General features: G+C 41.0%; 5 protein-coding genes and 1 long non-coding RNA gene across 11 annotated transcripts; 1 reads left to right on the top strand and 5 right to left on the bottom strand.

The window, feature by feature from the left end:
* Positions 1–16,823: 16,823 nt before the first annotated feature.
* On the bottom strand, positions 16,824–21,124 carry LOC136008622 (uncharacterized). Its single transcript, XR_010610165.1, has 3 exons — positions 21,022–21,124; positions 20,650–20,840; positions 16,824–18,727 (listed from the first exon to the last, which is right to left on the bottom strand). It is a non-coding gene; the product is annotated as an uncharacterized LOC136008622 (long non-coding RNA).
* An 84,989-nt stretch (positions 21,125–106,113) lies between these two features.
* On the bottom strand, positions 106,114–110,502 carry LOC136009054 (histamine H3 receptor-like). The gene is made up of 3 exons (XM_065669141.1): positions 110,214–110,502; positions 107,450–107,616; positions 106,114–106,899 (listed from the first exon to the last, which is right to left on the bottom strand). The coding sequence occupies exons 1-3, from the start codon at positions 110,500–110,502 to the stop codon at positions 106,114–106,116; spliced, it is 1,242 nt and encodes a 413-aa protein (XP_065525213.1).
* Positions 110,503–115,742: 5,240 nt separating this feature from the next.
* LOC136009349 (histamine H3 receptor-like) lies at positions 115,743–121,004 on the bottom strand. The gene is made up of 3 exons (XM_065669348.1): positions 120,716–121,004; positions 119,121–119,287; positions 115,743–116,810 (listed from the first exon to the last, which is right to left on the bottom strand). Exons 1-3 carry the CDS (start codon positions 121,002–121,004, stop codon positions 116,016–116,018), a joined length of 1,251 nt encoding a protein of 416 aa, XP_065525420.1. The 3' UTR covers positions 115,743–116,015.
* A 7,382-nt stretch (positions 121,005–128,386) lies between these two features.
* Positions 128,387–144,950, bottom strand: IMPACT (impact RWD domain protein). Of its 2 annotated transcripts, none has more exons than XM_065668139.1 (11): positions 144,842–144,950; positions 144,036–144,164; positions 143,238–143,290; positions 142,185–142,247; positions 140,161–140,246; positions 138,547–138,675; positions 138,156–138,253; positions 135,065–135,138; positions 133,238–133,328; positions 130,407–130,541; positions 128,387–128,585 (listed from the first exon to the last, which is right to left on the bottom strand). In XM_065668139.1, exons 1-11 carry the CDS (start codon positions 144,905–144,907, stop codon positions 128,514–128,516), a joined length of 996 nt encoding a protein of 331 aa, XP_065524211.1. In that variant the 5' UTR covers positions 144,908–144,950; the 3' UTR covers positions 128,387–128,513. The 2 variants fall into 2 exon arrangements, with proteins under 2 accessions (XP_065524211.1, XP_065524212.1); XM_065668140.1 differs by having other exon boundaries at positions 138,156–138,250.
* Positions 144,951–154,336: 9,386 nt separating this feature from the next.
* OSBPL1A (oxysterol binding protein like 1A) lies at positions 154,337–233,008 on the top strand. 5 transcript variants are annotated; one of them, XM_065668135.1, is made up of 28 exons: positions 154,337–154,436; positions 159,708–159,830; positions 163,490–163,575; positions 165,588–165,662; positions 166,772–166,883; positions 167,925–168,010; positions 171,270–171,414; positions 172,153–172,220; positions 172,301–172,345; positions 173,254–173,327; positions 173,409–173,472; positions 174,417–174,518; positions 175,926–176,048; positions 177,174–177,255; positions 179,905–180,011; positions 198,576–198,738; positions 205,835–205,985; positions 212,619–212,694; positions 214,107–214,241; positions 216,377–216,474; positions 217,276–217,458; positions 217,938–218,045; positions 218,136–218,225; positions 218,476–218,602; positions 221,741–221,857; positions 222,493–222,616; positions 228,168–228,258; positions 229,170–231,830. In XM_065668135.1, the coding sequence occupies exons 2-28, from the start codon at positions 159,710–159,712 to the stop codon at positions 229,366–229,368; spliced, it is 2,952 nt and encodes a 983-aa protein (XP_065524207.1). In that variant the 5' UTR covers positions 154,337–154,436; positions 159,708–159,709; the 3' UTR covers positions 229,369–231,830. The 5 variants fall into 5 exon arrangements, with proteins under 5 accessions (XP_065524207.1, XP_065524209.1, XP_065524208.1 ...); XM_065668137.1 differs by lacking the exon at positions 154,337–154,436 and adding an exon at positions 154,509–154,543; XM_065668136.1 differs by lacking the exon at positions 154,337–154,436 and adding an exon at positions 154,936–155,180.
* A 4,323-nt stretch (positions 233,009–237,331) lies between these two features.
* Positions 237,332–275,241, bottom strand: TTC39C (tetratricopeptide repeat domain 39C). The gene is made up of 14 exons (XM_065668133.1): positions 274,869–275,241; positions 263,634–263,682; positions 261,964–262,092; positions 260,877–260,991; positions 256,862–257,216; positions 255,365–255,533; positions 249,078–249,171; positions 248,196–248,303; positions 247,585–247,694; positions 246,794–246,917; positions 244,278–244,375; positions 243,464–243,568; positions 241,658–241,696; positions 237,332–241,001 (listed from the first exon to the last, which is right to left on the bottom strand). The coding sequence occupies exons 1-14, from the start codon at positions 275,012–275,014 to the stop codon at positions 240,912–240,914; spliced, it is 1,731 nt and encodes a 576-aa protein (XP_065524205.1). The 5' UTR covers positions 275,015–275,241; the 3' UTR covers positions 237,332–240,911.
* Positions 275,242–288,358: the final 13,117 nt, after the last annotated feature.

Genomic DNA, 288,358 nt, shown 5'->3' with positions numbered 1-288,358 from the left:
GTCCTGAATAAAGACACAGTTGAGGACTGCAGAAATTCTGGTCCTCTGTGTATAGGAGTTAAAATTCCAACAAAGTTGTGAGAAACCTATGCATAGAAGGATAAGGAAAAGTATTTTCACCCTTTTTCTGCAGACCCTGCTTGTTATTCTGTTCTTTGCTGCAGGGATTCGTCTTAGTTAGGTCTGAAATTCTCTTCAATCTAAGGGCCAGATTCTGCCCTTCAATACATGTGTGGAGTTTATTCCTTGAAATATACATTTTATTTTCAGTACTGCAGACTAAAATATTGTCTATTGATTTTTTATTTTTTTTCAGCAGACAAAATACGCTGTTTTCACTTGTGTCAACAGTTGGTAAGTATCTATAACCGTAAGATGAAAAGTGTCTCAGGAGACGTAAAAATACAACCAAGGTTTGTTAATATTTGTAAGCCTCTATAATGCTTCAACCTGAGCAAGATCTGTCTGCTTTATCCTAAATAATACTAAATGCAGCTAATTTTATTTCCCCAAAAGCCTCAGGAAAACTAGGTGCATGAAACAGAAAACAGAAACACTGACAGTTTTGTTTTCTGACTTCTTTCTTCCATCTTCATTCAATCACCTGCTAGTAACTGACTGTGTAGTCCTAGAAGATTCTCAAGAATACTAAAATAAATATATTGGCATATCTAAACCTCATACAAGACTCCTGGAAAGCCTCTGTTTTGTGTACTGCAAAAAATACTGGAAGAGGATTTGATCATAAATCGTTAGCTTTAGGTATACTTAGGTATACTTTATGTATACTTAGTCCTTACCTCCACCTCCTCTTGAGTCAGGTCTCAACTCTGTGGGTTACGGACTATGCATGTTCAGCCCGTCAGGAAGGTCTGCAACCATGAAAGAGCCACAAAATGGTGAACTTCTCAAATGTATCTCTGAGAGGAATTACATGGAAAAACATTGGTTTTGCACATCATGTGTGGGTGTATATGCTACTGTGGGGATGTCATTTCTTCTTTAGGGTGCATATGTTGCATTTTCTGCACAGACACCTGAGATTTTTTTCCCTGAAAGACACTGCTGGAGGTATTCTCTACTGTTATTTTTGCAGTGGGAAGTTTAGATTTTGGGAAATCTCTATTTGTTATATTGAGGTGGTGGAAAGAAGGTTTTTGCATGCAGAGACCCATGGTAATAAATGGAAGGACCATCAAACATAAATGAGCTTGGCAAATTGGGGCTTCAACACACTAGCAAGCATAACATCCTGCAAACTATAGCATACACATTTGAATAAGATAACTGCAGTTCAATATAAATAACTTGATAATACCCCCTGAATACTGTGTGACCTCTTTTGCAAACAATGAATTCATAGTCACCCAAAGTTGCCCAGCAACTCTGTCTAGCATCGTACTGCTGCTGATGACTGGGAGAGGTGAAGTTTCTATTGCACAGGACACACAGCTGTTGACTGGTGTGGCTTCCTTTAATGTGAGAAAGCTGCCTGTCATGTCCACGTGATAGGATTTATACAGCTTAGGTATCAGTGAGTTACATGATCATGTTACGAACACTTCTAATAGATTTCAATCTGCTGTGCAAGAGAGAAGTTATCATCATCACTACTGCTCAAAGTGTATTACATGATCCATTCATCCCAGTCACATCCCCATCGATTACTGTTCCCATTTCCATCACATTTGTGATATCTTTGTTCTTCCACATTTCTCACTCTAAGTGTCCTGGACTTCTTCATGTAGCATTAAGACTTTTTAACCCTCTGGGATGAATTTAGACTCTCTTTTGCAGGGCCTCTTAAAGATCATGATGACCTAACCCCAGGTGTGTTAGAAATTTAGATTACTTGTAGTCAACCTTCCCTATATTCTTTCAACCTGAAAAAACTGAATCTGAAATCCAAAGATGACAAATCTTAGCACAGTTTATTGCTTCCTTTGAGCAAGACTTATAGAAAAAAAAACCAAAAAATAACCCAAACAAACAACCAGTCCTTTTTAAGTTTTGTAACTCTCATGACTATTTGTTATAGAACTTGAAAGCTCGCAAGAGTTTTAGAAACATTAAGAAGATTAACCTTTCCCAGTCACCTTTCCCACCATTTTATTACGAAGCACAATACTCTGACCGCTCATCACTGTTGATCCAACTGGGGTTTCTGGACCATGGAGCCTAGAAGCTGTGGAGTCTAACACAGCTTCCCTTAACAAAGTAGAGACTTTCTGAGTGTGCATGGGGAGGGGGGATGTCATGTTTTCTGAGCTGGAGGTCTACCCTGAATCCCATCTGCCATTAGTGTAGAGTTACATGAATTGATTTTTCAAACAGGGTGACACTCAAGAGCCAGGTGACAGGCCAGAACAGTGGCTAGACAATAAGATACTTAAGGAAGCTAACATGGGCTTTATAGAGCTCTAGAGGAGAGTGCTGAATAATACTCTTCAAGCCAAAATCATCTGTAGGACATAAGCGCTAAGTTATGTTTCCACTTCCCATAATGACAGGTCTCTGGAATCTGCAAGAATTCCCCGCTCCTCAAAGGATATCAGAGCACACAGTATGCAGCTTTCAGGGATTGGCAACCTTGCTTTTGGGATCTCTTGTAATGAAATTTTACCCATAATGCCATGAGAATAAGGAAATATAGCACTCAGAGACACTAAAACTATCAGCAGTTCCCTGCTCAGTGCCTACACCGCTCCTTCGCCTGGCGAAAGATAATCACACATACTTCGTTACATTAAAACAGTTTGCTGATTTATACATTGACTTGTGAAGAAGTATTTCCAATTACTTTGGCATTCATATCTTGGACAAGCTGCTTTCTCAAATCACCCTGGCACTTAATAGCGTGTGCTGACTGGTAATTCGTATGACCCTGGCACTATAAGCCCAGCCTGGCTAGTGTTTCAATTTGCCATGGCACTAATGGTCTGGAAGTTGTTCTTGTTTTCCAGATTAATGAGTACCCTAAAAACTGCTCAAAATTGGAACAGAAAGAATGATTTCAAAGGGGAAAAATAAGGGAGTTAGAGCTGCCCACTACCTCTTCGTTGTGCTCTTCCCTCTGCCTTTTCTTTAGCTGCCTACACAGGAATCTTAATAACACTGGCACTCCCATGGAGAAGCAACCATGTCCAGTGGCTCAGGGTGCCTACCACTGACACGTGACCCCAAAAACCCTGCAAGGATCCCCAGGAGGGAAGGATCTCTGCCATTAGAGTGCTGTGAGCAAAGAGAAATGGGAAAGGCCTCATTTGCACTTCCATTGTGTGAAATACTTGAAGCCTTCCTGTCAAAACCCAGCTGAAGATGGGAATTGCTTAACCATCATTGCCCTCCGATGGAGCTGAGAGCTGCACTCATAAGCTCACAGGCCATCCTGAACATACCTATTCCCTGATGGACCACAGAAAGGCAACACAAGCCAGGGCAAAGCAAGGGATCAACCCACTCTCCTAACATCAGCAGCTGGTTGCTTGAGGGCCCTGATTTAGCAGAGAGACAGATTCAGAGGAGTGCCTCACCCTGTCGCTATCACAACTGAGTCCTCTGAGCACCGTTCTTTTAAGAAGACATGAGCAACCTAACTGAACTCTGGTCTTCACCACCCCAGGCTGGTCTGCACAAGCAGGGATGGGGGAGTGCAGCAGAGGAAGAGAGTGGGGTATGTTGCATGAACATGCTGTTTTATTAGATGTTTTCATGGCGTGAGGAGGGATGACTCCTAACTTTATTGCTAAGGCTCTTTAACAAGTCTGAGGTTTTGCCTGAATACAGGCAGACACTGCCCAGTTATGATGGGAGTTCCAAAGTTTACTGTAAGTTCCACCCTTTTTTTCTTCATTGTGATTTGAAATGGCTTTGTTGCTTGTTATCTCGAAGCAAAACCGAGTAAAACAGAAAGGGGGGATGAGGGGAAGAGAGAGAGAATATCACCCAGCTGCTGCAGAAGAGTTTTAGGATTTTACATCTCAGCAGTTTTTAGCTTCATTATGCATATTCCATCATCCCTAATTACTGGTTCAATATGTACACTATGTTTTTTAAATGTAAGCGGGAAAAACTGACTAGCAGTTATGGGAGAAGGCAGAGCTGTCACAACATATTCTTGCAAAGCCGTGATTTGTTTTGTGTTCAGTCACACATTGTTTGGATTTCAGCTCTTATTTCAGTCCTGGCCTTAGGGTTTTCCAAGCAGCGCTGAAGTCAGATACACAGAGTGCTACACTGCATTTGGTATTCTGTATTTCTAGCACAAAAGATGGAATAAGAGAGTTGTATAGATGGGGGGGGGGGGGGGGGGGGGGGCACAGAACAAGTTAGTCCATTATCATTTACAGATAGGTAATCAGAAACAGCTTTGTAGCTATACAAAATACCCACATGTGCGGTGGGTGGGAGGAAATATGTCTGGCTTTCAGCAGGCTGGCTTCTTTCCCCAGCTGTCTCAGCTTCAGCCCTACAGCCAGAGCTGCTCAGGGAAACCGCTGTGCCCACAGAGTCATTCAGGTGAGAGCAGCAGTCCACAGAGGACCCAGTCAGCCCATCTGGGTCTCTCTTCTCACTGTACATCAGCTCTAACTGTCCGGGTCTCTCTTCTCACTGTACATCAGCTCTAACTGTCCCTAGGAACCTGCAGTCCTCACGTGCTCCTGCCCCATGTTGGTGTCACACGTCACATGCCAAAATCAGAATGAGGTATATATATGTATGTATATGTTTTCACATAAAAAGACACTCAGCTGGTAAGCCTGACTGGCTGAACCATCCTAATGCCCAGATTTTGCTGGAGTATTCATTTATCATTGAAGTCTACACAAACATGAGCTGGCAGAGGAACATGGGCCAACCATGCAGTTACTGTTAATCTATGATGTTTATGAAATGAACATATAGTTGGTCATTCTGTAAGTCATTCTCAAAATCCACAAACAAAACAGTTCTTTAGAGCAGTGATGAAACACAAATGTCAACCCAGCTGCAGCTTTCCTAAGGGATCTGCCACGATGTGTCATCTCAACAGATAGACTATTTATTGCGCAGTGTTTCTGTTCATAAAGAAAAGTGCTAGGAAACATGAAGGAAAGAAAAATGTGAAACCAGTTTTTGGTCACAGAAGAGGAAATGTGGTGGGAAGTGAATACCCTGACCCCTCAATACCCCTCTTCAGCTTTCAGAAGAAGATAGAGCATTATCTTTGGGAAAGACACAGTGAGGTCTTTACCAAAAGTGCTGTGGTTGTCGCAAAATAAAGCTTTGTTTGGTTTCAGTTCTTTTGTTCTAAGCACAAACTCAGTGTGTGCTGCCTTCTATATAGTCATCACTCTGTCTAGCAGCTAATGAAAACAGGAGAAAGAATATCCCAGTATTTTCTCTCTCCTCCCATCCGCACTAAGCATACACAAATGCTGAGCAAATGGACTCTTTTTTTGACATATTTTGAAAAGCCAAAGCAATAATAGATGTATCTTAAATGTTCTTCTCTGGGTCTTTTTAGCTGTTGCCATATAGAGTTACTGCCAGCCTCCAAGGACATTGTCTCTAAGTAGTTATTTTTTATTGCCAATGCCAATGAAATAGAATTGAGAGGAAAGAAGATGCTGTAGCAGTTACTAAATTTGCAGAGAATAATTTTCATTGCTGGTGGCTTTTCTTGTCTTTTAATACTATTTTATTCAGGTGGTACTTTCTGGGGAACAAAAGCCTTTTGGAAACGGAATGATCTGGAAATGTAATCATAATATAGCATCAAGGTGACCTCCAAAGGTCCATGCCAGGGCATCAATGTGAAGAAACCTGATCTTCTGGAAAAAAAGCAAAGAGCTTCCCAGCACTGTAGAGCACCATTCATAATCTCACCTTGTGACTCTGATACTGCTGCAGTCAATTAACGCACGGGAGGCTTCCCAGAAGACTCTGAACTTGGCACAGGTGGTCTTACCCTTGACCTTAATGGCCTCTGAATGAAATTTACGGAACTTCATTAATGTTAGAAAATTATTATTTCAGTCACAGAATCACAAACTGATGTAAAACTGAGAGAACTCATCCAAACCCCATCCATCTCAACCTAGTGTAAAGGAAACTCATCATAATAACCCGTATTTCGTTATCATAAAAATTATGTCACAAGTAAAAACTAAGTCACAGAAAACAAAAAAAGCTCCCATAAACATTATTTTCAGATAGTAACTGATACCCAGTTCAGGTTATATACCAGTTACTTAAAGAGGAGTCTACTGCCAAAAAAAAACCCACATACCTTCCTAGCTTACAGGTGGATTTGGCACACAAACTTTCCAAACCTTAAAAGCCTTAGTTGCTTGAAGGGAAATGCCTGAACTGTAGAGAAGACAAAACTTATCTGATCACCTCATTCCTTAAATATAAGGCAGGAAACCTTACTGTCGCAGACTGACTTTTGGGAATTTGAATAGGTTTGCTCCTGATGGGCAGAATTAAAATTTAGAAGCCTTAGAAGCTTCTTTGTCAAAGTGAAATGGGAAAATACACTGAGATGAAATAATCCCTCCACCAAAATCTCCAACAAACCATGGTGCCTGCTGTTATCCCTTGACTGCAATGGTAAAACCACCAAGCTGGAAAGCTAATCAACCCACTGGGAGACTGGAGGTAGGATGAGGAGAGCACTTTTCATCCTGATGGAAGTTCAGTGAAGTCTCACTAGTGCAAAAACCCTGGCTCACAACTTGCACCTTCAGTGGAGGTTTCATTTCTCAGTTGCTGTTCCTTCATATAATTTATACTGCTGCACAATACACTAATGAAGAAGATCTCAGTGCCTTTCTTCAGATGAGAAGGACACAGAGATCCAAGGACAAGCTAAACCAGAGAGGTGAAATAGTAGCTATCAGTCATATCTCATTTTTCTGAAATGCAATTCATCCCAGAGTACAGTAAAAAATTTGTTAAGGCAGCTTCCGAACACAAAGTCCCTCATCTGAAATACTTGGCTAGATTAGAGGTCTGTTTTGGCCATTAATTTAGCTTTCATTGTAGGTCTCTTCAGCTTTTAACAATGTTCTGCGGACTCTTTCAGGCCATCAAAAAGACACTTACAACAGGCTTCACAGTGAACTGATAGGAGTCTATCAGTCTATTAGTCATCTCTGCAGAGCAGTGATGGGAAGAAACACATGGCATTTTGCACAGCTGAGTAGCAAAAAGTACTCCTCAAGGGCATCAGGGCAACCTCAGCTCTCAAACTACTGTAGGACCTCAGTGTGCAGAGTGGGGAAAAAAATTATAACAAGGCTGCTACTGGTTTAAGACAAAGCAAAAAAATCATCCAACAGCAAATCCATGCCATCTAAAAATCTCACAGCAAGCAATACAAACCATATATTACCTGTGCAACAGGGATGAAGACCTAAACTGATTTTGAAATGAACTGAGCTTATATTTCTAGCTGATCCAAATATTTCTAACCTGGTTCTTAGATGTTAATATAATTTGTGCAGAAAAACACTGTGATTACTCTGTTTTTCTAATACATTCATCCCAAGGTTCACTTGTCCATCTGTTAAGTACTTACATATGTTTGTTTTAGGGAATCACGTGCATGTGTAGGTGATGGGAGAATTTCTACTGGTAGTTTTATTGCTGTTGAAGCAGGTAATCATCTTTTCCTTAAAACGCCTGGCACGATTCACCACAAAGAGTGTTTTGTTTATTAATGAATGAGTCCTCGCAATAGCAGGGTGTGATGCTCCTTTTCTTTTTTCAGGCATACAAAGGTATGTCTGAAAAAAAAAATTAATTGCTACAAAGAGCTAAAACCAAGTTTGTGTCAATGAATAAAAATCATAAGGTGATGTTACTACAGATTAATGAACTCACAGACATGTGGGACAGCTAATAATGACTTGATAGAAAAAACAACACAAAACCCAGGCACAGATGTTACGCCGGTTTGTGAATATTTTTCAAGAAATCCAATTCTTAGGACAGCAGCCACACGCTAAAACACAACAGTGATTCCAGACTGACCTTAGTTTTCCCCAGCAAAGTCCCAAGAAGGCCTTGGGGACATACACGAATAGCCTAACACTGTAGTGAGGAGAAGAGGGGAAGGAGATCTGCCTATTCGAGCATAAGGAAAGGTCCTTGCTGCCCAGGAGGCAGCAGGAAAGCTCTTCTCAATCTTGAAACAAATAGGGTAGTTGCCACTAGAGAGACTGAAACAACTGTGGGAAGGCAGTGGAAGGATATGTCTGGCACAGAAGACCACATTCTGGTTTTGGAGTTATTCTTCTTTTGCATGAGAAACTGTGCAATTTGAGGGGAAAACTCAGACCCTATAATACTGAGAACCACTTAGTAGCTACATATGTGTGCCAGCAGATGAGAAACTCATTCCTCCCTGTGCCTTGGGAAGAACTGCCTGAGCAAGTTCTCTAACTGCACCACAGACACAGCTCTGGCTCTGCAGGGAGAGGACATGATAAACTTTCCTGTGGAAAAAAAAATAAAATAGGAAGCTTCATAGGGAATAAGAAAAGGGGCAGGAGCTTGGGAGTTCAATGGATGCAGCAGGAGTGGTCCTCTCCCCCGGGCAAGAGGAGGAAAGGAAGGGAAGGCAGGGAAGCTCTGTGATCCTCTTGACAGAGCAGTGAATTTAAACTAACAAGCAAAGAAGAAATTCAATCAAAGCACGTGCTGGTGTCTGCATCATTATTGTCCTAAGCTACCTCATGCTTTGCCAAAAAGCCTTTACCCTCATCTCCAGGAGCTATGTTCACACAGATAGCATATAAATAAAATTCCTGGATAGACAAATATCTACATTGTCCTCGGGTGACTTTTAAAATTCGCCTTTTGTGCAAAGAAACCAACATTTTCTAAAGCTTTTTGGACCCATTCCTTCTGCAAACATAGAATACCTACTATGCTTTGTAGTAACGTTAGCTTGGTTAATGTTTTTTCATAAGGAATTCTAGCAGGAACCACCATTACAGAAGGAACTTAGCTCTTTGAACGGCTCTAAATAATACAAGTTTCACTTTCATCCCAAGAAGTGTTAAGGATGCACAAAAACACACAGAGAATTTTGTGCTAGCACCACTGATCATATTACTTTCAAAAGAGAAATAAAATCTTACCCTGAAGCTCAGAATTATTAGAGGGAACAGCCAGAATCTATTATACTATAGAAATATCACACAGAGAGCATTCATGAAAGAATTCACCAGACAACTTGCTATCGTACAAAATCATTCATTTTGTACACATTGTCTCATTACTTACTTTCCTTCTTATTAATGATGAAGTCATAATATGTGGGTAAATTAAAAGTCTATCTGCTATAACAGAGAAAAAAATGTTCCAAAAATCATCTGCTGGGTTTTAGCTACACTGCAGTTTTGCAACAGATGTAAGCTGGTGGAGGTGCAGGTACCCTAGGAAAGGTCAGCCCTTTGCTTCACGCCAGCGCTACCCCCACACTGCCATTACATGAGCCAGATTGACAAACCGATCTGGCTGAAAATCATTTTTTATCCCTGGCCTCCTTGTGCTGGATTCACTTGCACCCAGTTGGTTCCTTCACCCATCTCTTGTCAGTGCAAGGGAGACCACAGGAATATGCAGCTCAGCAGATGGCTTTTATTGGGAGGTCCACAGATTGACAGTATATTGGCATCAAGAGATCATGAAACTCTCCATGCCTGGAGAAATCAACAAAAGAGGATACTTATACCAGGGCAACTTGGAGAGCATCCTATGACTATTAGCACTGACATCCAGTGCTTTCCTTACAACATGCCACCGCTCTGAAGAAGCTGGACAGGACCTTTCTAAGGGACCAAAGTGCACTCCAGCACTTCTGGCATCTCACCACTTCCAAGCACTACATGAGCTATGTGCCCTCTTTACCCTTAAAACCTCTTCATCCAGCCAAGTCTATCATTTCCTTGCACAATGCATGAATTTTACTTTTTAATAAGTTGCATTAAAAATGTTACAGCTAACATGAAATGTGCTTTACTGTCACTGTCTCTGGGCAATCCTGCCCCAAGGACTGTGTGTCACTCTGCTCTGTCTGAGCTCCTCGTCACATTTCAAAGGAACATTTTCATTAGTTCCTGGGTGACTCAGGAACCTAATTTGTGTTTTAAAAGCAACTTGGGAATTAAAATTTCAGTTAAAGTCCCAGGAAATTTACTCTCAGTCACTTTGACACTTTTCCATTCATTCCTACAGGGTTTTGTTCTTAATTTGCCTGGAATATAATAGAAGCAAATTAAGCATTAAGGAATTGTGCTTTATAGAGATGATTATGATCTTATGGAGACTATGTAAAAACAAAACAGGCTTCAAATTTTGTATTCCTCTAGGAAAAATAAATCTGGGAGACATCATCTAAGAAACCTATTGTCTCTTTTCAAGCTGCAGGATCTGAGAGTACTTGCTAGGCACCAGTGCATGCCTTGGCTCCACAACTGAACAAGACACAGGCAGTTTTCCTTTCTTCCTTTTAATGGTAAGGAGAGCCTGGCACTCAGGCTGAAAAGGAGACTTGAAAACCTCTGGTCAGCCCTCCAAGAAAGGCACATTACAGCTACCATTCCCTCAGAATAATAGAGAGAGCTTTGACAAATGCAGGACAGAAGTTGTTTCACAATTATTAGTCCAATTACATCTTTATCCTCTTTACAACATATCTGATCTGAACCTAGAGAGTAAATCTCCCCATTGCCAGCTATCTTTTAAAAACAGCAAAAAAAATCTTGCCATGTTTTTCAGCTGCTCTGTTCTTTGTTAATTCTACCATCTGTATGTCACATTGTTCAAAAAAATCATATCAAAAGAAAAACACGCACAAAAAAATTCCTACCTGAACCTGCAGTGTGCCTGCTTTCAGTGCATGGCAGCTGACAAACTAATTTTCCTCTGTTTTCTTTTCTTTCCTTTTTTTATTTTTGCAATTAGGAGAACATGCGTCAAGTGCTCCAAAGGCTACTGAAGTCTGTGAATTCTTTTGCACCAACTATGATGGGTTCAGATCAGCCTCAGAGCACTTAAATTCACGTTGTATTTTCAATTCTCTCCTGCCCAGGCTGCTTCTCATGTGGAGATGAGCTGAAATAGAAGTAAGCCCATTAACTGTTCTTCTTCCAGACCTCCTCAATACAGTCAGAACTTTGTCATGATTTTAAATAACACATTTGTGGCCCTGATCTACTTTTGTATTATTACTTAACCTTTGGGATGTGCCTGAGTTCACACAGTCAGGGACCTGCTCTTCAAAGATAAACAAATTGTTGGAGAACTAAGCAATACAGGAAATTCACGTGCTTCGCTACTGAATTAAAAGGTGGTAGGCCGAAAAAGTCATTAGTTTTAGTGACCGCAGTGGGTTTTATATAGAAGAAAGGTTTCATTCCCTAAATTGGCTCACATGTTATTGCTAATGAATGTCTAACAAAGATTCTTCTCTATAAAATGTGATCATTTTACACAAGAGATTTATCAGTCGAGTTCTTGGAGAGATTGAGGCGTTGGAGTCTTTTAAAAGTCCATTTTTTAAGTCCCTACTCCACATATTACTTTTATGACCTAAAAAGCAAAGGGACTCCGCATGCTGTAGGGTTCAATTGAAATTATTGTTGGAAGGTAGGAATACAACAGTAGGACTGTATTCATCACAAGAGTCACACTTTTTGTTGCTGGAGCTCAAGAAAAGTCCGTAAGGATCAGAGTTGCAAGCCGGCTCTTTCATTTGCTTGTTCTTTGTGCAGCACTTTGTCTCTCCCTCTCTGACGGTAAGAGGGTCACTTGGTGCAGGCAGCGCTCGCGTGCACTGGCCCTGCTAAAAGTTTTCTGGCAATTTGTTCAAAGGTTTCCTCGTCTTGTTAAAATGCTAACGCACGTACGGCCAGGCTGCCCCTCGTAAGCAGCAGCTCAGAGGGACACGAGGTGCAGATGGGTGCGTCTGTGGGAAGGGGGAATTAATCCACATCACCCACTTCTGGGCTTTAGGGTGGGTACTGCTCTGAGCTACTGCAGTCAGGGCTGTCAGCTCCCTTCACAGTCAGTATAGACAGATGGGCATCTCTGAAGGGCAAGACACATCACCTACATCAGATGCCCAAAGTTAGGAAAGGCAACTTATTCCTTCAGCACAAAGTATAGGAAATCTTTTCCTTGACTGAAGACTGAATAAGCCTTTCAAAATCCCTTTGGCAGACCACATTACTATAAGCTTTAGCATTATCCAACAATAATAAACACACAGACACATACACATAAAAGAGAGACCATGTGGCCACAAGCCAGACGAAATGAAGCAGTAGGCCATATCAGACCTCCTGCTGTATGCTCTATATTGAGGCAGGAGAGGTATAAATACCTTACTCTTCATACAGTGTATTACAGCACTCTGGCAAAGGAGTCTTGGGTATTAACAAAAGGGTTGTGCTACCATCAATGATAGCAGCAGAGCGAGAAAAGAGGAAAAGGAGTAGACAAAAGAAATCAAACTTGGATGCCAAATAATTGCAGTTGCACTCACTCAGGACTAGCACCTCTGTACCTTCAAAGCTACCCCGGGGAAAGCAGCAGTTTGCAATTGCTGTAGTTATTAAGCAAAAGGCATTGGGGCATAGGGTTTCTCTTCCATGGGACACTGAGTCTGAACACATGTGCAGTCTTTAACAGCAATCCCATCAACCACGCAGCATCCCAGCACACAAGTCTCAACACACATAGTTATGCAACCGTGTGGAAGTGAAGTGAGCACTGACTAAACACTGCAAGGGATGGTCAGGCAATCTGCGTGCAGATTGAATGACTACAGGGCTAGCACAGCCCCAGCTATGCGAGATCACAAAACAAGTGCCTGTAAGTGTCTTCCAGCGCTGCTCTAGCAGATATGAGCTGTTGCTGAGGGGGCAGCAACTCTCATCTTAGTCTCTAGCTGCAGCTCAATGTCTAGCTTGCTCCATAACCCAGGTAAGGTACCAATTGTGCATAGGATGCCCAGCTGCATTCATCACATAAAAGAGGATTAGTAGAGGATAACCCTACTAACATGAAGCCCCAGGTGTGTAAACAGCTGGTCAGAGAAGCATGAGTGAGACTCTTTAGATGAGCATTTTTCAGATGGGCATAATTCATGCTTCTGTCTTCTATTTCATTTAAGTGCAATATTTGTATTTATGCTTTGCACAAACCATGAGATATTAAAAAATTAAATTACTGTCTTTGTATAATGTATTGCTATTAATCTTCAGCTATGTCACCACTGGTAGCCAAACCTACTGCTCTGTGGCATGGAGGCACACCATGGAGCACAAGCCAGCCTGCGTCTATTCTCACCCTCCAGAACAACGTGGACTTCGGCAAACTAACACTGAAGAACTGCCTCTACCATGCCAAGTCCTAAACTATGCCCAGCTACTGTTTGGGAACCCGACACAGGCCATTACTATGCCAGACCTTCCTGACTCAACAGGATGGACAGTAAGAGACGTGTGATGTGCAGACCTCCTGTCGATACTTGCATTTCCTGAAATATCTTCCTTGATAGTAGTACTTTTAGCACTGTTCTCTTTTGTTTTGGCAGACACTATAACCAACCACTGTTTGATAAACCATAACATCTGATTAGAAAAAAAGTCACTATCATAAGCAAACATTCTACTTCTTAATTTGCTGCTGTTTATCTGGTAAGTTTTGCTGGATACCGTTACGAGTCTTTGGATTACAGAAAGAGAGGGTAAGAACAGAAGGCAGTTTAGTTTCAGAGACTTCTGCCAGACTGTATCCATTATGGCCATAAGAGAGAAAAGGGGCTGTTGCTCATGAACACATTCTAAGCACTTTGCTTTTTTGAAACAACTTACTTTGTAACCATTATCATGGCTCTGGCCCTCTCATTTAATCTCATCTGCCTGCCTCTAAATTCATGGAACAGATTTGTGCTGCCTTGGACCCCGTGCAATTGGCTGCTGTAATATTCTTGGACTTTTTTTTTTATAAAAACATTTGATACCATTAATCATATTGCCATATGTAATAAATTGGCTGCCTGTGGTACATTGCCTCAAACTGTCACATGGTTCCAATCACAGTTCTGCCAACTGAAAGTGGTTGTTGGAAACTCTGACTCTTCCTCTCTGAGTGTGCCGGTTGCGAGGTCCGCGGGGCTCTGTCCTGTTTGTACTGTACATTAATGACCTGCTGGCTGCCTCACAGTACAGAGGCCAGGAGTTACAAGTACGCACGTGTTTGTAAGTGCCGCTGTACATAAGCAATAATCTGTTTGATATCAAAGTCACATCATTACGGAGTCAGCTTTTTGACAGCATTTGCGAGGTTTGAAGGCTAATTCAGTACATCTCTAATTTGCAGCTTAAATATCTGCCAGAGTGAAAGGTGGGGAAGCTGGGGGAAAAGTATTAAATTTAGCTGTGTAGAATAATTCAGGGAACAAGAACACTGCTCCTGTGATTCGGCTTTTGCGACTGTCAGGGCTCTTGTCAAGTCACAGCTGGAATGCTGTGGATTTGTAAGAACAATAGAGTTATTTGGGAGAGGAGGTGGGGAGAAAAGAATAAAATGCTATTTGTAGCACTTCAGCTAACACTTTGACACAGGTTCTTTGGATCCTTCTCAGTTGGTATGGACAGACTGGTTTAAATAAAAAAACCCACAAAACACAACTCTTGATCCTTTACCGAAGTTTGCCTTGAATCTTTTCTCAGACCAAACTGTCTACTGACTTTAGAGCTGGTCCCAAAAAAACAGCACTAGTTTTTAATATTATGAAGTGCCTTTTCACATGGCAGCTGGACACAGGGAAGGGAAAGGAGGCTGCTGTAATGAAATAACTAATGATCATTTATATTAGAGCCCTAGTCATGGATCAGGGAATCACCACATTAACTGTGGTGGAAAGGCAGAGCAAAGACAGCTCCTGCACTCAGGAGGTCTCAGTCTGGTCTCACTGACTCTGCTCTCCTCTCTCAGACCTTCTTATTCCTGCCAGCTCTTGAACAAAATATATAGATATGCTTGCAAATGTAAGCAAGGGGTAAAAGAGCACCATGGCAACAGCTGCTCTCAAGGACCCTCAGTCAGACCAAGAGAAGGAAGCCCTCTAAGCCCAAATGGAGGAAAAAAAAAATTAAAAAAAATAAAATAAAATCTTTGCAGAGAGTCAGCAGCCCTCTCTGGTGTCCAGATATTTAAAACCTCTTGGCTGGACCAAGGAAGGGCTTCTGCAGTAGTAAAGATGCAGTGATGTAAAAGCTACCATGTACCAGTAAGCAGAGCGCATACATAGGACCCCAATGCATTTTCATATAGCAAGGTATAGCCTGCTTTGTGCTATTTTGTTTCTTGTCATAATCAATAGGTAAAACAATCTTGTAATTTTATTGTCATGAATAAATAATGAGTTCAGAAGAATGCAACCCTCATACTAGAAGAAACTGATAGTTTAGAGCTCAGCAATGCGAGAAACCCTAGACTCATGGGAGCTGCTGTTCCAGCCCCGGACTTCAGGCCTGGAGCCCTTGACTTTGCTCATATATACAAAAAGGCACAAAGCTGTGAATTGAACTGGAAAGGAGCACAGGAATCAAATTATCAAAGAAAAAAGTATCTCATCTGAACCACTTTTTTCTAGAGATGGCTAATTTGTTTTCCCACATAGATCAAACAAAACTGAGGAACAATTTTTCTAAGAAGATATTTCAAGTTAATGCCTCACAGGCTTTTCTTTCCTAGGAAGTTACTCTGAGAGGAGTTTTTCCTCACAGGTCTTGATCTTTCAGACCTTTATACCTGTGTTTAACTCAACATGTGATAAAAATCCCAGTTGTGGGATCATTTGTGAAAAAGAGACAAGCGTGCACAAAAATGCTCACAGGATCTCAGGTTCACAAGGAAAAGCTATATAATTGTCTAGCTGAAAACACACAGTACTGAATCTATGCTGTCAAAAAGATAATACCTCTACAACACTTGGTATCTTACTACCTACTGGTGACATTTCTAGGGGGTGTTTTAGAAAGACAAAGATGTTTCAAGACTGCATGAAGCATTGCCAGCCTGACTTTCACAAACATCACTTTCCAAAATGTGCATAATCAAGGGCATAATTTTAGAGGTGTTTATAGACGTGTCACAGTATTCCAGCTATAACTACTAGATAACAGTTTAAGTTATGCATCATAACCTGTAGCACCTTCACATAGAAAGCTTGTCAGGTAAGTTGAACAATGTATGCTTATAGTACTGTTCTGATGTAATACAGAGCAAAGAGAAGACAGTATTAGTGTCAGCTGAGAAAAAGCTTCCTTTTTCTTTTTTTTGGTCTAGAGTCATAAACCTTAAGGCACTTGAATGCAGAAGCTCCACACATTGCTGGAAATCACTAATTATCAAACGCCACACATAGTAGGAAGGAATAAGCAACAGCTGCTACACAAGGTAGTCCCAGTTTTATGTGAATGCTCTGGAAAACCAGGCAACCATCACTCAAAGGAATGAGACAATTTGTGGTTTGGGGTGCATGGAAGAGGAATTCACTAGTCCCATAAGCAAATAGAATTAACATTTGTCTCCAAGTATTTTGACAAATGTTTGGAAAACAAGCCAACAAAAACCTTTAATTTGCAGACTTTGTAAGACCTGTCTAGAGCATCAGCCCATTCTCAACTTGGACACTTGCTTAAATTAAAGCAGAAGTTGCCTGATCCACTCCAGTGTAACATCACACAGCATGTAAAGTTAACCTCATATGTAGGGACTCTGTTGTGCAAGGAGAAGACTGACTAAGCAAAAAATTAAGCACACAGTTTATAAAAATTATAATTAAGCATACAATTAGTTTTAAGATCCTAGGCAGGTTAAGCAAGTGATCAAGACTTCTTCACAGGTTAAGCATACAATTTCTTGGTATGTTGTATTAGGGTGCAAGCATTTGCAGTATCTTCATTACAAGGTCTTTTTCCATATACATGCAACAGCACAGCTCACATGCATGATGAAGACAACAGAGACAGCCACCATCCCTTTCATTCTGCTCCTATTATCTATAGCAGAGGACTCACTTTTTGCTTGCAGAAGCTTAATGATGCAAAAAGCAATACACTGCAAATATGTGACAGCATTGAAACAGGTCACAGCTGAAGCTACACAAACCAAAGGAGCAACAATAGAGAGATGACTTAAATGGTTCTCTACCTACGAAGGTACACAAAAAAAATCCACTGCTGAAATCTTGCTTCAAAAGAATATGTTTTAATTATATCAAATATTTCAAGCCTGTCCATTGTAAATAGAGTCACCTCTGAGACACAGCCAAACCTTATTAACAGGTGCATTTCCAAATAACAAGATCAGGTTCCTGAAGTATACTTGTTTTCCAGCAACCATGCACTCTGGTTTTACTGATATGACTAAGCCATATATCTGAAGCCTACTCATTGACTAAACAAAGTAATAATTTTTAAGTTGAAATTTCTCAGCACATTTCTAAGCTGAAAAAAACCAGAAAGAGACTAGAAAAATTTACAAGGTACTCAGAAGAAAAAATAATTTATTAATTCATATTACAAGTTATCCACAGCTAGAGGGTGTAGGTATCCTGCTTTTTTTTTTTTTTCCAAGCAGGATATGCTCTAGCTGTGTCACATTATCATACATAGTTGTTTATATGTGAATAATCAAATATATGCAGTGGAGTAGAATTTTTAGATGTAGATCAAGGGAGGAAAAAAAAAAAGCAACACAAAAAATACTAAACCCTCTAGGCCTCTATAGAGTAAATTAAAGCACTTAGTGAAAGGAAATACTGGCATATACGAGGTCTTTGAATTTCAAATATCCTTCAAAAACTTATTAAGAAGAGACTGCACTGCTGAGAAAGAGACAAAACCATATTTCTTGGTATATCCCTTACAATTGCAAAAGGGATAGTCATTACATTAGCTTAGACTCAGATATTTTTCCATTTTTAATGCCTTAGGATTATTACAGGTTTTTAAACTCCCAAAGAAGACAGCAACATGTATGAAGGAGCTACTTACATTTCGGTTTTATCTTCCTAGCTGTCTGTCAATCTAAGAGCAAATATTGGGCCTTACCTTGTATGAACCTTTGTGGCTTTACTGTATGTTTAAGCCTGTATTGTTATAAACTGTGCACATGAAGACCAGCATTTGCACCTTCAACAGATTTGCTTCCTGAATTCCTAACATCTATCCTGAAGCTCAGGGCTTTGTAACATAGTTTTCTACTTGCTGATCAAAACTCTGAGCAGAATATTTCTTTAGAGTATTTAAAGGAACCAATGAATACTCCTCTGCAAAACTCCTGGGAACGTCATCATTTGTAACATTTCCCTGGGAGCTGGATGTCCCAGTGTCCCTGATGGTGCCATCATTGCCTTCATCCATTGAGATTAATTCCTTTTTCATCCAGTAGATCAAGCCATCTTCCTCACCTAGAAGGTGGTGTTGCAACAGATGTTTTCTAGAAGGATGAGCTGCTGCTGGGCAAGCCAGCCTAGTACAGTCTCTGACCCAACATTGAGCAGGTTCTTGCTGCTGCCAGTAGCCGGCAGACCTAGCCAGCATTCCCATAATCTCTCCATCTTCTGTCAGTTCAGGAGTCCTAGGGAGCCCCAAAGAGCCTTTACCATTGCAGTGCACACTGGTAAATGGGGCCCGACTCCTAAATCGGTAAACTGCAGATGAAAACAACAAAAATAAACCAAGCAGAACAAACCAATTGAAGATCCAAAGCCAAGAAAAAACTTTTGTCCCACTATTTTCTACAACACTTAATCACTAAATACTTTATAGGTACCTCATACTATCCCCCCACCCCATTACCTTTGAGTGGGTAAATTGGTTATCACAAGACTAATGTCATTTGTCCAAAGTCAGAGAGTCAAATCTCAAGAAACTAAATGGTATATTGCACTCCATTCCAGTGGTTTCTACCTTCATGAAACCAACCTTTCCTGTCTTTCTAGTAATGGCAGAGAAATCTCTGATAAGCTAGACCTAGAACTAAATGCAAGGACCATGGTCAAACACTTAGGATTTCAACATTCCCCAATTCTGTCCAAACCATCACAACAGTCCTGCAATCCACTTAGCTTGCTAACTTCAACTGAGCCTTAAACCAGAAGACTAGAGCCATAGAACAAACAAACAAAAAGCCAAACCAAAAAAACAAAACAGCAAAAAACTTGGAGGAAGGTAAAACCTAGCTACAACTCTCTCAAGCATACTAGAGGACTCTTCATCAGGGACTGTAACCATAGGACAAGTAATAATGGGCTCAAACTTAAACATTGGCAGATATAGGCTAGATACAGGGAAGAAATTCTTCACTGCAAGAGTGGTGAGGCACTGGCACAGGCTGCCCAAGGAAGCTGTGAAAGTTCCATATGTGGCAGTGGACTAAGTGCAGGTTGGACAGGGCCTTGAGCAACCTTATGGAAGTTGCTAGTGGAGGTAAAAGGGACACCTGGTGGAAGGTGTCCCTGCCCATGGCAGGGGGTTGGAACTAGATGATCATAAGTTCCTTTCCAACCCTAACTATTCTATGATTTTGCTTTCAATTCAATAGCTCAAATTATTTAATTTACTCCTGATGCTTTCCAACCCCTCTGCCCAATATAGCAATTCTTGTTTTCTATTTCTTTATGGTCTTTCTCTCAGAGATACTCCCTTTCCCTATTTCTGACCTTGAAATATTCCTAGACAATCTTTACCTACCCCTTACAAAATTCCCAGCTGTGCCCTTTGAAAGCTGTTTGTGTTGCACAGTGAAGCCTGCTCCAGGCATAGAAAGGTAGCTGGAGTCCTTCATAAGTCAGCCAGAATGATTATTACCTTGTGAGAGCTCCATGCCTATATGATACATCTGCACTTCAGGAGGACTTCCTGCATATATAAACTGGCTGTAAGCTCTAGAAGCTAACTGCCTACCAGTTATAACAAAGGCATTTGAAGCAACTTTGACTTGCAGTTCTGCTACAGAGAAGTCTTTAGTCTCTTCAGGATAAGAAATATCAGACCACTAGGAAACTACTGTGCTGCTGCTTCTATAACTCCACAGGGGGTAGGTGCAAAACCAATACATCCTGCATGCCATTTGGTCTTAGTGAGCTGTAGAGCTGATCTGCACAGTGAGAGGTTGGGAAGTAGCTCCACTAAAAGTACAGGGAGACAGGTTTGACTCCAAGCAGTGATGTTATGTAAAGAGTGCCTCGACTCAAGTTTCAAAGCCAGACATATTTTACAAAAAAAGAAGGAATTCTAGAGCAAGTAGTCTAAGATCATATTTTGTTGTTTGCTTCACAAATAGGAATCTTTAGGCATTGGAGAAAGATCCACAACAAGAAATTCAAAGATACAAGATAACATCCTATAGGAGTCAGAGAATAGCAGCTCTGAAAACAAGGTAACAGAGCAGCCATAGAAGTGTCACCTGCAGCTCTTTTGCTTTTAAGCCCTTATTTCAAGGATACTGCATACGTGCATATAAACAAGATGTATAAGGAGTTCAGTTTCAGTAGCCCCCATCTGCAACCAACATGAAGTTAAACCCACTTGCCTCCTGACCCAATGCTACCACCCTTTTCTTGTTGATCACCTTGCAAGACCCTGGTTTGGCCTCCTCTTTGCTCTGAAGTTTCCTGTTTACACCTTCGTCTCAGGGATCTATGTAGCTGCAGTCTACCATACTGGTGGTTTTGGCTGGCTGCTGCAGTATTCTCTTCCCCAGGGGAATGGAAAACTCTTAGTTTGTCCCAGTGAACCATTTTATTAGGATCCACCTAAAAGCTAAGAGTAAATGTTAATGAACAGAGGAACAGTCAGGAAGCTACTGGTCTTAGAAAACAGTAGAACACAGGTTCTAAGAGCGATAAAAGTCAGGTTTGTCTCATACCCTGTAGAGTAAAACGGAAGCCACACAAGGGTAAATCAACATCAATGACTCTTCCTAGGCGTGACAAGAACTTACCTTACAGCTTAGCTCTATCACCTCATAAAAGAGTATCCTTTCCTTATTCCTAAGTAAGAATACAGAGATAACTCCACCAGCATGGGGAAGTGGAAAAGACTAGCAATATAAGAAGTAAACGAACCACTGGAGGAGGAGCTAGCACAGCATCTTCCTGTTTGTAATCAGCAAAGCCTTTCCAGGCCTAATGAAATTGAGAAGAGAATTCACAAAAGCTGTGTGTGGTGTTTGAGTCTTAGTGTAGTACACTGCACTCAAAGAGGCAAAGGAGAAGGAAGGGTAAATCTTTGTTTTTGCTATGTTCAGCACTGCAGTAAGAGAATAGCAGGATAAATAGTTTTGCTTCTTTGTAATATATAAGCATATTTTATGATACTATTTTCTAAGGTTTTCTTTCAGTCTCACTCTGTGCAAGTGTCTGCTGCAGTAACTGGAGTAACTGCTTTTTCTTCTCTGCCAAAAAGCCTTATATTCCAGATCCGGTGAAAATACAGTCTTTCTTCTAGATTATCTGACCCTTGTACAGCCCCCCTCAGGTCCAACTAGCTTGTAGGTTTTCACTAGCTTAAGCGTTAAGCTTCTTCTAGCACTTCGTGAAATTCTACTGAGACTCTTTCACAATTCCTTGAGGACCATGACACATAATCAAAAAACCCCAGGCCTGCAGTGGAGAGGAGGCAAATGGTTTTTTGCACTGCACTCTGTGTCCTAGCTGCTTTTCTCTTCAGAAAAGGCAGTTCTGAAAGAAAGGACTAAACCAAAGAAAGGCTTGTATGATTTTCCTGAGCAAATGTCACTTTATGTTTGAAAAAGCAGGACTGCTAATGTCTGCGAATGGCAGCTTGTCTGTCTGCAGACCCACAGACTAAGAGATAGTCCAAAGTGTATGCATGTGGGTACACATTCTACAAGTAGTGAAAGCTTGATGAACTTCTTGTGGACATGGGCTGTTTTGATAATTACGATTCTAATCATCACCTTAAAACAAAACAATGCCAAGCCCTGGGTTAGAAACACAACTGCACTGGTAAATCTTGTGTTTTCTCTTTGGCATATTTCAGAAGCAGCTAATTGAATGCAGACTTACTAAATGACTAACACCAGACTACAGTAAGCTCGCTTAGTTTCTGGGCTCTGCTATGTACGTGTTCAGCAATAAAATGCTTCTTTCCCTCCTGATCTGTCAAAGGCAAGGGCATCGCATCATAAGTTACTGCTGGGGGAGGTGGGGGTGGGCAAGGAATGGTGGCCCAGAAGTTGAGGTGGGCGAAGGCTTGATGATCCAGCTCATATGACCTAATAGGCTGTGTCACTGCCTTTGGGAAATACAAGCCTCCTGACACATGCCCTTGGCTGGAAGGTCAGAATAAAAAAGACCAAGCTCAGAAAATGAAGCCCTCCAGCTGAGAAAAATAATCCAGCCATGGATCGGCAAAAGATTTATTTTTCCCCCAACTTCTTTTACTTTTTTTTTTTTTTTTTTTTTTAATTTTTAGACTTCATGTGTTGCTGTAGTGCACTTCACATCTGATTAAATTAGTCACATTGCATTATGCCATATCAAATGTGACATGTTGCAATGGTATGTGAACAGCATATAAAGATGCACTGGCATCACAGAGCTGCTAACCTGCTTCTGACTCACATTGGTGTGTTAACAGCAGGTAAGGGTCCAAATCTTTGATTGTTATTAAGTCACACTTTTGCAGCTGGTCAGTAGCTTCTTGTATAGTTACTGAGCTTTGTATCAAATTACTAATCAGCTACTCCAAGAAACTCTTAACTACCTTTCCTGAAACACCCGACGCACCTGCTTGTGATAATACAGAAGGAAGTATGTGATTAGGATTCAGCCCATCCCTTACAAGCATACTAAATAAACTAACTAAAACCAGACTAGCAAGATGTAGAGCATATAGACAATTGTAGCAGACACAGAACAGGGTAGCGGCATCATGCTATTTCTTACATACACATGGTGAGTATTATTCTTGGGACGGAAGGAATCAAACATCAGGAAACCCTAAATTGTAGCTCACTGACTAAGCACCTCCTGTTAGTCTTTTATCAGCACAGTTCTTGTGGGCTCTGCAAGGTATTAAGCTACTACATCCATGTAGAGCGCAGAGAAGGCATTAGTGTGATATGCCACCTTACTTGGGGTAAATGCCCCCCCTCCCATCTCACATGCCTCCCCCACATGGACACATAGATAAATGGATTAGAGAAAATCTGTGCTAATTTGATCCGGGCTAGAAGGCTACAAATGCACAGCCCGATTTGTGTGCGCTGTGGACTTGATGTGTTATCTGGGATTCTTGCAGGATACCAGGAAAGAGACAAGAACAGTTTCAGGAAGATTTGTTGAACTATCTAACTGCCAAAGAGCCTCTAGCTCGTTGCTTTTTTATTTCCATGTTCCCTAGAAGTCAATAACAGTAGCCAATATGTGGCAAATAATAGAGCCTTCCTATGAAAGGACTACCTAAGAAGTTAGTAAAGCCATATGGTTGGATAACCCACACTAAAAAACTAGGAAGGGGAAGTGCAGAAGAGTTGAGGGTCTCTGTATTGTTGTATCCACACATGAAGCCGAAGAAGTAGGTTGGCATAGCTGGGAGTCTGCAGTAACTCAGTCTCAGTGAGTCTGGTTGTAATGCACATGCTCATTACCTTGTGCTCCCCGGAGAAGTCCTGTTCTTTTCTGTGGTTCTTTTATAACATTCATCTTTCTTGTCCTGGAAGGGAATGGACAGGTTTTGACAACTTTTGTGGTACATCTCTCACAGTGGAGGTCCTATTGCCTTGGGTATCTCTGGGCACTGTGTTGTCAGATAAGCACAGAGTTACAATATAGCTGTGAGCAGAGTAGTGTGCAGGTTACATGAATTAAAGCTGTTTTCATTTTTTTAACCACAACTTACTTAATGTTTGATTTGCAGACACTGTCGTATCCAAAAGTGTTCAATCCAAACATGAATCCAGATTCCTGTACTGAATTTCATGATGGCACTGTTCAGGATTCTTTTCCTCCCAGTTTCCGGTGTTAACTGAGGCCAGACACCCCAGTAAGCATGTTTGTGCGTGTGTGTGTAAGCCATGGTGCTTAATGACAAATTTGTTGGACTAACTAAAATTTGAGTTTGGCTTAGCAGCATTGCTGTACGGTTAAGAACAAGCTAATATACCAGAGTGCCTAAACCCACAGACCTTACAGAAAAAAACCCAGCATAGGGGCTCTCCGAGGAGCTGAGCCCACTAAACAATTCTAGGACCTGCTCTCCTTTGAAAGCTTTTTAAAGAAAGCTGTAACTGACATTGATATGTTTCTCTTTACTTTTCCCATTCCCTGTAACTGGCTAGTTTGGAATCTTTTCCAGTGTGTGGTCCAGAAAGAGAGGACCAGTCCCATTCATAGTTTGCCCTGGCTTTCCTTTTCTGTTTGTCTTTCTGTGGTTCCTCTTTCTTCTCATTCAAATTCATACATATTTAGCAGATGAAATGAATAGCAAAAGGCAACTGTGTTGTAATTAATGCACATATGTAAAACCAGTGCCTGCATAGCTGACCTTTCTATTTGTCTAAATTTGGCTGGGTATAAAAGAAACTTCCAACACAATTTTCCATTGCTAATGACGTGTTTATGACTGTACTGAACTGCAACACCTTCTATTTTCTGATGGTCAAATAGAGTAAGGAGGATGGTGATCGCCAAACCAGCTCTGGATCTGAGGTAACCCAGTGCAGTCCATCTCCAGAAGTTTGAAATAGTTCCAGGGTAACTAAGTTGTCCTGTCAACACTCCCTGGATTCAGCTGCCTGAGTAGTCCCTATTCTGGACTTTGGAAATTTGGAAGAAATGCATGAACGCTCAGTCATACACTCACACTTGCAGCACATCTGGTGGGAAGCAAAGGACTGATGCTCGAAGCAGGCTGATGAGGACATGTTCGCAAAAGAGAATCTTTGGAGGAGGAGAGAGATTTCATATAACAATATTTGTGGGTTTAGAAAATACTGTTACCAGTTCAAGGCTGATAACAGGAGAGCAATCTGGAGCTGCAAAGCAGTGCTTCTGCAACCTGCTCTCTAGCTCAGACATGAGCTTCCTCCAAACCATACAGAGCTTGCACTGGAGCCATGCACAGTAAAAAAGGCACTGAAAGCTGGAGAGCGTAATTCAGGTTGGTCCTGAATTAGAAACACTTTTGTCGTGGAAGAAGTTTCTTACCATATGGCATCATCAAAATGGAATGCCTCCCTATTTACCCCTTTACTGGGTATATCCACGGATGGAATAAATCCTATATAACAGCGTAGGCAGACTTTTCCTGAGGCTTAGGAAGTAGGGTGGTCCATAAGTGGACTACCTGGACTTTGCCTGGTCATGACTCCACAAGAATATGGTATTTGAGTGGCTGCAGTTTGTTTTAGAATTGCTATAATTCACACCAGAGATGATGCTGGCTCCAATCCAGGCCAATATCTATGAGGAGCACAGCCGAGACACAGCCTCTCTGATTCTCCTGGCTCATGAGGCACATCCAGCCAGTAAAAATGGGGAAACCTGACACTGCACCAGCAGTAAAGCTAAGATTTTAGCTGCTATTCAACCATTTGATTTGTCTAGAGACCTGGTATGCATATCTCAGCAGTGGGGAAAACAGAGGAAATACAATTTAATACTGAAGTCACTGGAGTAGAAAAGCTGTGACATCACCCTCCCTCTTCACCCACTTGCTTCAGTCTGATAAGAAAGGAGCTTCCAAAGTGCTTCCAGAAACGTATTTGCACATGTGGACATGACAGTCACAGCATGGCCATTGACACAACAGGAGCTGTGTGAGTGGCTCCAGCCACCAACAAACCTTGTGTTGCAGAGGCACATATCGGGGGACACATCAGGGAACAGGATCCTCTGCCTTTGTAGGAAGAGTGGGAGGTTAAGAAAAAACCCAGTGAATTAGGACTACTATTGCTGCTGTAAAAACTTAGGGAAACTAATGTTCGGTCATTCCTGAGTTGAGAAAGCACGGACACTGCTGGAGGGCTGGGCTGAATGAGGAGGAGAAGGAGGAATTGGAATTAAGCTTAGCTCATATGAGGCCACAAAATTAGGTGTGCGTGCATCTTGGTCTTCCTACAGCCAAGAAAAAAGAATAAGAGAGTGGCTCCTCCAGGAGCCATTTCAAGCCCACTGAGATGTGAAGGGTTTGTCTTTCTGGGTTCATGGAGACCCCAAAGGCGCCACACTAGTGATTCAGGCAATTTGAGTGAATCCAGGCCTTTGGGCTGAGACATGTTGGCAAGTTTCTGCAGAGCAACAGGGGACTATTAGAAAATAAACTCTGTGAATTTATGCTTCAGAAAGGCACCCAGATATCTTCCTGTGTACTGCTAGTGCTCATCCCTCTAGTACTCATCCCTCTTGGAGCTGCCTGCTGTTCCACAAGCCCATAGAAGTCCCTTTAAGAACAAGTAAGGGCTCGTACCTGCTGTTTAGGGGCAAGAAAGCAGAAGCAAGGGGAGGCAAGGATAGCACAGGGCCACAGGGTGGGCCAGAGATGGGTTAAAGGTCAAAAATTGGGATTGACTGTTTGTTTATTCCTACTCCTTAATTGGCAGACTGTTCTGAACCTGTCATTCAGAACAGAAACAAGGAAGGCAGATGCTTTGCATATGGGGGAAGATGCCTGAGGGATTACCTTCAGCTCCCTAGAGATGCCATTTGTGAAACAAGCATGGTTAAGTGTATGATTTCCTCTGTAGCTGCTAGTGTCTAAGCTGAGGAGAACCCAGGAGCGCTCCTAAGCTCCCACAGCCAGGTGCTTGCCCCAGCTGTGCCCATGGGATACATCATGCTCCAGCTCCCGCAAGAAAGAAATCTGGGAGTGTATGAACCTAACGCTAGAAAGGAGCCAAATTCTGGCACAAGATCTCAGCATCTTGACACATCCTCTTTCCCAGGAAAGATGGAGGGAAGGAAACCTGTCTCAGATGGCATCTTCTTGGTGTTTAGTGGAGCCTCTCTGTGCTGCTGCTGAAGCCTGGCAGCCACTCATCTGTTATTTTACACTTCATAGCCATGCATATAACAGCTTTGCTGGTAGATATTCAGCCAACATGTAAGGACATTTTTCAGTTATTCCCAGCTAGGCAGAGAAACAGAGCTCAAGCTAATCTGGTAGCTACTGAATTTGCATATATACAGGCTTTAATAGCAAGTGAGATGCACTTTGTGTGAACTCTGTAGCTCTTACACTACGTTTTCAATTAATATCTGTTCACTGGTTTTAATAGGTTTCTCCTATAGTGTTTACAAGACTGTATGGACTCTCTTTTTTGACTAATTAGCACATCTTTAAATTCCTTTGACTAAAGCTTTTCATTGTCTGGTAAGCAGTACTTTGATTTATCAGGCTTTAGATCCAATAATTTGGGGAGGAGTCATATATTCATTAAACAGTAATCTTGAATATTCTGTCCTCTTGTAGTAAGGCGATGCAGCAAGTCTTCCACTATGTAATTTTTAAAAGCTGACGTTTTATCTGTGCTTTAATTTTGATGGTGCCATTTCACTTTATGTGGGGAAACAGGAATAACTAATTTTGTCAAAGAGTTGATGGTTCAGAGGGCTACATCTTCACTCCAAACCTGATTCTGCTTACAAGAAATACACAGAACCATGAAAACTGATGTTGTCTTTGTCCCAGGAGACTGAGCACTGATTCGTGACGAAAATGATCATAGAATCATAGAGTGGTTCGGTTTGGAAGGGACCTTAAAGATCAACTAGTGACAACCCCCCTGCCATGCGCAGGGACACCTCCCACTAGAGCAGGTTGCTCATAGTCCCATCCAGCCTGGCCTTGAGCACTGCCAGGGATGGAGCAGCCACAGCTTCTCTGGGCAACCTCTTCCAGTGGCTCACCACTCTCACTGTAAAGAACTTCTTCCTTGCATCTAATCTAAATCTACCCTTTAAAAATTATCTTTGCATGAAGCATAGAGGAAAACAAAATAAAATCCAGTGATAAAATCCTGTACCACCAGAATTGCTGAAGAATTTGAGACCCGGTCTTCAGACTAGAAAAGATACAGTCTTCACAGAAATAATGCATTGAAGCTGATGCCTTCAAACCAGAGCTCCACACCACCATAGTTACAGAGGAAAACTACACCAGGCTTTTCTCACAGGCATCCCTAGCGTTGCCCACACCTTTAATTTTCTCAAATCATGATGAGTATCCTTCTCAGAGTGCTAGCTTCTGGACTCCTGTCATCAGCCATGGACATCTGACTCTTTTTCGTTCCTCACTTCAGCACCAATGTGCTATGATAAAAATATTACCCAGAATAGTCGCTCAAAGTAGATAGCATGGATCTTTGTAAGAGGAGACCTTTGCTCTAAGGAGTAGTAAAAGCTTCATTAAAAAAATGCACAACCAGCATCTGATTTAGCAGCCTCTGAACTCATCAGCCTGAGTGTGGAAGTTCACAGTGTACAGATATTTTTTCAGGTGGACACCACTGACACTTGGGGGTCATATTTTTCAGATTTTCTTTGCTATCATAACACCAAGAGGTTTCTTCCTAAACCAAGGGAAAATAAAGCTGACACTCTACAGAGAGCGAGGGGACAATCAGTCTCTTCTAATCCTGTGGGGGCTCTTGAGTTCAAATCCTGCAACATGGTGGATTCAGAATCTTCAGGAACAGATCTGAGTATCAATATACACTAGAGTTTATCACTACTAGGTAAATTGAAATAGATTCTGGGAAAAAAAAAATCTGGATTTCAATGCTCTGTTGGAGTGCTTACACACAAAAGTAAAAAAAGAAGCCACAACACACACTAACTAACACTTTTTCATTGTTTTATTTCTATAGTGAAATTTACCTCCCCACATGGAAAAATAAAGCAAATAGTAATATAGCTCCCTAAATGTACTTTCCATAATGACCTTATAATAAGCAAAGCTGGTGGCCTCATGTGTTATACAGTTCTACTAAAAAAAGAAAGTGCCTGCTTATTAAGTTGCCATACCCAGCCATTTTTGCTGAAGTTCTCAGTGCCAGGTGTTCACCCAAGCTGACTGGGTTTAAAAATCTTTGCCAAATGTTTTCAGCTATTTCCTAAACTACATTAGCAAACCAAAGAGGGTATTGTTCTTCCCAAATTTGAGATCCTGGTAGTTTGATCTTTGAGGGTTTTGAAGGCCTTATGCTCCAAAACAGGGATCTGATATTTGGCAGGATGTGACCTATTCAATGGGAGGTGGTTTACCATGCAAACCCTTCAAAACACGGCGAAGCACCAAACACCTGAAGTGTTAGATTTTAGCAGTTTCATGTCTCAAGATCTGTTCCCCACTAGGAGTGGAAGATCAACCAGGATTTTCCCAAAGTCTGCAAATTTCTGGCAACGATCGGCTGTGTCTGGGTAGGGCTCGATGCAAGCTCCTGGGATCTGTTTCTTCGTGTGCTCATAGTGAACTCCCACCAAGGCACTGGCAGGCTGGCTCAGCTGCGGTTGTTCTCATGGCATGCTTGGGTTTTTGTCCTCTTGGGAATATCAGAGCACTCAGAGCTGTTGAGAACACCAGTAACAGCAGTCCTTTGAACAGATGAAATGCTTTGTGGAATATATGTGTACATATTCACATATGCACATGACGTATATGGAATGGTCATATGTATTCATACACAAAAAGACTGGAAATTCTTGAATTCTTTGGATCTTTGTTTCTGTGTGCCTTTCTTCACCATTCAGAAAACACAGACAGCAATCTTCCCTTATTTTATGTCAGTGTTATGAAAATAAGTTCCTTACTGTGTGAGGCCATCCAGTGAGGGATGTCATAAATGCGTCCACAAGGAGAAGAGGAATTCTGTCTTCTGAGCAGGGTTTGAATGTTGTGAGGTATATAAAACGCGGCCACACACTGTATAGCTAAAAGACAGCACTGCATAGTTGCTCATTGTTTCAGGCACTGAGTCTGAGAATCCCATGGAAGAAACAGAATTTGGTCAACTAATGAAGAATCATATTTAAACATAACATTGATTCAAGGGCAGTCTGAATTCTGGATTTGAGATCTTATGAGTGCTTGCGTATGCATCTTGTTTTGCATCTTGTATTTTATAACATTCTTTTAGTTTTGTCTGTGTGATACAATCCAAAGCATGAAAGATCACTGGCCATCAAGCACTGCCATTCATCTGTACTATAGATTCAATTTCATTTGTGTCTGCTGAAAACAAACTATGACACACATATTTCTCTCAAAGCATGCCAGTGTCAAATGACATTTAACACAGAAGATATCTCCAATTAAAACAAAAGAAAGTACTGAATCAGGGAAGAAATGAACAAAAGAAACAATATGCCCAAGGAAGTACTAATTTAGACTAGCAGAGGGCTAAGAAGAGCTATTGAACAGTTTCATTATCACATCCTTTTCCAAGAAGGAAGACTCTTGCTTTCCTATTTCATGATAATTGGATGAAGAAATGTGGGTGGGAGCACAATTCATTGCAGAATTTGATGAATTATTTACTAATTAGGGAGGGAAACAGGATAGTATGAGCTACATTACTTTGATATGAATGCTCATTTTATTATATTATTTATACACATGCAATTGTTGCTTTTATTAACTAAGAGGTTAATCACTAGAATGGGATGCTTCCCATTCTTTACAATTACATATACCAGCAAATTGGCTAATTTTATGTGGAAAGAAAAAAAATAACCTGGCAATTATTTTTCTAGTACTTATCTGTATGGTGCAGTTTAATAACATTTTTGCACTGTGTAAAATGAATAAACCAGCTGGTCTCATGTTTGGCAGCAGCACCACACATTGCAACATGGCACACTCAGACTCAGGAGCACTAGCTGGGGTGTAGGCACACTGCAGAGGTGATGACACACAACTCCCCAAGGGGTGGAGGATGAACCTGGTGACATACTGTGCCTATACAGACAGACTTTTACAGGGCAGGCTTGGGGATGACTTCAAAGGTGGCTGCCTTATTTTTTCTGCAGCTGGGAGTGCCATTTTGTTCTAAGGATACTGTTTCTGTAGCAAACTGATCACTGTCTGGACTGGATGAAGTTAAAACTGTCCTGCTGTGTGTGTTAAACCCTGGTAGTGCAGCAGATGCAGAGAATGCCTCCTGCACTCAGCCCTCACATTCTGGAGCTGAAGGAATGATTCTGTCTGCTGCACAAAGCTTCAGCATCTCTGCACGCAGAGCAGTGGTGCCAGTAAGTTGCCCATGAGCCTTTCACCCCACACCACCATCCATTACCCCCTTTGATGGTAATTCCACTCTGCCACTGCTCTCCCAAAAGCATGCCCAGGACTTTGTGGCACTTGTGCTGTCCAGTTAAGATTAAAATAATGAAATGTGCCAGAAGGAAAAGGATTTTTCATCTGGACATCTCTTCATACCTAGATCACCCCACCAGAACTCCAGAGGAGCCCGCACTCCGTACCATGTATATATATTGTTTATTACATACATGCAGGTTGTTAAAAAAATAACCTAACGTATGGTCTCCAGACAGAAACACCTACCTCTGTTTTAAATATGTAAGAATAGGAAAGAATCTCCACTTAGATTCCTCACTCACATGGCCCACCCTTTCTTCCCTGATGTATATAAAGACATTGATATGTAAACTTCATTTGTTAGTCATTAGGAAAATAAGTAGAAGTACATGGTCTGGGTTGATGATGTAATATATTATTTAATGATTTTCACTGATTCAATAGAAAAATATATCTCATTGTTCACTAGAGATGGGGGATGGGAGGTTAATGTACATTTTGGTTTAGATATGAATCATTTTGGGAACATTAGTGGATTTTTTTTTTTTCAATTGTAACCACATGGGGTTTTATTAAATTTTTAAATGAAAAAAAAATTGCAGATGAGGCAGCTCAGCCATCTAGCTCACTTTTCACATCTTCATAACACACCACAGTGCAGCCAAACCAAGCATTCATGACTGCAGGCCTGGGAAGGTCCGGGGAAAGCCTGAGCCCTGTGGTGGAGGAGGCCATTCTCCATTGCCAAGAGTAGATATTTTCTCCCTTTAGCAAACACTTCTCAAGAGAGCACATGAGCACTCTGGCCAGCACTGTTGTTTTGTGTGAGCATCCTTCCTTTGACATACATTACTGGGACACAACTGAATATGATCCAGGAGCCCTCAGTAGGTGAGTCCAGGAAAAAAACATTCTTAACTTGTCCAAGTCCAAGATAACTGAACTTCTCCACTGCTTGGCAGATGTATTATGAAAAAGACACAGGTCAAACATAACCCAACATGCCCTGAATGGAAATTAAGAGATAAGGAAATAATAATGATAATAGTAGAAATAGTGATAAGAGAGAAATGTGGTCTGTGTTCTACAGCTGTCCAAGGAAGAAAGCATCCTTACAGAACAGAAGCATTACTGAACTTCAAATTGTTTAAGGGTTTGGCTGATTAAATTTGCATTTAGAGGATATCTCTGCACTTGGAAATGGTTGCTCCCAATAGACAGATGGAACACACACATAAATAATGTATATTAATTAACACCTGAAAAAAGTCTTGTGGAACAGTAGTGGAAAACCTTCCATTTTGTAACATCAAAATGTGCTAAGAAAAAATGTAAGAGTAGAGTTGATTACACCAGGCACACCTCTCATGGATGTGAAATTTAAGGAAGTTATTCGAGTGAATATTCTTTTACCTTGCTGAAATGCTTAATTTCCAGATAGATCGCATGAAAATCTCCATCAAAGCTGACATCTCTCTATTTATTCATTAACAAATCTGTCTTCTTTTTTAAACGGAAAATCCATCAATCAAAACTTTTTTACTTGCCCCTACTTTGCTGTTGTTAAAAAAAATCAGTCCTGCAGTCTGGGCTGGGAACCAGCCTCTCGGTGCAGAGATACACGAAAGGCTGTGTGGGGTACAGGGACCCCCAGGAACAAGCACCATCGAGCAGCAGAGCCAGGGAGGTCTTCATCCCCTCAGGCACCACTGCTGATACTGTGCACAAAGCCGTTTGCCGGGCTGGGGGCAGCAGCAGGCTGACCTTTCCTTCCCAGAGCCTCAGCGTGTGGTATCACAGCATAGAGGTGGAAAGCAGGGGGAGGAATATGGTTGTTTCAGGCCTGCCCCCCAGATATGCACAGATTCTCCTAAGAGAAAGATCCAGACATGTAACTCTCAGTTCAAGACATCCAGTCACAGGCTCAGTCTGTGAAGTGCTGAGCACTGCTGCTGACCCATAGCAAAGACAGAAAAACAGGACCCAGTTTACAGGAATATTCTGAAGCAGCTTTGCACTTAATTTTTCCTCTTCTTGAAAAAGGGTGAGGCATTCTTACATGAGGAAAATCAAGAAGGTAGTGTTTTCCAAGGGATGGACTCCTATATTTTGAAGCCTGAGGATGCCATCTCACATTTTCCCCTGCCTTTCATAGCTTTTTGAGAGTCTTGCATTTGTCTGGGTGCTGTATGAATGCTGCACTGGTCAAGCGAACCCGTTGTGATGTTTCAGTATGGCTGAGCTAGCTATATCTGCACTTTTAAAAATGAAAATTTAATAACAGTCCATATGGTCGTAATTAAAGAAAAATCCATTTACATTTTAAAATGCACACGTTTTATTGAAAACAGCCTACATAAACACATCTGGAACGCAGCTTTAGATAAAAAGCATATGCAGGGTCTGATTCTGTTATTGCTTATGCTGGAGTAAGTCAAAAATTACTCCATCAAAGTCAGTTCACAGGTGTAAGGCCAATGGGAGATCAGAATCTGACCTAGGGGCCTTTCATTTCAACAAACAGAATATTGCCAAGTTTCACTTCAATCTTGCAACTTGGAAGAGAGGGGAACCAAAAGTTTATTGCCCATATGAAGAATTATTGTATTACGAATAACTGAAGTTTATAGAAAAATTGTTTCCAGTGGTTAGACCTATGGTTCCACTCTCCACAAAAGCAGATGGAAAAGTAAGCAGCGACCTCTCAGCTTCAGTAGGTTTTTATTGAGAGGTCTGTACTCTGGGCATTGTCCGTGCTCTGATACAAGTAGTCCATATTCCATTCTAGGTTCAGGCTGCGAAAGAAATGTAACTGCATATAACTATCATATTTAAATGGGTAGATTCTCCAAGTACTTTTCAATCTATTGAAATTTCCGTGGCATTTTTCCATGGGCTTCCCTTCTATTTCAGGGATTTGCTCCATGCTCAGATAAATGATATGTAGACCCCAAAGTTCTCTATAGATTGAGATTCATAGAGAGGGCCCGGACACTTGCAGCATGTACTGAAATAAACAAACAATACCATCTTTCAGCTCTGTTCAAAATAGAACCTCAGCAGTGACACGCAAACCAGACAGATGGGTTCACTCATTTGGAATAGGAGGTACCTTGGGGTTAAATGTATTCCCTATTTAGCAGAATTACAAAAAAAGTCAAGCAAAACATTATGTCAGGATGTTAAACGTTCAGTGTATTGCATTATGGGACGCAAAGCACATTCAAGATAAATACAGTCCTTCTTATTTTTGTCATGTATATGTTCTGCATCCAGCAGGGCAGTAAATTAAAAACACTTCACCGAGGTAATGGTAGATAATTTATTCTGCTTTTGCACACTGTTTTTAGCTTCCAGACATGGGAGGAATGGCTCTCCCTTTGCAGCCAGCGTTATCTCTTTTCCAGGGGGATTTGCTTCTCTGCTGACCAGCAAAGGCTCAGGATCTGTAAGATACTGGATTTATAATTTCATAAGTAAAAATTAAAATGTTGGAAGTCTGAGTGGGCTACGTGCTTTTGTGTGTGGTGTGTGTGTGTATGCTATTGTGAAGAGACAGGCTCGGCCTCTGTCACGTTGTGACGAACAGGACAAACGTGTACTTGAACACTTCGTTTAATCCACTGTTATCATGTTATAATTTCTGGGATAGAATGTGGCAACCATTTAGCAGTCCACGGCTGTATTATGAACACTGAAGAAAAACACTGTGTCTCATATTAAAGGCTCAGGGTGAATTTCAAGGTGGAAAGAATTAGTTACTCATTAGTTATTAGAATTTGGTTGAGATGAAAGCTACCACCTTCACCTTTTGAAGCATGCCATGGGATCCTTAATGATCACAGATGGTCGAGACCTCAGTTTTATGTCTCATCTTAGAGAGACAGAACAGCCTTTATAGATCTAGATACAACTAACTGCTGGCAAAAGCTGAAACTTTTACATTTAATGAAGCTGAGAGCAAATAGCAACTATTGAACTTGTTATGGACAAACCCAGAGTCTGATTAAGTCCGTGGAGCATTCACTCAAAAAAAAAGCAGCCCTTTGTGGTTTACATGTCAACTCTCCTTCACTGTTAAAGAAATCACTAAGTTCTCTGTGGCATGTGGATGCAAAAAGGTGTCTGCTCTGTGTACCAGGACCAAAGACTGTGCTTCCAGTGAAGTCTGTAAGCAATGCTAGGAATGAACTCTTGTGGGACTGAGTATCTCAGCTCAATACTCACCTCAGAGAAACACAGCTCAAAACAAGACATTTGGTCTTTGCAATGCAATCACCTTGATATCATCATGAACACAACATAGCCTGCTTTTGGAGCCTTCCAGGGTGGGAAGCATAGACTAGAAGCTCCAAAGTGATGGATGATTTTTGAGAGCCCCTCCACCAAAGGGGTCACACGTCTTTCCCCTGGGATCTGTGAATTGCCTTTCATGCTACAGCAATAAGGTGTGTTATTTTAAACAGCCTTGGAGGGTAGGGTTGTGCGGCAAGTCTGACAATGCACAGAAACAATCCAGAGAAATAAATAGGGCTGTATTCTTTAGGCTTATTATCCCTAACAAAAACTAGCATTAGTATCACACTCTGGGGTTTTGGGGGTATAATTCAGGGGGTGTGGTTGGTATAATCTGGGGTGTTTCTTTTGAACTGGTCCTGGATGTGTTGAATTCAGCCCCAATACGCCTCTGCAGTTTGCAGGCCACTCTACAGCTCTGTGATGTTTTTGTGCTTTGCAGTCATTTTCTGCTGCTCCTCTGCCAAGCTTCGCAATTAACTGGAATGTACAAACATCTCTCCTGGGTTTGACGGGGGCAGAGACCTGTCTGTATGCTGAAGGTCATGTGAGAAGTTTCGGCAGGGTGCACTGTCTGAAGCGACAGCCTCCTGACATCCCCTTGCAACCCAGTGTGCTCATTCTAGATGTTTTTTGACCATAGTTTGGCTGCTCTCAGTGTTTATTTTGGAGCTGAAAACTATACCCAAAAGGAGTGCGGTGTTTTTACTGCCCGGCAGGAGGCTGAGCCTGCGAATCGGATCTGATCTGACTCACCACTGTAGGAGAGAAAACAAGTACATCCTGAGGCTCGATCCAAGTGTGGAGTCCTTACCTAAACCCCCAGCCCCAGGGAACTCCAAAAGCTGGGGTTTGGCAATCCTTGAATCTCTGAAGAGTTATCCAGAGACTTCTTCCCATGCAGTCAGTGTTTCTGTGAGGAGGCTTCCTATAGCAATATGGGAAGATAAGGATTACTGGGGTTTTGCATAATTACATCTAGTCTGAAGTAGGGTTTTTAGTAAGCAGAGTGTTCCCCTTCTGGTTCGTTGTGTTTAAAGCACAGTTCTGATTTATAATCCTTTTTAATTTTTCTAACTCATTAAAGCATATATTAGAGGACGTGTGATGTATGTTGACTGATCTTACAAGTGATTTAAAAGGTAAGATACTAGGAATTATTCTTATTTAAGTTACACCTATATAAAGGCGGAATGACAGCAGTGGAAGACTTGATAATAACTCATAGCAAAGGAGCTACTCGGAGTTGTGTGTCTTGGCTGTCAGGCCCTCCCTGGGATGGCTAAGTTTGGAAATCTCAGCCCTAACTTCTGTGCATGTCTACCCTCTGTGCCAATGGCCTAAAAATAATTTCTCTGTCTTTGTTAAAGCAGTTTTACATCTACATATGAAAGTCACTATAAAATGTTAAGTATATTGTTACTGTTGAGTACAGATAATGTTGACTTTGAAAGCAAAGCCTATTCGCTTTTCACTGTTCAGAAAGATGATATTGAGAGAGAACTAAAATAGGGCTTAACTGAAGGTAACATGAAAGCTATGAAGGGGGCTCCAAGGGAAGTGCTGTGCTTTCCCCTCTGTTATGGACAAAGGTGAATGAAGGGAGCAGCACGATTAGCAGGAAGTCATATTTTAAAGCTGGAGACATAAGATAAAGACTCGTCTGAAAACAAAGTCTGTAGTCAGCAGGATGAATAAAATGCCAGGTTCCCTCAAAAAAAAAAAAAAGTTCTTTTAAAAAAGAGTTCTTAATCAGGAAAAAAAAGAAGAAGCCTGATTTTATTTCAGTATTCAGTCTTCTGCTCTTCTGAACATGGAAACTCAGTTCTGTGTCAGCAGACAAGCTCTCCACTTATAATTAAAAGGGTAGGTTGATTCCAAGATGCGATATGACAGACGTGTGTAATATTGTGTAATATTGCACAGGGGCTATTTTATCTTTCTAAAAGCTGTACTGTATAGTACTGAACTAGTTTTGCTAGTCCCTCTGATGGATACAAAGTGCAAAGTGGTATCCATATGGCCCTATGGAAGTATAACATCACATTCTTCTAGCTTATACAAGTTTAATGGCACTGAATTAGCATGGGCTGCCCTTTGGTGCTAATTCTTTCTGCACTCAGGGGGTTAAAGGAGCTTCATACTATCCAGATGTTCAGTGGCTCCTGCAAATGAAAGATTAGCAATTTTTGCAACTGCTGCTCTTTCTTCTGCTCCCTTTTTAAAGCTGATATTTTCCTTACGAACTTGCTTAGTATCTGAGTCAGAGGAATCTCTTCCCTGAGGTAAATCAATCAATGGGCTGCACAAGAAAAGGAACAAAATGTAGAAGAGGCAGGCCTGAGTTGTATTAATTTGTTTACATGAATTGCCTTCCAGGGACCAATATATTCATCCCAGGGCTTCATTTTCCTCTGTGAAACAGGAATCAAACACAGCATTATTTCAGGGTGTAAAAATAATAACAATAAAAAGGAGCCCAAATTTCTCCAGAAACACCCATCTTTTTTAGTGCTAGTGAATAAGTGTCTCTTTTAATTTTTCATATTAGACTATAGGTAAGTGATGCAGGTATCAAAAATACAGCTATCTTAACTCCCACCTGCCACCAACAAGGCTTCCTGGACAGAAATAGGAAAAGTAGCCAAAATTCATTCCAATAAATGAATGCCAGCTTAACATCTACTAAGTCTGTCTTTTGCATACATAGGTTTACTCAGGTTCCTGCTGCTGCAAGAGCTTTCAAGCACGGAATAAGTAGAGCTCCAACGAGACAAAACCTTCTGCCTCAGCTGGCATTTAACAACCTGGGTATTTTTGCTGCAGCTCAGCTAGAATTTTTCTAACCTTAACAGAATTGTTAGATTTCACATCTTGCTCTAATACGTACTTTTCTAGTGCTCCAGTTATCGTACAGGAAGCAATGGATCGTCTGAGGCAGAGAGCAATGTTGGATGTGTGCTACTTGCACTGTGTCTGTTCTTCAGGAAACCCGCGATGAAGACACGCACCAGGCTGCTCTTGCTGTTCTTCCTCTGCCTTTCATGGAGTCCAGAAATGTACTGTGCTGGGGAACAAGCTCCTGCTTGTCTAGCTCCATGAGTTTCCATGGGTGGCGATCCTAGCACCTTGTATTGGTAAAGCTGATTGGGGGGCATGCTGGTAATTAGTTACCTGAATAAAGCACTGGCTAAAACTTGTAACTACTTGAAATAATTGGTTATTAAATTTAATGGGCACTGATATGCTCGTTGACATATATTCTCAGGACCCTGAGGGCACTGCCAGCCTGGCTGTCCATGCCCGCTTGCCCCCAGCACTCACCCTGCCCCTGCCCATTCCTCTAAAACAGTGAAGGGTCCTAGACCACATAGTCCCTTTGTCTACAAGGGACACAGAACAGTTTAGGATCACTGAGTGGTGCAAAAGGGAAGAGACAGTTTGAGGAAAAGGCATCTTCCCCAGCAGACGTATCAGTTATGGACTTCCAAGGATTTCAGCATGGATGGCTCACCATAGGTGCACCATTACAGCCTGAGGCACACAGGACTAGAACAGACCATGTGCAGGGTGGGCCATATCACATATGGACAAATAGATCACACATGCACTCACCTGGTATTGCTCCGGAAGGGGAAGTTACTGGCAGGGAGGCAGCTGTGTGCTGAGAACTCAGAGCCTCAGCGAAAATGAGCTGCAGAGCAAGGCAAACAGGTGAAATGCAGCCTCTTTACAGAAAACCTCCAAACTTCATGAAAGATGAGAATTTCTCCTTTGCCTGTATGTTTACAGAGGCAGTAACCACCCCATTCTTTTTCACAACAGAATAAAGGATCTTGAAATCTGGAAACGAAGGCAAAAAGGGAGGGAAAAAATGGAAACTAAACCTCAAGGATCTTCCAGCAATTTCACCAATGTGAGGATGTCAGAGGATGGAAGAGCTGATCCTCTAGGACTTCTCCTTAACTCTTGTCCCCTCCTATATGTCTTTGATACGTTAGTGATTAGCTATGCTTATATATTTTGAAGACATCCATAGAATTTTATTGTCGTGTGATCTGTTTAGCAACAATTTTTATCACAGGTCACATTTACAAGCAGTCATTGTCCAGCTGCACACATCTGTCCCTTGTAAGCAAATGTTTAATTTTAAATCTGGGAGGTACTAGATCCTCTGTCAAACAAAAGCAAAACCTTAGTCATAGGAAGGCTAAGCCTTAGCATGTTACTTTATTCTAGCATGGGAGATCCCAAAAGCTGCTTTGGTAAACCTCAGGCTTTGGGAAGGTGGAGGGAGCCCCAGCAGCTGGCTATGAGACTCCTGTCTCTTACTATTCCAGCAGAAGCAGCAGTTTGTGTATGCAGCAGGAAAGAGTTACAGCAAAGGGGGCAAGCAGCAGTGGGGAAAGTTAATGATCAGATAGAAGAATCCCACTCTTGAAAGCTAATAACATTACCTCTGTGTTAGTAAGGCCTACAAACTCAATCAGAGCATAGCAAGTGGGAGAGTGTGATATTTGGCACCACAACCTAATTCAGGAATTGTGCTCTACAGTGATGAGATGCAGGTATTTGGAGGGCACTGCACCAGTAGCAATGGCAAACTCACTACAGAGGTCTTGCTGATCTATCGAACCAAAGCTGCTGGTGCCCAAGCAGCTACCTCAGATCCAAAGCCCTGTGTATTTCCCCCATTAGGGTGAGAAAATCGTGATGATGTACTATTTGGGTATAGTTCCTTTTATTTCACAGTAATGCATGAAACTTTGCTTCCCAGAACATGGGCAGAGAACCAGACAACAGGAGCCTGTTTCACTTTTTACAGTTCCTGGCTTCTTTTAGTCAGCATTCAGTCCCCATGCTCTCTCTCCAGGTAGCTGTTTTGTTTCAGGACCACATTACTAGTGTTCTTGCATCTGTCTTGGTTTACCTTACTGATTCTTCCCACAGTTGCTCTGGTCTTTCTGCTGTTTCTCAGAGACACTGTATTACAGACCTGTGTATGAGCCCACAGTTTGCTGTGCCAGCCACCAAGGACATTGACTGGTTTGTAACTAATGTGCCTGTATGTAAATTTTGCTTATTTTCTGTTTTGGGGAGTGGACCTTCTCTGTTAGATCCCTGATGTCACAACAGGACACTTGTGGCTTTCCACAGCTCTCTGGAAAGAAGGTGGAAGACTAGCTCCATCACTTGAAATGCAGTCCATGTCACGAGAGTTGCTTAAACCGCTGCACATTCACTTAATCATTTGTTTCTCTTCCAGCTGTTCAATGAAACAGGTCTCTTACCCCAGTAGGAAACATGTACTTGAACCTCAAGCTACTGTCAAGGGATAACTTTATATCCACCACCGCCTTGTAGGCTCCAAATGCAAACCAAAAATTTGCAAGAGTGAATGTTCTCTCTAAAAGACCAGATACAACACAGGCTCTATCCCTTATAACAAACCTGTGCAGCTCAGGAAATATCTCTGGACAATTAAATTTGGACAAGGAACCCGTGGTCACTAGAAACCACCAAAACTTCACCTCTTCCCTGCTCCTTCTTTCCTTTGTACAATGCGAAACCATTTTATCTCTCTGACGGTCCGTCCCAATTTGTGTTTTGCTTCTGCCACTCAGCTCAGCCATAATCCCACAGCACACTGTGCTCCTTGTGTCAAGCTGCTTTTTTGAGCCTGGCTGGCCTTGGACCACACTGTCTGAGGCATCAAATACCAGTGGACACCTCAGGCCGCAGGACAGGAACGGCATCTCTGCCACATCACAGGATTTACCATAACTTAGGCAATAAAAATGAGAGTACCAGTAAGGAAAGTCACCTTGGCTGTCCAGCTCCTTCTCTCCTTGAACTCCAGTGGCTCCTTGGCTTTTGAAATTATGTAGCACAGAAAGCTGGTCTCCCAGGCACTGAGTTTCTTCTGCTGGGCTCTAGCCAGCTGCTCTCTTTGCCTGCTTTCTCTCTTCATTGACAATTTATTGGCTGCCCTACACCTACTTTTTTCCCTCTTAAATTTTCTCTTTTCTGGGCAAGCCTTTTACTTGGCTCACCTGGCAGTATATTTCCTCTGTACTTGAGCAAGAACATGTCAATGGCAACGAAAAAAAGAGCCGTCCCTCATTGAACCTGCCACAGTGCCACGGCCGTGCCTGTTAACGTCAAAATACAGCGTGCTTGGGAAATGCAACTGCTCTTCCATTTCAGTGCTACCTCCTGCTTGTACTTTTCTTTATACTTGGTTTATTTGGATCATCACAGAAGGCTCTGGAGGATGGTCTCAAACATCCCTACCTCCCACCTCACCGATGGCCTCTCCTTGTGCTAGGCTCCAAGCTCAGTGTCCCTATTCCCCCTTCCAGTTGCTATGACCAGCTGCTCCTGTGGGTATTCATTTCTATGCTCGGCTTCAGAAAGCATGTTTAAAATCACTTTACATTTAAATTAGCTAAGGACTGTACTGTTTGGATTATGACTAAAGAGCAAGTGTGCTGTAACTCTTTCCTCTCCTTTGAAATTTAACATCTAGATTAAGGAAAGATGGATTTTTTTCCTTCTCTGGCTCTGCCTTCATCCTCCCTGCCAGCAGGTCCTCATGTCTAGTACCAGTAGAAATAAACGGCCTGTCCATGCTTGGGACTAGTCAGGACTGGCCACAGGATGTCACTATTACTCCACAAACATAGGGAGAGTGAGGTGTTTGTTTATAGAAGGGCAGGGTCTGAGCTTTAATTACCTACAGCTCATCTTGCGGCAGCCTGCTCACTTCTGGTGTGGTACTTCAGGAGACACGTCCTGATGCTCCTCAACAGAGCCACAATCCTGTGTAGAGTTTGGCAACGTGTGCTAAGACACAACTTGTGCGTACATGAGTGCACTCACACATCAGCTTCAATTTGCCCTAAGTTTACACAGCCCTTGGATTTCACCTTGGATATGGGATTCAAACGACCGAAGTCAGCCAAGGATTGCTTTGTTTCAAGCCAAAATCACATTAAGCCGCTGAGTATCAAATGGTTCCCTGTAAAACCTTAAATCAGCCCAGGTCCCTCCAACTCAGCCTAGGCTCATAAAACTTGTGGTAAAATTCAGTTTCAAGTTCATAACAAAACCCAAAGGCAGGTTTCAGGTTCACTTTTGGATGTTGTTCTGAATGTTTGCCTAGCTCTGCTCAATGCAAGGTCACACAGACTGGATGGGGAAAGGCTTTTAAAAATGCTTCCATTCTCCAAAATAAGAGATAAGCACACGGCTGCGAGCTGCTGCAGCTGCGGGGTGAAAATTCAAACATAGCAGCAGATAGAAATGTCCATTCAGGAGAAGTAAGTCTTCATAAACACAGACAGAAACCAAGCTAAGTAAAAGGGTCAAAAGAAAACTTCCCCAACCTGAGAAGCTGACTATCAAGTTTCAGCATAAGGACACTTGCTCTCCTCTCCCTTTTGCCTTTTCAGCACCTTGTCCTTTCCCCTCCCTTTTGACTCTTCAGCACCTTGTCCTTTCCTCCTGTTCCCCAAGATGTATGAATTGCTGTGCCTTAACTCCGATGTCCTGGGGAATCTCCAGCTCCCTTGAAAGCTAGTAAATTTTACTGTTCCCATCTTGATCACGAAACATCCCAATTCACCAAAAATATATCCTTTGGTTATATTTTATCCTTGATTTGCTGAATTCTGAGACCTTATTCCATGTTTACACCTTTCTATATTGAATTCAAGGGGTTGTGATCATTGGTACCAACCTTTTTTTTTTTTTTTCCTGGAAAAGTATGACAAGCACTCAGATATTATTGGCAACTAGGAAAAAAATCACACGTATGAATATTATTATGTTCTTAATTTATGCTTCTTGCTGCAAAAATTGGGTGATGGAATGAGACTTCTCCTACAACTTGGGAACTGTTTTGGTAGCACTGGCACAATTTTTACTCTTCAGATAATGAGATAGCTAAACCACCAGAGGCAATCATTCCTCTATAAAACAGGTATTGGTTCAGGAATGCCTGTTCTACAGTGCTGGTGCTGTGATGGGTAACTGGCAGCAGGTGACTCGTTGAAAAGAGATGTCTACAGAAGATCGATTCAGGCAGACCTAGCTAAAAATATACAACCTGGGCAGACTTTATCAAAATTAGGAACATTATTTTGGGATGATGTTGGTGGACTAAGATCAGTTGGACAAAGGCTATTAGAAAAATTCAGATCATTTCTTTGTTTTCTGTGGAGCAGAAATCCAAAAATCTGCAAAAGTTGAGAGTTTGTAACTTGTCAGAGGTGGGGTTGCCACAACTCTTATTTTGTCATTCTCTTTTTCTGTAGTCTGAATACCCTGTCATCAAGTCCCATGTGTTTTAACAATAAACCTGGCATTGGCTACATCTCATGTTTAACTTGAAGGGCTCTTGATTTGAATTTTACCTGTTTTTCTAATGCTTTTGGCTCTGTTTCCTGCTCACCAAGAGAAAGAAGGAAACATGCAGCTAGAAGACTTCCCTTCCAATTCCAGCTTCCAGACAGAAACTGATGGACCAGAGAGGAAGCTGCTACCTCTAGGGAGAATCTACTTCTCCAGCCTGGCAGAATTAGAGCTGTCCACCTGAATCTGACTGTGGGCAAGTTTCCTTTTCAACCTCCTCTCATTCTGTTGCTTTGTATGTCTGGTTAGGCACACAGATTGAGCTATCAAAACAGCTGCAGTAGGCTGAGAAACCCTGAGCCAGGCTGGTCCAAAGTTACATGGGTAATGAGTTAAAGAAAGCAGCCGTTAGCAGATTTAATGAGGTAGATATGAACCTTGCATTTTTCACATTATTATAGTTACCATCAGTCTAGGAAAGAATTTGTAACACAGAGCTGGCTGCCTGGGCTAGTTTCAGTTACATTAAAACAGCAGAAGTGGCATAGCTGGGTGAAAATATAGCTGACAAATACTGAACTGTGTGCTCCCATAGCTGTATTGCTACCAACGCCGGAGATAGCAAGCTTAAAGCTAGCTGGAATACATCTCATAATCTTGCTTGTCGTGTCCTCGGCCAACCTCTTCTTTGCTCCAGCAGTTTCTGTCCCCCCTACCCCAATACCAGCTCAGTGCTGAAAGGCTCCAGCCACCACAGCATCCTTCCCAACATTCTCTTCAGCTCATGGCACACCTCTGCAGAGAGGCACATACCATTCGCTCAGCCCACAGCACAGCCTCTTCATTCTCTGTGCAGATATGGAAGGTCAAGGCAGGCCAGCACAGATAGGTTTAGCACACAGGCCAATTCTAATTTTCTATTGTTTAAGAAACTGATTTTCAGGCATACCTGTGATTCAGTTAATAAGGTAGATCTATGTCATGTCGCACTGTCATGAAACAATGACGAATGATTTCAAAGCCACAGTCACAGTGAGATACATCATCTGATGAAAACAGAGCATCATTGGTGTAATCCACAAGCCTGATAGAGCAGGCTGCTCTATTTGTGTGTTTATCTCTCATTGTCTTCTGCAAGTACTTCTGTTACAAGAATCTTCATCTAAGGAATCTGGCCCCCAGCTCTTGATCATACATTTTGCATTTAATACCGTGCCCTTTATAGCTGAGCCACAGCTCTCAGAGCAACAAGATCATACAAATGTATCCATCAGCTCCACTCACTTTCTGTCTGTCCAGTTGCAGTGACCATTCCACACACTTAGATTAGACTCGGGAGTCATAATTTGCATGACTTACACTTGTTATTCTTACATCACACAAATAACATAGTGTACATAGAGGTACATCAGTATATTAAGAAGCTTCTGAGGCCTCATTCCTCCAGAGGCAAGCATGGCAGTTCAGGTTAGAAATCACTGTGCTGATGCCAGTTGGGTATAGCAGAGATATAACCAAAATTGGACTTGTGTATATACATATATATGTACAATATGTATAGATATAGATAGATACAGGTAGGTAGAGATAGATGAAATAGATATATAGGTATAACCAAAATTGTCTTTACTTAGCAATTGTTGAGTTGTAACTACTACTACTGCATTTAGATACACACCACAATATTTGAGTTAGATGTCTTATTTTGTCTGTGATTTGCACTAAAAATTGTCTTATAGATACTAATGTGTGGCTGTATGCTTGTACCCTGATACTAGGAGTGAATGAAGAATAAAGACTGTTGTCAAATATGGTATTATGTGCTTCATCTCCTTTAGTTTTGGGACTAGCATTGCTGCTTTGAGGTAACAGAAGAAAGCACAGCAATATTTTTTAAAATCAGTCTGAATGCATACATGATCAGAGTACTTTCAGGTGGTATTTCAGCACATAAGAGTTGAATTGATTTTCTTTGATTTAGCCATTCAAGTCACAAAACAGGTTAAATACAAATGTAATGATTTTACTGAGTATCCACTAGATGGTAGCCTATCCTTACCCTTTCCATTTAACAATTACATCAAGACATTTTATATGATGACCAATGATCCATCTCAAGAAATCTCATTGTGTACATTTCCAATGTCGAAGAGATACTTGCACAGTGGATCCTAGCATATGAACAGGGAAGTGCAGCTCATAAAAATTCCACCTTGTCAGAAATGCATTTGCCCACTGTCCCAGTTAAGGTCTGATGGAGGTTTTAGTGATCCTTAGGAAATATCCAAGCAGTATAACCTACATAATCCGGCCATCTGCAGTTACATTCTTGTCATTATTTCAAATTGAGAACAGTCATTTACATTGGCCAGCTTGGTGGTTTTCTGCTTATGCTGGTACCTAAAATCACATTATTTCTCATTTAAAACAGCTTTTCTAGAGTATGATTAGCCTTTATAAAGGTCACATTCTGTACAGAGTCTAAGAGGTTTACTGCATAACATTTTGAAAGATGTAATCAATACTGGGTCAATGTATAAGTCTTCCTCTGAGCCTTTCTGAAAAATATCTGGATAGTCATGAATTTTTGTGCCTCTTAAGCAAAATGCACTTCTTTGATCTATTTTTCCTAATACAAATAAGAAAAGAGAAAGAAAAGGAGGAGAATACATTAGTAAGAAGCATCATCCCTCTTCACAATGGTATCTGTGTACCAACAAAGAGAAATATAATCGCCAAGGACTTTAAAGGAGAATTGAAAACAATACAGATTACAGTATTTTGTGCTGTGTGCGGCATACCCTGGTTGAAATAAAAGCATGCCACACAGCATCTTTTCTCTTGTGCATGCCCCTAAACTCTGTTCTCGCAGTTCTGCTAGGTAGGACGTCTCAGAGAGCAGCAGGTGTTTGACAGACCTTTCACTTTAATGACGTTATATCAACATGCCACAGAATGTCAAGGCTACCCCTAATTAGCTGCACAAGCATTTTCTATTCCTACACATATATATAAAAATATTTTCCCAGCAATTCCACTCCAAGCTGGTTCCACCAGCCCCTGTGAGGGAATGCAGATGTGTCTGAAGATCAAGGCTCACCAAGGCAGTTGACACGTCTCAGATACTGAGGTTGAAGGTATTCAGGTGAAAACCTGAGACAGAAGACATCTCAGACAACCAGCATGATCCTTGACTTCTGTCCAACACAGGGAGCTGACCATCAGCCATTACAGTGTGGCACAGATTGCAGGCTATTCTTAGCCTTGAAAGCGCACTGATTGGATGCAAGGATATTTCCAGAGCAGTTGTGTCACAAATTTCTCTCCTAGAACTTTAAAAAAGAATTAATAAAAATTAACAGATTGGCAGGATTCCTATGTGCAGATCTGGAATTACATTTACACCCAAAATTGTTTTTACTCAGCAACTGAAAATGCTTCCTTAGTTCCTGCATCTCATTTGTATGATACACGGCAGTTAATAGAACACTTAGGAGAGTTATTAAAAATGCTCATTCCATACCATCTTTGCCATTTTTATATTATACCAAGGGGAGTGAAGCTCACTAACGCAACACTAAAGCCCTTCTGTGTTCTGACTACTGTACTTTTCTTGCTTGGTTCATGTAGCATGAGCTCATATAATGTAGTCTGAATGAAAAGAAGAGAAATATAATAAGGAAGGGTCTCCTCTGACTTAAACTTGGTCTTTCAGGCAAGATAAGGTAGAAAGGAAGCTGACCAGAAGCTGGCATGTCCTTCTATATTCATCTATAGCAACGAAAATTTGGTTAAATATTACAGATCAGTGATAAGGTATTTGTTTGTTACCTGCTGCAGTGGGGTTGACCTAGGCTGGCTGCTAGGCCCCACTCAGCCACTCTCTTACTCTTCCTCCTCAGCAGAACAGGCAAAGAAAATAAGATGAAAAGCTCATGGGTCAAAAATAAGGACAGGAAGACTGCCCAACAATTACAGTCACGGGCAAAACAGACTCATCTTGGGGAAGACTAATGTAATTTTTTTGCCAATTAATAGCACAGTAGGCCAGTGAGAAATAAAACATAAAACTAAACCCACCTTCTTTACACTGACCTTCCCTCTACTGCCTTCTGTCCAGGCTCAGCTTCACTCCTGATCCTTCTACATCCTCCTCTCCTGTGACCAGTGCAAGGGAATGGGGGCTGTGGCCAGTTCATAACACTTCATCTCTGCCACCTCTTCCTCCTCACACTCTTTCCCTGCTTCAGCTGTTCAGCCTGGGGTACCTCTCACAGGATTCAATCCTTCAGGAACTCCTCCAGCATGAGTGCAGGGGGTGCAGTCCCTCAGGAACTGCTCCACTGTGGGTCTGCCATGGGCTGTAGTCCCTGCCAAGAAAATGTGTTCTGTATGGGTTCCTCTGTGTGGGCCACAGGTTCTGCCAGGAGTGCGCTCTAGCTTGGACTTTTCGTGGGCTGCAGCCTCCTGCAGGACATGTCTGCCCCCTCCAGCGTGGGGTCCTCCACATGCTGCAGGGTGGGAATCTGCTCCAGCATGGGCCTTCAAGCATTGCAGGGGAACAGCCTGCTTTATCGCTGCCTACTCAGCCGACTGCAGGGGAATCTTTACTCCCGCACCAGGAGTACCTCCTGCTACTCCTTCCTCATGAACTTTGGTATCTGCAGGACTGTTCCTCACACACTTTTTTCCCTCTTCACTCTCACAGCTGTTGCACAGTGTTTTTCGCCCTTTCTTCAACACATTATCACAAAGGAGCCACCAATATTGCTAACAGGCACAGCTTTGAGCAGCAGCAAGTCTATCTTGGAGGCAGCTGGAACTAGCTTTGTCTGACATGGGGGAACCTCCTGGTCTCTTCTCACAGAAGCCAACCCTGCAGCCCACCTTCTACCAAAACCTTCCCATGTAAACCCAATACATTTACCTTTTCATGACATCAACAAAATTCCACATCTTCCTACCTTTAGAATACTTACAGAGTCATTCACTCTGCTGGACTAAAAAGGATCCCTAGTTTTTTTCCTTCTGCTCTGCCTCTGATGCACAGACAGGCCGTATTGCTACTGCTGGATAATTCACAGTCTGAAGGACTGTCTCCTTCATTTCCTGCATCCCCTGCCAGGAATGTCAAAGTCCCAGAAGAGAATAAAATGGAGAAATGCAGCCAATTGCAAAATGTGCTCATCAGTTGTTAAACTTTAAGTGCTAATATCTGACACAGGAAAATGGAGGACTGTGTAGTGTGATCTCAGGCATTTTGTACTGGCACATGAAGAATGCAGCTACACTGATGTTTAAGGAGAAGTCCCCAAGCAGCGCTGTTGATCATTTAATGAAAAGTTCTGCTCAGAATTTAATTGCCTTTGAAAGAAAAATAGGTGAACACTATCCTGATTTTTAAAGAGAGGAAAAGAAAGTAGAAATTGCACAGCCCAACAATAAGCATCAATCATGCTCACGCTGCAGCTACAGCATTCTGTACACCCAGTTTTTGAAAGGATACGGCAGAGACAGGAAACAAGATGAATAGGAGCCTGATGTGGTTTCTGTATGAAAGGAACCAAAGCGAATGGGACAGTTTAGCACAGAAAGGAGATGAGTAGGAACAGGCAAACTGCTGTACTTAGAGTAGTATGTAATAAAGAAAGAAAATGAGATGCTCATAGTTATCATAGAGTACATTGAATTATTCTGAAAGGCTGGTAAAAGGAAATACCTTCTACATAACCTGCAATTAGTCTCATTGCATCAAGATAATATCAATGTAAATCCAAAAGAGGAATGATGCTTCAGAGTGCAGCTCTTGATCCGAATTTTATAGCTAGAATGAACTTGAATGTATCTCTTAAAAAGCATTAAGACTTGTCAGAGAGATAATATATTTTGCAGAAACAAGTGTACACAAATGACATCTGAATTTCATGTTTATCTGCTTTCTGCACTATACACAAAGGACATAGTTCCCATTTGATATGACATCACTTATCGATGAAGTCCAAAGACAGAATGCCATTTCAAAGGAAACCTTTGGTCTTGACAGTGGCAGTGGCTGCAGAGGCAGTTGTAAATGTTTAAGGGCTTCTTTTCCTAAGGAGGTCCTTAAAGGTAGAAGCTGTTCTTTAAATTTGTAACTTATTTAATCCAAAATAACTTAGAAGGGTCAGCAGGCCTAAATGTCAGTGCCTATGCAAACCCTGATAGGTAGTAGGCAGCATCATGCAGTGCAGTGTGAACAGCGGCACCCTTGTGCTCATTACATGCTACTGATCACTCATTAGGATCACTCCAGAACCCACATCAACAAAAATTTCCACCTTGATAAACAGAAGGCCAGTCCCCCTTCCTTGAGTGATCTTTCACCCCAGTGTTAGCATGTCAGCAGGAATGCATAAGAACATCTTTCTACCAGAGTAAATCATGAAAGATGCTGTGTAATCAATAGTGATTTGGATTAGTAACAGCTACAGTGGGGCAAAACCAAAGCCCCATGGCAAACAAGCACCTGCTGAGATCTATGAGGCATTTAAAGTGGGTCAGGATGTTTCACTGGTGAGGCAGGTCAATCAACATGTAATTGATTTTAATTAGCACTCTGTTAAACTCTTCTCATGCAGCCAGCTGTTGGCTCCATTGCCAGCAGATGAGTTTCGTAAGGAAAAGAATATGTACAGAATACTTTCCTGCAACATGTAAACTTGAAAGTAAATTATTTCTAAGCTGGTCCTTAGATGTAGAAACCATCACCAATTGTTCATTAGTATGAAGGGCAAACAATCCAGCATCACTGACAGCTGGATTTTTAAGATAGGTTTTGATCCTTGGGGGGCTAATGATCATTAAATAATGACATATAAACCCAAACCACATTGTGCTGGATAATTTTTCTGCAACGAGACAGTTACATCCACATAACACAGTGATGTGGTTATTGATTACATTACAGCCTAAGTCACAGCTATTTAATTAATTTCTGTTGAGGTCTACTGGGTAATTTGCTGAGGAATGCTCTGCAGGAAGCACTGTGGCAGCTGCGGTATGTTGACTTCAGGACTGTTGACTCTGATAGTGACCAGCAGCTGTTTCCCAGGAGACTGGGACGATGCTAGGAAATACAGGATCACCGCAGGACTTCAAGAGACATGTCTTGGTGCAGTCTGGGTAATATTTACTCATGGGCCAAATCAAGTTGAAAATCTGCTGTTGAGGTAGCTCTGGTTTCAGCACTCATCTTCTGCCTGAAGTAGCTCCTTCTGGCCTCATATTCTCTGATTCTCCCCTTCTTCCTAGTTTTGACCATCTCACATGCTTTCCTCACTTTCTGTTCCCACTACACTCTGGAACTGCTATTCCATATAGTACTGCATTATATACTTTCCTATACTACAAGTGAGAAAGTGATGCCCTGAAGTGAAGGTGCCTAAGCATGTGCATGTACCTCAGCCCTATTGATCGGAACAAGATTTCTAAACTAAATCCATCTAAAAAGTCATGCAAGGTTTTAGAGCTGCAGCTATCAGTGCCAAAACCCCACAATTAGATCAGCCAGTCATCACCTCTCAGCTCCTGTCTCAAACTCTAGGAGTTTTCTATACAGAAGTGTCTACATCTTGAGTTTTAATTTCATTAAGAGCCTTGAAGGGCTGCCCTCCAGCACTTTACTCTTGACAGAGCTGAGCAGGTTGGCACCAGTTTCATACATCATCCTGGCTGCTGCTCATGGAGTAGACACTTCTGCACACGTCTCCTCTTTGCATGACTCAACACAAGAAGCACTCTAAGTGCTAGCCAGTAAGCTGGACACTACATAAAGGCCACTTAGAGAGCAGCATGGGGTGGTGATGACACTGTTCACTGTGCTGCTTTTTTCAAGGTGTTTGCTCTCAGGGGGAGACAGAGGAATAAACCCTTCCTCTGCCAGAGGAAACATGGAAGCACCCTTGAGAGATCCAGATGATAGCACAGGGAAGGGGAAGAGGAGCTCTCATCACCTCCTGGGGAAGCAGTCACACTTGGTGTGCAGTATTACATAGGAAACAGATCTTAGAGAGAGAGGAAATCCCAGTCTTAAGGAGTGTCCCTAAAGGAGGGGTGGCCCTGAGTTCACGTCTTTCTTACAGCAAACACCTCGCTAGTTGAGTTTATACAAAGGTGCCTCCAGTACAAAAGGGAGGGTCTGCAGCAGGATGGCAAGGGACCAGATGTACGCACTCCCATGCACCACACTGGGTGGTAAAAATCACCATTCAAATCGTCTCAGGCAGCCAAAGAAATGGTACAGAGACCACCCCCAGGGACGCAAGCAGGACACTATCTGTGCTGCACAAGAGGGAGCAGATTCTCACTGGTCTTCAGAGGGGCTCCAGAGCTCCATTGCAGGGAACAGCTGTGGATTTGGGCTTGTAAGTGGGTGTAAAAATTCCTTGCAGAATGAATTAGAGTGTCTATATCCTGGACACTGGCCTGACATGTTGTGAGCAGAGGCCAACCCAGGGCTGCAGACTTAGGACCAGGTTTGCTGAGGAAAAACATGCTGTCAGAGCGTGAGTGCTTCTGTGCTCTCCCAGCAGGAACCTGGCTGCTTTGGACATTGACTGGCAAATATTTGAGTGCTACAAAGAGCTACTACAACAGGTTCTGTAGATCTGTATCTGGGCCAAGAACTGTCTACCTGGATCTCGAGGAGCTTCCCATGTCCTGAACACATAAAATCGGTGGTGGGGCTGGGGTTTGTCCTGAGACTGAAGCTGGAAACGGCTGAACCACTTTTCTTCCTTCTCAAGTCACTGGAGAAAAAAGAAAAATGAGTTTCAGACCTGTCATTTAGTGCTCAGGCAACCCCTGAGTTGTCATAGATTTAATTTAGGTACATACCAATAGTCCACAGACTAAATTCCATCAAATATCTAGGTACCAAGGAAAGGCATCTGGCATTTTTTCATGGATTTATACGTGAAGAAAATACAAAATTTCACTGAAAAAAAAACCCCAAACAACACGTTTTTTTAAAGCTTTTCCCTTTCTTTAGAAGAGAAAATTTGTTCATTTTCATTTGCCAAGTTCATCTTCTGGCTTTTTAATGCCACCCAGTAATGGATTATGCAGGCTTCATCCCAGGCATGCAATAATTACTCTGAGGATGAAGGATTTACAGTCAGGGCATTTAATCGGGAACTTCACATACACTCTTTTTCAAATACATAAATAAATAATCTCAGAAACAGCTAAAGTCAGTATTAGTAGCTGAATTAAACTTGCATATTTCTGAAGTTCACAGTCCTATTGCCTGAGGAAAGAGTAAGAGAGTGTGAAACATTATAAAGTGGTAGAGAAATATTGAATTGTTTGGAAAAGCTGCCTTTCCCCTTCTGGTACTAGCACACACTGTGACAATGCCCAAAACTTGGTTTTGGGAAGAATGGCATAAAAATGTAATTGCTACAGAGATGACCAGCCTGATACAGGGACACATGTTGTGGATTTCTTCCCCTGGACATGAAAAAGAAGAAAATCCCTTAACTGAACCAAGCTGAAGCAAAGACACCATGGGACATGGTCCAGGCTAGCTTGGAAGAAAGGACAAGGTTAAAAGCCACCTTGTGTGAGATCCATTTTGACACCTTTTCTATTCATTTATTACCACCTGCACAATGGCTAGTTAAATCCCCATGGGGATAACCACCACATGGATATTTTCCTGGCAGATCAAGTGAAACCTTATTGATTTGACAGCATCTCAGATAAATCAAATACAGCTCTAGAATGCAAGATGTCCCTGAAAAAAAAACCCACAGTTTGAAAGAAACTCATACAAGTCCATCAATAGCAACTGATACAGCTGAATACGCAGAGGCAATCCATAAGGCAGTAAAAAGCTTTTCTGGGGGGGTGCCAGAAGAAACGTGACAAATGTAGATTTCAAAATGCCTCTAAATGTGATTGTGCATGGAAGTTGGCTGAAATAGTGAATGGGACCAGATTTGAAAATTTCAGATTTTATTTCAGCAAGAAATATTTGCTATTTTGTTCAAAAGGACAAAGGGGAATGGCACAAGAGTCCCCACAGAAATTTGGAAGAAAGTCTGAAGATAAGTTCTAGTAGTGTCAATATAGATTTTTGTAAGTTTTGTATGATACTGTGCCAGGCCCAGAAAGGAAAACACCAGCACAATGGAATGGAGAAGGTAGATAACTCCTACCTGGAAGAGCTTACTCTGACAAAGTGGGTTTTGATTCATTTTTCTTTGCCGTTTGGATTAATGATGTCTATAAATGTATAAAACAACCCCACTGTTACTACAATTATAGTAGTATCATCATTTACTATTTGATGTACAACGCTCACTTCACTACTGCTCCGAGAAATGATGCTGGGGTGGAGAAGCAGGCTGAGGCTCTGGAGCAGGAAGTGTGTGATTGGAAGCCAGAATCAGCTCCTCAGTCTTCTCCCAGAGCAGACAGTTTAAACAGGCTTTCTGTACGGAAATAAATAACAGGTTTAGAAATCTGGGAGTGGATCATGTCTTCCTTCATCTGCTTTAGGCCCCATTTCTGTCAGACACTACTGTCTGAAAAGCCCATTCAGAAGCTCATCAAGTGTGATCTTCCAGTCTGGTGGGGTTTTTGACACCAGTGTTAAAGGGCTGATCCAGAATCTAGTTTTGCTAAAGTCATTCTTTGTGTTTAACTCCCTTCCAGCTTTCATTTTCTGAGCATAAGCAAGCCAAAATCTTCTAGTCCTCTCTACTGTAAACAGCTCCCATACTCCTCATGCCATCATAGCATCCCTTCGCAGCATGTTTTCTAGGTTAAGTTCATCATTCTTGAACTGGGATGACCCAAACTGTATGCAAAATTCCGGTTTAAAACCATTCCACTCTTTATAAACACTTATAAATAATGGTTTACCTAAATAACTATGTGACTGGGAACATATGATACAGCCCCACCCCACAAAGGCTTCTAAGCCACCTCCTGCACTAAAATCACGCTCAATATATGGTAAGATCATTGGTGAATTGTAATTCCCTCATTTCTCGGCCTCTGAGTTTGCATTTTGGTTAAGCTAATTTCTCATAAGAAAGGGGATATGAGGGGTCATTTTCTGAGAATAAATCTATGTGTTGACACTTCTAAACTCATGTTTACACTCCCTTGATCTTTTTTTAATTTAATATGTGAACAAATGAGTGCTCATTCTAGCCTTCTGAAATGACCAGGTAGGATTACGTGTCGCTGTATGTATTGGGCAGTGTGTTTGTTCAACAGATATGATGAACGTGGAAAACTATTCATTATGTCCATATTTTTCAGGATAATGTTAATTAGCCTTCATGGCAAATTAAGACCTTTCCTGCTTTCAGTACTCCCACACTGACGCCATCTCAAATGTAGTAATAACTTATAACTGATAAAAGAAACACCAGCCATCTAGTGGGTGGTCTCCAAGCAGGGAACCAGAAGACAAACTATTCCTAGTTTGCTTGCTTGCCTCCAATATGAATAATTCTTTTACCTCCCAGCTGATTTTGTGTATGTATGTGCATTTTCTTCTTACCTTGCCTCCTCAGATTTTAGGGTGATTTTGGCATAGCAAACTAGATTAGCACGTAATTTGGCACAATAGGTATGTAACTGTAGAGGTGTTTCAGAACCGGGAACCCAAGAGCCAAACTACTCATCTCTCATTTTATGTGTCACGCATTATTCTATTAATTTTGTTCTAGTCTGGCACCCAGATTCATTAGCAGCCAGAGCACCTATGTTTCTGGTTCATTTTCATTCAAAGCAATACAGTTTTCTTTCTCCAAAACCATTCCTTGATGCTTACCACCTGACTGTGGTAAGTAGAGATGGTCAGGAGACTTGCTTGAAAACCATACTCATGCTCTGAGCTTTTTGTAGTGTGTACCCATATACTTTTTCATTGTATTGTGTATTGTAAATGATCTCAGGCTGGAGCTTTCAAAAGCTAAAGCAATATAACTAATCCAGAAGACAGAGCAAATAGCGATACATGAACAGAAGAGAGGTAGAATAAAGGTATACTCCATATAGTAAAACCATATAGTTGCACAAAGCCAAACTTATTAATCAAAATATGTCCATTTGGGAATGTTTGCAATCATGGTAGAAAATGCTGGCATTCCTGAAATTACAGCTTTCTGAGTTCTCCACTTTGTGATAATCAATTTGTTCTCCTTTGCTGGGACACAGACCCAAGCATTAAAATACTAGGATTTGGCATAAGCCACAGTTTCTCCTTTTCATTCAGTAACAAGTCCCTGTTTTCTAAAAATATACAGACTGGACATTTTTAACATTTTCTACCAAACATTTTGTTATTTTAGATTGGATTTTTTTTATGAGTAAATAATCTTGGGCACAGTAGGCCAAAAATTGGCATTCGCATCTTGCAACTCCAAAAGCAGGTCAGTAATTCAGAAGACAATGGCAAAAACTAGATCAGAAACAAGATCTTCAGAGGTCTCCTGTCCAACACTAAAGCCATCCTGACTACCAAAGTAGAACTTGATCACTGGGAATCAAAGACCTCAGTGATGCAAGTTGCATCTCCTTCCTCCTTCTTCACATACTGCAGAAATTTGTTGAAATTTTGGAGTGAAATAGGAGAAAGTTGTGCTGAGGAGTAGCTTATTCCACAGAATTAACTTAATTTACTTGAAATCCTTTGCTTTCCTTGGATTTGTTCACCTAAATGGTAACTTGTGAATCTATCTTATTAAGATTGCCATTAGGTGTCGAATGCTTCTTGACAGCCACTGTCGCACAGGGTAAAGTCTGTATATAGTAAATGGAGGCTTAGCAATTGCGTATCATTCTCTACCCTGGAGAACCAAAAAATGATGATTCCTGATGTACACAGATGGCTTTTTATCTTCAGGGAAATACCAAGCAGCTCTCTTTGCACCAGCCTCTGATGCTGTTAATGTTCATAATTACTATATGTTTTCATAACAGCATATTAAGTTTTTCTCTTCTTTATGAGTGCTTTCATCAGCCTTTGTTTATTTCCTATAAAGAACCCAAGTTCATTTTAGTTTGCTACCACACTTTGTTAACTTTTCTTCACACTTGTAATTACTAATGAGTTAGTTACTTTATTTAAAGCTAAGACTTAACAGGCTTAAGCTAAGGCCTCTTGAAAGCTAGGGACTGTTTAAGCAGGTCCTGCACTTTGGGAGATTTAGACTGGATATTAGGAAAAATTTCTTCTCCAAAAGGGTTGTCAAGCACTGGAACAGGCTGTCCAGGGAAGTGGTGGGGTTGCCAACCCTGGGAGTATTTAAAAGATGTGTAGATGTGAAGCTTAGGGACACAATTTAGTGGTGGTCTTCACAGTGCTAGGATGATTGGGCTCAATGATCTTAAAGGTCTTTTCCAACCTAAACAATTTTCTGATTTTGAGTGTCTTCTGAATGGTACCTCATCCCTGCAAAGCAAGAGGGGCCAGAGATCTGCAGGTTGTAAGTTAGGTGCATGTCTTGCCAGAGTCAGGCACTCAGCAGCAGATAAAAGGTCCTGTATAATCAAGGATGGGCAATGGATGTCCAAAGATGATATCTGCACAAAAGGTTGCTTGTTCTCAAAATAACTAGGTAACTGTTGGTATCTAGGCTAATTTGTCTATAAAAAGAATACTAAAGAGTGAAAACAATCTCTCCTTTCTGAGGTATCTAGATGGAGGATGGATTTAGCTCATTGTCTTTGCCCCATCAAGACTTCTCTGGCGGTATATCAGCACACCATGCACGCACCTTTTGAAAGCCTCAAGAGTAATGCAAACCCAGGAGCTTACATATGAAAGCAGCGGGAACATTCAGAAAGACAATGTTTCAGCCTATCAGTCTTGATAAAGGCCCAGATGGGTAAAAATGTCAGTTTTATGTGTGTTCCAGCCACTCTCAATCAATCTACTTCTGTATGTAGGTTACTGAGTGTGTCTTCCCCAAAGCCTTGAAGGCTTTAAATCTTGTGCCCTGAATGATGCCATTATTTTCATGATAAAATTGATCCAGGCAGATATCAACTTTCATTATCATGGTACCAGACTGGTGGGATTGTGCTTTTCAGCTCAATAGTTCTAGAAATTCACATTGCAGTGGTGATTTATTAAATTGATTCTCCTTTGCTTTATATATCACTAGTGCTGCACAGGAGAGTGGAGGTTTTGCCCTTTCTGCCCACATTGGTATGAAGCAACTGAATTGCTCAAAACTGGGGGAATTTAATAATCTTTCCATAAGGTCTTATACTGAGTGCAATTAGTGTATTATAATTCAACCATTTCATTGTTAAATGCATTGAAAAGGATTCAGTGATGGGAGGAGAAAAATAATATTTTAAGGCCTGATGTGTGGAATGCCTTTCTTGTTTTCTTGTCCTTTCCCACATCTAGTTCTGCCCCTTTGTTTTTTCTTGGAATTTCTACCTCCACTCCTATAGTTTCTACTGCTATCATATACTGTATTACTCACCTCATAAGTGCTTTTTTGTCCCCTTCCTCTCTTTTCCCACTTCTCTCAAAACACTCCCTATGAACTCCCACCTCTTGTTCATACTGAGCAGTCTTTGGCAAGCTGTCCTGTCCTTGGGCTCTTCACCACCAGTACCTTGCCAAATCATTGTACAGTAGCATGGCTCTGGGCATTACAAAAGTGAACTACAGGAGAAAATCACTAAATGTCTTTAGTGCACACGAGAAAATGGAAGCAAATCTGCAAGCTGGTAACAACCTCTGTTCAAGGGAGCAGACACAAGGTTCAAGTACAGTGTTGTCCAGTTAGGTAGAGGGTTTTATAGTGTGAGGGCGCCTTAGCACTCAAGCAGCATGCTGGGTTGGGAAAGGAAGAAAACTGCTCTCAACACTATCACACATCTCAAAACCTCTGGGGATTTTCAGGCCACTGGCCAGTTTTGCTTTATATCCATCTTCTTGTTAGTCATTGGAATAACCTTTTCTGTGACATACTCTGAACTTGAGGAATTTACCCACAGATTTAAAACTTCACTGATCCGTAGAGAGTTGGTCAGTGAGTGGTGTCCGTCGCCTGCAATTCCATTCTATTTTACAGAGATTCCTTTTCAGAAAATAGCTGCAAAATTAAATACATTTTAAGGTTTTTAACTTTTCTTGAGGATTTTATAAGCATGAACACATACCTCCATATCTATATGCTAGTGTCATAGCATCTCCATGCCTAAAATTAGTATGTTTGTTCCAGGGAGAATAGCATTCTCCTTAAATCCCTGAGGCATAGAAAACGTTTCCGAGGGTTGGCTTTTGGTTTCTGTAGAGCCCTGCTGCTTCCGTCTCTATCAGTGACACATCTCCTGAGAATTTGCTTCTACAGAAACACAGGTGTTAATTCTCAGCAACTCTGCATGTCCAACCTGCTGTGAAAATTACAGAAACTCAGAGCTGTCCACATTTATTCAGTGCTTCCCACTGCCTCTGAGGGAGCAGCTCTCCAGCATTGTCCCATTTCTTCTCCCTGTTTCCATCCCTGTTTCTCTTGGACTTTACAAGGGAGATAGAAATCATAAGGCTTGTATCTACCAAAAGCTGGCAGTCCCTGAGTGCGGGCTGGTATCTACCAAAAGGTGGCAGTCCCTGAGTGCAACAGCTACATCCTACTGTGAAGATCTACTGCCACTAAAGCCCTTTAGTCTAAGCAAGTTAATACAAATGTTCCCTAAAGTACTGGAGTCTCAAGTCCATTTACTTAATAGAAATAATTGTTCAAGCAGCTTGTGGAAGTGGGAGCAAATGTTGATGTTAAATTCTAAAAGGGTAAGGTGAAAAATTTCTTTCCTTGCTGAGCAATGTTTTAGCTATTCACCAGCCCTTTTACGCTTACCTGAAATAGGGAGGAAGATTAGACTGTTATATACATTGCCCATTTCGCTAGACTTGCACCGAGTTCCATAGCTAAACTTCCCCAGCCTAATTCAATAACTTACAAAACACTGGAACATCAAAACATACCCAGCTTTTCTTTCCAGGACCACAAGATGCCTTCAAGTCTAGATACAAACACAAACTGCCCCAAAGTTCTGAGAAGCTCAAATGTGACCACATTATTGATTAAAAGGGGTCTGTTTTCTCATGGAACTCCCTAAGCAGTAGGGAGTATCTCACACAGAATAATTTTACTTGGAAGATATCACATCAGGCATGAGATAAGCATAACTTATCATACTTGAAGCAATTCCATCGATACTTGAGGTTTTTCAGGCCATTCTGGATTACTACTTTATGCCAATGGCCTCAACACCCACACCCTTTCCATCTTCTAGCCTCTTGAACTTCCTTTCACTTCTAAGCTATTAGACTTCTTTCTCCCAGGATTTTCTTTCATTCTAGTTTCCTTCAAAATTATCTTTCCTTTCCTTTTTCTTGTCTTTCTTAACCTATTAAAAAAGAAATTGAACTAACATGACATTTATTACTGTTGTGACATGTATCTTCAATGCGGAGCACATCTCTTCCCAATACTGTCTCTGGACAGTTTTTATAGATTGATGGCACAGACTATATTCAGCTGAATATAACTGTGCGGTATAACACAACAAGGACTGATTTTTCAGTTGATCCTTATGAAATATGGACATTTATTACTTATAACTAACAATATTAAAATTTCTAGAGCATCCCTTCTCACTAAGTTCTTGATCTAAAGATCATTGAAGCTGGAGGAAGCAGTGCTGGTGAGAATGGTCCTTCCATTAGATCTGGGCACTGTGGCTGATACAGCCCAAAATGAGAACTCAACACTTGGGAAGCCAGTGCACATTAAATCAAATCTTTGGAGGATGATTCATCACTATATTGGCTCTGCTCAGTGACATTTAATACTAGTGTTACGGATTTCCCAAAGTAGCCTTTTATATCTGCATAAAAATGTAAAGAAGCAAATACTGAATCAGCTTGTTGTATAATGAAGAAGGTAGAAATGTTCAGCTTTTACTGGTGTGATTTTTTTTATCTCCTTTCAATTTAACATTCAGAGCTGGTGCTTTTGAAATAGAAAGCAGTTTTCTTAAGGGATAACAACACTGCAGGGCTTGGAATTACACAACTGAATAAGAATATTGAGAAGGCTGCATATATCTCCCAGTCAAACACTTCCAAGTAACCATCATTGGTAACTGAACATAGTCCCCCAGCCCATCTTGATGTGCATATGGTTTTCAGAAAGTACTGGCTCATGCAGCACTGTTGCAATAAAAATATTTATTTATAGACTTTTAATAGTTTCTGTACCACAGTTGCAAATTCTGACTTCATTCTCATTCCCCACTAGGGCATTATTTGCTTATGGAGAAAGTACAGAAATACAAAGGAAAGCAACCCATTAGAAACAAAATATCCATTTGATTTCATCACTTGCTATACGGCTTTCCAAAGGAGGATGTAAAGCACCAAACGACAACTGTCCAGTTTATCCTGCAGGTTCTGGGCTTTCAGATGGGCTGGTAGGTTCTAACTTCTCCCAAGACCATGACCTGCTGCTGGAATAGAAGTGGTGTTGAGAACCCCAAGGTCAGCTCCAGCAGAAGATGGAGCTTATTTGGCATTCTGTGCAGGTTTTGTTGCTGGTTGTCAACAGGAGGTCTCTGCCCGATCAAGCACTGAGAAAGGAGACCTGGAAAGGGCTGTCAGGTCTTTCGTGTAAGAGAGAGCCCAAAAGTAAGATTTCCAAAAAAATGCCAATATACGAGAAAAATGTGAAGCAGATGGGGGAAAATGTTTTGTGATGATGGAATCAGAACTCCACACTTCAGAATATCAATAAAACAAAAATCCACAGTGAGGCACAGTCTAACTAGTTAATGTGAGACTGACTAGACCATTATAAATGCACCCATGAGTACAGTGTAGAAAACTAAGGAGTGTAGAAAACTAAGATGGACAAGCCTGATTAAAAATGAAAGCATCCCTATATTCACACTTACCGTTTAAGTGCCTGAAGATGATCAGTGAGACATTGTGATACTATGATGCAAAGGAGACTTGGTCAACAAGCTGATTTCATTTTTTAGAATACTGGGGAATACAAGATTAAATAATCATCTTAGAAATAACTTGGAATGTGGCTTGGAATTCCATGCACAAATTACAGGTGCAGAGTTCTAGTCTTCCACGATGTGCTAAGGAAGGGAGATTAACAAACCTGTGAAGGCATACAATGGTCACACGCTCCCACACAAATATATTGTATCTCTGAGTCAGTTGCAACACAAGGGCTAATTTTCAGACATGGGAAACAACTCCTTGGAGGAGCAAGTCTGAGCATTTGCAAGAAGAATAAATTGTAGTTTGGCTTGGTTCTAAGGAGGACTTAAAAAAAGGTTCAAGGTGCAAGTGTGACCCTGTAATAGTGACTGTAACACATTCAAATTCAGTGTCTTCCTTTCACAGGATGTATTTTTTAAAAATAACAATACATAACATTTGATTTTTAAAAGTAGAGCTACATGAAGATGAGGAAGTCATTTTAAACAAAATGAGGAGAGTTGCTAAAATAGATAAAATGTTTTTTGCTGTTTTGGAGGCTGTCTAAAGACTCCACATCAGAAGCTGTCATGGTTTAAACAAAGTCGGCCATAAATCACACAGCTTATTCACTCACTCCCCCCCTTCTTGCCCTCCCCCTACTCCCGGAGGGACGGAGAGGAGAATCAAAAAGAATGCAACTCCCATGGGCTGAGATAAGAACAGTTTAGTAACTAAGGTATAACACAAATCACTGCTGCTACCACCAATGATAATAATGCTAAAGGAAATAACAAGAGGAAAGAATACAACACCTCAGCACCAGATGATCGATAACTCACCCAACCCCACTCGACCAAGCACCAACCAATACCTCATCCAACCCTGCAGTGAACTCCCCTTCCTGGGTAACTCTCCATTACATCCTGGGCATGACGTGCTGTGATATGGAATACCTCTTTGGTCTGTTTGGGTCAGGTGTCCTGTCTCTGCTTCCTCCCAGCTTCCCCTCCTCCCTGGCAGAGCATGAGGCTCACAGAGTCCTTGGTCAGACCAAACATTTGAGTGGTAACTAAAAACATCAGTATTCTGGCTGTTCCCAGGCCAAAAGTCAAAACAGCACTGCACCAGCTACCAAAAAGGAGAAAAACAGCTGCTACTGCTGAACCCAGGACAGAAGCTCTGGTTAAAGATACATTATTTCAAAAGGTCAAAACACGCCAGTATGGATAAATGTTAGCATAAAAATATTGTTATGAGTAAAAAGGCATTTGTCAAAATAGGGAAATTTATGATCAGGTGAGGAAGCAGACGAGAACATGAGTTTCAAAATATAAAATATGCATATGTAGATATTCATGTTAAAATACAAAATAAACTAATGCAAGACAAGAAAGTCTGAGGAGCATCTACCTCCACAGAAAGCAGAAAGCCTACAAGAAACTTTGTGGAACTGAAAATCAACAAAGACAAGCACATTGCAAAAAGCTAACCAACTGATTTGTATTAGCATGCACATCAGAAGCCAGAAAGTTTTCACACCAAAGTAACCCTACACGGGGAATGAGCTTGAATGATGTATTCCAAAAAGGAGCGTCAGTGAAGATGTTTCAGAGAAAACTAGTAATTCAAATGGTAATGTATGAGGGTGGCGGTAGGATGGGTTTTTTTCACCCAAAATATCCGAAAGAACATTCATCAGGAAAGCCTTGCAGTGGCTATTTTAGGAACTATAGGCCAGTAAACATGGCTTCTGCACCAGAAAGTGCTTAAAGCTATAATAATGAGTGGAATTGGCAGACACAGGAATAAATAAATTTGGGGAAAAGTCAACATCTATTAGTCCTCTTGAATCTATTTTGGAGAAGTCAGTGAGTGCACTGGTAAGTGGCATTCAGTTCACTTAGTAGGGTTTGTTGGTGGCTACAAAGCATGATGAAACTTCCAGCTCACAAACCCACTAGGCTTTTAGTTGACAGAAGATGGATGTCCTTTCTGTCTTTATAAGGCAGCACATTATGATTTCCCAGGACTCTCAGTGATATTCCTGATTCTACTCCACCAAAGCAAATGGAAGTCTTGTTAAGAGCAGGATGAGGCTGCGAGCTTGTAGGTTTTTTCTGTTTTAGCTGTGTGTTTGCAGTGGCACATTTTCCCTCCCCTTGTAGTGCTTCCATATGCACTTTATTTATTATCTTTCTTGTCTTCATTTTAATGAGTTATTTTTATTTGAATTCTATTTTTCAGTTGCTTATCACCCCAAGTGCCTCTGCAGGAGAGTGGGGCATACTGTGCCCTTTATAAGTTAAGTATTAATTACATGATTAATTATTATTATGTTCAGTTCCCTGGAAGATCTTATACAAAGACAGTTAAAATGCATATATTCTCTAAGGTACATCTGTACAGTGATTATGGACTTCACGCTTACACAAAGCTATTGATTTCTCTCATGTACTCTAGTCTATAATACCATGTTCTGTTCCAAATAGACACTATTTTAATACATTCCTCTTTATGATCAAGTATTGTAGAAAATTTTATGGAAAGGAAAATAAGAAATCTGCACAACTTCTCATGCATGGACAGAAACTTGTTTCGTGAAAAAAAACCTGTTCCCTTGGGAGGCAGGAAAATTGTACTTAACCTTTGTTTTCATTACTTGCTCTATATTGCCATTTTGCTTCCATGCAATGCAATGATGACATTAACGAACCTTGCAGGCAGCAAAAGGATTTGCACTGGTAGGTGAACTCTTAAGAAACCTAGCAGGTATTTTTAAGCAAGGTCTGCTCTGGCTGTGGTTGCCACCTCAACAGCAGCCTTAGGCTGTGGGGAATTTACACTGTAATTTATTTCAGAGGCTTTTGTAAACCCTTTTGGATTTTTGTGCCTCCCTGAAGCACAAAAGCTGAAGAGCAGCACTTGCGTGTTGGAGGGGGAGTACAGCCCTCCCTGGGCTTGGGGACACCCTGTGCTTGCCCCACCACTGGGAGTTCACAGCATTCAAAGGGAGGAAACTCCTTCTGAATATTTTCGCCCATTCAGTAAAGCTATGAAGGTGGATGCTTATGAAAACCCCAAAAGACAGAGGTTAAGTGAGGGCCATGGAAATCCAGGGTGACAGAAGGGCACAGACTGCATGGCCTGGAGACCATTCTCCATGAGGCTTCTCTGAGAGTGGTCCTCCAACGTGGCAACAGACACTCCTGGGGACCACAGACACAGAAAATGAGACTAGCTGTATCATGGAGGGATTGGTTTGCATCCTCCTTAGCTCTGACTTAAGCGCTGTTCTGCTGTTCTTCCTCCTCCTGGCCATCCCATGATGGTGGTGAAGGGGAAAAATATTAGTTAAAGATCAATTTGAGAGAGCAATTCATTCTCAGCAGTACCCAAAGTCTATCTAATCCTATCAAACCTCATTGCTACTGTCATAACATACATTCATCAGCCATAATCAAAACAATATGAAAACACACAACATCCCCTCCCTGGGGAGATGGATCTTCTGATTTGTAGATTAGAAATACTTTTTTAAAAGCCAAAGATTGTCATCAATTCCTCTAAATATGATCTTGCTTGACAACATGCAAGTAGAGAGCTGTCTCCTCCTCATAAGAGAGTATGGATGCCATTAGCCTCACAGATAATTAACCCTCTGCCCTAGAAGGAGAAATTTGTCTATGTATGTCTGTCCTTTAAATCATTTGACACTGGTAAGCTTAGCTAAACCACCTCGTCAACTGGAGCCTGTGTACAATTCTGGTAGGCATTTTAGAAGCCATATTAAAACTATATGCTGCCTCTCCTGCAGTCCATGGCTATGGGTGACAACAAGGTGATGGTCAAGCATATTGTGGTGAACATTTGTCCTGTTATTTTTGATGGGGTTTTTTTTTTAAGATATTGCACAACCGTTGAGTGTGCAGTAACAACTCTTGATTAAATCACTTATTTTATTTACAAATCAGGTAACTAAGCATCTTCAGTTATTTACATAGGTTTATTTAAAATAATAACTATGGTATGGAAAGGCAGTACTGTCTGTCTGAGTTGTCCTAGTGGCCCAGTGGTCAGTGCTTACCTCCTATCCACATTTTGTACATATTTACACCTGAAGACTATTTCTCTCTGGAATATCCGGCTGGAAAACATGGTTGCCTCTTCCTATGCCTGCACTCCCACTGAGACAAGTTAGAAGCAAAGGAGACAAGGCTGTCCTTTCATCCTAACAGCAGGGCTAACCACTGCCAGGCGTCAGCCGGTGCTGAAATGTGGTACAGTGGGTAAGTAAGAGCAACCCTCCGTGAAACGATGAACTAGCACAATCCAGCTGTCACCACTGAGTTTGAAGTCCCATTAGAGAGATGGAAAAACACTGCTATAGAGCAACCAAGTAAGTCATGCTTTAGGTACTCAGCAGACCAAGTAACCATCGCCTGGAGAAAACATTTTCAGCTGACCTATTTGTGCAATGGGAGCTGGAGTCCTGGGCTGGACTTGTGCAAGGAGCCAGAACAGAAACAAAACTTCTGCCTTCCAAGCAATTTTAACTCATGAACATGAACGTTGCTGGAGGGGGCCTCCTTCAGTCCACAGGTCACTCTGTCCAGCAGAGCCAGTGCAGGGAAGGAGGGGTGGCAGGATACACGAGCACTGAGGCTCAGGAACTGAGCCAGCTGCCCTTGCTTGCCTCTGGTGCCTAGATTTGAGGCACTCTCTCACTACATGTCCAGCTGTGGCACATGATGCACCATCGCAAAACACACTGTGTGTGATCAACATGTCGCTGGAGGCAGAAAGTTACAGGAAAGGAAAGGTGTCACAGGCATCACAACAAGGGAGCAGGGCCCACAGAGGACTGTGTTGATGTGACAGCAGCAATACCTTCACTGCCCTGCCCTGGGGCCAAGGAGATCATCCTCAGCTCCCAGAGCTCAACCTTGGGGGCACTAAGCCAGCCCAGACCTCCTGCTCCAGTTCTGCCCTCATGCTGGGTCAGTGCTCCACCTCGCTGCCGTGCTGCTCGGCAGCGTGGCCACATACCGGCTCATGCTACCACCTCGGCAGCGCATGCAGGAATGGCCACGGCCAATGGTAAGTAGTGGTTGTAAAGCAGGGACGTTCACGGGCTCAAACTTAAAGCTCTGTCCCTAAAATGAATTGGAAGCATCTGGCTGTTTTGCTGTTGGTGGGTAATGATGCAGCCCCGTCGCAAGCCCAGATGTGATTCTACATTCCTGCAGCTGTTCTGGTGGGAGTTTCAACACCCAAAACATCTGCTACTGGGAATCAGAGGCACGTTACTTACATGATCTTTTAGGGCTGTTATTTTTGTATGTTTGCAATTTTGTTTTTTTCCTTTCCTTTGGAAAATACGTTCTATTTATGTAACATCATTTTCTATTTGTCCAGCAGTGACCACTCCCCCAGTAAGAGGGGATCCCCACATAAACTTGTGCTACATGTTTGCAGCACCAGGCATGAAACACAGCAGATTCAGGGTGTCACAAATGAGGTTTATAGGGGTTGACGCTGCAGAACATTATGGTCTATCATGTAAATATATATGTAGGGTGCTTCTAAAATTAATTCATTACTGTCTGCTGCACAAATGAGTGTTCGGACCATCTTAATAATACAGAAATGCCTATCAGTTAATTACATATTTAGACTCTGGGAGAAAAGGCTGTTTTGGCATCTAGTAGTTACTTACATCCACTACAAAAAACAAATTATCAAGGCAAAAGAGATGAGAAGACCATACTGTGACTTTACAAAGACAATAGGGGAAGATGAAAGTGTGCAGGGAAAAGCGAACTCTGAGGTGTGGGGACATGGTAAAGCCTTGTAAAGCCCAGACTGATCTACTGAATTTTGTAGGAAGGGGGGGAAACACAGTCCGGCTGGGACCTCTAAATACCAGGAGTAATCCTGAAGTGAAAGTTCATGATTATACTACTCAAACACATTAGAAACAGACTTTCTAATGGAAATGCTGACTTTGCACTGTAACACAAGGAGTCGATACTATAATTTTTTATTTCCTGTTACCATAGACAGTTAATGCACTGAAAAGAAACAGAGGACTTGAAAAATTATACAAGAGTCCACGCTGTGCCATGTGTTACCATGCTGTTAATTACACTTTGGTTCTCACTGCACGACTCGGCGCAGGCTCAACAGCCCCTTACATCTGGAAGCCATCCCCTGCCCTCCTGCTTCAGGCAGTTAATCCTACACCTTTAAGGTGCTACAGAGGACAAATATGCTGTGTGCCGATCAACTCCTAACACCCATGAAACTGATAATCGCTGACTTGGGTCCCCATGTTACTGCATGCAAGTGAGGTGCCTGGAGGCCATGGTGGTGGTTGCAGGGGTGGTGGAAGGGTCCATCCACATGGAACTGTCAGGCAGCACCTCACACAGGGAAGAGTAGGAAAAGCCAGAATAGGTGATGAAAGAAGCTGGGGACACCAGGGACAATGTGGTAGGGGTGGCAAGAGAATGGGGGAAAAAGCAAGGAATGACATGATGGGAAAGGTAGGTCAGAAAAAGGGAGGCAGTCTGGAAAAACTGCTGCCCACAGAAACTTCATTTTATTTATTCATTGCGTGGTAGAGCTGCCTGGAGAAATGCTGCTTCTGGACAGCATAAGGGCCCCTGGGACAAACTGGGAAGCCCTGAATTATCCACCTCAGCATAGGGAAGCAATGAGGTAATGGAACTGAAGGGGAAGGCAGGGAAGTGGAGGGAAAGGCACATCAAAGAGATCAAGCAGAAATATTATCTTCCTTTGCAGTAGAGGAGGAAGCCCCCGTTTAACTTTTCCATGTTTTCTTTGGATCGTTTTCAAGTGAGGCACCCTGGGTTCCATGCTGCGTCTCAGGCAAAGAAACTCCGGCAAAGCAAGCCCTGCTCCTCGCTTTGGAATCTCAGTCAGCAGTAATTTATATTGCTGTTCCTCCTTAATAAAATCCATCGTGCACTCCAAAAGAGTAACTAGGACACTTAGTTTTTATTCCACATGCATCTCATTTGTCTTCAGCAGGTTCTTCCATAATCTCATCATTATTGCAATCACCCTCTGAGGACAGCTGACTTGCATTAATCAGCTAGGCCTCTCATCCCTCACTAGATTCTTTACAGTTTTACTGTGCCCTTGGGCATCCTAACTTTACTTGAAAAATTAATAAACCTCCCCTCTCTTATCTTACCTTATTAATGTCTGTCTTTGTAACCCATTATCCCTGCATCTCTTCGGTGACCATTTGAGGATGTGGTTACCACCAAAGGATTGTGCCCTGGTGAGGCAGCACACGAGAGTGCCCTATATAATTGGAAAAAAAAAAAGGAGTGGGGGTGATGAGAGAAAAAAGGGAAAAAAAACCACAAAAACTTTCGAGTCCAACATTGTTTTTTGCAAGACAGAATAAAAATACGGGATTGCTAAGAACACAATGCAGACTATTAAGACTCATCAAATAGTTCCTTCTTGCCCTATTCCTCTTTTCATGTAAGCAGGCCCTTGCCCTCTGCAGCCCCTCCATGCATACCCAAGCTCCCACCCATCTCTTCTCACTCCCCTTCCCTCTCATGCACCCTGTTAAACCTGAGTCATTCACTGTAGATGTTTAGAAATCCTGGTACATTAATCACTTGTGTTTGCACACACTTTATGTGGGTTGTTGGTCATGGTCTGTAGTTATACTGGCTGTCTCCCTTGCTTACTTAAAAGTACAATCCAATTGAAAATAAAGATTTTGCAGGTTTGCTCATTTCACACAGCGATAGCAGCTGGTAAGTGTCTTTTGCAATTCATCAGAGGCCTCCCAGACCACCTGCTCTTGGCATCCTGCAAACAGCTGGCTCTGTGTAAGTACCATAAGCTATTATCTTACTCAATAAATAATGAAATAAAGAAAGCAGGACAAAACCACATCTTTGTAAATAGCATACATTCATGACTAACCATCTCTTCTGCTCTGGAGAAGAAAATCAAGTGAAAATCTTTTCCTGGATTTAGCAGTACCTTATGACAGAAGATGGAGATAAATCAACACCAATACATAGGCTCTGTGTGCTCTTTCTTTCTTTCTAAAACCTGCTCTATTTCTGAAAAGGCCATAGGGAGCTTTTATGAAACTTCCACTAATATCACCAGATGTCCCACTATGGAGAAGTGACTCTCGGTCTTTGAAAGACTGCCCCACTTAGAGTTTTTGAAATGAACTTGTGTCCTCTCTTTCTGGTCCCAAGAGTAGATACGAGGTCACTTCTCCTCCCCAGTGCCCTGATGCCTGTGAGGCTGCTGCCAGGTCTCCTCCGGATGAGGGGAATAGCTGCCAGCTTGTCAGGCAGGAGGTAGGCTGGAGCTGACATCGGAAGGGCCACAGGCTGTCAGAGCTGGAGCGCAAAACACATCTCTGTGACTGGGAAGGAACTTCAGAGGTGAGAATGAAGAAGATGATGATGGGGGAAACAGTGCCAGAACTTCCTCTCTGAAGACAAATAAAAGTCTTATAGGAAAGTGCTGCATTTTGGGCACAAAGCCTGTGTCTCATAAGGATTTTTATTTTTTAATCTATGAATTCTACGAGGTGTCTCTAACAGATTTCTTGTACTGCAAACAAAAGCAATAAATAAACGCAATCTGTTGCATGAATGATTTATATCAGTACAATTTAAATTTAAGGTCTGATTTATCTTACTTCTTTTAATGGCCTCCTCTTTTATGTTTGCCATAAATGAGGATGCAAGAGATGGCAGTTGGAGATCTGACTGCCTAAGCTAACTGTTCAGTGTCTGCTGCAGTTTGCAGACACAGAGCCACTCTTTTTCCCACAGAGGAAAGCCTTCCTCAGCAGGCTGTCACATTCCCTTTAATGGCAGTCTTCTGTTAGTAAGGTATTAATCACTGCAAGAAAGGATGCCTGATCCCAGAGCCTGTTGTTACAAGTGGGGACTGTGAGAAGAGTGTTTAAAAGCCAGCTTTAAACATCCTGTAAAAGAAGTATTTGTGATGGTTTTCAGAATTACTGTTTTTTCCCTCTTGCCTTGCAACCACCGTATGGGATTTTGCTACTGAAACTGCAGGCCAAGGTACCATTCTCTCTCCTTAAATCAGATAGAGCAGCTGACTCCAAAAGCAGGGTGGAAGGGAAAGAGCCCTCATTTGATCCCACCTGTACCAGGAAGCACAGCTGAGCTGGCACTGGGATGTTTTAGTTTATTCCTGTCATAGATCAGTGGCGAGTTAATACCTTTCTGACACAGCGTGTAGCCAGGAGGTGGGAAGGCAAGTATTCTGCCTTCGAGAGATGTCTCTGATGGGCCCCTTAAAATGCTGTGATTGACAGGGCCATGCCATGCACTTCTAATGAAGCATTTAAACACCCTGGTAAGTACAGCAAGTGTGCATGACATCCCTGCAAGTTTTTCTGTTTCATTTCAACCTTCCTGCCCTTTCCAGTCTCTCTCTCCTCTTGTTTCCAAGAGCAGCTAATTCCAGAGGCCCATTCGCACATAAACATGAGATGCAAACAAGCCTGCCAAGCACTTTCCTTTCCATAGATGAAGGGGTCAAACAGCCACAAGGAAAAGTCTTGGTGGTGTGAACAACACCAGTGGCTAGTTTCTGACAGTGCTTTTCAGGACTGGCTTCCAAGCCTGCAACATGGCAGACCATCTCTTTGGGCATTACTACTCCAGCAGCAAGGTGCCCTATTCAGGATGCTCACCCCATCCTCTGTGGGCAGTGCTTTTCTGATTAAATGGAGTGAAAGAGCAAAGGGGTTTGACAAGCATCGAGCCGCTTCAATGAATCATGTGAGAACTCAGGAGAAAAATAGCCGAAGGGGTGGCAGCACCTCTGTGGGTGCCAATAAGATCTGCAGAGGATGGAGAGAAACATCTAAATTGGTCTCAGATACTGACTAATTTGTGAATCCTCTCCTGTGGCATTTTTATACTTTTGACACTAAGGAGATTAATACTGTCCTACTGAACATTACGTGTTTTTGTTATTACTTGTGCTTGCACTAAACTGGAGCCTGAAGCAAAAGCCCAGACCTAAATGTTCCTCCGTTCTGCGTATCAGATATTCTTTATGCCGTATATCTTGCAGCTTTTTCTCTTTTTGCCACTAAGCATTTTCTGAAACTTGTGGCTAGAAGCTGTCGGGTTTATGATATTTTTAGTACAGTGCATGGTTGTTTAAAGTGCACCTTATAAAATTTCAGTCCTCAGCCAGCTCCCTATAAACTGGTTCTGTTTTACATCAACAGGCTTCAAACCTTCCTTGCCATTCCCTACCCTCCCCTTTTAATAATGAGGCAATCTATAGCAACAATTTCCCTTGCATGTGGTGATGCAGCCTACTCAGAATTCAAGACAGGAGGCTTTTACTTTACTTTATTATTTCACCAAGACTAAAATCCTCCAGATACTATTTTCATTTTTAAGAGCAGCCTGGGTAAACACTGAAGATGGAATTAAGAATTTTGTTCTTGACAGAAGGAAGATTGAATAAAATAAACATGGGACATAGCATAACCTAGCCAGAAACCAAAAAAAAAAAATAGCTAACAAAAAAAAAGAAAAGAAACAGCAAAATACACGTAGTGATTCATTACAAGTACAGGCTCACTCTACCATAACTCAGGCTCCAAACATCCTGAAACACATTGGCAGCTCAGATCTCATTTCTGGTCTGGCCAAACCTGTGGTCAAACTGGTCTTTTGAAATTAATTTTGAAGAGTTTGGCCTTGCAGCCAGCAGCTTGTGTTTTCTATAAGAAACAAGGATGTGCTAAGCTCAAAGGGTATGAGCTTTGGTTCACATCAGACCTGTAAAGGCAATGATATTTCTTTATATAGTTAAGTGAACTACTGCAAGATCCACAAAACTAGGTTAGAAACACCACTATTTTCCTAGTGATATTGACTGCTGCTTTTCCACCAGGCCAGAACTATGCAAGTATCTTTTCCTGTGTGATACTGATGTCTCTTATTAATATATTACCATACTTCTATTGGAGACTGCATAGAATACCCAGCCAAGGCCAGAGCACCACTGCGTCAGGCACATGGTGTATACATACATGTAATAAGAAACTTACTGCTGTGAAAAAGTAACTGTCATTGAATCCCATTCATCACTTTTGCACCAACCTTACTGGAGTTTCTTTTCTGCTTGGCTGGAGGGCATGTGCTTACAAAACTGAAACTTCATTAAATTAAGGGTGCCAGAAAGGAAATATTATTACTTTCTCTACCATGGTCAATGTTATTATTTTGTTTCAATGTATTTTCACTGCGAGAATGGAGTGTCAAACTCTCACTTGTGGAAGTTCTTCCCAGTCTCTTCTGAAGATCATATTCCACTCCAGCACTTCAGCTCTTACCCAAGCATTGTCATGCACAAGGCAACGTGTTTTTCAAGCTTCCTTCAACCATCGATGCAGCTCCAACGATTTAGTTAAAAACTAAAAGTAAAGGGAGGATATGGAGTATCAATGGGAGGTAGCACTCAAGCTGATGGTGCAGCACTGTTAATTACAAAATACTTTTATTGAGCAATTCAGTGGTAATTCTTACTGCTATTCCTCCTTAATAAGATCCATTGTGCACTATAAAATAGTAACTAGGACACAGTTTGTATTCTACATGCATCTCATATCTCTTTAGCAGGTTCTTCCATATCCATAATCTCATCATTATTACTATTACCCTCAGAAGACAGTTGACTTGCATTAATCAGACAGGCTGCCATTCCCTTGCCAGATTTTCTGCAGTTTTATTGTGCTTTTGGACATTTTAATTAACTTGAAAAATTAATTAAAAATCTTACCTTATTAATATCTCTTACCTTCCCCCTACCCAGCAATCTATTATCACTGTTTATCATCACTGACCATTGAATTCCAGAATGGCCTTGTAATGGGAGAGCACACCAGAACGCCCAGGTAAAGACGAAATGACAGGGTGACTGAGACATCTTAAAATGCTCAGTTTGGTCTTTCACTTAAAGTATACATGATGGTAACAGAAGTAAAACCAAGCTGCTACAGGTCATTAAAGACTATTCCAATTCCTATCCACTCACAGATCTTTCTTCTGTTCTTGTGCAGTTGGTTGCAGATTGCCAGAGAATTCACTGAATGAAATGAAGGCCAAATCATTTAAAGATGCTGCGACACATCCCCAAACTTGGTCATCAGTCAGATTAAGTAGAGTTTTACAATCTTCTTTCCGAGGTATAGAAATGAGTAAGTCCATGGAAACTACTCTTAAAACACATATAGCTTAATACAGCAAAAACGCTTTTCTACCGGTGTTTTTAAAACAAGCTACAGACCTTTGTAAAGAACCGTTGCCCCAACATGAAATTCTTTAGGGTGGTTTCAAATTCTCAAGAGGCTGTGATATTCTGTACAAAATCTACAGTGCTTGGCAGAAAGGGTATTTTTCATGCATTTTTGTACTTTCTGCCATGATTCTCTGAGTTGCTCAGCACTATTAATATGATTAAATCATGACTGCAGTAGCATAAGTAGTTCCACCGGAGCCAGCTAGACTAACAGAAAAGAAAAGCATGCCATGCCATAAGAGTGCACAGGCTTGTCCTCAACATTTCTGCTTCAGGTATCAGCTGGGATCTCACCTTTGTTCTTCAGCTCATACAAAGTGTGATGTCTAGACCGAAAGATATGGAAGTGAAAGAGCAGATTATTTTACTTGGTGTGCCATTATTTTGAATTGTCTTTTTTTTAGTGACTATCCAATGATATGTCAGTGGAGCTTTTCCTCAACTTTAAAATTTGTTCAATGTTGTATCTTGGTCTTTTATTAAGAGAGCCAAGAAACACCTCAGCCATTTGTCAGGTTTCAGGAATGGGAGATCTCAAGCTGCTGAAGTGACAGATGATTACTCCCTTGCAAGGGTTCATCACCCTTTTCCCTGGGAAGTAAAGAGGCAGCACCTATTACTGTAGTCATCCACACAGGGTTTTTAAAGAGAAAAGAAAGAAATAAACCCAGATTTCTACAGACACTGCTTGTGATGCTGAACTTCTTTTAGAGAGAAATGGGACCTGCTGGAGACCTGGTGAGATTCAAGCTTTCATTTCCTAAAAATAAGGAAAGCTTTTCCCATGGTAAAGGCACTTGGCTCATGGCTTAGGGGATGTGGGTTAAATCCTACCTGTGGGCAGCCTGTGCAAATAATTTGGACGTTGCCTGTCTCTGTCCCTCACCTGTAATCAGACATGTAATTAGCTGTAATCAACTGCTACTTAATGAAGAGAGCCAGCAGCAGGGGAAAACTGAATTGATTATTGATAATTAATAAAAAAGAAAAAAGAAAGAAAAGTTTAAAGTTCCCAGCAGATAAAATACAAATATTCAGAGCAAGCACAGCATGCTTGCAGCTCCTCCCAAACAGGACAATTCCAAGAGCTCTTCAGAAAGCAGGATAATCCAAGAGATACCTACACTGCCTGTGGGTTTAGTCTTTGCAAGAACAAAGAATTTGTTTTTCAGTTGATGCCAGAGTTTCAGGCCTAAAGGCATTTACCAACTTTTCATCTGAGTAAACCCCCAGATTACCAGAAGACAAAGAAAAAGGAGTGACCAGTGTAGCTTAATTCCTAACAAAAAGTATTTTGAGTTTGTTTAAAGCTGTGCATCCTATCACAGTCAGGAGCGGAGCTTCTGAATTATTTAGTAACCTCAGGCCTTTCAAAAGGAGAAGAAACTCATTGCCCAGTTCCATGGGACTTGGATGAAGTTGTGTGGGTAGGAGTATTAGATATTTATTCACCATGGACTTTGATAAATATTGTACGGTTTCAACTGTGACAAACAAGATAGCTGAATGGTGAAACCTCTGCAGTAAGCAAATAGAATGTTTCCTCTGTCGACTCTCAGCCAGGTAGCCAGAAAGCTTCATGGCAATGGACAAAAATATTCCACTTCCTAGTTATCATTATGGACCAGGTCTTATCTGGTATACAGTACATTCAGTAGTTTATTAATGTGAGCCTGGACTACGAGATCAGAGGGGCCCTCTGTGCAGTACCATAATGCTTTTCGCTCAGAGTTGTCGGAGAAATAAGGAAATTGAATTGTTCTTACAGTGAACAAGCAAAAAGCATTTGAATCCTCCTGCTCAAAACCCAGACAGAGCATTTTCAGCCGAACATATAGAAGGGGAGTTCTCCACTAACACTGCTAAATGTACAGAAGCAGAATTTATGCGCATTCCTAAATAGTGTATCTTTCTTATCCTTTTCAAATAGATGGCCCAGAGGCCTTCTTCAAACCCCCTGTCCCACTCTTCTTTTGAACTAACCCCATTTATACTTCAGCAGTTGCATGTGCACATTGTCAAGCAATAGTGACATCAAGTGGTCTAGCTTAGCTGATGACTAGCATTTTTGTTTCCCCACTCATCCCAAGGGCAGATATTGATCGTCATCAATCCTTTGTGTAAACAGATCTGAAATAAATCCAGTATCAGACATTTCTCCTGTTGAGGGTATTGCTCATAAGCTTGATTTAAGTTATGTTTATATGTGAGTATAGTGTGATTTACAAGAGACCTTCCAACATTTCACTGTATGGTAGTTTAAAAGTTCTCTATCAGAAATATACCTGTATAATCGTGACAGTAAGAAGATTAAGAGCCACCTTCTCCCATCTGATCTATAGCACAGGTAGACCAATGCAGCAGGAATGAGTATAATTTATTGTTTGTATTTCTTGAATGCCTAGTATCCACCAGCAGAGACCAGGGCTCTGCTGCGCTAGACACTGCAAACACATGAGGAAAAATGTTCACAGTACCAAGAGACCTTGTAGTCTCCCTGATGAGAAATGAAAAGGCAGAAACAGTCAGCAGATGGGAGAGCGCAAGACTGTGAAGGGACAAAAGCAGCATAGCAATGTAGTCCTGCCCACCAGCTTCCTAAGTAACAAGAAGGAAGCATAAAACCCTTTTATGGCTACACAGCCCGTAAAAATATGAAGGCAATTGTGATGGCAAAAGCACCTCTGTTTGCTGAAGGTACCTGGTGATGGAATGAACTGCCAGAAGAGATCCATTAAATCCAAGGTGAACCACCCCCTGGGGCCACAGCCACACCTTCTCCTTTTCCCTAGTGATATCCTCAATTGCAGGTCCACTTCTGCTTCTCAAAAACAGCAGCCGAAAATGTATAGCCACCTCTCAAACCTACTAGCTCTTTGAAGATTTCAGAGAGATGTGCTACCTGATGAGTACAAACTATTGTAAAAATATTTGCAGCATATCCATAGTTATATATTCAATTTGCTATTTCTTGGGAGAATAGCTGCTTTTGAAAGGAGAATGTTTTCCTCCACACTCCTTCATCAGTGGTCATGATGGTGTATATGAAGTATACCTACCATCTTTCCAGAGGTGTCTTTTTGTTTCAGCAGCAGCGACATGGCTGCAAAGCAAAGTGGGGAGGTGATATCATGAGCATGCCAGCTTTAACCTAGTAGTGGCAAGCATAAGATCATCGAAGACAGAAGAGAACACACCTAAAAAGAATGAATAAGGATGGTAAGAAGGAGAAAGGTGAATGGTCAGGGCTGCTTTAGCCTTCCACATTAAAGGTGGTGGTCGGAGCCATGTGTCTGCACAGCCTGTCCAATCTGGCTGCAGCTGTCCAACCTCCAAGCTAGCCACCAGGCTCATACCCAAGTCCCTGGTTGTCACCAGGTGTTGAAGCCTGCACAGTGCACCTTCAGAGGTACTGTAGTCATGCTGGCACCCAGCACTGATTCCTCTTCTCGTGCTAAAATCACACTTTCAGTTTGCTGTGAAGGTACATCCATGGCCCCACTTGGTTCGTCTGCATCAGAACCACAATATGAAGGAGATAGATTTCACACTAGAGTAAAGTGTAAGCGGCTGGGTTGACCATGGTCTTGTCCCATGTTTCTTTCCCATTTCCTAATATCGAAATAGCCAAACTGCCCTCTATACTGAGAAGTTAGCTGGATTAAATACCAGTGTTTTATGGTAGAGCCCTAGTATGGGTTCCCAAGACCCCAGGTCACACTCAGAGTGACCTGTATGGCACATGTGCAACAAACCCAGTGCCACAGTAGAGAGGAAAGAAGCCTTTGGAGCTGGGAGGCCTAGATTACAGGCCCCACTGCCCCACGCTTTAAGACTGCCCTGGTTATTGCTGAGTACAGGTGCAAGTGAAAGAACATGTTCCTTGTTATTAGCTATTCACCATGTGTGCTCCAACATTCATTAGCCTCCTGTTCAACTAGAGTTATTCAAGTAAGGAGCAGAGACAATGCCATATGACTTATGTGAACACATACACCATGAATAATGAATAGTGAATAACCAAAGTGAACCTCTCACTGGACTGAAAATGCTTTGTCCAAGCTGTTTAACGAATGCTTAAGAATAATATTGCCGTTGATGGAAATTGGCTCTTGTTGAGGAATAACTGATGCATGCACAGAAGAAAAGGAAAAAACCCCAAACCACCTCACATCCCTGTAATTTACTGAATTTACTCACAGTGAATAATATCAGTGGACTCTACTTTCCTGCAACTATGGGAATCCTCCTTTGGATCCACAAGAGGAGGAAATACAGCTTTATATACCTACACACAATACATTTTTTTTGTTGTTGCTGTTATGGCTTTTTGTAGTTTTCTAGGCAGTAGCAGTCCTGAAATAATTTTCTCTGACAGCAGACTGTTAAGTGGAGGCACAGCAGGAAAACAGGACAGTGTTGCAGCCACAAAGAGGCTCATTCACCCTTTTGTGTTTTGAGGAGAAGGATGTTCCTTCCAACAGCAAGTTGCTGTTGGATGCGGGGGGCTATGCAAAATGAACGGAGATGCACGAGCACAGACTTGCTCCGTCATTCAGATGTGTCAGGGGATGACATTTACTCTGTCTTTCTCATGTTGGGTTGTCATGTTGTGTTGACTTCAGTACTTGAGCCAGAAATGAGAGGTGGCAGGATCAGAGTGGTAAGACAGGTAACAACCAAGATTACATGAGCTGGAAATTCTCTTTTACAAAGAAAAAAATAAAACTATATCTAGCTGCATCTCCTGGTTATTATACTAATAACAGGTAGGCTGGGCAGATATGCACAAGCTATGGGTGAACACATTGGATAGCAGCTTGAAAACTGCTCCAATTGGCTTAAGGGAGCTGCTGAGGAGACACTAATGTGTAAGACTTTCAAAGCAATCAAAAGCCTAACAGAGTCTGAAATGCATCTTCTGCATTGTGTTCTGCTGCAAAGCGCTGCGAGCCTTGACTTAAAGAGACGCAGGCTGAAAGCAAGGAGCTGTAGCCACAGCTTGATCCTATTGTAAAGCTTAGTTCACCTCACCAGAAGAATCCAGGGTAGTGTTATAAGCCAAATTTTCACATCACAGAATCACAGAATCCCATCATCATCTGCACTCTGGCATAACACATATCATCATCCTCAGAAAATATATATGACCTACCATAAATAGAAACGTATAGACCCAAGATGCTGAGAAAATTTTGCCCTTTGCAATTGGGATCAACTTTTGTTCTTAAACACACCTCTTTGGTCCATTTAATTTCATATCGCTCTGTTTTGGTTTTTTGCACAGGAGCCATGGGTAGTGCTGCAGATAGAGGGGAAAATCCCAGGGCTGTGTTAAAAGAATTCCAGATGTAAAGCAAAATGGATTAATACACTTTTCTACAAAGTGGTAAAATGAAAACACAGCTGATGGACTTCCACACGGTTTGCCTCAGGCAAAGAGCATTCCATTAAAATAAAAATACATTGGGTTAGAGCAAATTAAACGTTCCCAAGGAGGAATAGCTTGAGGTCAAAGGTCAAGCCACTTTACTTGCACACATGTTTTCAATCTGTTTGACCTCTATGATCAGCAAAGCTCAGATGTGCAAAGGGGAAGAAGCTTGAAAGAGATTGGGAAGAATGAAAAATACAAAGAAATGCATAAATGAAGAGCATAACATAGCTGTAAACTCCCTGTACTGAAAAAGGAAAAGTTGTGAGGAGTTTTTCTGTGATCTTTCTCTGGGTAATAAAGGACTTGGAAGATCTTGACCATATTGCAGAATAATCTTGTTTTCCCATCAGCTGGGACAGAAAGAGTCACTCTTAAGCTGCTGTGGCTGGGATTTGTGGGGCTCATGGTGAATGCTCTTTAAAAGATTCAAGGGAAGTGGATCATAAAGAAAAAATGTGCAAGTGAAAGACTTTCTGCTGAGCCAGTGTCCTGTTTCATGCACGCTCCCTGCTGAATGTGCTCTGAAGGCTCTCTTGCAGGCAGGCTTTTGGGGCAGGTTAGTGCCCAAGAAACCAGGGGGTTGGAGCAGTCAGGCAGAGGACAGCACCCTGCCAGCATGCCAGGTGACAGCTTCCAATGCAGCCTTCACTTTGGCTCGCATCCACAAGGGATGAGCAGTGCGTGCCCTGACTCCTTTATGAGACTAACCTCACCCAAGGTTTTATTCCTGCGCTCTGGAGAGTTCTGGCAGGCAGGGGAAAATGGGTGAGCTAGTGCAGGCAAAAAGGAGTTGTGTGGTTTGCTTCTCAGCTACCCCCCTTCCTCTCCTCTCTAAATGATATCAAGAGTCAGGATCTTCATCAGCACATGAATGGTTCAAACACAATATGTCCAAAGAAAAGCAAAAATACCAAACAAACCTCAGCTGAAGGCTCTTCCTAACTTCAGCATACATATAGCCCAGAGTGCTACAAACTACAGACCCTTTTATTGCCAGCCACGGGTTTATGATGCCTGCTAATGCTGCGCATTCATTGCCCTGGCAGACAGCGTTAGACTGGCTTTCCCCTGTGGCTGGTGCTTGAGAGAGGAGCCTCTCAGCAGTGGCTGTTCCTTGCAGGCGAGCCTTAATCAGGTCAACAAGAATGGATTTTGCTTCACACTCCCAATGAAAGGCTGCCGCATGAGCAGACTGGAAGTCCACAGATCCTTTGGTCAAACCAGACTTACCCAGGAGCCACGTTTGATCAGATTGCTGTTTTGAAGGCAGTCAGCCTAGCTGCTTGGTATTTCACAACTCATCTGTTTGCTATGGGTTAGCAAAGCCATCGGCCCCTCTCCGTCTATGACAGCTGTGTTATTGCCTATATCACTGCAGGAAAAAAGAAAGGTGCTTTACATCTTTCCCAGGTTATTACTGTGGGTTGATCCATGCACAGTGCTGCAGCTGCAGGTTGCCTCCCTGGGGGCTCACTACCCACCCATACTCTAGCAGGCACCAGTGTAACCAGTGCATCTGCTGTGCAGAGCCCTGGCCTCAGCTGGGGGCTTGGGGCTCATCTGTGCACCCACCAATGATCAGAAGGTTCAAGCGACATTTCCACCAGGACTTTCAGAGCTCTTTCATCTGAGCTGAGAACAGCTGCTTTAAAGCAGCAGATAACCACAAATGCATTTTTCAAAAGGGGAGTGTGGCTGCATCTCTAATAGTTCCTGATCAAGAAAAGCATCTGTGTTTGCCATGAATCCATGTTCTCAGTGGTCCTGAACTCCCAAAGCCAGTACCTCAGCCAGCATGAATGAGAGGACCTGAATCAATTTCAGCTATATGATATGAGTTAAAATCCACCGAAAATCTGGCAGGCAGTGTTCCGTAAGTGCACAACAATCTAACACGTGCTTCAGCTGCAAAACAACCACAAACTTCTGACCAAAATTCACCCTGCATTGAGTCAGTCCCAAAACTCACACCCCAGGGCTTTAAGGAAGGGGGGATCCTGAAGTCAGGCTTGAATAATTTGCAAGATCAATGCTATTTACACCTTACCCGGTGGCAGCAACACATCCAGAAAGGGTCTTCTACACCTCTCTTGGAGTAGCTGGGATCTGTAAGGTCAGCTTTTTTATTAACAGGTAAGTCTGTGCCATGTGAGGAACAGCAGAATTTACACTTGCCATCTGCAAAATGAATTACATGTTCCAGACATCTGCAGCTTCATAAATTATAACACAGTGTCAACAGTGCACCTGTGAGGAGATTTTTAGACAACAGGAGCAAAGAAACTGCCAGTGCTCCAAGGGGATGCACAGGCATAAATGCTGGAAAGGCATTTGGCTGCTACCTGCTTCGGCTTGCTGAGTTTTTCCCTCCTGCATGCCCATCCACAAGCAGGTTTGCACCACCAACACCCAGAGTGCACCCTTTCATCAGCCCTTTAAGCTTTAACTCCGTAATTAGGTGCGGTGATGAAGCTCTGCTTGGCATTACTCTGCGGTCCCCCTTGAGCATTGCTGGTGTGGGGCCACGAGGGAGAGGGGGCAGACAGCGAGGCCTGGGGTTTTGCATATGAGATTAAGGACTGAAGATCCTTCTCATTTCCCTTTTATCTGTCTGTGTGCTGTAGCACTGAAGTCTCTGCTTTTTCTGTGTTATATTCAGTGTGCAGAGTGACTCATCTGCAAGCGCAAATTACCTTGCTAAAGTATTCTTAGGAGAAATAATTAGCCAGCAGCACCTCCTCTCCAGCCTCCTGTATGTGCCTCCAGGGACTGGGGCGCTTGACATAAATCATTTAGTCCCGAGCCCTAGCACACACCTTTCCCAAAGGACTCCATAATTGGCAAAGTAGTTGCCAACCGGGTTTAAAGTGATTTGAAATTGTTTTCCATACAGCCTTGATGATAGCAAAAGGTTTCCCACTTTCCTCAAGCATGAGTTACAGTAACATGATTGGATGTAACCCGTTATTCAGTTCAAGCTGTGATTCTGATACGGTATAGACAATATAAATTCCCCAGAGCTCTGTGAGGCCACCTCAATGGTCCATTTAAGTCCAATTCAATTAGGCTCACTATAGTTCTTAGGATTTCCTAGGTATGTTTGCAGCAGCCTTGGGGTTTGAATGTGAGAACAGTATTCATCTAGGAGTTTTAAATTAGGTCTCAGGTGTCATCATTCTAAATGAATTATTACAGTGGTGTGTTCATGCCATTACAGGTAAGGTTATGTTAGTATCTCCACTCAGCCATATTAATGCACCAAGGGCTGGAGCCGGGTATGTAAGGTCCTTGCCTTACAGCGACTTTTTTAACCCCCTTTTCAAAATAATCAGGATGCCAGGCACCGAGCTGTATTTAAAATGCATGTAAATAAATTGTTTACTTTCAGCTTCTGACTGACTGTCAGCACTGTGGTTTAGGATATGCTGTTATGCCCATAGCACTGCCAGTGTGCTCCCCTTCACAGTGAGATGGGGAGAAAAGTGTCCCTGTCCTGCCTGTCTCACCGTCGCTTTGCCTACAGCAAATAGGTGGGCAGTAGGGAAGTGCAAAGTAATGGGGAAAGGAGTGGGAGCTGCTGTCCTGATCATGTCTTCCTTTCAGAGACTGGATTTTGGTGTCCTTCTGGTTTTGCTTTATTTCCCTAGTCACAGCTGGTGGGGAGGGAAACATAAAGATGTGCTTTATTTTGCTTTCCGCAGCTTTTCTCCATTTGTGTCTGACTCTGATCTCTCTCTGGTATTTAACACTCCTCTCAGTGCTTTCAGGAATGACTATGGTGAGGGGAGGGAAGCACTTTAGCAGCTCAAATGGCCCCTCTGTATTTTGTATCTACAGATGGACACCATTTGGTTCTTCTAACAAGGCAAAGCAAATGCCAGGTATGCAGATGAAGCTTACTTCAAAGAGGGAAGAAAGAAGAAGTGGAGAAGATGTTAAATTTTAAACAGGTAATTCTGGAAGCCTAACTGGCATTTTGGTTGAATCCTGAGGCCAGTACTTGGAGAGCAAAGGTAACACATCTTTATTGGCCTACATGGCAAAATTGTCTTCATTATTTTACTCTGGTCCCATCTAGTGGCTCCAGCATAAAGTGAGAGCCCCTTGGTCCATCACTGTATTAACAGGGAAAAGCACAGTCCTGCTAGGGCTAAAAAGAGAAGGGGCAGAGCATATTTCACAGGTGGAGAGCTGAGGAACACAGCAAACAGGTGGCTTACAGAGTTTTACAGAGACCGTCAGGCTTCCTGGACCCAAGCCTCCCATGTAGTACTTTCTAGAAGAGCATCCTACCCCTCACAGCCATAACCTTTTCCTATTGCTCTTGTCCTAGAAATTTCACCTAGTTTCTCTCCATTTAGATTTGGTATGTCCTGCCCCTATTCTCCTGGGAGAAACATGCCAATATTTTGTCTGTGTTATGGGGGGGAATAATCGGCAGAAAAGACACAAAATCTCTTTCCTCTGCCGTCTGTCATATCTTTGCTGGGGCAGGCTGTAGCCCTAAGGTCCTTCCAAGATCAAATAAATGCCTCCAGGAAGAAAAGATCAAAGAAGAATAAAGCTTAAGAAGTCAGTAGTCTGGGTATTTCCTTCTATTAGAGTGGCCCATCATGATTCAAGCAGTCTCTTGTGTTACAAAAATTAAGGAGCAAAGCATGCTTCTCCAGAGACACAGACCTCCAGGTGAGGGAGAGCATCCTTAGGGCACATCCACACAGTCAGGACTCACTTCCCTTCTCCCAGCCATCTAGAAAAGAGTCAGACCTTACCCACAGACCAAGTAGCAACATTAGTACTGGTTGTTTCCAAGATTCACAACAAGGCTTGCGAGCAGCGTGCCTCTAGCACAGGCTTGGAGAACCACATGCTTCTGACCACCTTGCCGCCTCTTCTGCTTGGCACAGCCAAGGTCCCATTCTGGCCGAGCACAGCAAGATGGGGCCTGGGAAGGCCATGGTTCCTCCAGAGGCATTCAGAGGACACGCTGAGGAATGGCCCAGTTGTTTCTAGACTTGAGCTGGGATATCCTGACTGTCTCATTATGCCATGTGAGTTTTTCCATGGGATTAACACTAAATGGGGATCTGTGCACTGTGCACAGATTAACAGTTTACCAAACATGTAAGGTGCAGGACATTTTCCAGCCTTTCTCTGGTATCTGTTTCTAGTAATGGAATTTCAGCAATTCATTTTCTTTTGGCCAGCTTCATTCTTTCAGTTTTAACTTTTGTTTCCTCACTTTCATGGCCTCTTACTCACTCTTTTTAATACTGCTACTATTAAAGTACAATCAAGGTCACTGAAGGGTGTAATTCGTGGGACTGTTCCTTGTTCGCAGAAACCTAAGGAAATTAGATACAAGTGACTCAGTCACATAGGTAGATATCTTATTTGGGCAAGACTCCAACGAAAGGGAAAGTATTAAAAAGAAAATTAAGTGTCTCCTAAGGAATAACATTGCTTTGCAACATTTTACCTTGTTCGTCAGAAGGGGTTTTTCCTCAGGTACAGCAGAAGCCTGTGCCTTCCTGAAGTTTTATGTAAGCAATTAATTTGTACAAATGTATTTTCTTACCATTTAAGGCCTTGCTTGCCCCGGGAAGCAAGCACAGGCTAGGGCTGATGTACTCTTCCCAGCCCATTTCCTGGCACCCTGCAGCTCAGCCCCCACACTCGCTGGTCCATGAGATGCAGCCTGAGCAAGCTGGCTGGAGTCCCGCTGCCCCCAGACCTCTGTGTGCAGGGAGAAGTGTGTAAATGAGTGGCCACAGGAGATGGCAGAGGCATCCTAAGGCTGCTGCTGGGGGATCCTCCTGGCTCTCTTGCCTGAACTGTTGTTGGAGAGGGACATTTTATAAGGGCATGTAGTGATAAGAAAAGGCGGAATGGCTTTAAGCCAAAAGACGGGACATTGAGATTAGATATTCTTAAGAAGTTCTTTACTGTGAGAGTGGTGAGGCACTGGCACAGGTTGCCCAGAGAAGCTGTGGATGCCCCATCCCTGGCAGTGCTCAAGGCCAGGCTGGATGGGGCTTGAAGCAACCTGCTCTAGTGGAAGGTGTCCCTGCCCATGGCAGGGGGTTGGAACTGGATGAGATTTAAGGTCATTTCAACCCAAACCGTTCTGTGATTCTAGATTCTAGGACTGGCTGGGAAGAGATTGAACCAGAGGTTGGTTGCCTTATTTCTTCACTTTTTGTGTCTATTGCATTTTTGCAGGCTGTGTGCCAGGCAGTGAAGAATCCTCTGAACTGGTCCTTGGCCCAAACATGACACTCCAGGGATGTCCCTTCTGTCCTGTAACTTAGCTAATTTCATCATGTCTTATTTTCTTTTCTCCCAGCACCAATAAGAAACAGAGTCTGTCACAAAAAAAAAAAAAAAAACCAAAAAAAACCCAAAAAAACAGCACTTGCAGGGCACAGCCTGGGAGCTCTCAAAATGTGGCACCCAGATCATCATACCCACACCACCACACATACCCATACCCACAGGACCCACACGGCCCCTTTGCGTGAGACAGGACTGCTCAGAGACACCTAGAGCAGCAGATATCGCAGAGGGTGCCAAAATCTGTTCTGCCACCCGGCTTCCATCGTATCCCCTCTGTGACTGCAGGGGGGATTCGGCAGAACAACAGTGACATCCAGTGGCCACCAGACACAGCCGTGTAATTCCTGCTGGAGGCGTTACTCGGGAGCATGCAGGTGCTCTGCCTTCGTTATGTGAAAAAAAACGATGTGCAGGAGCGCTGCCAGGCTGTAAGGCAGCAGCCTTGCGAGAAACGCGTCTCGCTTTCCAGCAGCAAACCTGCATGCTACTAAAGGCAACTGAAAAGGAAGAGTCGTCCCCGGCTTCAGATGAGAAACTACACAAAGAATGCAAACTAAAATACTCAGTGAGCAGGGAGAGGGTATTTCTGGAAGGGGAAGGTGACCTCCATGCCTCTGGCCACACAAAAGCAGAGAAGTGATGGAGTGTAGTCCCACATTAGCGAAATTGGCTTGGCATTATTTCTTCTGTCTCCTCCTCGTTTCAAAAGTCATGACTGGTTATAAATCTTCCAGCTGCAGTCAAGGGACTTATAAAAACCCACAAATGCTGTGATTCTCCTGATATCTGCCCATTGCTGGAACCTTGGCTCCAAAATAGTGAGTACCGGGAAACAGGCAAAATCAAAGGGTCAGGGATGCTGCAACCTCCCTGACTTCTTTTCCCCAATAGTCCAGCTTTAGTATAAACGATGACAAGAGCTACCCTTACAAAAGTGACCTGAGGCTAAGCCTGCACTGGAAACCTCTATCTTTGGAACCACATCGGTTTAAGCAGTGACATTTTTATTCCTGTTTTTTATTCCTGGTAAATCCCTAGAGCAGGATTAGCTGTACTAGCAAAAGCTCCTGTGAAGGAGTGATGGGAGGCAAGTTAACAGGCAGTAGTCTCCATTCACTAGCGGTGCCTGGGGCAGCCCTAGCTCAGCTTCCATGTCCTTTCCTCCTCACCCTCCTCCTTCTGAACCACAGCCCATTGCCCATGAGTTGTGCCTGTGCTGGAGGGCTCTGCAGTTGCACCAGATCAACTACAAAGCAGCCCTTCATTGTCACCCTTGCCTGTAATGGTGTACAAGATCACTTATTCATCAACATCCCAGTATTTCCAGAAATACGAATTTACTGGCTATAAGTACTGATTACAAGTGCTTCAAGGCAATTTACTGCCTACACCAATCTTTCCTCTCATAAGATCTATAACAGTAAAAATACTCATCAGGTGGAAAAATGACATCATAAAGGAAGGAGAAGGGCTCCGTGCATCTGAGTCATTGCTTGTGCATTAAAGATCAAAGAGTGGAGTAACTACATGAGAATCCACTTCCCAATATCATCATCCTTGGCTGCACTGTAGGTACTATAGCTCTAACATTTAAATAAGTTACATGGATGCTGAGAGAGGAATCCATGACCCATGAATGTTGAGAAGTAGCTTCTTGGTTCCTGAGAGGAAAGAAAACCAGATCATTAGTTAAGGCACCTAGTAGCTTTGTTTCTATCTTTTGCAGCAGCTCCAGGGACATTCGGGGCTGCCGGTGAATTGGAAAAAAATCAATAATTAATCGAGAAGTAAACATTTGCTGTTGCAGGTCATCCCCTGCAACCTGAAGCAATGGAAGAGAAACCCTCTTCTCAAGACCTCCCTCCCTGGGGCTCGTTGAAGACACTGGCAGGACATTGGTAGGGCCACCTCCCCCTGCCACATGGTAGATCTGAAGGACAGGTCCCCTTGGGTCCTCCTGCTAGAGCAGGAAGTTACACTGTCACTCCGAGTCATTGCCTGCTTCTCCCATTTGTGTGCCGCTCACAACAGTGCCTGGGACATTCCCTTCACCCCAGCTTTGTTTCAGCCCTGCTCCCACTGCCTAAGAATTGCTTTCTTTCTGGAAACCCTGGAGGTAGTTTCCTCACTAGCAGTGAACATTTTGGGCATGCACCTGAGCAGAGCTGGACCTATACTGGATGAGATGGCACCAGCTAGTGACTGATGGCACAGGAGAACCTGCACAGGTGCCACTTCCAGAGGCACGCCTATGGATGCACACCCAGCACATGGAAAATTCCCTTTCCCAGGATACACCACACTTATCCTATGGCGATAAAATGAGGTTTTAGCAATGTTGCTTTCATAGCTGCCTTTGCTGGCTGCCCTGGCAGGCAGGCAGGCAGAAGGATATGCTCCTTGTCCTCATCAGGGAGCTATTCACATTGTAGGGCACCCACGACTGCTGCATGTGTGGAGAGCGAGGAGAAGGATGGACTCTGCTTTGACACTCCTCACTTAGCAGCTGCAGTGAAAGATGGACTCACCCAGCCTGTAAGAAAAACCTAAGTATCCCCCAAGTCTCTGTTTAACAGTGTTGGATACTGCTGTTGTCTTCCCCTCCTAGCCCATGCGAAATCAGCTGCTGCTAGGTGCACAGCAGCTCCAGCAAGGGTCCTGGGTCAGCGACAGCAGTGGGAACGTGCCAGGCCTCCTGGAGCCAGGGTACAGCTGTCAGCACAGGAGGCGGGTGCCAGAATTACACCAGCACCTCATTAACCTGGAGAAGCAGCTCTGCACAGCGGAGGAGGCAGGGATGGCCAAGGAGGGGGAGGCCAAGCTGCTGCTCCAGCTTCAAAGCACAGGCCATAATTGACAGCTTCATGCTGGCAGGCAGCAGCGGAGGAGAAATCTGTAGACTTGTCCTCCCAATGTGAGGAGAAAGGCTCATGGTTCTCTAACAACCTCGCTTCAGCATCACCTTCCTTTTCATGTGTGTAATAGCTACCAGCAGCAGCATCTCCTGTCAATTGCTGACAAAGGATCCCACCTGGCACCATGCAGATGCTGCCTCATGAACAACAGGCCACCAAGAGAGAGGTGTTGAGTGTTGGAAGATTTATAGGAATCAAACTCTTCTTTGTAAGACAGAAAAAATGTGGGTGGCAAGAACAAAAAGGATGTGAATAGAAAGAAGTCGGGGAGGAAAACCTGCTGTGAGGATATATAAGGAAATAAACTACAGGAAAGAAAACAGTGGCCCAGCCAGGATGGTGCAGTGAATTATAGTGCTGTGCTGATTTTGGTCCCCATCCTGGTGCTCCCACACTGATGCTGTGTATTATCCCTGGGGACCAGAAGTGGGGCTGTGATGGGATTCTACTACAATGACAGTGAAGTCTATTGCTTGTTGCCTTTGCCGTCACGATCCTACTGGCTCCTGGTATATTTAACCCATCAGTCTTTCACAAACTCATATCCCACTGAGGTTTGCATGGGGAACTTGAACTATTTTGCTTATGTATGCTATAACTTGTGATTCTTAAATAAGTCCATATTCAAGTTGGTCTGACACTGAGACGATGTTGCAGCAGTTCTGTCCTCTCCCGAAGTCTCTGCAGCCAGCAAATCTTCAAATCTGCTGACTTCTACCTTGTTTTGTCTTTCGCTTTTAAACAGTGACAGGATCTTCAGTCACAGACACTGCCTTCTAAATGGAGGTCTGAGTTTCCACAGATAGCTCCTACAACTCTTTAACACAAGTTCCTAGTAGTTGTCATATCACTTCCTCCAGGAGGGGCCAGTAGGTGAGAGGAAAGACCCATGCCACAGCATTTTACCCAGATACTTCTCCATATTTCTTCTCATCAATTTAAGTTTCAAAAAGTGCCGAGGGCTTTTCCTTCCCTCTAACTGTCAGGAAGTGTTGATGCCAAGTAGCACTGCATCTATGGCCACAGACACAGCTCTGCAATATGTCTTCATTTTTCACCTTTTTGTTTTGCAGAGGCACAGCAGCTCTTGCTCACCTGGCAAACTGAGTCATCTGACATTACATTTGCACTTTCCCAGAGGCCAGCAGGCTTCAGCTACTAAGCCATCATCATCTAGCCTCCCCCTATGGGCATAATATGCTAATTTATACCCACAATCAAGCATCTGTGATACCATTTGTGCTGCAGATACTGTGGAGGGAATTGATGGTTATTCAGATCCTGTGTTAACTGAGGAAAAACTGATTTATTTCCCCACTGAGTGGAGCAGTTACTAAAACCAGTGTGGATGAACTCTCCTTTTTCAATGTGCCTTGGCTGCATGCTAATAGTTTGGAGTCTAGGTGACTCATTCATTGGAGAAACTTTGCTCTCTGAATTATTCACTTATTCAGCCTACTAAGCCAGATAATAGGAGATGGCAGAACCTTTCCTCATCTCTCAGAGGGTATATTAATATCTTTTAAACATTCATATTCTGCCCAAATATATGTATTTCAATACTTATTTGTGCCTGGGTTCTTTTTCTTTAGTTGATTTAATACTCTTTTGTTGTAACTTTGCTTGTATCACGAAGGTTTGTCTGGGAATACAGTCACGCTTCCACACAAAGAAAGAAGACAGGTTTCCTTTTTTTACACAGACACAGAATCATGGAATCATACTATCTGTGACAATACTCAACATTTATTCCCTAAGATGGAGAAAATCCTAACACAACTGCTCTCTTTCCTGTCCTCTAGACATTGTTTGTATCTACAGATAACAGTCAGTTCAAATCTAAAACACAAATATCTCTATATGATTGAATCCCTCATCGTCATTTACATAGATTACAGCAGCTTTTCCCTGAGATAAAATCCGGGATACACATTATTTCTTGTACCTATTCAAAACAGATTCCATGACACCTTTGTAGCTCTCTTTTTCCTTACTCTGATCCCCATTTCAACTCCTGCTTCACAATCCTTTGCTGCACCAGCAGCAAGCTTCCCAAAGTGCAGATCTCTTCTCCCTGCCCTCCTTTTCCCAAGGGCCCTGCTTTTCTGTCTGCTTTGCTTCCCATTCAAGCTACAAGGAGCAAATGAACCTGCTTCTCTCTCCTCTCTCCTTTTCATGCTACCGTCTGCAAAATCTCCCCTCCTGGAGCACTCTATCTCTAACACAATGCTGCTCACTCACTGCTGGTCACAAAGTGTTCCCAGCTCCTCCAACAAAGATGAATCACCAAAGCCCTGCATTAGGGACATGGGCTTTAAGCAACCTGATTTAGAGGAAGGTGACCCTGCCCATGGTAAGGGAAGTCGGAACTAGATGATCTTTAAGGTACCTTCCAACCCAAATCATTCTATGATTTTATGAAGACCCTGTACAATGGCAGGGATTTTAGCATTGCTATTGCTTTTATATATGTATCACTGCATGTTCATTTATTACCGTTTATTCTGTTAATGAGGAATATACTGAATCCAATGACAGGACCCACCATCTTATGTCCCTCTTCAGGACACAGTTCTTCCAGGATCTCTGAAGGCTGAGGAGTCACAGGTGGCTGACATGCCCTTCATATACTAATTTTACTTTATTCTATTGTTTATCAAGGCTGTTAGCACTTCTTCAGGCAAGGACCAGATCATTCTGTGATTATAAAACACCTAGCTCAGGAAAATCTTGGTCTAGCTTGTCTGTCAACCTCCAGTTACATGAATCGTCATAACATCTGATTGCATTCCTTTGTCCCTCCATTGGAACATCCCAGATGAGAAAGTCAATCAGGGACCAAACCACTCTGTTGCATTGTCTATTGCAACAGACTCCTGTTCCAAGTTCCTCTACAAAACAAAGAAAACATAAAAATATATAGAGAGTGTTCACTCATGCTGGGCTTTTTTTTACCATTTACTCTAATTATAGTGTAATTGGAAAAGGTCATGTGTAATGATAGTAATAATGTGATTAGGCATAATTTTTAACATATACGAGGACAGTTTCTGATCACCATAAGGTAAAATGTATCTTTTTTTTCCTGCTGAGGCTTATTTGTTCTGAGCCATTATTTACCTCTGGCTCTTCATAACCCTGCTGTGCTAATACTATTTCAACAGAGATTTTTAACATTTAATGAAGGCACTGTGTCAGATTTTAACCAACTGATTGCTATATTTTGCATTGCTCAACTTAATTTTTCCCCTTCACTTTTTTCAGGCAAAGAATTACATTTCATTTCAACCAAGTCAGTCTCGAATAAGCCAGTTTAAAATATGTGCAAATTTTCTTGTGCTTTCTCCACTTCAGGATAATAAAGGAGCACATGAAATGAGTGTTTCTGAAGTTTGGATCTTAATGACACATTGAGGAACAAATAACATGGACAGTAATGGTTGAGAGAAAGAAACAACATGGTGAGTGCTGTTTTAAGAATTAATACTTTCAGAGGGGAGACAAAGGGAGACTGTGCCTGAACCATGGATATGACCATGGGGGAGTCCCGAAGGAATTTCTTCTTGTAAGCCATAGCAATACCCTTTGCATGTGGTTGATCTTTGTAGGGTCAAGAAGGAGTGAAAAGCCAATGTGTATATAGAGACACTGCCAGAACCAAAACCTAAGATCTTCCTCAGAGGTATCCAGAGTCCTATGGGTCCATGCTGCTGTACTATCTAACTCAGAGCAATATGCCATCCTTTTACAGCAGGTGAGTAAAGGAGAGACAGTGTTAAATTTTCTGGCATCTAGTTTAACACATCTTCCATTCTGGGACCTTAATTATATCCAGGTGGTGTCCAGGTGCAGTTGTCTGGACTATCTCCATTGGGCACATTTGCTTATAGAATAGTCTGGTTGGTGGGTTTGGGGCTTTGTTGCTTTAGAAAAATGTGCTCTCCTGGCCACTCATTATCGGCTTCCACTTTTCCCAAATTTTCCCTATGTCCCCAAACTGAGTAACAGCTAATCAAAGCAATAAATAAAAGAAGCCTGCTTTGACAACTGAGGACGCTTCTAACATAGTTTATATGACATGCTCGGCCTCACTGATTTTTCTGAAATCCACAGCAAGCACTTATTTTAAAGCATGCAATATTATTCCTGAGATTTTAGCCAGATTTTGTTGTTGTTGTTGTCATTGAGACCACTGAATTTCACCATGAAATTTTAAAAATAACCTGGACTTTCTAAGGCAGTTACACGAAAAGGAAGCCACAGTAAGAAAGAAGGATGGCACCAATATACAAGAAGAGCTTGAGTACAGAAGAAAAAATCCCTGTTTGAGGACAAAGGCATTTTCCAATGATCAGCCACTAAATTCTACCAGCACATTTGGCTATTCCCAACAACCTCACTATGGCTGTTTAAGAGCTGTCAGAAATATCGTTATGGCAGACTATGACAGCCTAGATATAGGTTAGCAAACAAATGTTTCTAATGGTAGTATGGTCTGACAATACCATTAGCTGGGATGGCCAAGTATCTTCATCCCTAACAACCTTCATTCAACAAACATAGCCTAGACTTGGTTTGGTTCCTATTAAAGGCACTATACAAGACAGATGATCATAGGAAATATCTTTCACAAAGTTATTACAAACTGGTTCAGCTTAAATTAAATGGGAAATACAGCAAAAACATTCTGTAAGCTAGATCATAGATTTGAAAGAACAAAAGCACAGATAAGTCAGTCAAACTGAATACTGAATATAAAAAAAAATATACAGCTTCCCTAAGACAAAGAACACCAGCAGGCTCACATAAGAAGAATGAGCAAATATCTTGCCTTAAGTTAGGAAAGCTCAGCCACATGATTTTTCAAGTCTCCTAGCAAATCTCTTTGATGAACTGTTGCAGACAGTGCCACAGGACTCAGGAATGGTAAGGGTATGACCTGCAATTAAGAAGGTGAAAAAATTGACCCATATTTACAGGTCTATTAGAGCCACTCGAATAGCTTGCTAGGCTTTAAAATAGTGTTCAGTGGGGAGTCTAATTAATGATGCAGAGGTAAAAGCAATATGGGATAAAATGCAACAAGGGTTTACTAAAGGTAGACCTTGCCAGACTCACTCAATTTCTTTTTTTGAAAAGGTAACTATGAGGGCAGCAGGGGAGGTATTTCCAGTAAAAATAGGGAAGCACTCTGTCTTTGTATGAGGCCCAGGTGATACCATATGGAAAACTGCATACAATTCTGGTCACCCACATTTCAGGGAGATACCTTCCAGCTGGAAGAGGCACATAGAGGTCAGCATGAAGGTTAGGAAAATGGATGTGAGACTTCTGGCTGTTCAGCCTAACGAGGGGGGATGCGTCTGCGAGAAGCAGCCGGGGAAAAGGAGACCTCTCTAAAACAAAAGACAACACTGGCACAGAACCTATGCATACAAAGTGGTCGAGAGTAAATGCAGGTTGGAAAGAAAACAAGCTGCAAAAGCTTTGCAGCTCAGGCAAAGGTTTCCAAGAAGAGTTGTGAGACAGAAAGCTAATTACATCTCAGGGTGAGCAGTGGGTATGTGAGAAAGGATGGCCCCACAAAGTGACCTGAGAGTCGGGAATCATCAGATGCTCAGGGATTGTCTTTGAAAAGCACAGAGTAGGAACTGAGGAAACAAAGACCATTGCTATGTTTTTACATAAAACACAAGCTCTGAACCAACTTTGGAATCAAATTATTCAAATTAGATCATGTTAAGAAATACAGCATGAAACTAGCATTGCGGTTACTTTTGCAAAATGGGAATTAAATGCAAGGTTACTTGAGAACCGATATAAGTGGGCCATTATAGCACTTCACATAATTTGTATTTAAGAATTCCTGTATTTTAATGTCAGTGAATATTATCATAAAATAATTTGTCACATCTGTAAGTTATAGAAATTAAGCCCAGCATCAATACACTTGGTATAAGTATAGGCTGGATGTTATTAGCCTTTAATACAGACTTCCTATGTGAGTAAGAGAAGATGGAAAGATTCTGTTTCCAGTTAAATCAGTTGGACAAGAGTCAAGCACTACCCCACTCTTTGATTTCTGACCAGGTTGTGACAGAAATATGGTGGCTTACAGTGCTCTATAGGTGCACAAATTCTATGAGACACTGGCATAGAAGAGGCAAAGCCCTGGGAAAAAGCAGAGAAACAAGTTAGTTTCATCTTATGTCCACTACCACTTTCAGTATTTGCCACCCTTAATGTCCAGTTTTCACTAGCCATGGACCACGTTATCACATAACCAGTCAGCAAAATAGGACCTGTCAGCAGCAGCAGGCAGGAGGTGGAGTGGCAGCAGGTACTGGTGGCTGCTGACAATGCCCTGGACCTGTGAAAGCCTGTGTCTCAATGTGGTAGGGCAAGGTGTGGTGAACGCCATGCATAACAATTCCCATTTCACTGCCTCAGAAACATTCCTTGCCATTTAAAATCTGTCTTTCTTTAGAACTCTGTTAAGAAGGAAAACGATTGAGAATTGTAGTGCTGTAGTTTCTGTGCTCTCACTCCCTCAGAGAATCAGAACTAATACAGAGAAAGAAATGGGAAAAAAGGTAAAACTTGTTTACACGTTTGAAGTGTAATCTCTTGAACTAAATGCCCTTCACAGATCCCGTTCAACCAAAATTATCCTATAATTGTTTGAAATGGTACTACTAGCCCCTTCAGCCTCTTCTTCCAGCTGACCATTCTTTTGGTAGCTGGAAATGATGTGGAGCAGGAAGGCTCCATTCAGTGTCAGGTACAGTCTACTTGTAAGGGTGACACTGTGAGATAAAGCCGTAAGAAAACTGCTTACAGCATCCCTAAACCTACGAATGCTTGAAGGGAAAAATTTGAACCTTAGGTAACAGTCATTTCAGTGGCACAGATCACTTTGAGGGGAACATAACTGCGTCAGTTTTAAAACATGCTGGAGTTGGCACAAACTCTGCTGCATGAGGAAACATTAATAGGTTTTAAATATCTAAAGGATGGTCTGCAAAACTGTAGCTAAGCTGTGTTAAAGGTTTAAAGACAATTCATTATATTCTACTGATCTAAATCCTTAAATCACCTTAAAATCTTAGCTCACCTAAGACCTTAAAAGAACTTACTTAAACTCCCTGTGTCACTGTACCAAGTATTAAACTGATCAATACTTATTAAACTTAAGTATGTAAATAAAAGTATAAACTTCATATTCTTAAAAAGTTGTGAGGTTTTAGAAATGCCGTGACTGAATGTGGCTCTCAGCTAACTTCGCAAAGTCAGTCTGCAGTCATGTAGATGTTCAAACTTCAGAGATAGTTTGCTCTCTGTATTGCAGACATCCTTTAAGTTTGGGGATCCCTCTGCCACTTATGAGGTTTGAGACTGCTATGAAAAGGAATAATAAAATAACATAGAATTTTTCTTTTATGACTAAGGCTTGTATGAGTAACTCCACTCATCATTTTCACAGAATCATAGAATCACAGAATGGTTTGAGTTGGAAGAGACCTCAAAGCTCATACAGTTCCAACCCCTGCCATGGGCAGGGACTCCTTCCACTAGACCAGGTTGCTCCAAGCCCCGTCCAACCTGGCCTTGAACACTCCCAGGGATGGGGCAGCCACAGCTTCTCTGGGCAACCTGTGATAGTGCCTCACCGCCCTCACAGTGAAGAACTTCTTCATAAGGTCTAATCTAAATCTTCCTTCTTTCAGCATAAAGTCATTCCCCATTGTCTTATGGCTACATGTCCTTGTAAAAAGCCCCTCTCCAGCTTTCCTGTAGGCTGTTTCCTTTCAGAGGTGTTTTAGTCACACATTGCGCAACAGTTATCAATACTGTGAAACATAAATAGGTTTGCATTTAGTCTTCTGTTTTCTTTTTCAAATTTTCCTTAATTTTCCAGAGAAACTTTACTTTCCCCACTCTGTGTCAAGTAGTCTTGTGCTTCCTCCTATCACATCTTTTGTTGTAAGCAAGGAAGCTCTGCTTCCTCTTTCTGTTCCCTTAATAAAACCACACACATGGAGGGAGAATTTTGCTTTCCCTAGCACTGAAAAGATGTTCAGAGCAGTTAAGGATAAGGGAAAGAAAAGAAGGAAATGAAAGAGGCTTTAAAGGACTTAGCAGCTCCTGTTACTGGAGTCACCCTGAATGCTCCAGTCCAGGGGGAATTCGTGTCTCAGCACGGAAAAAGGACTGCAGCACGTTCATACACCGCAACAGTGCAGGACCCAACCGAAGTGTGTGCTCAACCAAAGGTCTTCCATGCTGGCCCTCATCTCTTTGCTTCACCTTTCAAACAAACCCCCAACCGCACTCTCTCCTGGCTACTAAATAAACAGATTATAGCCTAAGACAGCATCTATAGCTTAATTTGAGGTATTAAAGAGAAGTAAGTAAACTTTGGCTTTAAGTTGGAGCAGGAATTAAACAAAAGTTTGGGGTCAAGGGAAAGAATTTTTAAAGCCTGAAATTCATTGAAAAATAAAACAATCAGCCCAGCTTTGAATTCACAAGCCCAGGAAAAATCATAAATCATGGAAACCTGCCCTTCATGTTTGTTGTTACACACAAAAATCATTTAAAGTTGGAGCCCCTGCAGGCTGGGCCATCCAGGTCCCCTTGTACATGGTACCCAGCTCTTGAAAGCTGCCTTCTGGACATGGTGCTGCGTTGCCCACCTCACATATTTGCCCTCCTCTCTTTGGGGGAGGGCATGGCTTTCGAATTCACCTCATAGCTTTGGAGCCCTTTTTCCCTATCAGAAAAGCTGAATTGGATGCCAAGTGCCCTGACTGTCAGCAAAACACAGCTGATGGCAAGAGCCACCAGGACAGTCTGAAGCACAGCATTTCTCTTTGTGGGCTGCTGCCCCACTGCAGGCTCAACCAGCAGCCCTTCAGGTGCCATGGTGGCAGCTTCCCTTTCAATTAAGAAATCTAAACCAGGAAGAGCCACAGAGAGGCAGGAATTATGCAGGGCTGACCAAGGGGGCGAGGCAAAGGCTAATGGCCTGAAGCGAGAAAGAAAGACAGTCCAAGATGTAAAGATCCTAACAGTAAGTTCCGCCAAAAAGCACCCACGGGAACTCTTACACTGGTAATTTTTGCTCTGGGAGGATCAGGGGGAGGAAGGAGAGGATGTGACGGCCTATATGAACTCTTTGTGCCTTCCAGTGCAAGAAATAAACAGACTAGCTCCAGGACTACTGATCACTACAGAGACTTTGGGTTGCTCCACTGAGGGTGAGGTAGTCCTCTCTACCCACCATGACCATAAAGTCGTTACACTGCCATCAGTATGAAAGTCCAATTCACACTGTTCCCTCTCTGGGTATTTCTTTACACAGCCGATATGTCAAAAATCAGAAAATCATTTTTTAACCCCAGCAATCTGATAAACTGCACCCATGTTACTAACTTCCTTTTTAAAAGGCACTTAGCTAAAAATCCAGTAAATTTGGAAGACAGGAAAGAAAAAAAGATGGACTTTATTTAACCTGTTAGATCTTTTCCAGCCCAGAGCTGGATGTAGGATAGAACTGAATTATACCTGTTGCTTTGCTGGCTCCCTTTCTTGTTAAAAATACATCCAAAGAATTCTGCTAGATCTCTGTGGTAATTGATTTAACTGATATTCAGACAGTCTTTTCTAACATCTAAGAAGCTACTTAAGAAGAGACATTCAGAGATGTCTCAAGGTCTTTATCAAAACCAGAGGTTTTTTCTAATTCGCTGCTTTAGAATCATGGAATCATAGAATAGTTGGGGTTAGAAAGGACCTTAAGATCATCTAGTTCCAGCCCACCTGCCATGGGCAGGAACACCTCACACTAAACCATCTAACACAAGGCTCTGTCCAACCTGGCCTTGAACACCACCAGGGATGGAGCATTCACAACTTCCTTGAGCAACCCATTCCAGTGCCTCACCACCCTCACAGGAAAGAATTTCTTCCTTATCTCCAATCTAAACTTCCCCTGTTTAAGTTTTAACCCGTTACCCCTTGTCCTGTCACTACAGTCCCTGACGAAGAGTCCCTCCCCAGCATCCCTATAGGCCCCCTTCAGGTACTGGAAGGCTGCTATGAGGTCTCCACGCAGCCTTCTCTTCTCCAGGCTGAACAGCCCCAGCTTCCTCAGCCTGTCTTCATACGGGAGGTGCTCCAGTCCCCTGATCATCCTCGTGGCCCTCCTCTGGACTTGTTCCAGCAGTTCCATGTCCTTTTTATGTTGAGGACACCAGAACTGCACACAATGCTCCAAGTGAGGTTTCACAAGAGCAGCTTAGAATGCAACTAACAACTGCCCCTCACATTCCTGATTTGGTTCAGACCTTTCCTTTCTACCATTCAAGATCTATGTGATCCAAACAGAAATATGGCAATTTAACACATTAAATTTGAATATGCCAGCAATCTACATATCAGTGTGTATGTAGTCTATGTGTCTTTTAGTCATCCATAAAAAAGACTGTGTATTTTTATCTATTTGTCCTGGGTTTAGCAGGAGCAGTCAGTTTTTCTCCTTAGTAGCTGGTGCAGTGCTGTGTTTTTGACTTTTAGCTTGGGGACAGAGTTGATAACACCGATGTTTTTAGTTGTTGCTAAGTAATGTTTACCCTGACTAAGGACTTTGTGAGTCTCATCCTCTGCCAGGGATGAGGGGAGGCCAGGAGGAAGCAGAGACAGGACACCTGACCCAAGCTAGCCAAAGAGGTATTCCATACCACAGCACGTCATGCCCAGGGAGGTAACTGGGAGTTACCTGGAAGGGCACGGGCTCTCTTCAGGGGGGTCGAACTCATTCAGCGGTGGTATTGTGTTCTCTCCCCTTGTTATTTCCCTTATCATTATTATCATTGGTGGTAGCAGCAGTGGTTTGTATTATAACTTAGTTACTGGGCTGTTCTTATCTCAGCCCGTGGGAGTTACATTCTCTCGATTCTCCTCCCCATCCCTCCAGGGGGGGGTGGGGGGGGTGGGGTGGAAGGAAAGAAAGAGGGAGAAAAAAAAAAGGGGGGGAGAGTGAGTGGACGAGCTGTGGGGCTCGGTTTGAACCACGACACTCTTACACTATTAGAGCACCGATGCGTGAAATGCAGTTTGTTGCTCAATATTCCAGGTGAAAAGTTTAAAAAGGCAGACAATATTTTTGCCAAATTAGGAGCAGCAAAACTCCTGTGAGCTGATCACTAGTACTGGCTCAGCACCACAGTGCAACGGGAACAAAATGCACAATCACTCCTCAAACGGAGCTAAAGTTTTAGTGTCATCCTCCTCCCACTTCCCAATGTCACTGGAAGCCTGAGTCCCTATCAGTATGAGTGACAGTAAACCAACTTATTTCAGCCTGTGATCCCAATCAAATTAGACATGAATTTTTCCCTAATAAGTCCTGCCCCTCAAAAATAATACAAATAATGCAAACAGTTAATTTTCAGAGGTGATACCTATTAACTTCCATGGCAATATTCCAGAAATCAATTTGGCTCATGTCCTGTAACACAGGCATTTGCACTGACATACTGGTTTTTTGTATACTCGAGGACTGACTCTACTTGCAGTCAGTTGTCAAAAGTGGCAGAATCAGTTCAATGTAGATGTCTCAGCAGGGAACTCCACTAATTTTAACAGTTACAGGCAGTTTCCCCCATACAAAGGGCTAAAGACAGAGCTAAAGTTGCTAAGACCCTTGGCATGCCGGGGAAAGAAATAGAAGTGGGATCTGTCCTGCTGGGGAAGTCATCCAATCCCAAAAGCCCGGCTGAGAGATCCCTTGAAGTTGTTCACTGTACAGATCAAGGCAAGCTCCTACTCCACTCTAGCTTATCGCAACTTTGCTAAAGTTGCTGCAGGTTTACCAAGACAGCCAAGCAAAAGCTCCGTTCTCTAGAAAATGATGGAGAAACATCTCCAAGTACTCACATACAAAGCTGAGCTGCAGCTTCAACATTGTAACCTGCCCCAAAAGTAAGCTGCTTACAAGAGAGAAGTCTCAGCAATTCTGTTACATCAGGTGCTAGCAATTCCATGCTTATGTGATAAGCTAGATAAGGTATTCACCCTAAACTAACCAACCAAACAGAAAATCAGTTACTTTTCACCTGGATCAGTTCCTAGACTGAATATCCTGCATAGATGCACAAGCCCTTCCCTAGAATGGCAGTGGGGCAGGACCATGGGGCCAGGAGCAGCAGCAGGAAGGGTAGGAGAGACAAATAGCTATTTTAGCACCAATCCACTATTAAATAGCTTAAAGCAATCATGAGAGAAAAGCCTTTTATATCAGAGGAGAGGGCACATTGCTGAGGTCTTGCTCTCAGCTCAGTATTACTTGTTCTCCTTTTCCATGAGTGATACATGGCTCGGCTTTAAATGCAGAGCACAGGATGGTTTCTATGCACAACAACTTAGGATGAAGTCCTGCACTAACTTATGATTATCTGCATTACTAAAATCTTCCTTTCTTTGCCAAGGCAATAATCCCCTCCCCTAATCTTTACTGCAGCAGAGTAAATACTAGATGAAATATAACAGATCTAGTGGCGTTTTAGCAGAAAGTGCTGGTCTCACATCATGCAGGATTGTACATATAAATGGCACGTTTTGAAAGGATTTGCAAGGTTTAAACATGCCATGTAGCTCTAGTGACATCTTCAGGAACATGCAGGTTGAAACAGCGAGAGGAAAAAATCCCAAGAATGAGGCTTCTGTGAGAACTAGGAAAGGAAAAGGATAAGGAAAGCTACCAAATGCACTCACAGTGTTTGCATTCACAAGCTTACCTGGGCATGAGCATGCCCTCTCAACTGCTGCCTTAAGGGATGAAGTCAGGGGTTTAGCTCCTCTAGATAATGCTCTGGAGTAGCTTCTCACTTTGTTGGCAATGCAGGTGCTTGGGGAAAGCAGACCTCCTGTTTTAGAAGGCACCTACACAGCAGTGTGACTCTCCTCCTTCCTAGGAGTAAGAAATAAAAGCATTGTCTTTAGGGGGAGGTTGTGTTTCTTCCTTGGTCAGACCTAGGTAGGGTGTTCAAGATATACCAGTGTGAAGAGGACAAACACAAATCATTGTACATTATCCTATAGAAAATGGGGAAAGTCAACAGCTGATTTTAAAAGCTCCACAGCTCGAGAGAGAGCACATCAATGAAGAGTCACTAGTGGTTATATTGCGTCTTCTTGCAGCTGAGAAGTTTAACAAATACTCTAATGATAGAGTGATAAGGGAGAGTTAATCAGGTAGCAAGTATGCACATGAGAGAAGATCAGAGCACTGTGCAAACAATAGCAAGAAAGTCTGATCCAGCTTGAAGGATAGTAACCAGATCCTGAAAAAGGGGCTAGAGTGGAAAATTCTTGAGAGGGCAATCCCTAGATTTGGGGATGTAAGGAAAGAGACACTCTGCCTTTTTCGTTTCTCTTCTGTTCAAGAAAGAATCCCTTCTGCACAGAAAAAAACTGGACTTCATCTTCTCTCCTTATATGATGTTGTTCCAGGTTTGCCGTACAAAAATCCAGCCACTCTACTTTATAACACTTCACCCTATTTATACTAGGAAAGCTATTTCTAACTCACTTCATTAACACTGCTGATAAAACATTGTTTTTAAACTAAATGCATACAAGTAAAAATCAAGACCAAAGAGGAACTGGACTTTTTTCTGGTCTGAATACATCTGTTAAGTTTCTTTGCTTAAAACGTCTGATATTAATTTCTGATATTTTTAAACACTTTGGCTTAAATAAAAATTTTGCATTTTACATCATGTTTAGTTCAAGTTCTCAAAGCCCTTCCAAAATATTGTGTCAAAACCTCCATACCAGCAAGGGGAATCAACTATGATTGTTTACATTCATCAGGAATACAGGTCATTAGGGTCTGTGAGATAAGGCAGCACTGTCATTTTAGAAATACCAGGGATGAGACCTGGTCTGACGTGATGGTATGCAAGAACCTTGTATTCTACCCCAAAATTGCACTAGCCTAACAGTAGGTAGGCTATGAATGGTAAAGTTTGTATAAGGTAAGGGAAGGTATTTGTGGCTGTGTTAGACTGCTAACACATTACAATAGGTTTTACTCAGAGAATATTAAATTTCTGTGTAGATCTCTTAAAAAAGAAAGACATTTTCACAGTACAAGCAATGAGAAGGAAAACAGTAATGTAATTGAGAGTATGCTTAGTGAAAAAGCTGTCCAAATGTGCCTGGGGAACCGTTGAGCAAGTCACACAGAAATATGTGCCCTAGCAAATCTATCGGCAGTATGACAGTATGGAGGAACAACCTTATGCAAAATGGGAAACCAGGCACTACAGGAATACAAGAAATATGGTGAGGCTTCAAGGAAAAAAGAAAAAGGTAACACTGAAGGATGCAATTGAAGAGAAATTGATATAACAATAAAGTATTAGGATAGCACTGTTAAAAATAAAAGGAAAGGGTAGGAGCTAGAATTGTTTTGGGAGAAGAAGGATGGGAGACTCTTGGCAGGCAGAGCTGAGAACACACTGCGGAGCCCCTGCTCAGACTGGATTTGCTCCACTTGCATGATTTCTTCCCTGGAAGTGTTCAAAAGCCATGTAGATGAGGCCCTAAGTGACATGATTTTGTGGTGGTCTTGGCAGTGCTGGGTAATGGTTGGACTTAATGATCTTAAAGGTCTTTTCAAACCTAGTTGGTTCTATGAGTCTATAACATCACAGATTATGCCACTGTGAACAACTTCGGTTCACCAGGTATGGACTGGGAAAAACATGACACAAACATGAGGTGATGAGCTGGGACAAGGCCAATCTCAGAAGTCCATTTAAAACCTCAGCAAAATGCTAGGACAGAACTGAGAGCAATCTGCAGGCACTCGTACCTCAGGTCACGACAACCCCAGTTTAACTGTGCTCCAGGGCCCAAGGTTTATGTCAGGGGTGGGGGTCTGAGTGAGGCTGGTCAAGGCAGTTAAGGGTTTTTGGGGACCCACAAGACCGTCACACAAACAGCAATAAAACCAAATTTTCCTTACCAAGATTTGCTCAACAAGAGGTCCTTCATCAGTTCTTTCGCTTAAGGAAAGATGTTTTATGCAGGACTGTGCTGCTGTTCAGCAATTAAACCAAAGTGCCATGTCTCCAGTATCCAGATATTCCTCCTAGAAAGTGTAGCACTGTCTTTTATTGAGTTCTAGTTTTTGCACTTACACACATGAATTCTGTTTATAAAAGCTTTTTCTTCACACATTTTCGTAGCAATTTTCAAGTTCTGTACTTCAAAGTAGAGTTTTACTCTGTTATTTTGAAACAGGTTCAGGTTATTTTGTTGTTATGTTTTTTTTCGTGTGTAAGAAAGACAGGAAGTTGCCTGGCCACTCTCACTTACCAAATAATACATGTGTGAAAAGTCCCATACAGTTCTGCCTGTCCAAAGGAGAAGAGAAATTTGCATCTGACGGTGTTATCACTTTTCCCATTAACCAGCACCTTTTTTGATGCCTTCCATCAGCATGAACCCCATGCCATGTCTTGCAGGACCTGCGCTAACCATGAGTTCAGAGCATGTGTAGGGAGAACCTCATGTCATCAGCACCTAGGTCAGTAATGCTGCTTACTTGTGCAACTTCTACAGGGTCCCATGGTCCACAAGAACCTTCTTGGACTGAACCTTCCCTCTGACAGTTCCCAATATTTCTGCTGCCTTGCTCAAGGATAAGTAGTACAATGTACTCCTGTGCCTTTGCTGGAAATAACTTCTACATCAGAAGAATAAAAAGACTAATCAAGACCCTCGCACAAACCACATAATTTTCCTTGCCTATCAGCTTCCGTCTGACTCCTCTATCCTACTAACAGTAGCTCAAAAGAAGTGAGGGGGACAAGAGCAACTGGATTCCTAACTTATTTGCCAGTACTGTGGCAACCAGTGACAAAAGTGGTGTTCCTCAGGGGTCAGTATTTGGACTGGCGATGTTCAACATCTCTGTCAGCAACATGGACAGTGGGATAGACTCTTTGTCAGCAAGCTTGCTGTCACCAAACTGTGTGGTGTGGTCAACACACTGGAGGGAAGGGATGCCATCCAGGGGGACCCTGACGCACTTGTGAGGTGGGCTGATGCTGACCTCATGAAGTTCAACCAAGCCAAGTACAAGGTCCTACACCTGGGGTGGGGCAATCACAAACACAGCCTGGGCAGAGAACAGGTTGAGAGCAGCACTGAGGAGAAGGACTTGGGGGTGTTGGTCGATGAGAAGATGAACATGAGCCAGCTTCAGTGTGCGCTTGCAGCCCAGAAAGCCAACCGTATCCTGGGCTGCAGCAAAAGGAGCGCGACCAGCAGGTCAAGGGAGGTGAGACCTCACCCTTTACTCTGCTCTCATGAGACCCCACCTGCAGCACTACCTCCAGCTCTGAGGCCTCCACATAAGGACATGGATCTGTGGGTGTGAGTCCAGAGAAGGCCATGAAGATGTTCAGGGGGCTGGAGCACCTCTCTATAGAGAGGCTGAGAGAGCTGGGCTTGTTCAGCCTGGGGAAGAGAAGGCTTCAGGGGGAGCTTGAAGCAGCATCTGGTGCCTAAAAAAGGGGCTACAGAAAAGCTGGAGAGTGAGTTTTCACAAGGGCAGGTAGTGACAGGACATTGGGAATTGGTTTAAACTGACAGAGGGGAGATTAGACCAGATATGAGAAAGAAGCTTTTTTACTGTGCAGGTGGGGAGGCACTGGCACAGGCTGCCCAGAGAAGCTGTGGCTGCCCCATCCCTGGCAGTGTTCAAGGCCAGGTTGGACGGGGCTTGGAGCAACCTGGTCTAGTGGGAGGTGTCCCTGCCTGTGGCAGGGAGTTGGAACTGGATGAGCTTTAAGGTCCTTTCCGATGCAAACCACTCTATGATGTAAGGAATTACACCTGCTTATTTAGTAAGAAATCTAGTACCTGGTAATTCCAGAGTTACGTGACTGAATCACATCCCTCATTCAGCTTCTCTTGAGCCTTTTTTTTTTCTTTTTCAGCCTAAAAATAGCTTGATCTCAATGTTGCAGACTTTTGGGGACATAGTATTTTCATGAAAGCCATTCGAAATCTCATATGACAGAGAGGGTAGAGAAATGGATTCAAAGAGGAATTGAGCCACAAAGGCCAAAAGGTTATTTCATACAGGGACTTATGGATGCACTCACTTTGGCAGGCCCCACGAATGATCATTAGTAAAGTGTATGGGGCCCAGCAAATGGCAAACACACACACAATTATGGCAAGCGACTTCGCTATTCTCTTGTCCTGCTGCAGTTTTGACCCAGACCTTGAGCAGGAAGAAACAGAAAAGTAATTTTTTGGTGTTACGGAATTGCCTCTGGTTGGAGATGAGCTCCCAGTTACCAAAGACACTTTCTTTGGTCTCATGGAGGAAGAAACGCTGTCCTCTGTTTCCAGTGGAGGAGAAAACCCTCCTTGCCTCAGTGAGAGGCAGGATCTCCAGGACAGGCTACTGGTCCTTGAATGCTCACAGCCCTGGGTGCTGCCGCCCCGCTGGCGCCTCTGGATGTTGTGGAAGATGTGCACGTTGAAGTAGGTCACCAAGAGCAGTGGCACGAAGAACTCCAGGGTGGACGCACACAGGAGGAAGAGCCAGTTGCTGAAGAACTCGGCATGGCACTGGTCTGCCGGTACCACGCTGTGTCCAGCCACGGGCTCCCAGAAGAGGATTGCTGGGCAGTAGAGGAGAAAGGCAAAGACCCAGATGGCCACCATCTTGATGACAGGGTTGGATGTTATTCCTTGCTGGGCTCTGTAAGATACCTGTGAAGGCACCAACAGGACTTTTGGCCTCATGTCCACAGGCAGTCGCTGCAGTTGGTCCCCACTCTCTATCCTGCTTGTTCTTGCTCCTAATCTTCTTCAGGGTTATTTGGGACCATATCCCAGGTCTAGACTTTCTCCCCGGTGCTCTTCACTTCACTGCGCTAGCCCCACTGCCTTTTCCTCCCATGCCTGATTTTAGGTCCAAACCCAAATCCAGTTTACTTTGAATTTCCTTTCTTATTGTCCCCTTTTTATGCTGCCTTACCCTTTTCTCCCCTCAGCCTGCTCTCCCTCAAGTAGCAACACAACAGCAACCTGTAGCAGAAATTATGAGAAAAGTTCTGCCCTGGACTGGAGCGTGCTCAATGCAGAACTTTTACCCCAACAAGCTGCAAATACCCCGTAATCTCCACATGCCAGTGTATTTTTGAGGGCTATTGTCTCAACTACATTTGAGTTTATGCTCACCAACATGACAAAGGTTGGTAAATAAAATCCTCCAGTGGTCTTTCGACAAAATCAGAGAAGCTATATACAAGGTACTTACAGCTTTAGTAACTGACAGAAAACGATCATAGCTGATAAGAACAATGTTGAATACTGAAGCTGTGCACAGGAGATAGTCCATAACTAGCCAGAGCTTGCAGACGCCTCTTCCCAAGTGCCATTTCCCTGTCAGGCTGTAAGGGATGTAGAGAGGCATGCAGAACACACCTATGGGAAACAACCACAGAGACACCATTCGGTTGATAAGGATTGCAAACCATAGTCTTGGAAGCAGAGAGAGACAATATTCTAGTATATGGCTAAAAAAAATTAAAAATAAATATTAAACCTACTACGGTGAATATGTAATTTATATACAGAAATTCTTATATTCCCATGAAATCTGACAGTGTCTTTCTATGTATTAGATCTTACTGCATTTATGTACACCAATTGTTGGGAATAAGTTCAAGACAGATGAGCAAAGAAGGATCTGCTGAATAAGAAAACTGCAGTCTAACTAACTTGGAGTCTCTAAAGATACATAATCGGTGCTGCAGCATGTATGCACTGTGGTTGTGCTCTGACATGTAATCTCATCGCTGTATATCTTCTAGTCTTTCATCTGTGTTAGAGTTTTCCCCCAAACACATCTACACATGTTGCTGATGTTGGTTATTGTTGTGAGATTGGTAACCATTTGTAAGCTACAGAGCATATATGGGGCAGTCGGTACGGTGCCAGGAAACCTCTTCTACGAGGCATAGAGTAGACAAAGCAGAGGTATGAAACCTCCCATTTTTAAGGGGTGTTTCAATCTCACACTGGTTCTCCAGCTGAAATTAACTGCAGAAATCATTTTCTGTTTGTTACATTTGGTTTTTGTCCAAAAGGCCTTCTACTGAAGTGTTTTTATAAAAAAGCCATGTATTAGTTTCATTTTTAAGTGAGCAACTTCTTCGTTTTGCCAGTAATATTTATTTCAAAAGTATGGTGCGATATCTGATGCTACATTCCTGAAAATGCTGATCTACCAGAGACAAACAGAAACTCTATGCAGCTTCAAGATCATTTCAAGCTCCTCGGATTCTTCTTTTCTTAATATGTACATCAAGAGCTTAGATGTTACTGAACATATCTGGGCTGATGTGGCCCACTGACAGCTGATAGACTGTTGGCAACAGGGAAATGCACACAGAGGTTTCGCTACTGATGACTTGTTTTAACACACACCTTACACACAAGCAGCGTCCCTTTTGTACAAAATACTCATTTTTCATACTTGCTGATGACAGCTGCTGCTCTCATCAACTTCAACGGGACTGATGTTTGGCACCACGTCAAAAAGTAACAACTCCTTTTAGCTATAGATATGAATACAGATGCAAGAACCAGGTTTAAGCATTTATATTTGAAACTATTCTCACTTTTACTAATTGGTAGATACAAAAGAAGTAAGTCACACGCCTAGAAAGATTTCAGGCTTCTAAGGAATTTAGAAAATATCACAGCAGCTTCAGAAAGTAAAACATTTTCTGACTGATCGCAGAGACAAAGTCTTAGGTTTAAATGATCTATAGGCTAACATAATACTGATACGAATAATTTCCTCTTGGTTGCTCTAAGACTCCATTAGGTACCAACCACAAACACGAACTGATGGAGAAGTATTTAAACCTCTAATGATGTAGCGGTATTTAAATCTCTTGACTAAATTGTAAGACAGGAGATGAAACAGGCTTTTGCAGAAGACCTGAGCAATGAAATAGTAATTCGAGCAAATTGTCTGGCTGAAGCAGGAAACAAAGGCTCCAGCACACACATTATATGGTTTCGGCTGCGTGGGGTGAGCCCCAGAATTAGTCACCACAGATGATAAATGGCATAAATCACAGAATTTCTTAAAGGCTAAACTCATACTTTACTACAGAGCACCCACAAACTGCAGGTACAGGGGGTGGTATTGCTAGAAGTGGAGTAGATCGATGAGTGCTGTTTCCCTCCTTGTAGTTCGATGAATAGTGGTCTCTGTGACTGTCTTAAGCACTTCTGCAAGAAATACCTCCTTGCTAGCCTCAAGTCCAGGTGTTTGCTGGAACATCTGCCCCACAACCATGGTTTTGTCAGGATTTTTCTGTCACATGGGCTGTCTCCCTGGCTTGAACGCTGAAGGCATTCATGCCCCCCACCTCTTTGCAAAGAGGGGCCAACTTTCCTGGACTTTTGCAATGGCACTAGGGAAAGAGTGGACTACTAAAGAAAACAGATGGCAGATGCCAGCAGGCTGTTGCTGTCATCAATCCATTTGATCTGTAAGTTGAATTTCATTGAGTTAAAGCCAGTATAAAACCATAGTCAAAGAGTTTTCTTGTAGTGTAACACACTCAAAAGCCATTAGTACTATGTAGAGAAGTAATTAATTTACCTGGATGTACCACAGGTAGCTGCATAAGAAAACAGTCACACTGCCAAACATAACCATGTCCTGAAGTGTGTGATGAACAATCTTACAGGAGGAGCAAAGGTAAATAGCGAACTGTAGCAAACAACACCTTTCCTTCAAGTGGTATTCACGTACAATAGTTGCTCTTTTTTCTGAAGCACCATTAAAAATATTTATATGAAAAAGGATGCATTTCTCATTCTAACGTATTGTGACACATAATAGGCTGTTAAAACACTTCATCCAGCTTCCACTATTCCTTACTCTCCCCTCAGATGGAAACAGTTCTTAGAAGAAACCACCCACCCACAAAATAAAGCCCACTGCTTCTCCTAAGATTCCCAGGACAAAAGCAGTACCTGCCTCCACTGCTGTGACTTACCTACTGCAAAGTCAGAAATAGCAAGATTGAGAAAGTAATAGTTACTCCGATGCCTGAGGTTTCTGTCCATGATGAAAGCCAGGATCACCAGGGCATTTCCAAGGATGGTCACCAAAGCAAGCAACACCATGAGGAAAGCCAGCAGCACCAACACGCCCAGGGAAAACTCGGAGCTCGGTGACTCTGTGGACCGAGTCTCATTCCACGTTCCAGCCATAAGCGGAGTTTCAGCTGTGCTGTTGTGCATGTTGCCTATCCAGCTCAGTTCAGCCTGGGAAGAAAGTTGCATGTGGCAGAGTCATCCAAAAGGCTGAGACAAGTCTGATAACAGGCTGGGATTACTACTGGCACATCCAAAGAAAAAGATCAGAATATAAAGGTAATGGAACACAAGTCTTCAAGGCCTGGAGTCTCTAACGTTCCCTGATCTGAATGCACCAATTGGCCCGAAAACAAAATCTGTAAAAAAAAAAAAAAAACACCTTATAAGCAGCAGCAAGTTCACACTTTAAAATACATTATCTCTTTCTCTCCTGAAGGTTGATCCTTATCTACTGAGGTCAGAAGAGTTAGTCTGAAAACAACTCTTTTCACAGTCAAGCAGTTGCATATTAGCATTGTGTAAGCATTTTTACACAGAATTCTGCTGAAGCTAAAAATAGGTTTAATTTTCACTTCCCCAGTGGTCCAAGTTAAAGAAGGATTTGAATTATTACAATTCTATTTCTCTTACATTAAAATGTAGGCACTGTTGCTGCTATGCCACTTGCTAAATTTTATATTTAAGAACAAATGTATATTTCTTAATGCTGCTGGTTAACATCCAGTTACACTCAGCAAAAGTATCACCTTTTCAGCTCATCCTAATCAGACACAAGTTTAGCTCTGGGCACAGCAAACCAAATACCTGGACTTTGGAAGACTTTATAAGCATGGCCCATCTAATCCTCTGCTTCCTACTCCATACAGTGCCAAACCCTTAGTGCTTTTCAGGTGTGAGAAGGCAATATTCCTTCCTCATCACAATTTTCACATATAAGTCTAACTATCCCTTTAAAAAAACAAACCAGTGTGTTATCCAAGCCATTACCTAATATGTGCAGAAAAGAGAAGCCATCCATTTTTAAATACACATTTAGAACCATGGAAGAAATAAAGCTTACAGGAAACATTGAAGTCCTGCAGCAATAAACTGATTCCATTTATTTTGCTTAAAGTACACAGAAGTTGGCAGTCTTGCATGGCTGTGACTCATGCCTGCAGCTCACCACCTCCATTAACACCATGGCACATCCTTCAACCTGCTTTTCGGGTTGCAGCCATAATGCTGTATGCTTGAGAAAATATAGGGCAAGAAACAAGGGAAGAGAGGGTGGACAAAACGTGGAAAGGAGAGGTGAGGAACTCTAGTCTTGTCTTAGGGGGACAAAGGGAAATCATAGAATCATAGAATGGTTTGGGTTGGAAAGGACCTTAAGATCACTTAGTTCCAACACCAATATATCATAAAAAGTAATTAAAGCCAAAGATGTAAGGTAACAGGAACAGGAGAGACCTCGGGAATAATAAAACGTGGCAGACAGACACCTGCCTCAGGTGCATGCACAAAGGCAGCCTGGGGAACACACAGGAGGGCCTAGAGCTCCCTGTGCAGTCATAAATCCAGCCGACAATGTTCCTAGAGGGTGTCAGGGAGAACTCTCTGATACAAGTACTGAAAAGGCCAACAGGAGTGACACACAGCTAGATCAGCTCTTCCCTGGTAAAGAGGAGCTGGTTAGGGATGTGAAATCAATGGCAGCCTTGGCTGCAGTGACTCTGAGGCAGAGGAGTTCAAGATGCTAAAGGGGGTGAGGGAGGAGAGTAGCAGCACAGACAATGGACCAAAGGAGCAGACTTTGGTTCATTCGGGAAAGTGGTAGGTGGGATCCAATTGGAGGCAGCTCTGAAGTGCAAAGAAGCTCAGGGAATATGCAGGCCTCTAAGAACAGCAGCCTCCATGCACAAGAAAAGCCCATCCCTATTCTCAGGAAAACAAGTAGATATATCAGGACACTGGCTACAATGCAAAAAAGCAGAATGGAAGTTTGAAGCAGGAACAAACTACTAAGGGGGAATTTAGAAATGTTGCCTGGCCATTTAAGCATGATGCTAGGGAAAACAAAGCTCACCCCGAGCTGATGCTTGTAGAAGGGCATCAAGGACGACACAGCATCTTCGGCCGCCCCATTAACAGTAAAATGCTGAATAAGAAAAATGTAGACACTTTTTTGAATGGGGCCAGAGATGCAGTGAAAGTGGATGCAGATAAAGCTGAGGTACCCAATGCTTTCTTCACTTCATTCTTCACTAACTAGGTCTCCCATTCCTCCATGCTTGGGGAATGAGTTCAGGGAGGAGACCTGTCAGGAGCAGGTGAAAATAAGGGAGGGATTACTTGACAGGACTTGACCCATAAGAAGAGCCCATGGGACCCAGTGGGCTGCACCCAAGGCTGCTGAGAGAACCAGCTGCATCCTTGTAAGGCCACTTTCTAAGGTCATGGAGATGACGGGAGATTCCCAACAATTGAAGAAAGGCAAACGGTGCAACCATGTTCTAATGATGCCACAAGGGTAAAAGTTCAGCCTCTCTTTGATCCCTGGGAAAATAATGGAGCAAGTCCTCTTTAAAGGCATTTCTGAGAAATTAAAGGAGCAAAAGGTGATTGGGAACAGCCAGCGTGGGTTTACCAAGGGTACATCATGCCTGAGAAACTCAGTTGTCTTCTTTGATAAAATGTCTAGATTAGTGAACAAGAGGGGGAAGAGTCATTTGCTTTTAAAATTTAGGGAATAAATCAATGCTGAAGTTTGAATCATAGGGACTGAGGAGGAAATTTATGTGGTCTATCCATCCTTCCTGTGGAGGAAAACCTTAGCCTGACATAAAGAAGAGAGTCATTATGAGAATTGTTAGGGTTAAGTACTCATCCGAGTAACAAACAAACAAATGATACCACAAGTTTTTCAACATGTATGCTTTATTTGCTGCTTTTTTTAAGGCCTGAGAGGGTCAAGTTAGAAAAACACCGTTGTGGTTTGAGTTGAACCTCAGAGTCGTACGCCTACTGTCACCATGTATTTACAAGACTTATTGGACAGCTGCAAAGACAGAAGAAAACTCAAAGGCGTGAAATGGATGTGTGAGTGGATAGAGAGACTTGGCTTAGAAAGACTTGGCAAGCAAAGTCTTTTGTGTCAGTGCATGAAAGGTATGCCCAAGAACAAAGGCTGAATAAATATCTTATCATAACCCTGTAAAATGTCCGATAGGGAGAAGAATTAAGATGCTGCCTTGACCAAGGCAGCTTTAATGCTGTGAGCACAGCAGCTAAGTACTTGAATTACCCTAGGAGCACTAAGCAAAACTTTCAACAACTAGAAAAATACAACAAATTCTTGAAATACACAAGAATGGAGCGACAAAACAGTTTGAATGCTGCCTGTGCAATACATAACGTCAAAAACATCGATTTCGAGGAGCTTCACTACTCCAGTAGCACAATGTGTGGTTTCGGATTTGCTTCACATTGTGCTCCCTGACAAAGTCGTTTTCCATTAGTGCAAAATGTGGATACATTTTGTCTGTCAATAATTTTGTAGGCCATTTTTCCAAAGTAAACAACACAAAATGCAAACTGAATTTTTATGCTAAAAGGCACAGGAACAGAAAAGCAGACAGCTCAAATACTTTCCCATTTTGGACCTGCCTTCAGTTTCACTGTTTAACAGATGCTTATTTAGTACACCAGTTATTCTATAAACATTACAATTGTGTGTGTTTGGGGTTTCTTAAGCCTCACATTAAAACAAACACTACAAAATCTATGCCAGCACCTTATCTCATGACAGTGAAAACAGCTGTACTGAATCAATGACTTCCTCTTGAAGCTGTATTTCTCTTAGCAATCAGGCTCACAATCCATAACACTATCCATGCGAGGTAAGCAAGTTTAATTGAAAATGAATGGTGAAAGACAATCTTCCACCAGTGTGAAAACTGTTAAGAGAAGTCTTCAGTTCCAGACCTCAGAACAGAATGCTATTTTAGCTCCTCAAAGCCATCACTATGATTAAGCTGCTTACATGTGTTTGAATTGTCCTTGCAAAAAACGTACTCTGCTTTTGTAACACTTCTGCAGCCAATTTCAAATTAGATAAAAAACACTGTTTAAATTGACTATTGCTGTTCATTTTTCTGTGCATCAGATTTCTCTTTACATATTTAATAGATTTCTATACATGTACAAAGAGGAAAGAAAATTACATAAAAGAGGGAAAAAAGTTAATCAGTGACTTCCACTTACACATCCATTAAAGCCTTCTGGGTGAGCTGCAACACTCAACACAAAGTAAGAAACTTTGGCACATGGAATGGCTTATAATCAAGCTCCATTGGCTTTTCCAACACGTCTGCGCACTCCTTCCAGCACCGCATATTCAACTGTTTTCTTTATTAACAGCTGCTTAAGACACCTCTGTACCAGCTTTCAGACCTCTGTGAATCCCATTCTCAAGCAGTGATAGAAACCATCTATCAGTAATAGACAAAATCCAGTTTTATACTGGTCCAGCAGCAGAGAAAATCCATATAATGCCACAGTAACAGGACACAAAGAACTGATCTAGTATAAAAATCATCCTGCCAGCACAAACTTGTTCCAGACATTTTGATGGAGTACCTTTGCACTTGCAAATCTTTACACCCAAAAGGGTATCGTCTATTCTCACACAGCCAGCCAACATCATCAATCCAGTATGAACTCTGCATTGCTTGCTCTGCTAATCCAACAGGAATGTGATCATGTGTCCAAACCAGGCCAATCTTCTAGGTAATCAAATAGTGCACAAATACAGTACTAAATATCATTTAAGCATGACCAAAGAGGCAGCCACTGTCAGGAAGAGACAGTACTGGTGAAAAGAGTACCAACCATTTATGCCTGTGACGATCTTAGAATCACATGCTTTTAGAATCCTAAAATCAACTAGGTTGGAAAAGACCTTTGAGATTATAACCAATCTCAAAATGCCATCACCGTGGAAACTTTCATTCTCTGAAAATCATCCAAAATTGCTAACTTAGGTGTCCTGTGTCCTGCAAGACCAGGTGTGGGCTATATTAAAATTAGAAAAGGACAGGCATGCCAGATTAGGCAGTTCACTCACTTGCATATTGTTCGAATTATAATGTTTGAATTACACTGTTTGAATTATAATGACTACAGGCACAATCTTGTCTTTGTAATAGTTTTTAAACCAAAATTATACTGCTCCTGTGAGTATTTATACAACCTTCCAAAAATGTAGCAGAACTGCTTCTTCACTGAGAGCGCTGGGTTCACAAATAGGATATAAATTTTAACTCAACACACACACAAACTGGTATCTCCTTCCAATGAACCTCTATGGAGTTATCAATAGATGATTCTTTCATAGTACCAGCTCTATATTAAAAAAACTGAAAACAACAAAAAGTAAAACAAAAAGTACCTCAAACCCACAAACCACGAAGAACATCCATCAAAAGTTGTTATTCTTTTCAAGCACTGGATGGTCTTTCACCTGGCTTAATACCATCAAAAACAAAAATGATAACCTGAAAACTAGCAAAATGGGGGCAAATGCATACCTCTGCCTCACTCTTCAACAATGCCATTAGTACAAAAAAGTTTATTCTCTACTTCTGTTTAAGATGCGTATGAGAAACTAGTACTATATAAGACAGGAACCTTATCTGTAAGCCATTTATTTTAACTTTCTAAAAAGAAGGTGTCTTAGGTGATCTCAATGTTGCAAACTTTTGGGGACATAGTATTTTCATGAAAGCCATTCGAAATCTCATATGACAGAGAGGGTAGAGAAACGGATTCAGAGAGGAATTGAGCCACAAAAGCCAAAAGGTTATTTCATACAGGGACTTATGGATGCACTCACTTTGGCAGGCCCCACGAATGATCATTAGTAAAGTGTATGGGGCCCAGCAAATGGCAAACACACACACAATTATGGCAAGCGACTTCGCTATTCTCTTGTCCTGCTGCAGTTTTGACCCAGACCTTGAGCAGGAAGAAACAGAAAAGTCCTTTTTTAGAGCTGTGGAGCTGGTTTGTGTTGGAGATGAACAGTTAGTCTCCACTGCTGCTCTCCATGGCCTTGTTAATGAAGAATTACTGTCCTCTGCTTCTGATGGAGGAGAAGATGCTCCTGGACTTGGCACAAGGCAGGATCTCCAGGACAGGCTACTGGTCCTTGAATGCTCACAGCCCTGGGTGCTGCCGCCCCGCTGGCGCCTCTGGATGTTGTGGAAGATGTGCACGTTGAAGTAGGTCACCAAGAGCAGTGGCACGAAGAACTCCAGGGTGGACGCACACAGGAGGAAGAGCCAGTTGCTGAAGAACTCGGCATGGCACTGGTCTGCCGGTACCACGCTGTGTCCAGCCACGGGCTCCCAGAAGAGGATTGCTGGGCAGTAGAGGAGAAAGGCAAAGACCCAGATGGCCACCATCTTGATGACAGGGTTGGATGTTATTCCCTGCTGGGCTCTGTAAGATACCTGTGAAGGAAAAGGATATGTTCTATTTAGACAACATTTTGGAACAACTATCTTAAAAAAACACAAGCGGTTCAGTCAAATACAGTATTTGTTCTGTAGTTCTCCAGACACCAAAAATCATCTTCGCTTACATAAGGTCCTGAAAAATTCTATTAGTCTTGTTCATCAAATACTGTAGCTCTGTGATTGATTAATACTTAGGTTTGCAGAGGAGCAGAAATTATGATGGCTAAACTACCATTTGGCTTCCAGGTGTGAAAGGATATGCCTTGTTTTCATCATTACTACAGTAAGGTAGCAATAAAGAATCAGTTTATGATTCATGAAATGCCCAGGCTCAGACTGAAAGCAGCTGTGGGACTTCTTTCCTCAACAGACAAAAGTAGAAGCCAGGTTGCCAGAAGTAAACAGGGTGGCACGTAAGACTGCAAACAGTAGACAATGTAATTTTTGATACTGCTTCCTCTTGCCATAGCAGAAAATTCTTCATGTAAGCTTTAAGTGTTATTGAAACACTACCTTGTAAACAGCTCATGGAAATCTCAATGTTTTTGTGTCTACCCAGCCTGCATTAATTTATTTCACTCTCTTTCAGTAAATATCTATCTTTGAAAAAATACTAAGAGTTAAAAGCATCTATTGTTAGGAAACATGAGAATTAAAACTGCCCTTGTCATAGCCCAGCGATTATGTACAATACATACTTGTAGCTCTTGGTCCCCTGCGTCTTTCAGAGCACAGGATGATGAAAATGAGAAGCTGGACAATTTTATTTCCTCCACACTGTTCAACATTTGTCATCCCAGGCTTTACTCCAACCCAGAAGCACTACCTTCCTCATCAGCTTCCACTGCTCTTCGTTACAGAAGCACCTACGTGCTATACAAGTATTAATGAATGGTGTCTTCATAGCCATATGTAGCGTGAGGAGCGTTGTCCCTATTTTACCAGTGAGTAACAGAGCACTACTGCAGTGTTTTACACATTATTTTAGATTCTCTCTTTTAAACACCTGTAGCCTGAAGTTTCAGACTTCTCTACATCTCACAGCATTATATCAGCTCAGAGCCCACCCCAGTTCTGCAACAGCTAATTTGCATCCCTTTGCAAGAGCACAAGTATTTCAGTTTAGTAGGCAGAAAACAGGAAGCTTGGCACAGCTTCACGAACAGTTAAGTCTGAAATGACTGGCCCCTGGCCACAAGCTTGGTTTGCAGCAGAGGCAGAGGTGGATCCCAAGTCTGTGAGGAAGCATGATACCTTTTCTTTGGATAACATCACTATGTTACACTGTCCTGGATTCACTCCATCCTAATTACACAAACAGAAAAAGCATAATATGATCATGTAAATAAAGACTAGCAACAGTGTGTAAGAACATGGAGCTGAGTTGTGTTGCATAGGTCTTTTCAATTTACATTTCTCACATTTTGAGTCCTGCAATTTGATGAATATTTTTCAATATCGTTGTTTCTTAAATGCAGGGATTTTCATCCTTTATTGTTCAGCTTAAAAAAACCCCAATCAACCCTAAAACCACAACAGTGGTGAAGAAGAGAAAGAGATTAGGCATTGCAACAGCACTTGCCAAACAAGAACCTCCCAGACTAACACAGCCCATGTCACTTGAGCTAGCAGACTCATCAAAAGCAAAGGATGTTGATCATCTTCCACCTGGACCAAACATCAGGTAGACCTTAGTAATGGTGAATGATAATATTAACCACTGGATTCCTCAGGTACCTTCTTAAGCAGAAGAATGGTAATAATCAAGAAGCACCTCTCACTTCTCCATGTATTTTGGTTCATTCTTCTTTTTGCTTAAAGGGATTAGTTTCCACCCAGCTGCTTGTTACCAGCACATGTCAATCACCCCCTGTGATAATGAAGATCCTCATCTGCTCTCCAGTCAGTCCATCCCGCCTCTCTCTCTGTATCCTCTTCTTTTAGAATTTATCCAAGACTAAGCGCATCCTTGACTCAACCTAGTTTTCATTACCACTATTCTAACGACCAAAGCACAAGTTCTCCACGCTCCTGCTGCCCCTTTCCTACCTTGACCTTCCCACCTCCTTTGTAGTGTAATTGAATCATTTCTAATCCAGGCAGCAGGAGGAAAACACTGAAATCATAGGCAAGACATTGTCCTACCTCAAAATCCCAATAAAACATTTAAACATCAACATTTCTCTAGAAAAAAAATGGTACAATCATGAAGGACTATTTAGCTTCTAGTGGTAATTGTGAAATCTCAGAGCTTAATAGAAATCGCAATATATATAAACCAATAATTAGAAAAGCTCTTCTTACAGCTTTTGTAACTGACAGGAAACGGTCGTAGCTGATCAGAACGATGTTAAACACTGAAGCTGAGCACAGGAGATAGTCCATAACTAGCCAGGTCTTGCACAGGCCTCTTCCCAAGTGCCAGGTCCCTGTCAGGGCATAAGGGATATACAAAGGAATACAGAACACACCTGTGGAAGTAAAACACACACATCAGTAAACACTGCAGCAGTGCTCATGAAAACATAAAGACATTTCTGTAGTATCCGATAAAAGCATGATACTGACTGGAACTGCCATGTGGAAGGCTTTGTATTCTCATGCAACCAATGAACACTGTACTACAAACTAGGCACCAGCAACATAATTAATACCTTTCTGAATGGCATATTGTGTTTATTGTGTATCATTATTACTTCTTCTGCTTATATCACTTGCTAAAGGAAAGAGCAGCTGACTTTTTAACCTGCTGAAGTAAAAACTATTCTGTATTAACTACTGAAAGTAAAACAAACAAAACCATCTTTCTCCCCAATGTAATTTACTAACTGCTTTCTACAATAAATTATCTAATTTTCATTATTCTGTCTTCTTAGAAGCATGATATGGTGTCTGAAAGTGCTCCAGAATAAACTTTTCTAGAAACACAATACGAATTTCAGACTAAAACTATGAGATCAAAAGGCTGACAAAATCTGCACAGTTAATAAAGTACACGCAGCCTAACATTTCTTCTTATCATAATTCTAGATCATAACCACTTTTCAGGGGTGGGCTGATAGGACATTATCTATGGGAACACAACAAGCGGTGGGAAACATACACAAGTGACCCGCACCCATGGATATCTCAATATAGGCTGTTAAACCCAACTGTTGTGAAAGTGCCGATATGACCTCATTTTAATGAATTTCTAGGTCATCACACTACACACACAGTCCCAATGCAGACTTGTGAGGCTGAAGAGTTAACAGTGTTGTTTGCAATGAAATAGAATCACTGCACCTATGGAGAAACTAACACCGTCTCTTTCAAGCAGAAGGTTATATTCTAGATTTTAGCATTCAGGAGGAATATTCTTAGAAATGGTTTGTTATTTTTGTTTACCTATAAAAATACATATTTCTACAGCATGACTCTAGATAGAGCGTGTACAGCGAAAAGGTTAAAACTACTATTCATTGCTATTTCATTACAAATTTCAGGTAATTATTTTATGAGAGTAGAAATCTTGAAATAGAAGGTATCAACCACGTATGCAAGATCTGCCAGATAATGTATGCTGTATTCAGTTTGACTATCTAGACTTTAGTCAAGACCCTTTACAAACAACTCCCATTCTTTAGTATTCTAAATGTATTCACAAACAGTAATATTTTTTCCTGAAGTGATAACGTTAAACATTACCTATTTACCTGACAAAGGATGCATTTCTTTCTGAAAAATAATAGGCTGTTAAAACACTTCATCCAGCTTCCACTATTCCTTACTCTCCCCCCAGACATACACCTGGGAAACAGTTCTCTTAGAAGAAACCACCCACCCACAAAATAAAGCCCACTGCTTCTCCTAAGATTCCCAGGACAAAAGCAGTACCTGCCTCCACTGCTGTGACTTACCTACTGCAAAGTCAGAAACAGCAAGATTGAGGAAGTAATAGTTACTCCGATGCCTGAGGTTTCTGTCCATGATGAAAGCCAGGATCACCAGGGCATTTCCAAGGATGGTCACCAAAGCAAGCAACACCATGAGGAAAGCCAGCAGCACCAACACGCCCAGGGAAAACTCAGAGCTCGGTGACTCTGTGGACCGAGTCTCATTCCACGTTCCAGCCATAAGCAGAGTTTCAGCTGTGCTGTTGTGCATGTTGCCTACCCAGCTCAGTTCAGTCTGGGAAGAAAGTTGCATGTGGCAGAGTTATCCAAAAGGCCGAGATTCATAAGGAGTACAAATAGGATGGGTCAAAAATATTAAAAAAAGAAATAGGAGGGAGAACACCAAAAAGGTTCTGGTGCTAGATAAATCCAGATTTCTTAAGATCTTTTTAAAGCATGCATATCTCTAGAAGAGCAGCTAGTAAGAAACATGCAGTTTTCCCAAGCTCATGTTTTAAAATGCAAGTTCTTCTTTACACAACCTGATCCTTATCTGTGGAGATCAAGAAGGCTGATTTGAGATCGTCTCTTGAATTCCTCCCTTCCTCTCTTGTTCCCTCCCTCTCAGAAGTGTTTTGCTTGACAGCCCTGTGGAAAACAACTTTTTCTGAGGTATTTTTCCTTAGTCTCAGGTACATATCCTTATGAGAGTTTAAACTACTTTCCATTTCATCCTTGTTTATCTAGTCTCCATTTCAGCAAGTTTGTGGTCCCCCTCTATTGCATTATAATTGTTTGTTGACAAAAAGCATGGTCAACTTGGTTGCTGCTGTGTTGTTCCTCTTTCTGTGGACCCTAGGGCTGAAAACTGATATGCTGTACATAAGCATATATACAGCTACTTACCAGAGCAGTCAACCAGAGCTGAACCCAGGACAACTAGCGATGGCCCAATCCTCAGAGGTGAGTTACAAAACTCCCAGTGAAATCAGTTTCAAAACTCCTAGCGGCAGCCCCAGTGACACAGCACCTCCCAAACCAAAGGAACTAAATCCTGACTCCCTGAACATGAATGAGAGCTTGGCAATCAGCTTTCATAGGACAAGGCTTTTCTTTCCACGCTGGTGGAAGAAAACGTATGTCTTTCACAAGTGCTTATATTTTGTATGAGCAATGAAGCCACATGCAGAGAGTTGAGTATTCCACAATTGTAAAATTTCAATCATTTTTATTATGGGTTCTAAAAACACTTTGGTGTCTAATTTTAGATACTTAAATTTGAGAACTATTGGCTGTCATGTCTGTGCTTCTGTTGTGGGAACAAATTCATTAGCATTTGCCAAATGCTTTTACTAAATGTTTGAGTGGCAGCAGTACAATAAATGCAAAACTTTATTATCCATACAAATATCCTCACAGCATGTACGTCTATTACTGCTTTAAGCTTTATTTTGCTTCCAGGTAATGCTGGAAATGTAGAAAACACTCTGTGGCAACAATTACTAAGTAATACCACTAGCCTTTCTTCTGCTAGCAATATTGAAGCTGATCTACATATCATTTCGGAGCTCCAAGCAATTCTGTGGTTGAAAAGAAAATAAAGTGGTGAACAAATGTAAGGTCAAATTAAGGGTCTGTACAATCCTGTATTCCATCTGTCTCAACTGCCTGTAGTCTAAAGAACTGTGTAAGAGCATGGCAAGATACACTGTTGGTGTGCTCCCCATGCCTCCAGCAATTTGTAGGTCAAGGTGCCAATATGGCACTAGAAGTGACAGTCAATCATTTTATTTTCACTTCGTCTTCTAAATAGTCACCTTCTTGCCCCAAGAATTTCTGCTTCTGCATTTTATTGATCATAAAAGACATCACAGGGCTCCTATAGGCCTCCAAGGACGGTAACAGTCCTTCTGCCATTGCTTCCCTGCATTCAAATCCAGAGAATGCCATGAAAATTGCCATGGATACTGCCAAATCATGGATCTTACATAAACAGTTACCATGTCCCAATTATACTTTTTCTTTCCTCATACCTAACACAACTAATCCTTTGTGACAGGTCTCACCTTATCACGGAAGCAAGAGCTCACTCCTGTGCATTCAAAGCGGCAATCCCTTGGTAAGAAGCACTGAATCTAGGGCAGCTTGTGTACACACACAGAGGCAGACACAACATACCTGCTGCAAACCTTTGTCAGTGGGTGCTCAGAAACTGTGCTGAGTCACGTATCCTAAAGGAAAGTATGTAAAAGGTTTTCTTCTTTTAGACATGGGCTGCTTGCCTTCAGTCAGGAAGGGGTCCTGGAATGGGTTTCCCCATCCCAGTAACACTTCCCGTTTTCAACTGCAGAAAAGGGAGAAGACCCAAGCTCTTCAGTATCGTTTTCTACTGGAAACCTTTGGATATAGCTTTGACTCCTAACTTTGGCCAGAAATGCCAGCTTGAGCTGGCAGGCCTTCTACAGACTGGCACCTATGATGAATCAATGCACAGCCACCAGTCTCAGAAGAAGAGAATTTGTTACAATCTTCTGAAAGCCCCTTGAGGATGGAAAGGCTGCAAAAATCTCATAAAATGAGAAAAATCATAGATCCAAACTGTGTTCCAAAATAACATCATTTTGTAAAAACCCCATGCTAATAGACAAGCCATGAGGCTGAAAGATACTGTTTGGAGCAATCACAGTTAAAACCGGACCCTTTTAATAGCAAAGCCCTTACTTAAGTTCTATGCATTTTTTCTTGTGAGAATCCATGCTAAAATTATTAAAGCTACAGTGTCAGTTAAGATACTGATGTAATTTGCAACCACTACCTTAGAATGGTGCAACTACAGCTTTTTTGCAAAAGAGAATATACTGCTTTTGACCCTCTTCTTCTTTCTCAAGCTGCTTTACAAACAGGTTCTCAACAAATCTTAACACAAAATCTTTAGTGCTGAGGAGCTTAGAAGATTATGAGTATTAAACAAGGAGTCTATAACTATGATTAAAGCAGTCTAGAACACATGTCTAGCTAGAAAACTACCTGAAGTAGATAATAAACTGCTGATTTTCTGCTGGGGCAGTGTATGAGCTGTTCAATGATAACAAACAAAGAAAGAATGTAAGAATGTCGGGAGTTCTTTTCCATTGCTCAGCTGTCTTGAATTCATTAAGGCTCTTCCATCTGACGTCTCTGTTTTACAAACACCCAGCAGTTCTTTAGAAGGTACTTTGCTAACAAAATACTCCAATCAGAGACCAGGTATAAATTCCGGCTCTTGGTCCGACCTCTTCAATCAGAGCAACAAAGAAGAAGAAGTCATTGTGATACTAACTTGTAGGAGATTTCAGTCCTGTAATGGCTAATCTGGTTTCAGCCATACTGGTGATTTGTATCTAGAAGAGCAAAGAGAAACGGTAGAAGAAAGACATAAGACAACTCTTCCACAAGTAGGGGATGCGTATACAGCTTATACTGTCTTGAATAAATTTACATTTGTGTCATGGTTTAAACCCAACCACAAACCTCGTTTACTCACTCCCCCCCCACTTCTTGCCCTCCCCCTGCTCCTGGAGGGACGGAGAGGAGAATCGAAAAGAATGCAACTCCCACGGGTTGAGAAAAGAACAGTTTAGTAACTAAGGTATAACATAGATCACTACTGCTACCACCAATGATAATAATGCTAAAGGAAATAACAAGAGGAAAGAATACAACACCTCAACACCAGCCAACCAATAACTCGCCCCACTCCCCCCAGCCGAGCACCGACCGATACCTCCTCCAACCCTGCAGTCCCAGCCCTTCTGGGGTAACTCTCCGTTACCTCCTGGGCATGACGTGCTGTGGTATGGAATACCTCTTTGGTCAGTTTGGGTCAGGTGTCCTGTCTCTGCTTCCTCCCAGCTTCCCCTCCTCCCTGGCAGAGCATGAGGCTCAGAAAGTCCTTGGTCAGACCAAACATTTGAGCAGCAACTGAAAACATCGGCGTTATCAGCACTGTTCCCAGGCCAAAAGATCAAAACACAGCACTGTACTAGCTCCTAAGAAGGAGAAAAATGACTGCTGCTGCTGAACCCAGGGCAATTTGATCACAAAAACTGTTAAAACTGCTGCTTCATTTTAACATTATATATTTTACTATGCCATCCTTTTTAAAGTTAGAGTTGTTGCAAGTCATTTTTGTAATCTCTTTCCCTTGCTGGATCCCACTCACTAGTTCACATACACAGAATTTGTTTAATGCTGTATGATTTCTTATCAGGTTGCACTATCAAGTTCTGGACCGAAGAACATTGATGCTCTATTCTGACTAAGTTGACTTTCAATACGTTTCTCTGATTCTTATCTATAAAACTTCAACTTGCAGGAAAACATTAAACCACCATAGCTTACATTGATAAGTAACATTATTACTTTTTTTTATCAGTGAGTTTAGAACATCAGGATTTATAATAATGCACTTAACAGTAGTATAGTGATTGTGCCCCCAGTTTACGCAAAAGCAAAGGCTGATTCCACCCTTGTTACCTGGTAGGGGAGGAATCTAAATCTTAAGATCTCCTGTCAGCACACTTCAGGTAACAGAGTGCAAAAATTCCTTCCTTTCCTGCCATCAGGGGTCCTTTTGCTGATCTGCTTAACTTCATTTTACCACAGAAACCTGCAAATACGGTGACACATACCTACCAGAAAAAGGCGAATCTTTCTCTTTTCTGCATAGAAACATACCAAAGGCTACAACTTCTCTTAGTATCTGTAAACTTTACACAAAAATAAAAAAGGATGACTTATGTCAGCAACAAACTAAATGGTCTTTAGTTATGAAAATGACAGGGTTATTTGATTACAAGTAGTTGTCTCTCTTGTTGTCACATTTTTCAATTAACAAAGGAATACTAAACTGGAATTTCTATAGTTCAGAGACAAAAGATATCAGTACTTCCGTCTGTTCAAGAGCAATACACTGTCTTCAGAATAACATACTTCACAAGGACATACTTCAGCACACCCAAACCTCATCAGATAACAGGCTATCTGAGGTTAGACTACAGGAACCTGCAACTTCTACAAATATTATAAACCATAATTTTACCTTTTTTAAGATATCTGCATTTTTATTTCTTTTTTGAGCTATGGTTTATGGCCTCAGAGAAGTGACTTAGGAAGCACGCCAGCTGCTTTTAAGAGTAGGCTGACTGGTGTTCTCTCTGATTCTTTTCTCCACTGAGAACCAAAATGTTTTATAACTGAGTTTCTAAGAATTTAGGTCCTTGACTTCCTTGTCCAAGCCAAATGCATTATAGGCAATGACAAAAATCTGAGGATCAAAATATATATTGTGCGTCTGCTGCTGCTCTGCTCTACATGGGGAATAGATTGTGTCCTTTGGTTACCAGTCTCATGGACTTCAACTACTAAATTTTTTGATCCTGACAGGTAAAGACCACTGCTCCTCTGACATTTCAGATTTACGAAGTAGAAATAATTGTTCCAACTTAAGTGATGGGACACAGCCTCCTTGAAGCAGAGCTAATAATCAAAGAGCAAGAATCACAGGTTCTTTAAAGCAGAGGTATGCCAAGGCATCACACCCAAACGACAAATTCCTGTGTTGCAAAACTGCTGTAAAGCCACGTGAAAGTTCGTTCTTAGAAAAAAAAGGAAGTTTAAACTTACAAAACGCTTACAAACAAAAACAGGAAAAGAACGCCTCTAACCAAAAGTGTTCACAAAACACCTAAGCCAGCACTTCACTTTAGCTCTTCACTTTATCTCAAAGTTTCCACTTTGATGGTCTGTTTCCAGCTGTTCTATGGGATAGGGGATTCATTTTGCTCACTGATTGAATGACCTATATGGTCTATTTCATTTATCCAGCAAGTGGGTATCAACGCTCCGTTTTGAGGGTTTAGATTTTGCTAACACACAACACTGAAACACAAGATTCTTAGGGACAAGGATGAGTACTTTCTGGGAAAAACGTGATTAGAATAAAAATAACAATCAGGCACCTAGCTTTCATGTGCCTCAGACTGAGCACCCACAAGTTCAGACATTTAGAATTACTTGTTGATTCGGAGTGGTCAAAGCTTCAAGTATAATGCTCTTCATAAAAAGAACATGTATTACCATGAATGGAATCGGGCAGCTGCAGCAGAACTTCTCACAATTCAGCTGCCTCTCTTACTAAGTAATTGCTACAAATTCAAACTCCCATAAAAATAACAGAAAATTTGGCAAAATTTTCACTTTAAAATAGACAAACCGTGAGCAAAAAATACCTGTATGACACAAAATATGCCAGACTGCTACGCAGTGTAATATATGGATCTCCTTCCCTGGAAGGAAAAACATTTTATTATCACAAGTACAGATGCTAAGGCTGAATCCAAGAGTTTTACTATGCAGACAAAGTAACATAACCACGTAAAATTGCTTCAGTAAATCAATGCAGGACCTATCTGCCAGGAAATCAGTGGTTAATTTTTAATTGGGTTTTTTTGATCACATATTTTAGTGGTACTTTTGAAGTTACTGAAATCATTAAGGACTATTTCTGTTGCTGTATCAAACTCGGGAGTAGCTATTAGATAAAGTTTTCTGGTGTACCCATGCTGGAGAACTATAATGAGCAGTTCAGTGTAAGAACGTATTGGAAAAATATTTATCATGAACTGGTGGTCAAATAAGCTAGTCTTACAAATACACCTTTAAACTATGTTAAGTGCCACTAGAGAAACGTCATTAGAAATAGTCACAACCCTAACATTACTGTATAAGCAAAGTACATAAGGTGTACCTGACCGAAGAAACCACCTGTGACTCAGCTAGTGATTAGTGGATCACAAAGTTTAGACACTAACTTGAAGAAAAAAAGCCCCTACACATCATTAAAGTCCATTCTCCCCAAGTGGAAGATAACAAGAGAATGTTAAAAAAATATCTAAATGTCATCTAAATAGCAGTATAATTATCTGACTAAAAGTCCTTCAAGTTTTTTTGTTCTGCATTAAAGTCTGGAATCTATTAATAAAAGAGGGGAAAATTGAAACACTTACCTTTTTCCCACTCTACACCAATGGAAGTCACTTCAGAAAGTTTACTTACGTTTACTACTAGCTGTATCGGTTCGATTTCAAAATCCTCATATTCTTTGTTGAAATTATTGCTTCCTTTAATTATGCAACAGTTAATCCTTAGCTCTTCAACAGGCTTGTAGATCCTGACAGTTACAGAATGATCCTCAAAGAAATTCTGAAGTGATTACTTCACATTTTTAGTTCATCACCCATGCTTAGTCTTTCTTATGTCACCAAGCGGGCTGTATCTAGCATGATCAAGAGCTGCACACGCAGGACCATGCTCTTCAAGGCCATGTAGCACTGGGCCACACACTTCCCTTTTAGGTAAAGTCTAAAACTTCCTGTGCCCTGGTCTATGAATGACTCCAATCTCACTCTCAATACAACAAACTAGGGCATTCAATTCCTAATATAAGATGTGTCTGAATTTGAACCCAGGAGTGGAGAAGATAAATAATACACATTTAAATTAGTCAACCATTGGTCAGGGGGAGGGGCTGGGATGGGGAAATGGTTCCAGATGTTGCAATGCTCTCATAACAAACAGCTGAAGTGTGTAAGAATACAGAAAACTTGTGCCTAAGTTCTACTTCAGAACGGCAGAAGAAATCACAGAAGATGAAAATATATCTATAGCTTTATTAAATTATCTTCTGAATACAAAATGTCTGTTCTATTATATAAGGCAGTAGCTCCACATTTTCTTTGTATAAATATGTGCAAAATAATCTTTTATAGTTTTAAAAAATAAACTAGTGTTCTGTTCTCTTCTTGTTGTCCTTCCTTGTCTTTTTGCTCTTTCCTGCTTGTTTAGATGACTCTTCCTGAAATGAAAAACAAACATTTCAAAATTTAAACAACATTCTTATATACAGTGAGTATTCTCCCAGGGTCACCCACAAGAACTATTTTTAATATGAACAGTGTTCACAGTTCACTGGGATTTATGAAAGTTTTGAGTTGTATAATACTAATCCACTCAGTTTTATTAATTTGTCTGCTTATGTTGTTATTTAGAAAATTCAGCCTTCAGCAACGATAAAATACAGACACGGCTATGCCAACAGAAGCATATAATGTAAAAATAATCTAAGCCATTTCCACTCAAAGAAGAGGTTACCAATACAGGAATACTTCTCCACACTATACTGCAGAACTTTTACTGTGGATATGGCCTTATCAAGAGGTAAGACTGTACACCAGTGCATTAAAACTGCTTCCCTAAGTAAAACAAACCTATTGTGGGAGAAACAATAGCCGTGCTGGATCAACACTGTGATATGCAGCATAGTCTTGACTGTCAATTCTGAAAACCAAGACTTTTCTTCAGTAGGCACGCATTGCAAGCAATCCCCAAAACGGTGAAAGAATCGGCCACTACAGAACGTGAGGTATTTTCATCGACTTCTTTTTACCTTTTTTGCACATGGAGGGAAATGGACCCTAACGGGATATTTGAACTCTACTGTTTTGAAGAGAGTTAGTTGAAAAAATACTCTTTTCAAGAGTCACATCTATGGTACTAGAATATTAATTACCACAAGTTCCATCTGCTAGTTTTCTGTTGGACACTGCTAACAAAACACATTAATACACAACAAAGAAATACAGTCTGGTTTGTTAAAACGGGGAAAAAAAAAAAGGAAGTAATTTTTGGTACTAAACCTTCTCATGAGGGTAAATGCTTAAAAATTTGGTTAGTTTCCTTTTAAGGAAAGCAACACTTGCAAGTAAGAGAACACTGATAAACTGCCCAGAAGGTAAATCACTATGTACATACAAGCACCTCTAAAATGCAAAAAGCACATACCTGAAAAGTGCAGGGAGGAAAATGGGGAAGAATGCTCAGCTTTCAGCCACAGCAATCTTAGATACTTTCATACGTAAAGGAAAACTGACAGCCGCATACTTTTTCAAGTATTCATCAGTAATTATTTCCTACTGTCTTAAACTTTATTGTTAGCAATTACCTATGATAGACAGACCTAATATGCTGTTCTGAGGATGAAGAAATGTTGGAAAAAGCAAGAATATTACATGATTAAATGACCCAAGTCCCTTATGTAGCAAAATGCCATTTAAAGACATTTGGAACTTTGTCTCCTGAGTTATTTAAGCTCCCTTGGATCATTTTCCCATAATCTTTTCTCTAACAGTTAATGTTACTTTGAATTCTTCTAGTTTGGATTTTTTTCTAATGGTGTCTATCATCTATGATTCTGAAAACTTCTTTGGGTCCAACAAAGCTTTTGATTTTCAAAATGCCTACTAGTTAGAGGAATCCCCAAGCTCAGTCTGCCTACACACTAAGAACTGGTGGCACAGCTAAGCATGAGGAGCAGCAGCTTCCAGTTTTCTGAATACAAAGAAAGAAGCACTTCTCTTTCCCATCCTCCTGCAACCCTCAAATTTGTCTTCTGGATCAACGTCCTCAAATGCTGCTACCCCTCTATTGCATGTCTCACACTTATAAATCAGGTGGCTAACTTCTTTGGAAGTTCTTTGTGAGTGTTTGCACTGATCCTATCAGTGCATCAAAGCAATCAGGGGATGACACAAGTAGAATTACTTCTCGCTTTGTCAAACAGTGACAATTTACTCAAGTTCATATACAAATGCCTTCATTCTAAGTGGCAGAAACTTACCACTGAAGGTACATAGTTGTATTCCACAAGCACATTCCTTGCACAATTGTTTATATGTTTAAAACGATCTGGTCCCAAGAGAATACCTCCATACCAGCGGGACACCACAACTAACACATTGTGGACATTCAAAATCTGTTTGAATGTTTTCTGTTTGAAAATAGAAGAAAAAAGGAAGAAAAGATGTTGTTATTTTTTAATTGAATTAATTTAACTGTTGACACCGTGTGAAACACGGAAGTCTACTATCTTACATTTTTAACAACTTACTGTCACACATGTTATCAGAGGGTAACAAATAATGACAAGTCAGCAGTTGTGTTAAGTTTCCCTCTGAAGCTCACACCCAAAGATAAATTCAAAATAAAAAGAGTCAATATATCCCTCAGAAAGGGTGCAAAGCTATCTCCTGTGCACTACAGTTGCTCATCCATGTGTCAAAAGCTTCAGCATTACTTCAACGTAAAACTACTGAGGTACTATTATCTGATACGATGAACTATTTATTTCCAGAGAACCTCTGTCACTAAGCAGACTGTCTATCCACATTTTTGGAATGGGTGGTTGAGGCCAATAACAGCAGGGGGAGAGGCATTATGCATATGGATATACCTAAAATGCCATAAGCTAGTACTGTTGCCATGTGCCATGTGCAGGACTTAGCAACTTAGCAACCTAGCATGTAGATAATACATATAAAACTCCGCATTTTCCAGGTTTGATTCCTAGTCACAACCAAGCAGTTGCTTTCTGAATTCAAAAAGGCATATATAAAGTTCACACAAGTTAAAATAATTGTATTAGCAGTTAGGACTGAAAGGAACTCAACGACCTTTATATAGCTTTTTTAAGACTGTGAGTAACAAAATCAAGTAGAGTTAAGCAGGAGTGAAAATTCCTTTTACTGCAATTAAGGGCAAGAAACACGGAAGGCCTCCAACAGCTTTATTTTTCACAACATCTAAACGTGATTTGACTAGACTTGAAAACCACCGTGCATTCCACCTTGCAGCAATTCCTTCCTCAAGCTCTCCCCATCATCGGCAAGCACTAGTAACACTGGGAATGCCAACTGACCAGGTTTCAGAGAGAAACACACATCTTTGAGCAACCTGGTCTAGTGGAAGGTGTCCCTGACCATGGCAGGGGGCTTGGAACTAGATGATCTTTAAGGTTCATAGTAAAAACAGGATGCCAAACATGGTTGGTAAAATTTCTAAGTTTGAAAGAGTTAATCTAAAATACAGTTTCTTGTAACCAGAAAGTGCTATCTTGACTGAAGTGGTTAAGTATATCTGGAGCGAGATAAGATTTCTATTGCAAGAGAAGAACTATAACTACAGCAACAATAACTGTATTAAACCAACTCATTTTCATGCCTATATTGTATGTCGTAAGTGCTTATAACAGAAAAACTACAAGACCTACGACCATACGTAAATCAGTCATAAACTACTTTAATCTTTTCCACAGGTGAAAACTGTACTTCTCTGATCCCTGTAGCAATACTCTCCCAAAACAAAATCATTCCCATTAACTAGGACTACAGACTGAGAGAGATGATCCCTATGACTTAGACACATTCACATTTGATAGGGGAAACTTGATGTCACTTTCTAAACTGGATTTTTATGGAATGTTAAGTGCCTGGACACTTTAAGCCTGACAGCTCTCAAAAGTGTACATTAACATGCTCAGAAAAAGCTGTAAGCTCAGAACAAACTGAAGTACAGTAACTGCAAAATTGTTTCTCCATATTATTTTCATTACAATAATGTTTTCACTTACCACATATACCTGCATATATTATATAACATAAGTTTTCCTTCCCAAGTTAGGTTTGAATTACTTGGGAAGTTTCAAAAAGTTCTAAATGAAAAATCTCAGAATATTTCCATCAATTACTTTTTCAATTTTTCCAGAAAAAAAATCTTTGAAATAATAATAATATTATTATTATTATTATTAATAATAATAATAATAATAATAATAATAATAATAATAATAATAATTTTAAAACACTTTAATACAGTCTCCGGGAATAAGAATACAACACATGAAGGAACAGAAAATGTAAGCAAGCAAAGGACAGGAAAAGAAAACTCCTGTTTGTGACAGGGACATCAATTTAAAAATCAAAATTAATAACAATACTTAGTGTGCTTCTATAACTGACCTGAGGCACTGCATAAGATGTACCCAGCTGTCCCCTGTAATTATATTTATGTTTTCACGACGGCTCACATCATGCCAGTGAATCTAAATTAATCAATCTCAATTCACATTTAGTAGCAACTTTCTCAAATAAATATTATTTCAACATTAGAAAACTAAAGCATATGTAAGTATGAAGGCTAAAGATCCAGAACTGGAACAAAGAAATAGATGAAACTGACAAAACAACTTAAACCCTTCAATCCCACTACCTTTTGCATTTTAAGCTCCACTCTGCAAGTTCAAATATGTGTCTTTTTATTACAAATATTTGAGGAAACTAAAAGAAAGGCTGCGCATAGCTCAACTCTCACATTCTGTCAGTCAGCTTCTAACCAGTCTTCATTTTCAATATACCTTACACCACACAGTAAGCACAGGAAGCAAGACTTATTTATCTTTTAAAACATCCAAACTATTACTGCCACTACCTGTTTCTGATCCAAGACTTGGAAAGGCTGTGGGTTGGGTTTTTTTTTTCACCTTTGAGAAAGAAATCATCTATTTGTCTACAAGCACAACAGTAATTAAAATAATCATATATATGTTTATTTACATTATGGTGGTTTTTAAAATCTGGTCAGGACTTCCAGAAGAGAAAGATTAATTTCTGTAACCTGCATAAGATGAAGAAGGCGTCCACCTGCTGCTGTCTCCCCATCATCTTCACAATCCTGTAAGAATGTCTGCTTATCTTCACAGTATATCCTTAAAAAAATAAAAGAAATAAAAAACCTAACATAAAATAGATTAAAAAATATGTCAGTCAATTAAATAACATTTTGGCATGACTGACGATGTATCAGAGATGATGAAGGGGGTGAGGCGCTGGGACAGGTTGTTCAGAGAACACTGCCCATCCCTGGCAGTGTTCAAGGTCAGGTTGGATGGGGCTTTGAGCAACCTGGTCTAGTGGAAGGTGTCCCTGACCATGGCAGGGTGGTTGGAACTGGATGATCTTTAAGGTCCCTTCCAACTCAAACCATTCTATGACTGATGATCTTTCATACACACCTGTATTAATTCTATTTCTCTGCTAAGGACACTTACATGAAAACAGGATGAGGCTTAGGGTAAACCACAAATACGTATCTGTACAGCAGAACAAGTTTTTAGAAGCCTTTATTTAGACTTTAGCTACTTCACATTTACAATGGTAATGACTCCGGAGTTAAGTCCCTAATCAGAAAAATCCTTAGGTTTTTAGCCTAATAATTACACCTAGCTGAAACCAACTCTGTCAGATACAGGTTCAAATTATGGGACACACAAGCAAGTTGGAAGAACTTGGACAAAAGCATTACAAGTAGTTAGGTCTACATTTCAGCAGTAGTGTGAAACTATTAGTGAAATTCACCTTCAGATTCTCCATGCCATCTCCTTCCTCAGGGGACACTCCAGGAAATTTGGGGTGAGCAGGACAGCTGCTCAGCTCTAATTTTCCAGAAGTAATGCTCTGAGGTTGACTGTTTGTTACCAGTCGTTTTCATAACTTCCAAACTTCGTTAATACACACATGATACAAGGACAAAGAAGCTTTCAATGAGAAAGACGTACTAAATGACAAATACGAAGTAAAGTTTCTGTTGCTTTTTTAAAGTTTATTTAGATAGTATGAGTCAAAGAAGCCAGATAATAATCAGCAACAACAGAAATCCCTTCTCTTCGAAAACATTTTGCTTAGGTAGATTTTTTGGTAAAGTAAGCTTTCACTTGCTCTCATTTGATGATTCATTAGGATCATGCCAGGATGCGTATGAATGGCTCAGTCTATAAATGCTTTTTTAAATGACTAGCTCTCCAGTAATGGAAAGGGCTCCTTTTACTGTAATTTATATTCCTCAGAAAACTCACATCACTGTCTGGACTGAGACCAATTCATTACACATAAGCTGTGCTCACTAAAGTTGCCAGAGACAGACCACTACCAAACTAATATTTACCTGTCTCCCATTTTCCCTAAAGTTTCTGGTATTTCAGCTGAAATTTCTTATGCCAGATGTCTGCATCAGGCTTTATGTTTCAACTTTTATTTCAACTAAAAATTTTAAGCTATTTCTAAATATAAGGTTGGGAAGTTACTTCACCCACGTAAAAAAGCATTTAGTTCAAGATGTTCTAGCATTTCCATATCCACAAATACTATGCAAAATATAAAAACACATGTTCAAACCCACTTTAAGTCTTTTTTTTTTTCACTAATGCTGCTTTACTATCTTAACATATTTCCTTCTATATGTTTAACTGTCTCGACCTCAAATTCAAAATAAATCCTAAAACGTTTACCATACAAATAGGAAACTCACTCCCATAAAGATTTAACAGCAAGGAATTATCTGATGAATTCATCTTTCCTCATGTTCTTTACTCCTTTATCAAAGAATGCTAAAAAAACACCAAAAAACCATAGCCCCCGAAAAACCAAACCACTCTTCATCTCTCACCTGTATGCATGTATGTTGTGGGTAGCACTTGCAATTTTCTTATTCTCATATAATTTTTCAAGAACTCTCTTTACCTTTAAAAAAACAGAGATAAGGTTCCTTTTAGAATGGGAATTTCATACACGCCATCTCATCTCTATGATGCTATTATTATCTCTGCTAAACAAGTATCTCTTTAATACCAAAAAGAAACACTTTTTTTTTTTTTTACACTTCAATGTAAAATTAATATTCAGTGTTGTAACTCAAGAAGTGGCTTCTCAGTACTCTATTGCTAGTTTCAAATCATTTTTCTATGATACTGAGAACAGCTGTTCCTTGAAGGAATGTACCTTCAAAGGTCACCTAGTCCAACCCCCCTACAATGGGCAGGGATATCTTCAACTAGATCAGGCTGCCCAGAACCACATCCAGCCCGGCCTTGAATGTCTCCAGGGGTGGCATATCTACCACCTCTCTGGGAAACCTGTGCCAGTGTTCCACCACCCTCATTATAAAGACTTTTTTCTGCATATCCAGCCTGAATCTGCCCTCTTTTAGTTTAAAACTATTACCCCTCATGCTATCACAACAGGCCCTGCTAAAAAGTCTCTTCTCCCTATCTTTCTTACAGGCCTCTTTTGCTGAAGATGTAGAAGTGTCAAATCGCCTTACTACACAAGAGATGGTAAGATCTAGAAAACATTTTTAATCAGTATGAATTATCAATTACACCTGCTGACTTTTTCTCAACTATAACACTAAGCTGTAAGCTGGAATATAACACAACTGCTTTCACCTACTTCAGGAAAATGTGTGATATTTAGAAAGCTCTATTACATTTTGAATTTCTCCCTCTCCTCAAACATATTTTTTCCCCAGAGTTTCCATTTCACAGAATGAATAACGATTACAAAAAAGTTCCATTATGGGTCTGAAAGAGTCAGTATTTCCCAGAAAAGATATTCTCACCATGTTCATCCCTCTGATCTTAAGAAGTACCAAATTCAAAACATTTATCAGTATTAGCTCATCTTCTGTTTTTAATTAAACAAGCTAGCAATTGTTTAACCCTTTCCCATTTGGTCTAGCGAAAAAGAAAGCTTTGATCAAGACACTGTTTTAGTGCATAATAGAAAAACCAATATTACTTTGAACAAAACATTACTGAAGTTGAGAAAGCTTGGGAAAACATGCTTGGTGAACAAATTGCCTTCCATTCCAGGGAAAAATGTCTTTGAGGAGCAATCAATATACATATTTAATTTCTGTCTTAGCTATACTGTGCTATTTGCAATTCTTCTGGCAAGAATTCACAAATCTGCAATTACGAAAATCACCTCAGATATGAGACCTCTATGAAAAAACTCCTATTATTAACAGAGAATGTTGCTTCAGACACCTGCTTTTTTTCCTTTTCCTGTGCCCCCCATTCCCCAAGGGGAATATTGGAGAAAGGCAACATGTATTAGTTAACACACTTTCATAAATATATTTCAATATATGGACGTAGGGTACTACGCATATTAAACGATCACCACCTTTGACAATACTTATTTGTCACCTACCAGGCTCCTAAAAACATACCTTAATGATTCATTACGTGTATTAGCAATGAACCTCCAAGACAGGCATCTTACAGCTAAGCAATAGTTTATCCTTTTTCCCATTGTAGCTCCTGAGCCTTTTTTTTTTTTCTTCTGTTCCAATCTCTATTATTCCTGCTTTAGGAAATTAAGGGATGCAATTCTTTACATGTCAGTGAGGCATCTGCTCACAAAAGATGTAAGATGCTTAAACAGACCAGTTCTTCTCACTTACTAAATCAATGTCAAATCCAAGAACCACATAACTTTCAAATGTCAGAATAAGCCAAACTGAGACAAGGAAAAGCAGTGGCACCAAATTATAGCCTGCTACCTGAAGTATGCCTATCACTTTCTGTTGAACGCTAGCTAAGGTATCTAACCTACCAGCTAGAACTATTCTGCAACGGACAGTCATTGATGCAATGCCACCCTCTCAAAAGTTCGCCACGAAGGATGCAGGGAACTAAAGACCAACAAGTCTTATGTCTATACTAGGCAAGATAACAAACGGGAAGCAAAATCAAAAAAAACCCCACAGCTCAAACTGTTACAGCTTTTGTATGGAGAAACATACCTCAAAGCCCTGTCAATCTGTTAATACTCTTTCAGGGACACTGAACATGTAGTAGATCTAGCTCACCTGGAATTTTAAAATGCATTTGACAAGATCCTTTACCAAAAATTCTTAAAATAAAAGCTAGAATTGTATAAGAGGAAAGAGAAGGATTTTCTCAAGGTTTAACTCTCAGTTAATGACAAGAAAATATGAGTAGTTCAGTACTTTCTCCACTAAATAGGGATCATCAAATGAGACTGATGTTAATGAATGCAAAGTGATGTACAAAGTGACTTCAAACTAGGTATTAGCATTTGCAAAAAGAGATCTTGGAGTTATAAAAGACGCTTCTGTGAAAACACCAGCTCAGTGCTCAGTAGAGGTCAAAAAAGTAAACTGAAAGGTAATACTAGAGAAAGAACATGGAAAACAGAAAAACTCTTCAGGCCACTATAAATCCTTGGAGTGACTGCACCTTTAGTGCTTTGCATAGTTCTATTCTGCATCTCAAAGTTAGAGCATGCATTATACGCACCAAAAGATACTGGGGGTCTTCAGCCCATAAAACCAGAAAACTAAGGTCTATTAAAACTGATAGATGTCTATAAAGTCCAACCACACAGAGAAAGTAGAGAGGTGCAACAAAATTTTGAGTGACTGGATCACAGCAAACATGGGAAGGCATATTTTCATACAATGCTGTGGATTCTGAAAGTTAATTCTGGTGCTAGAAGCAACGGGCCAAATTCCACCTAATAGAAAAGAACAGCAGGATGCACTGCAGAGCGGGTATGTAGAGCTATTTATTTGACAGTGATGGCAAGAAACTGATGGCCACTCAGACAATATTAACACAGGAAGATGCAAATACAGACAGACTGACATATTTGGTTAATCCCAAGTATCCCAGTAATATTTTGTCAAGCTCAAAATACAGACAGAAAGAGTAGTATTGATCTCTACTAACTTGTCTGGGTGTCACCACAGGAGCCAGATGTGCCTGGAAAGTACTCCTTCGATCTGTAATTGGGTTTCCGTGATGTATGGGTGGCAGTTCTTCATCTACTGATCATAAATAAGGAAGTGTTCGTTTTCTTTTAAGAGTACTGAAAAGATGTATATGGCTACATAAGTAAAGAATGTCTCAACTTTAAAAGAGGGATTTGTTGAAGTAAAGTACATAAGATGATATACAAACCATCAAAAATTATGTTGGTTTATTTTCTTCTTACAATTGTTTTTAATCCTTAATATAATTTTGTTACTAATTTTACTTGAAAGCCACATAGACAACCAGAATCTTAAGGCCTCTCTCTTTTAAACTATTAATCAGAATTAACAAGCGCATATTTTTTTACCTTCTTGACTTTCAGATGTAATGTAATTTAACATTTTAATTGGATCTTCATGAATGGGCTGACAATCTAGGTCAAAATCATCGCCACCATCTTCATCAACTTCTTCACTGGTTTTCTTAATATCTGGTTCTGTTAAGATAGAAGTAGTAGAATTTATTATACATTTTTTTGTGAGACAAGTAAGACAAAATTTCAAATTCTTTTTCCCCAAACCTCTGGCTTTTCAGTTCAAAGTTTGTCACTAAAAAATTATGAAACACAGAATAGTAACTTGATTACAACAAACTCCAGAAATTCTGAATTTGCAGTCCAAAATAATCTGGTGTTTCACAAGAACTCCAGTCATTTACTGAACATCTGGAGAAAAATGTGCAGCTGTCATTCAATAGCACTTCATGAGGTTATAAAATCATTATGTTTGAAATATCTCTCTGGATATGCTTGAAGCACTCCGTGATTCCCAAAATGCTATTTATCTTCATGCATAGGACATACAAAAAATAATAGTCAATAGCAAAAGAGTAAGTACCACACAAAATTTGTGCTCTGGCAACTGCATTTATAGGGAATCTACCATACACACATGTTAATTTAGAGTGCATATGATGTGGTGTTGATGCAGTTTGTGTAACAGAGGTATTTTCCATAAAGAAGCAGATTGGTGATATAGCATGTTCAAAAAGCCTAAAAAATCATTAGATGTATTAAGTAAAAGCCACAAGGTTGCTGGCAAAATAAGCAACAAATTTCCAATATTGCCAGTAAAATTTTCACTTCTCAGTATCCACTCCTTCAAGTTAGGTCAATGAAAAATTACTTTTTAAATATCTGTGATGTAGCAACAAAATGCACAGTTTATTGAAAACTAGACCTTATCACAAAGCAGCACTGATTTTTTCCACCCTCTCTTCAGTCTCTTATTCCTCACAGGACTGAGGTAGCATCCATGACACAGAAAAATACTTCTATTTCCTTTTGCCACAAGTGCATGCATACATGGCACTCATGCATTTCACAGCAATTTAGGATTTTAATGCACAAACCCCCAAACAAAAATAAATCCCACCACTTTCTGAAAGTAAAACTGTGAATTTACACAAACTCTATCACAGTACGAGTAACAGCAGATGAATCACTGCCACTCTAATGATGATGTACTTCTCATCCCGATATAGTAAAATTCAATTAAGATGGAATACTTGGCCATTTGTCTGTACATTTCACTGAAGTTTATCTTCTCTTGAGGCTAATCCAAATCCTCAAAGAGTACACCCAACAACAGAAATCAATTACTCTCATGAATAATTCCTTTACAGAACAGAGGACAATGCGTTATACCTGTATGCAGCACTCTGCTTTCATGCAAGTAATTTAATTCCCGAGAGAACTAAGGACCTTGCTCTAGTTCACAGAGGCCACCCTCTTTTGTCCCTACTGCTTTTTAAAAAAGGGAAGCTATCACTGTAAAACAACAAGCCATGACACTGGAGACTGTTGTTTTACGTTATTTAGATCCAACACAAAACTGGGCATAAAGCTTTAACTTGTAATGAAATCTTACTCTGCAGTTTAACAAAATGTAAATTGAGAAAAACCATGTGTTTTCTGAAGTACCTGGATCTGATGACTGTGCCTTTTCAATCAGAACTTCTCGTATCTTCTCCACCCATAAATAAAGTATACTTTCACCAAGGTTCTGTCTGGAAGTTAAAACTCACAGTGAATGATAACTTCTGCAGATTTCACTTTGAAAGAACACCAAATAACATACATGTTTCAGACACATAGAAATGTAACATTATAACCTAGTGAGATATAGAGCTAAGGCTTGTGGAAAGTCCTGTCTCAGTAGTTCACTAAGCGAAACACATGATACCTGCATCACTATATGCTCTTTGTGGTTTGCTTTATTTTTCTTTTTCTTTAACATTAAAAGTACCAATGCTGAAGGAAAACAGGCAACTGACAGAAGCTTTATGGCCATTTAGGAAAGGGAAAGCAACTGTGTAATTAAAAGATGGATGGTACTCAGTATTTTGAAAATACTAAGCTAAGATGCCTTAGATCTTGCTCTGGATCAGTTTTCTCTACAAAAAGTATCGTATCCCAGTGGTGAACTCCCTCAGCTGCTCTGTGGCTGTATGGGACTCTTCCCCCTCATCTTTGGGATAGGGCTCTTCTTTGGAAGAGCTACCTCACAAACGCCTCTTCCATTCTTCTCTTCTCTTCCCCCTCAAGCAGTCAGTGCACACATAGCAAAGGTTGTTCTCTTAAGGCTGGACTGTGATAGCAAGTCAGTGGCAGTAGACACAGTGAAGCATTGGACTGATATGCTACAGTATGAGTAACTAGCAGTCCTATAGGACAGGGAAGTAAAGATTTAGGTCTAAGAGTCTTTAGTCAGGGGGCAGATGTGTGTATTAAGGTCCTGGTGAAAGATAGGATGCACGTATTTTTTTATGTGCACATTCAGAGTTAAGAAATGCTGCCTTAAGGTGCAGCAGGACCCAAGCATCTCACAATATGTTTAAAATGGTATCCTGAGAAGTTGTCTTTGTATTTTAATTCGTTTATGAACTATGCGTATTTGTCTCAAAAACAAAACTAAAGATTTAGGACTGTAGGTAACTCCTGGTTTCTCATTAATTTTATTCCTACTGCCACCATCTGGGGTACCACGCAAGTACATACTGGTGACAAAATTACCACAGAGCTTTTCACTTAAAATCCTCACACATTTTTAACACTTTAAATTCAATTTTACTTGCTTATCTGTTGCTTAGTTAGAAAAGAAACCCAGTTCATCAATATAACTGAGTAATTACATTAAAGAAAACCCATGCAAGCTAAGTGCTCTCTTTTTAATGGCATTAGAAAACATTTCTTATATTCAGATTTCAGTATTTTGGGCAGTCATGAGAGTCATGTGCTTCCTTATGACATATTTTCATTTCATTTAGTTTATATTATCTTTGGGATCTGAAACAATTAAATAAACCATATAAAATACCTAAATTTACTGTTCCAATTTCACTGCAATTCAAAACCATGTAATTTGAGTACTTGTAAATGTTCCATTTATTCTCATGCATTCATTATGCATTGTTGTTGGCTACGCACTGTGATAAGAAACAGTCCGCTGTGTTACAGATCTAATTAATAGATTCTACATGAGTTTAATTTGCCTTAAAATCTGCTTATCCCTTAGCTATCTTTAAAGAAAGACTCTTTTGCCACTTACATTCTAAGGCACAAATGTCCTACAGTTTAACTTCCAAATGCAAAATAAATGAGGAGTCTCATACTTCACAGCACCAACTCATAAGCAATCTCACAGATTCTAAAGGGAATCTATTCTATTAGGAGTCAAAATGAAGCCTTCTATCCTTACAGAACACCAGGTCTAAAGAATATAAATTTGTTCGAGTTTAACACAATTTGTCCTTGCAAAATGCTTAGTAAGTACACAACATCTTTAAATGTTAGATTTATAAACTAAACTTGCTGGTTTATGGCTACTGCAGCAATCACTTCACAAATACTAGTTCAGGCAGATACTTCAAAAGCATACATTGAGTAGAACATGAAACTAAAAATACATTGTCTCCTGTCACTATATTCCACAGTCTCTAACTTACATATATATTTCTTCCAAGCTATTTGCTAGTTCCATATAATCTTGTCCTCGAAGCCAAGGAGCACTAGAATGAAAACAAATACAATGAAAATTCTGCCTATACATCAATTCCAACATCTCAACAAACATTCATTTTAAAGTAAACGTGATAAACAACTCGAAAAAAAACACTGTCAATCACTGACACTTCCCAAGATTCCAGTTGCAAATGTCCTGGTAAAAGCATGATCACGCAGTTCTCCTTCAAGACTCCTTGACTGGGCTGCTTTTTCTTTCTTCAGACAAAAAAGCTAGACTCACTTTTCATGGTAGGCCACTGTGACTCCAGAGTCACTTTACATATTATTTGCTTACATTTTCCAACTCCTTCAGCATCATTGAATCTATTACATTTAGAATGTCCGTTCAGTTCTGTATCTGTATCTTCCTGGTCGCATATTAAACTATAAGCTTTGCCTCAAGTTTACCAGCAATATTTTGTATTGCTTTGTCAATACTGATAACCAAAACTCAGCAGATATGCTGTGTGTCATGTCCTGCAGGTCCATCTGTCATCCACCTCAGGGACTTGACTTACACATCTCCATTCCCATCTCATGTACATGTCAGGAGACAAGGAGAGAGCAGGGAAGGAAAACAGGAAGATAGTACATGCCATGGCTGCATCCCAACAAGAGTCAGCACTCAGGTGAAAAACACATCTTTCAATCTGAAACAAGTACCCAAACAAGAGGGCTATAAACAAGGAAGAGACAAGACATCACTCCAACAGAACAGGCAGCAGCCACCATACCTCCACAGTCCAATTGCTACCTTGCCACAAAATAATGCCGCAAGATTTAGAGATGAGGGAAGAGAGCAACCTGTTACAGGGAGCTCCATAGTATGGCTAGCACAGGAGAAAGGATAGAATATTCTTGCTGGAAACATCCCTCATCCCCACTATACTTTAATTCAAGGAGTCATCTTAACTAAACTTCAATTTATACTGCAAGCAACTAAAAGTGGTAATTCAGAAAAGAAATACAAATGTTTGAAAGAAAACTTCACTTACTTTAGTTGATAAATAGGTGGCTCTGCAGTTGGATATCCTGGCGGCAAAATCACCTGAAAAACATTCAACATAAGTATTCACTCGACTACTCTCAATTAGCTGAGCTCTACTGATGGACTCAGAGGTCGAGCACTAGGACTACAACTAGTGTTACAAATCAAGAAAATAGTTGGCTATGTTGTTGCAGAATGACAAGAAAACCTGGACATCTGTATTTGGGATTCCAGTGATGGTAATGCATACAGACATTATATTTCATGGTGCAATTTTCGTGGAACAAGTGCCACGAAAATTAAAGTGCAGAACAAATTTTAAAGAAGCTGCACATGTGGTTACTGGACTTCTTTGACTGACAATACACTTTGGCATTTCTTCCACTACATAAACTCACTGGTTTCAGTTCTGTAATCATAAAGTAGCAAGCTACTCAATTAAGTTGATCGAATTTTTTGTTTTTCCTCCACGTTTTCCATAAAGTAAATCTAGAAACAACTGCAGCAGATTCACTCAGATGTTCGACACAGTCAATATAAAAAATATTCTAGAAATTAGTCTTGGGAAAGAAACACTGGAATTCATTTTTGTCAGGTGTGGAATTAGGATATATAACTACTAAAAAATATCACAAGCATATTAATGTGTTACAGAACAATCACTAAAGTCTATCACAGATTCCAACCAAAAGCTCCTTAATACATCTGAATAGATAATGAATCCTATTTAAAAGGGTTTCCTGCATGCACAAGACTTTGCCTGCATCAGTCAAATTCCATGCCAAACCTCTTAACGCTGCTTTACCTGAAGACAGAGGGTCCATTTTGGTTGATCCAGGCAATCATTAATCTTAATGCAATAGATTTTTTCATCTTCATCAACAACGCACCAATCTTCACCATATATGGATGAAAGGGCTTCAATTTCATCAATCTAGAAAAAAGCATTATGCAAAAAATTAATAACCTCTCCCAGGGCCCACAGCCTTGTGTGCCAGTCTCAGTTTTAAAGTCTCGCTCTTCCACAGCTTATTTACAGACCTGACAAGATTTACGACACCGGAAGGCCATAAATACTGTGGATCCAGTCCTGACTCACAGCGTTAAGTTACCTTTGCTCAGTTTTCTCATGCACACAACAGCTTTTGTATTTCTATAGGTAATCCTGTAATTCTCGGCAATGACAAGGTAAGCAAAGCCAGGTGGATCAGCTACAACCCATCCCTGCGCCTCCCAACCAGTGCTGCTCCTGGCTGGCCCATCCATCCCTCTGAAGGAAAACACCCTAAGGCCTTCGTACGAGCTCTTACTAAGGAACAGTGATTATAAAGTTATACAGCAAATTCCCACAGAAACCGGACAGCCACTATCCACCTGGAAATTAAACACCTGGAATGGGTCTTCAGTGCGAATGTGCGGTCACCCACCGGTGCTGAGGAAACACAGTCCCGCTGCCGCTCGGACAGCACCGCGGGCCCTGGCCAGGGAGCTCACCCGAAGCCACCGGAAGCCACCGCTTTCGAGGCGGCGCTCACGCTGCCCGCCCGAGGATGCCGCGGCACGGCAGGACCCGCGCTGCTCCCGCGGCCCTGTCACCCTACCGCCGCTCACTTGCTGCTGAGCCGCCTCCGCGTCCCTCGCCGCCATCGGTACCTGACGGGAGCAGGGAAAGGGCATGCGCCGAAAGAGGAGGTTGCGCAGTGGTGGCGGTGAAGCTGCCAGGCCTTCCTTCCGCCAGCGCACCACGCTGACCTCTTTGCGCCGCCTTCTGCCGGGAGGCGCAGCCGGAGGCCCCGCAACCTTGCGCCTCGGCTGCGCTTCTCTCGTAACTGGCTGTGCTTAACTCGTTCGTCCTAGCCCCCTACCTGCCCTGCCAGTGGCCCGTGTTCCTTGTGCATCTCAGGGCAGGGCTGTTCTACGGTCTAAACCATCTCCTTTGGATACCAAAGCATAGCTACCTACACCCGAGCTTGACTCCCAGATTGAAGTAGCATCTCCTGTGCTGTCCCCGGGGAACTGCCATGCAGTTCCCTGAGCCATTCTTGAGTGTTGCTGAAAGAAGAGTGAACTCGAGCGATCTGTTTCCAGGTTAGGTTTAAGTGCTGTCTCGGGTAAAGGAAACTTAATACGTTCCTGAAGTACCAAAATACCCGGGTCAAGATGTAGCATTAATAAACTTACAAAATCTACTTCTGATATGCATAGCCACAAAATCAACATTATACTTGTCGGGTGGTATTTTCTGCCTTACTCATTTCATTATTTTTAAAGGGTATAAGCAGTTATATTTCAGTGACAATTTTACAGTCGTTTTTATCTTGCATTCATGTCACTCAAAACGAACGATCTGCATTCTTATAATTGCATCATTTCTTCAAAAAACGACTGACCAAAACCATAGGTTTTCCAAGCAGGTTCCATTAAAGTTACAGAAATGCAGTTAATTTATTCAACATTGACAAGCTTTATGTGTCTATCTGTTTTAGACAGCACTGATCAGTAAAGATCAGTGTAAAGCTTGAGTGTAAAGTATGGGTGTCATCTTTTTTGCAGTTTGTAGTTCATGTGTTTTCTTCCAATGCGTTTTTATAGTTGTGAGGAATATAAGGTGAGGTTTGTTTTCCCTTTTCTCAAAAGCTGGAAGATTCTGTGCCTGCTCTGGAGAACAGGATTAGAGTTCAGAATGATTGTGACAAATAAGTCACACATTCTAAAACCAAGAAACAGCAATACAAAAAAAAACCAAACACCACCCTAGGATGCCACAGAGTAGAGACAAAATCAGCACTGTGTTATCTACTGCATATATGCAGGATGGAGAAATACTGGTTTTACAGCAGTTTCACAGAAACTATTTGGGAGTTACTTCCTAGCTAAACATTTGCCAACAGTGCTGTGCTTTTGCTTAAAGGAGAACCATCATGGCCAGGATGTCCAAACACATCTGAGGCGATGTGAGATGTGGGGTAATCCTGCTTTGTATGGAACCACTAAAGCCCCCACTGGAATTCTGTGTCCAGTTTTAGGACTGCACTTCAAGAAGGATGTGCACTAGCTGAAGTCTTTATTAAAACAATGAAATCAGGCAAGCCTGAATTCTGAAAGGGCTGGAGAGGAGTTTGTTAGTTTAAAGAGAAGGCTGAGAAACACAGGCATCCTTAATATGCTACCTATTGCAGCAGAGATTACATTTTTCCTCCTTCTCAAATGCAGGAAAGATGTGATATACAAAGGTTTAATTTTGAAGGTTGTTGAGAGATTCAAATCATGCTATGGAGAATTTGCCAACAATGAAGTCAGTCATCCTGAGAAAAGAGGGAGGGTGGTGTGATAATCATCCTTATTTACACACAAGCTGTTGCAAAGATGGGCACAATACTATGTGCTGGTGAAGCAACATGTTACCTTACATTACAGGAAGGAAGATTCAGATAATTAAGCGGAAAAGCTAAGCACTGAGGACTTATATTAAGCCATCATCTGTGCAAGGTCTAAAAGTTGATCTTGTCTTGGGGCAAGAACATGGGATAGATTGCTGTGAATGCAGCAATTCCTAGAACATTTATGTGAATGTATTCTTGGGTTTATAGTTCTCTTGGAAATTAGATTACTGTTATTAACTATGACCCTAACTTGAGAGCTAATTTGCCTTATGAATTTAAAGAGAGAACTCTGATACTACAAGATATTTTTAGCTTTCTGACAGCAACTTCTATATAGTGCTTGTGGTTTTATAAGTTGCTAGTTTTGACTTAGCTGAACAAACGAGTTTACATGACTACACACATTACTTGTTATTAAATAACTTAAAGTTGTTACTGACATTTTTTACGATTGTTGTCATGTATATTCCATACAAAAGCATTGACATGAAGGATTTCAGCAACCTCCCAGGAAAGAACCATACTGGATAAAAAGACACAGAAAATAAATCACTAAAACTGCACGGACTGTAGACATCTCTGACAGATTTCTGAGGATTTGTAATTTCCTTTCATTGTCAGTCATATTTGTGATTAAGTCTTACTAAATTGAAATGGAGACAAATGTAGTTAATGAATCTCCAACATGTTTATATATACTAAATTAATAAGAGAGTAGCTGAATTGATGTGGTGCACAGGAGCATTTAACAGCTAATTCATTTGTCTGTATAAAATTAATATTCCCTTAAAGCCAGATATGAATTATCCAAGAGCTTTCAAACTAAGGATAACAGCATAATAGTGTAATGAAATATTTGGAGTTTTCTTTCAATACATAACTGAAACTTACTATTCTTTATGGTGAGGTATCACCCAAACCAATACTCTTCACAGCAATCCATGAACTTTGATATTTAAAATGGTTACCAAATCTAACCTTTGGTCCTTTAGTTCTGTCTTTGTGAACTACAGATAGCAAACAAAAACACTTAAAGCTCAAATCAGTTAAGCAAAAGAAGACCCTGAAGGTCAGGAAGCGACCCAGATTACGGCAGGGAATTCAAATTCTTTGTTGTGCCTTGTCAGGGTAAGATAGTACACTGGGAAATTACTGATACCTTTCTGGAACCAGAATCTAATCCTAGAGCACAAAAAGCTTAAACCAGATAGAAATAATATTCACATTGTTAAGGAAGCAATATTTTCACAGATGGCATAAATAAGGACGTTATTTAAATGCAATGCATGTAAAAGCTCTCAATAATTTTAAAAGAAAAAGTCCAAAATCAGAAATGCTTTTTGATGTAATGAAATACTGCTCACATTCTATTACCAAATTTGTCCAGAGGGGGGAGGTAAATAGCCACATTTTAATGTTACCGGGGGCGGGTGGGGTGGGGGAAGGAACTGGCAGAAAATGCTCATTCTCCCTGTGTATGTAACTTCAGCTCATGTGAGCTTTATTTGTAGCAGATTCTATTCTCTCTGCTAGTCTTTAACTTTAGGATCTGCAACTTAGAAACTTTAGATTTGTATAATAAACCAACATGTTACATATATGAAGTTAAGAGGACAGTGTAGAATTTGACAGCACAAAGTAGATGCTGATTAGGGATAAAAAGCCACAACTGATATGAACGAAGAATTCTGATTTGTGACTAAGAATCACATGTAAAGCATACATCAGGAACACTATAGAACTAAGAAATATAGACGAACTAAAACATTGCCATAAAATATCAATAACACTGCTTGATTTTGCATACAACAGTTCAAGCAGCATGGTGTATTTGCGACTTCTCTTTTATAAATCAGAGAGGAAGGTTAAGAACAAATAAGGACACTGTCATATTATGTACTACCTGTTATCGCCCTCAGTTCTGTATTCTGGTTTTGAGCAGGATTTTCTTCTACTGAGACTCTGCCAGTACCGTAGCTTTATCTTAATAATAGCTTAATGAGAGCATTAAGTAACCTACCAATAAAACAAAATTTTCTCTGATGTTCCAATTCTACTTTATATATCATATAAATCTCAGTCTGGGTTATGCAATAAGGAGAATATATCCATTTAAACATAAAGTAGTTCAGCTGATTTCACTTTCATAAGGATGTGTTTTGCTACAGTGTGGTCTAAACTGACATGAATTAGCTATAAACTTAATAGTTACTAGCTCTCCACATGCAGTTGATTTCTTGTTTTGGAGCTAAAGCCAACCCAAACTGATTCAACCACAAGAACAAAAAAGTGCATTCAACAAGCCTAAATCTTGGTGTAAGACTACATGTCTGGTAAGACTAAGGGAAAAGTGTAAGTGACTTACACCTTGGTTAAGAATGTTTCTACTCTTTCAGCCACAACCCAGGTGTATGCTGGCTGTAACATTATACATTTGTGTTCTTTAGAACTAGAGAAATCCAAAGAATTTTTCATAAAGTAGTAAATGTATGCAGGTTTTAAGAGCCTCCTGGCAGAATACAATCAGTCTCACATTTTCTCCTGCCATACCAGTATTCAGATAAAAGGGGCATGTTAAAATGAACTCTGTTGCAGGGTTTTTATTTGTTTTCCTGCTAGAGGATACCTCCAGTAACTGCCTGAATTTACTCCTGCACTGCTTTGAGCAGCAAAAAGCAAGCATTCCTAATCTCAGCAGGTAATCTGGCTCATGCCACCTACAAATTAACCACATTACATGGTTATTTCCTGCAAAGTATGAAATAAATATAAGCAACAGACTCACATATGTAAAAATTCCTACTGAGTAGTTCAGAACAACATGAAAATTTGCTTTCATTGCTCACTGGAAGTTGCTCTTGGTAATCTAAGGAGAAGATCCACAGGAATCATGTCTAAGAATGAGAAAGGAGACGGAGAAAGAAGAAAGACAGAGGAATAAAACCCAAGAAAGACAAGTTATACCTAATAACATTGCTCCCCACCTGCCGACTGATGCCAGCCTGTCCCGAGTACTGCCGATTGGTACTGGGACAATTCCCCTTTGTTTATATACTAGGCATGACATGCTGTGCTATGGCCCCTTTGGCTAGTTTGGGTCAAGTGTCCTGTCTTTGCTTCATACTTGCTTTTTGTGCCCTTCCTCACTGGCAGAGCCCAGGAGACTGAAAAGTCCTTGATCAGGGTAAGCACTACTTAGTAACAGGTAAAACATCAGTGTGTTATCAGCATTATTCTCATACTAAATCAAAAACACAACACTGTACCAAGTACTAAGAGAAAACTAACTCTATTCCAGCCAGAACCAGGACACAAGCATGCTCTAATCTGAAGAGGAAGAAAACAGTGTCAGTGCAATAAGGAGTTGTTATATCATAAATAAAATTGTGACGTTTCACAAATGCCAAGTAATTCTTAAATGTTTTCCAGAAGTTCTTCCTTAAGTTCATCCCTGGATATACCTCTAGCAATGCAGGTCAACTGTCTTAGTAGAAATGGGGGTAGGGAGGTGCTGCTTGTCTTCTCTCAGCTGCAAATGGTAAGTTGCAAAATGAGACATGATCAGCATCGTCTTGTATAGTTGCTAATGATGACATCAACCACAGTAGTGTGGGGTTTTTTTTTTTTTTCATTTAATGACAATGGAGAGTGGTATTATTTCAAAATTTCCAGCTGAAATACTCCTAGTCATAGGGCTTGGTTGCCTGTAGCAATGAATTCAACTAGCTGATTGTGCACTACGCCCAGCAGAAGCTCCCTCCCTAGATAAGTTTCTCCTCAGGAAGCGCCATGGCCTTACAGCTTCAAATTCTGCAGACAGGCTGCCCCATCACCTCATCCCTGAATAGAAAGGGGATGTAAAATATACTATACCATGGAAATCGTTGACAGAACAGTTCAGTGAGTTCCGTGCAAGGCTGTTGCCTGTGCATTCAGCCCTGATGTGGGAAGCATTTCATGCTTTCTGCATCACTAACTTCAGCAAGTTATCTGAAAGAGGAAAAGACATGAAAGGAAAAAAAAAAAAAAAAAAAAAAAAAGAAGATAAAATGATATGCTCAAAAGGGAAAGAAGCCTTGTTATCAGCAACACTGTTTTTCTCATTTCCACTTCAAAGTCCAAACCACTCTTGGAAGTGCAAGGAGGCAAAACATCGGTGCAAAAAAAAGATGTTCCTTGAAGATGCTGGAAGCAGTGGGAGTATAGTGATCCTGACCAGGCCAGCACTGTACATCCAGGGGTCACTGATCTGCAGCACAAGCAACCTGAGCAGGCCCAGGTTTGTGCTGGCCTGCCTTCAGCCTGTGTGGTGGGGCTGAATTCCTTAGCTGCAGGATAAACTCCACCAAGAAGAGCCTGCAGGCAACTCTAGCTTGGTGCAGGCAATTACACCACGGGCCTGGCCTTGCCTTTATCTAGCACTGCAGCAAGAAGTCCTCATGTGAACACCTTTTATAAAGAGCTGGTTTTGTGCAAGAAAATTCAAAGAGTTCAAATGACCAAGGAGGAGCTTCCCTCCATACATGGGATCTGTGCGACGTGCTGTGGGAGAAGTCCGTCCAAGGCCAGGACAATGCTGCAGAAACATGGAGTTCACAGCAACTGAGGGAACATTAAGATTTACTCACAATGTGCATTACTCTTCTCTATTTTGTCTTTTTTAAACAGTAATTTCATTAAGCTATTTGTTGTCAGGACTTTCTTACTGAGATTCAGAGAAAAACCCTGCATTGGCTGGCTGAAGGATAAAGCTCTGCACTGTAAACTGTGCTGTGTTGCAATGTTAGTGGAGTAGGGGGATGCTGATACTTTCATTTTGTTACAAAATTATAATAAACACAAGGAATATTATAGATATTTTATTATAGAATTTGTGTATGTAAAATATAGAATCATAGAATAGTTAGGGTTGGAAAGGACCTCAAGATCATCTAGTTCCAACCCCCCTGCCATGGCCTGGGACACCTCACACTAAACCATCCCACACAAGGCTTCATCCAGCCTGGCCTTGAACACTGCCAGGGATGGAGCATTCACAACCTCCCTGGGCAACCGATTCCAGTGCCTCACCACCCTAACAGGAAAGAATTTCCTCCTTATATCCAATCTAAACTTCCCCTGTTTAAGTTTTAACCCATTACCCCTTGTCCTGTCACTACAGTCCCTGACGAAGAGTCCCTCCCCAGCATCCCTATAGGCCCCCTTCAGATACTGGAAGGCTGCTATGAGGTCTCCATGCAGCCTTCTCTCCTCCAGGCTGAACAGCCCCAACTTTCTCAGCCTGTCTTCATACGGGAGGCGCTCCAGTCCCCTGATCATCCTCGTGGCCCTCCTCTGGGCTTGTTCCAGCAGTTCCATGTCCTTTTTATGTTGAGGACACCAGAAGTGCACACAATACTCCAGGTGAGGTCTCACAAGAGCAGAGTAGAGGGGCAGGATCACCTCCTTTGACCTGCTGGTCACGCTCCTTTTGATGCAGCCCAGGATACGGTTGGTTTTCTGGGCTGCGAGCACACACTGCAGCCGGCTCATGTTCATTTTCTCATCGACCAGCACCCCCAAGTCCTTCTCCGCAGGGCTGCTCTGAATCTCTTCTTTGCCCAATCTGTAGCCGTGCCTGGGATTGCTCCGACCCAGGTGTACGACCTTGCACTTGTCATGGTTGAACTTCATAAGGTTGGCATCAGCCCACCTCACAAGCATGTTGAGGTCCCTCTGGATGGCATCCCTTCCCTCCAGCATATCAACCAGACCACACAGCTTGGTGTCATCGGCAAATTTGCTGAGGGCACACTCAATCCCACTGTCCATGTCAGCGACAAAGATGTTAAACAAGACTGGTCCCAACACCGATCCCTGAGGGACACCACTCGTTACTGGTCTCCAGCCGGACATTGAGCCATTGATCACAACTCTTTGCATGTGGCCATCCAGCCAGCTCTTTATCCACCGACTGGTCCATCAATCAAATTGATGTCTCTCCAATTTAGAGACAAGGATGTTGTGCGGGACAGTGTCAAACACTTTGCAGAAGTCCAGGTAGATGACATCAACTGCTTTACCCTTGTCCATCAGTTCCGTAGCCCCATCATAGAAGGCCACCAAATTGGTCAGGCAGGATTTCCCCTTAGTGCAGCCATGCTGGCTGTCACCAAGCACCTTGTTGTTTTTCATGTGCCTTAGCATGCCATGCAGGAGAATGTGCTCCAAGATTTTGCCAGGCACAGAGGTGAGACTGACTGGTCTGTGATTCCCTGGGTCATCCATTTTCCTCTCCTTGAAAATGGGGGTTATATTTCCCTTTTTCCAGTTGTCGGGAACTTCACCTGACTGCCATGATTTTTCAAGTATGATGGCCAGTGGCTTAGCAACTTCATTCGCCAGCTCCTTCAGGACCCGCGGATGGATTTCAGCAGGTCCCATGGACTTGTGCATATTCAGATTTTTAAGATGGTCTCAAACCAGATCCTCTCCTACAGTGGGCCCAAGATCTTCATTCTCACAGTCCCTGCGTCTGCCTTCTAAGACTTGGGTGGTGCAGTCAGAGCCTTTGCTTGGTTTTATTGTGAGCAGTTACAGCATTATGAAAGATGGCTCAAAGCCAGATACAAGAGGAAGAAATAAAGGGAAAATAGACAGACTGGTAACAATGGCTGAGAGCATAAGAGAAGATATGAGAGTGGGGATGAAACAGCTAGTGCTCTGAAAGTAAGGACAGCAGCTTGAAGACCTGCTCCTAAGGAAAGTTGGTGTGGTCCTTCACTGAAACCTCTCGGATGTCATATACTTATTGCTGAAGCATCCCTGGAAGCAGATCTCTTTAAGATAATTAAGTGTCTAAATACAGTAAATTTGTGTTCTCTCTGCAGGTGTGGAGGTGTTCCTTTTCTTCTTTTGGTACTTTTGAAACAGCTATAAACAACACAGAAACACGTAGCATGCCTCATTATTTGTGTCTTAAGACTTTCCCAAGAATTGCTCAGGTTTCAACTTGCCCACTTTTGGAGCAGGAGTTTCATCCTAATCTTTTGAGATAGTTTCTCATGGCACCTGTGGCTCCTGCCCTGCCTTTTCAAGCCATGCCACAACACCACAAAGCTTCCTCGATAAATTCCTGCAGGATTTCAAAGGCACAGTGGGAGTTCGCAAAATGCAAACCCCTTCTCACATGCTAAAGGCAGAAAAACAAGGTGCTGGCTATTGACTTCAAGCGAAAGGTGCAATACAGAATAAATAAGGGTAGGACAAACAGGAAGGAGGGATGGACCAAAGGGTCTTGAACGAAGGGAGTGCTTTACATTTTTGCCCAGCAGTACGCAATCTCTCACTCTTCCAGGTTGCTTTTGCCCATGCTGCTCTTAGCAGCAGTGTGCGCATTCACGATCTATTTTTACTTGCACCACTTTCGTATAGGAGACTGAAGCGATTCCCAAGACGACCCTTTCCCCCCCCTAGTAACACATCTTTCTTGAACTCTCACAGTTCCCTTCTGAGGCGTTTTGCCCAACCCCTCCGCATCTCTCTGAACGCCTATCCGTGCCGCCGCTTTCCCCGGGCTGGCGGCTTCCTTCAGCAGGGGCTGGGGCTCTCTCAGGGAGCGGAGAGGGGAGCCCAGGCCATGGGGCCCCACCTCACCCTTGGCGGTTCCTCGGACGGGCCCTTTCCCCGAGGACCAGCCTCCCGGCCTTGGCGAGGAGCCGGCGGCGGGGCGGGGCTGCGCTGAGGGGGCCGGCCGTCTGCCCGCACCGCCCGCCCTTCGCGGCGGGTTGTCGGGGGAGCGGCAGGAGCCGCCGGGACACCGCTGGCGGTCACATGCAGGGCCGGTGCGTATAAAGACGAGGGGGGGGCAATGGGGGAGCTGCATGGAGCGGTGATGGGGGCGAGGCCGGCGCTGGGTCAGCACACCCGCCGCGGGGGCCGCGCCTTCTCGGTGCGGTGCTCGTGTTGTCGCTGCTGTTACTGCGCCTCACGCTTTTCCTCTCTGCCGTGCCCGCGGGGCGGGAGGGAACGCCAACTTCAGCCAGGGCCGCCGCGCAGGGGGAGCTGAGGACGGGAGGAAAAGGGGACGGGGCGAAGTACGTCCCCCCGCCCCGGAGGACTCCAGTTCGGGGTCGGCCTGCCTTCTGCAGTCGCTGGGATCCTGTTTGGAGCTGCGGGTGTCGTTGCTTCCCTGCTCAGGCTCTCCCGCAGCGGGACACGGCAGGCCGCCCGCCGTGCGGCCCGGAGTAAGGCTCGGCTGGAGGCGGAGGAGCCGAAGCAGAGGCAGCCAGGGGGAGGTTGTGGCCTTCGGGAAGCGGCGTGAGCCCTTTTTGTGGGGAGCGGGTGGCCTTCCCTCCTCCTGCTCTCCTCAGCCTTGGAGCCTGGGTGTGAGCGCACCTTTTCCCCAGGCGAGAACCTGCCGTGACGCGTGACCCTGCCGCCTTAGCAGAGTGTTTAATTACCGGTACTGGAGCGAACTGCTCGGTTCCAGCCGCTTGTAGGGAACTTGCAGGCTCCGCTGAAGTTGTTGCGTTCTCGGAACTGCCGTGCTTGCCCGCTGCTCCGGCGAGCGCTCGCACTAAGCTGTGGTAAGCTTGTTGAGAGATCCTGGGCTGGAAAAAAGTCTTTGATGTTGCAGGTCTAAACAGCGCGTACAAAGCAGCCAGGAGGTGCCGAAGAACGGGGATTAGCTGAAATAGCTATTGCCTTGGCAATGGTATCGAACAGATACTGTGTTACTGCATCTGTGTTCACTGTTACTTACTGCATTAACTGCTGTGGAGCAGACGGTAACTTTAGATAGGGGATGCTTTCACATGAGGCTGTGTCATAGAAGCATGTGCAGCTTCTAACTTCTAGATCTCTTTAGCCGAAGATTTAAGGAATTGCGATTAGATAACATCACTCGTGCTTCTAGTACAGCAGCTCTTTTCTCTTGGAGCAGCTCCTGTCAGTGCAATGTGTTGTGTGGGTTTGTAGACAGGTTCTGTCTGTTTGTGCAGTTTGGTGTGTTTTGTCCTCCTCCTTTACTAGTGTTGCATCGTAACGTGTGCATGCTGGGACATGCCAGAAGACTTCCTGAGCAAGGATCATCCTTTCCTATAGGAATCTAGTTTTAATTGCTAGAGGGAGATCTCCTGAAATCCTAGCCAGGGCTGTGCTTTTTACCAGCCTTACTATTTGTCACAAATAGAAAGCTTCCTATGCAACCAGTGGCAGCTGACTTGGAGCATTAATGCTCTTGGAGCAGTACTGCTTCTGTGCTTGACTCTGCTTGTCAAGCTGCAGCAGAGTGAAAACCAGCCATATTTTGCTTAGTATATTGTTGCTGTTCCTGGCTGTGTACATGGCAGGAGGCCTCAGCAGAAGAAATTAAAGCAAAAGCACGTGAGTCTTATCAGTAGTGTTGCCGTATGGTCGGGGCGGTGCTTTAGGTCTTTGTAGACTAATTTGTGAGAAAAGCAACTGGCTTTGCTTGGGCTTTTCCCTAGCAGTTGGGTAAAGTTGGTAGTTTATATGGCAGTAGTTAGGTAGACTTTTATAGTTTGGTATTCTGCAGACCTCCCTTAAGCAGGCATGCAGGCAGAATGGTAACCTGGGCTCTCTATGTTCGAAATGACCCCCATATGGAGACAGGTGCTGTAATAACATGAGAAGATAATTCTGGCATAGTTCTTGTAGAAGGTAAAAGCAGAGCATCTCGATGCTATTTTTTATACCTTCTTAAAGGATAAAAGTCAATTAGCAGTCAAGTACTGCTCCAGTAGTCTTAATGAGTTCGGCTGAAGTGCTCTGCAGTCACATCTCTGCTATATGGGAGACATTAAATACTGTCCTTGTTTTTTGTCATGGCATACCAGTGACTGTAGAGGCTAGCATACAAGGCATAAAGCTGAGCTGTGAAAGGCAATTTAACGTTTATCAGCTGCTTAATGGATTAAGGTAATGGCGACACCACCACTGACTGAACATATGTCCGCTCTCTTTAAGTGGCTGGTAGCTTTGCATAATTCATATAGGCTAACCTGCTAGTAGTATCATATGGCTAATAAATTCAAACTAAGTTTCTCCCTCAATGCTGAGGGTCTGGTTTGGTACCTCAAAACTGATGGGTGGGGATTTTGGGGCTCTCTTGGTAGTCGGTTGTACGACCAAATAAACTCCTGTCTCCGTGGAAGTGCAGCTTATGAAGTAGGTGCACGCACATAGTGTTTGAGTGCCTGTGTATAGATTTCTTTACATACTCTTAAAAACTTGTGTCTCAGACTTCCATTGGTGGTTGCTCATCTCCATTATGGAGTAACTTCTGTTGCTTAAAACAGTAATTTCAAGATTATGCTAAACTCTGTTAAGAGCCCCTTTCCTGCCAGCTTTATTTAGGCACTTCATTTAGCTTGTTAGCTAAAACTTTGTTCTGCATTGCTTGTCTGATGAGTAACTGCACGCAGATTTGCTTTCCAGCCCAAACTGTAGAAACACTTCATGTGAATGATCTTTCTAACTATGATTAATAGTCAGACAGTCATTCTTCTGCATCACTGCATGCTTCGAGCTTCCAAAATCTGTTTGAAATCAGAGGGTTGGGCCAAACAACAAAGTCTTTGGTGACTAAACCAGTGAAGCAGAGAGGTCTTTCTTAGCCATGCTGCAATGCATGCCACTCTATTGCTAATATTTGCTTTAAAAGTGAAAATAAATCAGTGATTTTAACCTAATGGCTATCTGTGGGGAGAAATACCCTGCAAGTAATTTTACAGTGATTCAGCTTTCCGTATCTTGAGCTATTTAAGATTCTGCTCACACACATAACTGGCCTTGCTGCACACAAGAGTTGTGCATTTGTATCAGCTTCTTGGTTCCCTTCCCAAGCAGTCTTTTCTTACTTTTCATCAATATTGGATGGAAACTTCAGGTTTTTAATGTGTTGAAGGTGCATTGCAAATCATACCTGCTGTGTATGTAGTATGTTGACAAATGATATGGGGTGATGATAGGAGTTTGTTTCATCTGAGACATTTGAAAGGTCGCTAAAGAAATACTGTGTGGGAGGGGGTAAAAATGAAGGATTGAGCTTTGCTTCCCCCCACCTCCATCCCTGGTGGGTAGGTCAGCAAAATGAGCTCTATCCTCTTAGCTCTTGTCTGTATAATTCTTAGTCCTGCATTCTGTGCTCCCCTGAAACACTATCACTTAGTTTCAGAGAACATATTGCATACCGATATTAATACATGAACACATTTGTTTTTGATCTTTTAGACTCTGGTAGAACTGATTCATGGAGGAAAATTATACCTACCTGAGTAACAACAAATTGCTGTGTTAACTTAAACAAGTGGATAGACTCCTGTTTAAAGAAGGTAGCTTCAGGGCTTGAAGGACTGCTACAAGAATTAGTACTGTTTTGCTTTTCTAGTAGTACTGAAAAGCAGGTGCAAACAAAAGTATTGTCTGTCTGCTGCTGGAAAAGGCATTTGTATCCTGTATCTGTGGTAAATTGCAGGTGGTCGATCCAGAAGGGCTTGCTTGGTGTCTCTGTAAAAATTCTTTGAAAACAGATTCCTTCTCTCCTTTTCCTGATTGAGCAAAAGGTAGGGAAAAACTCTTCTCTGTGTTGTTAGTGCTTTGGTTGTCTAGCCTTCTCAGTCTTGAATACTGCAAGATCTGTCACTGTTACAGGAGTTTTGTTGCTTAGTCAATGATCTTGCTGGCTCATCTCTTGCTGAATGGCTTCTCATTTTAAGTGATTGAAGAGCTCCCTGCTTCTGTTGTAGCTATGAGTGTGTGTGGTGCAGTCAAGCTGCCTGTTCAATGCAGCAGAGCATAAACAGTTTGTGGGACCAATCAAAACCTCTCCTAGTATAGGAAAGCTATCTATGCAAGGCCAGTAATGTTCTCTGTAATCATTAACTGACCATAGAAATCCAGATTCTTCAGGATCTGGTAAACCCAGTGTCGGGTGAATACGCCAAACTGCAAACACTAAATATGGACAACCTCTGCTTTTACTGTTGTTTTTAGCAGCAATAAACTGTGTGTTGCAGTACAGCCTTTCTGAGGCTGCTTTTAAAATTACTTCTTGGCACCTCTTAAAAGCAGTGTATTTAAATAGGGCACTAAAATTGTTTTTTGCCTGTGCTGAGCTGTGTCTGGGTCCTAGTTGTTGTAATGACACTTTGGGGGGGGGTGGGGAAGAAAGAGGTGGGGGCAACACAAAGTCAGAATGTGGTTCTGTCAGTGTGGAAGAGGATTGGTCGGGACATCACGTAGTAACTGTATTCTGCAGGAGTCCTGGTAAATAGCAGTGTCGCTTGCCCAAAAGTCTAAGGCTCACTGTCTAGTAGAGAGTTATAAAAATAGCTGTGATAACAGATTTTGTTTTCTCCCTTCTTTGAAAGATACTCTTTTTTTTCGTAGTTCAAGAGTAATAGCAAGATGAGAATTGGCTAGTGATGTGTTACAGTTAACATGTAACTTCTTTATACTGTACTGTTGCTTTTTAAAAATAAGGTCAAATCTACAAAGTTGGTTTGAGCATCTGACCCCTCTTCAAGTCAGGGCTGGAGGGAGTCAAGTACCTGAGTGCAAGACCTGGTAGTACCAGTCACTAATGGGTATTTGGGGCCTCCATGTGAACAGATTCTGTTCTGCAGGGGTGGCAGCCAAAATAAGACTCAGATAATTCTGAAGAAATATTTGGGCTAATAGAAGTATTGTTATTCTTCCCCCACCCCCCCATTGCCTCTGGAAATCTTAAGAGGGAAAGGTGAAAATTTTACAAAAAAAAAAAAGTAAATGCTTACTGGTTATGCTTGTAGCAAAGCTTACCTTGTTTGTGGCATGCAGTTCCAACTCCCAAGCCACACTTAGAACCAAGAAAACATGTGTGTTTTGTTACAAACTGCTTTGCATGAGGAATTTTAATGCCTCTTAGTGGCATGACTGAGTCTGGACTGTTGAGAACAGCTTGCACATGGATTTGTGTTCCAGGGAGGAAATAATCATCTTTTTCATAACAGTGTTAGTATTAAATAAGGGAGAAAAGTGACATAATAGTAAGCCATAACTTACAGCAGCATAAAAAAATCACAAAATTGGTTCTTTCATGTCTTTATTAGAGATGAGTACTGAAGCAGAACAGCAGCTTCTCCATGATGCTAGAAATGGAAATTCTGAAGAAGTTAAACAGCTGTTGGATACCATGGACAAAGGAGAAATAAGTTTTGATATCAACTGTAAAGGTTAGTAGCCTTCCTCAAATGTCTGTAATCTTACTGTTGAAGCCACATGTAATGAAACCGTTACTGACAGCATTATCTTCCTTTCTTTGAAGTGCTCAATAGAGTAATAAAACCCACTTAAATAACTGCTTTTACCCTCTGACTTAAGGCCGTACTTGCATAAGGGAGAGATCATAAAAGCAGAGCACAGACAGTTGTAATGCACAGAAGACCTCAGAGTAATTTGTGGTAGTGTCAACACAGCAAAGAATCAGTCTCTCTTTTTGCCTGTGTTCAAGCCTGTGCCAACTTTGGAGCTTTATAATGCTGAACAAAACAGATTGTGGTGCCAGAGAATAGTTCAAGGAGGTAAAGAGCCTCTATCAGGGCTACAGAGATGAGGTCATTTGTTTGTGCTCTACTACGTATGATTTACTTTTTTATTTTTTTTTATTTTCCTTAAAGACCCGTGTTTCATTATATAGTATCAGCAGCTACATCTTTTGCTACTTGCAGGAATGGTTGAGACAAATCATAGACTCATAGAATAGTATGGGTTGGAAGGGACCTTAAAGATCATCTAGTTCCAGCACCCCTGTCATGTTCAGGGGTACCTTCCACTACACCAGATTGCTTACAGCTGTATCCAGCCTGGCCCTAAACGCTTGCAGAGAAGGGGCATTCAGCGTGTGCTTTTTGCCATCAGAAGGTACACTAGGTTACTTGGAAAAAGAAAATAAAACTGCTAGTTACGTGTGTCTGGGTCTTCGGCCAACACTACGGTTTTGGATGTGCATAGCTAACATAGCTATGGCTAAGCAACTTACTTGCTTAAAACTTGAAATTGGGACTGGATTTGCAAGCTTGCTATCAGTTGCAGGCTGCCATATTCTTATATTCATTTAGTAGCATTGTATTTCTTTTTATTTACATGAGTGTGTTTCTAGTTGCTTCACAAAAGTGGATGTGTATCCCACTCTTTTCTGCACAGACTGCTGTTTCTTTGTCATTGTTTAACTGTTAAGCAACATTGAGAAAAGGGTGCTGCAAAGGGAGAGGGGAGAGAGCAGCTATGCTTCCTCTCAACCATAATAGAGGGAACATCTTGCCCGAAGGAGCAGGGAAGCCTGGTACCTGAACAAGCTCTATCCCTTTCCTGAGTCTCAATTCTTAGTCATCAATTTACTCATCCTTTAGTTTGACTACCCAGCCATGTTTTTGTTTTCCCAATAGTTAATGTAATCACCTCAGAAAAAAAAGTTGTAAAATGCAAACCCTTGCTACTTCATCTTCAGGGAAGTAGTTCCTAATTTAAAGGGGGACCAGATAGAAGTTGATAGAGCTGAATTTCTCCACCCTTACAAGTATGTCCTTTGCAGATACTCAAGACACTGTGTGTAGTGCCTAAACAGTTGGAATAAAAGTACTTTAAAATTCATGCAACAGTACCCATAAATAAGTTGCTGAAGTCTCTTGTCATTAAGAGATTCCAGAGCTTCTCAGATGTGTTCCTATACATAACTTGAAGTCAAGAAAGCATAATGAAATGGCATAACCTGCAGACCTGTATTATATCAAGCAAACTGGTCTCTGGTCAGCATTCCTGCTCAAAGTCCAATGTTAGTTGTGTGCAAGTGTGCAGACTCACCTAGTGAAGGAAAAGATGGAGTTTAGCTGTTACCCTTCCAGTTTAGCATTATATGGCTAGCCAGTTAATACGTGCTTGTCAGTAGGAGATCTGGGAAGCTAGGGCAAATGTGCTGGTGATAGTTCACGTTAAACAAAATACTTCTGAATGTGGAATCTCTACACAGTCAAATATGTGCTTTCTAAATTCTGATTTATTCTACTTCCCTATCTTTGCACCTTCCCCAGGGTAATGCTGTCCTGTTTTAAAATAGTAATAATTAAAAAAAGAAGCAAACACTTGTGGTCACTTTAAGAGAGGTAACAAACGCCTCAAGAGCCTAAGAAGTAACTGCTCAGCTACCTTCAGAAATGCAAGCATTTAGAGTGGATGCAGAACAAGGGCCTCTGGCATTTTATTCAGAGAACTTATGGATCTGGACAAGTTCCTGATTATGGGTTTGGTTTTTTTTTTGTTTGTTTGTTTATTTTGTTTATTTTATTTGGGTTTTTTGGGTGTTTTTTTTGTTTGGTTTTTTTTTTTTATGACTGAAATTGCTGACAGCAGCACTGCCTTGTCAGTCCTGTAACTCATGACTTCCTTGGGCTAACTGTATGTATTCAGTGCAGTGTGGACCTTTTCTGTATTCTTTCAAAGAACCTTCTTCCCTACTAGACTGAGGGATGAATGATGTCCATTTAGTATGTTATCCAGAATAAAGAGCCTCAGAGTTAGTGATCCACACAGTATTTATCTTCCATGGTACTTTATTTCCTCAGTCATGTAGGGCAGGAACCCTGTTATAGGCCAGGCTGGGATGAGGGAAGATACTAAATATGTGGTTGAAACAACAGAAAGACTTAAGAAAGAGAATCAAATAAAAAAAGAAATACCCAATGAAGGGCAGAAATGTTTAGCTGGAAACAGTTACAAGAAATGGGAAGATACTTCATCTGTGAACCACATTCTAGTGTTAATTTGTAATACAACAACAGAAAGAATTATGAACTTGCAAGACCAGCAGTTCTCTTTTTTTCTTGTGCTAATGGCTTGTCTTCTCAGGGTAAACTTATGTAGTGTTCCAAGCCTTAGTGCTTGAGGATACATAAAAGGGAAAAACTTAATGGTGTCAGTAATTTCAAAATAACTTCCAATGCCTCATTTCACTTTGCTTCCAAATACAAAATGACAGCTTTTAGGTGGCACTTGGAATGTTGTGGGTCTGTTGCTTAGTAAAAACGAAGCACAAATCAGCTTCGCTTAATACAGTTATGATTGGAAAGTAACATGAGTTGTTAAAGTAGTAATCACTAATGCTTTAATATCTTGCTTTTAAAGAATTGATTGTAGGATAGTTTGTGAATTTCATTTATACAGCCAGTCTTCCACAACATGCTTTAAATGCTCTTTAAAGCATGAAGAATAGTTTCCTTTGAATGGTCACTTCTGTGCCTGCTTCCTGCCTGCACTTATCATTCCTGCAGAGGCTTAGAGCTGTAGGTGGTACATGAGCTCTACATTGCAGAGCTTTTGAATCATAATACTTGGTAAGGCTATCCTTATTAAAAATGAGTAGAAGGACAAGGTAGCAAAACCCCCCTCACATTAGGTCATCTCTCCTGTTTTCTTTTGAATCCTCTTTTTGGAAGATGGGCTGTCCTACCTCTTATTTGTGTGCATGAGACAAAATCAGGTAAACTTTTATAGATACACATGATAAATGTGTACTTGCATGTGCTGTTTTCATAGTGAATGAAAGTAACTGAAGCTGCTGTTGAAGAACAAGATATTACATGGAAGAAAAACTTTATTCTCCATTATCCTACATGACTTTTTCCTTTCAGAAAGATTTTGTAGGTTTCAATCTGATACTGTCAGATTGCATTACAGTTTACTTGAATTAGTGATAAGATGATAAGAATAGTATTGATGCTTCCAGCCTCCTTGCTCCTCTGTTACTATGGAGAATGACCATCCATGCCAGCCTCCAAGCACATGACAAGATCTTTCTTGTATTGTGATAAAAACTTAATTTACCTCTTTTGTCTTTTAGGCAGAAGTAAATCCAACATGGGTTGGACACCACTTCACCTTGCTTGCTACTTTGGGCATGCTGTTGTAGTAGACGATTTGCTGAAGGTATATTTCTACTTGCTTCTGTGTGAAGGCAGAAAATTCTTTGTTCTTGAAGCAGTTAATATTTATTCAGGTTTTTGTGATAGAAGAAAGGCAGCTTTGTAGAGAGGCAGAGTCACTCCTACAGTTTATCTGCATATAATGTAGGGATAAACGATTGTTAAAACTAAGGAATGAAATAATTGTAGTATGGGTCAGCCTGGTTTACAAGGACCTAAAATAGTGACACTGAAACTCTATGTGGTGGTATACAGTTACACTGAACTTTTACGTTAATACTTAACTTTCTCATGAGTATGTGTGTTTGTATAATCATCTGATTGCAGGAATTAAAGATGTATAGTATCTAAGTATGCACTCATAAAAGCTTCAGCCTTTTTCAGGCTTAGTGGATACTTGCATATGATAAGCCAGCATCCAACACTTGTAATGCAAATGCTTCAAAGGCCTGTCTAGCTTACTGTGATACATAAATTATATAGCTTAGGCAATTACAGTTACTGACTTGTGGGAAAGGCTAAAGTAAAAATAATAATTTGTATGTCGTGCATTGAAGCATGTCCAGAATTCTGTGCCAAGTAACCTGTTTGTTTCTTCCCAGGTGCAGGCTCACGTAGTATCATTCTTTTCCTAACATCATTGAAATAATGAACACATGGTGAACTTGAAATTATGAACCTCTGTTATCAAAGCTGACCTATTTGTATCTTGGGAGCCATATCTGCGCTGCATTTACAATTGTTTCTGACTGAATTTATTTTTTTACCCTCAGCTCTCGGGGTAGTTTCAACTAATCCTAATTGTATTTATATCCTATTCATGTTGGAAAAATTTTGTTGTCAATGGCAAGAATGTGCTAAGCAGCCTCAAATACTTGAAATTCATTCCAAATAAAGGCTACCAGCCACACTTATGACTCTAAAGGGGGAAACAATATTGGGATTTCTTAGAGAAGTTTTTCTCTACCCTGCACACTTAATTAGATAATGCTACTCTCAATCCAAGAGGGCTACTTTCTTCTTTGCCCATAGGGCTCCTGAAAGAGTATTATTTAAAGAATAAGTTAGTTAAAGAAATAGTAAAGGAGGCTGTGCACTTCTGAAAGCTAGGCATATATAGGTGTGTCTGTGTACTTGTGCCTAGGTTTTGTGCTTAAAGAGCAAGTGAATGAGGAATTACCAGAAAAAGAACTCTGGAACTAGTTAGGTTCATCAGTTAACTTCAGGCAGGCAGCAGTGCCCTGGGTAAATTACATGACTTTAAACATATGTGACAAAGTTAAGTAAGTTCTGCCCTCTTTCTGACCTTTTGAGGTTAGGTAAAGCAGTGTAGAAGAAATGCTTAAAGAAAGGATAGGATTTCTTGCTTTCCTGGAACAGTGCCTGTGCAGTGTGACAAGCAGTTTTTCTTTCAGATAAAAGGTACGAGATGGAGAAATTGTGTGATAAGAGGAAAGGACATTCAAGCCAAAGATTTTAGAAAAGTGAGAAAGTTTCACTTCAAGTGAAAAAAACAGTAATAGATTCCTGGAGGGAACACCACTTGTTAAATCAGGAGCACCAGGAGGCTGGTACTACTCTGTGCATCTGTAATAACACATATATGTGTGTTATACAGTAGCACTGCAGTTCTTTCATTAAGTTGTTTGGAGTTTTTTTCCAACACCTACACCCCCAGCCCTCATAAATAACCCCAAAACAAACCAACAGTGCCTCCATTCCCCGTGTTAAACTTATTTTCCATATACCTTCTTCAAAGTGGGAGGCCTGGAAAACATGCAGGAGGAATTTTCTTTTGAAGCCGTTTATAGAATGGTGGTCATAAATTTTATGTATGTAGTTTATTTATGTATGTAGTTTATCTCTGCTTTCTGGGATGGCTGTATTACAGTTCTCATCTAATTTGCCATGAGGCCTACGTTAGTGTCCTGTCCTCCCCTTCCCCCAAGTCAGAGGGGATAGCTATGTAGTTCTTGCTGGAAGGACATTCAGTTGTCTTTGGGTCTTGCTGTTTAGGCTGGTGCAGATGTGAATGTGCTGAATGACATGGGGGACACTCCACTCCATCGTGCAGCTTTCACTGGACGTAAGGTAAAGCATGTTGGCTTTTTTAAGCTTCAGTTCTAGAACTGGGGAAATACTAGCAATAAGATCACTTTGTAAAAATGTTTTTACAGTGTCTAAAAATGACTTACCTGTTTTGGTACAGGGCATTCAAAAGGACTCGGCATATTGCTTAGATGCTGTAACTCTGTCCAAAACAAAACCATGGTACAAAAATATTATTTTGAAAATGGGAGAACATTGGCCCATGGCTTCCCTTGGTATACTTTGTCCTTTTTTAGCTTTCTGTTGTAAAGATTTTGCTGGCAGACAGAAAAAGAAATAATAGTTGCCTTCACCTGTAGCACTGTGCATTAGTTGAGTTGTGAAACTAATTTACATTGCTTCTGTTCTGCTTATTCTGTGTGTCAGACAATGCTGAAGCATAGCACTACCTCTAGCGGCAGGTTCTAATTCTTGTGTAGAAACCAGTATAAAGATCTCTCATCTACTATTGAAGTACAACAGATTAATTCATGTTTGTGTCTGGTATGTTTGCAGTAAAAGGATTAGGGATTGCTCCTTCCAACTAATTGCATATTTACACAGACAGTAACCACGTTGTTTTAATCTTAGTCATTTTTGGAGTGGAAAAAATAAATATTAGGACACATTGGTCCATTTGGTGTCTGGAAGTGCTGTTTCTTCATAGAAAACTAGAACTAAAGAGTTTTTTATAGGCCTGTAATGTCAGACTAGTTTGATTGTTTCCCATAAGCTGCTATCATTCCCAAAGTAGTACTGCCCCTATGGATAATCTCTTGGCCCTTCAGAAGGAGTGACTATATAGTTGCTCATCAGAAGAGCTATTTCTATGTTAAATTCAGCATTCACTCCAGGTACACCAGCTTTTAAATCTGAGCAGGTCTGTTCACCTAAAACAGATTTGTTAGTTCTTTCAGCCTGACTCATGTGAGAGGGGAGGCTGCAGTCAGTCCTACTCTCCAATCTCTCTGAAACATCCCTTCCTGTTTTTGTAAGTCAGCAGTGGTGAGAAACCGTTACACAGTGCATCTCACAGGATGTCAGTAGCTGCAAAGCCCGATTGTGGCCTTGCCATAGCAGAGATAAGCAGTGTTTTTCAAATTGTTTTCCAGGAGGTGGTGATGTTACTCTTGCAGCATAATGCTGATACTTCTATCGTTAACGGGAGTGGAGAGACTGCAAAAGAAGTTACTCAAGATAAAGACATAAGGAATATGTTGGAAGGTAACTTTAATAGGCCATAGCCTGTTGCTTTTTTTCCAACGCTTGTACGTTCTAAAAGCTGACTCTTTTGCAAGTTACACAAGCTCAATTGATTATTTTTTTTTTCATCTTCCTAATGACCAAATTTAAAGGGAAGTCATAGTTAATGTCTGCAAGCAACTTAGAGAATTAAGTGTTGTCAATGCCAACAGCACTATTAAAGTAACTATTTCAGCCCTGCTGGGGTAATCCTTGCTACAGCTCTGAATGGTACGTGGCAATCAAAGCCTTAGCTCACTGTAAGAGGAAGAGCTCAAGTCAAGAGAACTAAGTGACTTTGTGCCAATGAAATAACAAGCAAATTTCTGAACAGTTTGCAAAGGTGAGCCGGTTTTGAATCAGATTTAGAACTTGCTATTCCAGTGTCAGAAGCTATGTCAAAAGGAGGGGAAAAGAAAAAGTTAAAACCCCCTTTGTTTCCTCCATTGCCTCACAGGTGTTGAAGGTGAGGTAGATGGTGTCCAAATAGGTTAACTGCTTATAGTTCTGGAGAGTTCAAGAGCTGTGTTGCTTCCTGGGGTTATGTGATATGCCTAAATGCTGCTGAAGGTCTGTGTCTAGTACATGTATGTGTCAAAAGTGATCTATGTATGTAAGTGCTGCTTATCTGCTGGATTGTTAAAGACTAAAATTTCTGTAGGATGATAGGAAGAGTAGAAGAGAAACTGAAAAGAACACAGGAAAGACTGATGGGAGTGTCACATGGTTCCACTGTTTCCCTTTTACCAGGGAATGGGGTTGGGTTGTGTTTAAAAAGAAATAAAAACATGTACATATATATGTTGTTATTACACTCATGCATCTTTTCAAATATTACATGGTTTTGTTCTGACACAGACTTCTGTGAATAAATGTTCCATTTCTACCAGTTCCAAATAAATAATACTGGAATCTTGTGCTTTTCCAGGCTTGTTTTGATATAGTTTCTTGAGCGGTCTGTATGTACTTGCTACTTTATTGAGACTGACCTTAAACTTGAGTGGCTTTCTGTTTTTTTAATAGCAGTGGAAAGAACACAAGAAAGGAAACTGGAAGAAGAACTCTTAGGAGCAGCAAGAGACGGGGAAACAGGGAAACTGACTGCCTTGGTAGGAATTCAAGTTGCTGTAATAATTTTATGTCAAGTGGTTCAGGCATAATGTAACAACATATAACATTAGGCCTTGCATTTCTAAGTGCCATGATTTCAGGTTATGAGTGCTGTGCACCTCATTACCTTGGTAAGGCGCTGAACCCTCAAGGGTTTTCCAGCCTCCTTGTTGTTAGCTGCAAAATAATGCTTTTTCAGCTTCTTTCATATTTCTCAATATGAATACTCTGTTGTAACTAGCAGTGTAATGGTTGTAGATCTGTTGGCTTAAGGTTATGTTTTGTGGATACCTTAATTTAGTCATGGATGCCTAGGTTTTCACCACAACATGGTGTATTTTAAATCTTGAAAGTAAAGTTTTATTATCATCTGTTGCAGCTGCAGTCTAATTTTTTAATGGACAGTCATCTGCATAGCACAATTTCTGCTAAGTAGGAATTGGAGACTGTGTGCACGCAGTCATAGTAACTCAAGCTGGTATGGTGAGTCTATTGGAGAAGCAAAACACAGAATTGAGACTGGAAGGTGTCTCTTGAGACTTACCTAGTCCAGCTGTTATTCACAGAGAAGAATAAAATAGAGCAGCTTACCGATGACCATACCCAGTTGGGTTTTATTTTTTACATATCCAGGGTCTCAGTGCCTGAACTAAAGCTTTTGAGAGTCCTGAAGAGTTTACTGGAAGTAAAACATGCACTATTTAACACTTTCTACCTGGTTAGCACCTTTACTAATGACTTCTAAGTCATCAGAGCAGTCCGAATACATCTATGTACTTCTAATGGAAAATTCACAAGCCCGAGGCTTGTATATTGAGAAATTTGACATTCTCATCTGCCTAGAAACCACAGTGAATGCCTATTCAAAATCTGTTCCCATCCTCTAAATTCTTACTTCTGGTCTGAAGAGGCCTTGTTCTAACTCCTCACATAAAAACTGTTTTAAAATCTTTGGTCATCCTTGTAATTTTTATTTGTACTTTTTGTACTATCCTCTTTGAAATGGAAAGGGAACCAGAGCTGTACACAGCACTCAAAATGTGGAAGAACTGTACATTAATACACTGTCATGATTGTATGATTTGTAATTAAAACACTGGCATAACTGATCTGTTCTTGATTCTGGTAATTTTTTACACTTGCAGCATTTGATGCTGCATGCCTGCTGACTAAGCTTTAAACTGATGTAGAAAAAGATGGCTCCTCATAGAAATCTGTCATTTAATGAATTACTTTCTCTTATGTGCCATATAACCATGTAACTCTTGCATGCACATATAACTCTTCCTGTAAACATTTTAATTTCTAAATGATTTTTTAAACTATTTAGTATCATTGAGCTCTGTATATGTGAGAACAACTATATGCTGACCTCTAAAACTTTTCAAAGTATTTGCCACGCATTTGACCCTGATGCAGTGTTTTAGGTCAAGTCATAACTGATGTTTCTTGGAATTGTTTGGTGAGTGCTTGGACCTCTGCCCATTGAATTATAATTTTAAAACTCATGATGACTCTTGAGGAAGTCCAAAGAACTTTCTCTACTTACAGTTCTATGGTGTAAACCTGCTTGACTTTCCTACCCTTAGGTTAGTACATCTGTGGAGGATTTGTGTAGCTCTTCTGAACTGCCCTTTATCTTGAGAATTCCTCATACTTTGCCTACTGATTTTTCAGGCCTTTCTGCTCCTACTGTATTATTTAATCTTTTTTATTAGCTGTTACGCTCATGAATAGCTGCTTACATCTACTTTTACTGTGAGACCTAACACACCAGAACTTGTTCTCCACTGCCCTGCTTTTACAGCAGAGTGCCACTTCCATGAAAGATACATGGAAGCTAGTAATAAAATAGTTTCTTGATTATTTTTACCAGAAAAGACCACGCCATGTCTTGTAACACAGTTTTCTGGAAGAGGTAGTTTAATGGGGCAGTTTATCTAACTTTCTAATTGGACTTCACTTATTATTCTGCCTTTCCCGCACACACTTCAACTTGTTAACTGCTCCTTCTGTAGAAGCTTCTTGAAGTCAAATGGTAGTGGTGGCTTTGTGCTGCTCTTTGTCAAGATTCTCACTACATCACAGTAGGTTTGCTACTAAAAGCTAGACCTTCAGTAGCTGAATCTTAACCCAGGCTTTTTAGTCTGCTTGAGGAAAAACCAATGTTTTTCCTGTGAGTTCTCAAATGTACCATACACTTACTGAAATTACTAGAGAGCTTTTTATCTCAATTAGTTGACTATTAATTAATTGCTGCTCTGGAATCCTGTTACTATGGAACAATTTCTCTAAGACAGCATTTGGCCAATGCATAAGGCTTAAACTGAGTTTCTCTAAAACTGTCGTCATGCATTTGTGACTCTAGTCTCCTAAGAACTGCTTAAACTATAATGGCTGATTATTGTGTAAAATGGTTTGGGTAGGAAAAGACCTTTAAAGATCATCTAGTCCAGCCCTGATGTTCGCATCCAATACTGATGTATTTGAAAAAGTGCAGTGGTATTTTAGGATGCTTAGTATTGTTATACTTAATGACCATTCTCTTCAATGGTGTCAATTTCTCAAAATATGTTGTGTGCAAGGAAAACTCAGGGGTTTTCTTTTTTTTTTTTTTCCTCTGTAACATTAGAGCAGCTATATAAAGTACACACAGTAGTTAACACTTCAGAACACAGCTAAACTGTAATTGTATAACAGGCTGCCTATACTGAGAGCTTCTAAATAGCCTAGGATAGCTCAGTCACTGAGAGCGTCATGCCTGCCACCTTTCTATACAAAGTTTTTACTCTCTGAAACAGGGTGGCTGCACAAACTTGTTCTGGATTTAGCACTAGCCTGTGCTAACTTTCAGACTGTGCCTGGGAGTCTTCTACAGGGAAAAGCAGATTTTGATAGTAGAATCTAACAGGGCCGTTCTAGCAGTGTAAGCAGCTGAACTGCAGTGCTGTGCAACTCTACCTGGAGCTGTGCAATTGTGCAGGATAAACTGTGCAATTCTGCAGGATAAATGTTTCCATGTTGTGCAGTAGAGGTGAAAGGGGTACAGCAAGCAAAAAAACTGAAGTTTGTTACTCTAGCTGAACATCTTGATTGTTGTAGCTCTTACCCTTCTCCTAACACTTGCTACATGCCCTCTTTGTTGCCAGATCTACACTGAAGCATCCTTGTTAGGAACAGCTCACTTTGAAAAGAATACACGTGGCATCTGGCAAGGGATCAAAACTTATAAGTAAGCACAACTTTGTTTTTTTCCAGTTGAACAGGCCCAAACCACCTTACATCAACTGTACAGATCAGATGGGGAATACACCATTGCATTGTGCAGCCTACCGTGCCCATAAGCACTGTGCATTGAAACTTCTAAAAAATGGAGCAGATCCTAAAATAAGAAACAAAAATGGTAAGTACCAAATGCAAGTACACAAGGTATTTAGAGGACACAGATACTCAACAGCTTCTATAAAGCTATGTTACTTACCACTCAATGTTCAGGGAAAATCTTGTGGTGCTTTACAAGCTTTGTATCACTAATAAAGGAAGCCCAGCACTGACTAAATTGCATGAGACTTAAAAGCTGTAGCAAAATATTTATGTATGCTTTTATTTTTCAAACTTACTCATTTCTGAAAAATTTACCTGCTGTCTGTCTTAATTATGAAATGTGCCTGACTTTTGTTTTCTTGATGCTAAATGGTGAATACAGGTAACAAAAAAGGAGTGGTAAGATTGGAGATGTGGCCCAGACAAAGTGACTCTTAAGAGGACGGCTTCTAATGAAAGCAAATCCAGGAAAACTTTATGCAGATGTTGTAGCAAACTGCGTACTTGTTATCTGATTAAAGATGCCTCTATCTTGAGACCTGTGAAACTTCTGTACTGTTTTTATAGCTAAAGAGCTAAAAACAAGTAAGAGCAAAGGTCTCTCTGTGGCTAGGAGAACTCTGAAGGATGGTTCAGTGTGCTAAAGTTTAGAGCCTTTTTAGTCTTCTGCCCCTGAGGAGCTCATGTTCCCCAATTCCAAGTAAACATAGAAGCTTGTGGGACTAAACTTTGATTGATAAACAGTGTCAGAATATTTTTAAGTACATCTAGGTTCGTTTGCATCAAATTCTCATGCTTCCTCTTGGTTACTAAACAGATCAGACGCCCCTTGATCTAGCCCAAGGTGCAGAAATGAAACTGATACTGGGAGGTAAAACTGGAAAGGTAGGAACTTTTGTATCCATTTAAAATGTCAAGGCTGTCTAGTTGAAGCTATTCCTACATGAGCTTTAATTTCTATGCAGGTCATCAACAAACCCTTGAGACGATATGAAGGTCTCCTATGGAAGGTATGTCTTACTTGCTTTTCTAAAATAGCTTGCAAGACCACAAAGTATGTCCTTTTCTGTACTTAGTGAGAATTACTGTATGAGGGAGCTTTTCAATAATACATTTGTTAAATGACTTTATTTTAGTATAGTGGATAAATTATAGATGGGTTGGCCGAGTGGAGCAGTTACTAGATTCGTGGCACTTTAATCTTAACCTCTGTTCCTAAAAACTGTCTTCATTTTTTTTTTTCCTGTTTTTTTTCTTTCTTTCCTGAATGGATGGCGTTGACAATGTATGACTGATATTGCCACAAGTTCAACATCTTCAAGAAATCTTAAAACCTAGATGACAGATGTCAGTCAAACAGTTGTTTAAAGCTTGTTTTGCTCTGATATTTAAGTGAATATTTCTTCCCTTGTTAAAAAAGTCTCAGTATTAGATGAATGCTTAGGTTTTATATTCCTTAATGAAATCTTTGAAGTTTGCTTCAGTGTAAATTTTGCTATTCACTCACAATTGTAATAAAAGGAACTGATTTAAAACCAGAACTATGTACTGAAGTTTGTGAAAGGTAAAATGTTGTAGTGGGTATCTCAGAGTGTTTTATACAGTAGAATTGCCTGGTGATTGTCAATCCTTTATTAAAAAATGCAGTATTTTAATACTTCAGTTTGTACTGAATAGCAGCCTCAACAAAACTTTTGTCTTTAGGTGTTTTCAAAAAAGAAAGTATGTTCTCAGGTTGCTGTGATCACCAAGCTGTGTGAAACACAAAATGTCTTCCTAATGACTGCCAGTTTTTTGTAATAGCCTTCAAGCTATCAAACTTACTAGGAATAATAACCCTTCCTCTGTTAGCCTTACCTCGTATTTTTTGTTATGTGAGGGTTTTTTTTGTTTATTTTTTTAATTATTTTTTTTTTAGAGCTCACGATTTTTTGGTTGGAAACTCTATTGGATAGTTCTAGAACATGGAGTCCTTTCCTGGTATCGGAGACAGTAAGTTCTGTGTTTTGGTTTATGAAAAGCAATTTAAATAATTCCCATCTTCACTTTACTAAATCTCTTTTTCTTTCAAAGAGCTGATGCAGTGAATAATGATCATCGTCAGGGATGCAAGCATCTAACACAAGCTGTCTGCACGGTAGGAAGTGAAATTACTTGTAACTACTGTTGGGGGGAGGTGTTTATGTGATGGTGATCCAAACACATAGTGAAACTTGAGGTAGGTTGGTAAGCATGCTTTCTCGAGAAGCAGTGGTTCTTGTGAAGCAAATTATTCGTACATGGAAATTGTCCATAAATCTTAAATATCCTATGCTGCTTTCCAAAGTCTTGAAGATTCAAACATAAGGCTTCCTAACAGGGTACTTCTTCAGGTTGTGCAAAACAACTGTTTAGAGCATGTGATGAAGAATAGCAGAGCTCTAGTTCCTCCTGTAGCTGTCAGGGGTGACTTGTGACCAATTGTGTAACTTCAGCTGATCTCAGTTGCAGAACTGATCAATTCTGAAGGTGACTTTTGGAAAACTTCCTTAAATTCTGTTATGCCTGTGTGAATCCCTTTTGGAAGGGGAGAACAGAGGAAAACCAGATCAGGTGTCAGAAAGATGAAATGCTTAAGGAAAATGCATTTAAGATAATTTCAATGCTTTTTCTTCTCTAACTAACTTGTCCTGTCTCTACAAATTGGCACCACAGGTTCTGCTAAACTGTAGTTACCCTCTTACTATATAAGAAGTGACCCCTGCTTTTCTGTATCCACAAATTCCTTAATATTGGTGATCTTGTGCCATTGCTGAGATTTTGTCTGAATCAAGCGATGTGAATATATACCATTTTGACATAAACGCCCTCTATATTATCATTCACAATGTGAAGTACAAGACAGCGTGTTTTATAAAACTGTTCTGACCAAGGTTTTTTGTTAACTATAGTTAACTATATAGTTAACTGAGTTAACTGAGTTAACTGAGGCAAAACCAGTTCTGAGTCAAGAGGATTTTTCTACCTTGCTTAGTTTTAAGTTTTTTTTCTTTTCTTACTGATACATTATACCAATTTTGTGTTTTCTTCTCATTGCTTTAGGTAAAATCTACAGATAGTTACTTCTTTTCTGTCAGATGTTTTGATGACACTGTTCATCGTTTCAAGATTCCTAAAAATAGCCTTCCATCTCAAACCAGAGAGGTAAGAATGACTCTTTATCAAAGGCTTAAAATTAATTAATTAATAAGTTGCATACTACTCACTGTAGCAGGTTCAGTATCTTGATCATCAGGACTTGGTAACATAAGTGCAGATAACTGAATCTTGTAGCCTGACTATAGACTAAATAGCAAAAATGGACAGATTGTCATTCTCTTTAAAATTAGTGTCACCTTGTTGTCCAGCTCTGTGCCTGCATTATGCTCTGTAGTCTAACTTCCTCTTTTTAACTTCTCCATGTGGTAAATTCCTGTTGCAGCTTCTGTTGAGCTTCCATGGTTCATTATCCCAAACAAAAGAATTCTTAATGGTACATTCTACTATTAGCCATTCTCCCAGATGACCTAATAACTTGTATTTTCCTCAAAGGTGGGTCTGAAACAAGAGAGTAACTTTTTTTTTTTTTTAAGGGTTATTTGTACTGTAGTTACTTAATGTACTTCTGTAGGTGTATTAACTGGAGATGAAGTAAGGGTCCAGGCAGCTAGAGTACTGCGTCCACTTCTGGGCTCCCCACTGGGAGAGACATGAACATACTGAAGAGAGCCCAACAAAAGGCTGCTAAGATGATTAAAGGAGCCAGGAGATCTACTGTATTGAGAAAGGCTGAGAGAGCTGGGATTGCCCTCAGAAGGGAAGGGTTGGGGAATCTTGTCAATGTATGTAAATACTTGAAGGGAAGGTGCAAAGACTGATGGAGCCAGGTTGTCTTCAGTGTGTTCCCATTGCCCATGCAGAGGCAATGGGCACACACTGAAATACAGAAGGTTCCCCCTGAACATAAGAAGAAACATAAGGGTGATTGAGCACTGGCAGAGGTTGATCAGAAAGCTTGTGGAACCTCAATCCTTGGAGAAATTCAGAAGCCACTGAGACATGGTCCTGGGCAACCATCTCTAAGTGGCCCTGCTTCAGCTGGGGGTTAGACCATGTGACCTCCAGAGGTCCCTGCCAACCTTGGCCATGCTGTGATTTGATGAACAGGAAAAGAATCTGCCTCACTTTTGATAGTGCTTGAGGTTTTGTGCACGGAGTTTGTCATGCATAAGGCAGCAAACTTTGTCACAGGGACCTTGCTGTGTGAACAGAAACCCAAAGATGCAAAATATATCAATTAAGCCTTTAGGGAATGTGACTTTTTTGTGACCTTGGATAGACTGAGAGGTGGGTTACATTTGTGTTTGGACTTTAATCAGGTAAGTAGCACTCTTAACATACTAAAGATAGTCTGTAGTCAATTTTAAACAATCTATTTGCTGCTTATTAAGGTGTCTCAGTTTACTAATGTATGTCACATCAACAGAAAACTTTAATTTGTTCTTTTGTATGTATGCATGTGTGGGCATTTGTATGAACTCTATGGTGTGGTTTTTCTTTTTTTCCACTCAGAGTTGGCTGGAAGCAATAGAAGACCACTCTGCATATAGCACACACTACTGCACACAAGAACAGTTGAGTAGTGATGATGAAGATGATGCAGTACCTGTTATATACCTACAGGATACTCTGAAAGTATGTACTGAATTTGGCTCATGCATCTAAGTGGTTGCAGATTAGTCATGTTTTGAAATACTTTAGTGTACTTTTAGCTAAAAGTAATGGATTTTTTTTTTATTCCCATGGATGCATAAATGTCACTTGTATTTGCACTGCTTACTTCAGACTGTATGTGGAAAATGACATGCTTATCATAGCTACAAGGATGTGATTTTCAGTTTTACTAGCCCTACTGCAAGGTAGAAAGTTGCTTGACTTCAGCCAGGAGAGGGAGCCTTTTGTACTGTACTTGGTGACACAGAGACTGGAGGAAAACAAAGCTAACCTTTAGTGAGCTCTACCTGTATAAAATCGACAATGAAATGGCTTGGAAATGACTCTTAACATCTCAGGTCACATCAGATGTGTTGTAACACTGACTGTTAAGACCTGCAATGAAAGTGAGTCTTCCTTGATAATTCTAGTATTCAGTCTGTGATTCGTGCTTTTCACCATACATAAACTTCTGAAACCTTTTACTTTAAGGGTAAGTTGACACTGTAACGCAAAAATCTTCATGTGGCTGAACTCCACATGGCTTGTGCCATCCCTTGTGGTACAAGAACTCAAAGTAGCCATTGGCAGAATACAGAAGATAACTGGTGGTAGCAGTTCTCAGCTCTCTTCTGTAGCCTACAGAAGAAGACAGTATTATCGTGTAGATAACAGTCTCCAAATTCAAACATTGGCTTGGGATATGATCTTGGGCTGGATTCTTGCAAGTTGCTGTGCTTGCCATACATCAGTCAACCTACACATTTGCTTATTTTGGCTTCAGGTTTGTCAAAGAATAAGCAAAGGCTTTTCCTGGGTTTTCAAACTTCTTAAAGAGTTGGAAATGCAAAAGAGGTACATACAACATAGCTTTGGGGTTTGGTTTGCTATGCTAATTTAAAGAGAAACCAGTCAGCAACATAATGTGCAGCAAACTTCTGTTTTGTACTTGAAGGTACTTAAAATTAATTTCTTTCAGCTTTAATATATCTGTCACTGGCAGTCTTTGTTAAGATCTAATGCTCTCCAAAGTTAAAAATTTCAGTATAGTTAAGAGAGTTCTTAGAACAAGGCACTTCTGAACTAGCTCTCCTTGCTGTCTTTCAGAAAGCACAGGCTTGCCAGCAAAGACTCAGTAAAGAGATTTCAGACTTTCTTGCAATGGTTAAATCTTTGGATGCTACAAAAGGTAAAACTTACTCGTGTAAAATTCATTTTGTTTACCAGGCAACTTAATTTTCTCTTTTTAAGCAGCACATGCTTTAATTTAACTGAAACTAAATTTTTGGGAGCTTGAAAATATACACTGTTTTCCTTATTAAAAAAGATTTTACTAAAGTAACATTATAGTAATTGCTAAGAACTAAGATTTCCAAGATGCAACTAAGAAGTAGTTTGAAAGAAATTTTATTAGCGGCTGTAAATGTAGTGAAAGTGCCTTTAGATACAGTGCTTACTGAGTAGTATCATAGGAATATAGCACAGGTGTTTGCTTTCAAGGTTTGAAAACATCTGTGGTTGGTAGCTTACTGCAGAGCATAAGTGTCCCAGGAGAGATACAACTTGCTAGCTGTTTTAGTCTAGCTTTCCCCTGAAAAATCTTGGAGTGAGTAGAAACACAATGGAATTTGAGATATGATAAAGGGATGATACAGAGTGGCATGTTTCAGGGAACTGCAGGCATTGTGTGATGGGGTATATTCCACAGACTTCTGCCATGAGTGTCATACCAGATTTGAACTTGATTGGCTTCATTTTAAATAACTCTTACCTGGATTTCCTGCACCAAAAATAACAGTACAGGAATCAAGCTCTTGAGATTAGAATATTTCATTTAGTGCCTTAAACATGCACAGAAGTTGCTTGTATACTAAACACACAAAGGTGTTCTGTAAGAACATCTAACAGTTGCTCCTTTCAGCCTGAGTCTTAGTTACATATTGACTTAAATTTATGAAGCTTAAACTACACGATAAGTTGTTTATTTGTGCAAATAATCTGTAGTCTGTACTAGAATAACAGTTTTGGGAGGAGAAAAGTTCTTCCTTCTCCATCCCTGTGCTTTCTCAAAAGGAGTCTAAAATACAGCTTTTTTTCTTTTCCCCATATGTTACTGGGGTAAGTTACTATGTGACATTGATCTATCTTGCACTAACCCAATCTTTATTTCACAAAGAAAAGTAAGCTTTTATAATAGGCATTTTATTGGGAAACCTTAATACAGTAAAACTGAATTCTTCACAAAAAATCAGTTTGAAAATTAGCATGAGGGATAAGTTCCCTTTGGTAGATGTGAGGGCGGTTTCTCCAAGCCAATACTGCTGAGCTGAAGAACCAGTAAGGGCATTTGATTTTTTAATTATTTTTTTTTTTACTAGTAAAGAACTTGAATAACAAAAACCTATAGCAAAGCAAACCCAGGTAATCTCCCTTTCCTAGAAACTGCTAGTCTTGGCTGATAGCAGTAGTAAGTTGCTTTTTTCCTCCTAATGAATGTTTAATGTGATGAGACAGTGAACTGTTTCCAGGCTCATGTGTAATCTCTAAGTCTCAACAGGAAAAACTGCTACAATTCTCCCAGTTCTCACACTGGGCTGATGTGATATCTTTGAAGTATTTGAGTCCTCTGGCTCCAGAAGAATGCAGATTTGAGTTAAAAGTCTTTCTATGTGGAACTTCTCCTAAAAGCTTTTGAGTAATATAAAAACAGTTATCTTGGCACCTGTGCTTAAACTTCTCTCCCTAAATGTCTCCATGTGATATTCTAATGTATCTTTGAGATATATGCATCTTATATTACAAATAAAGATTTATCCTGCTTCTGCAGTCAGTGTGCTGCCCCTTGCTGGGTGTTCTTGATAGCTGCTCTAAATAGAGGCTCCTAATTCCAGTGTAATAGTGAGCTTCAGTATCAAAGACAATTCATCTGTGGGTATGTGCTGTATCTTGTCATGCACAAGCAGTACAAGTTACAAAATTCAAGAACAATCACTGTCAGACCTCTTTAATCTTTCTTGTTGTGACATGAGCTTGAAGCAGTTGAGTTTAACTAAACGGTGTCAACTGATCCTGGAGTCTGCGGCCACTAGATGAACACCAATTTTAACTGCAATAAGTATGCTTTCTGAGAGAATGGCTTGCTTGACTTCTGAGGAATTGGTGCACATCACAGAACTTCAAAGATGAACTCAAGTTTTTACTAGCTGTTTGGGTTATCATGATTTCCTACTGGTCCTAGACAAGTAGCCCCTTCTATAAATGGTCATGGAAGTTAGGATGTAAGGTAGCTTTGCCCTGTATTGTTTATCCGTAAGATGAGTCCATGAAAATAAGATCACCTTCTCCTTCATTTATTGATCTGTGTCTTTGTAAATCACCATCTGTTTTTTTCAAACCTAAATCTGCGCTCTGGTAAGCTTTTCTCTACATTTCTCACTTTAACTTATCTTAAACCAGTGCCATATCCTTCATATTTAAATTGTCACCTGGCAACTCAGCCTTTTAAATCTAGAAAGCAGTTAAAAGGAGATTGCTGCTAGTCACTTTTTCAGTATCTTGCTGACATAGCTTATTCCCTGTGCTTTCTAAGCCATGCTGAAAGAGAAACTCAATCCATTAATATGCCATTTATGCCAGCACTAGAGAAAGGATGCAAAAGAAAGAACATATGTTCCCTCAGTGCTACTTTTGCTTGCCCTTCCTTCACACAGATCTTGCAGTGCACCAGCCTTCCTGTAGAATATGAATGTTATGTGTGTATTGTTTAAAAGAAAAAAAATAATTCCGAGTCCTGGTGTTTACAATGTCCCCCTAACACTACTGATCTTTGGTGTTTCAGGAATATCTTCTCCCATCCTGCAAAAAGTTGATGTTGTCTCTGAAGTATCCCAGAGAACATGTGAGGCCCTGGCTGACTGTCTCAACCTATTTACAAAGCAGGAAGGGGTATGTAGTGTGCTGTGTGGGTTTATAAAGGGTTGAATAGCTTAGTGTATTTTGCTAGTTCCCTGCTTACCTCTTAAAAAAGTAAATACACAGACCCGTAGAACTTCATATTGTTGGTAAGCTGTCCTTTCACATACTGAATGTGATGAAAACTCATGCTTCTAGAGTAGCAAAAAAAGCGTATCTTAAGTATAGGTGTTTGGAAGAGGCACAGACTTTTTCTACAAACTACTGCTTGCAATGTTCAAACTGAATGCTTGAATTCAATAAAGTGGGTGCTTATCTGAAGGTCAAAATACTGAGAAAATTCATCTTTTTTTTTTTTTTTCCTTAACTGGGTAACTGAAGTGTTGAACAATATTCTGAATTTATTTTTCAGACCATGTGCTTAGTGGGTGTGCGAATGCTATGTATTGAACTTCTGGCTTTCCCAGTGACAAATATCTTTCATGGTGTTAAACATAATGCAGATGCTTCAATTTTGGAATATATGTCAAACTCATTAATTCCTGGAGTAGGAGGTCTGGTATTTTTCTTCCTTCTCGAAGATACCATAGTACCATGGAATGAACTTGCCTTCCTGTATTATGGTAACAGTAATCCCTCAGCCTCTTGTTGTCATCAGTAGGCTGTGTTTCAAAATGACGTTTGTGTTGGTGCCCATTAGTCTTCCAGTTATTTAAGTGAGCTGCAAACACTGGCTTCATTGTCTAGGTTTGGTTTAAGATTCCCCCCGCCCCATTCCTTTCCAAGCCTTTTTGTCTCCAGTCACGAGTCGCCTAGGCTCACTTGAGCTCAAGCTCTAGCAGAGTGGAACAAGCACTGCTTTTTTATGTTGAGTTTTTCCTTTAAGAAAATCTAATATTAAAGTTGCCAGTGCCATTTGTGGATGTGGGGGAAATTGTTACACCAGTGGGTGTATAGTGCTAGTTAGTATTCCTTAATTGTGTTGGCATCTTGCTTCAAGCCAGACTAAAATAGCTTTCCAGAGTGGAGTATTACAAAACATATGGTGAAATTATATTTCACCTTGCTTGAACTTGGATAATCTCAGTAGGTGTTACAGAGGCCTTATTTTAATCTGGAAGCACATACATTTGGGCAGAGGGATAGGCTGATGTGTGAACTTGAATTTCCACCATAGCTACTGAAATCAGTTGGTCATGACAGGAAGATGTGATCCTGGAGAGTTTTGTGCCTTGGTATTTTTAAACCTCCAACTGCTGCAATTCCAGAATATAATGCAGGCTTTTAAAGATGCCATAAGCTTGTAAGGAAATTCGGCAATCTCTTCCTGAGACTTGAACCTTTACAAAAAGTTATGTTCCTTGAGTATCGACATCCTTAAACCCACCACACTTGGTTTAGTTTTCTTCTGTAAGATGTTGCCCTGCTCTTTGCCATTCAGTGTTGATTTCTAGACTGTAATTCTGTTGGTGTTACAGAAGTGCAACAGATTGGGTTCTGCATTAGCAAGTGATAGGATCCTGATTAAGTGCTTTAATATTCCTTCCAAGTATATTGAATGGTAAAGCATAACTCTAATGTGTCAGCTCTAATATAAAACACTTGTCTAAAATACTCTAAGAAAATAATGTAGGCTTAGGTGCTGTACATGTTTGGGAACAATTGCCATGAATGTCTAGCCCAGGGAGAACTGACTGCTGTGAACTTAAAACTGGCAAACCACCTTCATAGAATCATGCAATACCAGGTTGTAAGGGACCTCAAGGCTCATCTGGTCCAAATTTTCTTAGCAAAGTATGACCTAGACTAGATTGCCTAGCACCATGTCCAGCCAAATCTTGAGTGTGGCCACCACTGGAGAATCCAACTTCAGGCAGAATAACACTACAGCTGTTGCTAAAGCTTCTTTCCTGCATGTCTTGTTGTCTCTGAGCTTCCCTTGTTGGCAGCTGGACTGTTTGACTGCAGCTTGTCTTGTGGGGAGTCCTAGAGAGGCCTTCTGCTGACTAGAGAGGAATTAATTGCTCCACAGTACCTTTCAACAGTGTTGTGCATGTCCCAGGAAAACAGCTTCTCTCTAGAACTGCGTTCTCAAGCTTGGTACTTTTTTATCTTGCCTCTTTAAGGAGCACTCTTTAACTTAAACTCGGCATACCAGCAGCTGCTGCTTGACTAACGTGGAAAGGTTGCAAACTTAAGTAACGAGACCTACAGCGCATGCACTCTTTTACCTTTTAGAGAAAAGTTCGTGTTGGTGTTACCCATGTCTGCGCTGTGTAAGCCGCAGCATAACTGTGCAGCGGCCACCACGTACAACCGTTAACCTAGCACTGAGACAAACAACGATGTAACGGTTCCGCTCTCCTCCACTCGCGGTAGAAACGTGTGTGAGCGTGATCCCCCAACGCTCCAGCTGGCCGCCGCTTCTCCCATTTTCCCCGGGGCCGCCGTGCGGGGCCGTGCCCCTCGTCGGTGGTGGCGGAGCAGGGCCGGCTCCTCGCTGTTTCCGGAGGGGCCGGCGCAGCCCGCTGCGGTGCGGGCTCCGGGAGAAGGCGTGCCCTCAGGGCTCCTCACGACGTGAGCTGCCGTGCCGCCATAGAGGGGAGCGGGGGAGCGTCCAAAAATAACTTATTGCGGCTGCGGCGGGGCCCCGTGCGGGGCGGCCCCCGCGGGCTCAGGGCCCGCGTACCGGGGGGGTGAGCACAGGCCGTGTTTACCGGGGCTGGCAGCGGACTCGCTGCCCCGCCGGTCGCGCTTGGTGTTCTTCCCGCTGCCCCTGGCGGTGCGCGCCGCCGGGACGCGGAGCAGCGCGCGGGCTCCCGCGGGGCGCGCACGACTCCGCCGCGCTGCGCCGCGCCGCGCCGCACCGGGGCATCCGCCCGAGTCCGCGGCGTGGTGCAAGGTGAAGGGGCCAGCCCGGCAGGTGCTGCTGCTGTCGCCGGTGCTGCAGCCCGCGGCCGGGCCTGGGAGCGGCTGCTTGGCTCCTACCATCGGCTCCGCGGTACGTACTGTGCGCGGCGCGCTGGGGCTGGGCTTTTTTCCTGTCCTGACATTGGGATGAACCCTTCGGTGTCGAGGGTTCTTGTCGGTACAGGTAATTCTTGTGGAACGATTGAAACACGTGAGGGGAAAACGAAGATCATTTGCTTGCTTTAATCCGAGTGCGTATTGAGGCGTTTGTGTTGGAAGTAGTGCAACTTGAACCGTTTTCTGCAGTGACTTTGATGCAAGGTTAGTAAGTATTGTTTCAGAGCAGGACTTCTCTCGCACGGTTTCAGGCAGATACCAGGACCTGCACTCCAAAAACAGTTTGATTCTAGTGGCTTTGTATCTGAAGGTATTTTTATATAGTTGTAGAAGTTTCGCTTACGCTAGCGTGCAAAGAATCTTATCTGCTGTGTTTTCTGGGTGAGTTTAAAATTCATCTCCAGTACTTGAGCTGCATGCACTGAAGCTGTATGGACCTGGTAGGAAAGGTAATCTTTAGAGAGATCAGCTTTATTGTCAAGTTTGCATCTTCATTAACCAGTGCTAGGTAAAGTGGGCTGCTGAGTGTCTTGGCTCTCCTAAGTCTTGATTTTTACCATCAAAGGTTGTATTGAACAGTAAATTAAGAGCTTGTATGAGTTTAAAACAAACAGTAGCTATAAGCTGACTTCATTTATAGGCCCTGGCATTGATCTTCCTTTGTTTGTAGGTGTTGTCATTCTTTCTAGATTTCTGGTGGTGGGTGTTTTTTGGTTTTTTTTTTTTTTGTGGGGTTTGTTTTGGTTTTTCTTGTTTGTTGGGGGTTTTTTGTTTGTTTTGGGGTTTTTTTTTCCTTTTTGAAAGTGGATTTGTTTACAAGCTGGTGAAAACCCTTACCTGATGAGATAAGGGAGTTAGAAATGTTTCTTCATGGCTTGGTTTAAAAAGTTGTATACTCAGCTAGGTAGAATTCATCATAACAAATTAAGCTTGCCATTTTTACAGAGACTTTAAGGTCAGAATGCTGGGGTCATTGTCCTTGAAGTCAGTTAGCTTTACCACAGCATAACATGCTCTCTTGTCTTTGTATCTGATGTCCTGTAAATAAAAAAATGCGCACATGGTTCAGCTGGCAATCTCTACAAGTTCAGTGGACTGCCTTAGTTTATCCCGTATTTCTTGGAAACATACTGGAATGTCCGAGGGTTGGATGTGTCTGTGTGTGTTCTTGGCTTGCATGCCTTTTGGGATCCACATAGTTGTCTTTAATGCGTGTCTGGTTTGTGGTCTGGAAGATATGTGTGAGCATGGCTGTTACCACTTAAACTTACTACCCTACTGGATTGTGGATGGAGAAAGTGCCTATAAGCTGTGTTCAGGTAGCTCCTTAACGGGATTTTTTTTTATTATCTGTCTCCTTGTGGGGCTGGAGGTGAGGGGAGCAGTGATAGTCTGCAGTCAAGGGAGAGAATTACTGATACGGGCATTCTGAGCAAATCTGTCCTAGAGTCCATCAGCAGTCTTTTTCTGCCACCTGGTAATATAGTCAGCTACACTGACCTCTATAAGGTCTTGGGAGCTGTTGGTCTGGGGAGGGAGAGGTGAAGAGGGAGTGAGTCAAAATCAGGGAAGCTAATAAGAAAGAGGTTAATTTTATGCTTTTTGAGTTAGGTTTTTGGGGAGGGGATTGTGCATTGACTGATTGTTGACTAGGTTATTCCACTTAGAGCTGTAGAATCCTTAACCCTCTAAGTCATGAAACCAGTGCCCGTGTTTCTCTCCTCTTTCCTCCTTGGGTATTGAAACAGGTGACAACCCTGGTTTTTGCTTCCTCTTTTTAAGCACTGGGGCAGAGCATTTCTGTTGTCCATTCTGTCCTGGGGTTCTCACTGAAAGTCGTGGAAATCAAGGCAAGACCTCAGTGTGTCCAGGCCTGTAGGCAGTGCCCCAAATAACTGAAATGCTGTTCAGCTTGTAAATCTCCGGAAGAGAGGAGGGTAGTTTTCAGACAGTTGAGAGGCTTGAGGTGTGTCTGCATCAGGAAAACCTTTATTGGCTGTATTGAGCCTCCAACTGACTTGACCCTATTTCTATCTCTGTCCTCCAAATAAGTAGAAATGTACTAGAAATGCTTAGTGCAGCTTGAATCCTGACTGAAAGAAACAAGTTCATTGGAAAGTTCTCTGTGCTCAGGCAGGTGCCCAGGTAAAGACTGATGTGTTTTCCCTTAAACAGAAGAGCATGGGATATAATTGTCATGGAGTTACGTATAGGCATGGCATACAGGAGAACAAAGCTACTGACAGGAAAGTCTTTTGGCAGGTTGTGCCTCCTGTTCGAACATTGGCAGTTCTAGTCATGCCTTGATGATTCTTGCTGTACTAATTTTTGGGTGCTGTGTATGCATATGTCTTTCACCTGTGCCAAAGCTCTAAGGAGATCTTCAAATCGGAGGAACTTGATAAGTTGAATGTTTGCGGATGGCATAGTGTTCTACCTCTGGAAGCATTTTTTTTCTGCCATTGTGCTGCAGCCTAGCAGATAGAAGGCTAACTACAGTTCTGTGAAGACAGCGTCCTTATCAGTACTATGTAGAGGAAGCAGTTTAGTGAGTCCAACGTATGTAGGAGATAGGGGAGTTAAAGAGCATAACTTTTTTTCAGACTTTCCTAGAGCAGCCAAGATTGAATAGGTCACCAGAGTGGGTAGAGACGCTAAGCAGCAGCCCAGACGGAAGCTTGTTAAAATAACAAATACTGGGACTCCGTTCAGGGAAAAGATAAGTAAGTATTACTGCTTTTCTTCTTATAAAAGGGTACTATGTATGTTGACAGAATGCGTAAATTTTCAAGTAGCTGATAAGATCCTTGGTCAAGTGCCGTATAGGAAAGGCTTCTGGGTGGCAAGCAGTCCTGGCTGACAGAAGGATGCCTGGATATTCCTGTAGGGCTAAATGATGAATGCGACTGGTCTTTGTAGTACAGTACAGTCCCGACTTTGCTTGTTTATTAGTTTTTAGTTATTTATTGCCCTTTTTTTTTTCTTCTTAAGAGCATGCACTTCAAAAGTTAACCGTTTTCTTTGTAGTTTGTGATATCTTTGAATAAAATATGGCAGTGACATACTAATTTCTGGTGACAGAGAAACTGTTCCTGACTTGTAGCTGTACGGGCCTACGTGAAAGCTGCTCACACAACTTGTCTGAGAGCATTCTCTTCTTGGTACTGTACCACCCAACTCAAAGCACATTGCTAACATGTTCTTGCACTTTCCAGAGTGGATTAATACTTTTTCAAAGCTTGGCTTGTAGATTTATTTTTTTGTCTTGGCAGTTGTTAAGCAGCCTTGTGTAAACTTAACTTGGAATCCATTCATGGGCCTCTGGGGAAACACAGTGTAAAAACGTGTTAGTTTGAAATGAGACTTCTCCTCTCTGTTTCTGCAGCTCTCCCTCTGAGGTTTACTTCTGAGATCTTGTCTGTGACTTGTTTGGGGATTTTTTTAATGCAAAAGCATGGAGAAAAGGGGCTTTGCTGAAGCTGCAATGGGGAATGATCAAGCAGCAGTCAAGTTTAAAGGGATGGTATTTGATAGAGCAAACTTCTCAAAAATGAATTGGCAATTCTGTTTTCTGTGAATGTAATTGAAAATGATGCTCTTGTCTCTGAGCTGATAGAGAAGAAAAAAGAAATATATAACGTGAAAATTTTCTTTGTGTTCTTGCTGCTTACTGCTATGATATTGCTTGTTTTCTTCTCCATCATGCTTGGAAAACAAACTGGAGTGAGAAGGGTTCAAACTTCTGTTGTCACTGTGATCTTATAATGGGATATAAAGCCGATCAGCTTGTTATCAGAGTTCTGGCTTAAGGTGTATCCATTGTGGTTTTGGAAGAATGGGTGAACGGTGTTTTTCTAAAACTTCCTTGCGCCTCATGTATTGTCAGCTAAGGACTGGTAACGTTTCAGGAAAAAAATGAAGCCACAGAAACCATGATTTAAGGCTGAATAGCACCTTACGTGTTAACTTTGCTTGCTGGGATTTTGCATGTGAGTGTGTGAGATACTTGACTGCAGCAGCAGTCCTGGCTGGGCGGTCTGGTTTTGTTTCTCAGCTGCTTAAAACATCAAAATGCTGAACTGGATAACTGCAGTCACATGTTTGCTAATTCTCTGGAGGTGTATTTTCTCTCTTGACCTTTCTTCCTTTAAACATACGGCTTTATAATGTCTTTTTTTTTTTTTTTTTTTCCTCTGAAGCTGGTAAAAGCTAGTTCCTTAGAATTCATAATTAGAAAATATTTCTGCACATACAAATTCAAAACAAATTTTGATTTTAAACTAGTAGCCTGTCCACTACTGGATATTAACATGTTCTTTGAGGGAGATATGATATTTAACTTCTTATTACCCCTGTGGTGTTCTAAAGGTATTGTCTCTGAGTAGCATAAGTAACTTAAGGCTACATGTCATTAACTGTTGTCAAATCATCTTAAATTTGCCGTGTGGTGGCATTTTTTGCATGCATTAATTGGCATCCTTAAATGTCAGTGATTTCAGATGTCTTGCCTTATGGCCTGGTAGGCTGTCCATGCGCAGTTGTGAGGTTGAGTGTAAAATTACTTTCCTGCTGTTCTTTGCAGTGTTTTTAGTTGGTTTATTTTAGGCACTTCTAGTTCCATACGGGGTTCTTCTTTGTTTGATTGCTTTGTTGTTGTCCTTTTTTAAACTTAAACTTCACCTGGCTGCGCTCTTGCCTTTCAACCCAAAGTGCCTTTTTTTCCACTTTTTTATTCAGTGACACCTTAGAGCTGATAACCATTTTTATAACAGGTAAGGCATAGTGGAATTTGACCTCTTGTCTGATTTTTTTTTTTTTTTTTTGAATCTCATGAGCCAAACATGTACTTGTTGGCTTCCCTTGTCCCCCTGCCCACCCCCACCCCCACCCCCCCCCAGACAGCCAGTGACTTTAAAAGCTTTTTTGGTTTTATTATTAATATTCTGAAATGTATTACTTATGCTTGTTATGCTGTCCAGTGAAGAAATGCGTCAGTATAATGCTGACTGCTGAGTCACTGAGGTTATCACTAGAATTAGTAAAAGGGCTGTGTTTAAAAAGTGTTTATGTATTGAAAATAAATCACTGTTCTTACAGTTTTCCTTAGAGGTACATGCCAGTCCCGGTCATCAAGGAATGTTAGTAAACTTTTTCTCCAGTTTTTGTATTGTTCTTGACATCACCCACTTTTAAATGCATCAATAATATCCTTTAAAAATAAATATGTTATGTACAAATGGGAAATGCAGGCCTATGCTATCCTATAAGGATAGTGGATAGGCACACACAAAGCAAATGATGATTCATTTATAGTAAAGAGCTGAGCTGAATGTTGCTGCGAAGGAGTGGTAAGGTAGAGAGCCTCTTATGTATAAAGTTATTTGTTCTTATGAATATCCTGATGAGTGAAGTATAAGAGGATGCCCAGCTTTGATGTAATCATAGCCCTCATCTGAATATCTCATCTTTGTAGAATGCAGTTAGGAGCGACACCCATGCTGTGCTTACTTTGCCTAGTTTTCTGTTAAGCTACTAGTAAGGTAACTGTGGACTCAGTCAGTGATTTTGATTAGGAATGTTTTCCCTCTCTCATACTTGGCGCTGCTACATTATTAATGTTAAAACTTGGACATCAATGCAGTAACTCTGGGATCCATAAGTACACTAGGAGACTTACAGAATGGCTTTAAAACATGCCTATTTGAAGGAAGTGTGCAGCATACATCTTAACGTAGGGGTACTCTTTGGCTTAGAACAGTTTAGTTATAGAAGCAAGCTGTGAACTTCATCTGCTTTGGAGAATTTTGTGCTGCCAGATCTACACTGCTTCCACAATGTAAGCTTGTTCAGGTATGTTGTTTGACCCTTGAACAGAAATACAGCTTCCTGTTAATCTTGAGCTAATGGTGTTGCTATTGCAGGTCCCTTTTTCAAGTTGAGAACTATGGTGAGAGAAAGGATAGGGAGAACAAAATGATTCTTGCCTTGTCTGAAAGCATTTAGGCTTAGCTGGTTAGAGCATCAGCCTCTAAGCCTTGTACAGGTCTATTGTATCAGAAGAGCATCTGCAGGAGCTTAGAGGGTGAAGTGAGAGACGTGAACTAACGGGACATAGTCATACATATGAATTTTATTATCATGGTAGGGAATAATCTCAAATTGTCAAGATAATGGTATAGCTTCTGTAGATAATGTGATAATCCATGTATGCTCATAGCTTATACCTTTCTGGAAATGCCAAGAAGGTTATTAATTGTGAAAACATTCCATGCTATGAATGCAAATTGGATTGTCTATTGTTCCAGTGAAACACCTTGCTGCAAGGTCAGACAAATGAAATTGAGGTGAAAATGAGCTGGCTGAGCCTTCTAGACAGCTTGAAACCTTAGACAGTTGCATCTGTGCTTTATGGATAGCAGAAATCTACTTTTGTCTGACCTGCATCTCTTCCAGCTCTGAAGCCATGTTTCAGGCTAAGGGCTAAACACTAACCTCACACAAGGCTCCCAGGGTCGAGCTTGTGGCGCAGACAACTGGCTTCAGAAGTGTTAATATTTTAATAGGAAGCTCGTTTCACTCTGGGTCAACAACGCATCCAGTTGTGTACCAGCACTAGTAAGCCAGTAAGAGCCAACAAAAACACAGCAAAAACATGACAGTTGCTTCAGAAGAGTAAAGATTAGTACATCTGTTCCCTGTGATCCAACTGAGTAGTTCGGGGAGGGGATACAAAGAGGTTGATCAAAGTTATCAGTGGTGTATACCGAAGAATACTCAAGGGAAGTAGTTAGATCAAAACTGCCTTAAGATCTATTTTCAAAACAGTCCTTAAGAATAAAAAGGAAATGTTTCCTGTGTGTGTTCTTAAGAACCCTTACATCTTTAAGTCTGGTCTCCCTGTTTGTGAGACTAAGCAAACTTCAAAGATGTCCAGAGTCTCTCAAAGGGAAAAGACATCAGAAGAAAAAGACCCTGCCAGATCTGAAAACATGCAGTGCTCTACTGGTCGAGTCCTGTTAGCATCAGTATAATGTGTCAGCTTAAATAAGACCCTTAGTTCAGGTAAGGTTACTTGTGGCACACGCCTGTGAGGTAACAGAAGCTTAATCTCACTAGAGCAGCAAAACATCTTTGGGATGTGGTGGCGGGTATTTAGGGTTTTTTTTTTTGTCTTTTCCTGGTAATCTTGTAGCTCTGCAACTTAAAATGAGCTTCTCCAACATGTACAGCGCTGCTGATGTCATTCAGGCCTGGCTTGTTTTGGTGTAAGTGATTGGCAGACGTGAATAGCAGCCATATTTAATTTCAGCTTTACTCGGAATAGAAACAATACTTAACAGAAAAATGACAAAATCAGAAGGCTTTTTTTTGAACTCTTGAGACTTCACTAGTTGTTGTTATAATACTGGAACACAAGTAGGGACAGAATGCGCTCTGAAAACTGGGAACTTGTGCCGCTCTCAAACATAAGTAGATTTCATAAGATTCATCATTTTACAGGCAAGTCATCTAATTAAAATGTAAGATACTCTTGAGAGGAAGACTTGGAATTGCCATTATCTCACTTTAGAAGCAAACCAGAAAAAGCTCTGTTAATTCTTGACTGGTGCAGGATCACTTTGAAGAAAGCCGTTTTTCTGATAAAAAAAGCTTAAACCCAGGCTTTTAAGCTAAAACCAGTTTTCTAATCTGCCATCAGAAATTAAGTATTTGCAGTTTGCTCTTGCATTCCTAGATGGGTTTTTTGGCTCAGAAGTGCAACGTTCTCAGCTGGTTAAAACTGCTGTGCTTTATCAGTCTCCGAATAAACAAACTTTGACATGGCCAAATGTGGAAATGGGAGAGGGAAAGGAAGGCAGCAAGGTCCATGTTGAGGAGGATGTGTCAGTGCCTGAGGGGGAAAGGTGGTAAGCAGTCTTTGTCTCTAGCATGTGGACAGTAGAGAAACCATTAATCCAGGTGGTCTTGAATTATGAATTTTTATGACAGGCTTGTATGTTGGACGGAGGGTGTTGTCTGTTCTTGGCATCTCCACCTCTTCTCTTGAATAACAGTTCTCTTGCTGCTTTGATGCCTGTATGTGATGATTGATGCCTGTATGACACGATCCTGCTGAAGTCTTGAGTTTCTTCTGTGTGTATAATAGCTTGGCTGTTGCTTCTAGCAGTGGTTCCGCTGTCTAAGTTTTGTGATTATATCTAGTCATTTCCTTCATTAGCAGAATTTTATTATTTTAATAAATATAGGGAAATATAACTCTGTACTCAGGAAAAATGAGGTGTAGTCTTTCCAAATCAGCCCTGCTAAAATCCTTCTCTTGAATTTTTGAGGTGAACATTTGTAGTTGACTGACAACGATTCCTTGTGTTCATCTGGGGAAGGATTGAGGCAGGGTCTTGCAACTTGATTTACGAAGTCTTTGGTTTCTTCTATAGGCTTTGAGTTGGGGTGAAGTAGAGAGATTACCAGTCGAATGGGTTTGTATGGGGTTTGCTTGTGTGTATGGGGTCTTTCAGCCTTTGTACAAAAAGGAACTGTATTGGCAATTTCCTATATATAGGTCTGAAAGAAAGCAGAATATTATGTTAGCCTTCTGGGGTTTTTTATCTTTTGATTTTAATGATCTTTGTCAGATATGGTACTCTGATGCTATAGCTGTAGAGTCAGCTGGCCAGGCTTCTGAGATGAAGGCTGATGCTGTCTTGTGATACAGTAAGTAACCCTTTACCTATCATCAGTGAGCTCAGTTTACCTCCTTGATTAACTGATCACATCTTGTTTTGCATTTCAGTAGTTGCAGTAGCAGTAGTTCAGGTCGCTGGCAAGTGCTATCTAACTATTCTATTTTTAACTGGAGATCTGATAGATCCCTGAAACTGGGTAAATGATAAGCTTAGAGCACAGAGAGAGAAAACCTGAGAAGAAACAATGGTTGAAGTAAATCATGACTTTTTTGGATCAGTCCTCCGTACCCTGCGGTGAGACAAAGGCTATAAGGAAGTTTACAAGAGCTAGTTTACTCCAGCAAATTAAGTTACAGTACAAGGCCTTAACATCTGTTAAGGTAGCAGATGTCTGTCACAAGTTTCTTTTAGTTGATGGTGATGGTTGGTGGTGAATCATAGGGAGGACTGTGTGGAAAGGCCTATGTGTAAACAGATAAGAACTCTAAAAGTTTTATATAAAATATTTACATGTTTTAGGGCTTTAGGAGTTTAGCAAAGTGTTCATGAAGCTGATTGCATCTGTTTGGGAACACTTTGTTTTTGCTTTAGTGTGAGCTGTCACACTTGCAGTTTTAGGATGTGTCATAGGAATATATTCATAAAGCATTTGTTCCTTTCTCTAATACCTCAGATACCTGAGGTGTGCTTGCAAAGAAACATACTGAAACTGAAACTATTCCTGGTTTGGGGGGTTGGAGGGAGGGTTGGGAGAAAAGCAGAATTATACATATTCATATCGTACACTAATGCCTGCTTAGTGGGAGTTAAGTCCCATGAGTAGAAGTAAAAATCAAGCCTGTTTTAAAATTTGTCTTTCTGGAAAACTTTCTCTATTGGAGCTCAAATGTGGTTAAGACTAGGAGAATTGTGCGTGAGAGGAACTTGTTTCAGTTCTCACTTCGATAGCAGCTTAAGCAATAACTTATCCCTGCCCTAGGTAGCAAAAAATCTAAAAGGGTCTTTTTTATAGAAGCATATCCTGCAGAGTTAGTGCTGCAGTAGCATGCTTCAGAGTTAGCTAGCAAAATATGTAGAAGTTCTCAATTTCTAAACAGATAGGCCTTTGGGAAGATACTCAGAATCTTTCACATTTCTTCCATGATGAAAAAGGCAGATTTTCTTCAGTATGTGGAAGCAGACCTAACTCTTCTTGAAACTACATAGTTCTCATTCTACATTAAATGTAAAAGAATAAAAGATTTACTCAGCACTAGTTTAAACTGGTTGTTACAAAGAGCTGGCTTGTGCAGAGAGGCACTAGAAATAGGGACTGTATTGTACTAACAGTAAAATTGCAACTATGTGAGCTTGTCTATTAGAATAGACGAACAGTGTACATATCAAACTGTGCATTGAGGTTGTGATTTGCACTGTTAGCCTCAGAGTTTTTTGGTAGTGGTTTTTGTTTGGTATGAAGATCACAGAATAAGGGAAGTGATCCTTGGCATTGGATTCCAGTGCTTGCTGTATTTTTCCTTAGTGTAATTAATGTGTTACAATGCAGAGCTTTGTAGGTTCTGTCTTTCAGGGTGGTGTGTCCTGTTGGAGTAGCTGACCCTGGAAACTAGCAGTTTCATATAAACAGATGTAGTGTGAAAGAAATGATGGGGTTTATTGACATTTACTTCATTACAGAAAGCAGGGTTACATTTCCTAATGTCAGGAGAAGTCCCCAGAAAACTGTCAGTTCTACTATAGCAGCATTTTTCTAATTCCTTGGTTACATGTTAATTTTCAGCCAGGTGCTAGACTAGCCCTTAGCTTGCTACTGAAATTTGCACCTTGAGTCTGTGCTTGGTGGCAAATGGCCCATAAGAAGTGACGTTTCTGGGAGGATGGAATTTCTGTGGCAGTTGGACAAAGTAATTCATTTTTGAAAACCAAAACCCCACTTCCAAGTAGTTGGAAACACTGGTGAGGGAGGCAGTGTCACAGGCTGCACTCTGTGCTCAGCTTACTGCAGAGCAGAACTGGTATGTGGTGTACTGACAATGCATCAGAATCTGGCGTCAGATCCCCTGGTGGTTGCTATGTGAAAGAGGTGGTTCTTCCTTCCTACACAACTTGAAAGTCTGCATATTTGGGCATTCTTATTTCTAACACTGAAGTTGAGTGGAAAGTAAAATGCAACTAAATCACCCTGCAGTGTTGTGAAGTCTGTCTTCTCTCGCTCAGTTCAGGAGAGCCTAGAGCTAAGGTATGTCGTTTTTTAATTTACTATTCCAATGTTAAAGGCAGGTAGCTGTACATATTGTGGAGATGTCTCTATTTGTTGTATTCCTTGCTTGCTCTATGTGTTGGTTTTAGGATTTACTTGCAGTTGCAGTAGCATGTGGCTGAGATGATCATTTATTAGCTGGGCATGCAGTGGTGTGACCCTTTGCTACCCCACAAAAATGCCTCTGTTGTTGGGCATTAAATTAAAAACATCCAGCACAAAACAAAGCAAGTATTTTGTGTATTGTGCTGGGATGTCTTCAGGATGGACAGAGAAGCCCTGGTTACAGCCTGTGCCAGTAGAGTTCAAGACTTCAGGCTTTAAAAAAACAGGGTGGGGGTGAGGGAAATAGTGGTTTGGTACAGCTATTCGTCTCTCACCTACCTTGTGGGTGCTTGGAGTACAGAAAGGAATGGGTCTGGTATTTGTTATACACAGATAAGCTTTTTGATGCTGTGGAAATAGGCATGTGAACTTTTTGCTAGTAATACACGGTGAAGGAGTTAACTTTTAAAACATCCTCTTGCGCTTAGCAGAATTTCTAATGGCATGGAAAGACAATAGAAGTGCTGCAAATAGCTTGTTGCTTTCCTTTAAAAAAAATAAAATAGAGGTCTGTCTGCTAAAATAATTATACTACTTAAGCTCCCACTTCAGTGGGTACAGCCTGAAGGACTCAATTTATGGGAAGCTATTGGAAAGAGATTCCCATTCAGTTAAACCAGAAATGAAACCAGAACTTGGATATCAAACCCCTTCAGCTGGAGAAGTGTTTTTTTGTAAATTGTTGTGCTGACCTACATCCTGAAGTCTTGGTGGTTCTGTGTCAGTGTATCAGGTTATAGCTGAGTCTGTAGCTGTAAGGTTAATGACTGAACGATTGTTTACTTCTGTGAGACAAAGTTAGATAGTTTCCATCAATAATTGTGAATCTGAAGTCTCACTATAATAATAATCTTTTTAGAGATTAAGAAGACTGACCTTAACTGTCATTGTGTAACAATGTGAGCACAAGCCCAATTTTATTGATAACTGTAATTGTACATGTGCAGAATAGCTCTTGACAAGGATAAGATAGGAAGCCTGACCAGTTGAACATTGGGAACTTGGCTGAGCTCATGCCAGGCTTGCTAGAGTGCTCTGTGCTGCTGTCCCTGTGAAGCTCAGTGGGAAACTTGTGATGCTGATGGTGGTACTGACATTGCAGGGACCAAAGATGAGGATCAAAGAGAAGAAAGTTATTCCATAGCTTTTTCTGTAGAACCCAATATGGCGTGAACTGCCATCTGTCTCAGCTCAGGCACCGCTACTAAAGGTACAGAAACCATGACTCTATCACAAGCTGTGCCTTATTCAGGTTGCAGTAAAATGTCTCTTCTGATATTTTCCTGTATATGCTCAGGTTGGATTTCCAGAGCGGTGTATTCGGATACCTGCATCATTTTGGTGTGGTATTTACTACCTTGTATAAATATCTGTGTTACTGTGTGCAATAGTGTCATATTCAAGTAATGCAACTTCACGAAATTGTCTGATACTCTGCTGAAAAATGGTCTGTCTGTGCCCAGTTCAATAGACTGTAGTGTGAAAGCAGGTGTTTTCTTCATTGTTTTATGTTCATCTTTTTTCTTTATATATAGATCCTAAGGGTTCTGTGTTAGTAAACATTTTCAAAACCAGTTTTGAAGTTCCTTCTGTAATCTTGCTGTTGTTTTTCTATTGGGACACTGAAGAAAGACAGGATGGGCAAGAAAAAACTTCTAGAAAAGGGATAAAGCTGAAGTGTCATGTCCAAAAATGGTGGTGAAGTAGCCAGGAAGATGAAATAGTTCACCTCAGAACTTAATCATTGACCATGTCTTGTGAATGCAAAAGTATGGCAAAATTAAGCATAATGCCAATTTACCTATATTTTGGAAAAACCTGTCACTTAACTGTGCAGTCCTGTTGTTCAATAAACCTGTGCTTTGAAAATAGTGACAATCTGCATGTATATTCCTTGCTAAGCTTTAATTATTTATTTGTAGTTCTCACATTGACACTGTGGAACTGTTATGATGCTTAAGGACACAGTATTGGTACACAAAGTATTTCCAGACCACTACGTTCAAAGAGCTGCTACTGTAAACTCTTACCCTTAACCAGGTGCTGGGCTATAGAGGTTTGCAGAGCCCATCCCTTGGCTCTCTGAATGTGTGTCCATCCCACAAGCTCAATAGTGTTGACAGAAGTTTTATATTGGACTTCAGCCTCCAGCCCCCAAGTACTGAATGAAGGTTGCTTTAAAGCCAGTTCGTTCAGATAGGAATTAGTATCCCAGAGGTTACAAGCGACAAAATTAACCACGTTTCCTTTTTTCCTTAGCCTCTGGCTAGCATCCTGCTCCTTATGTAGCAGATGAAAGCTTTTTTTATTTTTGTTACCAACTAGTAGTGTGTAATTGCTGTACTAGTAAGTGCTTGGCAGCTAGGAAGCCTGGAAGTACACAGAAAAGTCAACCTGACTGTAAAACTGGCTATTTATTTTCCAAAAATTGACTTTATTTCTAGTACAGCTGCAGTTCTGCATAGCTGTACATTATAATAGGGCAGAGGAACCTTCAAGTCAGTAAAAGATTTTTTTTGGGGGGAGGCGTGGTATCTTAAGCCTGTGTCTGTTGTTGCTACTTTAGTCACGCTGCTGTGCTTTTAGAGGATGCAAACAAAGGATCATCTGGGTTTTGTTACATAGATTTTGATTATTTTGGGGTTTTTTTCAGTTAGCTGTTAAATAACATTGAAAATAGTTTTAGGCAGGTCTTTAAATCACTTAATTTATGAAAACAAAATATTAGAGCATAAAGGCATCTAATTCAGTACTGCAAATAAATTTGCAAATCCCGTTTTCACTTTACTTTGCTGTTTAATGAGCGAAAAGTATCATTTTATTTTGTCTTCCAGTCTCCATCTCGGAAGAGCAAAATACTGATGCTCTTTCTCTAAATGGACAGTTTCTTGACTGTTTGTTAGCATACAAAAGGTAAGCCCTGCAGAAGGGCTTAGTAACAAATCTTTGCATGTCTGATTTGTATGAAACATTGCAGTAATTGACTTGGTTGGTACTGTCAGAGTGAACTTTAAATGAAAGTGACAGTAACTAGTCCAGACCATTTCTGTCATTTTGTTCGGGGTAAAACTATTAGACAATAAGTGGCTTACTGGTTTTATTGTTTTCAATGAGCAATCCAATTTTATACTCTTTTAATTAGAATTTAATTGCATTGCCCCCTTATACTCAGAGCCTGGCAGCCAAACCAGCTGCTTTAGTGTTTGACACAACTAAGGGGGTGAAAATTTCTTCCATAAATCTTTCTCCAGAGGGTATGTTGCTGTCAGCATAGAAACTCTTGTCTGTGGCAAATCTGAAGTGGCAAATCTGCTTTAATATCTCTTTGCAATCCTCTGAATTTGTGCCTGACTGTGCATCTGCTATTTGAGCGGTTGTTATAACTGAGGGGGCTGAAGCCTCCAAAGTAACACTTTAATGTAAAATGTAGCCAGATAGGACATAAGAACAGATCTCAAATTAGATTCAAAAAAGTAATGTTGGTATATGTGTAAGTTGTCCCTGTAACTGTTCCAAGAGGTTATCATGCCCTCGCATGCTCTCAGTGGAGGGGGACTTAGCATTGCAAACTGACCTTTGAGAGTAAACCAGAGGACAAGGCAGGGGTTGGGGATGCTTTCTAAAAAGGGATGGAAAGGGAGGATGAAAGAGAAAGGAAAAGAATCAGTGGCTTAGGGACTGAAGTAGTAGCGCATTGAAGCGTTGCTTGGCTGGGAGAAGAGGCCCTTCAGTTACAGCCCTCTTTCTTCCCTTCCCTGGCAGAAAGAGGAGGTGGGGAAGCACCACAAAAAAAAAAAAAAAGCCCCAAGGAGGAAATAGGAAGGACATGGTGCTCTCCTGTTACTAGTCCTGGACTTGAAATGTGGATAACATCATCCTTCCTGTAGCCAATTGCATGTGTGGGCTTAAAAAAGCCATCCACCATCTGGTGGCTGGGCTGCTTTTTTTGTCAGCTTCTGGCTCCTCTGTAAACTGTTTTGGGAGTGAGGAGGGAGGGCTGTTTATATTGATGTTAAATCAGTAGGGGAATCAATCTCTTTTTTTAACCTCCTGTAATCTTCAGGGTTAAATGTTTTCAGCTCACTGTTCAGTTGCAGTTATTTGTAGCTGGCATTCACATTTGCTCTCTAATTCAATTTAGATGATGCTGCTTGGCCCATATTAGAGCAGACTAGTACAAGGAGCTTGGTGCGTGTGGAAAACGATTACTAACTCTGTAGTTAAGGTCATCCAAGTAGAGCAGGAAATATTTCTCCTCAGTTTTAAGGTACGGTTTTCTGGTTTGAATTCACTTGTGGAATTGTGATTTATACTGTCAGCTGAGAAATCTGACATGAGATCTACTGAAAATGCTGAGCAATAACCTTATTGTCACAAAAATACTGTAACATTCTCATTAATCTGTGTGGTTTCAGTTCCAGCTGTTTGCCAGTTATTTATTTGAGTCTATTTTCTGAATAGCTTCCAGCTGCACATTCTTCAGAGAGATGAAATTTTATTCATACATGTATCTACTTATAGGTGAGGAATTTGAAACTGGAGCATGAGCAGGAGAAAAACAAGATCTTGTCAGAAGCATTAGAGACACTAGCTACTGAACACCATGAACTAGAGCAGTCGCTGGTTAAGGGATCTCCGCCTCTCAGCATCATCAGTGAGGAGCAGTTCTATGATGCTCTTTCAGGTAAGTAGGGATGTGCAGAATGCGAGTGCATAGCCAGAACATGTGTGGCGAATGCGTTCCGGGGAGGTGAGGGCTGGGAAGAATCCCGCTTTCAGTGAAGTCTCTGCCTTTCTAATGTGGAACTAATTTTAGGAGAATGCTTCATGTGCTGCTTTTAGCAGCCCACTAAAAATTTGCTTGCGTTCACCTGTAAAATTGTGTTGTTTCACCTTAGCATGACCAAAAAATCCCCATGAAAACCACAGGGCTGTTACGAAAGGTCTGATTGCTTGGGTGTCTACGCCCTTTTTTAAAATAGCAAAACTCAAGGCACCTATTTTAGATGTAACTGTATCTGTAGTCTTCTGACTTGCTTTCTCCATGATGGTGGCTGTTTTTTGTTTTAAGAGCAGTCCATAAAAATCCCTGCTTTTGAGGGATAATGAGGTTAATAAAGGCTTGTACTATTTTTATTTTGTGTACCATAACACTGATGGACTGAAAGGATGAATCAAAGTCCTTTGTGCATTTCTGAAATAGCTTTTCTTCCCGTGTCTGCTCTTCAGTTTAGTATCTTTCATATTTGCATGTGCAGACCAAGGAAATAGTGATTTTAGAAAACTCTGAACTGTGTAAGATAATTACAACATGCATTTGTATAGAGAGGCTGTACAGTACAGCTCAGTAATAGCTGGACCGTTTACATCTCTGTAAGTGAGTGATCCTAGGGCACAAAGCTGTCTGCAACTGTGAAGGACCTGGAAGAGCTTGGGAGTGAACATAATCTAACTGTAGTAAATAATTAGACTGTGATGGCATATATCACAAGCAAGTATGGAGTTACGTTTTCTGCAGTTCACACTGTCTGATGCTTCTGACAGGTAAAACAGTGTTCCCAGACTCCTTGATAGGTGTTCTGCAGGGTACAGCTTGGAGAATAACACCAGACAAAGTGGAATCTGTGCTCAAGTATAGCACTGACACAGAAACACAGTGAATCAATAGCAGACTTTGCTGCTTGGCTTGGTAACAAATTTATCAGGCCTTCAAGGAGGAGAAGAGATTGAAGAACACTCACTAGAAACAGGTTCTTCAACCAGAACCAAAAGAACAGTTCTGCTGAAAGGCCTCAGGCTCTTTTGCTTGTCTCAACAAAGCAGAGAATAGTTGTTTCTCTGGTGCTGCTGGAATGTAGTCTCTCCAGCCAGGCTTCCTTTGTGTATGCGAAAGAATATTCAGTTTTAAAGAGCTATTAGTCTGTGTATCTCATAACTGACCCAGTCTCTAAAGCTTTCTTAAACGAAAGTGTCCAAAACTGCCTCTCTAGCTGAGAGGTGGTATTTTTTTCACTTGAAGCTGCAAACAAATCACATTGAGTGGATTTGTATAACCATGAAACTTGTAAAGCATATATATACACATATAAAAATCCTCTCTCCTCTGGGAGAAGTCACTTGACATAATTCATCTTGATTGCAATTTAAATAATTTTCCAGGACAGGCTCACTTTCTTGACTGCCTGTCGACTTCATCAGATTTGTGTTAGATTCTCTTCTCTAGGTTGTTCGCATTCAGTGCTTCACAGTGCTTAGGGTCCTCTGTTTCTGAAGGAACATGTCTGGGGGAAGGGCACTCTGTTTTCTATATTTTTTGGGAGGGGGACATGGATGGGGGACTAGAGAAAGGGAAATGTCACATCTTTTCCAGGCTTCTTGATACATGTTATGACTTCCACCATAAACACAAAAAGAATTAGTTTTTTGTGGGTGTGGTTTGGAGTGGGTTTTTCTGCTCATCACTGGGATCCTGGTAATACTTCCTAACTTGCTTTTCTGGCATATCTGTGGAGTCTCAACTAGAAGGCTTCTTGTCTCTGTGTGACAAGAATACCATGAGAGCAGAGGATATTTGGCACTGGCTTAGAGTTTGGGCATGTGGGTCTTCTTTCTTGGGCTAATGAGAGAAGGGATATGGTGGTAAATATGGTCGTAACAGAGAGCAGAGACTAGGCTTAATTGCCTAGTCTCTGCTCTCTATCTAGAAGATAAAAATTTCTATCTCCAGGAACTCTAACATATTAAGACTTTGTTTTCATAGCTTTTGCTAAACCTTATTTTTATTTTCTGTCTGATAGGATTTTAAGTTAAATGATTTTGAATAAATAGACATATTCATGACTTAGCTTAGTAGGCTGTACAGGAGATTGAGCAAACACTGTATTTTAACAGGGATGTGGCAAGTCATAATGTCTATTGGTGGAAAAATGCCACTACTTTGAGAGTATTTTTTCTATTAGAATCTTTTTGTAATTCTAAATCTCCACCACAGAAGTGATTTTAGAAGTGAGAGTATTGCATAACTCTTTGGCTTGCATTTTGAGCTGAAGAGTTGTTAGCTTTGACTTGACAGGTTGAAGGAAAGAGCCACTGCTGCTTTTTGTTTTGTTTTTTAAAAGAATGTTATCCGCATATGAGACACTTTTGCTTGTTTACTCTCAACAAAGTATAACTAGCTGTGACAATTCAGAGCAATGCAAGACTTTTAATCAGGTTTTTGAGCAAGAAGGGTATGTTCACAGCAGCAGCTACTTGTCCCTATTTACCATGCTCTGATACACATTGTAGAGGAATCTGATTGCATGAACCAGACTCCTGAATTGGAAGCTGAATTGGAAGATACAGGCTGGTTGCTATTGGACACTCAGTGCATGGTGGGAGAGTAGAGCTAATCTGAAGAGAACGCCACCAGAAATGCTTTTAGTTCAACTGTCAAGTCCTCGGCACCATCTGTTTGGCTTGCAAATCTGCTCCAACTGAGCCATGCTACCTGCTGATGTTGGCATACACCACATTGGTCACTGATAAGTCTGTGTTGCGTAGCTTTGCTTGTGGAAATTGTGGGCACAATTGCAGAAACATCCTCCTTTTCCAAAACAGGGGTGAGGAAGATGTTTGAAATGTGGTAGGATTGCTTACTGAGGCAGTAGTTTATTTGCTGCAGTCTCTCTTCTTTTTAAGTGATATGCTGTTACCAGTGCTTCCTGGCTGCTGAGGTAAATCCTAAATCCCTACAATTGGAAAACAGTAGACACTGAACATGAAAGGAAGAACCTACAGGAAATGGGAGTTACTTGTGTAACCCGAGTATGGATCCAATGTTAAGAACAGCCAAGTTAAGGGTGTTATTAATCTGAACTCTGATGGCAATAGGTCAGTTAACAGCATTTCTTGGTGTGCTGATGGTGTGCTGATCCTCTCACCATGGGAGTGGTGGAAAGGTGTAATTAAACTTGATAGCACATGGAGTGCTGGAGCTCTCAGGTTCAGGATTGAATGCTATGTTTAAAGCACAGTGGGGTGGAGAGGGGGGAGTTTGGGGAAGGGAAGCAGCACTAAACAAATAGCAAAATTTAGGAAGACCAGTGGCATCTCCTAGAGAGCTGGAGAAGTTATTAGCCTTGATTAAGTATATAGACCTCAGGAAGCTTGTGAAAACAGAATACAAATGTGGAGTCTATCCACAGTGCTGAAAAATGGCTAAGCAGGCCAAGAATTAAAAAAGTACTTGATTTTTGCCTTGCAGATACGGTTCCCTGATTATATGCAAATTGCACACTTGATTTGGGAAAAGCTTAGAACTGTCCTGATTTTTTCTTTACTGGATTTTATCTGAGAAGTGGGGATTTTATCTGAGAAGTGGGGATTTTCTGCAAACACAGCTTTGTGTGTGTTGAGTTGGGTATTGATGTTTTTACATAGATGGAATGTTGCTATAAAAGCAGTTATTTAGCTGAAGGAATATTTAGATTATACTAAAGCTAGCCCTTAATAGTACAGCTTCAGCTGTTATGTACCGCTAATGGGTGCTGTGTTTATGAATAATGCTTCTAAATGGTGCAAGAAGTAGTAGGCCAGTTCTGTTGCTTCTGCTCACTTCCTAGTTTGTCACCAGTTACCAGCTTACTTAAAAACTGTACAAAAAGCACAGAAACTCTCTGCTCTGCCTTCCATTTTTAGGGTAGTTTGTCAAGTGGCTTTTTTGGGTTGTATACCAAAAACACTGCACAACCTCTGTGAGAACACTGCTGCCTGTGTTTAACTATATTCTTACCTCGAGTATAATCAAAAGAATGAATTCAGGTGTTTCAGGGAGTGATGGGAAACACCTGGTCAGAATTCAAACCCAACTTTGCCAGTGGTTAAACACTACCTTTCTTAGGTTTATTTATTAACCAAATACATTGGCCAGTCTTTTTTTATCTGGAATTGAAGAGTTACCCGTTGTTGCAATGGACTAACTTGCCTTAAGTTTCTTCTGTCATTGCTTCTGCTGTTTCCCCTTGCTCTCCCACCCTTGCAAAATGTAGCTGGTGTTTTTACTGTTACCTTGACACTTCAGGTTGCATGAGCTGGAGAGCTTCCTGCTCTTGTCTCAAAGATCACTTAAAAATCTTGGCTTCTGAACAGGCCTTATTCCTTCTCCCCCCACTTCAGCCCACACCCCCTTAAGTTCAATAGAAAAAAACCTCATTTTTCTCCTAGTCATCTGTTTGACAGCTGCTCTGTAGCAACTTGTGAATATAGATCTTTTTTTGCAGTGATGGGGGAGTATGCAAATCTTAATTCAGAAAAGAGTTAGCTGCAAGTACACAGGGAAAAGCTCAGTCTGAGTTAGTTGCCTATTGATCTGTGCTCACGATACAATACTAGGCTTCCTCATTCCGATGCCTAAACAAACACTCAAGGCTTGTGAAGCTAATTTGGTCAAAAAAGGTTGCTGAAGTTAAGGGGTCGAAGATTGAGATCTTTGGCAGGAGCTGTTGTAGTCATACTGTCTCAATGAGAGCCATTTCACAGGAAAATGGGAGAGATGTCTCTGGAGAGCAATTTCTCGTAATGGTGTCTGGTTTCTTTCTTCTGTTCTTTATTGTATAGCATGCTCTTGCATTAGGCAAGGCACATCCAGTGAAGAGGGGTGGCTGGTCATTGTCTACAGTTCTGGAAAGGTTTGCAAGTGCTGAGCTCAGTCCTGTATAATTGTGTCTCTGCACAACATTAGGAGAACTGATCATGTGCAGTGTTTAAAAAATCCTTGTTATACTGAGAAGCGTATCAGAGAATGGTCAGTGGTTCTGATGAAGCTTACCTGTTCTTCCCTTTCCACCTCTGGAGTGCTAGGTCTGTTTCAGAAACTCAGACTGAGGGCATTTGTCTCGTGACTCTTGTACCATCCAGGACTGTCTTGTTTGCACAGAAGGTGGGCTCTGCTTTATGTTATGGGTTTGCTTCATGGTTTTCTCGTGACAATAACTGTTGGCACAACTGAGCAGCAATTTCAATAGAGGTAGAATACTTACCTTGAAGGGATTTATAGCTTGTCATACAGTCAGGATACTGAAGCTCAAGTTGTATTACACTGCTAGAGTGTCCCTTACTCTGTGGTATTTAGATATGCAATGTTTTCCTGGCTACCTGAGCTTATGATCTCTTGAAAAATCCGCATTTTATGTAACAGACTTGTCCACAAGTAAAAATGCTTCTCCTTATCCTACTTGTTATATATAGTACCCACCAAACTAATGCTTTGATATGATATACCATAATTTGGCACAGAACCAGACAGACAAATTTGGGGAAACTTGTGAGAAGATTCTCTGGAGTGCCAGTCCACTTTTTTAGCATATCCTTAGCACCAGCTGGCAGTTCTTTTCATTCCCTAGCAACTGGCTTAATTTCAGTACTGTCTTGATGAGGAATAGGGATAGATGTTTTTAATGAAAGGAAAGATCTCCTTTATGCTTCTAGATCTTACTCTGTTGTTAAGAGAGGATCAAGACACTGTGGTACATCCCATCCATTCAGAAGGATTTTGTCATCTTCTTGACCCTTCTGTGATCTGGATGTAGTAGAAAGTGCTCTTGTCACTGGCCACCAAAGCAACATGCAATTTACACATTCAGGAGAAGCTGCTGGCATAGTTTTCTTAAGAAAAAACAAGAAAGCACCTGGCAGTGGACATCTGTGACTGAGATATTCTTTTGAATGGACTGCTACTTCAGCAGGTTTTCATTACTAGTTTTGAATTAGAATCAGTGTGTGAGAGATGACTAATCTTGTAATTATTTCTCTGGGTATTTGCAGCCAAGAGCAGTAGCATATGCTGAAAGAAGTACATGGCAGGAATGGTGTCTACTACAGTTTGGGTGTGGGTTTTTTTTCAGAAGCAGTGGGGCTTGCATTAAGCTCTTTACCATTCAATGTTGTACCTGGTTTCTGCTAAAAGATTTCCCAAATGGGATAGAAATTAGTGCATCATTACTTATCTTAAGTTGTTCCCTTGCTTCCTGGAACTTGCAATTGAACAGTCCTTTGACAGTCTTGTCAGGTTTGAAGGAAAAACATGGAACAAAAATACAGCTTTTTGCCAGGAAATTCTTACTTACTGATTTGGGGCATGACTGTCCTTTCTCCAGAGGTAGTCAAGCCCTGCCTAACCAAAACACTGGTTGGAAATAATGTGGTGTGTTGATATGTTTTAATTTTACATGTGATATGGACTGTACTGTTAACCTACCTTCCAGAGTACAACGTTTATCTTATTGATTGCTGAGCTTATCGTTTAGACTTTGCTGGGACTTACGTGGCTAATACAATCCCCTGTGTACAATATCTCCTTCTGTTCTTTGATTCTTGTTCAGTAAGTTGGGAAGTGAAGGCTGTGGGCAGCCCTGAGTGTCCAGGAATCCAGACCAAACTTAAATCTAATCTAGAAAAAGGAGTCGATGCTTGAATGTTGAGGTAACTTAGGTAAGGTACTGGCATTTGTGTGACACTGGCACCTTTCCTGAGCAAGTGGTAGTAGCTTCAGTTTAGTAACAGTGTCAAATCTTGTCTCTAACAGAGGATTTTTAATGTTCTTGCTTATCATGTAGTCTCTTTGTATCTGGATACAGAGCTGCAGCAGTCAGTGGCAGTACTAGTTACTTACCAAATGGATGCTGTCATTAGGACACAGTAGCCTACTTAGGTTTCAGTTTTGTACAAAGAGGGAAGATCTGCTAGTGACTGAAGTCTAGCACAGGCGGTAGATTCATTAACATGCACCTGCTCTTTTGCAGATTCAGAATCTGAAAAATCATTAAGTGTGTTTGAAACAACGGCCTACTCCCTGGAGGACATGGATTCAAAAGATACAATAACTTCAGACATGCCTGAAGAAAAGGTTTGTGGCAGTGGGGAGTCACTGTCCAACGGGATCAAGAAACACAGGTAAGATGTTGTCTGTTCTTAATAGTGAGTAAAAGACCACAGGAATCTCTGGAAAGCTAACTGCGAAAACATTTTATACTTTGTTATGGATGATTGACAAATGGTTGGTGGTGCTGTGGTTTTATAAAGAACATTTTTCCAAGGCTAGTGTGCTCCTTTGCATTTGTTTTTTTGATGATCGAATCTGAATAAGTAAAAATAAAATAGAATGTGCCATGTAAAAATGGACACACTTGGTTTTTTAATGGAGCTTAGTGAAATCTATGTGGATTTTAATTCTTTCATGTATTTTTAATGATCTATGCCTCCTATTGCCTCTTTACTTTCCAGACACTTGATCCTCCTGTTGGTATGGGGAATGAATGAAAAATATTGTTAGCCTGGCATCAGAAACTCAAATGTGAACAAAGGGAGTCTTATTCCAAAAGTCTCATCCATGTTTTATGTGCTTATTTTGTGTTGTCAAACGATCCATTTTTGTTTGTTTCCTTGCCGATAACGAAGGACAATATGTCTGGAGTTAATGAGATGTAATAGACACCACTATGCTCGAGTTTCAGTGAAAGGGCAATATAATGTTTATGCTAGAAATCAAGCCAGACTTAAGCATGTTTTCAAAAAGACTACTTTGGAAATGTTATGGATATGCAGAATGATCATGGGGATTCCAGATTTGTGTAAAACCAGGAAACTATTAATTTTACAGAAGCAAGATTGCTTTAATTACTTGGTATCCTAAATAGTTAAATTGCACTGACTGTTGAAGTATGTGGTAATGTCAGAGACCTGATGTTTCAAGGTTCAACCTCTGCATGTGTATCCCTCCCTCGCTAGGCAAAGACTAAGGCAAATAAGGGCTTGGGTGGAATAATGGGGTGGTTTGGGAAGGTAACATAAAGCAGCTGACTAAGCGTGTTGCTCTGTGCTCTTGTGCTATTACCAAGGTAGTATTTATGGCCTTGGCTAAGTGCCTTTGCTAATTAAAGCAGGAAGTTCAGGGTTGGGGGAAGGCACTAGGTGGACATCTGAATTGCATTTTTTGCCTTGGAAACTTGAGGAGAAAGGAGGCAATTCACAATCAACATGGAAACGTTGGCATGCATTGCCTTGGAGAGTTTTAACAGGAATCAATCTTTTACTATATGTCGTTTACTATACAAAAGAAATAATTTGGCCAAGTTTCCATAACACTGTATTATGCTGTAGAATTGTAGGGAGCAGATGATTGAAGAAGCATTTGAGATCTGGTGGCCTTATAAAGGGGAATGAAAAGCAATAAACAAGAAATCTGGAGAGGGACTTTTTACAAGAGCATGTAGTGATAGGACAAAGGGTAATGGCTTTAAACTGAAATAGGGGAGATTTAAGTTAGGCATTAGGGAAATGATTCTTCATTATGAGGATGGTGAGGCACTGGAACAGGTTGCCCAGAAAAGTTTTGGCTGCCCCATCCTGAGGGGTCAGCCCCCTGGATGGGGCTTTGAGCAACCTGGTCTAGTGGAAGGTGTCCCTGACCATGGCCAGGGGTTTAAACTAGATGACCTTTAAGGTCCCTTCCAACGCAAACCATTCTGTGATTCTGTGATCTCTGCTTATGTTGTCTGAGTTGGGTGTCTTCTAGCAGCAAAGAGAGTAGAGGATATTGGAGTAAAATGAGTCTCTGGCTAATAATTAATTGCTTAACAGAATTGAAAACTATAATAAAGAACAGTAGAAATTTTTGCATGTAGATAAGAATGTATGGTCATATTTTAGCTTTTTTACCTGACATCTTGGTGACACATGGGGACATGTCCACAGAAATACTGATGCGAACTGTTTCTCCCCAGAGCTCAGCCAATTTAAACTTAGCCTTTGAGATAACCCTTTCCATGAGTGGGAGTTGTGTGGTATTTCTGGCCTTGTTTCTAAAGCTCTTGGTGGCAGTGGTGTTTGGCCTGGTACAGGATCTGTTTGACAGGACTTCAGGACTGTTATCTACCTGGAGCTGCTGTCTTCAGTTTGTGCCTCTTGGTTCTGGGGCTAGTTAGAGGGCCTGTGGTCAAATATGCATTGTCTGTGATCTTACCGGTGTCCTTTTTGGAGCAGAAACCTCAACTTCTTGATGCTGTGCGAAGTGAGAGGTCCAAATGTTTTGAAAGCTGTTAATACCGCCTTTACACCCTTGGATTTGCTGTAACTTGTTTGCTTAACTTGCGTTTATATTAACCACATGGAAACAAGTCACTTGGAGAATAGACCTGATTAAGTTCTTTTGCTTAAAATCTTGGTAGCTTCCTGTAGTACCTCAGATGAACTGCAGCTGCATTTGGGTTGCATATAACGGTACCTACACTGTTTAGCAATCATAGAATCGTAGAACAGATAGTTAGGGTTGGAAAGGACCTTAAGATCATCTAGTTCCAACCCCCCTGCCATGGGCAGGGACACCTCACACTAAACCATCCCACCCAAGGCTTCATCCAACCTGGCCTTGAACACCTGCAGGGATGGAGCATTCACAGCTTCCCTGGGCAACCCATTCCAGTGCCTCACCACCCTAACAGGAAAGAATTTCCTCCTTATATCCAGTCTAAACTTCCCCTGTTTAAGTTTTAACCCCTTACCCCTTGTCCTGTCACTACAGTCCCTGACGAAGAGTCCCTCCCCAGGATCCCTATAGCCCCTCTTCAGATACTGAAAGGCTGCTATGAGGTCTCCACGCAGCCTTCTCTTCTCCAGGCTGAACAGCCCCAACTTCCTCAGCCTGTCTTCATACGGGAGGTGCTCCAGTCCCCTGATCATCCTCGTGGCCCTCCTCTGGACTTGTTCCAGCAGTTCCATGTCCTTTTTATGTTGAGGACACCAGAACTGCACACAATACTCCAGGTGAGGTCTCATGAGAGCAGAGCAGAGGGGCAGGATCACCTCTTTTGACCTGCTGGTCACGCTCCTTTTGATGCAGCCCAGGATACGGTTGGCTTTCTGGGCTGCGAGCGCACACTACCGGCCCATGTTCATTTTCTCACCGACAAACACCCCCAAGTCCTTCTCCGCAGGGCCGCTCTGAATCTCTTCTTTGCCCAATCTGTAGCTGTGCCTGGGATTGCCCCGACGCAGGTGTAGGACCTTGCACTTGTCGTGGTTGAACTTCATAAGGTTGGCATCAGCCCACCTTACAAGTGTGTCAAGGTCCCTCTGGATGGCATCCCTTCCCTCCAGCATATCAACCACACAGGTTGGTGTCATCGGCAAACTTGCTGAGGGGCACTCAGTCCCACTGTCCATGTCACCAACAAAGATGTTAAACAAGACCGGTCCCAACACCGATCCCTGAGGGACACCACTCGTTACTGGTCTCCAGCCGGACATTGAGCCGTTGACCACAACTCTTTGCATGCAGCCATCCAGCCAGTTCTTTATCCACAGAGTGGTCCATCCATCAAATTGATGTCTCTCCAATTTAGAGACAAGGATGTTGTGTGGGACAGTGTCGAACGCTTTGCACAAGTCCAGGTAGATGACATCAGCTGCTCTGCCCCTGTCCATCAGTTCCGTAGCCCCATCATAGAAGGCCACCAAATTGGTCAGGCAGGATTTCCCCTTAGTGCAGCCATGCTGGCTGTCACCAAGCACCTTGTTGTTTCTCATGTGCCTTAGCATGCCTTCCAGGAGAATGTGCTCCAAGATTTTGCCAGGCACAGAGGTGAGACTGACTGGTCTGTAATTCCCCGGGTCTTCCCTTTTCCCCTTCTTGAAAATGGTGGTTATATTTCCCTTTTTCCAGTCATTGGGAACTTCACCTGACTGCCATGATTTCTGAAATATGAAATCAGCGTAAGTATTTCCTACATTCATTTAGAAAGCCTGAGTTCTAATCTGCCTCTCCCATTTAAATGGTGAGGATGTTGCACAGGGCGGTGGAGATCAGGTTTTGACTGCGGGGAGCATGGATTTTAGTTTTGGAGATGTAGGAATAAGTCTGTTGGTTCCAAGGAATTCAGAGTGTTGGGATGTACATACAAATATAGGTGAAGCCGTCCTTGATTATAGTGCCACTTCTAGTCTGATGCCTTACTCTGATTTTTTTAAATGTAGTTTCTATCCTACTGATTGCTCATAGAGTGTTTTGATAGAGGACTTAATTCTGAAAACTTTTTGGGAGATGGTTTGAGACATAGGGGAATAGTACGTGAATAAAGTATTCAAATCACTTCTGTTTGAGAGCGAGACCTTTAATCTGAGCCAGACTTTAAAAACCAAAATCAAAGAAAAACCCTCCCAAAAAAAAACACAACAAAACCCCAAGAATAAACATCTCCTTCCAGGCCCAGCCAACCAAACCCCAAAACAACCCTTGTGCAAAAATGAAGCATCAGTCTTGATTAAGGTGTTGCAGTAGCAGGTAAGTATTGGAGGTAACACAGCAAGTAGGACTACTGAAACCTAACATCTTAGCCTGAATAGACTACATTTAACATCCACCTGTCACTGCTGTTTCCCTGTTATTGCTGAGTTTTTGTTGTCAGGTTCCCTTTGGTCCCCTCACTGGGGGCCTTTCAGAATGCAGATGTGTTTGTGTGTAGCTTTGGGGAGCCAGGACTTTGCTCAGGTTTACATGAAAAGCAAGCTAAACGTGCCTTTTTTCACACTATGTCTCCTTCCCCACAAGATTCCTGTAGTAGCTGGTCTACTATAGGTAATGCTTTGGACAAACATTTTTAAGTGAATGATCTTAAATACATCTTATCTGTCCTACTGCACAGAGATTCCAGCAGATGTTTTTGTCACTTAAAGCTAAAGTTAACTTCCTGAGGCCTTTCTAAAATTGACCTCTGGAAGGAAATTTTTGCATTCATAAACCTTTCCCTTAATCACAGGGAGTGTGTCAAGGTTAGTGGGCCTCAGGTCTTGGCTGCCTGTCATTTTTCCACATGTCCTTACTTGTCCCTGGGATCTTTCTTGGTGACTTAAAACTGGTTCGTGTTTTCTGACTCCCATATCAGGTTTGGCTGATGCAGGTAAGAGGTACGAGTAAATGGCTGAAACTGAATGCTGACTTTCAAGTAATTAAACAAATTGGACAGGATAACTTTAATGAAAACTTGAGTTTTTATGTGCAGGGGAAAAAAGCAGCCCCTGTATATAGTTTAGCAAACTAGAGGCATGTGAAGGGCTTACTCAGAACACAAATACTGGGTCAGCTAACTGCCTTCATTAAAGAATATGCAGAAAAAAATAAGTAATCACTACAAATAAAGGTAAGACTGACTACTTGGTGGACACTGTCCTCTCCTGGACATACGTATCAAAGCATCTACAGAAGTATTTTATGCCTGATATTATTTAAGATAATCCGTTGCACAAAATATTTTTGTATCGGTGCAAAGTTGGAATATGGAATGAGTGATATCATGTCGGTCAATTAAAATAAATCCTCCTACCCACTCATCCCCTGCATGGGAGCCGAGTGGAACAAGTCAGTGTTAGGCTGTTAGGTACTTGCTAACAAAATGTAGTTGCTGCTGTGAGGAGTTCAGGCATATGACTTGGGTTTTTATTAGATAGGGCTGCTTGTATTTTAAGGAGCATTTGTTTTGGTTTTGTGCATTGTGAAAACTGAAGCATCAGCCCTGGTAAAGGAGGTATTTCAGTAGCAGGTAAGTATGGGAGGTAACACAGCAAATAGGACTACTGAAAGTAACATCTTGGCCTGAATAGAATTTGTTTTAATTCTGATTTCTTCTTTTGGCACTCTGTTTACCAGAAAAGAGGCGTGGAGGAGGCAGCTACAGCCTGTTCACACTCTAAAAATGATACTGGCTGAGCTAATTTGAGGGGAAACAAAACTTTCTTGGTTAGAAGGGCAACATGATCGTTTAAATAGAGTTAGCTAAACTTTGAAATTCAAATAGGTCACGCATTTTAAGTGTACTGGAGGTAATAAATACCTACCATTAGTAGTAGCTTCATGATCCAAACACAAATTTTAAGTGTTGTGGACAAAGAGCTTCAGCCTACATTTATGCTTTCCTGTAGGTAGATGGGATTAATAATTGAGCTGGTGAGTAGCAGTATGAAAACTGAACAAAATCTGTGCCTGATTTCTTGCAAAGCTGAGAAATAACGGGCTGTGTTACACAATCTTAATGTTGGTTTTGAAAGTATGCTTAAGATTCACTTCAGGATATGTCAGCCCCCCGTAGAACAGGCTGCTGTGTGTTCTGTTCTTTAATGATGCTGATCCTTCTGTTGTACCTGAAGGCTGATCTTAGTATAGGCAATAAATGTCATGGCCCTTCATTGTCAGTGTTCAGGTGACTAGCAAAAAAACAGCTTCACTCCTTAACTCTCAAATCTGTTCAGACATAGTGAACATACTCAGAAAGAACTTGCACTGTTGTAATAACTGATATAGAAATTCTCTTCCACTACTGTTTATGCACAATGAAAGGAATGGATTTGTTCTGGTTTTGGAGAAATCCAGGTTTCTGTGCAGGTAAAACAGTTTAAGTGCTCCAAAAACCCCTTGGGTTTTATAATTTAAAAATTGGAAAACTGTTACTTTCAAAGAAGAGTATTTGGGTTTCTTAGTCATGGTTAGTAGTGGAAAACTTATCTTACTTCTGCTTTCTTCCCTGTTCCTTTCTGCAGAACAAGCTTGCCATCTCCGATGTTTTCCAGAAATGACTTCAGTATCTGGAGTATCTTAAGAAAATGCATTGGAATGGTAGGTAATCAGAAATGATAAAAGATGGGAAGTGATTGTTTCACTTGGGGCCTAAACGGGACCTTTTTTATTTGCTATTTATGCTTTATTTGCTTTCACAACTCAAGAAGGTAAGACCTTGTCAGAGCAATATTCCTTCAGTAAAAGCATTTTCTCTTGATTTTTAAGATTTTTAACTACTTTAATTTTGTTCTTCTCCCTTTCTTTCATTATCTCAGTCTTTCTCCTGCCCCCATGGTGTTTACTAGCCAGATGGTTGCCAGATCAGAGGTTACCTGGTTGGCACCTAATCTGCTTCCAGCTAAGGGTGTATTGAGAAGAGTTCTTTTCATTAGATCCCTGCAGTAGGCTGAAAGTACTTACTGCTGATAAACCTCTGCCAGCCTGTAATGTGTGTTTAGTCACTGGTTTTCTCCTCATCTCCTTGCTGTAGTTATAAACAGCATCAAGCAATGAGAAGTGGAAGTGCTGGGGAATACCTGTATCAGCAGCTCCAAGTCTCCTGAGTGGTTGTGAAGCGTCTGAGCCTTCTCACAGTGGCTTTAGTGGAAAAGTGTTACAACCTTAAAATACAAAGAGCAGATTGAAAGCCTGTCTTGTGTAAGGTGTGCGCAGGAAAATAAACCACCGTAAAGATCTTAATTCTGCTCTGCAGAAACACTGCACAGAAGTTGGTGGGGGGAGTGGAACTTAGAGTGGATTGTACCAAAGTGTCTGACAAAGCTGTTAATGCCATATGCTGCTATTATGGTTAAGAACAGTGCTGTTTACCATGCACCGTGCCAGTGGTCATACTACATGCTTTTTTGCAGGCAGCTTAAAACATTGTGATGTTATGCCTTTAGCAGGCATGCTTTTTAAAAATGGGAAGGAGAATAAACTGCAGCAGAACTGTAGGATCTCTGTTAATATTTTTATTCCTTTTACAAAAATTCCCTTTTTCTTCTGAATACAGAATCCCAGTTTTCACTCCTGTGCCACCGTGTTTCTCTGTCCTTTCTTATCGTCCTTCTCCCCCCGCCTGCCTACCTGCCTCTAAAGAAGATAATATGTTTAAGTAATTAGATGGCCTATTTTTAAAGTAATAAATAATTCAGTCTTTAGAAAGGTCCTTAATACACCATTCCATTGTTTCATCTCACCTTCTTAATGCATTTTTTGATATTAAGTTTATTTGATTGATGTTTTGGGTTTTGTTTTAAAAGTAGCCTTAATGTCAACACAGGCTTATCAGGCTTATAAAGGATGTACAGGGTTTTTTCCTTTTGGCATTAGCAGAGCCAGGTCAATCACATGGCATTAGCACTTAAGAGCATCATTTTTTTTGTTTTATAAGCCGGTTACACTTCGGTCACTGCCGGTCAGTGTATTTAGTCATCTGGTTTTTAACACAAGTTTCATTTGTGCATCAGGAGCTGTCGAAGATCACAATGCCGGTTATCTTCAATGAGCCGCTGAGCTTTCTACAGCGACTTACAGAGTACATGGAGCATACATACCTCATCCACAAAGCCAGCTCACTTTCCAGCACAGCCGAGCGAATGCAGGTACTTTGGGTGTGGTAACTTCTGCAATTTGGCTCTTGATGAATGGGTTGGGTTTTTTTTTCTTTGTAGATAGTCTCGTCATAGGAGGAACTCCCCATAATTCGCTGCGTGTTGGATTCTCTTACTCATTAACCACTTTTGCTGATTGTCCTGGTTTCAGCTGGGGTAGTGAATTTTTTTCCTAGCAGCTGGTATAGTGCTGTGTTTGGGATGCGATGTTGATAATACATTGGTGTTTTTGTTGTTGCTAAGAAGTGTTTACACTAAATCAAGGACTTTTGAGCTTCCTGTACCACCCCACCAGCAAGTAGGCTATGAGGGGCACAAGAAACTGGGAGGAGGCACAGCTAAGGCAGTGGTCATCTCCAACAGTTTGGAATTTCACCCCTGGACAAATGCAGAATTTGGAAAAACTGGTAGAATACTTAGGAAAGTGTGCTATCACCCTGGGAATTGCAGAGATACACAAATCACTGCAACATGGGGCTGGCCCATGTCTTCTGAGCCTTCAACACTATTTAGTACTCTCAAGGGGAAGAGAAGGTGTCTGGATCTGAAGACAAAACAGGCAGCTACTCTAAGGCCTGCAACTGGCACTGCAGCTGAACAAAAGAAACAACCCATGCCAGTATCAATTGCCTCTATACACAATAAGAAATAAGGGAAGCTGAAGTCAGCTGATCTATTAAAGGAATAAGGAGGTTCTTCTAAAAGGAGGCAGGCAGAAGTAGTGGACAAGGCAAACAGCTTTGAAGCAGGGACATCATGAGAACGGCAGGAGGGAGAGAGGTGGCTACTGACCTGGGAGGAGGAAGAGGAAGAATTCACAAATGATCAGTCATAAATGATCTCTATCCATGAGTGAGCCACAAGATACATGAAAAGATTTCAGCTTCATCCCGATCAGCACATTATCACCTGGCTGCTCAAATGCTGGGATACCAGGGCTAGTAGCCTGGAATGGGAGGCTAAGGAAGTCAAACAGCTGGAATCCGTTTCTGGAGAAGAGGGCAGTGACAAGGTGTTCTGAAAAGTGGCGCAAATCCTTAGCCTCTGGAGGTGACTCCTGTCAGGCATGAAGGAAATGTATCCCTTCAAGGAAGATGCTTTATGTCACCCAGGCAAGTCGGCCACCATGCAGAAAGGTATCCGGTACCTGAAGGAATTAGCTGTGCTGGAGGTAATTTATGATGACCTGGTCAACAAGCAGGCTACCCAAAAGTCCAGATGAAGTCAGGTGCATTCAAACCATGTGGCCAGGACTGTCATGGTTTAACCTGGCAGACAATTAAGGTGGCTAAACACCACACAGCTGCTTGCTTACTCCCACAAGATGGGAAGAGAATTGGGAAAAAGAAGTAAAATTTGTGGGCTGAAATAAAGACAGTTTAATAGAAAAGGAAGTGAAAATGATGATAATAAAAGAATTAGAATATACAAGTTATAATGCCATTGCTCACCACCTGCCAGCCGATGCCCAGCCATTTCCTGAGCAGGGGTCCCCAGCCAGTTTTCCCTGCAGTTTGTATACTGAGCATGACACCGTATGGTCTGGAATATCCTTGTGGTCAGTGGGGGTCAGCTGTTCCGGCTATGTCCCCTCCCAGCTTCTTATGCACCCCCAGCCTGCTTGCTGGTGGGATGGGGTGAGGAGCAGGAAAGGACAGAGCCTTGGGTGGCAGGCATGGTTTAGTGGGAGGTGTCCCTGCCCATGGCAGGGGGGGTGGAACTAGATGATCTTAAGGTCCTTTCCAACCCTGACTATTCTATGATACTATTCTATGATTCTGTTCTGTGATTCTATGACTTGACTCAGTTTTAAGTGCTGCTCAGCAGTAACTGAACATCAGTGTTACCAACTTTATTCTCATCCTAAATCTAAAACACAGCACTGTACCAGCTAGTAGGATGAAAATTATTCTATCCCAGCCGAAACCAGGATGCTTATCTAGGAAAATGTTTTGCTTTTCCTAAAAAATAGGGTATTTTTAGCCTTTTCATGAAAACTGTTTATTCCCCTGCCTTGCAAACAGAACTTTGCTAAGCTACTGTGGAAGATTCATTCTCTAATACCATGACTGTGGTTGGTAAAGACTAAGATACAGGAGATTAACTGTGGGCTCTCTTTTGAATAGTGTGTTGCTGCATTTGCTGTGTCTGCTGTGGCCTCACAGTGGGAACGTACAGGGAAGCCGTTCAACCCACTGCTTGGAGAGACGTATGAATTGATCAGGTAAAAAAAAGAAGGTCCACTGAAGAGTCATATTCGGTGTACCTGATGTCTTATTAGACTTCAGCTTGCAGGATTCCCTCCATTATCCTAGTAGCTGCTGGAGTTGCTTGCATTACATGTTGATGGTCAGCAATACACCTTCCAGCGGAAGGAGACTACTTAACTTTTCAACTCATATCTGGCAAATGACATTTGTCAGGCTTAAAAGCAAGTCTTATTTACAAAGATGACTTTTTTCTCTGAAACCATCCGGACGAAAAGACGCGTGGTACGTAAGGAAGGTGTTACAATTGTAATATTCATTATATGAGTGCCCAGAATACAAATAGGCAATTTTAGTCTATTCATGTGCAGCCACACTTAAGGTAAATTTTTTCTCTCATGTAAGGTTTTAGCCTATGTTTGTGTGAAAGTTTAAGAGGTCACTATCAAAAGTAAACATGGTGGCTGATGGGATTTGGTAATCCTTATTACCTTTTTACATTAGCATAGAACCACAAAATGGTTTGGGTTGGAAGGGACCTCAAGGATCATCCAGTTCCAATATTCCTGCCATGAGCAGGGACACCTTCCACTAGACCATGTTGCTCAAAGCCTCGTCCAGTCTGTCTTCAGTTATTTAGAATGACGATGTTCTGTGTATTAGTTGATCTTTTTGTTTTATCCTAGGGTTGTAACTAACTCTTGCACTGAGTACAAGTATGCATGGGCCCAACTATCTGTTTCACCCTGGGGAAAATGGCTGCAACTTCACTACACTGATTACATACATCTGTGCTTTTGGTTATCTTTATTTTGCAGAGATGATCTTGGATTTAGACTTCTCTCAGAGCAAGTTAGCCATCATCCACCAATCAGTGCTTTCTATGCTGAAGGTTTAAATAATGATTTTGTGTTTCATGGATCAATTTATCCTAAACTCAAATTCTGGGGCAAGAGCGTGGAAGCAGAACCAAAAGGCACAATGACTTTGGAGCTTCTTGAGTAAGTTGATAAGTAATAATTGCAGAGGCACAATAGCCACCTTCATGATGATCAGTGTGCATTAGAGTCTCATGAACTCGTTTAACACCCACATACTAATGTTTGATGGCACATCAGTTTGCAGGGAGGAGTGTATGAGAAGATGAACTGCCATCGTGTCTCCTAATACACTGCGTAGTGATAGTAGTAGTAGTTGGGGCTTGTGTCTGTATGTTCTGCAGACTCCTGGACATCAGTACTACTAAGACTAGCACGCTTGAGTCCTGTTTATGTCATTCAGTGCTAACAGTGACTGCCCTGAAGTGGCCGTTTTATGGAATTGATAAAATCTGTAGCAATAGGATAATAAATTTCTTGGGTTTCCTGACTTACTACCACATCCATTTCAAGACCTGGTGCAATGTAGAGATGATGGCTGGTTGCAAGAGCGACATCCAGTACAACGATGCAGTATTTCAGTTTTTATTTCCCTCCTTTAGACACAATGAAGCCTACACATGGACAAATCCTACGTGCTGTGTGCATAACATTATTGTGGGCAAGCTTTGGATTGAGCAGTATGGAAACGTAGAAATAACAAACCATAAGTAAGTTAAGAACATGAGTGCTTTCACTTGCCATAAGTTGAAAAAGAAAAGTATTTGGAAGTAATTAATGCCTTCTTGTTCTGCCTTCAGAACTGGTGAAAAATGTATACTGAGCTTTAAGCCCTGCGGCCTCTTTGGGAAGGAGTTGCACAAAGTTGAAGGCTACATTCAGGACAAAAGGTAACAGCTTCATTTCTAATAGGGAACAAATGGCTGTCCTCTGTTTCTGATGGGAGCTTTAGAACTGAATGCCTTTTAACATAGTCTGTCAAAGGCATGAACCTGCAACAGCAAGGGTATGAATTGTGCAACATCAATAATTGAGTTTTAAGAGTTGCTCTCAAAAGTTCTCCTTTCTGGTGTTTTTGCCTGAAATGATGAAATAAATCTCTTTTAAGCTCCTTTGTAAACTTAGTCTTTTTCTTAACAGTAAAAAGAAGATTTGTGCGCTGTATGGGAAGTGGACTGAGTGTTTGTACAGCATTGACCCAGCTACATTTGATGCTTACAAAAAAACTGACAAGAAAAATACAGAAGAGAAGAAAAGCAGTAAACAGGTATTAATCACATAAAGCATCTCAAAGCATAAGGCAGCTAAAATCATTTTTAGTAGCATTTTAGAGCATTAAGATTTATTTCACTTACTCTTTCCTAGTAGGGTGCAAAACGTATTGGATGAGTACCATCATTAAGGGATGAAATACTTTCTTTTTCAAGAATTTGTACTCAAACTATCCAAACCTTGGAGTGATCTCAATAGTGGCTGGTTCATTACCAGCATCTTTCTCTCAAGTCACATGGAGGAAATAGCATATCCATTAGTTGGACCATGGTTCTGATAATATATGATAGCACTGATATTCTAATAGGAGGATTTTGACCTCTGAAGGCAGGATAGTCTATAGTTTCTCATCCTGATAGAAGATCGTATTGTACAGCTTTCAGAATAAATACAGAAAATCCTTGTGAAATAAAAATAAACCCAAACCTTCATTCTTAATTCCTCCAAATTTCTGGTCAACAGTACGCTTTTTGTTTAAGGTGAATGGTGATGTGATAACATTACAGCTTGATGAAGAGTAACACTCACATAATAGCTTTAAACAGGGATTGCTACCCTTTGACTGGAGCCAGATTTTTTTGTTGGTTTGGGTGTTGGTAGGTTTTTTTCTTAAGAAAAAAGAGAGAGAGAACTCTGAAAGCAATTGTTTCTGTGCACGTTCAGATTGTTGCTGTACCTGAGGTTGCACCAGTGCTTGTCATCAGGAGAGCACTAAAGCACTGGGGATTACTGCTTCTCTTCGAGTCTGACCCTGTGAGCTCTAGGGAGAAGGAGCAGAGAAAAACACACCCTGTGTCTTTGTTCAGCTACTACTTTGCATTTCCCAACAATGCTTAAGACTATTACTTCAAAATGAAGCTCAAGCTGCAGTGTTGCTCTGACCCCAGAAAAGGAGGCTTTTCCTACTCATTTAACAGAACTATTTCTGTGTAGAAAACTGAAAGCTTTGTAATGCACGCTACCAGTCAGGCAGTCTGCTGAATGTGTCTTCCCACTGCCCCCTTGTGTTTGAGGAGTTGATATTGTTTATGGGTTTTGAGCATCTGCGTGAGCCGTTTCGTGTATCATGTCTGGATGTGATTTGTCCCTTCATAGTAGTGAAAGATTCATTCAAGCATGAAAGTACCTGGTCTTTGAAACTTCTCTTAATTAGAATTTTCAGATTTATTTAGTTATGTTCCAACTATTGTTCTATGCTGCATTGCTACAAACGAGGAATCGCTCCTGTTTCCCTTTAGGGGACCTGCTTCAATGTGAGTCCTTCTGCAAATTGCACTGGATTTTCCCCCAAATCTCTCTGAGTATTTTTTTTAATCGGGATAAAATTTAAGCAAAAGTAATTTTGCAAGAAGCAAGGCAAACCCTCATGCATGCAAAGGTGACATTTTACCAATATCAGTAGAGTTATAGAGCTGAGGTTAGACCAGGGTGATTCTGTTCTGAATGAACTAGAGCCTATTTTAAATCAAGATAAAGCACTTTGTGCATAATTTCCAGTGTAAGTGTATGGAAGAGCATCATGTAAAGCAACAGCACCTGCTCTAGTTTACAGACACCAGAAGTCTTGCTTTGGCGCAGTCTGTTACTACCCTCCTAGCAATGTACCGAGAGCACATGAAAATCCACTTTTTAACAAATTCTCTGTAATTCTTACAACATTATGCAACCACCAGGGCACAAATGACAGTGTGCATTGTAGGCTTTCTGTGGAAGTTGGTTTGGAGTTGGACAGTCTGGTATTGAACTGTCTTTGTTTTGATATAAGGATACCTTACTCATCTGTTCTGCTTCACATTCCTGACTTCTGCAAGATTGACTGGTGTCCTTTCAAGGACAGAATGTCAGACTGCAAGCACAGTTGAGATGTAGTTGGCTAAAACCCTTGCTTATCTTCCCGATAGCTGAGGCACTGAACCTGGTCTGCATGTTGTTCTGATTACTTTGCAAACTGTTCATTATTAAAAGCACTGTATCCAGGTGCTCCAGAGTGAAACAGAATCCTTAATTTTCTCAGAGGCATGACACATGAATCATCTCAGAGGACAGTTGAGTCTACTTTGGGTACTGGATTTGTTTTGCACTAAAACATTGGTCTGTATTATCTGATGCAACCATCAGAAAGCAAAGCTTGTTAGCAGCAGGATTAAAGCTGTTGGCATGTAGCCAATGTATTTAAAGTATTAGTTGCCTTTAAGTTCAGCTTTAATCTCCAGCGCTGGTTTTAATCCAGTTAGGTTTTAATCTCTTAAAACATGCTGCTGGTTTTAGCTGTGATAGTGACACCAAGTTTTCTTGGTAGAGCCACATTCAATGTCAAGCTGGCTTTAGTTCAGTATTGGCACGTAGCTTGTGTGGCAGAATTGGTGTCAGCAGCATTGGACCCCACCTGCTTTAAAGCTGAGCATAAAGTGGGTGATGTGACCTGAACTAGTTCTAAAGCACCTACACCAGTTGTTCTCTACTGCCCTAGTAACCCTGGGTGATGTTTTTCCCTTTCTGGGAAAAGTATTTCACAGTGCTGTGGCTGCTGCTGCCTCAGGCCATATGTGTCAGCCTTCATAGCATACCCTTCCCAGAAGAAGTAGCTAATCTAGGATATTCAGTTAATGTTTCCAGTTTGCCACTGTAGTAGTGTAGTGGTGAATGGAAAGAAAGGTTCCTCTGAGCAAAGAGCACTAGTGTAGGGCTTTGGTGTGCAAGCTGAAGACAGCTTTTGCATCATGTGCTGGTGTTTCTTTGTGGAAGGATGAGGAATGTGACTTCTGTTCTTAAATGTTAATGAAATGATAATGGAGCTAAATACCAGGCATGGAAATGCTTGTGTTTGAGGAAACAGGGTATCTCTGTGGTAGAAAAAATTACATTTCTTAAAGCTTGGAACATCCAGGCTATATATAAGAGATGTTGATGCAAGAAACTGTTGATAGTCTTCCACTGGGAGGGAACTGGGAGTATGTATACTATGTTAATGCTGCTATCCTTCTTGACAAGCATTTTTACAAAAGTCTTTTGTGGCCGAAATTACTTACTTTTGGTCAAGGAAATAATTTTGTGTAAGTTCCAGTGTTGGAATGAATGGGTCTAAATGGTTTATGATTCATATAACTCCTCCTCTTCTCTTTGCTGCTTTCAGGTGGGCAATACTGAGGAACCAGATGAGATGCCATTGCCAGATTCGGAGAGTGTGTATGTTATTCCTGGAAGTATTTTGCTGTGGAAGATAACTCCAAGACCTCCAAATTCAGCCCAGGTCAGCTATGCTTCTGCTCATTGAAAGTGTGTGCTGTCCTCTTACTCTCTGTCTTCAACACAAAGCAAATGCCTTTGTTATCTTTTCGTTAACAACTCTGGATTTGCCTGTTCAACAGACTTTCCCACTACAACTGTAACTCTATAATGTGGGGTTGGATGGACAGACATTTCCTAGGAGATGCTTCCAAAGCCTGCATAGCTTGAGTTGGTGCGTGCAGGGCTGTGGAGCTGGAGAGCCAGTGGGCAGAATGGAAAGGTGCGTGTGCAGTTGGAAAGACCAAGAATTGGAACACAGAAAGGTGCCTTCTGTGAGTTTATCAAGGAGGAAATCTCTCTACAGAGATAGGGAAAATACCAGTAGGGCTGGAAAAAGATAAGAGAGAAATAGTGCACTGAGTAATTGGGTGCTTTCCTGCTTAAACAGAACCACCCCAGATCACCTACACTGTGCCAGACATGCATTTCTGCTGGTGTCTTGAGTGTTCCTGTCTTGATTGAACAATAAGAAAAAGCACTTACCTGCTGTCTAAAAACATCATAAAAACTTACACAAGAAAGGTTTTACTATGTTTATTAAGACTAGTTGCCGGAGACATTGTAAACTCACCTTTCATCTTTGTCTCTGAATTTCAGATGTATAATTTTACTAGCTTTGCTATGGCTTTGAATGAGCTGGACAAAGAAATGGAGAGTGTCATCCCCAAAACTGACTGCCGGCTACGACCAGATATCAGAGCCATGGAAAATGGAGAAATAGGTAACTTCAGTTACTGGCAAAGGTGGTTTTATTTTTTGTTAAAACTGAGGGACTGTAAAAAAAGTAAATTCCACATTCAAGTTTTTAGATAAATTGTGAAGAGTAGCTACCCATAAAGATATATTCCTCTGTGCTGCAGACAGTAGCTCTTTAATACTGTATGGGACACCTGGTTTGCTGGTGACAGGCGGGATACACCAGTCCCAGAGAAAAAAAAGGGTTTTGGGGCAGGAGTTAGCAGGGCTTATTGACAGGGCTTTAAACTAGTTATGAAGGGGGGAGGGGATTTAACTGGGCCTGTTGGGGACAAGCCCAAGAGGAACATGCTAGGGATTGAAGGATGGCGGGCTAAGGAGGACTATCAATCTCTTGTTTCACTTGTGGGAAAGGATAGCTCTTTAGACCCTGTCCCGCAGGGGAAAAAGGGTACTAGGACTGGCTCCCTGAAATGTCTGTACACCAATGCACGCAGCATGGGGAATAAACAGGAGGAGTTAGAAGTCTGTGTGCGGGCTAAAGGTTATGATCTAGTGGCGATTACAGAGACATGGTGGGACAGTTCACATGACTGGAATGTGGTCATGGATGGCTATGTCCTTTTTAGGAAAGATAGGTCAGCAAAGCGAGGTGGTGGAGTGGCTCTTTACGTGAGAGAGCAACTAGAATGTATTGAGTTCTGTCCGGGGTCGGATGAGGAGCAAGTGGAATGTCTGTGGGTACGAATCAAGGGGCTGACTGGCACGGGTGATACAGTTGTGGGGGTCTATTACAGACCTCCTGATCAGGACGAAGGAGTTGATGAGGCTTTCTACAGGCAACTGGAAGTAGCCTCGCGACTACATGCCTTAGTCGTCGTGGGGGACTTTAACTACCCCGATATTTGCTGGAAGACTCACACAGCCAGTCATTCACAGTCTAGGAGGTTCCTCGAGTGCATTGATGATAATTTCTTAATGCAAATGGTGGACGTACCAACTAGGGGAGCAGCGCTGCTAGATTTAGTACTCGCCAACAAGGAGGGTTTGGTCGAAGTGGTGACGGTCAATGGCAGCCTTGGCTGCAGTGACCATGAGATGGTGGAGTTTAGGATCCTGTGTGGGAGGAATAGAATACCTAGCAAAGCCACAGTTCTGGATTTCCGAAGGGCCAACTTTGGCCTCTTCAGTCAACTGCTAAGGGAAGTCTCATGGGAAAGTGTACTAGGCGGTAAAGGGGCTCAAGATAGTTGGTTAGCATTCAAGGACCGCTTCTTCCAAGCTCAGGATCGGAGCGTCCCAATGAGTAGGAAGTCAAGTAAGGGATCTAGGAGACCGGCGTGGTTAAACAAGGAGCTGCTGGGCAAACTCAAGTGGAAAAGGAGAATCTATGGATTATGGAAGGAGGGGCTGGCCGCTTGGGAGGAATATAGGACAGTTGTTAGAGGATGTAGGGAGGCAATTAGGACAGCTAAGGCCTCCTTGGAACTCAATCTTGCTAGTCGGGTTAAAGACAATAGAAAGGGCTTCTTCAAATACATAGCAAATAAAACTAAAACAAGAGGCAATATAGGCCCACTGCTGAACGAAGTGGGTACCCTGGAGACAGAGGATATAAAGAAGGCAGAGGTGCTGAATGCCTTCTTTGCCTCTGTCTTTACTCCTGCAGACTCTCCCCGAGGGCCCCGGATTTCTATAGCCCCAGAAGGAGTCAGGACAAAGGAGGAGTTTGCTTTGGTAGATGAGGATTGGGTTAGGGATCAGCTATGCAAACTGGACATCTGTAAATCGATGGGTCCGGATGGAATGCACCCACGGGTGCTGAGGGAGCTGGCGGAGGTCATTGCTAGGCCACTTTCCATCATCTTTGGTAAGTCGTGGGAAACGGGCGAGGTGCCTGAGGATTGGCGGATGGCAAAGGTCACACCAATCTATAAGAAGGGCAAGAAGGAGGACCCGGGTAATTATAGACCGGTCAGCCTTACCTCCATCCCTGGAAAGATGATGGAACAACTTATTCTTGACTCCATCACTAGGCATATCAAGGATGAGGGGGTCATTAAGAACAGCCAACATGGTTTTATGAGGGGGAAGTCATGTATGACCAACCTTATAGCCTTCTATGAGGAAGTGACTAGGTGGAGGGATGATGGTAGAGCGGTAGATGTGGTTTTTCTTGATTTCAGTAAGGCATTTGATACTGTCTCCCACAGCATCCTCATAGATAAGCTAAGGAAGTGTGGGCTTGACAATCAAGTAGTGAGGTGGATCGAGAACTGGTTGAAAGGAAGAAGGCAGAGAGTTGTGGTCAATGGCGCAGAATCTAGCTGGAGGTCTGTGACTAGTGGAGTTCCTCAGGGGTCGGTGCTGGGACCGGTGCTGTTTAATATTTTCATCAATGACCTGGATGAGGGAACTGAGTGCACCCTCAGCAAGTTTGCTGATGACACAAAACTGGGAGGAGTGGCTGACACACCAGAGGACTGTGCTGCCATTCAGCGAGACCTGGACAGGCTGGAGAGTTGGGCGGGGAGAAACTTGATGAAATTTAACAAGGGCAAGTGTAGAGTCTTGCATCTGGGGAAGAACAACCCCATGTACCAGTACAGGTTGGGGGTTGACCTGCTGGAAAGTAGTGAAGGGGAAAGGGACCTGGGGGTCCTGGTGGATAGGAGGATGACCATGAGCCAGCAATGTGCTCTTGTGGCCAAGAAGGCAAATGGCATCTTAGGGTGCATTAGAAAGGGAGTGGTTAGTAGGTCAAGAGAGGTTCTCCTCCCCCTCTACTCAGCCTTGGTGAGGCCGCATCTGGAATATTGCGTCCAGTTCTGGGCCCCTCTGTTCAAGAAGGACAGGGAATTGCTTGAAGGAGTCCAGCGCAGAGCCACAAAGATGATTAAGGGAGTGGAACATCTCCCTTATGAGGAGAGGCTGAGGGAGCTGGGTCTCTTTAGCTTGCAAAAGAGGAGACTGAGGGGTGACCTCATCAATGTTTACAAATATGTGAAGGGTAGGTGTCAGGATGATGGAGCTAGGCTTTTTTCAGTGATATCCAGTGATAGGACAAGGGGCAATGGGTGTAAACTGGAACATAGGAAGTTCCACGTTAACATCAGGAAGAACTTCTTTACTGTAAGAGTGACAGAGCACTGGAACAGGTTGCCCAGGGGGGTTGTGGAGTCTCCTACACTGGAGATATTCAAGGCCCGCCTGGACAAGTTCCTGTGTGATGTACTGTAGGTTACCCTGCTCTTGTGGGGGGGTTGGACTGGATGATCTTTTGAGGTCCCTTCCAACCCTTGGGATTCTGTGATTCTGTGATTCTGTAATACAATACAGCCTTCTGCAGGCTGTGGTATGCTTCTAGTGAAAGATGTGCCACCCACTTCTACTGGGGCTGCTTGGGATAGAGTTAATTTCCTTCATAGCAGCCCATATATGATGCTGTGTTTTAGACTGGTGACCAAAGTAGCATTGATAACACATCAGTGTTTTGGTTATTGCTGAACAACATGTGCACAGTGTTAAGGCCACCTCTGTGGAGTTGGCAAGAGGCTGGCAGGGGACATACCCAGAACAGCTGACCCAAACTGACCTAAGGGGGAGCCATGTAACATCATGCTGAGCAGTAAATTGTGTATGTTAAGGGAAGTAGCTGTGGCTTGGTTACTGGCTGCATACACAATTCTGCTGGGGGAAGGTAGTAAGTGGTTGCCTTTGCATCACTTCCATCCTTTTTTTTGTTTCCCTTCACTTATTAAACTGTCTTTATGTCGACCTGTGAGGTTTTTTTCAGTTTTTCTGCTTTTGCTCCTTGATTCTCTCCCTTAACCCATTGGGGTGGATAGGAGTGAATAAGTGGCTTATGGGCACTTAGTTGCTGGCCAGGAACCCACCACATCCCCTGCTTGTTTATGTTCTTCCATATAAGCAAGAATCTTGAACCTCACAATGCTATGCTTTTTATTTAGCTTTAGGCCCTCTTCTTCCAAACACTGCCTGTCTATGCTCCATAGTAAGCCCTATAATTAGAAAGTAGTCTGAGGAGACAAACTGAGCATCAAAAAACAGCATTCGTGAACTTTTCAGTTTTCTGTTTCCATAAGCCTGATGCAAAAGGAGTACTTTGATGTGCCAATTCTGAGAAATGCACTCCAACTGTTTTTAATGAGTCTGTAAAACCAAAAAATACACTTGATGCAAAATTATTCTTCACTGAGAGTTGAACATTTCTGTTGTTTTGGAACAGTGAATTAGAAATACATTATGAAGCTTTCAGTGAGTAGAAATAGTGTGCTTTTTGGAAATGTCATGGAGACTGTTACTGTAGATACCATAGAATGAAAAGTGTCTTTTAGTCTTCTGGCATTTGGTTCCTTTGGCCCTCTTTTTGCTTCTTTTTCTCTGGCATTTTGCATATTAAAGCAGGGTGCTCAGCTTTGTAGACTAAAAGCATTGGGGCTCTTGCTTTCTCTGGATTGCTAAGTGATTGGGCTAAGTCATGAAACCTCTGATCCAGTTTCAGCTGTGTAGTAGCGCAATGGCTGTGACTGCTTCCGATAAACAGTCTGAGATCTGGCTATGAAAAAAAGCAGTGACACAGGTGTAATGCAGTACAGCTGAACTGTGCAGTTTTTTCTCAGAAGCTGAAAACCACCTCTTTGAGGCTTTTAAAAGGCAGGGCAGTGAATTCCCACAACCGGTCTCTCCTGCCTGTATGATCCTTTTGTGGCCACCACGATGGATGTACTTGGTTCAGACATCCCCAGTCATTTGTCTAAACTTGAAGTGCAGAAACCATGCAGTTATCAACAGACCGTATTCCTTAACTATACTAACAGCATAAAGTGTGTCTAGCAGGTAGGCTGGTAATACGTAGTATGTTAAGAGCTGGCACGGTAATGGGGAATGTCTTCCAGAAATGAACTTCCAAAAAGACTACTTATTTCTAAAATGTTAATGAAATGCTTTCTGAGGATTCAAAAAGGTACGAAAGAGATCAGCCTTCACCTGATCTCCTTCTTAGTATGACTCAGACTTTCTCACCATCCTTTCTGCCAAACAGAAGCAACTGTTCTGCTTGTTTAGGACCATGAACTGTGCTACCTTAGTGTGCTAAAAAACAAAGGATGCTGCAGTTCTTTGTGGCTTGGAAATGAATATTCCAGCCCCCTGTTGATCAGGAGCTAGGCACTAGTAACAACTTGTCCCAAACCTTAAAAGAAGCAGGCGGCCAGGCTTCTGAAATAAATCCAGCATATCTTAAACAGTTTCCCTACTGAAATAAATTGTAGGTATGCCACCTCCCCTAGCTCGCATTTGGTGTCACATAAACACGTTTTCAGGGCCCTCAGGTGATGGACATGTATTTAGCAGTCTTAAAGACTGGAATTTCATTGACTGATTTTGTGCCACAGCTGGCCTGGCTTTGCTCTTAGACAACCAGAAGCATTTCTGTGTTTTAAATGGACAATGTTTACTGCTTCCTTTATTTGCTGGGTCAGATGGTAATGTCCGTCTTATAGTATGCTTTAATGTCTTCTGTATTTTTATTTGTGTGTTCTTATTATTTCAAGACCTAGCTAGTGAAGAAAAGAAGAGGCTAGAAGAAAAACAAAGGACTGCCCGCAAAAATCGTTCAAAGTCAGAGGAAGACTGGAAAACGAGGTTAGTGAGTGCTTGCCTCTGTGTGTGTGTAAAGTTATGTAAAGGCTCTGAACATTCAGGTTAACTGCCAGTCCATGCTGGTGATGTGCATGCAGTGCTGTGTCAGCATGAAGAGCTGACATCATCAGGTTTGGTAGTGCCACTGTTCTGTTTGCAGACTTGGTCCCTGTCCCTGCAGGCTGTAGTGCTTCCAGGGAGAAGTGCCAGGTTTGGTCTCACTCCTTTCCCTCTCGCTGCTCGCACACACCCATATTCAAATTCAAATTGTGCTGTCTGAGCACCTCTTGGTTCTGACACAAAGAGGTGTTGCCACCGATAGCTGCTTGTAAGGACTGTCGTTGCTGATTAATTTATAATTGCCTCAAATTTGCATGCTTGGCCAAAGAGAGGAGGAAATGCTTCCTCCAGTGAACTTGATAGCTTATTGCCCATGACTTCTCAGATCGGTTGCTTTGTGCTGGCAATACTGTATTCCCACTGCATATAGTTATTCTCAAAACCAGTGAAATGACTGTACCACCCAGCTGTCAAAATTGTGGTCTTCTTTCTGAAAGGGTTACTGACTGCTAAAGTTAGATGAGCTAAGGGAAACATTCGCTTACAAGGATGTTTGTTTGCTTTTTTACGACAAGATGAGAGGGGTCATTTGGGAACCCTTACACACATGCTAAGTAGAAACTGAAAACATGACCGAATGAGTCTAGTTTGACCAGACAAGGTCTATTTAAAAGAATAGTTATAAATTGGTGGTCTCTCCACAGGAAAAAATGGTAGGGCTAAAGTATCTGAAAGTAAGCAAGCTTCATCTTTTCTCTATTAACTACCTATTACTACACCCAGACACTGTGGATTAAATCTTTAAAATGCCTGTTTATAACTATAAATCACTTTTTTCTTTTTTTCAAATGAAGTCACCCATCATCCCAGAGTCCCAGGTTTGGACATGTCTGCCTTTGTCTTTTTCCTGTGCCTGCTCTCCTGAAGTGTTTGGGTTTGTTTGCCCTGAGACTGGTTGAAAATAACATCTTTGTAATGCTTCCAAGTAAACGTGTTAAGTGCTGGACAGTCTTGTACCTCCTGCTTCCTTTCCTGAATTCAGAGTGCTTGTAGCTCTCACCAAGTGTTTTCCAAGCAAGGGGTAGTTGTATTCTGTTCTTCCAGGTGCTGATGTAGCTTCAAGTATAGCCCAAAGCACCTGAAGGTGGTGTGGGAAATAGGGGAATTCCTAGGGGGCAATGCAGAGCAGTGGTTTTCAAGGTATATAACTAGTGCAGGAACCATTCACAAGGGTCTTCAGTTGCTGTTCTGGAGGTACCGCAGACCTGCTCAGCACTGGTCTTGCAATATTCTTTGTTTTCCAGGATCTTTCTTTTAAAGCTTTGGCAGAAAATTCCTAGTCTCTGATCTCTAGTGGGAATGCCAGGTGTGACTCTTCCAAAGGATGATCATAAAGCCTGTAAAGGAAGCGTTGTGCTTAGGGGGTGGGAAAATGCATACTGTGAAGGAGAATTCTCCTGTTCCCAGATCAACTGTAGGTCTTACCTGCAGTGTAATAGAAACTCTGGTGTGAACTAGTGTGGTGCAGTTTCCTTGCCTCAGAAAAGCTGGCTTCTTAACTCTGGCTAGTAGAGTTCCTTCCTTGTAGGACAGTTCTCCAAAGTGCCAAGTGATTTCCCTTAAATTATTTTGAATCCATTTAGAAGGGGGGGTCTTGGTGTTTCCAAAGAAGTGATTCATATTGAACACTGAATGCTTTAGAGGCTGCCCAGTAGCCTCAAGTCTTGAGTAGAAGACCAGTTCTGAAACTAGATTATCCCATTGGTCTGGGTCTCCTGTGTCTCTCAGACCTGGTTCTTCCTATTGCTTTTCCCCATTCTATTGGAGTAGGTGATCACTGGAGGAGGGGCACATTGACCTGACCTGTACAAGTGCTGAAGACACACTAGTGAGGTACTGGGTGGTAGAATGAATCCTTTAATCTGAGAGATGAGGTAACTTATATCCTTGCCTCCCAGCAAATGCTTGGGTTTGTGCTCCGGCGTGAGCTGCTGCTACCTGTGAACTAGACACACGCACGCACTTTGGAATAGCTGACTCGTCTTGCGTGGAGATGATGAAGCAGTGGGGTGAATGACTTCTTTTGACTTCAGTTCACTTAACCAGGACAGCAGCAGAACTGCTGAAGTGTGCTGTAACTGTTCAGTTCACCACCGTGAAGATGGTACAAGGCATTTCTTGCGATACACATCTCAAGTCTTTTGAGCCAAGCAAGACTTGCCCATTAGCTGCCCTGCTTTGTAACATAGCTGCAATACTGGTGGCCTTTATGCTGTTGCCTTTTGAAGAGATCAAGTCATATTTTGTCCAAATGTGCTTTAATTTCTGTTCTGAAACCTTATGGTACCCCAGAAGGGATGAGTTAAAATGGGCTGCCTTGCACATACATGATTTGAGTGTGTTTCCTGCAGTGAGGGATATAAAGGAAGTACTGGCTTTTGTGGCCAGTGAGGAGGTGAAAGGAAGCTGTGGAGCCTGTTAACCACAGAAACAGCTCCTAGCAAGCTGACTTGTGCCATAAATGCAGCTTAACAAAATACAGCAAGAAGTTAAAATGCTGGAGGTCTGGTACTGTGCAGGGTGTGTACCGTTGAGGCAGAAGCTTGAGTAACTGGGCCCCAGCAGAAAGTGGTGTTCAGTAACAGCTGCAGGAGTGCCAGAAACAGTGTAGGAGAGGAGGAAGAAGAACGAACTTCTGTGCCATGATGATTTGAGAGGGTCATTACCCCTACTGGGGGATACTTGCCAGTAGCGTGGCCTTGTCAGCGAACCTTATTTTACAGATAGTCTTCCACAGCAGAAGGCTTTATACGCATGCAAGTGTAATCTGTGCACCTCCGTATTAGGTAAGAGGAGAGAGGGGAGGAAAAAAAGAAAGAAGGTGCTAAACTTCAGTATTTCTACCCACAACCATCTTAGCAAGTGCTTGCAAATAACTTCCTACAAATAGAATCAGCTTTCTGGGCATTCAGATCAGGCTCCCAGCACTAATGGTGTAATGCAACACAGTGTTGTTACAGTAAACTGTTCCTGCAGCCTGTGGGTGATACTTCACCTACGCTAAGGGTAACAGGCACACTTGCAAAACAAGGCTGTAAGAAACAAGGGGCAGTCTAAATCCCTGGGAAATAATGTTTTCCTGTTTTCAGGACTGCAGTGCTTGTGGTGTTCCATGTCTTGCAAAAACCGTTACTGCTTATGCATGCTGAAATGATTGTTCACAACTGCTTTGATGCAAAACTGTACCTGCCTTTTATATGTGATACTCTGGACTGCTTGGAGTGATAAAACACTGGTATCAGTAATTCTACCTGGGAGGCATTTTAAGCTGTGTGGTGGTGAATGGGGAGATCCACCCACTGAAGATGACTTTAAATTCACTTACAAATTTCAGTGCAAGAGAGCTCCTGCAATCACAACAGTTACTTTGAACAATAAACTGAAGAAGCAGCAAAGCAGTTCTGAACTTTTATAAAAGTGGGTGTTAATAACTTCACTTACATGCCCTACGTTTCCTTGCAGATGGTTCCACCAAGGTCCCAATCCCTACACTGGTGCACAGGACTGGCTCTATTCTGGCAACTACTGGGACAGAAACTACTTTAACTTGCCTGACATTTATTAATATGCAATAAGGAGCCTGTGACTGATACAAATAAGTCTTAATCTGTTTTAATGTTTTCCCTTGTTTTACTTATCTCCCAAAAAAACCTGACAAGTTATCAAGATTATTAAGCATCTCTCCACAGTAAATCTGGTGGTACATGATCTGCAGTCCCATAGGTAGGGGAATGATTTTTCTGGCTGATGGTGGGTCCTGCATGGACAGAGTCACCATGGTTTCAAGCTGCCCTGTTTGCCGAATACACCTATATTAGGTTGTGGTGTATGAGGAGCAGAACACCTTTGGCTGTTCTGTGAATACTTTCTTTTGTAGAGAACATTGGCACAAGTAAAACTGGTTTTATTTATTGTGACAAGGGAATACTTAAAAGCACACAGAGGAACTGCAATATTCTGTTCTTAGGTGAAGAAGTGTCACTTTTGTAAAGATGTAATTTTTCATAAAGTTGACTTTTCTTTTACTAAAGTAACTCCCTTAATTCTGAGCTCTGGTCAGAGATTCCAGAAGCATTCTGGTCTCTGAAGCATTAATGCAGTTGTTTAAGCTGGTAGCATTACTCAGAGGTATTTATTCAATGTTTTGTGCAGTGTGTTCTGAATTTTGCTCTCCTGTTTTGCTACCAACCTTAAGGTTTAAGGAATTAAGAGCCATTCAAGTATCTACAGATTTGATTTGAACTGCACACTAGCGACAGATTTGAAACGAATCTGTTTCATGCACTAAAAGTTCTGGTGCCCAGCACCACTGTATAAAGAACCTCATCAGTCCAGGATGGTGGAACGTGGTGGGGAGGGACAGGACCTGTGTCTGTACTGTGCAAACTCCCTGCGAGGAAGTCTTGTGCATTTCAAAGGTAGTACAGCACCTCAGTGAGGCCTCCTGTGCACAGCTGCTTTACCCCTTTTCAGTGGGGTGCATTCAATCTTAGCATGTAAGTTTATATTGAACTGTGTACAGAGCTTCTAGAGGGCAAGCTGCTCTTTGTAAAATATTTTAACTGCTGCCTGGAGGTTAGTGTTAATTGAATAATTTAATTGCTGGTAAATAAAGGCTTCAAAATTTCTTGCATCCAGTCTGAAGTGAGTGGTGTTTGACAGTGCTGATGCTTTCCGAGCAAGCCTACTCCAAAAGATGCTGCAATGAAGTTGCAGAGTGTGCGTCCCTACAGTTAGGTGGGATTGGGGATGGCTGGGGAACCAAGAGCATCCTCCTTGAACATGCAGGCTGCAGCTCTTGCTTTGATGGTGGACTGCTGCACCTGCTAATGAGGCAGAGAGCTGCTTTCTATTTTTAGGCTATGCACTACTAGGATTACCCAGGTAGTGCTGCTGAGACATATTTGCATAGATAAGAGAAAGCCTTTTCTTTGTCAGCCTTTCATGTGAGGGCTGAGTTCTCAGTGACCCATATCTCTGAGGCGTATACATACAGTGAAGAAGCTGGGCCACTGCCTTGAAATTCACAAAGTTAACATTCAGGAAAGTATAAAATGAATGAGAATGCTATGCCAGTTGCTGGCTTTATTGGAGCATTTGCATGATGCATTACAGTGTAGACTCCATTCTTCCTGAAGTCCAGACAGCCTGTTTAAAAAAATAACATGGACTTAGTGCCCACAGGAGGGCAAGAGTCCTAGCCAAAACACTTGGAGCAGATGTCAGCAAGATCTAACACGTGCACTGGAGCCAAGCAAATTGTATTGGTACAGTAGTTTCTTAGAAGTCATCTCTACCCTGCATTGTACTGACATAGGCGCTTTCAATTCACTGACCACTGATGAAGCTGTAGAGCTGGAAGCTGAAACAGGAAGATGACACAGAAACCCACACTTTCTTACCTGACAAGGCATAAGCTTGCTCAGATGATTCCACTTGTGCTCTTCCATTCTCTTAGAATGGCACAATAAATCACCTGCAGATAGGCCTAAGGTTGTAGCACTTGAGCCCTGCATATAATTGCTGCTCAGTCTTTAACAGAACGGGTCTACAAAGGGAACAGTTATTTTCTATGGAAACTGCTCTACATAAGGTGGAACCTCTACATCCAGCATCAGCTCAACATCCCAACACAGTGATACAACCTCAGTGGCTGAGATAACCTTAGCTTTGCTGCAGGAATGCACAGCCTGCAGTGGATTATTAGGAGCAAGTGACCATGGTGGTTCTTCTCACCTTAATTTACATCATTTGCTGCATCAGCAGCACCTTCTACTAGTGTTAATGCATTCTCTGAGGTCTGAGTGTCTTCACAAACAATCTGCAGACTCACATAATAAAAAGAATCACTGCTATCTAGGACATGGGCATCAAGCTGCATAGGCTCAGCAGGGTCGTACACCAACCGTTCAGGTTCCCCGGGGGATGAAGCCCCATCAGATTCAGGGTTGGATTTGCTTTCTGCAATGGAACTATCAATTGATGGGTGTCGAATTTGTTGGAGCTGTATTAAATACCACGTCCTTCAAAGAGCTGGTCTGCCTCTATGTCAGACTATGTCAGTACACTTGCCCTTTTGCTTGGGCTCTGCAGAAACAAAGTACCTATGTACTCTGATGTCTTCTCTTCCAGTTCCCTCTGCAGTGGGAGCGTGATCCAGGTGACAGCAAACTAGGGCCCCACAACATGAATTCAAATTCATGCCCTGAATTCACTTTTTTAAAGATAAACCCCACCAAAGCACGCTGTGGTAAGTGTACTGTGCTCAGTCTTGGGTTACTTGACGCAACCCAACACTGTAGTGCGCGGAAAGCAGAACGGCTGAGTGACTGACATAACAGACTGCAAAACACACCTGAGAAGTGATGTTCCATGGTGACCTCTGCCAGAAGCTCAGAGCAAACAGCTAGGGACTGTAACCTCTTCAGCCACAGCAGTACGTGAAAAGAGCAACAAGATTATTCGTTACCTGTTCATACTGCAGAACTTGATGGTTGCAAGGGCAAAACCTGAAATAAACCTCAACAGCCCCAGGGACAGCATTTGCTCTCCAGTTCATGTTTTCAGAGGATACACACAAGATCATTTTCTGTTCCAATAAAACAACCACCCAGAAAAGTAACTGCGTAGTGCTGTACCTTCAAGGCTACCGCTAAATGCATTTATGACAATCATGAAGGCAGGAAGATTGCAGGGGCAATCTGTGATCAGAGGATCTGCTGCAGGATAAAAATTTATTCATCAACAGCGCTACAGTCTTCAAAGTTGTAAACCCATCATCTACCTACCTGATCCTGCACTGCTGGATGTCTGCACCTATAAAAATCCCCAGGCGAATTCCAGCAGCACTGAAGATTTAAGATTCAACTGTCACTGCTGCTATTCAGACTATCTACAGGGACTTTCTTTAGTAAGTAACATATCCACAAGAGGTCATTCAAAAATCAGCAGAGTATTTATATCACTTTCAATCTGGTTCACTGGAAAGTATGTTAATGGTAAACTTACCACAAAACACTTCTTCCATAGAAGAATCCTTAGAAAGCAATTTCTCATTAAGAAAACTTCCCACACAACACTCAGTAGTCCTGGAGAGTGACAATGCAGACCATAATATTAAAAAGTTAGATATGAATATGCTATGGACTTACAATATTAGTAAGAATAGCCTTCCTACAGAAATAATAATATATACTTCAAGAATATATATGAGGACTAGAAAATATATCACTTCTGGGGTTGTGACAGTAATCTGAAGTGTAGATTTCTGTATGGAAAATACATGGAAGCAACAGGACTTCATAAAGCCATTCAACATACCTGGGTACGGAGGCTGTTACTTTGAGACCATCCTCAAAGAACACAGATGTAGAAGGTAACTTGTAGATTTGTTTCTGCTGAAGACTGTCAGAATTCTAGGTCTGCAAAGCTTTGTATAGCAAAAGCCTCAAAGATATTTAAGTACAGATGTCATAAACCACAGAAAAAGTTATTCTCACAGGTAACAGAAGTATGAACCTACTTAAATATTTAAACAGGCTTCAGCCCCTAACACAAAAGTGTGTCTGTCAAACTTAAGAGCTATCAGGAAAAACACATCTGGTCCCAAACTGAAGAGCCAGTCAGCCTAAGCACAGTTTGCCCAACTGCAGGCAATCACCTTGTCCTACCATGCTTTGCCCCACCTGCAGAAGTAATGGCTTCCAGGCAACATTAGAGTCTTAGAAATTGGACAGAAGTTCAGCAAATCAAAGTCCCAAGTAAGCTGTATTTTTCTGCCAAACCCAGGCTCAGATCATTCATTAGCTCTTCATTAGATAGTTCACAACAGGTTAATGAACCACACTGCTTGGTGACACATGGGGCATGCTCAGTTTTCAGTTTTTAACCTGGAATCTCTTTCAAAGCTTCAGGTAGATAGGCAGGAGAAGAGGACTTGCATTGTTCACAAGCACCATCTTTGTTTCTACCTGCCTGAGACTGCAGTAGAATTCTAAGTGGCAGTTTGTATTCATATACAAAAAATCTCCATGAAAAACTCCCTGCTTTTCATACCAAAGGTACAAAATAATGTTTTTATTTAAAGTGTCTTTATGTGTTTCTCCATCAGTACAAAGTCGAGGCCTTTGCTACAAGTGGGGAAGAGTGTATGTCCCAGTAGTACAATTACCTTTTCAATACAGTAAACATAATTCTTTTAGTGAAAGACTGGGAGGCATTTGTTATGTAAATGGTTTTGCTCTGTGAAGGCTGACAATCTCTCTCTCCCTCTTTCCCTCTCAAACATTCAACTCAAACAAGACGATTTTTTCTCTTAGCCTCTTCACCTGGGAGCCCTTCTGGGCATCTCCTATAAATAAGCACAACTTGCCAAACAATGACTGAAAACCAAAGACAAGTCAGTCCTGCTGAGCTTAAGAGATTACCTGATGGGGAAAAGTCACACTAAAGATAAACAGCATTCTGGAAAAAGGAGCAATGAAAACGTTAGGGGTAACAGTAAGACAACTGTACATGAGCTCCCTGTGGCTGAAACACACTGGCGGGTAGAACACAGAGGCTAAATAGGTCATGAAAATCTTTGGTGACTTGCGCAAAGATTCTGAGCAGAAGCAAGCAGGCAAGATTCAGCTCCAATATGCACCTACCCTGGGTCCAGTCTGGGGGCCCAAACATACATTAAAAAAGAAGTGGTCAAAACTAGAAATAATTCAGTATTTAATGCTGGAAAGCCTGCCCCAAGCTCAATTTCTTACTGGCTCAAAAGATACAGTAGTTTTGGTTGCTTTAATACTACTTGTTTGGGATTGCACAATTTTCCATGAAAGTGATTGCTGCCACTGTTACTGTAATGAAGACTGGAAAGGGAATTTTGAGAGTTGTTTATGGGCTCCCCTGCTTTGACTCCACTGGGAGGGTTCAGCTGGACCTTCATAACACCATGGATAGCCCTGCACCAGCCTAACACTTGCTCCCATTCAAACCTCAAACAGTTACACAGCTATTTTTAAACATTAGTAGGATCACCTGTTGGAAAGACAATCACATTGCTATAAACTGAAAAGCAAATCAATACAACATTTGGGGTATTTTATTTAAGAACAAAGCATAAGTATATTATGAAACAAGCATTCGAAGTCAGAAGAAATTAAAGTGCTTGCTTTAGAGTAAATCAAAAACATTTTTCAAAGGTGTAGGAATACAACAAATACAATTGTGTGTGGTTCTTTTTCTTTAATGAAGAACAAGTAAATTTGATGACTTAAAAACACATCCTAAATCTTGTTCACTGTATGGCTGATCTCGACATGACACATGTAACTCACTTTCTAAACCAGGAGACTATAATTATACTGGAAGAACAAATGCTGAGGTAATTGCTGACTAGAAAACTTTGTTACAGAGTCACTTGACATCGCAGTTTTCCCAATGCTTGCTATCATTTTGTTCAGGAGGCCACCAATTAAGAGACAAATTTGAGGAGCGAGAGAACAAACCCCATGTCCATGTTTCTTTTCATTTCACCCAGAAATATAAAAGTGCAAGTTCTGTAAATTAACAACATTTACAGTACATCACATTAAATATGCCACCTTGTGACATCTAAAAACTCTAGTTATTTGAAATGAGTCATACTGAGATAAAAACCTGCATCGACATCAACAAAAATACCTGACCCAGTAAAGATATTAGCTAGCAAGATGCATATCCCATTATTGCTATTAGACCATGCCTCCGAGTTCCAAAGTATAAAAACTTCGCAGTTTACACAAAATAGTGTTGAAATTTCTCTCATCACAGGCACAATCTAACATATAAAATAAATTTTGACATTTACAATGTAGGAGACTCTCTTACAAGGGGAGGGAAAAAAAAATAATACAGAAACAGTTCTATTTCAGTGATGATTCGCTAAAACCACAGAAAAGCTGCAATTTGCACAGAGTTAAACTGTTGTATGACTATATAGTGTCTTTACATACCCACTTCTGGCCTGGTGAGAACAGAAGGCCTTTTAGTACATTTACTACAACTTGCTAGCTACCTCTGAGTATGCAGACCTTAGATATCCCAACACAAATCACATGCAGGTGCTTTGTGTCCTGAACAGCCTAAACTCACATTATACTTAAGCAGTGCATTTAAAAGGAATTTTGTCTGTAGCTATATCCTTTCTAACTGTCTCTCTGATTGCAAAACGTTAAAAGTCAAATAGGACAAAATAAGATTTCAAGTACATTAAAGCCCATTTTTAAAATCATTACGGAACTCTAAGTAGTCACTATATATACACAATATATTGTTTTCTAGTCAGTACTTACTTGGATTGACCAAATAAGGTTGAACACTCATTTATGACTCAGTATTACTGTCAAAGTTGAATAAAAAAACCCCAGTGCACCATCTGTAGCACATCTAGATTATAAAAAAATAAAACTGCTTTCGTAAGAGTTAAGAGACTCTCCTCTCCTTCCAGAACTGTACCAGAAGCATTTAACTGCTCTAGGAATGCCTTTCATAGCAGGAACTGTGTATTTCTAGAGAAAAATAGAAGTGTCTCCATTTCATCCGGCCCACCAAATAGGATATTACTTTTCTCCTCCACATCAGTCTTGCTTTAGATGCAGCCTCAAAAGCAAATCAATGAAGGTTATGTGTGGGCAAGGTCTAAAACTTTGGCAACATATTTTAGAAAAAGAAAAAAAAGAAAAAAGTTTAAGCTAAGGAATTGTTTAAGGCAACCTGACCAAAGTAAATATAAGGCTTTTGGATAGCTACTTCCAAGAATATCCATTTTTCTTAGCTTTGCAAAAGAACATAATTCTACTAACTTTCTGGTCAGATTTCCATTCATAAGCTTCTTTTAAAAATATTTACCTTCCTAGAACATGATATTAACTGAATATAAAACATAAAGGGATACAACATATTACAGACAAAGGTAAAAAGAAAAAAGCTACAAATGAGTACGCAGATGGCCAAGCATAAAGAATTAAATGGTCATGATAAAAGATCCAAGCTCTCTGAGGTATTTCAGTATCTTAACACCACAGGTTTGGAACACCACAGGTCTACCACATAGAGACCTCATATTTTCTCATGAGACCCCAACTTGGAGTACTGTGTGCAGTTCTGGTGTCCTCAACATAAAAAGGACATGGAACTGCTGGAACAAGTTCAGAGGAGGCCACAAGGATGGTCAGGGAACTGGAGCACCTCCCGTATGAAGACAAGCTAAGAAAGCTGGGACTGTTCAGCCTGGAGATGAGAAGGCTGCGTGGAGACCTCATAGCAGCCTTCCAGTACCTGAAGGGGGCCTATAGGGATGCTGGGGAGGGACTCTTCATCAGGGACTGTAGTGACAGGACAAGGGGGAATGGGTTTAAACGTAAACAGGGCAAGTTGAGGTTAGATATAAGGAAGAAGTTGTTTACTGTGAGGGTGGTGAAGCACTGGAATTGGTTGCTCAAGGAAGCTGTGAATGCTCCACCCCTGGCAGTGTTCAAGGCCAGGTTAGGCAGAGTCTTGGGTGGCATGCTTTAGTGTGAGGTGTCACTGCCCATGGCACGGGGGCTGGAACTAGATGATCTTAAGGTCCCTTCCAACCCTAACTATTCTACAATTCTATGATATTGTAGTATTGGTGTAACTATCAAAGCAGATTTTGGGGTTTGTGTTTTGTTTGGGAGTTTTTGTACCTTTAAGAAGTCACTGCTATAAAGATTCAGTAGCTTGAATGAAAAACATGTAAAACTACTGTATCTGTCCCATATATTTTAATGCAATATTCAGAATATTAAAAGCAGAAATAAGAACTGCCCATACCATAACTGCATGTCAAACAAAGTAAGTATTTGGCTGGAATGTACCAGAAGCAGAGATCCTAAATATCGGCATAATTTATATCACAATTATGAGCTGGACTGGGAGAAAGGAATAAAGAATGGAAGGGGATGTGAAGTTTAAAATTCACAGATTAGTCCCCATGAAGCCACTGGCATAAACCACTAAAATTTAGTAAGATCTGCTTTTTGTGGCTGAACAGTTTTTGTCCTTTTTTGTACTGGCTAACACTTGAGGAAAAAAATAAAGTGGTCTGACCATTCCCAACTTCAGCATTTATACCAATTATTTTTATTGTATTATTCTAATGAAACCAGAAGTGCTCCCCTTTTATTTTAGATCTAGACCTATTTTAAAAGGTAAAAATCACACCTGCCAATATTGTTGAAGTAAATCACGTGTGCTTATTTAGGCTAACCGACAATGTTACAAGCAATTGCGTTCAGCTTGGTTTAAACAAAATAAAACCTGAAGAGTTAAAAACACAAGGTCACTTAACCTTCTTCCTGGTTGATTTACTTTTAGTTAAAATTGTCATGTTTTACCAAGCCATACCAACCCTGACCGTACTAGGAAAGTGTCTCTGGCACAAGTGGTTTTCAGAAGAAAAGCTGGTCTTCCCAACAGCTTTTTCTTCTGCTTCATCTTAAAGTGCAGAAACTGCGGGAAAGGATAACAAGATTTCCTGACCGTCACTGTGGAACTACTTCCCTTAGAGAGGCTAAAGCTGCATGTATGCGGACGTGCAATCTGTTCTCAAAATCATAGCCAGTAAATTCCTCCTGGGGGGGTGAAAAAAAAGAAAAACATGTAACTATTCACCTCCTTCACTGTCAGACATGAAGATAATTTTACTACTAATGCTTAAGAAGTCATGTTACAAAAGAGACTGAAGAAAAGAGGAAAACTGGAGACGGCATGTTGCCATTACCAAAAGCAACAGAATTCTTACAGAAATTCTAAGTTGGTGAAGAGACCAGAAAGCTTCTATTTCCAACATGCTGTTTGGATCCTATGTACTTGAACAGCACCTGAAAAGTTCTGCAAATCCAAAAGCTCTACAAAATCCCAACATGCCCAAGGCAGGAACCAGTTGGAAGAGACAAGGAGTGGAGAGCTGTCATTTTCAAACTTTCTGCAGCCAAATCTTAGTTGAAATACTTGTCAAGGTTCTAAAACTCCAGGAGAGGTCACTAATGAGGGCTCTCCTGGACTGCCCTCCTGTGCTATGACTGACCTAGAAATATGTACCTACGCAACATGCATTAATGTATATTTTTACATTAACGTGTATCTACATGATAGTGTTGTGTTGTAGCTCATAGGTAAGGGACACCAACACTCAACATCCACACACCCTGCCCCAAACTCCCCAAACCACAAACTCCCAAATACCCTCATCTCAGAAAGATACACCTGAAAGTGTCTTAGTTTTTACCTTGGCTTGGAGAAGTAAGGTTTTGCCTCTTGGCACAGTCTACAAAAAGACAAACATTCCATTAGAAATGCATTGCAAATGTTACAGAATATAACTTAAGCATAAGGCCTGGTCAGTCTGGAATAGTTTATCTTGAAAACAAGGTATCAAGCAAACAAAACCCTCTCAATCCTCAAATTCAGAAACTAGAAATACTAATGAAGCACCCAAGAAATGCAGTATTAATGGGTTTAGTCTTCTACAGCAAATAAGAAGATTAAAGCTTTAAATGCAAGTTACTACTGGCGATGGTGAGCCAGTAGTACAGATAAATGACTAACTAAAGAGAAATGACTGATCAATAAGTAGCTTTTGTTTCTTAACCAAATTTCAAGCCATTTCTTTAAAAAACAAGCTACTGGATTTTGAGCATTAAAGTGCTTTAGAAATCTCAATTTCAAGCTCTCATGGAAAAAAAAAATTTATACTTTCAGATTAATATTTACTGCTGAAAAGCTCATGTTTTATTTCTTCTCATATAATAACTTTTTATTCTAAGCCTTACAAATAAACAATCAGCTGCCTAATATGGGTCAAAAAATAGGTTCTTTTTCAAATATATCTAAGTATAAACATATTTATTTAGACACTGAATTTAACCAATATAACACATTTACAAGAAAAAAATAAATCAGTAAACTTCTTGACATAACCGTATTAAAATCTTAAAGAACTTGATCAGAATTAAGTTTAAAACAGAGATGTTTCATTTACTACATTATCTGAATCTTGTAACTACAATAATTTTAACATGAAGTAAATTTAACAGCATCCTTTTTATGCTAAAACGCATGTTCATATCAATACATGTTGTTCAGGTCTTTAATATGCTCAGCCTCTCAGGTAAATGTGATTTATAAAATCCTATTCCCTTCTGTTTCTTAGCCATTACAGACCTCTCACATTACACCTCAGCTAGTAAATGGAATTTTCTATAAACGGCAACCACTCACTACTGATTCCAGCTCTTGCTTTTCCCCACCCCAAGCCATTTTATTCAAGTCAAGAATCATTTACCTCCTCATTATCCGAGCGCCACAAGAGGGAGTTTCCTGCATGCACTTCACATACTAAGCCCTACCATAGCTCCTAGGTACAGCTACAAGCAGGGGCTTCCTCAGTCCTCAACACTCAACGTGAACCATGTTACCACATTCGCTTACTGTGTGCAGTGCTACATGTAAAGCAGGGTGGAAGGAAAGACGGCTCTTACATTCCCAAATTCTTCAGATAACCCACCACACAGTTTTGAGACACTTAATCAAATTTAAACATGAACATTGGAAAAGCAGGCAGCAGGAACATTACTGGACTGACAGCCTCCCCACCCAGGCCTCAAGGCCCAGTTCTAAGGTGTAGGGCAGCAGGGTTTTCAAAAAGAAAAAACATTTTAAAAGCATTTTCTAGTTTTGTCCTCTGTCATGATAATGATTTCTATTGAAAGACTTCCCTTTCCTTCCCTCTCTAAGGGGAAGATTCAGCTCAGATGATTAAATCTTACAAGATTAACAACAACTGAAACCACAATCTTAACAGGAGACACTATGAGCTCAACTACTTCATACACTACATAAAGCGATGGGTGGGTTCAGGCCATTGCCCTGCAACTGCTTCCCCTAACTTAAAACCCAAATCAGTTTCTTTATGGTAGCTATAAAACAAATTTGTAAAACTTAATATACATTATCATCTATAAACTTTAGTAGTTTGTATAGTGGTATGTTGATTCCCCAACTTCATTTTAAGAGTTTAAAAATAGGTTATTACCTCTGGATTGTCTAACAGAAGACAACCAAGTTCATAGCAAGCATATGGCTGGACATACAAGTTGTTCTGACGGCACAGTTCATCTTTAGCAGCTCGCTGAAAGAACTATAAAGATTAAGGAAAAAAAAAAACCAAAAGATTGCAGTAATACATTAAAGTTGACTGTTTGATACTTAAAAAAAAAAAACAAACAACAAACAGAAGTACATTCAACTCCAAGTACTAGATATCAGCCCAAGGTTAAAATGAGAACACATTAAAAATTTCCAATGACAGAGATTCTTTAAGCAAGGACCCAGAGATTTTTACCAATGCTATTGTATCAAGGCAGTAAAATCCCCCAAACAGTTCTAAGTAATATATTGACTGTTTCAAGACTACTTCAGCTTCATACTGGAAAATACTGCCTCTAACAAGGATCCTTAACAAGTACCTGGATTACTTGAAATATGCTTGAAAGAAGCAGGAAAAAAAAAGGGGGGGGGGGGGGAATGGGGGAAGATTTTTGAGCCAGTATGAGCTCCCTTGTTGCTTCTGTGAATTGCATTTTATTATGGGGAGGGGAAAAAAAAAAAACAAACCAAAAAGCAGCAGAGCAAGGCTTTTTTCTCTGTTCTTTCCAGCTTCCCCCTTTAACTCTTGCTCCTAACGAGCCACATTAGCTGCCATGTTCATTGGCCAGCTGGAATTCACAAAACAGAATGATCAATAGCACTGCAAACTAATGGCTTGTCTAACACACTTACTCAACAATATTCAACAGAATAGCTCATAAAATAGGATTAATGGTGGAAATTATCATTTAACAACTTACCTGAACAGCGTCTTCAGAATTTCCTAAGCATTTATGTATGGCACCAAGAAGCAAATTCTTCAAACCAACAGCCGATGTATCATCAACATCCTGACAAGCTTAATGAAAATATTCCAGTAAACAAACAAGATGGATTGAAATCCTTCCTTAGACAAGAATTGTGGTCTACAGTGACTTTCAGTCTGATGATTAAAATTAACCAGAAAAAGGAGATGCCAGTAAATTTAATATAAATCAAAGTCATTTGGTTCATTTTAAATAAAACCAATTTTCTATGAACCACATCAAGCAATCTGTCACTCGTGAGTGTAATTCTTAACCAGAATGAATGGGCTGATGTCAAATGCAGTTGGTGTTCTTCTCACAAGAAGAGAAGCCATTTCTCTACCAGTCTTTGAAATAACACACTAAAAGGTAAATGTAAGATACAACTACCTCTTTCTAGGGTTATGAGAAACTGGTTTGTCCCAGATATTGGAAGGAAAATACACAGTCCAAGTTACAAGGAGCACAGGGCAAGAAGTTCAGACAAAGCTGATTTGTTCTGAACTGAAGCCAAGTGACAGATGCATAAAAATCTGTACTGGACATAAACCCCAGACTAGGATAGTTTGGCATCACAATTCTCAATGCTGATGAAAGGATAAGGCTTATCTGTCACAACTTAGCTAGTCCACAATCTAGGGACAGACTGTGCCTCAGCTGAGGAGTAGTGCTCCGTTTCCAGGAAGAACAGAATCATGATGCACAATTACAGTCTCCAGATGAATTTGGCTCCATCTTGATCAAGCTTATTATCACCAGCTTTGTTAAACCAAGGCTAGTCCCATGAGGAGGCATTTGCACTTGTCTGCACTGTCGCCTCCCAGAACGTACTGGGAGACCTGCAGGGCTCTTCATCCATCAGAAGGGGCTGAACTGCTGTGCCTGGAGCTGTAGAACTCCTTTAACTTCACATTTAGCCTCATCTCAAACCCTGCCAGATCTTAACTGGCTCTGCATTCACAACACAGTTAGTCCACAACCCAAATAAACTACCTATGAACAACTAAGAGTTCGCTGCATGAAGTATTTGGACATTACACAATACATAACACTGTCAACTCTTGGCTTGTCTTGCAAGTCTCAAGTTAGCATTTTACTTACAAAGATACATGTGGATACAGATTAATTCCTTTCAGTCAACTTTTAGTCCTGAGGAAAAGCCTGGAAACTCCCCCCTGCACATTACACTCCCATTGTTCAAGAGAAGAGGAAGCAAAATAAAATGCCCTATCACCTCTTCATTCTTAAGATACATGTGGCACAGCAATAACGCTCTCATTGCACAGAAAATCTTCAACCGAGGATCACTGATAACAGACACATTTGTCAGTGTCATACAAGAAAGGTATCTTTGAATTGTAGCCTGTACTGCTATTTCACATTAAAAGGTGAACCAGTGGATAGAAGCTTATACAAGGAGGACCTGCACTGCTTCTGAGTGTGTGGGAGAGAAGTACATCCTCTTTACAATGTCTAAAGCTGATTGTTCTGAAGGCAAATGACACACAAAAAATTAAATTCATTTTTACCTAATTATAATCTAATTTTAAAGCCTTCACCATTATCTCTGGGACTTGAAAACTAGGGATCTGAATATAATCCTTTGCCATCCAATTTAAATGGAGAAATTATCTTAAATTAAAACCGGACCAAAACTTCACTACTAGGCCTCACTCTCAACTTAAAGACTGGTAGTTTTGTAGCTTAACATGAAATCCCCAAAATTCCATTGCAGAAAAAAAAAAAAAAACAAAACAAAACAAAAAAAAAACAACAAAGAAGAATCTTGGTGGGAGAGGTTTTTGTTTTATTTTCCCAGTGAGCAGGTAACAACCTGAAACTCAGGTTTTGGAATGTTTACAGACTGTAAACATGAAATGTAAACCAGACTGACTGCAGGATGGAGGGTAGAGTATGGAAAACTTCACGATCAATATAGCTATCATAAGCTTCATGTGACAGACATCCAAAGATATCTGGAGACTAAGAAAAAGCCAATCACAAAATGCTCCTTTCAGCACTAAGACGGTCCCAGCAGCCAAGATAAACAGAACCCTTATGTCATAGATGACCTCACAAGCTACATATTTCCTCTTAGAAGAAAACTGACATGCAGAAATGAACTGGCAGGAGTTTTATTTTTCAGCTAGGTTTAAATAAATTAACTTTTGCTTCATGACTATGAACAATGACACTTGTTTCATTTTAAACAATGGGCAAGTGCAACTGATTAAAAAACATCTACATGCAGCAGGCAGTAAAACTTCTCCCAAAACTTATAAAAATGGTAAAAATGGAGTATTAGCTGAATCTAAAAATGAGTTATCTTTTGTTACTCAAACTTTTTTTGCTATGACATGCACAGAAGTTCCAGTTTTCATGCTACAACAATCAGCTACTCCACACAACAGAAGAAAATGATACATCTCATCAAAAAAAGTAAATAGAGAAATCAAGAATCCATATTATACCTTGGCTCATGTGCTGTAGGTTCGAGAGGGAACAGTTTGGAAGGGCTTTCCACAAGTACAATACTTCAATAGATGCCAGGACACATAGTTCTTTGGTCGGCATTTGCTTTCTAAACCTATCTGCCTGCAAAGTGTGGAGAAAGAGGGAAGAGAGATCTGTCATCTGTCCTTTTATGGGGAACATAATATTCACAAACAATATATCACAAACAGTAATTCTGTTCCATCAAAGCATCCAGCAATTTATCCAACAATTTTATGAAAATAAAGTCAGCGGCAACTTTAGGACTTTAAGACTGAAAAGCAAAATCTTTCAATTAATTTAAGGGCTTACATACTGATCAAAATTAAAGCCTCCTTGTACGCAGCCTGATTTGTTTTACTGTATTTCACAGTCCCAAGTACACACTGACTGGAGGCTGAAAAAGTAAGATCTGCAAGATCATCAGTTAGGAGGCATTTGCTAGACAATTCCTAGCTTTCAAAAAGAACTAAGGCTTTGACAAACAAGACAAGATAAAAATGACTAAGAAAGGCAAAGGCAAAAGGAAATTTCCAAAGCAACTACAGCCTTATGTATTTTTATCTGTAATAATTACTTTAGTTCAAAGCAAATTGCTAATTCACATTTCCTTTGCTAGGTCCTTAAAATACATGATACTATTATTTTTCCACAGATGCAACAGAGCAAAAAAACAAATACATCCTTCAAAAATAAATACTGGTAAAGAATCCAATAAAATTATCAAGTGTAATTACTGTACTAAGTCAGCCTATGCTAAAACCCAAACCTTTTTCACTGAAAATTGTTCAATCTGATTGTTTTTCCTTTTGAAAAGCTTCTGAACTTCCTTGAACACATTCTGAGCACCATTGACATCACCAGTGGCTCCTTGACATACTAAAGAACACAAACAAAAAATGTGTTAACACTACTGGAATATGAAACAGGAAACAAAGATTAGATATTACACAGCCACAGGAAAACACACACTCACTTCCAAAAAGGATCCAGACCTGAGATTTGACAAACATGCAAATTCAACTCTCCCAAGTACCCTCTGTGATCATTAATAAGTCAGCACTTTTTTGTATCCATTAAAAGAACTAACACCCCCCAATCTCTAAGGATTTATTTATTAAATCTTTGTAATACAGTTTATGACCTGTAACTACACTGACAATCATAGCTACTATCAAAACTGGGGGGGAAATGTATGCACATGCATGTATATGCAAGTGTACATTTATAAAACCCCCAAAATTAAGTAAGTCTGGCATAAAGGTGCATAAGCAGCAGGCAGTGTGGAAGACACTATGTGCACTAGCAAATACCTCGAAAGTGCCAAAACCTTATCACATCGCTGATTTATCACTTATCCAACACATTGATTATACTCACCTGCTGTTAAATAAGCATAGTAGCACTGGGACCACCTGGATTCATTTTTAAGCCTTTCAAAGGATTCAAATGCATCTTTGAAATTCATCTCTATCATGCTGCACCAACCTAAAAGCAAAATTAATTTAACTTCAGAGAAAGCACAGTAAGTCAAATTTGGTGTCAGTGTTACTGCAACATACCGCCTGCTACAAGAGCTGGAGCTATTTCAGCACTTATAACAGTAACCGGAAAAGTTAAACCCAAAACAAATCAATGAAACACTTAAAGCCTGGTTTAAATTTACTGGGAAATGTTGAATTATAAGATTGCATATAAAGCAATGAATCCACTTCAGAGCAACAACAAATCTATACAGACACCAGAAGCTCTTTTTTTTTTTTTAATACCACGTTTTGTAGGATGATGAAACTTACAAAGCTACCACTTGCTCCCTTGGTCTTCCCCACTGTGACATGATCCCTTAACAAAACACATTTAAAGCTTGAAGCAACATTATCTTCATCACTTTAAAGACTTGTATGCAAATTAAGAACATACTGCTATTGACAGAAGGAAATGAACACGAAATGGTCCTGCAAGCCATGAAGCTTCACTAGCCCGATTTGGTTTTGGCACAGATATTGTCATTCTACAGACAAATGATTAATTATCCTTCTAAACAATATTCTGGAGGTGAACAGTTTGCCCTTGATTCTACTTGTTGAATTCTACTTGCCTAAACAAGACAGAATCATTACTACAGTCCATCCAAGACAAAAGACAGTATTGTAAAACCTTTTTTAAAATCCTAATAAAAATAATCCAGTCCAGTTCAATCCAGCCAGACAAGTCCAGCTGCTAGCCTGTACTTGAAAGTGAGTGTAAACATATCCAACTTACCTATTTCATATAAGCAGACATGTTGAATCTCCCTTTGGTCTGTTGCAAGTTCCAAAGCGGTATGAAACGAGGTCAAGGCACTATTGATTTGACACTGAAAGTGAAATAAATACATAAATTAAAAAAAAAAAAAAAAAAAAAAAATCAGATGTCTGAAACTTGTTGGATACTTTGATGTTGATAAAACATTCAGGCTTCTATTAATAGGCATTTTAAAATAACTATAGTTAAAAATATCAATATTGAAGTGTCTCAGACTACAGACTGATTTGATTAGGGAGTCACAACATCCCATTGAAAGGAAAACCTCCAAATTCATTTCAGACTCCACATTATTTTAAATTAGCTAAAATCCACCACAGAGCTAACAGTTTGGAAAATAGCCAATATTAATTCAATATACCAGCTCCACATTGCAATTCCTTTGGCAAAATTCCCTTCTCCCAGCTCTCTCGACCTGATCACTGCTGAATGGACGTCTGGGCAAATTATGACAAAGTCTTTATTTATAATAATAAATGAGCATCTTAAAGAGGTCCCATAATGAGCAGATTTTTCCATGTATTTTGTATTCATGATAGGAAACATAATATAAAAGTCAAATTATAAGAGACAGGGGAAGTAAGAATTACTTATACAAAGCAACTCAGTTTCATACGTAAATGAAACTTTGGATAAGAATGCAATGGTTCTAATAATGAGTTCCACCATGTACAGCAGTAAAACTTATAGACATACAGTATGGTACCCACACTCTGAAAGTCGTATGAGAAGTACAGAACACTACAGAGTTTAAAAAGGCTGGGAGAGGGATAGTAGAAAAGTTTGATACTGTAATAATGATCATCAATAATTTACAGATCAAATTTACGATTTCAAGATTCTCTCTCAACCTTAAAACTCAGAAATCAGTGGCTCTATTCCTTCTATTTGCTATTATGTTTGAAATTGGTTTTGTCCAGTAAACTTCTGAGTAATTTCATTTCTACACTTATGAGTCATTCCACCTTTAAAAGTCATATTTTTAGCATTTACTATTTTTCCCAGTATAAGATGGGACTTCGCTATAATAATCATCATAAAGGGAGTTTTATTAGTTTCATACACAGACACACTATTTATCCTGCTTTAACAGTGTTCCCATATTTATTCTCACATACAATTATAATTATTTATATAACACAAGAATCTTTAAGCCACACTCTGCTGGCTAAGCATGTAGGTGAAAGAAACCCTTGAAAAAGTAAACCTGTCATCATACGCAAGTATAACTGAATTCAATAATTCCTGCAAATATCTGCAGCACCGTATCTTAAGACCACACACACACACACAGAGTGCTAGAGTGATTTTATTAGATTTTGTTATTTGTCTCATCACAGAAAACTGTTTTAGTTGCTAAGAAACAATTTAACCATAAATCATACAGACTGCATCAAGAGAGCAGAACTGCCAGCAAAGGGATCCACAGCTGTACCAATATAAACATTGTGAAAATGTGTAAATGGTGATTAGACTAAGATACTTGTTGGCATGACAGAAGAATAGACTATACAAAAAGACAGGCAAGTTGTATTTGCCCCCAAAGTAACCAGGGAGCCTGAGCAATGTACACCTTCTTTCTTCTCAGGGCACTTTCCCTCTCCCAGATCCTCTCTATTCTTCATCAGCACTATGAACCCATAAGGCTTTTAAGAAGTCATACTCAGTTTTAAGGGGAAACCAGCAAATTACATCTAAAATGGGACAATGTGTGTTGGGGGATACCATGGGAATTTCAGTCCATATTTTCTATTCCCTAACACACATATGCCCCAGACACCCCCTCGCTCTTTTTTCCTTAGATATATCAGAAAATCAAAATAGAGTAAAACTAGGATTCTGTCCTTTATAGCTGAGAACAAACAACTAGAGAGGCCCACACAGTTGCTGAAAATAAACTCTGACATTCCTTACACAAGCTCTGAAAATTTCTTTACTTAACACATCACTTGAAACTTTACAGCAGAAAACTCAGACTCTTCAATGTTTATTATTACTCTTGCTCTCAGACTACTTTTCTGTGCCACTCCTAAATAAGAATGATACCACTGATGCTGAGATGCCTACAAAAGGCAATTGAAATACAGGAGTACTTGTCAGCATTACATTTAAGCCTACAACACCACTGCACATTTTCACCAGACTGCAAATCAGTGTACACCCAAATGTACCACTGGTGTTTTGCCCATCAGCTGGAGTACTTGGTACTTTTCCCTCCAGACTCTTAACATACACTTATACCAACTGACCTCTAGAGACCAAGCCTCAGAACTCAGAATTTTTGGCCCAGCCCTAGAGATTTGTTGTTGTTTATACATACACATCTGGAGTCTGTTCCCAACCAAAGAAAAGTAATCTTGCCCAGTTCATGATTTTGCCAAACACTATTTTTGCTTTATACACTTACCACTCTCCACATGAAGCTATCAATCCTTTTAAATATATCTGAGTAGGGCGATTTTAAAAAATTAGATAAAGATATTTTTTTAATTATGCTTATTAGGGGGAGAAAAAAAAAGGAAGAAGAAAGCAAAACTGCAAGCTGAAAAGCAGAAATGGGTAAGAATTCAGAACACCACCTTTAACTCCTGCCACCGTATGCCCATCTTTCACTACTGGCCACAACACCACACTTAAATAGTCTAAGTCACAAGTAAATTGGTATTTATTAATATAATTATTAGACAATGCAAATTTAGCAAATGGATGGCAATATTTTTATTTTCACAGTAATAAGAAAGGCCCAAGGATACAGCCAGAAACTGAATTTCATAACAGTGGGTTTCAGCAGCTATTATACTAATTACATTTTAAGTACCCTTTAGGCACAAGTACAAAACATTATTCTCACTTGGGTTTAATAGCTTAAGTTTACATGAAACATCATTACCAGCTTTGGTGGAAAATATTTCAAAAACAGAAATACTTGAGGCTGGAATACATAGTATATCATCATGTGGTCCTTTCCAACCCTAACTATTCTATGATTCTATGTCAAGCACGTAAGTATGCCCATAAAAACAGCCTAAACGTAAAAAGTCATGAAAAAATACTGCTTTTAATATGCAGTCTCTTAACTTACTCTTTGAATAAGCGAGACATGTGATCAGCCTACCAGTGCAACTTTTAACTTTCTGGTGCACTTTCATTCCAGCTTTCCCAGATCATCCTCCTCTCCTTTCCCTTAACTCATTCATTTCAACAGTCTCCAAACGCTTTCAGACTTCGGTTCTCAAAAACGTGAAGCTGGGAAAAAAGCTGAAAGATAATTTGGTCCATGCTTATAGTACCTGTAAGGCTACTTCTTAGAAAACCAGAATCTGTCGAGGCTTTTATTGACTAATAATCACACATGCTTTTTGGTGGACAAAGCAACAGAGTCACATGTTCGTCATTTGTCTTTCACAGTACTGTCACTGCAAAATCTTCCTTTCTTCTCAACTGCCTCCCTTGGCAACTTTCTCCTTTGTGAGATTTGTGTCTCACTGTCTAGTCTTGCATTACTGCTTTGGCTTTTTCAACAGCTTCCTCACCTACAGGTGTCCATGGTGGCACTAGGTTCCTTACTGCCTTTTTTTCCTCCACAGAAAAAAATGCACACATACAGAACTATAGGTGCGTGCAGACTTGCCAGTGGAAGCTGAATATACATACCATCAGCTGAAATGCAGGATCGAAAGCTATAAAACAAGACCAAATGACTGAGTACTAACAGGCTGTAAGAGAAAGCCTATAATGACCACTACTGATCTGTACTTACAGAACACACAAGCTTTTTCGTATAATATCTAAGCTGCCTTTCATCTGTACACAATTAAATTTTATCAGAGCTGTTATGATAGTTGTGATGCTGAAGACCATAAAACAAGCTTCATCTCAAAGTATACTTTTAAGTGCATGTAGGTTAAAGCACAGACTTTCCAGTTTCAGTAAGCCACCTGAAAATAGTATTTCTGTGCCAGCTGGCAACTGTTTGAACCCACCTGTGTATAAACAATTTCAAGGAAGGCCATAAAAGCACTTCCCAGGCTTTGCACAAGCTCTCCTCACCTGTCTTGGAAATTATGTGGACATTACAACTCAGCGTATCAGTTTGTAACCTAAGAATTTATGTGCACTTCTGGTTCAGAATGTATAAATGTGAGACAGATGCAACCGTGAGCGCGTCATGCAGGAATCCATTGCAGCTCTCTGCGCCATTGCCACCAGATACAAATCTACCTTCACTATTATGTCAACAACATTTGAGCAAATTAAGCTTGTAAATTCCTACAGTCTACAGAAAAGCCTGAGACATTTAACAAAAACATTTAGACACAGCAAAGCCTGAGTGATACAGTATCACTTAGAACAAAGATATTTGGGGCAGGGAGGGCAAGGGGGAAGAGGCTGCTGAATGGAAAAGTTCTCATGCAAACACACACATGAATAGCAAAGGAACATTTTAATTCCTGTTAGCAACCTCTAAGCTTTCTGCTGACTAAGGGCATGGCTACATAGCACAATGCACAGCATTCTGCCTGCCTAAGCTAACTGATTTCATTAATATGGCCAGGCTGTCTCTGGCACAAACTATTTCACTTAGAGATAAACTTTGGTATCTACATCCTGCATCATTTAATGCACAAACATTGTAAGGTAACATGTAAAAAAACCCTCTCCTCTGAAACATAACTATGCTCCAGAAAGGGACTGACTATACAAAACTGACAATCATCCCAAACCTATCCTATTTACACATAAAAACATATACACAGCTTGTTTACAACTTACGTTTAAATTTTTGCCCTGTTTGCCCTGAAAGTCAGAAGAATCAACTGTATTTTATTCATTACACTAAACATGAAATTGAAGGGAGGGTGGGGAGTTGTAAATACCAAGTCGTACTCTGACAATCAACATATGTACATTTGTAACTGCACATGCATTCATTGTGTAGCCAGTCCTAACATATTTGACTTTTACCTCTAAAATGTAATAATCATATAATTGAACAAAGACCACTAATGTCTTTCCACTCAGAAAACAGCCATACTTCTAAAGCCTGACAGCTTGCCCACGACAGTGTAACTCCCCCCCCCAAAAAAATCAACATCAAAATCCCATGCAAGAATGAAGCCTGCCCCTCTGTTCTGTTATTGTTGTTACTTCTCTCAAAATATTAAGCTGTATTTGAGAGTTAACTGCAAACACTAGCAAAGAATCATAGAACAGCTAGGGTTGGAAAGGACCTTAAGATCATCTAGCTCCAACCCCTTGCCATGGGCAGGGGTACCTCACACTAAACCATGCCACTCAAGGCTCTGTCCAGCCTGACCTTGACCACCACCAGGGATGGAGCATTCACAACTTCCTTGGGCAACCCATTCCAGTGCCTCACCACCCTTACAGTAAAGAACTTCTTCCTTATATCTAATCTAAACTTCCCCTGTTTAAGTTTTAACCTGTTGAGCACCAACATTAAGAACTGGATTAGCTCTTGTAATTATGACATTGAGATGAAGGGTCTGAACATTCTGGGTCTGTGTATTGGCTTTTCTTGTTAGTGTGACTGCACTAGAAATATCCTAGTTTGATAAAAGCAGCAGTTGAGAGTTGCCTACTTTAAAGTACTCACCACCATCTTCTATTATCACAGATTCTTAAAGAATAACTCAGCCAAAACCCATGACTGCAACTGTCATGATTCAAACATCAACATGTTTGAGTAACACTCTGCAACAGCATTCACAGACACATTTTCAGTGAATACATTCCTGCTCAGGTCAGAGCTCAACCTCTTAAAAGCAAAACCAGTTATCTGAGGGCAATTACTGCAGAGAATTATCTGTATATGAACAACGCATAAGAATGAAAAGGGGAAGAGAAATACTGTGTACTCAGCAGATACATACTCAGATTTTAGCTTGACAAGCGAAAACTGAAAGGGAGCTATTTATACCACAAGAAACTCATGAGTGACCAAAAGCACTTCCTTTTAGCCTCCTTTATGCCTTCCAAATGTATCAAGCAGCTGAAACAAATTTGAAAGTGCCATTAATTCAGATAAAAGTAGAGGAAGAGCAGGTTTGGCATGTGACACTGAAACTGGGAAAGAGTTACTCCTTTCTTCCTATCTTTCCATGTTATCTGTTTTTTTGGTCACAATTTGCTGAAGCTTGCACAGGTCATTCACATCAGAAAAACACAAAATAATGAAGGCTGGAGAACAGAAATCGGTCAAAAGGAAGACAAACATGCAATACCTCTAATCGCTGTATCCTTCCCTTGAAGAACATGAACAGAGAAGAATTTGGATAAGCAGATTCTTTTTTTGCAAGAATTTCTTTTGCCTCTTTCAATCCTGCCTTGTTATCACTGCCATCAAGGGCAAAAAAGGGACGAACAACCGTGTGGTACCACAACAGAGCTAATCTAAAAGAAACATAAGGGTAAAAAGGATTACAGCTCTTAAACAGAAATCTAAGGGTAACATTCTACACAGTAGAACATTATACAGCTTAAATTTTTACATGATCCTGAAAGAAAGATAGATATGAATCTTTTCCTATACAACCTGGCTATAAAACAAACACAATGCTATTGCCATATATCAATGTTCTTCTAAACTGCACCTGAACATACAATGCAGTGCACATTATTCAGAAGTAAAGTAACAAGCTCATACCATCAAAGCAGTTGAGCCTTTAGAACTCTAGATTCTAAAAAAGAAAAACCCACAGGAAAACTTCAAAGATGAGTTGTTAATTACAGGGAAAATAAAAAAACCAAAACAACAAAACCCAAACTAAACAAAACCAACAAAGTTAAACATACATCAGCAGACACACTTGGAATCAGCGTCAAAAAGAAATACATCCGTTGTTCAGAAGAGCAGACATCTACCTGACCTACATTGCTCCTGGAAACAAGGGCAGAGAACAAAGCATTCCAAGGCCATCGGAAGGAGGAAACACTCTGAAAAATAGGATTTTCCTTTCCCAAAAAGAACAAATCAACACGAGCATTTAATCTTAAGCTTTCTTAAACAATCAGAAATCCAACCCTTCTCAAAGAAGAGACATGAGCTCTGCTGTCAATGTTTCAAAAGTGACACCTGATGGTACCTCCAGTAGGTCCCCTAATAAAAGCATTAATTTAGAGATAATGGAATACTAAACCGATTTATGAGGGTAGTTTAAATGAGGTCTGGCTAACCCTTCATGATGGAAAAACCTGAATGCAGTATGAATGCTTGGGAAAAAGAAGAGTACACAAAAGAATACTCTAAAAATACTGTAAGGGAACATCCCATTTTACCCAGGTGCTAAAATTAAAAATAAAATGGAAAATATCTTTGGCTAATAGTAAGGATAAACAGCTAAGTGAGCTCAGTGACTCATACAAAATAGTATACTCTCCATAGAGGAGAATATAACTCCGGTAAATTTACTCAGCCTTCAGGGAGTGCTTTGATTTACTCTGCTGGCATGTAAATTACTAGACATTAGGTCTGAAGGTACTGAAGAATACAGCAAAACACTGACAAACCCCAAATATACATAAATAACTAACAGCAGAGAGATCTTACACACTAGGAAGTGACAAATTTATTAAACCATGGCATGTTAAACAACAAACAAGTTTATTTTACCTGCTGTTGTTTCCTTTAAAGCAACATGACTTTTTGCTTTTGACTTTTTTCCAGTTACTTACTTCTAGTATTAAGTTATCTACCAAAGCATTTCAATATAGCTACTCACGTAGCTAAAGGGGCCTTCATGTCCTTACTTTCACTTGCATACATCAGTGAAGAAAGCCCCTGTAGGCGGTCTCCAGGAAAACCCAGCAGGTTGATGATTTTGAGCAGGTTTGGGGGCACCATGGATATGCAAAGATGAAAAAGTCCATATCCAAAGCTAACAGCACCTTTCAGTCTGTTTAGCGAATCCTCCGTTACACCTTCTGCAGCAATATGATTATCATTTGCAGCATCAGAAGTCAAGGATTCCTGAGTTGCTTTCTTCTGATATATTTCCTGAAGTGTATTAATGTCCGTATAGCACTTATTGTAAATTTTCCAGGCTTTTCGGAGTATCCACCCACCTTTTATGTATGCTGGGGAAAAATAAAGAAAAAAAAAATAATAAAAAAATCAAAAAAATCAAGGTAAAACTACTTTAAGGACATATTTCAAAAGTAGAACATGGTAAGCATTAAATGCTATTTCACAAATCCTAAGATGTTCTATTTGCATTGACTTATTGTATAAAGGATTCTACCACAGCCACTGGCCTCTCGAAGAGCTCTTTCATACAGGGAACTACAAACTCAAGTGCTTTTCAACCAGAGACTTAAAACCAGCCTGCAATACAAAGAGACTTCCCCTCAGCTATGTAGCAATACAACTGTCAGAAAGAAAGAGAAATCAAAGAATTTCATGCTGGATTCTGCTTCACTATAGAGTGGAGATGAAATGGCTGCTTGGCAAACAGAGAAGCAAAACTCAGAGAAGAGATTAAGTCTCTTAAATCCAAAAGATGTTAACAAGACAGTTGATGGGAAAATACTAAGAAACCCCCTTCCTTCAGACTACATAATAAGATTTTCAACACCGCTTTCTTACTCCTCATATGAACACAGTGCCTTGTAATTAAGAACAAAATCATAGAAAAAAAAGAATGCATAGATTTTATGGCTTAAAAACATTTTTCAGTTACCTAATTTTCTCAATTTCAAATGCAAGCTGGGTACCTAAATTTCAAAAGAATCTGGTCTTGAGCATTCCTCATTTGAGAATGAGAGAATTTTCAGTCTCATTACCCTCTATACAGGAGGGTAAAGAAAGGCATGACACCAAAAGATGAAGACGTCTGGTTTGCCTATTTACACAGCATTCATCCTGGTTATAGCACATCCTTGGATAATGACAAGTGGTAAAGAGACAGCAAACAAAGAATATATTTGTACACATTAACTGTAAAAGCAAACATCAGCATTTTGTCTGTGACAGAGCACTGAGAGTTTGGAATTGTAGTGACAAAGGAGTTAACTAAAAATCAGAGAAAACAAAAGCATGGGTACAGCAGCAGCATTCTAAACACATTACCAAATTTCCAGGGATCAGTGTTATATAAGTGATGCCAGAATTGGATAACAGGTGGGGTGTTTCAATGAAAAGGAGAACACTGTTAATACCAAACCACTCTTTTCAAGCCTTTGACATCTTTGACAAAATCCTTCTAATTAGAAACCAAAACCATTTCTAGAGAAAGCACCATCACAGACCAGACCACCTAGTTTTTGATTCTTCTTATATGAAGAGGGAGTGAAGTTAGTTTGACATTTTTATGAAACTGCACTGAGAAAAACTGCAAAATTTGTATTCTCAGTTGTGACAGGAGGGTTCTGTCAACATGAAGCTAAAGCATTAAAAAAAAAAATCCTCTGTCTTGGGTTCCATATTAAAGTGTTATAATAAAAAATGTAAACCCCTGTCATGATTCAGCTGCATCGCAAGACTAACGTTACTTCAGTTTTAAGGAATTAGGTCACTTTCTGGCTGCACAGAATACTTTAAAAGTGATGTGGTTAACCACAAAATGAATGTTCATACAACTATGCATAGCAAAGCAGCAGACAAATGAGGGAAAACCCCACATTCTACATATCCTACATACAGTGTTTCTGCTAACAGCTAATTACTGTGCTTAGATGCATGCATCAAATGTGAAGGGTACAATGTGGAAAAAAAAAAGTAGTTTTAGGCTTTGCTTCTGTAATTGTGCTGCCATTAGCAGTTCACTAACACAGCATAACCCCAATAGATTTTATATACTAAAACGAAACAACCTAACAAATTAAAATAATATATTTCTGACTTTTTAAATGTAAAAATTAAAACAAGCCCAACCAGTGAGCTGATTTCCCACCATGATGGGAAAGTGGTCAGGCCCATGACAGCGGTGTTAAGTATCAAAAAAAGGTAGTTCAATATTGCTGTGGGAAGCTAATGTAAGTTGCTGTGTTACTAATTTTATGATGAAACTATCTGTAATACATCCATGAGGGCGGAAAAGAAAATCTAAAATGTGTTAGGCACATGAGAAAGCAGCCTGCATGTCATCATATGCTTCTTGTCAAACTGTTCCAGGAAGAAAAACAAAAAACGTTTCACCCATCCACTGATCAGAAATATCTGTCTGCCTCTGAAGAACGTATTTTGGTTTTTGGGGGTTTTTTGGGGTTGGTTTTTTTTTGTTTTGGTGGGGATTTTTTTGTTTGTTTTTTTGGTGGGTTTTTTGGTTGGTTGGTTGTTTTCTATGAAAATCATACTCATTTCAATAATCTGGTTGCTATTTTGATACAGAAACATGATTAAAAAAAGATGTTTTATACCTAATCAGAAAGATACTATAGTCAAAAAACTGAAATAATGGATTGAACGATTCAGTAATAGCAGTAACCAGCAGTTGCGGAGGTGGTATTTAACTACAGATTTCAGGTATATTTTTTACTGAGTAGAGTAACCCAAATATATCACACATCCTGCAGTACTCTGCTACCTATTTCAGTTCTCTAAGCAGCACAGGAGAAAGGGAACAGATACCACCCTCAGTTACAGCATCCAACCCAGTTATGCAGCTGCAGAATACATACTGAAATAAGAAAACAACTTCAAGGGAGAGCCCCCCCCAAAACAAAACAAAACCCCAACCAAAAGAACCAAACCACCACCAAAAAAAAAAAAAAAACCCAAACCAAAACCAAACCCCAAACACAAATGAAAACACAGAACCACACCAGAACAGTAAGACAACCTTCTTGCAGCACTACACATGCAGCAGATGGATAAACCCACTGAATTTCTGCTAGCTAGAACCAAGCACTTTCTTGATGACTTGGAGGAAACCAAGTCTGCACATCACAGAAAGTATTATGTCCTTAACTGAAGATCTTAGTGTTATTTTAAATAATCTGAATGTTATTTCCCTGATTCCTTTCAGCAGGGTTTCACTGTCAATCTGGTCTGACTGGTATAATTTATTTGTTACGAACCTGGGAATGTGCTCACTTTGTATATGACCCTGACCTTATTTTCTATAAACTAATGGATGAAGGCATGTTTTAAGATTGTGCAAGAAATCCAGGAATGCAAGAGAACATTAGAAACAGATTTGCAGCAGAGACAAGGAGGTTTGTATTCAACATGACAGGATTAACCTCTTGGGCACACATGGACACACTTTGGTGACCAGAGAATAAGAACCAATTCAGCACTTCCATCTTCACCACACTCCATTTAAGATTACTTTCACTGGCAGTTTGTCACCTCCCCGAGCTGTCACAAACAGAATGCATATGGAACATTAGGATTTTCCCAGTGGCCAGGACTTACAGCCTCTTTTATCTTATAGGCCACACCAAGCATGCAGATGCTACCTGCCTTTGTACCAACTCCTCAAATGCTTCTATGGGAACATGAAAGGGATTCCAGCCTATCTAAGGAGAATAGGTTGTATATGATTACTGGTGTGAAAAGAAAAAAGCAGAAATCTGTAATCTGTAGTAATACAACTCATTTTATGATACTACTACTTACACATAGGTAGGTAATACATCTGCAAGTGTACCAATCTTGGAATGTTTCAAACGGAACTACGCTCTTTCTTACAAAAAAAGATCTTTACTGACAGTCATATTGCCACTTTATGATCAAACTTTAATAAAAAGACATCATATGAAAAAAGGTATCTAAACCTTAAAGCCCCAGCACACCTGATAACTCTTGTTTAACAAATGAGAGCACGGCCAAGTAGACTTGACAGTCTGCTACAATTATTTGTCTTTGTAGACGATCTATCATGGATAGAGTGGATTTCCGTCCATCAACCTGTTTGGAATATGCAAACACAGAGCACAGAAAAATGTTAATAAAGATTATACAGAATATTAATCAAACTAAAAAATTAACAAAATCCAAAATTAACTTCAAGTGGTACTACTGCTACTAATTTAACTCAGCATTCTCAAGTGCAAAACTTTCTTTGACAGGTCATCAAGCAAGATCCTACTTAACAAACAGGGAAATCTTACATATATACTACCAAATATTTTTCTTAAGATTCTACAAATACTCAGAACAGATTTAAATTTCATTTCATTAGTATTAACAACATCAGACATGCAACTAAAAGACACCAGATAGCAAGAGCACAGAAAGGGGTATATGATAAGTGACAGAGAAAATGCAATGCCTTTAAAGAGCAGAGAATTAAATATGTTGCATTCAGTACTTTTTACTAAGTAAACTCAATATTGAAAAGAAATAGCTGCTGCTTCTGCTGTAGATCTGCTACATCACAGTAGGCAGGCCACTCACTGGACGTTTCTGTACGACTGCTTCAACTAGTTCTCAATCTGCATGCTTCATTCTTATTTAGAATGAAAAGTCTAAAAAAAGGAAAGAGAATTCCCTAGGAATATGCCTGGCACACAGCACTATGCAGCCTCAACATCACAACTTTTGACTGTTACTAGAACATGTATGAATTAAAGTTAGCCTCAATTAGATGGGCTACAAGCTTCCTGAAATAATTCCAGCAGGACACTAATTTGATGTGTTAAAAAAATTACTAACATCAACACAACCTGCTGCTTTAGAAGACAGATTACTGACTCTAAGTATTTTATGATAATTAGGAAATCCAAACAGAATATTTTACTGAATTTCTAAATTTAAATTGGTCTCAACTACTGTTAACATATCAAAAATCATCAATTCAAAATACAAAGAGAACAGAAAGGAAATTCCAGAATTTTTTATCTAATACACAGTTCCATGTCTTACAAATAATATTCTTACATTTTTTTTTATTTTATTCTTGATTGTTTCTATAACTCCAGCTTCTTCGCTTTCACAAAGTTTCTCTGTCGCCTTTAAGTCATCACAAGCCAGCTGCATCTTTTCTTCTTCAAATGTCATCATGGCATTCTACCAAACACAAACACATTTGAATGATAAAAGTCATAAATATTTTCATTTCTATAAAAGCTATAGGATAGTAAAAGTTTGTATGAAAACTTGACATTAAAACTTACTAGTAAGAAAAAAGTATTAATACACACAGATCAGTACACATACTTTACACAGAAAAAATGAACTAGAGAGTTGAGAGTACTTCACCAAAATTTCAAGACAAATCAGAATATATTAAGTCCTAACCCCTTGTCTTAAAGCTTCACATGCAGTCAAACTGAATGTGCTGTCATATTACATTAATCAGAAGAAAAATTCATATAAATTAATTTTTAATTATGGTATTCTAAGGCATGATTTGCATCTGTGCAGGTACTGCTTTTATAACAATTCATCCACGTAACAGGCCTCCAAAGCCAGTAACAAGTAACAGCTATTTCAAAATAACAACCACAGTTCCTACACATGTATGAAGGAAAAAGCCACATCCTACTCCAGCTATTGCTGAACCAATTTCAAAAGGATTTCAGGACAACTAACTTCTTTTCCTGATGCCTTATTAAACAAAAGCTCTGAATGAAACCAGCACAACAAGCGCTGCTGCTATGTTTAGAACAGTAGCTAAGATATTTCCAAGATCCATTAATGCTGCACTGTGATGTTACACTGGTTCAGCACATCAATTCAGATAAGCAAGCCTGAGATTCTCTCTCTTTCCTTTCTCTCTCCATGGACTTAGAAGTATATGCTTATGCCCCCGGTTTCCTAACCAATAAATTTTTTCCATATTGCATAGTCTACAAACATTAGAGAAAAATCAAATTAATTTCATTTACAACTTACCTATTTGTGGCATATTATAATAAATCCTGTCCTTAAAAAAAGGCAGTATTAACATAGATGATTTCAGGTGTTATCTAAAATTAAGCACCAAAGTCAGAGTAAGGACAGTCTAAAAACCAAGATCTAAATATTTTCTAATACACCTGCTCATATTTTATACAAGATATTCTCATTTTCAATACATTAAAAAAGAAAAGTATTTAACACACTCATTATGACTCTTTCTTCATGGCTTGGAAGAAAACCAAGTCTGCACATCACAAAAGCATTAACGGGCCCATTATGACTCTTTAGTCAGTCAATAGTTCTACTCTATTCTATGAAACAATACGAATGGACTGAACTAAAAACTTTCACTAGGCAATATGGATGGAGAAATTTTCAATAGCAAAAGCTATGAAGAAAATGGCATTTATGAGTATTATTTTAATAAAACCTCTAGTGCGCACTTAAGAGAGGGGTTTATTATAGCATTTTTAATGGAACACAAATATTTCATATATTGCAGAAGCTGAATCACAGAACCTTTAGATTTAAAAAACATGAATAAACAAGTTTTATAATAATGATTTGGTTTGTAGCTACACTTAATCTAAAAATTTGAAAACAGCCTCATAAAAATAAACGAAGTATCAACCATTATGAACACATGCATACACATAAGCATTAACCAAAAAAGAAGAGGTTTATACTGTCTGCTCTCAGCTACTCACCAAAAAACTGACAAAACTGGCTCCAAAACTCATTAATGGGCTATGGTTTCTGTAAAGAAAACAAATGTAGTTACTATATTTGCACATATTTCCTATCATAAAGATAGATATTGCATTTCTTGATTTTAACTTATAGATCTGTAAATAAATCTTGGCGGTTTGTATCAAGTTACAAACAAATATATCCTGCAAGATATAATGGAAATGGAAAGGCAAAAGCAGCATCATTTTTATTAAACTGAATTTATCTTCAAAAAAATTAAAAATCAAGCATTAAGATGTGGATACTAAGAGAAACCACCACCATCAAAATACATTCAGTGCAGGTAAAAAAGGAGCTGCAGAAAATTTATGTGAATTCTATTCTCCTTTTGTGACCCATCACTACAATTTTGACCTAGCAGACATACATTATCTGGTTCCATTAAGTGATTCCCACTTCTCCCTGTTCCAACGAATTTAAGTTAATCTACCCAGAATTAAAAAAAAAAAAAAAAAAAAAAAAATGCATACGCCACCTAACATAAAGATGCTGGAAATGCAAAGTTCTCACAAGGTTTATGGGTTTATAGCTGTACTGCTTCAAGTCCAGAATACGTATCTTACGTACCCACAAAAATTAAGTGGGATAGTTTTTAAGATGTTTCACCTATTCTGTCTGTGGGAGTATTCCAAAAGGGTGCAATCAACTGCCAGATCAAAAAATGCAGGCAAGCAAAATCTTGGTAATATATGGGACAGGTTGTAAACTGCAGGACTACTGTAGTCACACAGACCACAAGGCTCCAGTAATGTCACACAGAAGGCACTTAATAATTTCAGGACCTCAGCGGTACTACTGACCCACAACATTCAGCAGTGGGCTGCCAGGTTATATAAAACACTGACTTCCAAGACTTAAGAATAGGTAACATTTATGCTACAGGTACATATATTGCTATAGTACAGGATTTAACACTGCAAGCTTCAGATTAATATAGCCTTTCAACATAGGACAGGTACTCGAAAAACATGGAGAAAGTTGCATATAGCTTATTACAACACAGATTTACAGTAATAAACCCATATTATAATACAAGAGTTTATTAAAAAAAGAACAAGGAAAAAAGAAAAACAAACCCTACAACTGAAGTAATTACAATTATTATAACTCTATAATAAAGTCAATAATTCACACCCCACCTCTTCTCACTTTTTGATTTAGCATAAATACCTAAAAGCAAGAACATGAACAAAAGAAAAAGAAAGATAAACAGTGAATGCAAGTAACACAAGTCAGAACAGAAAACCTTTCCTTTTTCATATGTACATCCAGAATTGAGCAATGTGTATAGATATAAGATCAACGTAACTTGCCACTTTTTCATAATTTTTTCAAAACAAAAACAGGTTCGGTATTTTCCCCTGTGTTGGCAGGCTATCAAAGAACGACTGCCACCAAATGCTTCAGCTATTCAGTACCTGGACTGTTCTCTACCAACATCTGTGTTACACAGAGCAGGAGAAATCAGCTACTCAAGTTAGACTTCTGCAACTGGCATTTTGAGCATGAACTCTTGCTGCAAAAGGCACATGACTATCTTTTCACAGTTTTCAACTCATGAGGCATATGGGACCCATTCAACAGCCAGTCTTATCACCAAACTCCACAGCACATAACCATACCTACAAGGTCATACCTACTGCACTATCAACACCAATGAACCTAAAACTGCAGATCAGTACAAGCAATTTTATACCCTGATATAAAAACCTGCACTTACATCATACTTTCAAGGAAGCTCAAAATTAAACCAAATGTTTCATTTTGTTTCATTATTAAATGTTTCAGTAGGTATCTCTAGATATGACCTAAGAAATAGTTATTTAGGTTTGCACTTCCCAGTAAGATCCTTAGGACACACATCTTGAATATTAAGTGTGCATCCACAATGACAATGTTACTTCACTACCACACATGGATCCAAGGAAACTAAGTTAATGAAGTAACTAAAATTTCAGCATCTGAACACCTACAGAAAAATTTACCTGTAAATTTTGTGTTACACTTTAGTTAAGACTTTGCACAACAGTACCAAGATTTTGACACACTTTTCTCCCCCTCTCTGAAACGCGCATAAGCAAATCAAACAAGCTTAGTAACATACACATTTGGCTCTCAGAAGTAGCATCCAGACATCCCTTAGAACTTGGCAAGAAAGATGTGAGTTTTATTAACAAACTATAAATATTGTGGAATTACCAAATAAATAGTAAAAGCGCTGCATATGAAAACATCTTAAGTTCCAGACCACTTTTCATTTCCTATTAATTTCTAGAAAAAGATCCTCCTGTTGTTGAAATAGTTACTGAAGCTTAAAAAATAAAAATTAAAAAAAAAAAAAAAATTAATCAGCTTTAGAGGCAAACTAATTCCCTGTCTATGGAAACAATATTTTCATATAGGGCAACTTGAATAATGGCCATGTTTGAGAGTGAAACTACTAAAATGGAATAAACGGGAATACAGTTGAAAAATCAAACAGCATACACATACTGCTGTTTCAACAGCTCAACATACATGCTAATACAAGCATACTATTCAGACATTTTTAAAAAGTACATTTTCTTTTCAGGACTGCAAGAGCCTGTTTCTGAGTGTGCCCAAAGAATTGGTAAATGCACCATCCCTGGCAGTGTTCAAAGCCAGGCTGGACAGAGCCTTGAGTGATGTGATCTAGTACAAAGCACCCCTGGCCCATGGCAGGGGGGCTGAAATTATATATGATCTCAAGATCCTTTCCAAACCTAACCATTCTATAATTCTATGTGTGTGAAAGTAGCAGCATTTAAATAAGCGTTTTGAAAGGTTTTATATTTCTTTTTGGTAAATTTTAATAATATGTTAAGACAGGCAGCTAGTTACAGTTGAGAGCCAACCGCTCTTCCAAAATTACAAAAAATACTGAAGTACTTACTGCGAGCAATGAAAATTTGTCCAAGTGAAGAGAAGTTTCTTCACCAAATAAATACTTATCTTTTCAACTGATCTTTCAAAACTGCTTCATTTGTTTGCATTCTAACATTCATGGCTCACTTTGCTAACAGCTCATCCCCTACAATCAAAGATGACAAAAACCTGGCGAGCTACATTATTCTGATGTTATCACCAGCTGCAATACATTAGGTAAAACATTGCACATTACTTCTTTTTAATTTTCAGTCACTCTGTCTATAAAAAGCATTGTCATTACAGTACATACGAGCTGTAGCACATAAGGACCCTGAAGCAAGAAAATGTGATGCATACTATTATACTGTGTCTGGGAGATGCTTTTGCTGAGACCATGGAACAAAACATGAGAACTTTACCACAGGAGCTCCTCAGAAAGTTTTGTGTCATCACTAAAGAAAATAAGAGACACTTCCACCATATTTCTGCATAGTCACTGGGTAGAGACTATAGCTGCAGCTTTATGAAAGTTCATTTTTTAAGGTAACTTCAGCATTTAAAATCTGTTTCAAACAACTACTGTGTTTAGTGCTCAATCTTCGCCAATATTCTGTTGGCTGACAAATTCTTCAACAGTTTAGGGTTACCTTTTCCTCGAGAGCTAGGAAAAAACACTTTGCAACAGCACAGAACTGTCCCAGTAAACACTAAGGCATGACTAATGATGACAGTAAGCTTCTGAGAAAAGCACAATTTCATGAAAACAACTCTCAGCTCAAACTCCTTCTAAGTGACCTTCAGCATCAGACATGATTTTACATCTTTTGACAGATTCCAAAAAGTTAAGACAAAAAAAAAATGATGCTGCACTTGAGAAAATACCAACAGCAACCCAAAGGCCATATTGATGTTGACAGGAGTTACGGAACTGAATACAAATGAACATCGGGGCACTGCACTACCTGGGTTGTCCACACTCCTTTGAAGCAATAACGTCCATTAAGAAAAATCTCAAGGCTTTTAATTAGCTCAAAGATGAAAAAAAAATTGTCTCCAGATATATTTGTAAAATACTGTTTGCACCTCAGAAGATATCTTTATTATAAGAAACTGTGCTATTAACACCATTTACACAAGATACCACAGTAAAAGGTTGTATGTATCAATAAATTTGGCATGTACAACCATGCTTAAGTCTGAAGTCATAAGCTTAAGAGTGCTGAAGCAGACCTTTCTCTCAGGCATATGAACTGGTGTTATATTGCTCCTCCCAATAAACCCTGACTAATTCACCTCATTTCATGGCATATCCCCAAGACAGTAATTCACTGCCAGAAGAAAGGTTTTTGCTGTGCCCCATTTTCATACTCATAGAATCAACTAGGCTGGAAAAGACCACAATGGTAACATTCAGAAGTTTTAAGCCCTGGTATAAGGCTGATATCATACAGCTCAATTTTACCATTAAAAAAAAAAAAAAAAAAACCACAAAAAAAAAAAAAACAGAACCAAAGCACACCAAAAGAAAAAAAAATCAATTACTCCTCAGTATTTTCTTTTTTTCTATAGCCATTTCCATTATAGTATTCCACTTACAAATACACCACTTCTAAAGCTACTACAGCCTAGCTCAGGTTTAAATTTATGTAATGTAATTAACCTGCTAACATTTCCTCCTTGCTCTTCTAGGCACTGCTATATTAAACACAGTCCACTAAGAATTCCAATCATCATACAGCAATGCTAAATTTGAAACAAAACAAGTTATTTTCCTCCAAAGCATGAGTGTAATGCATAATGAAAAATGAAGAATTCATGTAAGTTCACAGATAAATATAGAAGCAGCTACTGAATATTTTAGAACATGCAAAAATACATATAACCTATATACCAAGGTTAAGGAATTTACTGCAACAACATACAAATCCTTTGGTCCTTACTCCATCATAGATTATTCTAGAATATAGTCTGAAAAAATATTTGTGAGACTACAAACATAAGACAGTTGCTTACACAAGTACACAACCAATACTGGTATATGAAATTAATAAGGCAATATATATGTCATGAAAGCATTACAGTATTAAGATACATTGAGAACTGCAAATGTCAGATCTAGGGTTAGTTTCTATTTCATAATAAGGCCAAATTTGTTTTAACTGTTAGATGAGCCCCTAGCATACACTTCTATTTTCACTAAGAAACACGTAATCAAAAGAGAAATTCAGTAATATAAACAGAATAACACTGTGGCCCTGTCTCATCCAGTTCTTACAGGATTTGTCTTCTCTTTCTGTAAATTAACAAGGAATTACTTTGCTTTAACTTCAGGCTGTTAATTCGATGCACAAGAATATCAAAACACTGGGAATTATGAAAAGGATTTTAAATTGGACCTTTACTTTGAAAAGTAGTTACAAAGCTGACACACAATCTAGTTATATCAACTGACTTGTACTAATCGTCCAATTACACACTCTTTAATCCATACAAATTACGGACTTTTCCAAAATATTTTTCCACTGTAGGTTCAACTAACCTGACCGAAATTACTTTCCAGGACAAACTATAGTAACTTAACTGACATCATGTAATATCTTAACATCTTCAAGCTCCTGAAGTGTATTAGAACAAAAACATGTCCATCCCATCACAGTAACCTGAAATAATTTACTAGGAGATCAAAGAATGGATGACTAGGAAGCAGGAAGAGTCTTTACCATACCTGTATCATTCACAGAGTTAAAACAAGATCTGCTTGATATCACATCTCTTCTACCATCTCCACCAAATCTGACTTCTAACTTCCGAGTTACAAACTCAGATTTTCAGTTAGCTTTCTGTCATCATCCCTTGGACTTCTAGCCACCAGATTTTGCCCCGAATGGGGACCCAAATTGATCTTTCAATCTCCCTCTACCCTTTGTATCACTTGTTTTGGCAACAACACCCATGTCTGCCATTAGAGCTACAAAACTAGGCTTCACATTCAATGCAATCATCTCTATGTACCCTATGTCTGGAAGATTTAAACTGTAGAACACTTAAAATTTTTCTAATTTATCCACATAACTGCAAAATTGGCACTGGTTTTATGTGCCTCACTATTACTATAATGGGCTCTGCATAGCCTTGAGCAATGAAATCTTACCTCACTTAAGGTACCTATTTATTACATATTAAGAATATTGCTGCTAAAAAACACTACCCTCATATATAACTCTCCTTTCTATACATCCATCTAGCAACTGCCCATCTGCCTATCACTGCAATAAAAAAAAGCAGCACACAGGGATGCTACGAGGGCACACATGACTCAATTCTCACACTGCTGATCAAGATGCCATCATCCTTCTCTCAGCTGACTTACATCAGTTGCCACAATGCAGTCCTTATCTTTTCAGAAGCTATCAAAACATCTACTAAACTACTACACTTTGTTCTTATGGATCCTTTGCTAAACTACATAATGTCTGGCCTAATGTCACCTTGTATCAACTTGCATTTGGGCCAAGAGTATTTTGGCCACAGACATAATTTTAAATTCCTAGTATTAGGTTCTGTCACTCCCAATGGAATTTCTAACGTTTGTATGTCTGTTAATATGTATACTGTAACAGGGAATCATAGAATAGTTAGGGTTGGAAAGGACCTTAACATCACCTAGTTCCCCTGTCATAACTTTAAAATGTCAGGTTTTTGAAGTAACCATACTAAGCTTTTTTCCATTCCTTTCCCATTTCCTCCAACCTTCCATTCTTCTCTATGCCCTGCTTTACCCTAGCAGGTTGTACCGTGTTTTCCTATACTGACCCCATTCTTCAAATCTTTACACATTTTGTCTTAAAGTCGTATCTCCTCTACATCATCCCAATCTCCTTCTTTGAAGATGACCTTATTATATACATTATACTTCTCCATCTTATACCATTTCTCTTTTCATTCTGATTCAAGCTGAAGACTTTATCAAGCCTTCTCAGAGGTAAAACTCATTCATGTAAACAATCAAATGTTTCCCTGGTAAGAGACAGAAGATTGCTGGATTTCTTGTGAGATGATATCCCTGATCTTATGCTTTATATTGTGAGTCAACATTCAGCTACAAAGCTCCTGTTTTATTTGACACTGTTTTCTCTCCTCTTAGCTGGAGGAAGTTTTTAAATCATTTCTGAATTGCAAATGCTCTTAAAAATACATTCTTTTGACAGTTTCTTCCTTTCTTCAGTGTTTAGGAATCCACAAAGCTAGAAGGGGAAAAACAACACTCCAATTCCAGCCTTCTTGCTAGTGCCAGGGTTGCTTACCAAAATTATACCATCCCATAGGCTGATGGTGTGCTTCAACTCTAGTGGCGGTGTCCTTAGTTAACCTTTGCATCTCTTGCAGCTTTCACAGGTACTCAAAGTTTAAACTGATGAGAACTGGAGTGGTGTCAGCATTGCTCAAGCTGAATAGAAAGATCAATACTCGACAGTTCCAGATATGAGTTAGCAGTGTGGGGACCCAAGACAGCTTCAAGCATTAAGGACAGTGGTGCTCTCACTGATTCACGGAAACATTACACTCATAAGGAGGTGATCCTGCCCCTCTACTCTGCTCTTGTGAGACTTCACCTGGAGTATTGTGTGCAGTTCTGGTGTCCTCAACATAAAAAGGACATGGAACTGCTGGAACAAGTCCAGAGGAGGGCCACGAGGATGATCAGGGGACTGGAGCACCTCCCGTATGAAGACAGGCTGAGGAAGTTGGCGCTGTTCAGCCTGGAGAAGGCTGCGTGGGGACCTCATAGCAGCCTTCCAGTATCTAAAGGGGGCCTATAGGGATGCTGGGGAGGGACTCTTCATCAGGGACTGTAGTGACAGGACAAGGGGTAACGGGTTAAAACTTAAACAGGGGAAGTTTAGATTGGATATAAGGAGGAAATTCTTTCCTGTTAGGGTGGTGAGACACTGGAATGGGTTGCCCAGGGAGGTTGTGAGTGCTCCATCCCTGGCAGTGTTCAAGGCCAGGTTGGATGAGGCCTTGTGTGGGATGGTTTAGTGTTAGGTGTCCCTGCCCATGGCAGGCGGGTTGGAACTAGATGATCTTGAGGTCCTTTCCAATCCTAACTATTCTATGATTCTATTCTATGATTCTATTTGGTTCACATCCAGAACACCGTCACCACGAGCAGGTGGAGGATCCGGACTTCTTAAAAAATATACGCCTAAGAGAAAAGTATGTTGATGCTACTTGCAGATGATTTTTCAAACCCATGATGTCACATCTTCCCTCATAGTATAATTTAAAACAAGTCACAAACTACACCTGACAAATCATTAACTGCTTTACAGAGGTACAACATGTCATTGCAACTGCACAGAGTATCTGACATATAACAGACACATTCATCTGACTTCTTCAGGTTCTAAATAAATATACATGAGCTCTAAATACCAAAAGACAAAACACTATTCTCCCATGACCAACACAGAAACAATGGCTCTTTAGCCAGTAACTTCAAAGTACCACCACTCTTCATAGGCAACACTTTACTGGTGTGGTTATATACATGAAACACAGCTGCAATTTCTACCCTGGTTTTCTCCAGGACTGCATTATTACCAGCTTTCAAATATAACTGATTTGGGGTTCATCAGCCAGCCTTCTAGAAAAGGCAAAAATGCAGAGTAAGAAAGCAAGCATTCCTTCTTTGGAATGGCAGCTGTCCTTTAGCTCATCAAGGCTGTCAACTGGCCCACAGAGATAGCAGCATTGGTAAGAATTAATTTTTCACAAAATCCTTCAGGTGGCATACAGAGAAAAAAAACTAATAAAAAGCAGAAGCAAAACAAGCAGTTTCTAAGAAACAGTTTTAACTAGTTTAAATAATGTGGGTAATGAACCTGAAGTTCTGATGAATACTTGAGTTTCCACAGAGACTTATAGGTTTTTGAACAGTTCCCGTAAGAAAAAATAAATAACATTCCTCCCTTCCCTGCCAGAATTCATCCGACAGCTGTTTAGGTTCTGAAACAGAGCTAAACTACCTGCTTACGCAGAAGTCTAGAGTTAACACTTTCTGTAAGAGACTGAATTTCAAGATACAGCACTCACTCACACCGAGTTCAAAAAGCTGTATTTCAGACATCTCTGAGCTCTAGTGCTGCAAATTACTAACATCCACATTAAACTATGGAGAGCTCCCAAAAGCTGCTCATTTGGCTTACCAGCCCCATTTAGGATGGGTTCTATTTCATATTGTCAAGCATGTACCAAAAAAATATACTAATTTAAGATGGTATGCAAAGAAACATTAACAGCTTTACTCAAGTCCTTGAAGAAAGAACACATCCAAGGACATACAAGCATGAAACCAAAAACCATTAGGAAAAAGAAGGTGACCTCACTGCACATCTCCAAAATTTCTGATTTATAGGAAGTTGAGCATACTTTACTGTACCTTCTCTCATGTCTAAAGCAAAGTTGCAACATACAGCTAATCTGCCATTCAATAAAAGTCCATTAGTTCACAGAAACAACAACCCTGCTATGAATTCTGGGATGAGGTAGATGGGGCCGGAGATTTTCACAGTCATGTAAAAAACTAAGACAGCAATTATCAATATATGAATCATAAAAACTACTTAATCTAACTAAGGAACTCCTATTTACTCCTGGTAGGTAATATCAAGACCAAACTGAACTTAAACACACTTCTTGATAAAATTTGAACAAAGAAAAGCCCACACCTGGGGGAGGGGGGAGAGAAAAAAAGAAAAAAATGTCTGCATTTAAAAAAATCATCAGTAATAAATCTTCTAGGTAACCAAGATCTTGCAAAAAAGATCATTATTCACCCTTTCAAGGGAAGATTGCATTTTGAAAACAGGAATCTTAATAACTTTACTCCCTAGCACTATTATACAATGTAAGAAGCATCACGTATTTAGAATTCCTAAACTACTTCCATATTCACACTACTGAGAGAAAGCAACGGCACAACACAACCAGAAACTGGAGAAGAGTAAACCTCATCAAGTGCTCCTTAAAATTAGCACCTTAAAAAAATACGCAAAGCAAACAACCAAAACCAACAGGCTCCTTAGATACCTAGAACAATTGAGGACCCTAACAGACCCAAGAAACAAGGGTGCAACTCCATACAAACGTGAGCTGCACGTTATGCATGTGAGGAATGCAGAATAGGGACCCAACCTGTCACCTGCAATGTTGCAGTTAGCTCCACGCAACTATATTGCGTATGTAACACAGCAGTATATACTAAAAACAGAATGGCATGCTTAATATTAGATTGCAGCAGGTAGACAGTGAACTTATGATTCCATTATTATTCAGGGGGGGCTTTGTTAATTTGCCTCACTGCCCCCACTCTACATCCAGACATCCTTTTTGTAAGTAAGATTTAAGTACATAAGTACACCATCGCTATGATATGCTATTTTAAGTCCATGTCTTTTTTAATCACAAAGACAACAACAGCATAGTGCATATTAATTATTCACAACGTATGCGCAATTACAGCAGCTCAAGCTTGCCTGGAACACGTTAGTCCTCGGAAAAAAAAACCGCAAGGGCAGGTATGGACAATCTCTTCTTTAAAACCGACTTACACAGTTGCATTAACGCCATTCCTACCGGGTAACTACTTAACGCACAAACCTTGACACGACGTACGTAGGGATCATAAACATAATTTTACAGCCTGAAGAGAATCACAGTAGCGTTCACGGATCAGATCACACATGAGCACCAGAGCAAAACTCCCCTTCCTCCCCCCCCCACCCCGAGCCGTCTCCAGGCACACGTGCGTGTTTACTCACGGTCGTTAGCGAAACGCGGGCGCTGTCACTGAGGAACCCGCCGACCGACCCCTGCCCGGCCCTTTCTTCCCCCGCCCTTCCACAGGGCGACACCGCAGACCCCACAGCGCGGAGCTGCAGCCTCTCACCCACCGCCGCGACGGCGAATCACGCGTGCCCCTTCCCCACAAAGGGCGCCGGCTGAGGCGGCAGCCGTGCACAACCCTCCCCGCTCCAAGGAGTCACGCAGGGCAAGGCTGCCCGCGCCAAGACCCCTGACCGGGGTAAAGGAACGGGGGGGCCTCATGGCTCCGCCGAGGAGCGGAGGCCGTCTGAGGGTTGAGAGCGCGGCCAGCGCGGCCGCGCAGGTCGGTGGCGGGGACAGGTGTGCCGAGGCCGGGCCACCTGCGGCGGCCGGGGCGCCCGAAGCCGTGCTGGGGGACTGCGCCCAGGGAAGAGAAGAAGGGAGCGATCGGTCGGCGGAGGAGCGGTCGGGGCTACCTGTATTTCTTGAAGAGCTGGTCGGACTCGCGAAAGCCGTTGTTCAGTAGCATGTTGATGCCGGCCAGCGCCAGCTCCGCGTCCTCGATGGGCAGCGGCGCTTCCCCATCCTCCCGCCGCGGCGGCGGCTGCTCCGAGCCGGCCATAACGATGAGGAGGCAGCGGGACCCAGCCGGCTATCCTCTATCTATCTATCTACCTACCTACCCACCTACCTACCTATCTATCTACCTACCTATCCGCCTGCCCCCTCCCGGTGCCACCTCACCGTGCCTGACGGGAGGAACCGGAGACGCCCGCCACCGGGACACACTCCCCTCACCCAGCCGCGCCACAACTACCCACCACCGCCTCGCGCCCGCAAGCCCTCCAAAAGCAGCGGCGCCCGCCTCGCTCCTCAGCACGCAGGCGCCAAGGAGCCGCGCATGCGCGGGAGGGCGGCGCGCTGCGAGAGGGGCTGCGGGAGGCGGTGGTTGTGTGCAGTCTGACGGAGCTATCGGCTGCCCTGGGCCCGCCGCTGCCTGGGGGCACCGTCCCTGTGGCACTGATCCAAGCCGGGCGCCGGCTGTGCGGCTTGGGCAGGGCTTGTGTGTGGAGCTTGCTTGGCTTGTCTTGTCCCGTCCCCCGTTTGGGTTTTCCCCGTCCACACGCACGCCTCTCCTCACCGGCGCAGCACGGGTGGCTGGCTGGCTGGCTGCTGACTCTCCATTCTCCTCTGAGGCTTCTTGCAAAAGCAGCTGGGTTTTTTCACGGGTGGGAAGCGGCGGCTGGGGCTGCAGCAGGGCCTTGGGTGTGAATGGGTGGAGAATGGGTTGAGAGCAGCGCTAAGGAGAAGGACTTGGAGGTGCTGGTTGATGAGAAAGTGGACGTGAGCCGGCGGTGTGTGCCCGCAGCCCAGAAACCAGCTGTGTGGTGAGCTGCATCAAAAGGAGCAGGGCCAGCAGGTCGAGGGTGGTGATGATGAGGTGGTTCTCCCTCTCTACTCTGGTCTCGTGAGACCCCACCTGCAGTACTGCATCCTGCTCTGGGGCCACCAACGCAAGAAGGATGTGTGGGAGCAAGTCCAGAGGAGACCACGCACCTCTCCTATGAAGACAGGCTGAGAGAATTGGTCTTGTTCAAAGAGAAGGCTCTGGGGAGACCTTGGAGAACCTTCCAGTGCCTAAAGGGGCTACAAGAAAGATAGAGAAGAACTTTTTACAAGGGCATATAGTGATAGGACAAGGGGGAATGGCTTTAAACTGAGAGAGTAGAGTTAGATCATATATTAGGAAGTTCTCCCTTGTGAAAGTGATGAGACACTGGCATAGGTTGTCCAGAGAAGTTGTGGCTGCTCCATCCCTGGCAGTGTTCAAGGGCAGGTTGGATGAACCTTGGAGCAACCTGGTCTAGTGGAAGGTATCCCTGATCACAGCAGTGATCCCATGACAGGGGGCTGGAACTGGACGACCTTTAAGGTCCCTTCAGACCCAAACCATTCGTCTTTCTATGAAGCAATGAAGGCCTCCTCCAATAATGGCAACTTTCCCTTTCCCAAAGCATTTTTTTTTTTTAAAGTGATTTCAGTCAGTGAAACTGACTTTCTAGCAGAGACTGGAGTTCCTCATTTGTATAACAGTGACTTCGTGACTTCTTAAATGCAAGTCTGCGAAACAGGAGTTTGTAGGAATTTACTCACTAGTTCTTGACACCTACCTCCATTAGTAGCAATGTAAACTTGCCTGTGATGCTTACAGCAAACATCAGGGTTTCCTAAGTTTGGGTCGCACATAGGTTAGTCTGGTATGTGTTTGTAAACACAGGATGAGGAAAGTATACATGCATAAATGTATTCATTCCAACCCAAAATGGCCAAGTATCTGGACACTAAAAATAAACCCACATTGTTTTCACCCTCCTTTGCAGGAAGAGACTCTCTTTGCTGTGCTTAAATTTCATTGAAGACAAAGGCTATTACCTACAACCTGGTCTTGCTTCCTGTCAGGACAGTGCTACAGCTGCTTTTGTGAGAATTTAAGGATCAGACTTCCCTTCCCTTAGTAGTATATGAAAGAATGGGACCACAGTAGCTACCCCTCTTCCCTGTCAAGAAAAAACATCTGTCTTCCTCTAAATCAAGTAGCATTATTTCTGTGCATGTCTTACAGGAATTGCTACCACGGCCTCGGGAAATACTCTACCAAAAACGTCTTGAGACAATGCTTTCTGAAAGGTGAGGATTGTGTAATGCTGGGAAGGTTCTGAAATCTGTCAGGTGTGAATCGGGCCCTTTGGCTGATTCCCAGCCCCACTGCCTTACTGAGCAGAGCTGGATACTCAGAGGGGTTTTGAAGAGAACATGCCTTCTGTTGCTGTGCCTGTCTTCAAAACAGCATGATTTATGTAGCCCAGAAAACCTCAAGGGCTTCTAGGAAGTCAGCACAGCGTGAACGGTGAATGACATGTTCTTCCATGTGTTTATAGGTTGCTTGTGAAATTTGGACTCCAGAAAAACAAACACCCTCTGCTAAAAGGAAGTTGCAGGTTGCAGTTTCACTACCTTTGGTGTGTTTCAGGTGTGTGCAAGACACTGCATTCCAAATGAAAAAAAATATTGCTCCTGTAAGGTTATCTCCCACACAGGATTCAGTGGGCAGGGATTCATGGTAGAGCCGTTTATATCCTTTCCCTTAGTCATGTGTAATAGATTCGATCAAGAAGCAATGAATCTTCTTGTCGATTCCCCAAGACTTTATCAGAGAGAAGGCTAACTCCTACCTCCAAGTACCATTTCTGAGAAGCAGAAATGAAACACCTACTCCTTTGTGAAACACCTACTCCATTTTTCCAAAGCCAGACTCCTATTTCCTAGCCCCTGTGTTTGAGTAATAGTGTAGCAGGGCTACGTGCTTGCTGCAGGTTTTTGGCCCCATGCCCAAGGAGCTAGAATTCTTTTGAGATCTTTCTAGTTGCCCCAGATGTTGCTCAGAGCGGGCACTGATAACCCATTTCCGGTAACAAATGCTTTTTTAATTCTCCAGTAGCTAGCTATTAAATTTGAAACTCAAGACAGTAATAGCTAAATCAACTCTGCAGAAATATGGCTGTAAGTCTGCAGAAAAAATTGACAGCATGAAGCTGCATCTCAACTGCTCAAGCAGAGAAATAACACATTTGAACACCAGTAATGAAGCAGTATGACATCTGCAGGTTGGCTTCAACGGTTGAGTAGCAGCAGTTTTTTAGTGCCCATGTTGTGAACTGCACCAGAACCACGTTGTCCTGCAGAACTGGATTTAAAATCAGCAGGGTTGTAAATCTCCCTGTCTGCCATGTAACTATAGATGAGGTCTTGTGATGGGTTACAGTTAGTTTGATTCACAAGGAGGATGTGGTACTGCTGATTCAGCCAGCTAAAAATGGCTAGGGGAACGAGGAAACCACAGTGAACAGAGCTGTATGGGTGACTTGTACTGGCTAATCAAATCTCATATTTACTTCCCAGTCTACCAACACTCTAAACGTCTTCTTTTGTTGTTTTCAAATTGTTGGTAGCATGCTGCCATCAGCCAGCAATTTCAGCAGAGGGGCTAGTCAGTGGCCAGCTTTCCTCTCCCCTTACAGCTCACTGCACTGCTGTGTTGAATAACCTATGCTACTGTGGCCTGTGTTACTTCTCATGCAAACAGGTTGTGGTGACTGGTTTGTAATTACTCAAGGACAATAAAGTTACTGATGGTGAGCTAGAATTGTTCTTTTAATAAATTAACTGGCCTAAAAATTCCAAGACCTTTACTCTGGTTTCTCAGAAGTTGTTAGATTGGTAAAAGACAAAGTGGCTACACTATTCACATCCTGTAAGAGACAGATACAGAACTGTGGTGGTTTTATAGTCATTGATGGTTTTCCTTTGTAAGTCTAATTGGAATTTAGACCTACTATAAGCTTCATGAGCTAGACAATGACAAAAATTGAAATAGCAGGGAATAAATTATTACAGAAACATATTAGAATCATAGAATAGTTAGGGTTGGAAAGGACCTTAAGATCATCTAGTTCCAACCTCCCCTGCCATGGGCAGAGACACCTGACACTAAACCATGTCACCCAAGGCTCTGTCCAGCCTGGCCTTGAACACCGCCAAGGATGGAGCATTCACAGCTTCCCTGCGCAACCCATTCCAGTGCCTCACCGCCCTCACAGTAAAGAACTTCCTCCTTATATCTAACCTGAACTTCCCCTGTTTAAGTTTAAACCCATTCCCCTTTGTCCTATCACTACAGTCCCTGATGAAGAGTCCCTCCCTAGCATCCTTATAAGCCCTCCTCAGATACTGGAAGGCTGCTATGAGGTCCCCACGCAGCCTTCTCTTCTCCAGGCTGAACAGCCCCAACTTTCCCAGCCTGTCTTCATACGGGAGGTGCTCCAGTCCCCTGACCATCCTCGTGGCCCTCCTCTGCACTTGTTCCAACAGTTCCATGTCCTTTTTCTGTTGAGGACACCAGAACTGCACACAATACTCCAAGTGAGGTCTCACAAGAGCAGAGTAGAGGGGCAGGATCACCTCCTTCGACCTGCTGGTCACATTCCTTTTGATGCATATTGATTTATCTAAAGCATTAGAGAGAAAAGAGTTCAAGAAAAGAACAGGCCAATATTCATATTTTCTTTAATATCATTTTCATACTCTAAATTAGGTCCCACTTGTCCCAGGGCCCTTCTCCACGGTGTCTGGATGAAGCAATCTAACCCCTTGTTTCTGTCTCACAGTGCTCTAAATCTGATTTTGCTGGGTTTCTTTTTAGCTGTCTTGTTCCAAAACCCTTCCTCTGTCCTGGAACACCTCAATTAGCCTGGTACAATTTAAACTTTTTTAGATGGAGATGAAATTTCAGCAGTGGATTTAGAATATTTGATCATCAGCAGTTGAGTTAGAATCACTGCTCATGTAAGTAGAGAGAAGTAAAATCTTTCAAAATGGAATTAAATTTTTTCCTCTGTTGCAGAAAGTGTGACCAAATGTGTATATAAAGTGTTGAAAATACTAGTTAGAATCATAAAGACATCTCCCACACTTTCTCAGTCTCAGACACAAACCTGCAAAATCCTCTCCTGCGATTTTTGATTCCTTCTGAGGATTCGCTATTCAAGTTAAATATCAGGTGCAGTCTGGTTGCTGAAGAGGTGTTAGAATCTGGGGTGTGGCTGTTTTTTCTACACTAGCTGTAAGAGGGGTCTTATCTGTGTCCCTGTCCATGGCAGGGGGGTTGGAACTAGATGATCTTGAGGTCCTTTCCAACCCTAACTATTCTATGATTCTATGATTCTATGACTGCCAGTAATGGCTAGTGAATACAGGAATGGGAGTTTTGGTAAGAAAAACATACCAAGTTCACAAGTACATTTGTAAGGAAATGCACTTTTTCAAGTAGCTAAAGCCACTTGTTCTTGGGCTTTGTGCCTTGCCCTGTGCCTCTGAGTTCTGCAACAGTGAAGGTGCCTGTGTATTGTGTCTTGAATATTTACGAGTGGTGAGCTCTACATCGGTTGTCATCATGTATTTTCCATACATCACAGCAACTAAGCAATACTACAAAGCCAAGCTGATCTTCAGGGATGACTAAACCCTGCCTGAGGACACACACATGAAATGACTATCGAAATGACTTGTCTGTTCTGTCAATTGATAAGGAGTATGCATACATATCCTGGTAGAACAAAACAAGATCAATGAGCCTCTTCATCCAGGGTATTCCAGATATACTGAAATTGAGTCTCTTGATCCTTTCCTCTGAGTGTTACAGTAATAACAATAGAAGAATAACCAGTACTTGTTGCAGTGGACTCCAGAATCAACTACTCCTTCCTGTCTCAAGCTTTGTGTTTTCCCTGCCTGTTTTTCATGGGAAGCCTTTTGTTTATGAAGAGCTATCAGATGGAAGGGGACTGATCTCTTGATCCTGGTCTCTTGAGCACTCATTCATGGCTGCTCTAATCTAGTCTATAAAAAAGGCTGCACTGTGGCGTTTCTGCACAGAGAAATCACAGAGGCGGCTGAGTAAGAGCGTATAAAGTTCGTGGAAATCCAAAAAGGAAAGTGAAAGATGAAACAGAGGGTCTAAGTGCAATTTCGTATGGGTTTTTTTCTTATATTGATTGTGTTTGATAATTTTATTTTTATCCACGCTTATGGTTGCTCTGGACCCACTATATAATCAGGACAAATTCATGTGCAGTCACACAGAGTTATTTTTACTGAAGCATACAAAGGTGAACAATTTTTGCTATATAAAGGATGCTAAATGACAGGGCTTTTTAGTGTTGGGGTGTTTTTTTCCCAGAATGTGCTAATGACCAAACATATGCACAATGTTCTGGAGAAAACAAAGGAACACACAAGTATTAAATACTAGCAGCTGCTCTGTTCAGGCAGTAGCCACATGCTGGCCTGTTTTATGAAAATTAATTGGAAAAACTTCCACACAAAATAATCATCCTACTTGAATTTTTAAGAGCCAATTTAAAATGTTTTACTTGCAGAAGAATGACTTCCTGCAGAGTTCAGATCTACACTGTTGTAGAAATACCTGCACTATATTGCCAGAGAGCATGAAATGTAAAGCTCAAAGTGATTGCCAGAAATCCATCAGTTCTAACCCAGTCCTTTCTGGAGAGTCAAAACAAATTAATCTAGATCATAAAGGATAAATCTTTGTCTAAATATCCCTAAAATCTTTTCAGTATGGAGAGCCTGGAAATCAATTTTCCTTTTTGTTCTTGCTCCAGTGTTTAAAGAAAAAGATTGTATCTTTGTTACTGAAGCAGGGGTGTAATTGCAAATTAGAACAGATGAGCTGAACGGATTTGTGTATGGAGAATGAGGTAGGCTATCTTGCCCAAACTGGAAAATATAAACAGTATTTGTCCCATGCAATACCCTTGTTTCTACATTATGGGATCTTGATTGTGTCCCTATTAGTCTTTCACTTTTTAGAACAAATAGTAACCCATTCACATTGACCTTTCACAAGCAGACCATAAATTTTAAACCACTAATCACTTTTGCTTATCTGCTTTAGAGGATACCTTCAGTTTTCCTGCATTTTTCATTTGTGTATGAAGCCTTTTCCTAGACCAGATGCACTTATGAAGGATTTTTCTCTCTTATGAAGGATTTTTCTCTGTATGTTTCTCTATATGCATGCACGTTTATCTAACTATATGTATAACATTCGCCAACAAATCATTTGCCCAGTGGCTGAGGATGTGCCTTTGTATTTTTAAGATTAAGATGAAAATGAGTAGTCAGCAAAGACATAGATTAACTGTGTCAAACATCGGTTTCAATAAGAACGCTTTGTGTTAGTGCTTCACCCCAGTCCTTGTAATTCAAAATAATCAAAAATCCTTGTGGGATGTATTTTGAAATCTTTGGAACATAATAATATGTTGCTAAGGCTTATTTTTCTTTTACTAGTTTAGCAGTAAATATTTTCTCACAGGTGTCAAGCAGCTTGATGCATAATATGATTTAAAATGAGATTATTTAAAGATTACTTGTCAGCAACATTTGTACTTTTCTACCTCCATTTGAGACTTTTGGCATTATATGTGTTTTATATTTAACATCTTAACATTTTTCACTAGCTCATTCTTCAGTCCTTCGCTACAAAAAAGGAATGGCCTCTATTGAGCTAGAGGTTTTATTTTGGCCATGTTACACGTTGTGTTTACTTTTCAGTTTTGAAATCTGCACTTCTTGCTCCCCTGGGTTCAGCAGTAGCAGTTGTTTTTCTCCTTCTTTGTAGCTGGTGCAGCGCTGTGTTTTGACGTTTGGCCTGGGAACAGCACTGATAACACAAATGTTTTAGTCTGACCAAGGACTTTCTGAGCCTCATGCTCTGCCAGGGAGGAGGAGAAGCTGGGAGGAAACAGAGACAGGACACCTGACCCAAACTGACCAAAGAGGTACACGTCATGCCCAGGATGTAACGGAGAGTTACCCAGGAAGGGCTAGTACACTGCAGGGTTGGACGAGGTATTGGTCTGTGCTCGGTCGGGTGGGGTTGGGCGAGTTATTGGTTGGCTGGTGATGAGGTGTTGTATTCTCTTCCCTTGTTATTTGCCTTATCATTATTATTATTGGTGGTAGCAGTAGTGATTTGTGTGATACCTTAGTTACTGAACTGTTCTTATCTCAACCGGTGGGAGTTGCATTCTTTTCAATTCTCCTCTCCGTCCCTCCGGGAGTAGGGGGAGGGCAAGATGGGGGGGGAGTGAGGGGATGGGGTGTGTGGCTGGGTTTAAACCACGACCTTTTTCCTAGCCTGAGAGCTGGGAGTATTTTGTTTAGAATTCTAGTGGCAAAAAAGTCAGCGAACCCCACTGACGGCAGGATTTTTGTGACACAAAACACAAGTTTAATGTTGACAGATTGTCCAGGTAATCATGCAGAGGAGACTAGGTAAAGCTATGTGACCTAGCTTTACACTCTTTGCTTTGAATAATAATCGCAGCTGCAATGACCCATACTTGAGATTAACAGAAAGGAGCACATGAAAGAAAGACGTGGTAGGCTGACAGTTGGGTACTGAAGGCAGCCGAGATCTCAGCTTGAGAGGCAAAGGGAAGCTATGAAGCAGCCATGGCAGAGCTGTAAATCTCCCTCTCCTGGCATTAGTAAAAGCTGCAAACAATGGATTCTTGTGCAGATACCCCTTTTGTACTGTTCTCACATTTTCTTGTTGCTGTAGTCTTATAAATGGGAGTACCACTTCAAGGTCTAAGAAACCATTGGCATCTGATAGTCATGTCACTCACATATGAGGAGACCTTGCCTCACCTGTATCTTTTCAGCAAGCCACTTAAATTGACCATGTGTTGGTTCTCATATCTACTGGTGGGATTGTAATACACAGGAATTTTGTGTGTTAACTTTGGTGGCTATGCAACATCAAGGCATTCAATAGTCTACAACTGCCTCAAACTAGAGGATCTTGACTTTCTGGAATAGAACCACATAAAGCATGTTCATTTGATCAGCTCTTTCGGAAGTATATATGCCTACAAAGATGGCGAGATTCTTCCCATGCATATGCACTGTCTTAGCTATTGATATCTTTCCCTGATTATTTCAGTTCCTTATGTTTTGGGCATTTAATCATGTCTTCTGGAACATAGTGCTCTGTTCTTTACAAAACTCTTCTCTGAGGCTTGCATACATAGACGTAGCAACTGGCTTTCAAAAGAAGCAGTATGATTTGCAGCATATATCATAAGGCAGAAAAAAAAACTAAAAAACATATTGAGAGACAGATGCTACCCCAGATATCAAAGTTTTTATTTCTGGATACTAGCTTTTTAATCTGTGAAACTTGTGCTTTGGTCTGAACGCTTGCTGTTCAGTCAAGAAAATAACTGGTTGTACCATTTAATTTAGGGAACCATTCAATTTAGGAAAAAAGTCATTGTGTCTGTTCGTACAAACTGAAAGTGAAAGGATTGTCTTCTGTTAAGGGTTTATTCAGGCAGTATGTATTTTTATTTTCATCAGGTTACAGCATTATCTTGACTTGACAGCTAAATATAGCCATGTGCTTAAATAATCTTCATTCTAGTCTTCTTTGTCTTAATATGTTGTTCTATAGTCGTGAACATTAGTTTCTGTGAATGGACTGTCAGTATGTATGAACAGTAGATTCTTCACATTTTGATATGTTGAAGTAGAAAGCAGATGTTAGAAATATATGTTTGCCATTTGGTGAGAGTATTTTCTGTATCCAACATTTAATTCAAAGGAGAACTTAAGGGACTCGAGGTTGATGCTTGACCAACCAGATTTTGAGTTGACACTTCCATAATGGAATTAAGGAAAACCAGAAATGCGTGTGTTATCTCCTGGTACTTAATGAAATAAGCAGCATGCAGCTGGCCGAGGTTTCTATTCTAAAATAAGAAGTGATTTCTCTTTTTGCTTACCATTAGGATTTCCCATTCTTCCACTTGCTTCTGGAGACTTGGACCATTTCTTTGGAATACATACCCTGTCCAAATTGGTTTATAAAATACTCCTTCCTGGTCACTTGTAAATCAAGGTGCGTGAACTGTAGAACACTGTTGAGAATTAAAGATTCCTCCAAGCAGTGACTACCAGCATCAGTTCCCACTATGGGAAGTGGCAGTTCTGCAAGTGAGAGGCTGCATTGCAGATAAAGGGAGATGGCAGTGTCAAGATTCTGTGTGTGAATGGTAACCACAGGAGTGACTTACAAATCTTTATAAGCAAGAAGATTTTTATTAAAGTAACAGCAGAATAACACATTTAATAACCTTTCTCTTTTTAAAAGCATATTTTGATTCTGAAAGCACTCCTGCCCTTAAACAGCACACTGCCTTTTAAACCCACATATTGAGTGACTTTGTACTGACTCACTATTTATTGTTCTACCAAGAGCGTTTTCTGAGGCTGAGAGCTACGTACCAGGCAAGCATCTTAAATTGAGTTGCATAATTTTAGCTATTATGAGTTACGCACAGCAATAACCAGGGCAATAAATACAGTGAGAAAAACTCTGCTTTTACTGCCGGCCATTTTTTTCAGAGTTCTTTTTCCAGACATAGTGCAAGGAGAAATAATCTGTTATTTTCTCAGCACACTTTCCCATTTTTCATTCCATTAGCGTTTTTCTCAAATGTTCTTTTTTCTGCCACAATTTATCCAGCAAACATTCCTCCCTCTTTCCTTCTATTCCTTTCATTTAATCTCTCTTGCACTTACCTATTTTTAGGGGTTTATAAGTACAGAAGCACATGTAAATATACATTCTAGCACACCTCTTTTTATTTTGCATGACTTTCAGTGTGGGTTCAGCCTGCATTTTCTTCTTAGGTTCTCAAGCTTCAAATCATGCAAAGCACGGAGAGAAATTGTCGATATGTGTTAGGTAGGAACTAGGAAGAAATGTATGAGCCCATCATGTGTGCATCACATAAGCAGTGAGTTCAGTAGAGATTTACTCCAGTGGTAGCACCAAGACACTGAAAAATAAGGTGAAGAAATGCTGGTGAAGCTAGTGTCGTAAATTCAAGTACTGTCTTATCATCATGATGAATCACAGCATCGAAATATGGAGATGCCAGGAGCTAACCACACTATGTTTGCATAACTCTATACTGGAAAGGACGAGTGACAAAAGCATTTATAAGGGCAATTTTCTCCTGTAATTGTAAGCAAGAGATAATTTCCTGTGGTTTGTTCCCTTCTTTACTGAGTGCTGCTGACAGCACTGCACAATGGCATTTCTATAGCTAGGTTGTAACGTGGTCTAATTATTCCTGAGGACTAAAGTGTAATCAAGTGCTGCATCAATCCTCAAGGAATTAGTTCAGAAGGTTTCTTGCTCAGAGCCCGGACCTATGTCGATTGCTGCCACGTCCTGTTACAGCATACGTTTAAGATGGTGTGTGGGTGTATTTTTGCTTGGGGATAACTAACACCCCTCCATTGATTATAGAAGGAGAGCCGAGAATAGATAACCGACTTTTATACCACTGAAGTTGTGAGATGAGTAACTATACTACTCCACAAATGCTCTGGGTCTTACTGAAGTCAGGTAGGTGTTATATAGCAAGTACCAGTGCTACTCACCAGTTTCAGACAAGAGTCTGTCTAGCAACTCTGTTTGCTTAAAAAATCAAGTAGGTCAAAGTATTTTTAACTTTCTGTGGGTCCCAAATGAAAAATAATGAGTTCACCTACCCTAATAGTAAAAGTTAACGTTTTTATCTAGATTTGGTGGTGGAATGTGCTCCCATAAGAACAGTTATGCCTGAAATGAAGATGCATGTGACAGTGTCCAAATGGTTGTTGGTGCCAGCCAGGGTTGTTTTGTGCATAGCTTTTACAGCACGTTCATAAAAAACCCTACACTGGTATTCCCCATTGAAACACAGGAGACTTCATTTTACCTATACGAAAAGCAAACTTTTGTTTTCAAATATGTCTCTGTTCCTTAATAAGTTTCTGAAAGCTGCAGTTATATTTTCAAATGACTACTTGATACAAATGCTCTCCTTAGTTTGTGTGAATTTGTTGTAACTGGGAATGTCTACATACTATTAACACAAGCACGTAAATCCAGTGGAAATATTACAATTTATACCCAAGAATGTTATTTCAGACATGCACAGGAATTCTTCAGCAGAGATCATGTAGGTATGAGACTCTTACCTCAACAAAAGCCCCAGTCAGGCAGCTCGGTTATACAATGAGCACATGCAACGGGCCACATGGAATAATCGCTGTTGTCCAGATTGTGAAGCCATTTCATTGAATCTAATCCCTGCTTGAGGCATGGCATTCCCTTTGATCACACTCCAGCCCTTTCTTCACCAGCTCTCACCTCCGCTAGCTGAAGCCCACTGTATTACTACACTCTGTTTTAGCATACAGATAAATTAAAAGATAGGATGCCAGAGGCTGAAATTCAGTAATATGCCAGGCAGGCTTTGGTTTTCACCAAACTAGGAATTTTCTGTGCTTTGTAAATGACTCTAAACTGTACCTCTTGGCTGCAGCCCTGAGCAACTTCTACCCATCCAGGAAATATGACTCTATTACAGGTGAAATGAGGACTCCTATCCTAGATGACAAAATGCCACCTGTGCACCTTGCCAGGGAACTCTCTACAACTGAAAAGACAGGCGTAGGATATATGTATTTACTTGACATGATAAGATTGTATAACATGCCCTTCACAGGCCTGGGGTGGAAACTGTAGGGATATTGTAAACTTCTTTATAGCTGCAGAGAGTAGAGAAGACAGTATTTGCCTTGGGCAACTGCAGAGAGGCAAGGATCAGCCACAGAAAATACCAGCAGTCAGAAATGACTTTCCAGACCTCAGTTTCCTCAGATCTGAGAGGAGGAACTAGGAACAAAACCTGCTTATAGCCCCAGCTAAGCTGGGATGCAGGCAGTGTTTGGCTTTGGGTCACTTTGCATCATGTCTCATGCAGAAAGCAGTTTCCACTAGAAATTGGTGCATCAGAGGAAGTTCATCCTAGTCAAAGGTATATTGGAGAGTTTAAGCTCCTCAGCTGTACACTGTCTTCACAAATAAAAAGGAGGTCAGTGCTTAGTGCCTGTCAGAGATGTACACTTGAGAGTGCCCTCTGAGGGGAAGAGAAGAATGAGCAGGAAGGGGAGTGGAAAGCTATCTTATGACTAATTGCTGTTTGCAGCTGCACATAGGCACGTGCTTAATTATCTGCTATATGCATGCAAATTCGGCTCTCTGTCACCAGGGTCCAGATGTTCCCTTCCATTATACGAAGTACAACAAACAGAAGAGAAAGGGTCAGAGGGCAAAATAAAAGGAGCTGGGAGTGGCAGCTTCATGCTATTTTCCTTCCTGTTATATGCTCAGCCTGGCCTACCATTTTTCTGAACCCCTAGTCCCAGACAAAGATTTGTGAGTTCAGAGCATCTGGTCAGAGAAGAAGTGAAGCCT

This window comes from Lathamus discolor, chromosome 2 (assembly GCF_037157495.1).
Source record: "Lathamus discolor isolate bLatDis1 chromosome 2, bLatDis1.hap1, whole genome shotgun sequence".
Lineage (NCBI taxonomy): Eukaryota > Metazoa > Chordata > Aves > Psittaciformes > Psittacidae > Lathamus > Lathamus discolor.
The sequence above is the reverse complement of the archived record's forward strand: the minus strand, read 5'-3'. Positions and strand labels throughout refer to the sequence as shown.

Coding starts and splice junctions, on each gene's coding strand:
- TTC39C (XM_065668133.1), bottom strand. CDS start 275,014: ATGGCCGGCTCGGAGCAGCCGCCGCCGCGGCGGGAGGATGGGGAAGCG. Junction 263,683..274,868: donor CAGCTCTTCAAGAAATACAG/GTAGCCCCGACC, acceptor TTTTCTTTACAG/AAACCATAGCCCATTAATGA. Junction 248,304..249,077: donor TGTCTGCTTATATGAAATAG/GTAAGTTGGATA, acceptor TTTTGCTTTTAG/GTTGGTGCAGCATGATAGAG.
- LOC136009054 (XM_065669141.1), bottom strand. CDS start 110,502: ATGCAACTTTCTTCCCAGGCTGAACTGAGCTGGATAGGCAACATGCAC. Junction 107,617..110,213: donor TATTTCTGACTTTGCAGTAG/GTAAGTCACAGC, acceptor TGTTTCCCATAG/GTGTGTTCTGCATGCCTCTC. Junction 106,900..107,449: donor TTCTGTCAGTTACTAAAGCT/GTAAGTACCTTG, acceptor GTGCCTTCACAG/GTATCTTACAGAGCCCAGCA.
- IMPACT (XM_065668139.1), bottom strand. CDS start 144,907: ATGCCCTTTCCCTGCTCCCGTCAGGTACCGATGGCGGCGAGGGACGCG. Junction 140,247..142,184: donor AGCTTGGAAGAAATATATAT/GTAAGTTAGAGA, acceptor TTTAACTTCCAG/ACAGAACCTTGGTGAAAGTA. Junction 130,542..133,237: donor GCCTTCTTCATCTTATGCAG/GTTACAGAAATT, acceptor ACATTCAAACAG/ATTTTGAATGTCCACAATGT.
- OSBPL1A (XM_065668134.1), top strand. CDS start 159,695: ATGTCTTTATTAGAGATGAGTACTGAAGCAGAACAGCAGCTTCTCCAT. Junction 166,884..167,924: donor CATAAGGAATATGTTGGAAG/GTAACTTTAATA, acceptor TTTTTTTAATAG/CAGTGGAAAGAACACAAGAA. Junction 174,519..175,925: donor TTCCATCTCAAACCAGAGAG/GTAAGAATGACT, acceptor TTTTCCACTCAG/AGTTGGCTGGAAGCAATAGA.
- LOC136009349 (XM_065669348.1), bottom strand. CDS start 121,004: ATGCAACTTTCTTCCCAGACTGAACTGAGCTGGGTAGGCAACATGCAC. Junction 119,288..120,715: donor TGTTTCTGACTTTGCAGTAG/GTAAGTCACAGC, acceptor TTACTTCCACAG/GTGTGTTCTGTATTCCTTTG. Junction 116,811..119,120: donor TCCTGTCAGTTACAAAAGCT/GTAAGAAGAGCT, acceptor TTTCCTTCACAG/GTATCTTACAGAGCCCAGCA.